The 288,358-nt window shown below is 42.7% G+C and overlaps 2 protein-coding genes across 4 annotated transcripts; one reads left to right on the top strand and one right to left on the bottom strand.

The window, feature by feature from the left end:
* Nucleotides 1–11,188: 11,188 nt before the first annotated feature.
* Nucleotides 11,189–21,353, bottom strand: LOC127422928 (peptide Y-like). The gene is made up of 3 exons (XM_051666792.1): nt 21,166–21,353; nt 11,496–11,573; nt 11,189–11,307 (listed from the first exon to the last, which is right to left on the bottom strand). Exons 1-3 carry the CDS (start codon nt 21,351–21,353, stop codon nt 11,283–11,285), a joined length of 291 nt encoding a protein of 96 aa, XP_051522752.1. The 3' UTR covers nt 11,189–11,282.
* A 67,074-nt stretch (nt 21,354–88,427) lies between these two features.
* LOC127422905 (receptor tyrosine-protein kinase erbB-2-like) lies at nt 88,428–251,644 on the top strand. Of its 3 annotated transcripts, XM_051666743.1 has the most exons (28): nt 88,428–88,675; nt 118,073–118,127; nt 125,351–125,502; nt 143,433–143,622; nt 167,314–167,442; nt 167,549–167,617; nt 167,752–167,867; nt 171,373–171,514; nt 171,626–171,754; nt 173,221–173,347; nt 173,981–174,054; nt 193,743–193,833; nt 195,028–195,230; nt 197,771–197,903; nt 198,119–198,209; nt 205,758–205,912; nt 206,015–206,059; nt 207,179–207,317; nt 207,768–207,890; nt 208,095–208,193; nt 209,251–209,436; nt 237,094–237,249; nt 237,627–237,702; nt 237,795–237,941; nt 239,222–239,319; nt 241,558–241,743; nt 248,350–248,707; nt 249,057–251,644. In XM_051666743.1, the coding sequence occupies exons 3-28, from the start codon at nt 125,368–125,370 to the stop codon at nt 249,383–249,385; spliced, it is 3,726 nt and encodes a 1,241-aa protein (XP_051522703.1). In that variant the 5' UTR covers nt 88,428–88,675; nt 118,073–118,127; nt 125,351–125,367; the 3' UTR covers nt 249,386–251,644. The 3 variants fall into 3 exon arrangements, with proteins under 3 accessions (XP_051522703.1, XP_051522701.1, XP_051522702.1); XM_051666741.1 differs by lacking the exon at nt 118,073–118,127; XM_051666742.1 differs by lacking the exons at nt 88,428–88,675; nt 118,073–118,127 and adding an exon at nt 91,457–91,525.
* Nucleotides 251,645–288,358: the final 36,714 nt, after the last annotated feature.

Here is a 288,358-nt window from a genome sequence, read left to right as displayed (position 1 = left end):
AGCATGGTAGCTTATGTCTTTTGAACAACTTAAAGAGTCATTTTTTTTTTCATAACGTTTTGTCAAGAGGGTGTGTGCATGTTGTATACCAAATTTATGGGGAATCGGACAAACAACCTACAATTTCAAAAACCAATTTTGAAATTAAATGTTCAAAAAGCACATACTGTATGAATGTTGGTCTTCAGTTGTCCACAAACATTTGGCCATATAGTGTATACTTCCATAAAACGTCTGTGACCCTCTAACATATGGATAATTTCACTACTCTTTTGAACTTCAAATTGTTTGTCAAAATGTTTCAAATGTTTTCAAATGTAATATTAACTACTAGTTAAACACAACAGTTTTTTTTGTGTGTGTGTATGGGAACTCCTTTAATACTGTTAAAAAGCATCCCAGGGTGATACCTCAGGAAATTGGCTGAGAAAATGCCAAGAGTACATTTCTGAAAATTCTAGGCAAAGGATGTCTACTTTGAAGATGCCAAAATATAAAATTGTTCTGTTTATGTTAGATTTTTTTTTTTGTTTGTTTGTTTTTAGTTCCATTTGTGATATTACATAGTTTTGATGACTTTACTATTATTCTAAAATATGGAAAAATAAATAAAAATAAATATAGCTGCAAGCAGCAATTATCGGGGTTCAAGCACCATAGGGCCTTTAAGCCCATGTTCTGGACTGTATTAGGCATTTCTCAAACATTATGCAACAAAGACAATGCACAAATTGCATACAAAATGTCAACTCAATCGGAAAAGCGGTAATGTTGTTACATCCACTTTAAATTTAGTCATTTTTATAGTGCCACCAAGTGGCCGAGCTCCATTTCTTTGTATGTTTGTCCTCAGAATGAGCCCTTACATAAGTGTGCTAAATTTCGTGACAATATCTCATTCCATTTAAGAGTTATAGCTATTTAAGTAGCAGTGGCTAAGTCAACTACCTATATTTTGTATGCCGTCGACACGTAAAATCGAAAGTTCAAATATTTGTTTATAATTATTTATACATAGACTCCAGAGAATCTTGTGGCAATAGTTTCATTGGGACTGAGTGAAAAACCTAGGACCAGTTCTCAAAAGTAGGTTTTTAATGTAATATCAAATATTTAATGAAAGGTTTGATGGATGGTTTGATTTTTGAGGTAAAGTTGTTCAGAATGAGAAGAGCTATCATATGATATGAATTACTTGCGTTTTTTAAAAACACTGCATCATACACAACCGTTAACACGCACAGAAATCGTGATAGTGCCACCCAGTGGCCAATTTAAAAAAAAAACTTTGCACAGACCTCTTAGGCCAAGAGTCAAATAGGTCCACCAAGTTTCATTCCGATCAACCTTTGTTAACCTTGTCTAATAGCTGATGAAAGCTGATTGGCCGATGGCGGCCATGTTTTTAAACATACGCCAATGTCCTCACTGTGGACCAAGGGTTCCATAGTTACAGCCATTTTCAAGTTTTCCCCTGTTATAGCGCCACCCAGTGGCAAAACTGTGCAGATTTTTTTGTGCGTCCTCAGATAGAGCCCATACATAAGTACACTATATTGCCAAAAGTATTCGCTCATCTGCCTTTAGATGCATATGAACTTAAGTGACATCCCATTCTTAATCCATAGGGTTTAATATGACATCGGCCCACCCTTTGCAGCTATAACAGCTTCAGCTCTTCTGGGGAGGCTTTCCACAAGGTTTAGGAGTGTGTTTATGGGAATTTTTGACCATTCTTCCAGAAGCACATTTGTGAGGTCAGACGCTGATGTTGGATGAGAAGGCCTGGCTCGCAGTCTCCACTCTAATTCATCCCAATGATGCTCTATCGGGTTGAGGTCAGGACTCTGTGCAGGCCAGTCAAGTTCTTCCACACCAAACTCGCTCATCCATGTCTTTATGGACCTTGCTTTGTGCACTGGTGTGCAGTCATGTTGGAACAGGAAGGGGCCATCCCCAAACTGTTCCCACAAAGTTGGGAGCATGGAATTGTCCAAAATCTCCTGGTATGCTGAAGCATTCAGAGTTCTTTTCACTGGAACTAAGGGGCCAAGCCCAGCTCCTGAAAAACAACCCCACACCATAATCCCCCCTCCACCAAACTTCACAGTTGGCACAATGCTGTCAGACAAGTACTGTTCTCCTGGCAACTGCCAAACCCAGACTCGTCCATCAGATTGCCAGATGGAGAAGCGTGATTCATCACTCCAGAGAACGCGTCTCCACTGCTCTAGAGTCCAGTGGCGGCGTGCTTTACACCACTGCATCCGACGCTTTGCATTGCACTTGGTGATGTATGGCTTGGATGCAGCTGCTCGGCCATGGAAACCCATTCCATGAAGCTCTCTACGCACTGTTCTTGAGCTAATCTGAAGGCCACATGAACTTTGGAGGTCTGTAGCGATTGACTCTGCAGAAATTTGGCGACCTCTGCGCACTATACGCCTCAGCATCCGCTGACCCCGCTCTGTCATTTTACGTGGCCTACCACTTCGTGGCTGAGTTGCTGTCATTCCCAATCGCTTCCACTTTGTTATAATACCACTGACAGTTGACTGTGGAATATTTAGTAGCGAGGAAATTTCATGACTGGACTTGTTGCACAGGTGGCATCCTATCACAGTACCACGCTGGAATTCACTGAGCTCCTGAGAGCGGCCCATTCTTTCACAAATGTTTGTAGAAGCAGTCTGCATGCCTAGGTGCTTCATTTTATACACCTGTGGCCATGGAAGTGATTGGAACACCTGAATTCAATTATTTGGATGGGTGAGCGAATACTTTTGGCAATATAGTGTATGTCAAGTTTAATGAAGATATCTCATTTCGTTCAAGAGTTATAGCATTTATATAAAAGTGGCCACATCTACTTCCTGTGTTTTCATGTATCGTAGCTAACGTGAATCGAAAGTTCAAACTTTTTTATATAATTATTGATACTGACACTCCATAGAATCCTTTGGCATTGGTTTAGTCCCGATTGGATGAACGGCCTAGGACTAGTTTGCAAAAGTAGGTTTTGCAAAAAATCCAAGATGGCGTAAATTGTTTCATGGCGTAAATGAAACTGGAGACATATATTTTATTCATCTTGAGCCACAGATTCCATTGATATAAGACACTAGAGTCTGTGACAAACGGTTAAAAAATTATGGCCATTTTTCTAAACGTTTTTGTTTTGCTCACTATAGCACCACCGTCTGGCTGATCAGGACGAGACTTTGTGCCTGAGTAGCGACAGTGAGTAATACCTTCTGACCAAGTTTCACGTCTTTACGCCTTATGGTTTGGCCTCCATGATCAGTTTTAAAGGCAGAAAAATAATAATGATAATAAAAAAAACTAAAGAAGAAGAGAAATGCGGAAAAGAAGGGAAAGAGAGTTTTTTTTTTTATTTTATAAGAATTACAGTAACTGCCTTTGATTATTGTTGTGGGTTAGTCAAGGGCATTCGAAAGAGGCAGGTCTTGAGCTGTTTCTTCAGGTAGAGGACATAGACATGGTTCTTTTTATCTTTAATCGGATTTATATTACTCTTGTTATATTTACAATTTTATTTTCATTCAAAATTAAATAAAATTTGATTTATTTACTATTTTATTTTACAATTTTTTTTATTGAAATTGAAATTTGACATTTAGAGAAATATCTATTATATTTACTAATAAGATAATTTCTCTAAACCTATAAGGCAACTTAAAAACTGCCTCATTTTCTTTGACACCCTACATTCAGACAGCTTCTACTTGTATGCATATATGCAATAAAATACCTAAATCATGTAATTACACATACATACAGAAATCTAATGAATGAATGTATGAATTTTTTAAAAACTTTTTTACGTTTGTGAAATTACTGCATTAAACTTGGTAATTGTGTAAATTTGTGTTGTTTTTGAGAAATTACCACCTTAAAATGTGTTAATTGTGTGAATTTTGTCTTTTCATATTTTTTAATAAATTGATCCAATACCATATACAATATAATAATTAGTAATTCTTGAGATATGGTATCCCTGACATTTTCACATGCCATTATAAAGAGGAAATGTTGCTATTTTCAGAAGTAATCAATTATAAATACTGTAGTAAGGTCAGTGATTCCCTTTATGGTTACTTGGGGATTGCTAGCAGTATTTACTCACTACAAATGTAGTACTCACTACATGTTTTGTGCAACTGTCTTGTTTTAGTTCATAGTTTCCTGTCTTTATTATTTCCAGGTGTATTTTGTTATGCCATTACTTTATTTAAACCTTCAAACCTTTCCTGTGTCCTTTCTGAGGTATTTTCCATTCATTACTGGATTGTTTAGTTGGGTTGGTTTTGCTCTTGTTCTGTCTGGTGGCTTAGTTCTGTTTTGTTGCTCTTTGCAAACTCTGCTTAATGAATACACAGCATTAGCATCCTAACAGCCCTGTTCAAAGTGCATTCGTTAAAAATACAACATGGAAACAATAAACATTTAATAACAGTAACTTATACTATTTTAACACAAACTATTTCCATATATCACCTGCTATTATGAGAAATCCATTCAAGTTCTAATAATTTATTTACATGTGGTTTTAAGTTATTATGCTTATATTTTCTATAATACAACCAGGATTTTTCCATTGCACTTATTCCATTATGCAACAGACAAATTGTTTGGGATTTTTACCTGCAAGCAGCTATTATCAGGGTTCAGTCTTTTTAGGGCATTTAAGGTCATGTTTAAAAGGATTTCAAAAGAGGCATCGGAAACAGAGAAAGTGCATCAAAAACTTCAAAGCAATTAAGCAAATAACCTTAGAGATAAAAGTTGAAAGGTTGTTCAGAATGAGAAGATCTATAATATATGAATTACTTGTGCTTGTGTGAAACATTGCATTATGTAAAACCTTTAATGCACATGTAAAACATAATAGTACGTCCCAGTAGTCTTTTTACTTAATTTTTTTCTAAATGTTTACAGACCTCTAGGGCCAAGAGGCAAATAGGTCCACCACATTTTGTTCTGATCTTTGTCTGATAGCTGCTGAAAGTTGATTGGCCAATGGCAGCCCTGTTTCTCGGAATATGTGACTGTCATCTTAGAAATTGATAGCACCTCAGATAAAGACGCTGCATGCAAATTTAGAGATCACTCAGATCAATGGTTCCATAAATAGTTAGAACCAAATTCATGTATTTTCTTTCCTGTTATAGCACCACTAAGTAGCCAAGCACCATTTGTTTGTATGTGTGTCCTCAGAATAAGTTCTTTAATCAAAGCATAACATTTTGTGAAAATATCTCATTGTGTTTAAGATATTCCACCGTCCCTCAGGAAATAACACTATTCACCATTCCAGCAGATCTAACTAAGCATAACTACATACTTGTGCTATAGCAAAAGACATGAGAACCTGTGAACATATCCAGTCATCACCCCAAAGTTCCAATACAGCCACCAAGTGGTCAATCTCCATTTAATTTTCCTAAAATGGAGTTATAGCCATTTAAGTAAAACTGTCCAGTCCACTACATGCATTTTGGCTGGCTGTACCCACCTTGATTGGAAAAATAAATAAACATGTTTTTACATAATTAGTGATCTAGGGACTCCAAACAAATCATTCTAGATTGGTTTCACAATGTATTTATGAGGGTGTCTGAGTATTGTCGCACTTACCGAGTATAACGGTTATCACAGTATACTGTTGCAAGCCTACTAATTGCATCTGATTTTTTATTGCCTGATGGTGGCCAACATTATGATATATAAAAATATGCCCCTTCATATGTGTATGAACTGTGATGGTGTTACATTATTATGTTACATAATAGCCATTTAAGTAAAACTGACCATATACAGTCTTTTGCGTGCAAGAAAAATGCAAGGGTGCCTTGTGGACATACCACTGAGACCAAGAGTCAAATAGGTCCACCATGTTTCATTCAAATCGGCCTTTGTTGACCTTCATCTGATAACTGCTGAAAGTTGATAGGTTAATGTCAGCCATGTTTTTCAAGATATGAAGATTTCTTCAAAGACCTTGTTGGGACCTTGGACAAAGACACTGCATGCAAAATTTCAAGTCATTTGGACTAACGGTTCCATATTTAGAGCCATTTGAAAATTTGTAATTATTATTATAGCACCCCCAAGTGGCAAATCCCAGCCAAATTCATTACAGATCCTCACATTACAGATCCTCACCCTATAAATTTGTCTTAAGTTTGGTCAAGATTGCTCATTGTGTTCAGGAGTTATCACTTTTAAAGTGTTTTTGGCCAACAAGATTTCACTGGTCTATTATAGCCATGCAAAACATAAAACTCAACATGTTTTTGATAATTATTGATGTTGGGACTCCAAAGTATCTTTCTAAACTGGTTTAATTTTGACTGAACTAAAAACCTATGACTAGTTCGCAAAAGTAGGTTTATCAAATAAACTCAAATATTTAAAGAACGATTTGATTGACACTTATGGTTCTTGAGGCAAAGATGTTCAGAACGAGGAGAGCTATCATATGATATGAATTACTTGTGTTTTTTTTAAAAGACTGCATTATATCCAACCGTTAAAAGGCACAAAAATCGTGAAAACACCACCCAGTGGCCAATTTGTTTAAAACTTTGCACAGACCTCTTAGGTCAAGAGTCAAATTGGTCCACCAAGTTTCGTTCTGATTGGCCTATGTTAACCCTGTGGAATAGCTGCTTAAATTTGATTGGTTGATGGTGGCCATGTTTTTCAAGATAGGCAACTGTCCTCATAGATATTGATAGTAGCTTGGACAAAGACACTGCATGCAAAATCTCAAGTTGATCGGACCAACGGTTCCATCGTTACAGCTGTTTGAATATTTTAAATTATTATAGCGCCACCAAGAGGCAGAGCCACGTAATCTTTTTCATGTGTCCTCAGAATGACTCCATACATAACTGTACTGAATTTGTTGAGAATATCTCGTTCCCTTCAAGAGTTATAACCGTTTAAGCAAAACTCGCCACTCGTGCTACATATGTTTTAGCGTACCGTTGCAAAGATGAATCGAAATATTTTTTTATAACTTTTCATAATGGGACTCTGCTGAATCTTTCTGCACTGGTTTGGTTCCGATGAGGCAAACGGCCTAGGATTAGTTCATTAAAAAAAAAAAAAATTCAAATAATCACAAATTGCGCAAATATTTTCATGGCAGAAATGAATTTGGAGATATCCATTTGTTCGACTCGAGCCAAGGATTCCAATGATATAAAACACTTGATAATATGACAAAAGGTTCAGGAGTTATGACCCAAAATGAATTTTCCTTTATTATAGTGCCACCATCTGGCCGATTGGCAAACTTTGCACCGTTGTAGACTGGGGGAGTACTACCTGCCCTCAAAGATTCAGTTCTCTACGACTTACGGTTTGGTCTGCACGATCAGTTTTAGGGCTGAATAATAATAATAAAATTCCTACAAAAACAATAGGGTTTCAGCACTTCATGCTTGAATCCCTAATAAAAATTCCTACAAAAACAATAGGGTTTCAGTACTTCATGCTTGAACCCCTTATAAAAATTCCTACAAAAACAATAGGGTTTCAGTACTTCATGCTTGAACCCCTTATAAAAATTCCTACAAAAACATTTGGGTTTCAGCACTTCGTAGTTAAACCCCTAATAAAAGAAAATCAATACAAATACAATAGGGTTTCTGCACCTTCGGTGCTTGGACTCCTAAAAATAATAATAAGAATAATAAGAAAATCAGAAAAAATACAATAGGGTTCCAGCTCTTCGTGCTTGGACCCCTAAATATAGCCACAAGCGGCAATCTTCGGGGTCCAAGCACATCTGAAGAAATAACCAAAATAATCAGAATTGACAGAAATTATCCAGTGGATGACGAATAATACAAATTGACAGAATAGATCCTGCCTTAACTAAATTTGTTGAAAATTGGGTACCAAAATTTTTAAGCTATAAAAAGCACATAAAGGTAGCATAAAATTAATCCATACAACTCTAGTGGCTGAATCCATATCTTTTGAAGCAAAATGATAGATGTCAATCTGTTCAAAACTTATAACCGTTTTAGTAAAAGTGGCCACGCCCATTATGTATGTTTTGGCCTACCATTTGACGATAAATAAAAAATTCTAAATTTCTTTGGTAACTTTTCATATTGGGACTGTGCTGAATATGTCTGCACTGGATGGGTTCCGATCAGGCAAATGGCCTTGGACTAGTTCAAATAGCTTATAACAGTTCATTCGTCAATGGCGGCCATGGTTTCAAGATATGCAACTGTCTTCATAGACCTTGATGTCAAAAAAACTGCATGCAAAAGTCAATCGGACCAATGGTTCCATAGTTAGAGACATTTTTAAATTTTTTAATTATTAGAGCACCAACAAGAGGCAGAGGTGTGTCACGTTTTGGTGATAATATCTCAATCAATTCAAAAGTTATAACCATTTTAATAAAAGTGGCCACGCCCCCTATGTACGTTTTGGCATACCTTTTGACGATGAAAAGTTCCAAATTTCTTTGATAATTTTTTACATTGGGACTGAATCTTTCTGCAGTGGTTTGGTTCCGATCGGGCGAATGGCCTACGACTAGTTTGAAAATGTCATTTTTTAAAATAATCTCAAGTATTTAATGGCAAAATTGTTCAGAATGAGGAGATCTAAAGTATGGTATGAATAAAGTGTTTCTTTGTGAAAAACAGCGGGATATACAACAGTTTACATGCATGTTAAATGACATCACAGACCTTTATGACACCTTGGACAAATAAACTGCATGCAAAATTTCAAGTCGATTGGACCAACAGTTCCATAGTTTGAGCCATTATTGTTTTTAATTATTATAGCGCCACCAAGAGGCAAAGATGTGCAACATTTTTTGTTTGTCCTCAGAATGAGCCCATACATACGTGTACCAAATTTGGTGATAATATCTCAATCTGTTCAAAAGTTATAACCGTTTTAGTAAAATGGAGACTGCTGAATCTTTCTGCATTGGTTTGGTTCCGATCGGGCAAATGGCCTAGGACGAGTGCGTTTTGAATTTCTTGTATATGTTGTGCTCCCTTTCCTCTTGTGTTTGTCAGCTCATTTTGATTCCCATGTTCTGTCTGTGTTTTGTTTGCTCAGCCTTCAGTCCGGTTTGTCATTTTGTCATTCAGTTTTTAAGTTCATCGTTTTTATTTCCAGTTGTTTTCTCTCACTTGTGAGTGTTTTGTTTTTCCAGTTTGTATTTTAATTAATTCATAAATCTATATTTTGCCTCATTCCTTCTTTTGGGTCCTCATTCCTGACACATTCCGTGACAGACTGAATGGCCACTTCTAAGGAGAGTAGCCTAGCCACAGTACTAAATTGTCTCCATTTACAGAAAATTTGTGGATAGATTAATATCTAAGCTTTTAACCCTTTCCAGCTTTATGCAAAGCAACAATTCTTGATCGTAGGTCTTCTGAGATCTCTTTTTTGCAAGGCATGGTCCATGTCAGAAGATGCTTCTTGTGAAAAGCAAACAAAAAACATTTTAAGTGCTTTTTATAAGTCAAAGTAGCTCTAACCCATGCCTCCTACTTCTCCAACCAGTTCACCATAAATTCAATGGTGCTTCTCCACATAGGGTATGAATTATACAGCCTTTTGGCAGTAGGCATAAATAACCTTTTGTAGTGCTCCCTGTTGCACCGAGACAGGATAATCCTACAGCTGAAAGTGCTCCTCATTCCAACAAACATGTCCATGATGGTCAACAGTAAAACAGGAAAGTTGCACGAAAACGTTGCTACAGCCTTCTTATATTTCTACGTTGTCACAATGTGGAGAACATGTAGTGAACAACGTTGCAAAGTAAAAATGGATCATGACAGCAACATTGCCACAACTTAAATGTCTTTGTTGGGATTACATTCAAAATTAAGAAAATTGTTGAATTGCTCAACCTAGTGGTGAATAAATGTACTTGTTCAGACTGTGCTGTACTTTGAGATTTCAAAGGGTCTCTCAAAATATCTCAAAGTTCTTAGCTTTCAAATGACACCAAGATCAGGGGAGGGGAGTGGCTTCCTAAAAAATACTGGATGTCTGTGTGCGTGTCGCAAAACACGTTGGGGCACCCCTGCCTTTCAGATCTGTATATTTTGATAGAATGTGATAGAGAAAAAAAAATATTTTATCTAGTGTTTGCTGCAATCTAATGGAATGATCTAAGACTAAAACTAGGGAAATAGAGCAAACAGAGCCTTTACAGGCTTTGGAAGCTTTTTATTACAAGCTTTTTGAAGCTGAGTTGGGATGCACCCTACCTTTCAGATCTGTATGTTGTGATAGAAGGTGTTAGAGAAAAAAATATTTTTTCTAGTGTTTTCTGCTAATGCCATCTAGTGGAATGATCTAAGTCTAAAAGTAGAGAGACAGAGCAAACAGAGCCTTTATTACAAGCTTTTGAACTTAAAGATAAAAAACTGGTCAGTTTAACCAAGCAGGTTCAAAGTAGGGACTTGATCGTTAAGACCATCCAAGCATTAAACAGTCATAATTCATTCTCCACCCTCTCTCTGACACTTAGAATGAAACAGGCTGATTTGCAGCTTAGTTTCAATAATCTTTTTTCACTGAGAAGGAAGTTTTGAGTTCTGAAATTTAAAATATGTTTTCATTGTACAAACTCTTAAAAGGAAATATATATACAGTGGATATTCCTTATAATGACCCTTTTATATCTTTATCTCTGTAAGACTTAATGACAGAATGGATGATTTACAGCAGGGGTGTCAAACTTGGTTCCTGGAGGGCCACAGTCCAGCAGAGTGTAGCTCCAACCCTAATTAAACATACCTGAAGCAGCTAATCAATGTCTTCAGGAGTGCTTGAAGATTACAAGGAGGCATTTTGGAGCAGGGCTGGAACTAAACTCTGCAGGGCTGCGGCCCTCCAGGAACTGAGTTTGACACCCCTGATTTACAGGTTCAATTTATAAATAAAGAAATAAGTCAAGCATTCAACGTTATTATTGTTGTTTATTATTGTCAATTTTTTTGTTTTGAGAACAATACATTATTTACAATTTTCTTTCACAAAGCATAAATTAAATCATAAGAAAGAAAAGGGGAGAGATAGAGAGAAAGTGAGAGGTGTACAGATCATGAAGTGTTTTTGGATTCCTCATTTTAATGAGGGTTTGGCTCATGCCAAACCATCAGGCTGATGTTAAGTAAACTTGTTTATTAACAATAGAGATGGATGGATGGATAAATAAAGCCTGTGCACCAGCCACAGAGAGAGGAGTGGCATCACCATAACAAGCTGTCTTCCACACTGCACAAAAAACAACAACAAAAAAAACAAAACATAATTATCACAAAAAAGGGGTTTGTCTGAATATCCATGGACTGTTTGTGATAGCAGATGCATTAGTGCTTATATAATTAAATATAGCATACAATGATACAAAGTTATGCTATAAGAGCAACCAATATATTTTAACATGTTCCGTCACTGCTCACCGGGGCCTGACATCCTGTTCATCATCGCCAAAGAGCAGCTCAGCCACAGCGGCCTCAGGGGTGGACCTCTTCCCATATCTGTAGTATGACAGAGCACACATATAACATGAGTTAAATTTTGATTCAAACTACATCTTTACATCTTCTGAAGAATATGTGAGTGATGCTTGCTCTCCATTGACATTATATGCAAAACAAAAGCTATAAGCAGCGATTTAACACAGATTTGATAAAATACAAATATTTATTTTAAATGTAAAGTACAGTGGTGGCCAAAAATATTGGCACCCTTGGTAAATATGAGCAAAGAAAGCTGTGAAAAAAATCTGCATTGTTTATACTTTTTATCTTTCATTCAAAACATTCACAAAATTCTAACCTTTAATTGAAGTAAAACAATTGAAAGATGGGAAATATTGCATTATTAAATAAATATTTTTCTCCAAAACACGCTGGCCACAATTATTGGCACCCCTAGAAATTCTTATGAGTAAAATATATCTGAAGTATATTCCCATTCATATTTGACATTTTTTAGTGCACCTGGGTGACTAGGAACATGAAATTGTTCAGCCATGACTTCCTGTTTCACAGGGGTATAAATATGAGGTAACACACAGGCCAAATTCCCTTAATCATCAATCACAGTGGATTAGACTAAAGAATATAGTTCTGATGTGCGGCAAAAGGTTGTTGAGCTTCACAAAATGGGAAGTGTCTATAAGAAAATAGCCAAAGCATTGAAAATGTCCATTTCCACCATCAGGGCAATAATTAACAAGTTCCAATCAACTGGAGATGATAAGAATTGCCTGGAAAAGGACGTGTCTATATTATCTCCATGCACGGTGAGGAGGATGGTTCAAGTGGCCAAAGAATCTCCAAGGATCACAGCTGGAGTATTGCAGAAATTAGTTGGGTCTTGAGGTCAGAAAGTCCCAAAAATATATCAGACATCACCTACATCACCACAAGTTGTTTGGGAGGGTTAAAAAAAAAGCCTCTGCTCTCATCAAACAACAAACTCAAGCATCTTCAGTTTGCCAGACACTACTGGAACTTCAAATGCGACCAGGTTCTATGATCAGATGAAACAAAAAAAGAGCTTTTTGGTATGGCATCACAGACTCTATCAAATACCAACAGATAAAAAATCAAAACCTGACTGCCTCTGCCAGAAAGCTTACAATGGGCCCTAGCTGGATCTTCCAGCAGGACAATGATTCAAAACAAACATCAAAATCAACACAAAAATGGTTCACTGACCACAAAATCAAGGTCCTGCCATGGCCATCCCAGTCCCCTGACCTGAACCCCACAGATAATTTGTAGGGTGAACTGAAGAGGAGAGTCCACCAACATAGACCTCTGAATTTGAAGGACCTGTAGATGTTCTGTATGGAGGAATGGTCTCAGATCCCTTGTTATGTGTTCTCCAACCTCATTAGGCATTATAAGAGAAGACTCAGAGCTGTTATCTTGGCAAAGGAGGTTGCAAAAAGTATTGAATAAAAGGATGCCAATAATTATGGCTAGTGCGTTTTGGAGAAAAATATTTATTTAATGATGAGATATTTCCCCTTTTTCAATTGTTTTACTTCAGTTAAATGAAAGATCAAATTTTTTTTTCACAGCCTTCTTTGCTCATATTTACCAAGGGTGCCAATATTTTTGGCCACCACTGTACATTTGGGACCCTTGCCTCTGGCCCCGAGATCCAGTATTTTAATGTAAGTAAAGTTTTTTACTACAAAAACAGTAATAGTTTATTTTTAACTACCATTTTCCACCCTCTCCAATAATGTTTTTACATCTACACTGCAAAAAAAAAAAATAAATAAAAAAAAATAAAAAAAAAACATTTTACTGAGTATTTTTGTGTTATTTTCCAGATAAAATATCTACTGTAAACATTCTTAAAACAAGAAAAATTTACTTGAGAATCAGAATGGCATAATATATTTAGTCTTGTTTTCAGGGAAATATAAAAAAATTTGATGTAGTTAAAACAAGAAAAAACATCATGGAGGGAACGAGATGTTTTATCGATGTAGTGACACTAGGGGTCACTCTTGGGAGCCCCAAACACCTCTTTTTTTAATCTTTTTTTTAAAAGGCCAATGAGAATTGGCGAGTGGAATTAGCATGCCACTCCCCCGGACATACGGGTATAAAAGGAGCTGGTATTCAACCACTCATTCAGGTTTTGTGCAGTGGAGCCGAGATAAGGTCTTGGCCATTTCAGCAGGTAGTTCAGCATTGTGGCAAGAGGGACACAACGTCTCATTCCCTCCATCAGGGAACGGAGATTACGAAAGTAACCATGACGTTCCCTATCTGTCACTCACTCGACGTTGTGTCGATGTAGTGACACTAGGGGTCCCTATACAAAATGCCACAACTAACTGAACTGTGTTACATGAAGTGGCGGTGTGTGACGGGCAGACTGCTGTGTGCCTCGTAGCCAGCGCACCAGGCCGTCACGTAACATTCCCCAACATTCTATATGAGCGTCGAACAGTCCTTCAGGAACAAGTCGACTGCCCAATGAATAGGTGGACAGGCTAGCCCAGTCGAGGCCACTTTTCCTTCTCTTTTCTCCCCAAAAAGAGTGGAATTTGTTAACTGACTGGGAGCCCCAAGTGTCTACGTCGGGGGGTGTCACTCCCAAGGGGAAGACACCATGGAGACCACACCCCACCCATAAAAGGGGGGGGGTATTTTGAGTGGAAATACATCACATGGTCTTTTCTGAGCCTTATTGGAAGAATGTCATGTGGACAGAGCCCATGGTTAAGCTCAGCTGATTCCAAGGGCTCAAAAGGAGCTCCCCGTAGACCCTGTAGGACTACAGAGAGGTCCCACAGGGGGACGAGGTTCGGTCTAGAGGGGTTCAACCTCCTAGCGCCTCTCAGGAACCTGATGATCAAGTCATGCTTCCCCAAGTACTTACCATCTACCGCATCATGATGAGCCGAAATAGCGGCTACATACACCTTCAAGGTGGAGGGAGACAGCCGCCCTCCAACCTCTCCTGCAGGAAGGAAAGCACCGATCCAACTGCGCATCTCTGGGGATCTTTGCATCGGGAAGAACACCACTTAGTGAACAGATGCCACTTCAAGGCATACAGACGCCTCGTAGAGAGGGCCCTAGCTTGAGTGATCGTGTCTACCACCGCGGGCGGTAGGCCACTTAAGTCCTCTGCGTCCCGTCCAAAGGCCAGACATGGAGATTCCAGAGGTCTGGTCACGGTGCCAGATGGTGCCCCGTCCCTGAGAAAGAAGGTCCTTCCTCACGGGAATTCGCCAGGGGGGGCTGTCACGAGGAGCATGAGATCCAAGAACCATGTCTGGGTGGGCCAGTAGGGTGCTACTAGGATGATTTGCTCCCTGTCCTCCCTGACCTTGCAGAGGGTCTGTGAAGTAGGCTTACTGGGGGAAATGCATATTTGCATAGTCCAGGGGGCCAGCTGTGTGCCAACGCATCTATAACGAGAGGTGCCTCGGTCATACCAAAGCGGGCAGTGGGAGGATTTCTGGGAAGCAAACAGGTCTACCTGTGCTCGTCCGAATCGACTCCAAATCAGCTGGACCACCTGAGGGTGGAGTCTCCACTCTCCCCTGAGGGTAACCTGACGTGACAGCGCATCCGCTGCAGTGTTGAGGTCGCCCGGGATGTGAGTGGCTCGTAGCGACTTGAGGCGCTACTGACTCCAGAGGAGGAGACGGCGGGCGAGTTGTGACATGCAGTTTGAGTGTAGACCGCCTTGGTGGTTGATGTATGCTACTGTTGCTGTGTTGTCCGTCTGGACCAACACGTGCTTGCCCAGGATCAATGGCCGAAACCTCCGCAGGGCGAGCAGTACTGCCAACAACTCTAGGCAGTTGATGTGCCAACACAGCCGTGGGCCAGTCCAGGAGGCTGTGTGCCCGTTGCATACTGCACCCCAGCCTGTCTTGGAGGCATCTGTTGTAACCTCAACGCGCCTGGAGACCTGCTCTAGGGGAACCCCTGCCCATAGAAATGCCAGGTCGGTCCAAGGACTGAAGAGGCAGAAACAGACCGGCATGATGGTCACGCGATGTGTCCCGCAGCACCATGACCATGTCGGGACTCAAGTCCGAAGCCAGTGCTGAAGCGGTCTCATATGCATTAATCCGAGCAGTGTGCCCGCCGCTGAGGATGCCATATGCCCCAGGAGCCTCTGAAAGTGTTTCAGTGGAACCGCTGTTCTCCATCTAAACGCCTTCAGACAGTTCAGCACCGACTGTGTACGCTCATTCGTGAGGCACGCTGTCATCGAGACTGAGTCCAACTCCAAACCGAGAAAAGAGATGCTCTGAACTGGGGAGAGCTTGCTCTTTTCCCAGTTGACCCGAAGCCCCAGTCGGCTGAGGTGCCGAAGCACGCGGTCCCTGTGTGCGCACAGTAACTCTCAAGAGTGAGCTAGGATCAGCCAGTCGTTGAGATAGTTGAGGATGCGGATGCCCACTTCCCTTAGCGGGGCAAGGGCTGCCTCTGCAACCTTCGTGAAGACACAAGGGGACAGGGTCAGGCCAAAGGGGAGGACCTTGTACTGGTACACCTGGCCTTCGAAGGCAAACCGCAGGAAGGGTATGTGTTGAGGTAAGACTGAGATGTGGAAGTACGCGTCCTTCAGGTCTACCGCCGCGAACCAATCTTGATGCCGGACGCTTGCTAGAATGAGCTTTTGTGTCAGCATCTTGAACGGGAGTCTGTGCAAAGCCCGGTTCAGTACTCACAGGTCCAGGATTGGTCGCAACCCACCGCCTTTCTTTGGTACGATGAAGTAAAGGCTGTAGTACCCTTTCTTCATCTCGGCTACTTGCAGGAGAGCCATGGCGTGCAGGGCAGAGGCGGCTTGTCCAGCGACACTGTAGGCCTTAGCCATCAGGAACGATGTAAACCTACAGGCCCTGGACGGGAGTTTCGGGCGCCCACACCAGGTGGCGGTGTTCTGCGGACATAAGTGCACCGCGAGTGCCTTATACACCTGGGGGATCACCGAGTACCCCCCTGGCCGCTCCGCCATCAAGGGTATGCGAGAGCGGGCGAGCTGAAAGATCGGGACCGGGCAGTAAAAGGTGCCTCCCACAATCTTGTCAGCTCTTCCGGGAAAAAAGGAACGAGGGCTGCGAGGGTTCCGGGGAGAGTGGATATTTCCACTCTAGCCCGACACTCGCGGCCGCCCAGGAAAGTACGTCCGTCATTTCTGTGTCAGCCTGGGACTGGGTGACCATTCCCGAAGGAGGAAGTCCAGTCGAAGCCTCTGCGTCTGACTGGACGAACCTGCTCTCCGATGCTGCGCTCGATAACTCATCCTCTTCCCGGGCTCTGAACAAAGGGTTGAACTCGCCCTGAGACAAGCCGGCGATCTCGTCCGTGCGCGCGACCGGGACAAGCGAGCATGCTGGGGAATGGGAGGTCCGTGGGGGGATACCCGGCGGAGATGGTCCCATTGAGGTCCCCAAATTGCCCCCAGTGCTAACCAGCACGGCCTCATACCTGTAGGTAGAAGGACCGAGGCGGATAGCCGCTGGGGTGGCTTGCTTTCTTACGAATGCAAGCCTTGACCGCAACGTTGCCATGGTCATGTTCTCGCAATGAGGACATGATCCATCCACGAACGATGTCTCCACGTGGGCAGCGCCCAGACATGTAAGACAGCGATCATGGCCGGCAGAAGCGGAGAGATAACAACTGCAACCAGGAATAACACCCAAACGGAAAGGCATCTTTAAAAAGACGCGTCTTTAAAAAGACATTCCGTGTGTGCCGCTCTTTCAGAAAGAAATCATACTCTATTAGAATATACTCTTTTAAATGTTCTGCTGAAGCGCCCAGGGGTGTTCTCTGCAAACCATAGATGCAGAGGGGGAGAAGCCGCTGAAATGCCCCGTAAGATCCAGCAGAGAGAGGTGAATGAACTCAGTGGATGAATTAAGCTCTTTGAATAGAACCGCTCGGCTCCGAAGAAAAAATCTGAATGAGTGGTTGCATAACCAGCTCCTTTTATACCTGTATGTCCGGGGGAGTGGCATGCAAATTCCACTCGCCAATTCTCATTGGCCTTTTAAAAAAAAGATCAGAGGTGTTTGGGGCTCCCAAGAGTGACCCCTAGTGTCACTACATCGACACAACGTCGAGTTTTTGTTTCATACCCCACTGCATAAACGTTACTAAATGTTGTATTGTTGTATCGTTATAATTCGCCAGGTTAAAAAATTAAATTGCTATGAAAAGTAATGGCACACCTCTTGTCAACAAGCTACATATTTGAGGTATCTTTCATGTTTGGAGCACAAAAATCTGTATTTTTTTTTTAATTAGGGGTTTGTTCAAATCCATAACCCTATAAAACAGTACGAGTGATGCTTGTCTTAGCAAACACCACTAAAGCAGAAAGAGTTGATGTCCAAGATAAATATAGATCAGTTCTGTGGTCTAAAGACATTCAACACACTTCGAAAAGAACAAAAATAACACGCAATCCCCATTTAATTGTGACCTTTTGAGGTTAAACTTGTTGCAGAAAATATCAGGTTACATAGCATGCATCATCAGAGACAATGTTAATCCCACTTAATAACAAGCTATCTTAGTGTACAGCAGAATAATGAGGGGTTACATACAGGTTGAAGAATATCTGGCAACCCAGCCCACCCAAGTGCACATTTATGTGCCTTTCGATAAAAACACATTAAGGCACATTGTGGTAAAGCCAGAAGCACAGAAAATGGGTTATGTTTTAGCTGTAAAATAAATTAATTTGAATAGACTGAATCTTTAATTGTTTATCAGGACTAAATTAAATTTATTTGTATGCTGTTATTCATAATTAATATTGCTCCAAAGCAACATTATAAAGAATATTGCCTTTCAAACCCCCAATAAACCAAAGGCAACAATGGCAAGGGAAAAAAACTTCCTAATATGATTAATAAAATGAGGAAGAAATCTTAGGCGGAACGCATAGTCCTCTGTCTGACAAACCAAAAAGTATTACAGGTAGTACCAGGTATTATTTAAAGTACTCTGGAGAACAATGTAAATATTATCAGCCTGAATATGTAATCTTTCTGGAATGTGGAATTTGTATATTGGTTTTCACTAATGGCAATATTATTTTCAGATATCTGTAATGTGATTGTAAAGAAAGCCTTTTAATGTATCTTTTATTACTCTTCTATTCAATGATATCTGAAATCCTTTTCCAGATATTTGAAATTTCAATCTAACATGCTGAAATTAATTTACACATATCAGAAAATAGCATTTTTATTAGTTGTAATTCAACTGATGATATCAGGAATGGATTTTTGCAATATTAACAATGTAATTACTGAATTCAAATATGATAATTTTTACTAGTAAGAAGTACATAGTTGATATGTGTATGTGGAATTTTAACTAATAATAAATTAATTATAGTTAGATAGGAGTGAAGGACAAATCATTATAAAATCCTACTAGTGAAAATCCAGTTGCAAGTATCCAAATAGTATGGCTTTTATTACTGGAAATTACATTTTTGACATTAAGAATGGGTATTTCTGCAAGTAATACGTCATTTTTTATATCAAGAATTTATGTTTTTACTAGTGCAAACATATCTGATAACATAATAATATCACTAGTAGTAATTGCATTGCTGAAATCAGAAATTAGAATTTTAACATTTTAAAGTGAAAATGTATTTATAGATATTTATTGGGCGTGCCACAGTACCATTGTATATATCAAAGTGACCTAAAATTACCATCTGATAGTATAACTGTAACATGGTACTGCTAGAGCACTTTTTGTAAGGACGTAAACAAATTTAGACAAATCTAATACAGACTAAAATAATAACCCACTGACAGGAAAATGGGGTGATTCACAGTAAATTATGTCACTATGAGAGAGACAGAGAGAGAGAGAGAGAGAGAGAGAGAGAGAGATACATGCTAGAAATAATGCTGTTAATATGGGTCTCATACTCTCCATTATGAGATGATGGAAATCTTTGTTGGGCCATTAACTGTTTTCCACTCTTTTGCCACAGCATCAGGGGTTCCATTACAATTTTGTCTACTCATACATGGGTTGTGGGATGACATTTTAACATACAATGGGCTTCATTCATGAAACACAAGCATAACAAATTTATGTGTAAATCGTTTGTTAAATCAGTTAGTCTAAAACAGTAGACTCGGTAAAATGTAATGGTAATACTTCATAATAACTTTAATTAATAAGTAAATAACAACACTTTAACTTTACCTTCACAGAGTAGTATGTTTCATGAGATTTCTAACTATCTGAATGTACTTTAAGCCAGGGGCTTTCAAAAGCGTTAAAAAATAATACTGGAAATAATGAAATTAACCACAATTATTTTATTCTACTGACAGACACTTTTTAACTGTAAGAAATAAAAACAATTCTGCATATAGTCTTGTGTAAAACATTGTTAATCTCTCCTTCATTACAACGTATATGCTTTAAGAATATTTTGTACTTGTGTGTTCTATCTTTTCAAGGGCATGTACGCAATTGTCACTATTACATTTACAACTACTTTCATTTACATTTATTGATTTAGAAGACAGAATTTGTATTTATAAAGTCACACTTCCTATTTTTCTCACACAGTATAAATGGGTCTTACTTGAAAATACTCTATATAGCTGCCTTTATATATTTTAGAAAAGAGGGCCCTCACAAGGGGATCATCATATTTGGGGGTCCTTGGCAGAATTTCTTTCAATAATTGCCCCTGGATTTGTTTTTTAGGGAAATGTTTTACCTTTATGAAGACATCTAACCATTTCTAATCATTTAAAACAAACTGTGTCTCATCTGTATTATTACCTCTTTCCCTAAAAATTAAATCAATATCAATCATATATTTTATGCCATAATATGTACTGTATAACTAGGACTATAATAGAATATTATGAACTATATCAGATGTTACAAATAAAAAAACAGAATAATTAATTATGAGGGCATTTTTTGCCCTCACATTTTGAATTTCTCTGGCATTTTTGTTGCTTTTGGTGGCACCCCCCCGCTTTAAATTCTGACTCTGGTCATTGGTGTCAAAAAGTTTGAAAATTCCTGCTTTAAGCAATGATTTGATAAGTATTATGCAATGTAATAACAGTTTTAATATTATTAAAATATTAAATAAGGGCAAGGCCGAAATCACCATAGACAGTGACCCAATATTTAGATCAGTTGTCAATCAAAATGGATTTGTCAATGGGAAATTTTAAAACTTTGACATTATTCCCCCGAATCTTGAATATCTGGTTACATCCTTGTTATGAAGTGTTACCAATGTGACCCTAAACTCAATGAAGTGCCAAGAGTATGATGACATAAAAGTAATTAACTTCTAAACTGAAGGCTTTATCTGCTCTCCACTGTAAAAAAAAAATTAAAAAAAATAAAAAAACATTTTGTCAAGTCCTGACAAATTATTTAAGTCAAAAATATTATTTAATATGATGGAATCATCCCGACTTAATTAGTCCACATCAATGAAAGTCATGTTTAAGTGTTAGATCAAATACAAATATCTCCTTAAGGTAACAATTGCATATATTAACTTTTTAAAGTGTATAATGAACACAGATATGCATTGTTTCACTCTCACCTCTGTCGTGTGATGAGGTTGATATAGTGTCTCAGTGCAGTATGGTACTTGGCCATCTCCTCTGGACCCACGTCTCCTGCTGGAGGTTCTGGTTTGGGTGGGTAAGCTTCAGACAGACTGCTCAGACACACTATAACACACAGCACAAGAGCAGCCAGCATGGTCCAGGACCTCACGGTACTTGCCATCTGACATAAACATAAGAAAACCTTTGAGATTCTTGAAAAATCTAATTTACTTTTGGTTCAGATGGACATTCTAAAGCACCCAAGGCCTACATAAAGTACAAAATGTATTTAAAATCAACATTTCCATACAATGCAAACAGTTTTGTCAAATTCACTTATTTCACATTAATACATTTTGTAATGTGCTATGTAGCTGTCCGTGGTCCTGAATCTGATGGTATCATGAAACAAATGAAAGCTGGACTCTGTTATCGAGTATTAAAGTCTATTTTAGAATCTTTGCTGTAAAGATTGAAAGAAGCAGCATGAAACTTACTCTGTAAAAGATGTTCAGTCCCTGAAGGATTGTGAAGAGCTGCTGTTGGTTGCTGGCATTGATCTGATCTCTCACTACAGATCAGAGGGCATTTATAGCTCATGGGACTACAGAGGGAGGTGCAAACCCCACCCAGCACTTACGCACAACAAGAGTGTTAATGATGAACTAATGAGTCATGGGCACAAGCTTTCCAACCCCATCATCTGAACATATCTGAGCTCTTCTGAACATCAGCAAGAGAGGATATATGAGTAAAGTGGAATGAATTAAGGCCAAACTGAATTTACACTGAAAAAAATGTGCTTTGTGGTTACATCCAAATACATCCAGTTCTTAAGTTTTGTTAGTTTCCATCTCAACAGTTTAAGGTGAGCAGTTTCATCCTTTAAAACAGAATAGTTAAATGGGTATGACCAGTTCTGGATGATCATTACTTACCAGCCGTTCTAAAAGCCACAATAGCAACATCTATGATGCGGAACACTGAAAAACTACTGTACATTGCAGACAACTATTAACCTAAGTTTACATGTCATGGACTATATCTTCTAACATAAGGATGGTACTTCATGAATTTGCTTAATATTTTAATGTTTAAAAGTACATTTGTGTTCTTAATATGTGTATTATGTAGTTACCATTTTATAAAGCAATAAAGTGTAAGAGGTTGTGGTATATTGTGAATATAGTCTTGGCCAAATGGCGTTGTACACTGGAGTGTTCAAAATATAGCACAACCATGAATATTAACTGTAGTATTAACAATCTCTGCTGGAAAAACAACTTAAACCAGCCTAAACTAGTTTGCAGGTCATAGCTGGTCTCCCATCCTAATCTGTTCGGTTACTTTCGAGAGGTGTTATGGACACCAAGTCTTGCTAACTCATCAGGTAAACCAGCTGAGCACCAGCTTGGCCACACCGGGAGATGTGGCCACCCCCAAATAATCTCTCACCTATACTCTGTAGAATATAAATAATTGTTGTACTGTTATTTTTCACTTGAATATAGGTGATGATATTGATTTATGAACGGCATTTGTTGCTTGATGTGTCAGATCGTCATTTGTTTTTGTCAAATATGTGTTGATGTGTTCATGACTATATTGTGGCTCATATACTGTGATAAAATGGATTGTATGTTTATGTCTTATATGATTGTATTTATGTGTACTTAGTCCTATCTGGTGAACTCTTTATGTGATTCTGTGTGGTGATATGGACCTATGAAAGGCACTAGTTGTTGATATATTGTATCACTTCACACATGCACTAAGATGTCCTGTCTAATAAACAAGTAATTAATGAGAGAATCATGTTTGTTAAGTGCTCCAATTACCTGTGATTAGAAGTTAATGCCCACACCAATGAAGCCATCAGACTTAATTTGAAAACTCTGTGCAGTTGAATATCAAAATTACACACTGAAGAAGGCTGTGAGGCAGAAACGTCTGTGATCTCCTGTACTGTGAGATATGAATAAAATATAAAGAAATTGAGAAAAAGGAGTGCGAATCATCTTGTTTTTGAGACTGTTAAAACATTTTTGTGGATCTGCGCACCCTGAACCAGTAGAGCGCAGTGATTCCATTTCTTTGATCAGCTGTGTAAATATCCATAGTTTTCCTGACAAACCACTGGGCAGTGTCATGATGACTGTGGTTCCATTCTCCATAAAGCCAGCGTCACACTAGCCAACTCCAAACAACTCGATTTTAGCAGAGGGTGGTACACAACCTGACCATTTTGCTGCGATCTTGCTCTCTTCAGTCAGAGGTGTGACACACTTGCTGATTCAGAATTGTAGATGGGTGAAAGACATACCTATTTTCTCTCCATTTACCTGTCATGTAGATCTTGCCAAAATAACAACAGTAGTACTGCGTGAACAAAAGCAATTGTAACTGGATTTTGGATATGATTCATGGAGTAACTTTGCCTTGTGAATGTGTGTGAATGTGTATTTTTCCCCTCTGGGCTTGCCGTAAAAAGCATATGTCCTTATACAGTTTTCAGTGAGTAAAGAAAAACAGACTGTTGTGCCTCTGCTTTCTGATTATATTAGTCATTATATGGAGAACCCCATGGAAAACGTCTTGGTTACTGATGTAACCTCTGTTCCCTGATGGAGGGAACGAGATGTTGTGTCGATGTAGTGACACTAGGGGTTCAATCTTGAGAGCCCCAATCACCTTTGCTTAAAATAGAAAATGCCAATGAAAATTGGCGAGTGGAATTTGCATTCCAATCTCCGCCCCGGACATACGGGTATAAAAGGAGATGGCATGCATCACTCATTCCGATTTATGCTGAGGAGCCGATAGAGAGTCCCGGCTATGACTGCGTCCGGTTCAGCGCCACGGCAGGTGGGACACAACGACTCGTTCCCTCCATCAGGGAACAGAGGTTACATCAGTAACCAAGACGTTCCCTGTCTGTCACTCACTCAACGTTGTGTCGATGTAGTGACACTAGGGGTTCCTATAGGAAATGGCGCAGGCGCTGAACCGTGTCACGAGGCACGGAAGAGTGGACACGGGCAAGCTGCTGCGTGCCTCGCAGGGAGTGCTCAACCACGTCATGACCTTCCAGCGAGTTAGGTAAGGCATCTTCTTAGTCCCGTTAAGGGGGGAGGAGGCACTTACCCAAGTAGGCTACTGGCGGTGCCTTTCTTAATTTGCTGTTAAGCAATCTCCTGCCAAGCACTTTCTAGAATAGTGCTGGGAAGTGCTCTTCCCTCTCCAGGAAGGAGAGCACTACAGAGACCACATCCTACCGGAGGGAGGTTAACATGTGGAGCATACTTCACATGGACTTACCAACGGGGATGTACACATGTGGAATGATACCACAGGAGGACCCTATCTACAGAGAGGGTACACAGCACAGTGGCCGAGACAGAGAAAGCTCTGATGAGGGGAAACACAGGTTTCACCTAAGGGGGAAACCGAACAGTGGAAACTCATCATATGGGATTACCAAGGGGACTCACCATGCATGGAGCACTGAGCCCAAGCACACGGGCTCACCTGAAAAGGGAAATACCACAAGTACTGGGCCTGGTGGCGTTACTCCTCCGCCGAGTTCGTCACCGAACAGTGCTAAGGAATTAAAGAGGTGTCCGGAGTTCATCAATACGGGGAACTGTTGTGGACAAAAAAGCGCACATTATCACCTTTGAAAAAGTGGAAAGGTTCAATGCAACTGGCCACCCGGTCTACCTGCTGTTATCGCGTAACACTCGGGTCAAATCTAGGTTATAAAACCTTGCAATGGTATTGGGTGTAGCCCAACCCACAGCTCTGCATATGTCTGCTAGAGAGGCCCCCCTTGCCAGTGCCCAGGAGGACACAACACCTCTAGTGGAGTGCGCCTGGACTCCCAAGGGGCACGGCAAGTCCTGAGATTGATATGCGAGGAAAATGGTATCCACAATTCAATGGGCTAATCTCTGCTTGGAGACAGCTTTTCCCTTCTGCTGTCCTCCAAAACAGACAAAGAGCTGCTTCGAGCATCTAAAGCTCTGCATGCGGTCCAGATAGAGGCACAGGGTGTGAACTGGACACAGCAACGACAAGGCTGGGTCTTCCTCCTCTGAAGGAAGCGCTTGCAGGTTCACCACCTGGTCCCGAAAAGGAGTGGTGGGAACCTTGGGCACATAACCGTGACGGGGTCTCAAGGTCACATGAGAGTGTGCCGGCCCAAACTCCAGGCATTCACTGGTAACAGAGAGTGCCTGCAGGTCCCCCACCCTCTTGATGGAAGAGAGCACCACCAGGAGGGCCGTCTTCAGGGACAGATTGCTGAGCTAGCAGGTCTTCCGCCAGCGGTGGTAGACACGATCACTCAGGCCAGGGCCCCCTCTATGAGGTGGCTGTATGCCTTGAAGTTGCGTCTTTTTTGCTAACTGGTGTTCTTCCCTTGGGGAAGACCCACAGAGATGTGCCGTTGGGTCTGTGCTGTCTTTCCTTTGCACAGAGTCTGTGCAATGAGGCTCACAGGAGGAAAGGCATACTTGCGTAGCCCCTGAGGCCAGCTGTGCACCAAGGCATCCGTGCCAAGGGGGGCCTCGGACAGGGAGTACCACAGGGGGCAGTGAGAGGAGTCTTGAGAGGTGAACAGGTCTACATGTGTCTCCCCGAATCTCTCCCAAATCAGCTGGACTACATGGGGGTGGATTCTCCACTCCCAGCGGAGCGTTACCTGCCATGAGAGCACGTCCACTGTACGGTTGAGGATGCCCGGAAGGTGAGTGGCTTGTAGAGACATCAAGGTCTACTGACTCCAATGGAGGAGGACATGCGACGCGAGTGTACACCGCCTTAGTGGTTTATGTACACCACGGTCGCTGTGTTGTTGGTTCGGACCAACACATGCTTGCCCTGAATCAACGGCCGAAGCCTCCTCGGGGCAAGCAATACCGGCAGCAACTCCAAGCAGCTGATGTGCCATTGGAGTCGGGGCCCTGTCCAGAGCCCGGACAGTGCCTGCCCATTGCACACAGCGCCCCAGCCCGAGTTCGAAGCATCTGTCATGACCATGATGTGCCTTGAGACCTGCTCTAGGGGAACACCTGCCCGTAGAAATGCAAGGTCTGACCAAGGGCTGAAAGTCTGATGGCATGCGTATGCCCTTCTCCCACAGCGGGGCCAGGGCAGCCTCTGTGACCTTGGTAAAGATGCAAGGAGACAGGGACAGGCCGAAGGGGAGGACCTTGTACTGATATGCTCGTCCCTCGAAGGCAAACCGAAGAAAGGGTCTGTGTCGAGGAAGGATCGATATGTGAAAGTACGCATCCTTCAGGTCGATGGCCACGAACCAATCCTGATGTCGTACTGATGCCAGGATGTGCTTCTGTGTTAACATCCTGAACAGAAGCCTGTGTAAAGCCGGAGGATGGAGTCACCCTCGCCCTGCACAATAGTGGAGAGGATGCCACTAAACCGGGGTGGCCGTCTGGCGAACTGGATCGTGTAGCCAAGGCGGATCGTCTTGATGAGCCACCGCGAGGGGCTGGAGAGCACTAACCAGGCCTCCAGCCTCTGCAATAGTGGCACCAGAGGGACGACTGGACTTACCGTGCCTGGGTAGGGTGGTTTGCAGCAAGGTAGAGGAGGCGCCCCACCTGGAAGACAGCCCAGGGGGGACGTGCTGCTCTGTAAGCCTGCAATGGTGGCTGGTGACTGGGGTGGGCGAGCGGCCCCAGAGACCAGCACACTTACCTGTTCGCCGGCTGTCTCTCGACGGAGAACGAGGGAACGGGAGGTACTCGCGTTTGCCTGATTGACCAGAAAGGCTTCCAGTGCTGGCCCAGGGAATGAGGAAACTGCTCTTTTATTGACCATGTGGGTGCCGAGGCCCAGAGGGCACTTGGTGATGTAATACTCACCACGCGCTGGCCCCAGGGCGATGGTGGGACTGGAGAGATGCCCTGGGCCAGACCGGTCAGGAGAAGTTGCCTCATCCCTGGGCGGCCCATGTCAGGACTGCCTCGAAGCCTGTCTGGGGTTCTTGGGGGCCGGCTGACGAGCAGGTGGAGCCGAATTCCCGTGGGAGGATCTTTATCTCTGAGGCCGGCGTTTGGGCTCCAATGGTACAGGAGCCAGGGCAGGTACCACAGGGGAACGGCTCTGGTGAGAAGCAGATGGGGTGTGGGACCTCGGTGGCCTGAAGGCGGCCAGGTTGCGCCGCAGCAGGATATGTTTAATCGCCTCGGTCTGCATCTTCACCGTCGAGAACTGATGGGCAAAATCCTCAATGGTGTTGCCAAAATGCCCCCCTTGGGCACATCAAGAAAGCGGACTTTCTCGGCGTCACGCATCTCTGCAAGGTTGAGCCACAGGTGCCACTCCTGGACCACAAGAGTGGACATCATCCAGCCCAGGGCGCCGTGACCTTCATCGCACGTAAGGCGAGGTCAGTCACAGTGTGCAGTTCCTGCATCAGCCCTGGGTTGGTCCTACCCTCGTGCAGATCTTTCAGCACCTTGGCCTGGTGGACCTGCAGGATGGCCATGGTGTGCAGGGCGGAAGCGGCCAGACCTGCGGCCTTGTAAGTCTTCGTCATTAAAGAGGAAGAGAACTTACAGGCCTTGGAAGGCAGCCTTGGTCATTAGCACCAGGTGGCTGTGCCCTGCGGGCATAAATGCACCGCTATGGCGTGCTCTACCTGGGGAAGCCCAACATATCCCTTAGCTGCTCTGCCGTCGAGGGTAGTCAGAGTGGATGAGCCCGAAGCGTGTACAGGCAGTAAAAGGTGCCTTCCACGACTTCGTTAGCTCCTCGTGAACTTCCGGGAAGAAAGGCACCGGGGCAGGGCGCAGCCGTGAGTCGCGCTCTGAGCCCAGAAACCAATCATCCAGCCATGAACGCTCAGGGCAGGGCGGAGGGTTCCACTTCAGCCCGATGTTCGCAGCCGCCTGGGCATGAACGGCTGCCATCTCAGAGTCCACCTCATCCTGTGCTCTACTGCCCATGGGCGGGAGCTCAGAAGATTCATCCGCTTCCGATAGCAGAAGCCCACCCTCCGATGCCGCAACAGAATCGCGAGCCGCGAACGACACATGAAACCATGACTTCTGCCACGACCTACTGGCCGGCAATTATGTAAATGAAGATTTCACCTAAAAATCGCTTAAAAGCATCAAGAAGGATATAACTGCACTACTGGATGCACACCATCTCCTTTATACCCGTATGTCCGGGGCGGAGAGTGGCATGCAAATTCCACTCGCCAATTTTCATTGGCCTTTTCTATTTTAAGCAAAGGTGATTGGGGCTCTCAAGATCGAACCCCTAGTGTCACTACATCGACACAATGTCGAGTGAGTGACAGACAGGGAACGTTTTTGGTAGAATCACTATGCATTATGTAAATTTTCGCTGCCATTTCTCGCCATGATTAACATTTTGAATAGTAAAAATGGATGAAAGTGCCTTTGTATACCAAAAACTTGGTAATGTTGGTTGAGATTTGTGTTTTATTGTGTGGATTATATAGGCTCTTGATGATGTTTAATCCGTAACATGCAGGGTTTTGAGCAAAAGTATAATACAAGTAGATGAAAATGGCAGTAAGTTATAATTAGTATTGTTCCAACTGATAGCATGTTTTAACCGTTAATATTATTTTTTACACACAATTCTTTCTAATCACCCCTCAGACTGTGTATACATGATAATATTATCAGTCAAAGTTCACACTGTAGCTGAATGTGGCCTAAATCTAATTTTCTGCTCAAATCTGAATTTTTTATAATTTTTTATACACAACATTGTAAATGTAGCCCATATCAGACACTAGTCTGAACAGCCGACACTCGTTAGCGTACCCTCATGCATATAACACTACCTAAGCATGCGTATAACAAACCCAGACATGCTTATTATTTTAATATGTATAATGAATTAACTTATTACAATTGTTATTAGCATTTAACCAGAATAGGACACTTAATGACTAATAAAATATCTGCAAGTGATGGATAAAGTAATTATTTTTTAATTAATTTGCAGCTGTATGGTGGAATTTAAAAACCACTGAAGCTCAAGAATGTAATATTATGAGTGAGACATAATATTCGAAGGACAGCTGGAAAAACAGCATTATATATTGTGGCAGACGAGCCTCTTGTTCGGTAGGGAAAGGAGGAAGCAGGAACCGGATTAACAATCAACAAGACTTTAATTACAACATAAAATGCAGAACTGAAACACAACGACACACTGATGAACACACACACACACTACGTGCATCTCTCTCTGGCATCCCCAGCTCCTCCTTTATCTCTCACCTGCTGATTGGACAACTCAGTGCCGGGCTTGCATCCTCACGGCCCGGCCATGCCATCCTCCTCGTCACATATATATGTACGGTATGAGTAGTTGTCTGTAATTATTTCAGATATCAATTGACTTGCTTGCATTCGTGTTTTGATACAATTTAAAAATATAAAAAATATAGTTTTCTGCACGAGTGACATGAGCAAAGAGCCATGTTACGTAGGCTAAATCTACCTCTTCATGTTTTTATGCACATATTTTACTATGTAAAATTCAAACAAACCTCTGAACCCAACTGAACAGTTAGACTGATGTAAAAAAATCACATAAAATCTGACCTGGTTGTTCACACTGAAGGCACATCGAATAAAATCAGATACGTATCCGATTTATTTCCACATATGAAAGTGGCCCATATCGGATTTGAAAATGTCAAATTGAAAGCGCTTTTGGCTGTTCACACTGTCATCCAATTAACAGATCTGTTTGAGTGAAAAAAAAACAGTTTTGGCTTGTTAAGTCTTTCATATTGTTATGGTTGACATGTCAAGTAGGCCTTGTTCTTCTTTTCACCTGTGATTGGTGAAGGGCAGACCAACTGTACAGTGTTTTGCGCCACCTACAGTATCAGAATAAAGTTGCTTGTCGATTAGCGTGGCGCTATTGTAAAGGTGTGAATGTGCCAATGGCAATCATTTGCCTCGCTTTTAATGTGAAAAGGCCATTTGTCGAAGATTAATTTAGCATTGTCTCTGGTGTGCAAAGGCCTTTAGCTGTCATCAACTAGCACTCGATTTTTTCAGCGATTTTTAGGCATAACCTTCATTTACATAATCACCAGCCAGTAGCTGAGAGATGGAGCGGGCATTAGCATCTGCCAGCAGGAGGTCTTTAAGACATTCAGTAGGTGAAAAATGTCTTTCACCTACTGGCCGGCGATTATGTAAATGAAGATTACACCTAAAAATCGCTTAAAAGCATCAAGAAGGATATAACTGTAGGCCGAGCACCAAAAAGGGGCGGCAGCTCCAAACTGCCAGCAAAAACATAGAGAGCCCCTAACCCAACCCTTACCCTAATCCTAACCGTGGGTGGAAGTGCCACCCCCTATTGGAGTGGGCCCAACCCCATTCTGGAGTATACCTGCCCCCTTCCTGAGTCCCCCCCTTGTAGTTACTGTAGATAGAGCTTTAATTGTTGGTGACTTCAACATTCACATAGATAATGAAAATTACACATTGGATTAGCATTTATCGATATTCTCAACTCTCTTGGAGTCAGACAAAATGTGACAGGACCAACTCATCACCATAATCATAAACTAGATTTAATTCTGTCATATGGAGTTGATGTTGATACTATAGATATTCTACTGCAGAGCGATGACATCTCAGATCATTACCTCGTCTCTTGTATGCTGCGATCAGCTAATGTTACTCAATCTACACCACGCTATCATTCAGGTAGAACTATTCTTTCGACCACTAAAGATAGCTTCACTAATAATCTTCCAGATCTATCTCATACACTCAGTAAGCCCCAAAGCCTAGAAGAACTTTATGAAATAAAAGAACATATAAATTCTGTCTTCTCTAGCACTCTTGATAGTGTCGCCCCCTTTCGATAAAAAAAAAGAAAAGAAAAGGCCTGCACCATGGTACAATGATCACACTCATGCTCTCAAGAGAGCAGCTCGGAAAATGGAGCGCAAGTGGAAGAATACAAAATGAGAGGTATTTCGCAGTGCATGGAAGGATAGTGTCTGTAGCTACAGACATGCACTAAAAGCTGCCAGGTCAGCAAATTTTAGCAAACTCATAGAAAATAACCACAACAATCCTAGGTGTTTATTCAGTACTGTGGCTAAAGTGGTTCAGGAATAAAGCCACAACTGAACCAGATATTCTGTTGCAGCACAATAATAATGACTTCATGAATTTCTTTACTGATAAAATTGAAATAATCAGAAATAAAACTGGAATTATGCAATCATCTGTCACAGTACCTCAGAAAAGTGTCTCATAATTTTCCTCAAGTGCAACTTCAATCCTTCGCTGTCATAGGTCATGAAGAGCTAACAAATTTTATCAAAACATCAAAAGCCACAACATGTATGTTAGATCCAATACCAACTAAGCTCTTAAAAGAGGTATTCCCTGTAATCTCAGAACCTCTTCTTAATATTATTAACTCCTCACTATCCTTAGGACATGTCCCAAGAAACTGGAAAATGGCAGTTATCAAACCACTTATTAAGAAGACACAACTTGATCCTGGAGAACTGGCTAATTATAGACCAATCTCCCGTCTATGTCGAAAATACTAGAAAATGTAGTATCCTCCAAACTATGTTAATTTCTACAGAAAAATAGTATATATGAACAATTTCAGTCAGGATTTAGGCCCCATCACAGTACAGAGACTGCACTTATTAGAGTTACAAATCACTTGCTTTTATCATCTGATCGTGGCTGCATTTCACTTCTAGTGCTTTTAGATCTTAGTGCTGCATTTTTTTGACAGTATTTTGATCCCATAAGACAATAGCAAACTAAGATTGCATTTTTACTTAGTTGAATGCAATCTGGATTAGTGGGGGTCAGATGAGGATGAGCAGGTACATGTCTACATGCATTCTGCAGGAACTGTGTTCACTCAGCTGCACACTCTAGTCAATGTCCAGTGAATACTAGTGTTGACTCTTGAAGGGGTTGGGTATACTCCAGAATGGGCAATGGTGAATTCTCAGGGCCAGTAAAGCCTTCTCTGCTGGCCTAACATGCCAAATAAATAAATATTTTTCATCCTTTCATTCTCAATCACCTTTTTGCCTATATATTTTTAATCGCTTTCCACTCTTAATCTACAAACAAATAGAGAAAAACTAAAAGTTTATCCAGTCAGAATTTATTCCTTGATGCTTACAAGCAAAGTGTGATAACTGTTTCACAAATCACATGCCAGAAGCAGCGCGTGAGTTTGAGCTCCACCCTGTCAGGCCTTCAGAATTTCTTCAGAATCCCTCAACAGTGCAAATGAATGGGCAACTAAAGTCAGATTGTCAGAGTCATCAGCCAGTCAGATTGATTTATTTGTTCTTGGTAGTTGTGATCTTTAGGATATGTCCCAGTCGAGGCCTTTTAGCTGACCTTGAGTGACGCAATCACGCTTTAAGTGACGTTTGTAATTTGAAAGCGAAGAGCACGAGATCTTGCTGATGAGTCGGCTGTCATCACTGCTGGTACTGCCGTTGAGAAAGAGATCCTTATGGATTTAAAAACATGAGATGTTCTGCATGTGTGATTGCTTAATTTATTAAACAGGAAAGGAGGACCGATTTTCACTTCAACAAATTGGTAAGTGCTTTTTGCATTGTTATACAACATCAGGAGTTTTCTAAGTGTAAATTAGGCTGCTTGAGCATTCAGTGTCGGATCAAGTTTTGAAAAGTAGTGCTGCGTTCCATTCAACTCAGGAAGTTGGATTTTACAACTTCCTACTAGGAAAAGTGCAATGGAATGCATCTTGAAGTCAGAATTACAACTTATATGCTCGTGCAGAAATTCTCAACTCCGATTTCGCCGAGATGCAGGTGCATGATGTCACACAAACATGTCGACACTCAGGGAGATATACAAAGTAAGTGATAAACATTCACTTTATTAAGTAATATCGATAAATGAGTTCGTTTCCACATTACATAATATTAAAGCTTGTTTAACAAACACCTGCAGAAACAGGTATATAAAACATTATAATCTCTTTTGATAATCGTACACCTGTAGCACAAATGCTAGCGCTGCAGCAATGTTTTTCAGTTGGGTTGTTGGAGACATCTCTAATGAGAGTCAAACCCCTACTAAGCTAACAGGAGCATTGCAGTTTTGTTTCCTTAAACATCATCTTCCAAATATCAGGGAATGGAATGCATTTATGGTAGGAGATATCAAGTAGGAATATTCCTTATCCAACTTGAATGGAACGCAGCATAACCGAGTACCCTGACGAAACAAATTTTATTGCAAGCAACATTTAAATTGCAAATATTATTAGATAGATTTTTTCCAGGTATTATAGACCTCCTTGGTAGATTCAAATGAAAAATTATGATTTTTGAATGTCTGTTTAGGAGACGTTCATTTCACAAAACAGTCATGTTGCAGTCAAAATTAGGCTTACTTGAGCATTAAGTGTCATTTCAAGTTCTGGCTTTCATGCGTGTACGTGTTTTTAAAATGTCAATTGGTATTACTAGTTAGCTGTGACATAATGTATAATGCCCAAAGGCCTAGTGTGTCTTATTCATTGTGAAACTGTGTTTTCTTAATGGCATGAATCACACTGAAGGTCTAGACTTAAAATGCATGGCCCGCCACTGCTTACAACTGTGAAGGGGGAATTTGATGAAAAGGCTTTCTCTCATTTGTTTAGAATAAAGACCCTAGCAGCGAAGGGGGGTGTGAGTTAATTATACAGCACTGATTGCTAAAGAAGGCAGGGAGGTTTTAATCAAAAGTGGTCTTGAGACGGCTCTGTTAATTACAGCCAGTGGAATAAATCTGTGTTTTAAATGACACCACCCTAGTCTTCAGATTGCCAAATTACAAATATTGACCAATCACTTGATTCTGTTTTAGTGTCATTATTTGAAATCAGAAAATTAGAAAATTTTATTTTATAATTAATTATTATAATGTATTATTGTAAGGTACATACAAAGTATGATTATCATTTTTGGATGTCCAATTCTTTAAGATGTTCATTAATCAGTTCATTTATTAATTCATTCGTCCTACTACTACTATTCTTCATTCAAAACTGAGTAATCAATCTTGTAACATGTACTTTTGCAATTATATTTTTCCAACATGTTATGAATGCAACTGTGACATGCAACATAAATATATAGTTGCATTTAAAGGCATGTGGGCACTTTCTCCCTGAGAGCCCATAAATGCAAAATTGATTGAAGTTTAAATTGTAATGTCATGGCTGATCATAAAGGTATATGGAAATGACATAAATCTAAGTGGTGGGCTGTATTTTTCTGTTTTCATTTTATATGAAAGACTAATCTGTGTGTAATGTTATTATTTTATTTTATTGTGGCTGATTTGTATTGAATTTTTTCTTTGGGACTGAAAGTAACAGAAATAAATAATACACAAATTTAATAATATCATTTTAAGCCTTCATTTTTGTTATATAGGTATAACAATGCAAAATCAAAGTCTTTCCTGAGGTACACATATCTGGTATGTGCTTTAGAGAATATTTTTAGCAAATATATTTTTGTTATCAATAGAATCAGCCTACAATGTGTCTGGTCTGCTGATGCGAATTGCTGGAGAAGATTGTTTCATTCTGTTGATTATGCATACACCAGATATAAATGTTTTCCAGTATTCTGTTGTAAAGTTCTTTGGATTGTCTCTGGTTAGTGTAGCCAACCCCTGGTCACTCTATCTATTCCACAATAAATGTCAATGAGGAGAAACAACACACAGTAGATATTGATACAGCCACTTCAGTTTGTCAGTATGAATAAACACTGAGAAATCTATATGGTAGATAAGACGAGCACAAATGGATTGGGCTTGTGCTTACACTATGATAACTCTACAAATACCAAACAGTTTGGATGAGAGGGTGCTCAGCAGATAAATGTTCTCTTGAACTCAACACAAACCATCTGATTTGAGAGTGCTCTACATATTGAATTTAGATATTTTAATGTTGAACTTGATGGTGTTATATTTCTCATCAATACTGTGAACTCCTTTGTGGTATGGAGTTTGGTGTAATTGTGTTGATTTTAGGTTAAAGTGAGGTTATGTGTAATAATTCCACTAGGTATCAAATAAAATGAAATGGAGAATCATAAAAATATATGTGGGGAAAGGGAGCAGTTATAAAGAATTAAACAAAGTAAACAAAATGAAAAAGGGGGAAATTATTCAATGGCAGTAAAAAAAAAAAACAAAAAAAAAAAAAAAATATATATATATATATATATATATATATATATATATATATATATATATATATAAAGCATTAAAGGGATAGTTCACCCCAAAAATTCTTCCACTGCTCAGACAGAAAGCAACCAAAGAGAAAAACTCTAGATGTCAAATAAAAAAAGCCACTGAGGATCATCAAAATTAGGATCCTCATTACTGTTTTAACTTCGCTACCATGTGTTCTTCCACTTATGCACAGAAAATTGTGAGACTTCCTGCATTTATGGCTGCTCTTCTGTCTCAGAGGTAATGTTACAGAGGAAAACATGGAACTGTTATCAGTCTTATCTTATCAATGTGTTATGGCCCTTACTAATGTGAGCAGAGTGCTGTGATAGCAGCCCAACATGTTCACATGGGCTTATTCTGTTCAAAGAGAGGACTGGAAGAACAATGAGCAATTACTGATAGTAATAATGTCAGTCCAAAAAACAGCTATTGCATCACTGTATCACGGTAAAAATGGGAAAGGAGGAGGAGGGAACCGGACGAAGAATCAAAGTAATATTTTAATGAAAACTTAAAATCACACAAAACACAAACACACATAGGCAGCTGCATCTGGCTCGGCCTTATCCCTCTCCTCGGCTGATTAGCCTGATTGGACCCTCTTCCTCATCACACTCCTCCCTCCTTTCCCCTTCTGAGGGGGGGCATTGCCCTTCTGGCCGCGACTGCCGGTATGCTTTCCCTACCTTTCAAGACCTAGGAGAGGGAAAAGAGGAGAGGGAAAGGGCAAGGCAGAGTGACAGTGAGAGAGAGAGGAGAGAGAGAGGAGAGAGAGAAAATAATTTGCTTGCCGGTTCCCAGACACGCAGTCGCCTGGTCCTCAACCACTCCTCCACCCTCTGGCGGACGACAGCCACTCCTCCCCGGGCAGACCAGAGCGAGTCCTCAGATCCCGGTGGATGGAACGCCCCTCTGCATTCTGGCGGCCAGTAGCGAACCCCTCTGCCCCTCGCAGACACCGGACGTTCCTCTGTGTCCAGGCAGCTGGCAGTGACTCCTCCGTCCCCCAGCGGACAGCCGTGGCTGCTCCTTTGGGTGGACGGCAGTGGCGAGGACTCCAAGACAGCGCATCCCTTCTCCTTCCTAGGTTTCGGCACCAGTGTAACATGGTAAAAAATGGGCAAGGAGGAGGCGGGAACCAGCTGAACAGTCAAAGTAATATTTAATTGAAACAAAAAGACACAAATACACACACGCGTGGCTCTCTCTCTCTCGAAACTGCCACATCTGGCTCGGCCTTATCCCTCTCCTTGGCTGATTAGCCCGACTGGGGGCTGGCCGTGTGCACTCACAGCCCAGCCCCGCCCTCCTCCTCATCACAATCACTTTCCAAGAATAACGTGGTATATAACAGAGTTTAAAATGGTGTACGTTTCTCAAATGTGCTATTTCAAATATGTAAAACTTCATATAGATATCATATAGTGTGTGTAGGTGGCTTCTAAATTACGGAATGATGAAGCTAATATTGAAAATTGTTTCTGTTCAACCATAATGAATGTTTGGAAACAAATACTGCAGTCCTGAATTTCTCTGACTTAAAAAAAGTTGGGCCATTTGTGCCTGAAAATTCAAGGATATCTTCAGATTAGAGGTCAACATATATGGGTTTTTCAATGACCGAATGCTTAACTATCAACCCCAATCTTAAACACATGTAGTAACAGCCTTGTAAAGCACCAAGTAACACTTTTTGTTCTTTATAAACCCTAAGCTTAAAGCACTACATTATTATAACCCTGTCACAGTTAGGTTGGAATTGATATATGTTTTCTAAATAATGGGTGCCTTGTAGTAGGCAACATATTTAAACCCTTAAATGTCAGCCTGATCTCACATAAAAATCAGCAAGTGTGTGCCGACATTTCTTTAGCCGAAATTGGTATTTCGAGCATGAGAGGGACTACAAGTCTTGGAGGACATATCACCTGGCCACCAGGGTTGAAGTAACCCAGGCTGTTGGCCACCACGAGAAGCGAATGTGTAGGTGCAAATGCAGCGGTCTGTGAGTTCGGCGTACCCACTAAAACCAGTGGTTTTGCGACAGGGGAAGCAAATACACTAGAACATGTGCTAAACATGTTGGAAAGGGTGCTAGAGCGTACAAGCATAACTGCCCCTGAGTCCAGGCACAAAGTAGCCCCGTGGCGCCGTTCTTCCCCATGTGGTATGTACGGTGAAAGGTCGTACTCAACCCACTCACACTGCATGTGAGAAAAGAGGTGTCTAAACTGTCTAGAGGTTGGGCATCAGCGGAAAGACTGCCGCAAGGTCGTCGACCAAACTGTAGCGCATGCTGCTGATGTAACTAATCAGGGAAACTGGCACACTCACACCAAGGAGGGGACGATGTGAGTCAACCCCTCAATGGCGAAGATGATCTTGTGGCCATTTATGATAGCCTTTGCTAAGCTGCTCCCAGTGGCGGTGCCGTTCTGTTCCAGGGCTTGGCGAGGCTAGATAAAGCTGATGGCCTGTTTTATACTAACGTAATTGTAAATTACACTGTTGCCACCTTGCCAAGCCCTGTTGGACAGCGGCTCCATGGCGTGTACAATAAACGAGGACATGGAACGTAAACTGCTGGATGCATGTGAGTCTCTTGAACCCGATCAGTCCCACGCTGATATCTTTCTAGTCAGTTGCGGGGGTGTACGGGTCAAGCCCAAGTGTATCCTTAAGCTCAAGATGTGTGTGTACGGGCATACTGTGATGGCACCTACCTTGGTTGTTCCAGGCCAAAAGGACCCGTTGATTATTGGTACTAACATCATCAAGTATGTTCTCCGTCAGCTTAAACAATCTGACAGCTACTGGCGCATAATGAACCAGCCAGACAGCACTGGAGATCCCAAGATCGAGCAGTTTTTGAGTATGCTGACTGGGCACAATAGGTGGAAGGGGGATAAGATCCCGAGTGTTGTCGGTACAGCTAAGTTGGCTCAAACTGTCACACTGTTACCCCAGCAAGAACATCTAGTGTGGGCGCGACTCCCCACAACCTCCCTTATTTCTATGGGAAGTACGGTAGTGGTTGAACCCACTGACACTCAAGCCCATAGGAAAGGTGTTATTGTGGGGCGTCATAGCCACATTACCTGGTGACAGATGGGTGCCAGTTAAAGTGATCAACCCATTGTCCAAGCCCGTCACATTGAAACGGAACTCTAAGATCGCTAATGTGTCTCTGGTCATTGTGGTCAAAGACTTGGATGTGCAGGATAAACATCAACACAAAAGTGCAGTGAGTATGCAGAGTCATACTGTCTCCAGTGGTGTGGATGTAGCGAGTGAGGGTCAGTCTCCCTCTGGCATCAGAGGTGCACTGCAAAGGATGGGCCTCTGTGATCTAGATATCGAGTCTTGCGAAGTGACCCCGTATTGGAAGAACCAGCTCTTGCAGTTGGTTCAGGCGCATAAGGAGGTGTTTTCTAAGCATAAGCTTGACTGCGGTAAGGCTAGGGATGTTGTCCATAGAATTCATCTGTCGGATAGTTGTCCATTCAGACTCCTCTACCGCCGTGTTCCTCCAGCCCAGTATCGAAAGGAGATCATCCGGAAGTCCAGTAGTGAATGGGCCTCTCCACTAGTGCTGGTATGGAAGAAAACCGGGGATCTCCGAGTCTGCATTGACTATTGCTGGCTAAACACCAGGACAGTCAAGGACACTTATCCCAGACTGTTTGGCGGCTCTGGGTGGAAATGCCATCTTTAGCGCAATGGACTTGACCTCCAGCTATTATAACATCGCCATGGCGGAGGAAGACAAAAGGTTCACAGCTTTCACAATGCCGATGAACCTTTATGAGTTCAATTGCTTACCGCAAGGGGGTTGTGCAATAGTCTGGCTTTATGCATCTGATGATGAATATTTTTGGTGACCAGAACTTCCTGACCCTGTTGTGCTATGAAGTGGGTGGCATGCATGTAGTATGGGTAGCACATGTGATGGCACCCAGGGGCTGCAAAGAGTTGGGCCAATCAGAAGATAACCAGGTACATGAAGGAGGCAAAATGTACACATACACACTCAACAACTGACTTTAGTAAAATAACTGATTTGTATTGATTAATTTGAATAACAAACTTCACAGATAAAACAATAGACAATACAACAAATAAATCTTAAATAAAATACAATAAATTCAATATTAATTTAATCTAAATACGACTATTTAGATTATTTGAAGCTAATAAAACTTTTTTAACGATTTTAATTCCTAATCTATTATCATATTTAACTCTTTTGTAACTCGTACCCCAAATAAACTCAATAAAATGTAATTGAAATCAAACAAATAAAATTACAGTTACCTATTAATTACCTATACAATTAAAGAAACAATAATCAATCAACTGAATTACCAAATGTACTAAATTCAGAGTAGTTTCAAGAATAAACTTTCAATAAATGTCCAGATTCACAAATATCTCAAACTTTTCGTTGTCAAATGAATTCAAAGCAGAGATGAATTGAAGATTATTCGGAAATCCACGAACAGAAGATATTCACAGTTCAGATAAGACTCTTGGGGATTTTTTGGCTCGCCATCAAACTTTCCAGAAAGTTCGTGCAGAAACGTCCACAATGAAATGTTCACTATCCTCGTTGAAAACGTGGTCCAACTTGAACAAAACACATATATACAAAAACTAGCCTGCACAAAGCAGGAAAACATTCTCAGAAACATTTTCCAACATTTCAGACAATTGTTTCACTTTTCTTAACTCCTGATACATTCATTAGCTTTAGCTCTAAATGCTATGCCTTGTAGTAGCATTTACACAACACAGTTTCTCAACTAAGTTTACTAAAACAGATTTACGTTTCTGATTCTCACATATATAGAGAATAAAAGATTAAACTTACCGATTTCCTCGATAATTAACTAAACTTGTTCTTTTGTTCAGATGAACAGTGAAATAAATGACTTCATAACTCAGCTTTATCTCGATTAGACATCAAGATTCACTCTCAGGTAAGTATTTTTCTCTTTTTCAAGAGCTTTAGTTTAAGATTCAGACTTTTGCTGCTATAAATTCCTAACAGCGAAGTTGATCAACATCTCATTGCTCTTCGCTTCTTCGTCTGTTCTGTGTCTGTCTGCTTTAACTCTAGGTTGGAGTCAGCGGCTACAGCAAGATTGGCTGATTGGATAAATCACGTTTGCAGCGCTGATCCAGACTCTTATTTGTCAAGTTTATCTGCAAAATGTTATACATATATTTGCCTGACTCTTTGGTTTTCATTCTGTTTCTAGTTACTTGTCTTTAGTTCCTTCACATATTTTAGTTAAATATGCACTTTAGTTAGTTTTAAGCTTATAGAATACAATTTACTCTGATTTTACATCTGGGTTACAGCTACTTAGACGATCTCCTCGTGTACACGCCTAATGAAGAGGAAGCCATTAAGAGACTAGAGATGGTGTTCGAGAGGCTAAGTGTGCATGGGTTAAAGCTAGCCCCAAAGAAGTGCTATTTTCTTAGGAGAACAGTATGGTTCTTGGGACACACTATTGATAGCGCAGGGGTGTTAACTGATCCAGACAAGGTTAGCGCTATTGCGGAAGTGACCGATTCAGACCTCATGATGGAGGATGGAGTGACACCCTCTCAGCGAAAGATTAAATCATTCCTGTGGATGGTGTTGTACTATCAGTGCTTCATCCAAAATTGTCCTTTTCATAGCAAAATCACTGTTTGCTTTGACCACTGCACCCAAGGGTAAGAAGGTCCAAGGGAAGGGAGCTGCTTCATTCAAGATGTTCTTCTGACACTGGATGGAGGAGCATAGTAAGTCCTTTCAACAGTTAAAAGCTGCTCTGATGAATTCCGTCATACTGACACACCCAGACTTTACCAAACCGTTCGTCTTGCACATCGTTGGATGGCTTAGGCAAGTGGCAGAGGGTGAGGACAGAGCTTGGCCTATTGCCTTTGCTAGTAAGGTGCTCACACGGGCTCAGGCGAGGTACCCTGCTCACCACTTAGAGTTTTGGGCTCTGAAATGGTCTGTTTGTGACAAGTTCAGCCACTGGCTGAAGGGCCATGAATTTGTAGTCTGGACGTTGACTTATATTTTAACGAAGCCTAAACTCGACGTGTGTGAGCAGAGGTGGGTCGCCAAGCTGGTGCCTTACAGTTTTAGCATTAAGTATATCCCTGGTAGTAAGAACGTAGTGGCCGATGCTCTGAGCTGACATCCTTTCATCTGCACCCGTGTTAGTCAGAGGCTGCTAAATGAGCCTTATGGTGCGCTGCTGGTAGAAGCGGAGAAACTTGGCAATGATGCCATTCAGGACGTTCTCAGGCTCAGCACTAACGTCCAGAGTGCCGAGTGTTCTTTGACTGTAGCTCAGCATAGCGAGTCAATCACAGGGCCTGAAGTGTCCATGGTGTTTGAAGGTCACATGGATTGGGAGATAGGAGTGGAGTGTAGAGTGCTCTCTTGGGTTACTCCGGAGACCCAACCATTGTTGTCTTTCGGACAGTGCACATTGCCGGTCTTCTCCTTGGAAGAGCTTAGGGAAAGGCAGCAGGAAGATCCCTGTTTGTCCAGAGTCCTGTCCTACATGGGTAGGGGAAAGAGAGCCTCGCGAAGGGAGCGTGCAAAAGAAACTTAGTAGGTCCTTTGGGTTTTGAAGCATTGGGAGAGATTGAAGATGCTGGATGGAGTATTGTATCGCATGAGTAAGGATACTCTGAGGAAAAAGTGGTTACAGTACATGGTCCCGTCCTCTTTGACCCCACAGGTCCTGAAGGGTGTTCACAATGAAGCTGGACATCAGGGGCAGGGCCGTACTCTATATCTGACGAGACAGAGGTTCTTCTGGGTGGAAGAGGGGGACATTCGTGAGTACATCAAGTGTTGCAAGAGATGCGTCATTAGCAAAGACACCCGAACCTGAGGGTAGGGCTCCGTTAGAAAGTGTGAAAACATCAAGTCCTTTAGAGCTATCTGCACTGACTTTTGGTCTGCAGAGAACGCTAAAGGTCGGAGTGTGGATGTCTTGGTCATAACTGACCACTTCTCAAAGATGGCGCATGCCTTCCCGTGTCGTGATCAGTCTGCTAAGCAGGTGGCGCGGCAGTTGTGGGATCGGTATTTTTGCATATATGTTTTCCCAGGGAGGATCCGTTCAGACCAGGGAGCCAATTTTGTGAGCCAGTTAATCTGGGAATTGTTGCAGGTCGCTGGAGTGAGAAAATCCCGAACCACTGCGTACCACCCGATGGGCAATGGCCAGGTTGAGCGATTCAACCGAACCCTTGGTGGTATGATCAGGGCGTTACCACCCAGGTCGAAAGAGAAGTGGCCACAAATGCTTCAGACTCTGACTTTTGCATACAATTGCATGGCTCAGGAGTCCACTGGGTATGCACCATTCTATTTAATGTTCAGTAGAACTCCGAAGCTACCAGTGGACGTGATGTTCAGTAGCATAGGAGAGAATGATGATGTTGTGGATTACGATCAGTATGTGAAACGAATGAGGGATGAACGGCGAGAAGCTTTGGCGATTGCCCAAGAGAATGCGAATGCTAGCCAGAAGCATCAAACAGAGTTGTACAACCGCAATGTGAAGGGTCACAGCATTGAGGTGGGTGACCAGGTCTTACTGGCCAACAAAGATGAACGTGGATGTAGGAAACTGGCTGACCGATGGGAATCCAATCCATACCGGGTGGTTGTGATGAACCCTAAGTGTCATACTTACTGTGTGTGCAACTCCCATACAGGCCAAGAGAAAACTGTCCACCAAAATTTGTTGCTGCATGCTAACTTGCCACTGGAGTTGGAAAGTTCCGATTTGGTATCTGAAGCTGCCTTCGAGGTTGGTGCATCTGAATGAGTAACTCGTTGGGTGGAAAGTATAGAAGCTTCGGAGGACTCACAAGAGAAATTGTCCTGTGGGACTGACAGTGTTGTGTCGCTGGATGAGACTTCTGAGGTGGCGGAACAACCTCCTACTGGGTTTTTGAATGAAGTCACTGGGAACAGTGATTGTGCTGATATTTCTGGGAGGGTAGGAGTGAGCTGTGAATTTGACTGGTTAGTGTCCGATGTAGGTAGTGGTGATGATTCAGTCTTACCTGTCAATTCTGATATGCAGCCTCTTGTTCGACCTGTGGCCGGAGTAAAGACCAGGGTGGGTAGAGTGGTGAAACCAGTGAATTGGTTAATAGAGAATACGACCCAGTCATTTTAAACTCTTAGGTGAGGTTGTAAGATCTTTATTGAGATAAAGTAAGAGTGACATGTTGCAATGAGTGGATTGTAGAGAGAAATGTGTGTGGATCCATGAGTCCCAGAATGGCCGTTGTCCTGTTGTGATTATGGGTGGTGTATAAGGCACCATTTTTGCGAGTGTCTCTGGGGGGCCTGATCAACCTTCCAGGGTCACTTTCCCTGTGGGTGGGAAACATTTTGTTGCAAAGGATATGGACAATGGTGTATTCAGCGTGTGACTATCCCTTACAGCACAAAATTTGTGAAGTTCAGGAGGGAGAATGTAGCTGGAGTAAAATGTTATTCCTGTTATTTTATTATCTTTCCTTTAAATACAGTATTTCTATGTTTATATTATGTATTATAATTCAGGTTTAGTGAACTTCACAAAATTTGGTTCAGTGTTATTTCCAAGTTATGTGTGTTATATAAGTTTTGGAACTTTATTTCTCTGTCCATTGGAGTATTTGTGTGGAGGGAGAATGTCATTAGTGAACGCTTCCAGTGTTATGCTTGCACAGCGCATGCGTCATCTCAGTCTGTTAGTGTACGCTGAGATGAACAGATGCATGTGATGATTCTCTCCATAATTAATGCTGTGTGTACCAGATTGGAGAGAGAGCATTGTCTGCTGTTTTACTAGTGACATATCCTCTTTACAGATTAAAAGGGTGATGGAGCCAGATGACGGTGTCTGTCGAGTTCTTGAGTCCATTATACCATTTGCGAGATGCTACAAAAGCAGGGAAGTTTTTGGCTAGATATATAAAGCAGAGAGAGTCTTTTTCTACCATTCCTTTAGTGAAATCTGCTGGTGGTGAAATTTTTACCTCGACCATTGATATTAATAATGCTTTTAAAGAATTCCATCTTGATCTCTATAGTTTAGCATCTTTGTCTACTGATGAAGATATTAGAAAATTTGTGGAACCATTAGAACTTCCTAAACTGACATCTGAGCAAAAAAATTATCTTGATTCTGAGATAACCTTGGTTACAGGCAAGGCTCTGGGGCCAGATGGCTTTGCCACTGAATTTTTGTTATATTATGCAACAGAACTGGCTCCACTTTTGCTAGAAGTTTATACTGAATCATTAAAGAATGGAAAGCTTCCGCCAACCATGACACAAGCCCGGTTCAGTCTGATTCTTAAAAAGGACAAAGATCCAAGTGAGTGTAAGAGTTACCATCCAATTTCCCTGATCCAGCTAGACGTTAAAATATTGTCAAATATTTTGGCTAACCGATTGAGTAAAGTTATGACATCTCTTGTACATATAGATCAGGTGGGGTTTATTCGGGGCCGTAACTCTTCTGATAATATTAGGTGTTTAATTAATGTCATGTGGGCAGTGGCGAACAATCAGACAGACAGACTATCCGACAGATGAATTCTATGGACAACATCCCTAGCCTTTTCGCAGTCAAGCTTATGCTTAGAAAACACCCCCTCGTTCGCCTGAACCAACCACAAGAGCTGGTTCTTCCAATACGGGGTCACTTCGCAAGCCATCTCACTTGACGCCGAAAAGGCATTTGACATGGTAGAATGGGATTATATTTTTAAGATTTTGGAAATGTTAGGGTTTGGGAATACTTTTATTGGTGGATTAAGTTACTTTATAGACACCTGGAAGCAGCGGTTCAAACGAATGGATTAATTTCAGATTATTTTACTCTGGAAAGGGGCACTCGGCAGGGTTGCCCTCTTTCCCCATTATTGTTCTGTCTTGCCCTGGAACTGCAGCTGCGATCAGAAAGGAGGATGTTTTTCAGGGGTGGTGGTGGGAGGTATGGTGCATAAGCTTTTGCTTTATGCAGATGATATTTATTATTCATCTCCGACCCTACTAGATCTATGCCTTGCTGCCACAGAATTATTCATTCTTTTTCTAAATTCTCAGGATACAGAGTGAATTGGTCTAAATCCGAAGCTTTGGCTCTGACAGCGTACTGCCCGGTAACGGCTTTTCAGCCAGGTGCCTTCCAGTGGCCCAAACAGGGCATTAAGTATTTGGGTATTTAATTCCCAGCAAATTTGTATGATTTAGTTAGTTAATTTTGACCCTTTAATAAAAAGTTTTTCGAGCGATGTGAGCAAGTGGGCTTCATTACATTTATCTATGACTGGGAAAGTTAATGTTATTAAACTACCTGCTACAATCTCTCCCTATAGATGTCCCCCTCTCTTATTTCAAGCTATTTGATAGCAGAGCGAAGTCTTTCATTTGCAATTGTAAACGTCCCAGATTACACTTCAATAAGTTACATAGGAGATTGACATAGCTGGGCAAGGCCTACCAAGATTTTGTTTAATTATTATGCATTTGGTCTCAGACATTTGGCTCATTAGTTGCTTCCGCCTGAGAGACCCCCTCCCTGGTTTTGTATTGAACAGGAGGTTCTTGCCCCTATTTCGCCACTGCAAAGCCTTTCTATCAAACTAGCCGGAGAAGTTAAGTTGCACCCCGTTATCTTGCATTTGCATGTGGTATGGACAAAAGTGTCCAGAGGGTTTAATTCAGACATTTATTTAAATGTTGCTTCAAGCATATGGCTGAACCCCAAATTATGTATTAATAAGTCCCCTTTCTGCTGAACAGAGTGGATTGTGAGGGGGGTTAATACGCTCGGTGACCGATATGAGAATGGAGTGTTGAGATCCTTTGAAAATATGGTTCAACATTTTGGGATTCCCAGGTCTCAATACTTCTGGCACTTACAGCTGCGCCACCTGCTTTGTACTATATTTGGTAGTAGCATACACCCCCCTAAAGTGGCAGATACTCTGGAATTGGTTATTACTGATTTTGGAAAAGGCCATGAGGCATCAGTGTATTACTCCCTACTAATTCAAAGTCTGGGGGATGGAGCTTCAAATTCTCTCAAGAGATTATGGGAGAAATATTTAAACTTGGTATTGGAGGAGGGAGTGTGGGCTAGGATTAAAAAAAAGGTTAAGTCTACATCTAGAGATGTATGGGTGTGCCTTATGCAATTTAAGATTTTACATAGTTTCTATTGGACCCCCTCTAGATTGTATAGGCTTGGTCTTAAAGACACACCCACCTGCTGGCGATGCCAATCAGAAGAAGGGGACGCAACCCATGTTTTTTAATGGTGTGCTAAGATCCAAGATTTTTGGTTGATGGTTCAGAGTTTTATGTGTGACGTATTGGACACTCAAATTTCATTTTGCCGTAGACTCTGTATTTTAGGCGATGGGGCGGTCATTAATATAGGGGATAAATATATAAAAAATTGGGTCCTAGCCAGTGTTATGATCGGCAGGCAGGTCATCCTTAGGGGATGGAGGTCGGCTGGAGCGCTCTCATTTTGGGAGTGGCGCATAGAGATGGGCAGGGTGGCGGCATTCGAAGAAATGTCATATAGAAGGCAGGTAAACTTGGAAATGTTTAATGGAAAATGGGGCAGCTATTTGGCATATTTGGAGGGCTCTCGGGGAGGAGAAGTGGAGAGAGATGTGTAGTGATATATATTTTTATATATACAGTATATATGCTTTTTGTTTTTTTGTTTTGTGTGTATTCTCAAGTTGGACCACAGGGATGTTTGTTGGGGGTCGGGGTGGGCTTGGGGATTGGGAGGGCGAAAGGGAATTATGGGGATTAAAAGTTGATTCGGTGTATATATGTTTGCTTTTCTGTTTCATGTGTCTGAATCAATAAAAGTGTTAATCGGGGGACTGGGTAGCTCAGCGAGTAAAGATGCAGACTTCCACCCCTGGAGTCACGAATTTGAATCCAGGGTGTGCTGAGTGACTCCAGCCAGGTCTCCTAAGCAACCAAATTGACCTGGTTGCTAGGTAGGGTAGAGTCACATGGGGTAAACTCCTCGTGGTCGCTATAATGTGTGGTTCTCACTCTTGGTGGGGCGCGTGGTGAACTGTGCGTGGATGCTGCGGAGAATAGCGTGAAGCATCCACACGCGCTATGTCTCCGCGGTAATGCACTCAAAAAGCCACGTGATAAGATGCGCACGGATTGACGGTCTCAGACATGGAGGCAACTGAGGTTCGTCCTCCACAACCCGGATTGAGTCACTACGCCACCAAGAGGACTTAGAGCACATTGGGAATTTGGCATTCCAAATTGGGGAGAAAAAGGGGAGAAAAAAAAATACAATGTCCCCAAAATTTAATCACATTTATAATTTGCAAGATATGATTTATGCCTTACGTAGTCCCATATATGCACTTTACAGATATAAATTCATAAATACATCATATTAACCTCAGCCGTCCTGCCATTTACACATTTGTTTTTAAGCCAAGAGTTCTGTGGAGGAGATGGTGGGTTTTCGGTCACCCATTTAGTCATGCTGTCATACAACTTTTGTCAATGTGTAATGTTTTCACAAGAAGGATCAAAGATTTAGTCACTGAGTTAAAGATTTGATTATTGGCTGAGAGAACAGACTTACTACTAAATCGGTTGTGATGTGTAACATACAGTAGGTAGATATTAGGCCTAATCTGTGAATTAACAATGTGTATATAACATGAAATCAGACAACCCAAACAAGACCAACACTGACTGATATACAAAGAACAAAATCAAAAATACCTGTATAGTCCAGAAATTAGACATGTAACAGGTGTTTTATGAGGATGATATGAAGTAGACTGTTTCAAAAATTCATCTTCACCCTGCAGCTGAACAGCTCTGATAATAATAGCCTAATAGCCATAGTGATCGAATTAATGTTTACGTTTTGAAACATTACCTAAATAATTGTATACTTACATTTTGGATATTAAGCAGCTCGTGATTTCCAGACACATGTATAACTGGGGTTTAACAAAGTTTATTACGTCTCATTTGGCGCTTCATCTGTAAAGGCGAATTAATGAGAGAAAAAGTGTTTTTTTTTGTTGTTTTTTTTTACAGTGGGAATAAAACCAGCGCTCTGTCCCTTTACAAGAGCGCATGCATGTTAAACAGTCTTCGCTGCACGGAGAGAGATGATGATGAGACATATGCATGGAGAGACATGGATTTTCAGTCCTATAGAAAGAAACTGTTGATTTATTGTGTTCCAACGTGTGGATTACTTATTTTCACCAACTTGTAAAAACAAAAAATGTGGGGATTTCGCACACTATGAACACGGAATGTGCGGGGACAGGCCTACTTAAAATGTTATGCGAGACGTACAAAATTGGGTTTTTCCTGCTATTTTCTACACATTGGTAATAGCTGCTGCTAAGACACTTGGAAAAGAGCGAGGACAGTGCTAGGAGAGTGCGTTCGGTGTCTGCACGATCTTGTGCATGCACGCGACTGTGCATTGGCGTGTCCAGTATATTATGCATTTGCGCGTCTTTGAGAGATAAATATACTCACGCTCGCTCCTCGGTTAGAAGACTTCGTTCGCTCTGTGTAATTTTTGTGCTCTCTCACTTGTTGTTTGGTTGCACTAATGTTATAAATGCAGCACTGGCCCGATCGGGCAAGTGACAGTTCTAGCAACTGGCCCGAATCGTCCTCACACTGGCCCCAGGCCATCGGGCAGTCCTTATTGTCGAGCCCTGAAGGAATAATGACATTTAATGCGTTGTTATGGCAACAGTATTTAAGATATCAAGAATCCCTTCAGAATTTTAAATCTGCACTGTCTTGACATTATTCTAAAAACTTTTAAGCAATTCAGGTAAACATAAGAGGGATTTTTCAAAGTCTGTTAAAAGTGCCACACTTCCACCAGGTGGTGCTATGACTGTGACCCACAATAGCCACATCAATGTGATTAGCCTGCAAGTCCAAACATTTGGCTCAATTTTGATGCAAATCACATGATACACGCAGAAGATATGAGACACTTTGATGTAAATTTATCGCATTGCCATGGCAACTCCATTCGATATATCAAAAATCCATTTGCAATTTTGCATCTTCAGTATCTTGGCATAATGTTGTCTAAATATGGTGACGGTCTCATGAATCCCCTAGGAGGAGTATTTAAAATGCAATATTTAAAAAATCCAAAATGGACAACTTCCTGTTGTGTGAAGCTAATAATTATAATTCTGAAAGTTGTCCAGCTTGATGAGAACTATATACGTACCAATTTTGGTGACTGTAGGTGAAAATGGGGCTACTACAGGGCCATCTTACATGCCCATTTCAAACCTGTTAACTGTCACTGGCCAGTCAAGAGAGCATTTATTGAGGATTTTACATGGTTTGAGAATACCTAAACCCCCGACACTGTGTAAAAACAATAATGTTTTTCTAAAGAAATGGGGGAAATCCTCAATAAATGCTCTCTTGACCTTATGCTCTTGATCATAGAACAAATATCGGTTGACACTAAGGAAACACATGAGGAGATTGTACAATTGGAGGAGAAGTTGCGAATGCATCACCATATGGACTTTGATTCTGCCCAAGCTTCCATGAATTCTTCAACTGAAAATTATCATGAGAAACTACAAGAAATTAAACTGAAGAAGTATAAATGAGATACTGAGGATTATCTTGGAAATGAGGTGTATCCCTGGGAGAAGACACCTGTTACAGCCTCTTCTAACACTAGGGACATGGGGCCTTATGACGTCAATAATCCAGGGTCGGTTTTGCACTCTAGGAATGTACCACGCTTCCGTAATACTGGACGATGCGTAGGATCTTACAATTACAGCAGATGGGTTGACAATTCTACCAATAGTGACTTTACTTTGGACAGTGACTCTAGTGCTCCTATATCAAATAATTTTTTAGGACGACGAACTCCACCAAAAAGGAGAGGGTCTTGGGCACCAAAAAAGCCAACAACGGCCATGGACGAGGAGCTTCTCAAGGAGACGGTAATCAACATTTCTTCCAAAGTACTGTCTGATGATCAAATCTGAGTTTTGTCAAAAGGATTATCGTTTGTTCCTACATGTGGTGTAAATGCTTTTGACCTAAAAGTAGACTTGTTCAAATATTTCAGGAAAATTTAATTACAAATTTTTTTTCCAAATCTGTTTTGACTGTTTCCCAACCAGTCAAAAAGTACATTTTGTTCAAATGTTTCTAACCATTCCATTCATACTTTTTGTCATATGATGGAACAAGATGTCATGAAAATATGCACCTTTACGTTCTAAATTTCCTCAACTTATCGACTAGTGAGAAAAAATATTTAATTGAACTGACGAACTACCCCAATTTCATTATTAAACCTGCGGAAAGGGAGGGGCCATTGTGGTTCAAGATATGGAAAAATATAGACGAGATTCTCTCACAATTAAAAAATTCCAGGTTTTACAAAAAAATTCCAAATGACCCTACCAATACTTATCAATCTGAGGTATTTTCTTTTTTAAATAATGTCAAAACCCAAGGATGGATATCTCCAACTGAGTTTTAATTCCTATATTGCCTGCATCCTATCAGGCCTGTTTTCGATACTCTACCAATGATTCACAAGACTCATTGATCCTCCAGGTCATATAATTGAGGCTCAAACTAATGCTCTTCTATCTCCCTTATCTCAATATGTTGATTTTTTTTATTAAACCCTTTGTTTATTTGTTACCAGCATATATATATATATATATATATATATATATATATATATATATATATATATATATATATATATATATTTCTTTACATTTTGACAAGGAACAAATAAAATACAAACAATACACCAAACAGAGGGGAAAATAAAAATAAATAAAAATAACTAAACAGACTTATGTAAGGGATGCAAAGAAAAAGATTACAGTGTTTACCAAGTAATATAAGAGATGCCAGTGAGGCTTTAAACTACAATTATACAAATCTTCTTATTAACGTGGAAGCAATGTCAAGTCCTATATACGACAAAAAGGGGTCCCAAATTTTGCAAAATATTGCATCCTTATCATGAACCCTACATGTCAAATAATCTAGAGACACATATTCAAGAATAATCCTATTCCACATTTTAACAGTCAGAACTTTGTCCGAAATCCACTACAAAAATATAAATTTTCTGGCACAAAAAGTGAGAATATTAAAGAGCTTTGTTTTGTGTACAGTAAGACCCACAGAATAAGATATTCCTAGTAAATAATATGCAGGGTCCAGAACCAAGGAGACCTCCAATATCTTGTTCATCTCTTCAGTAATTTTACACCAGAACCTTTGAATCTTATGACAAAACCAAAGCAGTGAGTAAGATTCCCTATTTCTGTCTTGCATTTAGAACACAGAGGAGAGAGATCACCCCTAAATCTACTGTGTTGGGCAGGAGATATTTGCGCTTTATGAAGAATTTTAAGCTGGATTGCTCACACTCTATTACAAACACTCAGAGACTTTGCATTCCTCCAGGCCATGTCCCATTCATTGTCAGAAATTGTAATATCAAGTTCCCTATCTGTCACTCACTTGACGTTATGTCGATTTAGTGACACTAAGGGTCGTCCTTGGGAGTCCCAAACACCTCTGACCTTTGAGAAATTGGCGAGTGGAATTTGCATGCCACTCCCCCAGACATACGGGTATAAAAGGAGCTGGCTCGCAACCACTCATTCAGATTTTTTCTTTGGAGTGTTTCAGCGAGCTGAATTCCTCCACTGATCCGTTTGAGGCCGCGTTGGTTAGCACTGGGGGCGATTTGGGGACCCCAATGGGAGCCGCTCTGCCGGGTATGCCCCCACGGACCTCCCATTCCCCAGCACGCTCGTTTGCCCCAGTCGACTTCTGGTATGAGACCGCCGGCTCATCTCAGGGTGAGTTTACAGTCTCATTCGGGGCTCACGAAGATGATGAGCTGTCGATCACAGCATCAGAGAGCAGGCTCGTCCAGTCTGACGCTGAGGACTCGGCTGGGCTCCCACCTTCGGGTGTGGTCGCCCAGTCACAGGCTGACACGGAGCTGGCCTTTCACTGCCCGGTCCCGGTTTATGGGCTCCTCCGCTCTCACTACCCTCGACGGTGGGGCTGCCAGGGGGTACTCGGCAATTCCCCAGGTGGATAAGGCGGTTGCGGTGCATTTGTGCCCGCAAAACGCCACCACCTGGAGGAACCATCTGAGACTCCTGTCCAGGGCCTGTAGGCTTACGTTGTCAATGATGACTAAGGCCTACGGTGCCGCTGGACAGGCCACCTCCACCCTGTATGCCATGGCTCTCCTGCAAGTGCACCAAGCCAAGGTGCTGAGAGAACTGCACGAGGGTTGTTCTGACCAGGAATTGATGCAGGAGCTACGTTCCGCTACCGATCTCACCCTCCAGGTGACGAAGGTCACGGGACGGACTCTCGGGCAGGCGATGTCCACCCTGGTGGTCCAGGAGCACCACCTTTGGCTCAACCTGGTCGAGATGGAGGCTGACAAGGTATGATTTCTTGACGCCCCCATCTCCCAGGTTGGCCTATTCGGCAACACCGTAGAGGACTTTGCCCAGCTGTTCTTGACGGTTAAGAAGCAGATGAAGGCTGTCCAGCACATCCTGCCGCGGCGCGGATCAAGATCCCGCACCCCGTCTGCTCGTCGCCAAGGGCGTCCCCCTGCGGCAGCAACACCGGCTCCACCGAAGCCCGCCCCAGGAGGCCAGCCCCGGCGTGGAGCCGCCCGCAGAGCCGGGAGGAGAATCCTTGTTGTTTCTTATGATTGCGCCGCATGCCCAAAGGGCTGTGGTACCCATATTTTCAAGAAAAGAGCGGTTTCCTCACTTCCTGGGTCACACATTTGGGCATTATCACGACCGCCGGGCACCGCACCTTTATGGCAGGCATGGCGCTCCAAAGTTGGGCTCCCCACCCCCGCGCACAATTGCACCCACGCCAGGACAGTTGTGACAGGCTGCGAGGACGATTTCCCTCCTTCCCCATCCTGGACTGGTCCTATGGTGGGTATACGGAGCCAGGTAAGTGCTTCGATGTCCCCAGACTCAGCATGACCACGAGTTCAGGGCTCGAGCCCCTCCAACGTGGCTCCTCAGGCTCCACCTCGCCGTGAGGCCCCGCCCGCCAGTATGTCCGACACGATTGTTCCCTTGGTCCCCCTTGCCCGGAGCTTGGGGGCATGGCTTGCGCTCCCCAACCCGTCACGGTAGCTGACCAGGACCGTCCGACTTGGCTACGCGATTCAGTTCGCCAGGCATCCGCCCAGGTTCAACGGCATCCGCTTCACCTCGGTGATGGGCGAGAACACTGCTGCCTTGCATGCGTAGATAGAGCCTGTCCCTCCTGCCAAGATGAAGAAGGGGTTTTACAGTCCCTACTTCATCGTACCAAAGAAAGGCGGTGGGTTGTGGCCAATCTTGGATCTGCGAGTACTGAATGATGCTGATGCAAAAATGCATTTTAGTGAGCATCCAGCATCAAGATTGGTTCGTGGCGGTAGACCTGAAGGACGCGTACTCCCATGTCTCGGTTTTACCTCGACACAGGCCCTTCCTGCGGTTTGCTTTCGAGGGCCGGGCAAACCAGTACAAGGTCCTCCCCTTCGGACTGTCCCTGTCACCTCGCACCTTTACGGAACTCGCAAAGGCAGCCCTTGCCCCGCTAAGGGAAGTGGGCGCATGCATCCTCAACTTTCTCGATGACCGACTGATTTTAGCTCACTCTTGGGATTTGTTGTGTGTGCACAGGGACTTGGTGCTTAGCCACCTCAGCCGGCTGGGGCTTCGGGTCAACTGGGAAAAGAGCAAACTCTCCCCGGTTCAGAGCATCTCTTTTCTCAGCATGGAGTTAGACTCAGTCTATATGGTGGCATGCCTCACGAGCGAGCATGCACAGTTAGCGCTGAACTGTCTGAAGGATTTCAGGCGGAGAACAGCGGTCCCACTGAAACAATTTCAGAGGCTCCTGGGGCATATGGCGTCCTCGACGGCGGTCACGCCGCTCGGGTTGATGCATATGAGACCGCTTCAGCACTGGCTTCAGACTCGAGTCCCGAGATGGGCATGGCACCGTGGGGCACATCGCATGGCGATCACGCCAATCTGCTGCCGCCTGTTCAGCCCTTGGACAGACCTTGCATTTCTGCGGGCAGGGGTCCCCTTAGTGCAGGAGTCAAGGCATGTCGTGGTTACGACAGATGCCTCCAAGCATGGCTGGGCAGGGCAATGACTGCGTTGGCAAATAAACTGCCTCGGGTTGCTGGCAGTATTGCTCGCCCTGCAGAGGCTTCGGCCATTGATCCAGGACAAGCATGTGTTGGTCCATACGGACAACACGGCGATGGTAGCGTACATCAACCGCCAAGGCGGCGTACCCTCTCGTCGCATGTTGCAACTCGCCCGCCGTCTCCTCCTCCGGAGTCAGCAGCGGCTCAAGTCGTTGCGAGCCACTCACATCCCGAGCGGATGCGCTGTCGCAGCAGGTCACGCTCAGGGGAGAGTGGAGACTCCACCCCCAGGTGGTCCAGCTGATTTGGAGTCAATTCGTTCAAGTGCAGGTAGACCTGTTCGCTTCTCGCTAATCCTCCCACTGCCTGCTCTGGTATGCCCTGACCAAGGCTCCCCTCGGTACAGATGCACTGGCACACAGCTGGGCCCGGGGCCTACGCAAGTATGCATTGCCCCCAGTGAGCCTACTTGCACCGACGCTGTGCAAGGTCAGGGAGGATGAGGAGCAGGTCATCCTAGTAGCACCTTACTGGCCCACCAGACTTGGTTCTCGGACCTCACGCTCCTCGCGACAGCCCCCCCAGGCGAATTCCCCTGAGGAAGGACCTTCTTTCTCAGGGATGGGGCACCATCTGGCAGCCGCGACCAGATGTCCCCCCCACCTTGAGGGTGTTCGTGGCCGCTATGGCAGCGCACCACAATGCAGTTGATGGTAAGTATTTAGGGAAGCACAACTTGATCATCAGGTTCCTTAGAGGCGTGAAGAGGTTGAATCCTCCCAAACCGCACCTCATTCCCTCATGTGATCTCTCCGTGGTCCTTCGGGGCTTACAGGGAGCTCAATTTGAGCCCCTGGAGTCAGTTGAGCTAATGGCGCTCTCCTTGAAGACCGCCCTCCTGACTGTGCTCACTTCCATCGACCTGCAGGCGTTCTCTGTCAGCGACATGTGCCTGGAGTTCGGTCCGGGATACTCTCACGTGGTACTGAGACCCCGACCGGGCTATTTGCCCAAGGTTCCCACGACCCCTTTTCATTATCAGGTGGTGAACATGCAAGCGCTGCCCCAGGAGGAGGCAGACCCAGCCTTGTCATTGCTGTGTCCGGTGCATGTTCTGCGCATCTATTTGGATTGCACGCAGAGCTTTAGACGCTCTGAGCAGCTCTTTGTCTGCTTTGGAGGGCAGCAGAAAGGGAGCGCTGTCTACAAACAGAGGATCACCCACTGGGTCATTGACACCATCGCTTTGGCATATCACGCCCAGGACATGCCGCCCTCATTGGGGCTTCGAGCACATTCTACTAGGAGTGTGGTGGCCTCCTGGGCTCTGACCAATGGTGCCTCTTTAGCAGACATCTGCAGAGCAGCGGGCTGGGCAACACCCAATACCTTCGCGAGGTTCTACAATCTCAGGGTTGAGCCGGTCTCGTCCCGTGTGTTGTCAGGTACGAGCAGGTAAGTTGCGGGACAGCTGGCAGGGTGTACCGCATGCGTATAGCGCCTTTTCCCTCTCGGAGGTGAAGACGTGTGCTTTTTACCCCCAGTCGTGTTCACAAAGTCATGGACCATGGATGTCCTTCCTCCTTAGCCCTGTGGCAGGCGAGTTTGTGGAGAAACCTGTTGCCGGCCCAGTACGTGTGCTAACTTGGCTCTGTACTGGGGTAGGTGCTCCACATGCACTGGTTGCCCATATGTAACCCTGTGTGATGTATCTTCCACGAGACAGTTCCCCCATTTGTGAACCTGCGTCTTCCTTGGGCAGAGGCCCCTCTGCCCCCGGTCGCCATGTTTGGAGAGCTCCTCCCCCCCTGGGTAGGACCTACCATGGGGACTTCTCCACATGAGACACTGTCAACAAGACTCGGTAAGACCCTGTGACATATTTCCACATAATTTCCTCCCCCTCGGGCTGGGTGTGGTCTCCGCGGTGTCCTCCCCCAACACAGACACTATATGGCCCCCAGCTGAATGATTTTTCCTTTTGTGGAGAAGAAAGAGAAGAGGCCACGGCTCGGGCAGCTGGTCCCCATTTTTTGGGCAGTCGACTTGTCCCCGGGGTGCAGGGGACTGTATGACGCTCGTAAGAGCATTGGGGTAGGTTACGTGACGGCCGGGTATGCTGGCTACGAGGCACACAATGGTCTGCCCATCTCGCACCGCCAGTTCATGTAATACAGTTCAGCTAGTTGTGGCATTTTGTATAGGGACCCCTAGTGTTACTACATCGACACAACGTCGAGTGAGTGACAGATAGGGAACATCCTGCTTACTTTTGTAACTTCCGTTCCCTGATGGAGGGAACGAGACATTGTATTCCTCCTGCCACAACACTAAACTACCCGCTGAAATGGCCAGGACCTTGTCTCGGTTCCTCAGCACAAAACCTGAATGAGTGGTTGTGAGCCAGCTCCTTTTATACCCGTATGTCCGGGGGAGTGGCATGCAAATTCCACTGGCCAATTCCCATTGGCATTTTCTCAAAGATCAGAGGTGTTTGGGGCTCCCAAGGGCAACCCCTAGTGTCACAACATCGACACAATGTCTCATTTCCTCAATCAGGGAACGGAGGTTACGAAAGTAACCAAGACGTTCTTTCTCCCAGATTGTTTTAAGACAATGTGTAGATATACAGTCATGTGAAAAAGAAAGTACACACTCCTTGAATTCTATGGTTTTACGTATCAGGACATAATAAAAATCATCGGATCCTTAGCAGGTCTTAAAATTAGGTAAATACTACCTCAGATGAACAACAACACATGACATATTACACCGTGTCATGATTTATTTTACAAAAATAAAGCCAAAATGGAGAAGCCATATGTGAAAAACTAAGTACACCTTATGATGAATAGCTTGTAGAAACACATTTAGCAGCAATAAGTAATCGTTTTCTGTATGACTTTATCAGTCACATCGTTGTGGAGGAATTTTGGCCCACTCTTCTTTACAACGTTGATTCATCTCATTGAGGTTTGCGGGCATTTGTTTATGCACAGCTCTCTTAAGGTCCCGCCACAGCATTTCAATCGGGTTAAGGTCTGGACTTTGACTGGGCCATTGCAACACCTTGATTCTTTTCTTTTTCAGCCATTCTGTTGCAGATTTGCTGGTGTGATTGGGATCATTGTCCTGTTGCATGACCCAATTTCGGCCAAACTTTAGCTGTCAGACAGATGGCCTCACATTGGACTCTAGAATACTTTGGTATACAGAAGAGTTTATGGTCGACTCAATGACTGTAAGGTGCCCAGGTCCTGTGGCTGCAAAACAAGCCCAAATCATCACCCCTCCACCACCGTGCTTGACAGATGGTATGAGGTGATTGTGCTGATATGCTGTCTTTGGTTTTTGCCAAACGTGGCGCTGTGCATTACGGCCAAACATCTCCACTTTGGTCTCGTTTGTCCAAAGGACATTGTTCCAGAAGACTTGTGGTTTGTTCAGATGCACCTTTGCAAATCTAAGCCGTGCTGCCATGTTCTTTTTAGAGAGAAGAGACTTTCTCCTGGCAACCCTTCCAAACAAACCATACTTTTTCAGTCTTTTTCTAATTGTACTGTCATGAACTTTAACATTTAACATGCTAACTGAGGCCTGTAGAGTCAGAGATGTAACTCTTGGGTATTTTGCAATTTCTCTGAGCATTGCATGGTCTGACTTTGGGGTGAATTTGCTGGGATGTCCACTCCTGGGAAGACTGGCAACTGTCTTGAATGTTTTCCACTTGTGAACAATCTTTCTCACTGTAGAATGATGGACTTTAAATTGCTTGGAAATGGCCTTATAACCCTTCCCAGATTGATGGGCAGCAACAATTGCTTCTCTAAGATCATTGCTGATGTCTTTCCTCCTTGGCATTGTGTTAACACACACCTGAATGCTCCAGACCAGCAAACTGCTAAAACTTCAGCTTTTATAGAGGTGGTCACACTTGCTGCTGATCAATTAATCAAGGGCATTTGATTAGCAGCACCTGGCTACTACTTAGCCTCTTAATTTCTATGGAAGCAGTAAGGGAGTACTTCGTTTTTAACACATGGCTTCTCCATTTTGGATTTATTTTTGTTAAATAAATCATGACACGGTGTAATATGTTATGTGTTGTTGTTCATCTGAAGTTGTATTTACCTAATTTTAAGACCTGCTAAGGACCAGATGATTTTTATTATGTCCTGATACGTAAAACCATAGAATTCAAGGAGGGTGTACTTTCTTTTTCACATGACTGTATTCTTTGTCATCTGGGTTCTTGCATATTGAGCTAAAGACTGATGTTATGGACAACCTGCCCTCAATTCGTCGTATGGATTTCCACGTCCTGACTGTGTTCTGAGTAATGGGATTTGAACACACTGTTTGAACCTTCTTAAATTTTTTAAGAAAAAGCAAATTTTTGAGTGGGATCTGTAATTGGGTGGATTCTATATGAAGCCAAAGTGAGTCTGGGTCCTCAGCTATCCATGTATTTATATATCGAAGGTGGGTGCTAAGCTGATATGTTTTGATGTCTGGGAGACCCAACCCCCCCATGTCTCCCGGAAGACGTAATATATTCATTTGAAGATGGGGTCTTTTCTTTGCCCATATGAATGAACTAAACCATCTGTCCACCTCTTTCACCGTTTTCTGTGAGAAGAGTATTGGAATCATCTGAATTGGATACAATAATCTAGGTAACACATTCATTTTTAAAAGGGCAATACGCCCTATCCAAGAAACAGGAAGCATATTCCATCTTTCCAAATCAAGTTTGATATGGCTGAGAAGAGGAGTACAATTTAAATTAAACATAGAATTGAACCTAGGCAATATATGTATCCCCAGGTATACAAAACGTGATGGAGACCACTTAAATGGAAAGGGGATTAAGGATGTATGAGCGCCTTCCAAACTACCCAATGGCATGGCCTCAGATTTACCAAAATTAATCTTGTAACCAGAAAAAATGCTAAATTCCATAACAACATCAATAAGAGTACTTGTTGAAACCTCTGGCCTGGTTAAGAAAATAAGAATGTCATCAGCATAAAGAGTAATTTTATGTTGCCTATTGGCTACATTAAAACCATGTATTTCGGGATTAGTCCTGATTGCTTCGGCCAGAGGCTCAATTATTAATGCGAACAAAAGGGGCGAGAGTGGACAACCCTGTCGCGTTCCCCTATTAATCCGAAAACTATCAGAGCGCAGACCGTTTGTTATAACAGCTGCTGAAGGGTTTGTGTATAATAATTTGACCCAATTAATGAAATTGTCGCCCAACCCGAATTTTGACAATGTATAAAAAAGGTAAGGGATTTTTATTCCAACTATGGCAGTCAGTGCAAGAAAGTTGTCAGATCATATCTCCCAATCAGAATAACATAGAGACATGGGGGTGGGCTCATTTCAATCGGGATACCAATCACTCATGAAGTATCACCTTGGAAATGGCATAGCCATGCCCAACCATTTATGGGACCCTAGCAACCACCCCCATTAACTTCCATTCAAAATGGCTCAGAAGGATATCTTCAGAACAGAATGTCGTAGACACTTGTGGATTGGCTTTTTTGAGTCAGGTTAGTAGTCAGCCAATAAGAATCAGTCTGTTCACTGGCTAGCCATGCCCTGGCAACCATTTACAGCACGCTAGCAACCAACTGTATTGCTATAAATTAGAGTGTGATATCTTTGGATCAGAATGTCCTAGAGACATGAGAGTTGGCTTGTTTTAATTAGGTGAGCAATCATTCTTCAAGTATCATCATGGCAACTACTTAGCCATGCCCTAGCAACCATTTAGAGCACCCTAGCAACCAAACACCATTGACTTCCATTCAAAATCACTAAGATGGGTATCTCAGGATCAGAATGTCGTAGAGACTTCCGGCTTGACTTACTTCACTCAGGATAGCAAGGAGCCTCATTAAGTATCACTCTGGTAACTCCCTAGCAACCAAGTAACAATTCATATATCTCTGCACCAGAACATCGTAGAGACTTCCGGGTTGACTTATTTCACTCAGGATGGCAAGTAGCCTTGATAAGTATCACCCTGGTAACTGCCTAGCAACCACATGGGGTTACGCTAGCAACCAAGTAACAATTCATATATCTCTGCACCAGAACATCATAGAGACTTCCAGGTTAACTTATGTCACTCAGGATGGCAAGTAGATTTGATAAGTATCACCCTGGTAACTGCCTAGCAACCAGATGGGGTTACCCTAGCAACCAAGTAACAAATCACATATCTCTGCACCAAAAATTCATAGAGACTTCCGGGTTGACTTATTTCACTCAGGATGACAAGTAGCCTTGTTAAGTATCACCCTGGTAACTGCATAGCAACGAGATGGGGTTACCCTAGCAACCAAGTAACAAATTACATATCTCTGCACCAGAACATTGGAGAGACTTCCAGACTGACATATTTCACTCAGGGTAGCAAGGAGCCTTTTGAGTATCACCCTGGTAACTGCCTAGCAACCAGAGAGGGTTACCCTAGCAACCAAGTAACAAATCACATATCTCTGCACCAGAAAATCGTAGAGACTTCCGGGTTGACTTATTTCACTCAGGATGGCAAGGAGCTATGTTAAGTATCACCTTGGTAACTTCCTAGCAACCAGATGGGGTTACCCTAGCAACCAAGTAACAAATCACATATCTCTGCACCAACATCCTACTGTCATGGGAGTTGCATCTTTCAAATTGGGGCAGTTATTGGGACATCGTGGTGATGAATTTTGGCACGGCAACCACCACTCACATTTTCTTCAGGAAATGTACCTATCTAGTTCTTATTCTTATTATTCTTCCGTACAAAACTTTGGCACCTAAATCGTCCTGCGCCGTTTGGCGTAGACCCACAAATGAGGTGTCAAATCGGCCAGCCTATTTATGACACCTGTGCTATAACTTTTCTAAGGGGTGGGGGGGTACGGTGCACCCCTGGGGGCCACAAAACCATCCCAAAACTTCCCATTGACTTAAAATAAATTTGTTGGATCATATCTCCAGAAAAGATTTTCATAGAGACATGTGGGTGCATATTCGGGCTGGCAAGCCGTCTTCGAACATACCCTGTGTTTGGGGGTAAAATGTACACCAGGGGGTAAAAAGGGGGGCAAAAAACCATCCAAAAAAGTCCCATAGGGTACTATGGGAAGAGATTTTTGTTTCTACTATGGCAGTCAATGCAAGAAAGTTGTCAGATCATATCTCCCAATCAGAATGACATAAAGACATGGGGGTGGGCTCATTTCAATCGGGCTACGAATCACTCTTTAAGTATCACCTTGGAAATGGCATAGCCATGCCCTAACAACCATTTATGGGACCCTAGCAACCACCCCCCATTAACTTCCATTCAAAATATCTCAGAAGGATATCTTCAGAACAGAATGTCATAGACACTTGGGGATTGGCTCTTTTGAGTCAGGTTAGTAAGCAGCCGATAAGCATCACTCTGTTCACTGGCTAGCCACGCCCTGGCAACCATTTAGAGCACCCTAGCAACCAGCTCTATTGCTTTCAATTTGAGTGTGAAATCTTCGGATCAGAATGTCCTAGAGACATGAGAGTTGGCTTGTTTTAATTGGCTGAGCAATCAGTCTTCAAGTATCATCATGGGAACTACTTAGCCATGCCCTAGCAACCATTTAGAGCACCCTAGCAACCAAACACCATTGACTGCCATTCAAAATGGCTTAGATGGATATCTCCTGATCAGAATGTCATAGTCTTCAGCTTTGACTCAATACACTCAGTCCAGCAAGCAGCCTTTTTAGGATAACCCTGACAACTTTCTAACAACCAGATGGACTTACCCTAGCAACCGTACAGCAAAACACATATCTCTGCACCACAACATCATAGAGACTTCAACTTTGGCTTATTTGACTCAGACCAGCAAGGAGCCTTTAAATATCATGCTGGACAATACTTAGCCACACCCTAGCAACCATTTAGTGCACCCTAGCAACCAAAACCCATTGACTTCCATTAAAATGAGCTTAGATGGATATCTCTGAGTCAGAATATAATAGATATGCCACATAGATCATTTTGATTTCCGGAGAGGACGCTGGCACACATTAGCTGCCGCTTCTCCACTCTGGTATTATTGTTTGTTTTGTTTGTTTTTACTATTATTTTTCATTTTTTAATTTTAATTTTCTGCAGCTGGGTTTCTTTGTTATAATTTGAATTTATTGTTCGAATCTCACTTGAATGGGATGTGCTACTGTCTCTCTGACCTGTTCTGTTGCTGCTCTCTGAGTCAGGATCGGGCTTTCTCAGCGTATTCACTTTGATATTGATCAGAGCGTGGAGGGGTCCTAACTCTGCACTGGATGTCATCATGCAGCTTTTTCTGACTATTTGGAACATCTGCATCTTCCTTCTATCAGGGACTTGTGCAAAGCAGTGGATTAAACAAGTGGATCTCACTATGATAAGGTACTCCTTCTCCGAACTTCTCTTCCGGCAACATCATGCCCATCCTGACATCAGTGTTATACAAACTTTACACTCCATGCAACTTTTCCATCTGCCTAGTTATGTACACTGAGGCTCTCGTCAGAAATGCTGCATTACTGGAGCCGGCATCACTGTATCCTGGTCGAGTCGTAGGCGCTCGGTTCGTCATTGCTCAATCTGCCAGGGCATTTGCCCTAGTAACCAATGTTATCCTCAAATTCACTCTGACAAGCGTGTTGGGATTATGCGTCTCAGTACTGTAAGACTCGCACACTTGAATACAAGGTCACTGAATCATAAAATGTCTCTTCTCTCTGACATTATTACAGACAGAAACCTTGATGTTTTCTGTCTCAGTGAAACATGGAATAAAGACAATGACTACCTCAATCTCAGTATGTGTTGTAGGGCTTTACTGGTTGTTTAGATCAGTGTTACTATCAGAAATAATTAATAATTATTTCTTTAGTTATTAATTAATATTAAAATTAATTAATTGAATCTAACTCATTAAATCCTCACACGGGGCTCCAGTAAATGTAGTGCGCTACGTTTAGGAGTGGGTTTGGTTATTAGCAATAATTAATAATTATCAAAGATAATTATTAATTATTAAAATCAATAGAACATTGATGAGAATCAATGTTAGCTTTTTTAATCCTTTATATCAACAATTATCAAAGATAATCATTAATTGTTAACATCGATGAAACATTAATTAAAATTAACACTAGCTTATTGATCATTCAAATTCAACAATCATCAAAGATAATTATCAATTATCAAAAATCAACAGAATATTAATAAGGATTAACATTGACGGGGCACCACCCTGGAATCAGGGACTAATAACCTGATAGTATAACAGTCTCAATATTAGATTGTTTTCTTAGGAAAATCGACATCCGAAGAATATTGATTTCCAGGAAAAAAACAATGAATGAAGGCTTGAATCCGAGCACTGACATCCCGTCAGCATGACACAGGTGTATGCAAAACAAACCAAAACACTTCTCTTTGTAATATAAACAAAGTTTATTTATGCAGTAATATCAATTAATAATTAATACAATGCAGTCAATAAACTTCTGACTTACAACTACAAATGTGATATGATTAGATATGGAAATCAAAATAATCCTATAACGCATGAGGGTGTGTGTGTGTGTGTGTGTGAGAGAGCGAGTGTGTGTGTGTAAGGAGGGACGCGCACAAAATGGCGGACGTGACTCTCGTGGAAAGTATGTCACGCAAGACTTCCGTCCAGGGAATATGGCCGCGAATGTGGGCGGAGAGAAACCAGTCAATGGCGTCTACCAGTTACCGCGTGTTTCCGCTTGTATGATAGCTTAGGGACAAAGCTGAGGTTTATCACGAAGCTATCTACGAGCCAAAAATGTGTGCCAGAATGTTTGTGAGGGGTCACATGTGTGTATGTGTGTGTGGTTAGTACGAGAGAGAGAAATGCACAACAGTCCAATGAGGTTGGACCACAATACAGCAAATCAAATTCATGATAATTAATACCCTGAGTATAAATAATGAGCAGACATGGCGGTCCGTAAACTGTACAAGCAAAAACCTTGAAACACAAGAATAACACACTGTAATATTCTATCTCTGCCCAGACGTAAACCTCTTACGTGAATCGCATGAGGATGCAGGTGGAATGTGTGTTCATCCGTCCTTTAACTCAGACTCGGTTCCGCTCTGTCGGCGGGCGGTACGGCTGCTGATTCTCGGCGGGCTGGCGGAGAAATCAGAAACGTTGACTTGATTGAAGATGGAAGAGAAATCTTTAATCTCTTCACTTCTGCAGGCAAACGGATGAAGATGCGGATTGCTCGGCAGTCTCCTTCGGATCCGTTAGAGTGTTCGGTTGAACACAGAGTAATCTCAACTCATCCAACGAGATGGAGATTGTATGGCCACAGTTTCAAGTTGGACGTTACTTCCTTGTACCACGAGACTGCACCTGAGAGCAGCAATGAGCTGCGTCTATACAGGGCGAGCAAAGTTGCTGGAAGCAAATCCTGGAAGCATTTCAGAGGTATTTCTACTCCTGATGATGTCATGGTTGAGGGATGTTCTGTTGTGTGCCTCATCCAATAGGAGTTGAGAGTTCGATCCTTTAGTGAGCAAGGCTTCATGGGATTTGTAGTCTGTTTTGGACTCCCTTTGTTTGATTTTGGTGTGGTTTTTATCAGAAAGATTTACAACTTGGTATGTGGGGGCCTGAGTTAGGTTTTACGACTGTGTTAGGCCTGCCTTTGTCTTCTATCTGAATACATGAGGCCCAACAGTGTGCTCCATCTGGTTATACATTTATTTATATGCCGCGATCCACTGGTAAAGGTGGTGGACTCGCTGTTATTTACAGATCTGATGTGTCAATCACTGAAATCGCTGCTCCCTCTGTTTCGTCATTTGAATGTTTGGTTTTTAAAATCAATGGTGTTTTGTCTGTTCTTGTACTGCTAATTTACCATCCTCCTAAACCTAACCCACTCTTCTTCTCTGATCTTACTGAACTGTTGACACTTCTAAGTCCTATTTGTTCAGCTATGGTATTAACTGGAGATATTAACATTCATGTTGATAATCCGAATTGTGTTAATGCTGTCAATTTTTGGGAAATTATTGATGGTTTTAATTTTACCCAACATGTCAACTTTCCTACTCATAGGTTAGGACACACATTAGATTTGGTTTGTTCCAAAGGTGTTGCTATTCAGTCGCTGGACAGCACTGAAATGAGTATAAGTGACCATATGCTCATTACTTTTGAACTCAACACTTCAACTTCAAAGTCTTTGATTGAACGTGTTATTACATTTAGAAACATCAAGCACTTGGACTATGACCTCTTCTCTAACTGTGCATCCAATGTTTAATTCAGTCGAGGACTATAATTCTGTTTTGTCTACTATGTTGGAGGAATTTGCACCTCTGAGAGAGTGTGTTGTCACCTTTAGGAAACCATGTCCCTGGTATACAACTGAGTTACGTTTACTGAAGGCCAGAGGTAGGCAACAAGAGTGGCAATATAAAAAGTCTGGACTAACAGTTCATAGGCATATGTTTGTTCAACACCAAACCGATTATCACAACTCTCTCAATGCTGCACGTAAGGATTACTACTCTAAAATCATTAGTGATGGGGCAGATAATCCAAATGTATTATTTAAGATAGTTAATAGACTACTTAAACCAGCCAATGTTCCTACTTGCTCATCTGTTGACCAATGTAATATGTTTCTCAATTATTTCACTGGTAAGATTGAGAATATAAACAACTCAATAGCTTCTGTCCCTCTGTCTGAGTTGCCTCAGATTCTACCAACAAATCCTGTGACTCATGCTTTTTTGAGTTTGCAACAGTCGATATTGATTTCATTGTCAGAACCATTATGTCCATGAACTCAACTAACTGTATTCTTGATCCCCTTCCATCATCTGTTCTCAAGGGCTGTCTTCTATCTATTAGTCCTCATATCACCTCAATTGTGAACTCCTCATTAAATTTTGGATTGGTTTCCCCGACACTCAAAATAGCAGCAATCACACCAGTCCCAAAAAAGTCTGGATGTGATGCCTCTGATTTGTCAAATTATAGGCCCATATCCAATCTCCCTTTTTTGGCAAAGGTTATGGAGCGTGCTGTTGCAGCTCAATTACATACTTATATTGAAATCATTTATTTGAACAATTTCAATCAGGCTTTAGAACTGGGCATTGGTGAGGGTCACAAATGACCTCCTTATTGCAGCTGACACAGGTGCATGCAGTATTTTGGTCTTGTTAGACCTCAGTGCTGCATTTGACACTATATCACACACCATCTTACTGGATAGGATGCACAGCTGGCTTGGTCTCTCTGGGATAGTGCTGGACTGGTTCAGATCTTATCTTACAGATCGCTCTCAGTTTGTCATCTTGGGTAATAAAAAGTCAGAGACTGTACCAGTGCATCAGGGTGTTCCACAGGGGTCAGTGTTGGGCCCTACTCTATTCAGCATTTATATGCTTCCCCTCAGGCAGATTATAGGGAAGTATGGTCTTGGTTATCACTGCTATGCTGATGATACACAAATCTACATCAGCACTGGCCCTGATATTAACTGCACTTTAACTGTGCTGACAGAGTGTCTGCATGAAATTAGTACCTGGATGCAGCATAATTTTCTAAAGCTGAACCGAGCTCATTCTCATTGGTACACTGACTGCTACACGTAAAGCTGACTTAAATCTTAAATTGATGGTTGACAACAGCCTTGTGCTTCCCTCCTCTCAAGTGCGGAACCTGGGTGTCATCTTTGAGTATTCAGTTGACATTTGATGCACATATTAATAATATTTCCAAAACAGCCTTTTACCACCTTAGAAATATTGCTCGACTTAGGCCCTTCCTCTCTCTGGCTGATGCAGAAAGGCTTATCCATGCCTTTATCACCTCTAGGCTGGATTACTGCAATGCCCTTTTTTCTTGCCTACCAGCAAAAACCTTAAATAGGCTTCAGTATATTCAGAACTCTGCTGCTCGCTTTCTTTACACACCTCACCATGTCTACACATTACCCCTGTGCATTTGCAGTTGCACTGGCTTCCCATCCATGCTCGTATTGATTTTAAAACTCTAATTTTAACATATAAAGCAGTTCATGGTATTGCACCAGAGTATCTTTGCAGTCTTGTTGTGCCCTACACTCCCTCCCATTCTCTTTGTTCTGTCAATTCATTTGCACTTCAGCAGCCCTCCTGCAAACTTAAATCTATGGGGGAAAGAGCTTTCTCTTTCAGAGGCAGTAAGCAATGGAATGCTCTTCCATTTACTATTAGAAATGCCCCAACCATGGATTGTTTTAAGAAGTTACTTAAGACTCATTTATTTAAGGTAGTCTTTTAATATTTATTAATATTAGTTTTATGTGTGGTTGCTGCTGTATGTTAGTAATTTTGTGTTTAATCTTTTTAAATTTGTTGGTATGGTGGTTTGCTGTTGTATGTTATGTGTTTATTCAATCTTGTAGCACTTTGAGTGTAAGAAAAGCACATTATAAATAAAAGAAAAGTTCTTCTTCTTCTTCTAAGCCAAATTTCTAACGGTATCTCCTCCTTGAGCTTTAAAGCTACAACCACCAAACTCGCCTCAGACATTGGGACTGTTCTGAAGTTTGTTCCTTTATCTTTTCTAACTGATCGGACTTCCGCTATTCCCGTATTGGACTTCCGAACAGGACCGATTTTAAATTGATTCCCATTCAAGGTGTGAAAACTTTTCCCAGTAATAACTCCTTTAGATGATTCAATCTACTTAATATCACTCCACCACTCATACTTTTGTAGGGCTTTACTGGTTGTTTAGATCAGTGTTACTATCAGAAATAATTGGTAATTATTTCTGTAGTTATTAATCAATATTTAAGTTAATTAATTGGATCTAACTCATTAAAACCTCATATGGGACTCCAGTAAATGTAGTGTGCTACGTTTAGGAGCAAGTTTGGTTATTAGCAATAATTAATAATTATCAAAGATAATTATTAATTACAAAAATCAATAGAACATTGATGAGAATCAATGTTAGCTTTTTTTAATCCTTTAAAATCAACACTTATCAAAGATAATCGTTAATTGTTAACATCGATGAAACATTAATTACAATTAACACTAGCTTATTGATCATTCAAATTCAATCAAAGATAATTATCAATTATCAAAAATCAACAGAATATTAATAAGGATTAACATTGACGGGGCACCACCCTGAAATCAGGGACTAATAACCGAATATTAAAACAGTCTCAATATTAGATTGTTTTCTTAGGAAAATCGACATCCGAAGAATATCGATTTTCGGGAAAAAAAACAATGAATGAAGGTTTGAATTCGAGCACTGACATCCCGTCAGCGTGACACAGGCGTATGCAAAACAAACCAAAACACTTCTCTTTGTAATATAAACAAAGTTTATTTATGCAGTAATATCAATTAATAATTAATACAATGCAGTCAATAAACTTCCGACTTACAACTACAAACTAAACAGTGATATGATTAGATATGGAAATAAAAATAATCCTATAACACATAAGGTGTGTGTGTGTGTGACAGTGTGTGTGTGTGTCAGTGTGGTTAGTGAGAGAGAGAGAGAGAGAGAGAGAGAGAGAGAGAGAGAGAGATTAAGTGACAGCCCGAAAGCTGATTTCGCGATAGCTGGAGATAAAGCAGCCGTGTTCATCACTCAGAGACGCGGTTTTACGAGCGGGGCTCGTAAAAGTCCCTTGTTATTTGACTCTTTAATGGATGAACTCAGTTGCTGTCTCACCCGCGATGGCGAAAATGCACAACAGTCCAATTTGGTTGGACCACAATACAGCAAAACAAATTCGTGATAATTAATACCCTGAGTATTAATAATTAGCGGACATGGCGGTCCGTAAACTGTACAAGCAAAATCCTTGAAACAAAAGAATAACACACTATAATATTCTATCTCTGCCCAGACGTAAACCTCTTACTTGAATCGCATGAGGACACAGGTAGAATGTGTTTTCCTCCGTCATTTAACTTTGACCCGGTTCCTTGAGGCTCGGGTGATGACGGGGGCAGTTTCCTCGTGCTGTCGGCGGGCGGTACGGCTGTTGATTCTCGGCGGGCTGGCGGAGAACTCAGAAATGTCGACTTGATTGAAGATGGGAGAGAAATCTTTAATCTCTTCACTTCTGTAGGCCAACGGATGAAGATGCGAATTGCTCGGCGGTCTCCTTCGGATCCGTTAGAGTGTTCGGTTGAACACAGAGTAATCTCAACTCGTCCAGCGAGATGGAGATTGTATGGCTACAGTTTCAAGTTGGACATTACTTCCTTAAGCCACGAGGTTGCACCGGAGAGCAGCAAAAAGCTACGTCCGTATTCGGTGAACTAAGTCGCTGGAAGCAACTTTGGAAGCATTTCAGAATTATTTGAAGTCCTGATGATGTCATGTTTGAGGGACGTTCTGTTGTGTGCCTCATCCAATAGGAGTTGAGCGCTTGATCCTTTAGTGAGCAAGGCTTCATGGATTTGTAGTCTGTTTTGGACTCCCTTTGTTTGATTTTGGTGCGATTTTTATCAGTAAAATTTACGACTTAGAAGGAGGGGGCTTGAGTTATGTTTTTATGACTGTTAGGCCTGCCTTTGTCTTCTATCTGAACACATGAGGCCCAACACTTTCTATCACTCCATCTCTTTCTTTTTCTATCTTTACAACACTCTTTTTATTCTTTCTTTCACTCCATCACTTTAACACCCTAGCAACTGCATACAACCTAGCAACCATTTAATGCACCCTAGCAACCGAAACCCATTGACTGCCATTCAAAACGGCTTAGATGGATATCTCCTGATCAGAATGAACTACAGACATGAGAGTTGGCTTGTTTGAATTGGGTGAGCAATCAGTCTTCAAGTATCATCATGGAAACTACTTAGCCACGCCCTAGCAACCATTTAGAGCACCCTAGCAACCAAATCCCATTGATTTCCATTTAAAATCGCTTAGATTGGTATCTCAGGATCAGAATGTCATAGAGACTTCATTGTTGGCTTGTATGACTCAGAACAGCAAGCAGCCTTCTTGGTATCACACTGGCAACTGCCAAGCAACCACATGGGCTTACCCTAGCAACCAAGTAACAAATCACATATCTCTGCACCAGAACATCGTAGAGACTTCCGGGTTGACTTATTTCACTCAGAATGGCAAGGAGCCTTGATAAGTATTACCCTGGTAACTGCTTATCAACCAGATGGGGTTACCCTAGCAACAAGTAACAAATCAAATATCTCTGCACCAGAACATCGTAGAGACTTCCGGGTTTAGTTATTTCAATCAGGATGGCAAGGAGGCTTGATAAGTATCACCCTGGTAACTGCATAGCAACCAGATGGGGTTACTCTAGCAACCAAGTAACAAATCACATATTTCTGCACCAGAACATTGTAGAGACTTCCGGTTTCATTCATTGGACTCAGGGTAGAAAGGAGCCTTTTGAGTACCACCTTGGTAACTGCCTAGCAACCATATGGGGTTACCCTAGCAACCAAGTAACAAATCACATATCTCTGAACCAGAACATCGTAGAGACTTCCGGTTTCATTCAATGGACTCAGGATAGCAAGGAGCATTGTGAGTATCACCTTGGTAACTGCCTAGCAACCAGATGGGGTTACCTTAGCAACTAAGTAACAAATCACATATCTCTGATCCAGAACATCGTAGATACTTTGGGTTTCTTTCATATAACTCAGTGTAGCAAGGAGCCTTTTGAGTATCACCTTGCTAACTGCCTAGCAACCAGATGATGTTACCCTAGCAACCAAGTAACAAATCACATATCTCTGCACCAGAACATCATAGAGACTTCTGGTTTCATTCATTGGACTCAGGGTAGCAAGGAGCCTAGCAACCAAATGGGGTTACCCTAGCAACCAATTTTCCATTCAGAAAAACAAGCAAGGGGTAGGGTTGCATAGGACTTCTTGCAGCTGGCTGTCTATCGGTATGATGTTCCTTCTGTCTGTCTGACTGTAAGACCTTCAAACTTCCAACTCTTCAAACTATTTTAAACTTTCAGACAAGGCTTTGTCAAGCCAACATAAAGTTTGTCTTAAAACTTTACTATCTAGTTATTATTATTTTCTTAAGACACAATTTACAATCATGTTTTTATCAAACTGCACAATGCTGACTCAGACATTACAGATATTACAGCTTCTTTTTCTGTTAAAGCATGATTTTCTGTAAAGCTGCAGTGAAACAATGTGTGTTATGAAAAGCACTATACAAATAAAAATGACTTGATTACTTTAGACCATTAGATCAGACTTTACTGTGTTCAGCAAGATGCAAAGTCAAGACCAACTGAAGCATTTATGATCTTGTTCAAGACTTGATTTAAACCCATGTTTTCATGAATGTTCTGATTACAAGGTAGCACACTAACATTCTGAGCCACACCAGAAACACTGATGTCGAATAATGAAACAGGCACACCATTATGAGTGTCAGAACACAAAAGTATTGCTGTTGCAAACTTCAATATACATATTAAATAACTTGTTTACCATGGTTTGAGTATTGACTGAAGCATTGCTATGATAAATTTTAACTTCTGATTGACATCTTCATGGTCAAATTTGTTGGCATGTGACAGGAACAAAGGTTTGGAATGTGAAAAATCTTTTAATCACTTTTTGCCAGCTGGGTCTCAAGATTATCTGACTAAAATTTGGGAAAGATCTGATAAAAGCTATAGGATGAGTTTGAAATGGCAGATGAAATTAAAAGTAAAAATGGCAAACATGCAATATAACCGATTTTAGAAAGATGGGAATCATTGTTTTCAGTATAATGCAAGGCAATGGTGATTATAGGATTTTAATCTTAGTGGGGCTTAGCCCCCAATGACACTATTAGATGTGCATATTTAATGTATTTCATTCTTTAGCATAGACTGTGTTTTATTATTATTATTATTGTGTTTACATCATTCAAGATATCCAGCTAATATTAATTCAAAATATTTATATTTTCTATAATAAACACACTTGATGAAGCCATTTCAAGAACCATTCAAATAATGATTTTTTTCCCATTTATTAACAAAATATTTTTTTTAAAATAGTTTATTATAGAAAATAAACATTTTTGCATTTTCTAGTAAAGTTATATAAAATTCCATAAAAACCTAGTATTACAATAAATGCCACTTTTAGCTGGGTCGTTCTTAGGGGAGTAAATTAACTCCAGATGATATTTCTCTGTATGTCATTAACTTGTCACTAGAGTCTTTTGAATTCATACATAAGAGAAAATAACAATTAAAAGAGATTTTAATTTCAATAGACTAACCTTGTTAAAATAAAGGTATACCTGTGTATATATATGTATATAAAGATTAGTTCAGATTTGTTCACTTAATCATTCTGTTACCATTCTTGAGGGGGCGTGTCATGATGGCAGAGTGATAAGTCAAACTTTTTACAGGCTCTGATTTCTTTTTTTTTTTTAGCAAAAGACCATTTATTGATGGGTTAGGTTTGATGCAGCAGTATAGGAATCATACCTAAATGTTTTTTTTTTTACTTAAGCTGTCTTCAAAAAGTTTTTCAGTGGGATACTCTCTGAAGCGTCATGGCGGAGAAGACGGGTGAACATACTTATGTGGTGACTGCTACAATTGCAGTAGGAGAGGAAAGTACAGATTTGATGGAGCTTGAAGTGTACTATGCTAAAGACATGCAACAGCAGACGATGCCTCACACACCTCTCAAAAGTCCTGGGCCCAAAAGAGTGAAAGCAGGACAGGAAAAAGATTAAGTTTCCGCTAGCGTTCTTTACGCTGCTATCCAAAGCCTTAGCCATAAGTTTGATGAAAATTCTGAATATATCCACGGTTTTGAAGTTCAACTTAAAGAAAACACTGAGTCTCTGGATGCAAATACGTTGGTGATGAAAGGTGTTAAGGAACCCCGTTAAGTCCCAAGTGACACATCTTCAGAAGGAAAATTACTTTTTGAAACAGAAATGTGTGGAACATGAACGATATAAGTGCAGATGGTCCTTGCGGCTTAACGGGGTTGCTGAAAGAGAAGACGAGGATGCCATAAGCGTTGTGATTGAGATTCTGTCACAGATTGTCCTCACTCTCCCGACCAGCTACAGAACACTGTGGATACAGTTCATCGTCTCGGCAAAAAAGCGAAGGGCGCAAGACCATGGCAAATCATCATTCAGTTTGGCATGAGAACTGTTCACGATATGGTATGGATGATGTCCAAAAATGCACTGCTCTGTATGGAGAGAAAAATCCACTTCAGAGAGGACTTCTGCAAGGACGACAGGGAGGCACTTGCTCGACTATGGCCCAAAGTTGAAGAGGCAAGGAAGAAGAACTTGAAAGCATACCTACGCAACGTATATGCAGTGATAAATGGTCAGAGGGTGACAGAGTAAAATGGCGAACATAGTGACCTGTGACTGTTTTTGTGAGTATTTTTTTATGACAGTACTTTAAATTAAGGCACATAAGCATCTTAAAACCAGGTACTTTATCCAGCTTCCTAAGCTTTAAGAAGGTTATAGCAAAATTATTATCTGAAAGTTTAAGTTTATTTATTTTTTCATGGTAGGCTATAATTGCGAGTGAGCATGCTTAAGTTCATAAGGTTATACTAGTCAATATGTTATTATATACAACAGTTAGTTCCGGTCCTCGAATCTGATTGGATGAGATGTTCCATGAGCACTGATGGTCTGACACCGTCAGCACTCGGTCACCTCACTGTGTGTGTATATCACTCCGCTTGTGTTCGTGCCGTTCTAAACTAAAGTGTAAGAGCAGTGCATATGTGTTAAGAGCTACTGTTTGTCTTTTTTTTAACATTACATATGTTAGCCAGCAGGTGGTGGCAAAAGATAATTTTTGTGTGTAATATGAGCCAGTTGGTGACATGAAGTGAATCCGCATCAGCCACTGTTTACATAAAACAGCGCTTATGATCGCTACTACACTACTAAAGCTAGGAAATAGCTTTAAACGGCTTTAAACGAACAACTTCAGCATTACGGCTCATCACAGCTGAGAGACACAACAGACTGATTGATTGCAGAACGCAAGGCGCTGACCTCTTACCTACCGGAGTTTCAACATTGGATACATACTTTTTAAAATGGCGGAGGACATTGCGGTTTCTATAGTGAATGACCACGAAATTGGGAGAAATACCCGTGCTTGGACAGCTATTTTACCACTGAGAAAGCTGATCTTCAGAAAGCTCACAGCATCTCTGCTTGGGAGTGGCAACAGGTGATCGCACACGCTCCGTCTCTCTCTCTCTCTCTCTCTCTCTCTCTCTCTCTCTCACACACACACACACACACACACACACACACACACACACACACATGTTGGTTTTGTTATACTTGTGAGGACCCTCCAAAGACATAATGATTTTTATGCTGTACAAACTATAGATTCTATCCCCTAACCCTAACCCTACCCCTAAACCTAACCCTCACAGAAACTTTTTTGCATTTTTACATTTTCAAAAAACATCATTTAATATGCCATTTCCCTTGTGAGGACCACCCAAAAGGTCCTCACAACCAGAAATGTCCTCACAGAACAGGTTGATTCTCAATACTTGGTCCTCACAAGTATAGCAAAAACCTGTACACACACATTCATCCTTGTTTATCCAATAACTTGTTAGAAACAGCACAAGCCCTGATACTATTTCTGAAGTGACATTTTTTAATTACTAACGAAGGCTTGGACGCATCATTTGGTTTGAACCAGCAACGGCAGATTCTGATCCGTTGCGTAAGAAGCAGTTCCATGCACAAATACGTTTTTATGACCGTATTCAGTTTTTCCTAATTTTTTTTAATTAACTTGTTCATTGAACTGTTGTATATAAGCAATATCACACTCGCAATCGTGCTATATGGCCCTAAATTAGCACTGCTGTGATTACCTACTGAGGCCGAATCACAGCAGTGCTGATGTAGGGCCATATCGCACTCTTGCTTGTGTGATATTGCTTAAATATATGCCTGTGTAAAAGGAACGATATTTGAAAGTTATCTGTTTTTTTTTTTTTGTGTTTTTTTTTTTTTTCATTTTTCTTTTTTCTAAATATATGACTTTTTCTCTGTTATCGTTAAATGTTCGAGGTATAAGGTGTAATTTTAAACATAAAGCACGTTCTCTTTTTTGCAAGGAGCAAGTATGGGGTGGAGAGGCCTTATTTTCTCACTTCCCACTCAGCAGGGGTCGCCTTTTTGTTTAATCGACTGGACAGCAAAATTATCACCTCTGCATGTGATAACGAGGGTCATTGGATTATGGTTATTCTTGAATTTAACGAGTGTAATTACATTTTGACGAATGTTTATGGTTACACCTGCAAGGCCACTAATAGGTTGTTTTTTTCAAAATATGGGTACCATGATTGACGAGTGGAAGAACACATATCTTACAGACAAAATTATTATTGGAGGAGATTTTAATGCTGTTCAAGATGAATAGCAGGATAGACATCCCACCCCTTTTAACACCTTTTCCTATAACCCCCTGATTTCTAATATATCTCAGTTTCTTGATTTAGTTGATATTTGGTGGGTAAAGAACCCACATAAAAAAACAATTCACATGGGGGCCTTCTTCAGGGCATATTCAGCGTTCTAGATTAGATTTTTGGTTGATAACCACTAACCTTCTTCCTTTCTCATATCACTCTGATATTTCTCCATCTATTTTAACTGATCATAGTGTCATATTACTCTCTGTTAGGAGAAATGGTAACTCGCCTTCAGCTAGATCTCATTGGAAATTTAATAGTAATCTGTTAAAGTGTAAATCTTTTTGTAATTCTGTTCTGCTACTGCTTAATGATGTTTAAAATATGTCAGAGTTAACTCCAGTTGGTAAATGGGAATGGGTTAAATTTAGCATTAAAAGACTGGCAATAAAAGAAGAGAAACATATTGCAAATGCTAGAAAATCAAGGAAGATATCAATCTTATTGAGATACTACTTTGACAATTAAGCTATTCATAACAAGAAGGAGCAGAGAGAACTTCACCTTCTTCAATCTGAGCTGGATGATTTCTATACTGAAAAGACTAAAGGGGCATTCATACGATCCAGAGCCAGATGGACTGAAGGGGGGGGGGGGGGAATTCTTCATACTTTTTCAATTTAGAAAAACACAAAAAAGCTTTAAGAACTATCAATAACTCAGTATTAATAACCATATAAGTGAAGAGCAAACATTGATTGATGATTATGTATACTCCTTTTATGGTAATTTATATAGCTCAAGATATACAAAGAGAGAATGTGATTTTTTCTTCTCCTTAAAGGACAAAGTACCTACTATAGATAGTGATTTTAAGAGCAAAATGGATGATGATATTGATATTTCAGAATTAGATATTGCTATTTCACAAATGCCTAATGGAAAGTACCCAGGTATTGATGGTATTACAGTAGAACTATATAAACATTTCTGGACCGAATTAAGAGTCTATGAAGCATTAAATTAAATGATCTTGCTGATCAATGAAACATGGCTTAATTATCCTAATTCCAAAGCCGAATAAGGACATATTATATTTAGACATTTGGAGACCAATAACTCTTCTATCAAACGACATGTTTTTGCAAATAGGCTTAAAAAAGGTGTTGAATTAAATTCAGTCTGCTTTTATCAAAGGGAGAAGTATTCACAGTCATATTAGGTTAGTTCATTTTCAAGGCATTTGATACCCTTGAACATCCTTTTCTTTTCAAGTCTCTACAATTTTTTGGTTTGGTCCTATGTTTTGGAGAGTAATTTCCATGTTTTATAAAGATATTTATAGCAGGGTATCCCTTAATCAAGGCTCATCAGCCAGAATTCAAATTAAACGAGGAATTCATCAAGGATGCCCTGTTTCACCATTATTCAATTTAGCAGGACAATTTAGGGATTTATATTCTTGGCAGGACTTTTACCATTTACCATTATTTCTTAAAGATAAAGAGGTGGTTCCAAAAGCTATTGACAGAATTTCTATATTTTCAAAGGCTTCAGGACAGACCCTAAACTTGAAAAAGTGTGAATTAATGGCAATCCACAGTTGTGCTCTAAAGGAAATAGTGGGCATTCCAGTGAAAGAGGAGGTTAAATACCTAGGGGTCATGATTACCAAGAATTTTATTAATAGACAAAAATTTATCTTTGATCCTAAAATAGAGGTTATGCAAAAATCTTTAAATCATTATTTGTCTAGAGAGCTATCTATATTGGGCCGAATTCTTGAACTAAAACTGAGGGAATATTCAAAAGTATTTATTTATCCTATGGCCTGTATACTGCCCCAAAATAATCAAATCAGTGAATTCCATCTTATTTAAATTTATATGGAAAAATAAAACACACTATTTATGTAAATTCCATATGGTTAAAGAATATGAACATGGTGGTTTGAAAGCCATTGATTTTTAATCTCTCCTAGTGTCACATCCACACCGGACTCCCATTCCCATTCCACACTCTGCTCTCTCTCCCCTGATTATTAATTGCCCACACCTGTTCCCAATCCATGGCTCATCACTCTCCAATATAAATATTCACTCCGCCACTTCGTCATTATCAAGTCTCTGCAAGGGAACCTAGACTTGGTCTTGGCAACCTCCGTGGAGAGTCCCCTGCTTAACCCTCTGGGGTCGACGAACGCGCCGGCGCGTCCTGCTGGAATTTTCCCTCATAACAGCGGAAACAACTTAAAATATTTTTGGGCATACAGATAAGTGTAAGACATCATTAGAGACTATAAAGGGCCTGCTTTTATTTGTGTACACTCAAAATAACAACAAAACCTTGTGCTTTTGTAAAATAAAGAAAATAAACAGGGTGTGCTTTCAGCCGTCTTTGTCTCCGCGAGCATCTTTCTGAAACACGTCACAAAAATGAACTGAAACTCCGCAAATATTTATCACACAAACATGAAACATATGTCTAAAGAAAGCTTAAAATGTCTACTTTTAAATAAAACAATTCAGATTTAAAACAAATATTCTCCTGCAATGTAATCTGTATGAAACAAAGCGATGTACAGTTTCTCCTGGCTCAGCTAATTATCCCTAATGTGATCACACCCACCAGCAGAGCGCGCTATTCATACGGTAATGTGCTGAGGCGATCAATGCAAATGGTAAACACCCCCAGCAGTGCCTTAAAAAACATCAAGTTCATTCACTTTTCTGCGTGTTTGGAAGATGGCATGCTACACAGGTGAGGAAGCTTCTGGATAGTGATGAAGAGTTCACATTTTCCTCAGAAGAAGAGCGGGAATCCAACGATGAATGTTTGCATTTTGAAGAGCGACTTGATCCAGCTGAGGATACAATTTCGGATGAGTAAGTCATTTAGTTTTACTTACATATTAGTTGACATGCTACTTTATATAAACATGTACATATTTTACTAGTTGGACTATTTCCAGACTTGCCAGCCAAGATTCAGTGTATTGAAATTTGAAATATGTCCTAAAAGGCAGGTTTTAGTTACATTTAAATGTTGCTTCGGCTAAAGCAGGTATTTAAATTGTATGCTGTATGATATAAAAATGGTATGTAATATGATATAAAAATAATATGCATGTTTAGATTATATATTAACTAGTGTTTATGCTGCCTCGTTATCATCAATGAAGCTTGTGCTTCCAAATATTTGTTCGGGTGTAAATGTGTAAAATGTGCTGTAAATATGCCCATATTAGAAAATCAGCATATTAGAAAGATTTCTGAAGCATCATGTGACACTGAAGACTGCAGTAATAATGTTAGAAATTCAGCTTTGATCACAGGAATAAATTGCATTTTACAATATATTCAAATAAAAAACAGTTATTTTAAACAATATTTCACAATATCACTGTTTTTGCTCTATTTTGGATCAAATAAATGCAGCCTTGGTGAGCAGAAGAGACTTCTTTTAAAAACATTAAAATATTTTACAGATCTAAACTTTTAAACGGTAGTGTAGGTCTAAAGTTTTTAAGTCTTTATGTAAAGAAAATGTAGAGTCAGATTACTTCTTTTAACTTAAACTACTGTAATGTATGCTGGAACTGCTGACAATGATGACGATGACGAGGACGTGAAGATGAAGAACCCAAGTGCAGTTTATTTACTGAACGTGAACTCCAATAACCCTGACTACAAAACAAAACATGAACATGGACTTGACTTGACTTGACTTGACAAACACATACCATCACATACAATACTCCACAAAAAACAATGCAAACATGAGGGCTTAAATATAAGACATGGGAGAACATAAACCAATGAACAAACAGAACTGATAACAAGATAATTAAACAATAAACCAATGAAAACATGACACATGAACATGGAGGGAAAACAGAAATCACATGACTAGGGAAACAGGAACACATGACATGAAACAGGAACTAGAATTTCAAAATAAAATACATGAATCAACAGAATACACCTGACATATCCCCCCCACTAAGGGGTGGCTCCTGACACCCCAACACATAAACAAAACACGTAATACATGAGCGGGGGGGGGGTGTCTTGAGGCGTGGGGCGTGGTGAGAAAGGGCGAGGGGCATGGGACCAGGGCAAAGTCCATGGGAGGTGAAGCCATGAGAGGCTCGAGGGGCGGAGCCATGGAAGGTGGAGCCATGAGAGGCTCGAGGGGCAGAGCCTTGGAACGTGGTGCCCGGAGAGTAGCCGAAGACACGAAGGGCCAGGGTGGAGCCGATGGCAGGGAGGACCAAGGCGGCGCTAGAGGCTCGAAGGAGCAAGGCGGAGCTGAGGGATCGTAGAGCCAAAATGGAGCCAGGTGACCGACAGACCAAGGAGGAGCCAGAGGGACGAGGGACCCCAGCACAGCCGACAGGCTGAAGGACCGAAGTGGAGCCGAGGGAACACCGAGCTGAGGCAATGTCGAGGGACCGACAGGCCAAAGTGAAGTCCAGGGCTCAGAGGGTCCAGGCGGGATCGGAGGGCCGAAAGTTCCCCTTGCCTGCTCAGGAGAACTAAAGGTGGGTATAAGGGTGGGAACCATCTCCAGGTCCCACTGCTCAGGTGTGGCTGTGACATGGCATGGAGCAGGCTGAGGCGTCGCTGTGACATGGCATGGAGCAGGCTGAGGCGTCGCTGTGACGTGGCATGGAGCAGGCTGAGGCGTCGCTGTGACGTGGCATGGAGCAGGCTGAGGCGTCGCTGTGACGTGGCATGGAGCAGGCTGAGGCGTCGCTGTGACGTGACATGGAGCAGGCTGAGGCGTCGCTGTGATGAGGCATGGAGCAGGCTGAGGCGTCGCTGTGATGAGGCATGGAGCAGGCTGAGGCGTCGCTGTGACGTGGCATGGAGCAGGCTGAGGCGTCGCTGTGACGTGGCATGGAGCAGGCTGAGGCGTCGCTGTGACGTGACATGGAGCAGGCTGAGGCGTCTCTGTGACGAGGCATGGAGCAGGCTGAGGCGTTGCTGTGACGAGGCATGGAGCAGGCTGAGGCGTCGCTGTGATGTGGCATGGAGCAGGCTGAGGCGTCGCTGTGACGTGGCATGGAGCAGGCTGTGGAACTCTGGCTCAGCGGTGGCCATGTCGTGGAACTCTGGCTCGGCGGCATCCATGTCGTGGAACTCTGGCTCGGGATCTGCCTCCCCCACAGTGAATGGGGAACCGATGAATCATAGGGCGAGGTCAATATATTGAGCCAGGCTGAGAGAACTGCGATCGCCAGGCATCAAAAAAGAAATGGACTCATTTAGTCCAAATCTAAAACAACCCTTGAGGGCAACCTCATTGAAGTCTACCTGGCTGGCTAGACCGCAGAAGTCCTCAACATAGTCCTCCAGAGGACGATTCCCCTGACGTAAGCGCAGAAACAAAACCACTGGGTCCATGGGAGGTGGAGTATTCTGTAACGTATGCTGGAACTGCTGACAATGATGACGATGACGAGGACATGAAGATGAAGAACCTAAGTGCAGTTTATTTACTGAACGTGAACTCCAATAACCCTGACTACAAAACAAAACATGAACATGGACTTGACTTGACTTGACTTGACAAACACATACCATCACATACAATACTCCACAAAAAACAATGCAAACATGAGGGCTTAAATACAAGACATGGGAGAACATAAACCAATGAACAAACAGAACTGATAACAAGATAATTAAACAATAAACCAATGAAAACATGACACATGAACATGGAGGGAAAACAGAAATCACATGACTAGGGAAACAGGAACACATGACATGTAACAGGAACTAGAATTTCAAAATAAAATACATGAATCAACAGAATACACCTGACAACTACAGATTATACATTCAATCATTAAGTCTCCTCACATTCTCTCTCAGGGGAGGGGTCTTTGTCTCCTAAGGTGTGAATCACATCAATATTCGTGATCATCCACGCCTCCTAGCATATGGCCTTTCTAACGCTAAAAGTGTCTTACAAAAGTTAAATGACTATATTGTTTTGTATGAATGAGTGATAAGGATGGTTTTCACATCATTTTTGTAGCAAAAGCTCTAGGCTACAAGATCCAGTTCTCAAAAGTCTTGTGAACAAATAGTATGTGTTATATGGCCTTGTTTCAGTGACTTAAAATTTAAGTTTTTTTCAAAAACCACGCACAAATGTTATTTTCTCAAAAATACAAACATGTACATACATGTTGCTCACATATTATTGTAGCCCAGTTTGTGCTGAATACAGTGTTATCAGACTTTATCCATTAATATGTTTTTAAGCAACTGAAAAAAGCACAAATGTCAAGGCATGTCAAAACTTCTCCAGGGCACAAAACATCCTCAGACCCCAGAGGATTAACCGTCAGATTAACATTCCCCAGGCCTACTCAGAGTACCAGGATGTCTTCAGCCCTCAGCTTGCTACGCAACTTCCTCCTCACAGACCTTGGGATTGCGCCATCAATCTACTTCTTGGTGCCCATCTGCCCAGAGGAAGAATTTACCCGCTGTCACTACCCGAACAGAAGGCCATGGAGGAGTACGTCGAGGAAGCCCTGTCCCAAGGATACATTCGTCCATCCACATCCCCTTCCGCTTCCAGCTTCTTCGTGGCCAAGAAGGATGGGGGCCTAAGACCCTGCGTAGACTACTGGGCCCTCAACAGTGTCACCGTCAAGTACCGCTATCCCCTTCCCTTGGTTCCAGCTGCCCTGGAATTGCTTAGAGGAGTAACGGTGTTCACCAAACTGGACCTGCACAGTGCTTACAACTTAATCCGGATACGGAAGGGGGATGAGTGGAAGACCGCCTTTGTCACACCCACGGGGCACTATGAATATCGGGTGATGCCATATAGCCTGGCCAATGGCCCCTCCGTTTTCCAAAGTTTCATGAACAAGATCTTCAGAGAATATCTCCAACGCTTCGTTATCTTCTCCCGAAGTTTCCCGGAACACATCCGTCATGTCATGCAGGTCCTGCAAAGGCTACGCAAACACCGTCTGTTCCTCAAATCTGAGAAGTGCACCTTCCATCAGCCCTCAGTCCAATTCCTGGAATACAACATTGGCCCAGAGGGAGTGGAGATGGACCAAGGGAAGGTACAGGCAGTCCAGTCTTGGCCGCCCCCGACCACGATTAAGGAACTCCAACGTTTCCTCGGATTTGCTAACTTCTACCACCGATTCATCCAGAATTTTAGCACCCTCACCACACCGCTCACTTCACTCCTCCACTCCAAACCAAAACTCCTGTCCTGGTCTCCGCTTGCGTCTGCAGCCTTCCAGCGGCTCAAAGATGCCTTCACTTCTGCACCAATCCTTGTACACCCCAATCCTGATCTTCCTTTCATGGTCGAAGTAGATGCCTCCACCACTGGCATTGGAGTGATACTCTCCTAGTGGCAGGGGAATCCTTCCAAATTACACCCCTGTGCCTTCTTTTCCTGTAAGTTATCCGCGGCGGAGCATAATTATGACATTGGCAACCAGGAGCTTCTGGCCATCAAGCTGGCCCTTGAAGAATGGTGCCACTGGTTGGAGGGTGCCCATCACCCCTTTCAAGTTAACACAGACCATCAGAATCTGGAGTACCTAAGGGACACTTGTTGGTGGAACCCTCGCCAGGCCCAGTGGGCATTATTCTTCACCAGGTTCAACTTCCACATCACTTATCATCCAGGGTCCAAAAACACCAAGGCAGACGCTCTCTCCCGTCTACACACTCCAGATTCCATTTCTACTACTCCTGAAACCATTTTGCCATCTTCCCTGATCGTCAGTCCTATCCACTGGGCCCTGGACGACCAAATCGTGGAAGCTACCATCACTGAACCTGCTCCGCCGGGGTGCCCAGAGAGGCGCACTTGCGTTCCCACTCCACTCCATCAACAACTCGAAGCAGTCCACTCCTCCTTGAGAACAGGGCATCCAAGAATTCACCAGACCCTCTCGCTCCTCAAGGATCGTTATTGGTGGCCCTGTATGTCCCGTGAGTTTCTATGGTTCATTCAATCCTGCCCAGCCTATGCCATCTCTAAATCCCCCATCACCTTCCTTCAGGCAAACTGGTCCTACTACCCATTCCACATCGCCCCTGGTCACACTTAGGAGTGGATTTTATCACCGATCTCCCTTCCTCCGATGGTTTTACCTGTGTACTGGTCGCTGTAGATCGATTCTCCAAGGCGTGTCGTCTAGTCCATATGAAGGCCCTTCCCATGGCTCTAGAGACTGTGGAAGCCCTGTTCCACCACATCTTCCAGAACTTCGGTCTGCCAGAGGACATCGTTTCACCAACGATCTTTCTTCTGGGCCATACCCCTCCCAGTCAATGAGGTACTCGAGACGACCTTTATGACGTCGAGAGTCCAGGATCTCGCGTACGGTATAAGCTGGGCCGTCGTCAAGGAGCAGTGGTGGAGGGGGCTCCACAACCCCAATAGACCTAGGGGAAGAGGAAGACTGAGATGAGTGATACGGTTTCAGGTGGGATACGTGAAAGGTAGGTGAGATATGGTAATGTTAAGGGAGTTGAAGTTGGTATGTGACTGGGTTTATCTGATGTGAAATAGTGAAGGGACCTATGAAACGGGGACTTAGCTTTTTGCAGGGTAGTCGGAGTTTGATGTCCTGAGTAGATAGCCAGACCTTCTGTCCTGGTTGGCAGAGTGGAGGAGTGGTGGAGGAGAGCGTCGAGCATCCACCTGATCTTTATGGCGTCGGATCGCTCTCTGGAGATGTACGTGTGCGGCGTCCTAGACCTTCTCGCTGTCCGTGAACCAGTGGTTGATGGAAGGTATGTCTGAAGGTTCCCCTGACCAAGGGAATAGGGGAGGCTGGAAACTGAGCACACATTGGAAGGGAGTTAGGCTGGCACAGGGAGTTTTGGGCATACTTGGCCCAGGGGAGGTACCGGTTCCAACTGTGTTGGTTGTGGTGGCAGTAGGTTCGGAGGTATCGTCCTATCTCCTGGATCTTGCGTTCTGTCTGTCCATTGGTCTGGGGGTGGAAACTGGAGGAGAGGCTCACTGACACACCTAGGAGGGAGAAGAAGGCATTCCATGCCCTCAAGGTGAATTGGGGACCACGATGTGGCTTGACATATATAACTGGTTGTCAGTAAAAATGAAGACAATTTCTCCTGTTGTTCTTCAAGATACCCTCTTTATATATAATATATATATATATATATATATATATATATATATATATATATATATATATATATATATATATATTCCTTTAAATTCTCATAAAAAATACAAAAATAAAAATTACCATTCTTGTAAATTACACTTTTACGCCAGTAGGTGGCAACAAATAAACCTCTTATCTGTTTTGAATAAGTATTCAAACCAATGATAAAGCACCTCCTTCATGACCAAAACAGTCTGATTATACTTTATTAAAATATGTGTGTCTACTAAGAGACTTCAGTAGAGTGTTTAAGCATTATAAGCATTTCCCCCCAAATGACAATAATGTATATCATTTTGTGATCTGCTGTGCATGACTATTAAGGTATACAACAAAAGACAACATTATTAGCATCTTTATAATGTCATTAGTCACTTTTACACTTAATTCATCCAGACCCTTTTTCTTGTTGTTAAACGAGATTAACGAACTAAATGAAGGACACACCTCCTCCACTTCATCAATCAGTGAAGACGCTGATCCTTGCTTGTTCACGAAGTGAATGAGGAAATGGGGCGTATTCATTCAGTGTGTCAAACCAATGATATGCTCCTTCACAGCCTTCACTCCAATGCGAATCGCTCATGCTTTAGTCTGTCTTTACAGGTAGGAAACGCCGCCAAGTCTCGTGCCTCAAACATATAAAACTTGGGTCACAGAGTCACAGATTTTTGGGGGGATGAGATACATTTTAGGGGGGCTGAAGCCCTCCTAAATAGGGTCTAGTAACACCTGTGATCCAAGGAATCTAAGAGTCTTGAATTTATGCCAAGGATTTCTAAACATATGGACTTTTAATTAAAAAAAATGTTTAATACTAGGTGGCGCTGTACCCAAACTGCTCGGGTCAGTTCAGGACATGGTGCAAATAAAGTTTCAAAGCCACTAAGTTTTGTTTTGATGCGCCAAACTGTTGACAAGATACAGTGTTTTTATTTTATTATTATTATTTAAAAATGGTGGACAGGCCATATGGACAATCATGGAAAAATCATCAGACTGGTATCATCAGATTACGAATGACCCAAGGTATCCAAAAACAAGTGCATGATTTTAGGACAAATGATTAAATTCTTTTTTTGAAAACCCAAACTTGCCCTGTACCATAAAATCATGGTCTTAATTAAGCATACCAAGTTTCATTTTGATAGGACAAAGCATCGAAAAGTAGCCTCACTTCCTGTTTGGTCTTCGCAGCTGAATTAGTGGATGCATTATAAAGAAACGGTTTGGTCTACCAAAAAGCTTTCGATAACTTTGTTTTCATCAAATTTCAAGATGGCTTTCATTCGTCAAATTTAAAAGTTTTGATGACTTTACTATTATTCTAGTCTAAAGAATTATAAAGAAGTAGGTATGTCCAAACTTTTTTTTAGGTAGTACTAGTATATGGCTATATCTTCGACTCTGGGCAGTTTTATGTTCCAGGTTTTTATTTTATTTTTTATTATTATTATTATTATTATTATTTTTATTAAAACCAACAGATTTAAAGCTTTTTTCTCTCTTGTTAAATTAAAGTTTCATTTCAGCTGAAATGGAAACATTTTACCAGGCCTTAATCATTGATTTTTGGTACTTTTCAAATGTCTTTTATGAATAGATTTTACTGTTTTATTACATGGTGGCCTGGAATACTCGATTCTGATTGGTCAATGGTGCCATCTTGCGGTCTGTTATTGCTTTGTAACAACCGCAGCACCATGTATCAGACCACTCATCCTCAGTGTATTAACAGAACAGACTACAGTTTATTAACAGACCAAGTTTATTAACAGTTTATTAACAGCGCAGAACACAAAAGCACTGACCGCTTCGTGTTGGGGTCCTGATCACCCTGTTGGGGTTTATTGTGCGATAACAACCAGCTGACTGTACATTATCTCTTACTTAGCCTTGTCCCAGACCCAGACTTTCAATATCAAACTATGAAAATCCATTATAAAAATACAAATTATGACATGTTTAAAACTATGATAATCTAAACAAAGAGTGAAATAAACATACCATTTCAATATTTACTGTGAGAAAATTATTATATTAAGTTAGTGTACTTGTTAACCAAGTGGACAAAAGTGTCAGTGAAGAGCATGCTTGAGATAATGTATAAGGCAAGTGATGTTTTAAGAAAATAAAGAAAACTGAAGGTAGGTTAAATATCACTTGTAAGCAGAGTATTTTATTGGGCATAATTTTTTAAACAAGCTGTAATTTTGCCAAATTATGCAAAAAGTGTGAAATTATTATTTAGTTGTATTTAGGATACACATAATGTTAGCTATGAGGTTAGTCTTAATAAGACAAAGGAGTCGGTCATTTTATTAAGAAAGAAAAAATAAACATTAAAAATGTGATTTCCATCACTGTCATTTCCACCATGGAATTCTTACACAATACAGAATTAAAGATGTAGTGGAAATGACACTGTGGTGGGAATTTTCACAACTTTCAGAACAAATGTCATAATATCATGTGGTGCATGTGCTTAAACTGTTAGATATTGTCAATAGACAAAAAATAAATAAATACAAAAAATACAAAAAATTGTGAAATAGTGTGAATTTTTTTTTTTTTAACAAGATTTCTTTTAAAAGTCCACTAAAAATGGCCAAAGTTTAAGAAACTCCGTTATAGTCAAATAACTTTAAAATAGTTTGCAATAAGTTTTGAGAAAACAACGTTAAAATGGCTCTATACTGTACTGCATGAATGTAGCAGTAGAGTTGTTGGAGTGCTGGAGTCATTCTCGAATGCCACTCCTCCACGGGAGCGCGCGTATTATGACACACACACACACACACACACACACACACACACACACACACACACACACACACACACACACACACACACACACACACACACACACACACACACACACACACACACACACACACACGCGCGCGAGAGAGACAGTCTGGTGCGCTCGCTCCTGCCAGGAAGTTGTTGGTATTCGGGAAATAACAAAGAGACAAAAACAGGCATATTAAATTTCGTCGCAACTACACGCGGGGAATCTATTAAACGCGTAAGGTATCTGGACATTTACTGAAGGACTATGGACTAATCGAGGAGTAATCGATGGAGGCACAGAGAAGTTTTGGTCTCGTCTGGTTTGTGCTGCTGTTGGGCATAATAGGCTCTACAGCCAGAGAAGGTGGGTCATCTGAAAGCATTCCCGAACTCTCACGCGTTTTCATTATTATTATTATTATTATTATTATTATTATTATTATTATTATTATTATTAGGCTTATTTTATTCAGTTTAACAACATTATATGGCATTAAGTTTAAGTTACTGAGTCACAAGAAAGAAAGTTTAATATGGAAAAAACATCTGCAGGACTATATTGTCACGGTTAAACACATTACTTTGGAGAAACTGTGCCACTGGCACGGTCGACATCCCATTCTACACAGTTGCGACGCAGCCGGGGCGCGGGTCCACTGAACAGTTTCGGGTGACTATTTGAGCCGAGTCTTTTTTTTTTTTTTTTTAATTGGAGCTTTTAGTTTTTTCGCGTCGCCCGCTTGCATTGTGTAGACGGCATGTGAGATTTGGAGATTTACTAATCACAGCTGTTACATTTAAACAGCTTTTCCACTTAGATTATGAGCTAATTTAATTTATTTTTACTCTTTTAACGTGGATAAATTCAGAAAGTTCCAGTCGTTTTTTTTCCACACTGTTGACGCATTAGTCGTAGGCGAAGTATGCCACGCAAACTTGATTTGCAACTTCTGTCTGACACAATAGCGCTTAAACATGACAGTCCGAGGGTTTGAATTGCTTAAATTATATTATAAAACAAATATTATCCAATATGGCAGTTTTTTCAGCTTAAAGGATGTTAAATGTTAATCGCATCCTCATGAAAACCATCAAAAGACTTATTTCAAGTTTTTATTATAGGGTTGGTTCATAAACAGAGCAAAAATACAGAGCTCCCAATAATAATAATAATAATAATGATGCAAAAATTTTTTTTTTTTGTCCAGAATTATTCAATTATTTAACAACACATTAAAAATGCTATTGCATTAAACTCAGAATCTTCTCTTCAAGATGCACCAGTATTTAAAACTGTGTCATGTATGATCCCAAACATGATGAAAATGTATACAGTGAAAAAAGTAAATGGCTGCATCTCAGGTGATTATATACCATTTTTTCCCCAATAACAGCAACATGTCAGACACGTTTTTATTATTTATTTATTTAAATAAATAATTTATTATCATTTACAATGAAATTAAACTTTTTTACACATTACATTTTCGTGTTCTTTGAGTAGGCCTACATAGTGTACTTGGTGGAGCTCAACAGAACTCATGAAATGATTCATTCTTTGGAAATCATACACTCATTTTCACTTGCATAATGCAAGTTATTCCAAAGGTCATTTGTCTGAGAGTTTTGTGTAACTGTGTCAGGGTTTCTGATTATACACTTAACAAACAAATGCTGTTGCATACACTGGAATGTGTGTGCGGCTGAGTGTTTGTTTTCTAAATTGAAACTTCAGGAAGAGTTCTGCACTGCACATTGTCTATCAGATTTTTCTTCTATCTTCTATAAGAAAACTCTGTATCTTCATACCCAGGGGCACTAAGTGTCCCTGGGTATGAGTGAATACTATCTTATTCTGGCCCTGAAGACCATCATGACATAATCTGAAATGTTTAAAAACAGTAGCACTCTACTAGTAGGCCTACACCATCTAGACTACATTATGAAATATGTCAAAAATGCGAACACAGGCCATGATGAAGGCTATGGTATTTCATTCATTTTAGTAGCTAATGTTTCACAATGTCATTGTGTAAAAACATAATTGCAATTTTAGTATATTTCTTGGCACCCCACCATCATTAATTTTCAAGCCCTGGTTATGGCTTTGATGAGTGGGTATGTTCTGTGGTATGCACTCAAAACTTAGCAAGACCAGTAACTATCAAATCTTATCATCTGATTCTGCAATTTTAGTAAATATGTAGACCATTCTGATACAGGACTTGACTTAAGAAAGTATTGTGTTTTGTTACTAAACTGTAAGACCCAGTTCATTCCTCCACTTGCTACTAACTGTTGCGGAAGTGATATGCCTTATGCATTTATGCCTTATATGTTTTACTGTTGAGTATTTCTAGGCCTGTAATGGAGGCTCTTAGCAATGCTGCTAGCTGAAAGTGTCCACACATCTGCCAGTCCTCACTTATCTACATGCAGGATTATCAGAGTAATGGTATGGACCCGTATTCAAAAAGATTTTTATCTTACCACTAGGAGTTCTCCAAAGAGTTCCTAGCTAAGAGTTTTTTCTTAAAATCTATTCACAAAAGTGCTAAGAGCAAGTTTTACTAAGAAAATCTTACGGTCAGAGGAAGGTTTAGTTGACCTTGTTGCTATGGATGACATCATGTTTTATGAACATGCTCTCTTAAATCGGCCAAAGTGATTGGTAGACAGGGTAACCATTTTTAACGGCAAATGCATTATAGATAGGCAGTGGGAAGTGTATATTAAAGTGTTTATTAAAGCAATATCACACGAGCAAGAGTGCTGTAATGGCTGTAGGCATGAGGCCACAGGTATGGACAAGTAAATAAATATGAAAAAAACCCAAAAAAACAAGAAGTACCCCAAAAACCCTGGAACTACTTTCTTACACCACGGAACAGGATCTGCCATTGCTAGATGCGCCCAAACTTTCATTACTAATTCAAAAACATCACTTTAGAACTAGTAACGACAGCTTGGGCTGTTTCTTACAAGTTATTGGAGAAACAAGGACATGTGTGTTTGAGTGTATGTGAGAGAGTGAGCGAGCGACAGAAAGATCGACTGAGTGTAAGTGATTAATCAGTGATGACCAGTATTGCTGAAGCTGTAAGTTTAACTCTATTCCACAGTTGTGGTGTTGTAGTAATCCGCTCAGAGCAATCGAGGAGTGATGCTGCCATTGGAATTATGCTACTTCCCACTTCTGAAGCTGCAGTTACAAGTATGTCACGTTTTTCTCAGTGTATCACGTTTTTTCTCAGTTTTTCAATGGAACATTTTTCTCAGTTTTTTTATTGACTGAGAAAAAAACATGAAGGATGCTAGGTTCATTCTTGCATATTTTTTGGGGAACTCTTTTTTTGACACCAAAACAGAAACCGTACTCTCCTCCACCATGTTGAAAGTTAATGTCTACTTCCAACTTGCAAACTCAGGTATCAAAATTATCTCTTTGTTTCCCAGTCATAATTATGACTTGAGGGGGCTTTCATGTGTATCTTCCAAGTAAACTTGTATGATAATTTCAAAAGCACGTGAAGGCAGCATGAGAGACAGTGCCAATGTTCTGACTGAGTAAATCCGATCACTGACAGACAAAAGCAAAAGCAAAGCTTTCAAAAGAAACTCACTCATAATAAAAAAGATGGTCATTATCACCATCTCTTGGCGTAAATATGGAATTTCACAGGGATGAATTACGCTTTCTCTCATTACACAAATACAAGTGAGTGATACAAACAGTAAAGCATCCCAGTGCTGTTATGACTCCTTTATCAGCACTCTTGGAACGTCTCTCGTCCAGTCAGATTTGAGAACTGGAACTTACTGTTGTATAATATTCTATATATATATTTATATATATATATATATATAAATATGTGTGAGTGTATTTATAAACCAACATTTGAAAAGACTACAAGCATAAAATAGCTATGGATTATACAGAACCCACACCAAAGAAAGGCAAAGGATTGTTGCTGCTTCTTGCTCAACTCTAAGCACATAAGTCATTTTTCCACATAATTGTGGAACTAGTACCTGAACTAAAATCAGTTTGTTGTGGAACTATACCCGTTCCAATAAAATTTCAAGTGTCATTTTTCCGTCAAGGACACGAAAGCAGGAAATGTATTTAAATAAGCTTTGATATAAGCATGTGACGCTGTTGTCGCGGTGATGCCTGAACTTAATGCTTAAAGGTGTTTCGGATTGTGCTGTGACAATTTTGTATAAAAGCACTTCATTTTTTTTTTAAAGAATGCAATTTTATGTTGAAAAATTAAATGAATTAAAATAATTCTATTGTCTTTTGACTAAAGTTTTAATGAATTTATTTGATTAAATACCATTTTAATAATAAAATGAAATTGGAAAAGCAGTCACGTGACACCATGCGAGGATCGGATGTGTGAATGGTGAGCTCTGCGCACTTTGCTAGTTTTAACACTATTAATGAAATAAACCGGTGAGATTCGATATACTTTATTCCATAACTGTTCTAGGAGGACAATATGTCAAATAATTCAAAATCCTCAGGCTCTGGAGACATTAAAAGACACTTACGTGCTCAAGCTGATACCCCCGATAAGGCCCCGAGCCAGGGAGTTGATTTGGTCGGAAAGAAGAGGGAAATGCGGTGAGAGATGTTGAACATGTCGGCAATGCTGACGAGGGTCGTTGCTGACTTGGAGGATCTTGCTGTAATACGTCGATCGATCACGGCCATGTGGGCAAAATTTACTGATGTGGTCACAAGTGTGGGGGATGTCGAGAAACGGATCAATTATCTGGAGTCATCGGAGAGGGAATTATCTGCAAATCCGCTAGTGACCAAGGTGGATTTGGAGTGTGTCTGGGAGAAGTTGGAGGAAGCCCACGGAATAACGTCCATACTGTCGGAATTCCTGAGGCCAAAGAGGGTCAGGTTATGGTGAAATTCCTGGACGGGCTCTTTCCAAATCTGCTTGAAATAACAGGCCATAAGCTGGCAATAGAGCGAGCTCACAGGGTTCTGGCTCGGCGATCCACTGAGGGAGACAGGCCCTGATCAATATAAAGATAAATATTCATCTGATAAAGATCTTGTGTTTCACGAGGCGAGGAGTAAAGGAAGGGTTTCTTGGAAAAACCACAGCATTTTCTTGTTCCCAGACTTTTCAAATTTGACAAGAGAAACGTGATCGATTCAAGGAATGCAAGAAACTTTTACATCAACGGAAGGTCGCTTTTGCACTGATATTCCTTGATATAGAGTTCATTTTGATCCCTTAATAAAAAGGTTTTCGAGCGATGTGGGCATGTGGGCTTCATTACATTTATCTATGATTGGGAAGGTTAATGTTATTAAAATGAATTGTATTCCAAAATGTAACTACCTGCTACAGTCTCTCCCTGTAGATGTCCGCCTCTCTTATTTCAAGCAATTTGATAGCATAGTGAAGACCTTCATTTGGAATGGTAAGTGTCCTAGATTACATTTTAATAAATTACATAGGCCGATTGACAAAGGTGAGCTAGACCTACCCAAGATTTTGTTTTATTATTATGCATTCGGTCTTAGACATTTGGCTCATTGGTCGCTTCCACCTGAGAGAACCCCTCCCTGGTTTTGTATTGAACAGGAAGTTCTTGCCCCTATTTCGCCATTGCAAAGCCTTTCTATCAAACTATTCAGAGAGGTTAAGTTACACCCCGTTATCTCGCATATGCACTTGGTATGGACAAAAGTGTCCAGAGTGTTTAATTCGGATATTTATTTTAATGTTGCCTCAAGCATATGGCTGAACCCAAAATGATGTATTGATAAGTCCCCTTTCTGCTGGTCAGAGTGGATTGTGAGGGGGGTTACTACACTCAGTGACCTATATGAGAGTGGAGTGTTGAGATCGTTTGAAAATTTGGTTCAATGTTTTGGGATTCCCAGATCTCAATTCTATAGGTATTTACAGCTGCACCACCTGCTCTGTATTGTTTTTGGGAGTACATACACCCCTCTAAAGCGGCAGACACTCTGGGAGAGGTGATTACTGCTTTTGGAAAAGGTCATGAGGCATCAGTGTATTACTTCCTGTTAATTCAGAGTCTGGGGATGGAGCTCTAACTTCTATCAAGAGATTATGGGAGAAAGATTTAAACTTGGTATTGGAGGATGTCTGCATCTTTAAGATTTTACAAAGATTTTATTGGACCCCCTCTAGATTGTATAGGCTTGGTCTTAAAGACACACCCACCTGCTGGCGATGCCAATCGGAGGATGGAGATACAACCCATGTTTTTTGGGGGTGTGTTAAGATCGAAGGGTTTTGGTTGAGGGTTCAGAATTTTATATGTGACGTCTTTGGCACTCAGGTTTCGTTTTGGCCCAGATTCTGTATTTTGGGAGATGGGGTGGTCATCAATGTGGGGAATAAACATGTGGAGGATCGGGTCCTAACCAGTGTTATGGTTGCCAGACAGGTGATTCTGAGGGATTGAAAGTCGGTTGGAGGGCCCCCATTTCAGGAGTGGTGCTTGGAGGTGGGGAGGGTGGCGGCTTTAGAAGAAGGGTCACATAGAAGACTGGGGAATTTGGATTTGTTTGTTGGGAAATGGGGTATATACTTAGCGTTCTTTGAGGGTTCTCGGGCTGGAATAGTGGAGAGAGAGGGGTAGTTGTTAAAGTGTGTGATTTTTATATATATTTTTAATAGTTGTTTTCTTTTTGTTTTCTTTTGTTTGTGCTCATGTATGACCTCAGGGGTCTTTGTTGAGGGTCGGGTGGGGTTGGGTATGGGTATGGGGAGGGGGAGGGGTGGTAGTGGGTGTTAAATGTTGATTCTGTGTATTTATGTTTTGCTTTTCTGTGTTTTAATAAAAATGTTAATTATAAAAAAATAAAATAAAAATTAAAACCTTGGCGGTCACGGTAGGTCTTTTTTTTAAGGTTTATTATTATCTTTATCAATTCTCTTATGCAAAAAATTAAAGGAATAGTTTACCCAAAACCAAAAATGCCATCCCAGATATATATGATTTCCATTCTTCAGAAGAACACATTTGAAGAAAAATATCTCAGCTCAGTAGGTCCTTATAATGGATGTGGATGGTAACACAATTTGTGATGCTCCATAAAGCACAGACAATCAGCATTACTGTCATTCATATGACTCCAGTGGTTAAACAAATGTCTTATAAAGCGATACGATCACTTTTGGTGTGAAAAAGATAAATATTTAAGTACTTTTTAACTATAAATCATCGCGTTCAGTAAGCAGCAGTATGCGCGTTCACGTGAGGGCTGAGGTCACTAGGTCTTTCCAGCGATGGCATGGCAACTTTCCATTCATTGCAGCAGACGCTCTCTACCTCTGTTGGCATTGCCTGGCATTGCCTACATGTTCACCACCACGTCTCCTGAGTTCTCTGTCTCTATGAGGCTTGTTAGTCCAGCCTCCTCCATCTCCCTGTCCTCCTGTTCAGAGTACTCAGGTTCAAATAAATATGACATGCAAAAAATTATATCTCCTCTTTTCCTCTTAAATGAAAACCTTTTGACATCTTTGTTTAAATTTGCTTCATTTTGTTTACAGCATTCAGTCTGTACCAGTGTTCAGTACCATTTGTCATACTTGAATAAAAGATACCTTCATGAAAATTGACAAGTAAAAGTTAAAGTAGCTCATGAGAAAACAACTTAAGTAAAAGTATTAAGGTAACTGATATTAAATTTACTTAAGTATCAAAAGTACAAGTAAATTTCATAAATTACGGAACAGTTAATTAAACCCATGGCAATTTATTTGATTGGTGGTGCTCATCATTTACTCACCCTCATGCCATCCCAAATGTGTATAACTTTTTTTCATCTGCAGAACACATACAAAAATTTTTAGAAGAATATTTCAGCTCTATAGGTCAATTCAATGCAAGTGAATGGTGGCCAGACATTTCAAGCTACAAAAAGCACATTAAGGGAGCATAAAGTTATCCATACTACTACAGTGGTTAAATCCATGTCCTCTTAAGCGATTCAGTTGGTTTTGGGTGAGAACAAACCAAATTGTAACTAATTTCCACTGTATATCTTGCCATTGCAATCTCTTGGCGCAATCATGATTTCAAGCTTGATTTCACTTTCTAGTACTTGACGCATGCGCAGAGCCCTAGATGGTGCTATAGGAAGTGTAATCGAGCCTGAAATCTTGATCGTCAAGGAGACTGCTAATGTCAAGATTTATAGTCGATAAAGGAGTTATATTTTGGTCTATTCTCACCCAAAACCAATTGGATCCGTTCAGAAGACATTGGTTGAAACCACTGGAGTTGTATGGATTACTCATATGCTGCATTTATGTGCTTTTTGGAGCTTTAAAGGTCTGGCCACCATTCACTTACATTGAATTGACCTACATAACAGTGATATTCTTCTGAAAATCTTTTTTACTTTGTGTTCTGCAAAAAAAAAAAAAAAAAAAAAAAACACATCTTGGATCGAATGAGGGTGATAAAATTATGAGAGAATTTTCATTTTTAAATGAACTTTCCCTTTAATGGCACATTTAAGTCACATCAGAATGATCATATTTATGGGATAAGTGTAAATGAACACCACAGTCTATAAAAATTGGAACATTGAAGGAGGGAGTTGATTCATATTAGTGACCAGAACAGACACTTGTGGGGGTGGGCTCTTTTCATTTGGGCCAATAAGCAACCACCCAGCAACCACCCAGAACACCCTGGCAACTGCATAGCAATGTGCTGAAACACAATTAAAACAACTTAACAACAGCATAGTAACAACCTTACAACCACCTAGAACACCCTGTCAACTGCAGAGCAAGTTACAAGAGCGTTGCTCTTTCGGGTGTGTCGCGCATCACTTCTTGCGTGAACCTGCCAATGCCAATATGTCACATGAGAGACTGTGTGACCTCAGCCCTCCTGTGTACATGCATACCACTGCCTAACGGAAGCAAATATTTTTATCCACATACATAATAAGGACCTACTGAGCTGAGATATTTTTCTATTTTTCTTCAAATGTGTTCTGCTGAAGAAAGGAAGTCATATACATCTGGGATGGCATGAGGGTGAGTAAATTATGAGATAATTTTGTTATCTCATAATAATCTTGTTACCATCCACATCCATAATAAGGACCTACTGAGCTGAGATATTTTTCTATTTTTCTTCAAATGTGTTCTGCTGAAGAAAGGAAGTCATATACAACTGGGATGGCATGAGGGTGAGTAAATTATGAGATCATTTTAATTTTTGGGTGAACTATCCCTTTAATGGTATTTTTTCTTCTGGAACCCAGCTGTTGTGCTCTATAGCTAATTTATTCAATTACGCTGGTAACCAAAAGCATTTGCTTTTACTTGATGGTGTCTGCTAGGTGTAGCTAAAGGTGTCAACATAAAGGCCTTTGCACACCAAAGGCGACGTGATTATGAGAGGTGAATCGCCGACGAATGGCATGCCTTTAACACATTCATGCTTTTACAATAGGTGGCACTTGACTGTTTATTGGTTCCGGTCTCTATTTTTTGACGAGTGAGGCTTTGTCATAACAGTCGTAACACTAAAATATCAGCACTATGGAGCCACATGTTCCTTGCCAAAGTTGCCTTTGGCTTGCTCACTGGGGGCCTAAAGACAATAATTTTAAGGCATGTTTTTTAATCGCATTATTCATTTAAACTGCACAATGAGGACCCTTAAAAAAATTGGGAGTTCTGGCAAATTTGCCGCAAACTTGCCACAAGTTCACCACTTATTTTCACATGTAAATGAGCTTTGCGGCAAACTCTTCATTGTCAGTTTACCAGTAGTGGCGAATTGTCCATTGTTGCCAAAGGTTTGCTGCCGGTTTACCACTACCGGTGAAGAGCTGCAAATGTCTGGCAAACATTTTCAGCAAATCTCAAGCTAATTTGCATGTGAAAATAATGAGTGTCAAATTTGTGGCTAGTTTGCAACAAGTTTGCCAAACCTCTAGATATTTTGTAATGGGACTTTAAGACATTAGAGCATAATTTTCTGCTACAGCATCATTTTCGGTAAAGCTGTTTTGAAACTTTGAAACGATGCATGTTGTGAAAAGCGCTATACAAATAAAAAGGACTTCACTTGACATGCTTTTTTGACAGTTTATAATAATGTAATACTCTAAGCATCTAGTTTTTTGCTAAGAATATAAAAATGTGAGTGAGTAAAAATGTGAGAACCCTTACAAAAAATCTAAACTAGCTGCAAACTTGCCGCAAATTTGCAGCTCGTAATTTTCACATGAAAATAAGCTTTTGATTTGCCTTAAATGTTTGCCAGAATTTTTCAGCTCTTTGCCGGTAATGGTGAACCTCAGACAATGGACAAATTGCCGCAAAGCTCATTTATATGTGAAAATGATCAGTGGCGAATTTCCGGCAAGTTTGCAATTTTGCCCTTAAAGGTTTTCTTCTAATACAGTGTACTTGTTAAATTAGTCGACAAAGTCGACAAGTGATGTTTGAAGAAAATTCAAGGTAAATATTATTTGTGAGCAGAATAATTCTTTTGGGTATCATTTCCAATCAAGGTGTACATTTTCCAAATTACGCAAAAAGTGTGAATATATATTATTTATGTGTTGTTAGAATACATAAAATTTTAGCTGTGAATTAAGCCTTAGCAAGATAAAGGAGGTGGCTGTTTTGTCATTTACACCACAGAATTCTAATAAACACAGTACAGAATTTGAGAAGTGGTGGAAAATACATTGTGGTGGGAATTTGTCTTTGAAAAAAAAAAGAAGACAAAACTCATGTGATACATGTACATAGACATGTAGTTGGACATTATTAGTTGACAAATAAAAGTGATAGCTCATATGTTCAAGGTCATCCACTCTTTAGGAATGCATGCATGCATTAGTTATGGTTTAGCATATGCACACATGCAGAGAAACACAAGGTCTGGTCCAGATCCTGTTCTTCCTGTCAGTTGAGTAATTCTTGTTTGTTCTGTCACTGACTATGTGTGAGAGAGCAAGAATAGAATGTGTATGGAGGAAGAAGCAGTGATTGTTTAATTGAGCGTTTCTGTTGACGCTGTGTTATTGAAAGTTTTTTTTTATTTTAATGCTTTGGCTTATTCAGGCAGCAGCATATGACGTCAGTGCTCAGAGGACACAACCAAAGTTCTAACAGTTCATTGAACACACATTGACCTTTTGTGACAACATACCCCAATATTGGGTGGATAATGGCAGAATTTTCAGTTTAAATGTGCTCTCAGTATTTTTGTGTCATTAAAAAAGTTTTATACTTAAATAATTTAATAGTACTTTTGAAAAATATGTTAAAAATATCCAACGTGATCTCATGAGAATTTCTATGTATTCTAACGTAAAGTTTGGTTCAAGCAAACATATTCTCTTACGTGTGCATAGACACCGAAATGTATTGACAGCATCTAAACGTCATAATTTTACATATTAACACCTATAGTAACATACAAATTTGTACGTGTGCTGTTTGAATTGATTAATATTGAATTCATAGAATAAATCAGTTAATTACATTTAATTTATAATAAATGAGATTAGTTCAGTGCCATTACATTTAACACAGCTGACATTATAATATTACACTTTAACAATTTCATTCAGTTCTGTGTGATTTCTGCTGCCCTATATAATGTTTTAAAAGATTATATCACTTTAACCAAGACTACACTTTAAAATGTTAAATTGAATAAAAACTCTTTAATGGTTTAATCATTTATTAAGCATTTAATTTTATTTTTGTTTGCCATGGGACACAAAAAGAGTTTTCAGAATATGGCAAAAAACAAAATAATCCACAAAAGCACCATAATACAATAATACAATTAATCCATTAATTTGTTAGCTATAATCTAAATCTTCAGATTGCTATCTGTGAAGAACAGACCCAAATTCAAGCCTTAGACATGCCGTATTCTGCGATGTATACGTTTGAATGAGGTATGACAGCTCTGTTATGGCATGCATCAGGAGAAGATTTACAGCAATTAATAATTTAAATTCCAATCTCTTCCCCACACAAAGCTATTGTATGCCTTCAGGGAGCACATCGGATGCAGCGCATCACCCTTTAGACTATTTTTGTACAGAATTTTGCCATTTTTCTGAATAAATTATTGTGATTAAATGTATCTGCCTGTTACGTGATTTATATGCTTCATAAATGGTTATGGTTCAGTTTAGGAGTATGTGTGGGATTAGCAGCTGTAATATATATATATATAAATTAATATATTGTAACAAAAATGATTGCTACTGTATATAACCAGTCTTGCTCGACCCACTCCGAGCAGGATTTGAACAGGGATCTCTGGCATGGGAGGCAGACACACTAGTGAGGAGGCTAAAGACTACAGCCTTTAGCATCAGTCGCTAGTGCACCTCTTGATGCCAGGGGAGTGAGCAGGGTTCCCACACATCCTGGAAAACCTGGAAAACCTGGAATTTTGCAATGCAGTTCCAGTCATGGAAAAGTTATGGAAAATTTGAAAAATACCTAAATGTCCTAGAAAATAATGATTTGTCCTGGAAAATTGTTTAGTAAAATAATGACTGTTGCTAACAAGGTTTTTGTTACATATACAAAAACATGGTAACGATCGGGACTTGGAATTAGAGTCAAATGCAAATAAAATTATCAATTTGTCACTGCTGGCGGATTGCATTGTGAAACAACATCAGCAGTTAACTGTCATAAACCAATTACTGTCACATACTTTTTCTGCTCATCTGCTGTCATCTCTGCTTTGCTCCAATGAAATAGTACAAAAACGTATTGATATAGTACAAAATAGTACAAAAAAGGTGTGTTTAAATGTGCTCTCAGTATTTTTGTGTCATTAAAAAAGTTTTATACTTTAAGAATTTAATAGTACTTTCAAAAAAATTTGTTAAAAATAATCCAGTCATATCCAACATGATCTCATGAGAATTTCTATGTATTCTAACGTAAAGTTTGGTTCTAGCAAACATATTCTCTTACGTGTGCGTAGACACCGAAATGTATTGACAGCATCTAAATGTCATCATTTTACGTATTAACACCTATAGTAACATACAAATGTTTAAGTGTACTGTTTGAATTGATTAAAATTGAATTCATAGAATAAATCTGTTAATTACATTTAATTTATAATAAATTAGATTAGTTCAATGCCATTACATTTAACACAGCTGACATTATAATATTACACTTTAACATTTTCATTCAGTTCTGTGTGATTTCTGCTGCCCTATACAATGTTTTAAAGGATTATATCGCTTTAACCAAGACTACACTTTAAAATGTTAAATTGAATAAAAACTCTGTAATGGTTTAATCATTTACTAAAGCATTTCATTTTATTAAGCTGCCACCCTCCCCAACTCCACACACCACTCCGGAAATGATGGCGCTCCTCCGACTTCCAGCCTCTTAAAATAATTTGTCTGCCAATCCTAATACTAGTCAGAACCCAATTTTTTTATATATTTGTCCCCCAAATTTATGACCACCCCATCGGCCAAAATACAAAGTCTGGGGGAAAGTAAAATTTGAGTGCCCAAAACATCACACAAATAACTCTATAATAACTCAAATATCTTGGATCTTAACACCCCCCCAAAAGACATGGGTTGTGTCTCCAACTTCTGAATGGCATCGCCAGCAGGTGGGTGTGTCTTTAAGACCAAGCCTATATAATCTAGAGGGGGTCCAGTAAAATCTATGTAAAATCTTAAATTGCATAAGGCGAACCCTTGCATCTCTAGATGCAGACTTGACATTATTTAGAATCCTAGTCCACACTCCTTCCTCCAATGCTAAGTTCAAATCTTTCTCTCATGATAGAAGTTGAAGCTCCGTCCCCCAAACTCTGAATTAGCAGGGAGTAATACACTGATGCCTCATGACCTTTTCCAAAATCAGTAATCAACTATCCCAAAGTATCTGCCATTTTGGGGGGGGGGGGGGGGAGTATGCTACTCCCATAAACAATACAGAGCAGGTGGCGCAGCTGTTAATACCTGTAGAATTGAGATCTGGGAATCCCAAAATGTTGAACCAAAATTTCAAACGATCTCAACACTGCCGCTTTAGGGGGGTGTATGCTACTCCCAAAAACAATACGAAACCAGGCAGGGGCTCTCTCAGGTGGAAGCGACCAATGAACCAAATGTCTGAGACCGAATGCATAATAATAAAACAAAATCTTGGGTAGGCCTAGCCCACCTTTGTCAGTCGGCCTATGTAACTTGTTGAAATGTAATCTGGGACGTTTACCATTCCAAATAAAGGTCTTTGCTATGCTATCAAATTGCTTGAAATAAGAGAGGGGGACATCTACAGGGAGAGATTGTAGCAGGTAGTTGAATTTTGGAATACAATTCATTTTAATAACATTAACCTTCCCAGTCATATATAAATGTAATGAAGCCCACCTACTCTCATCACTCGAAAACCTTTTTATTAAAGGGTCGAACTTAACTCTTAACTAAATCACACAAATTAGCTGGGAATAATCTTGTTGAGAATTAAATCCACTGTTAAATCCTCATTTTGTGAGAACAGGGCTTTTCCTGCATTGAAAACTTTTCGGCAGCCGAAACTTCAAATTTGTCTTGCTTTTGCCGTTTTATAAGCGCTAACTATGCTTCTCATCTGGAACGTGGATGAGTGCAGGGTGCTTAAAGACTGGTTTCGCATGAGTGTTTTTTCGATCCACCGAGAATCACATGCGAGACGCGCTCTGCTCTATCCTACTGTATCTCTGGAGCACGCAGGTGCAGGTGCGCTTGTGACACGCGTCAACCAGACTTCCCTTGTTATGTGAGCTCCGGTGACAGGATAGCGCAGAGCTGATCACATGACTGTCTCATTAAACTGGGCTTTTCTCAATATCGTGGTGCAGATGACAATTTGAATTCTTCATGAGAATTTTCTGTTTTAAAATACTATGGAGCAATTAAACCATTTCAATCGCCTACAGCACTGACATTCTGAACAGAATCTATAGGCCTAGTCCCTTGTCAGCTCTGACAAGGGAAATGGAAAACACCTGCTCTTCACCAGCATCAATTACAAGACTTTTCACATCTACATATCAACAACACCCTTACTAACATTTATCACAGTAAACTGTAACAGAATTTTGAATTTCATCTTTGTAAGTTGAATTTAAAAAGTGGTGTGTAACAGTATAAGGATGGGCAAGGAGGAGGCGGGAACCGGCTGAACAGTAAACATAAACTTTAATGGTAAACTTAAAACCAACATAAACATACGTGCAGCGTGTGTCTCCCTCTCTCTCTCGAACTGGCGTCTCCGGCTGCCGCTTATCTCTCTCTCCTGCTGATTCAGCGCCGGCTGTGCTTCATTACTGCCCGATTCAGGCCGGGGCGTCACCGGTCTGATTAACTCCCCATCTCTGGAGGGGAGACGCTGCCCTTCCGGCTGTTCTGTCAGCTGGTGGTCCACCCCACCTCCTGCGAACCTGGGGAGAGACGAGGGGAGGCATGTGGAGAGGGAAAGGGCGAGTGGAGACACAGAGAGAGAGAGAAGAGAGAGAGAGAAGAGCTTGCTCATTGGCTCCCAGACGCGCTGTCGCCCGGTCCTCAACCGCTCCTCCGCCCTCTGGTGGATGCCAGCTCGCTCCTCCCCCGGCGGACGGCAGCGAGTCCTCAAGCCCCTGGTGGATGGAACCACTCCTCCCCTTCTCAGCAGATGGCCGCGGTTCCTCCGGCTCTCACTGTCTGGCAGCGACCCCTCCGTCCCAAGGCAGACGGTCTTGGATGCTCCCCTGGCGGATGGCAGCAGCGAGGACTCTGCGACAGCGCATCCCTCCTCCCTCCCAGGTTTCGGCACCACTGTAACAGTATAAGGATGGGCAAGGAGGAGGCGGGAACCGGCTGAACAGTAAACAAAGTTTTAATGTCAAACTTAACTTAAAACCAACATAAACAAACATGCAGCGCGGCCGCATGTGTCTCTCTCTCTCTCGAACCGGTGTCTGCGGCTGCCCCTTATCTTGCTCTCCTGCTGGTGAGCTGATTCAATGCTGGTCATGCTCCATCACGGCCCAGCCACACCCTCCTCCTCATCACATGGTGTTTTTTAACAAATAAACAGATTATTTTTTAAGGAAGATGAACTACCTAACCACTGTAATGAGGAGCCATCCATGGTCTTGTGATTATGGCATTACAAATGCAACTGTTAAACAATGAAAGAGCTATGATAAAAAAGGTCATGTACAATATAGAATAAAAGTCTGGGCCTTTATAAATGATTAAACTCATGTGTACTATTTTAATACATTTCCTGTTCTGATGATGTTTGAGATTAGGAAACAAATTGGCCTGGTTTGGTGTCAGGTATTCCTATAATTCCCCAAATCATTAAGAGTCTGGTAAAAGGAAAACAATATCTGATTTGGAGGAGGAAACACACGTTTCCTCTATAGAAGCACAGTTCCCAAATCAGTAAAGTGGTTTACTGTCAAGAATATTATAACTAGGCCCATAGAAATAAGGTAAGTTAGTTTGATTTCCCACAGCACATTGAAGTACAAAACTCTGTTGAATTCAGAGGTTTCTAGATGCTCAGATGATCAAATAAATCATATTCATTACAAACATGAAATGCAACTACATATCTTAAATATTAATTGCAAAAAAAAAAAAAAAACTGCATCACTGTATGTCAGCCACCACCGAAGACCATTTTTGACCTAGGAAAATACCAGGAGAAGCGTTTTTAATGTGCAGAAAATGTTTAACAATTTGGAAATCAGTTATTATTAATTAGTCACAATTACATTTGAACAAAATTATATCAACTTTAGTTTTACCTTTTGTATTCTTGTTTACAGAGACTATAAATAGCTTTTTGTATGAGTATGCAACAATTACAACTCATTTACTATGAAAGGTGTGAATGGATTCAGGGGGGGGGTGCTGGGGGGGGTAATAATATAGATTATTAAATATATATTATTATATAATTAAACTGCAAAAGTCTGTGGTTTAATTAAATATATATGCATGTTTCAAAATGAATGTGTAAAGCAAGCCACTTATACACTAGGGTTGCTCCAATACCAAAATGTTGGCTTCGGTACGATACCAGCCCTGGTACCTCGGTATCGATACTAACTCGAAACTAAAAATCTCCGATTTTTTATGAAATTACACAGAAAATTACTTGTCTAAAAGAACTGCATAAAGTCTTATATTTCACGCAATCAGTTGAACAGAGCTCTCATTTCGGCTGGACTTTTATTTTGAAAGATCTTTGAAGTTCTTCCTGTTTGTGAAGAGTTTGTTATATCAAGCTTCCCGTGACTGGTGAGCTGAAATCTCTAAGCTGCAATGGAGAAAGAGTGAATTATAAAGTTCACAGCTGTTTATACAATCAACACACTGATCTGTGGCTCTGCAGATGGATACTATTGGACACACTGCATGAAAATCAAGCATTAGTTGTGTGTGTTGCCTTTTTGTGTGTGTTTATGTCCGTGACTGTGTGTGTATGTGTTCGTGTGTGTGCCTGTGTGTGTGACGGGGCAGAGAGGCACCTCTTATTCATACTGAGGAGTGCAGCGCATGTGACTATATTATTTCATTAAATTACATTTAATGAAATAATGTTTTATGATAACACTTGGCCATATAGAGGCTTTATTATTATTATTTTCAAATGGTCTTTGATTTCATCTCAAAACTCTTACATTACATTACATTTTGCTAATGGCAGCATACTTTAATATGGTATTGAAATGAACAAGATGATATCTTACCCTTTAAATTTTTTGGTATTGCGATATTTTGTTAGTACCATATACCGTATACTGTGCAACCCTATTATTTACTGAAAACACCTCATCATGATCATCATGCATGCTCTTGTGTGTGTGTGTGAGATAACAGAGAGCAGAGCATGGGCCATGTAGCAAACTGTTTATCTGGAGGTGAGAAACTACCATCAAAAACACAAAGAAATGGCAAAATAAAAGTATGATTTAAATGAACGCATTTGTTTTTGCTGAAATATTACACTTGTTGGGCACATAATATATCCAGGAAATGTCCTGGAAAATTGCACCTTGAAAAGTGTGGGAACCCTGGTGAGGTTTACACACTGAACAGCTACCTACCAGCTGGATACCGTCACACACTATATATATATATATATATATATATATATATATATATATATATATATATATATAAACTCAGCAAAAAAGAAACGTCCCTTTTTCAGGACACTGTATTTTAAAGATAATTTTGTAAAAATCCAAATAACTTTAGAGATCTTTATTGTAAAGGGTTTAAACAATGTTTTCCATGCTTGTTCAATGAACCATAAATAATTAATGAACATGCACCTGTGGAACGGTCGTTAAGACACTAACAGCTTACAGACGGTAGGCAATTAAGGGCACAGTTATAAAAACTTAGGACACTAAAGAGACCTTTCTACTGACTCTGAAATACACCAAAAGAAAAATGTCCAGGGTCCCTACTCATCTGCGTGAATGTGCCTTAGGCATGCTGCATGGAGGCATGAGGACAGCAGATATGGCCAGGGCAATAAATTGCAATGTCCGTACTGTGAGATGCCTAAGACAGCGCTACAGGGAGACAGGAAGGACAGCTGATCGTCCTCGCAGTGGCAGACCATGTGTAAAAACACCTGCACAGGATCGGTACATCCGAATATCACACCTGCGGGACAGTTACAGGATGGAAACAACAACTGCCCGAGTTACACCAGGAATGCACAATCCCTCCATCAGTGCTCAGACTGTCCGCAATAGGCTGAGAGAGGCTGGACTGAGGGCTTGTTGGCCTGTTGTAAGGCAGGTCCTTACCAGACATCACTGGCAGCAACATCGCCTATGGGCACAAACCCACCTTCGCTGGACCAGACAGGACTGGCAAAAAGTGCTCTTCACTGACGAGTCGCGGTTTTGTCTCACCAGTGGTGAGGATTGGACTTGTCGTTTATCGTCAAAGGAATGAGCGTTACACCGAGGCCTGTACTATGGAGTGGGATCGTTTTGGAGGTGGAGGGTCCATCATGGTCTGGGGCGTTGTGTCACAAAATCACCAGACTGAGCTTGTTGTCATTGCAGGCAATCTCAATGCTGTGCGTTACAGGGAAGACATCCTCCTCCGTCATGTGATACTCTTCGTGCAGGCTTATCCTGACATGGCCCTCCTGCATGACAATGCCACCAGCCATACTGTTCATTCTGTGCATGATTTCCTGCAAGACAAGTATGTCAGTGTTCTGCCATGGCCAGCGAAGAGCCCAGATCTCAATCCCATTGAGCACATCTGGGACCTGTTGGATCAGAGGGTGAGGGCTAGGGCCATTCCCCCCAGAAATGTCCGGGAACTTGCAAGTGCCTTGGTGGAAGAGTGGGGTAACATCTCACAGCAAGAACTGGCAAATCTGGTGCAGTCCATAAGGAGGAGATGCACTGAAATACTTAATGCAGCTGGTGGTCACACCAGATACTGACTGTTACTTTTGATTTTGACCCCAACCTTTGCTCAGGGACACATTATTCCATTTCTGTTAGTCACATGTCTGTGAAACTTGTTCAGTTTATGTCTTAGTAGTTGAATCTTTTTATGTTAATACAAATATTTACACATGTTAAGTTTGCTGAAAATAAAAGCAGTTGAAAGTGAGAGGACATTTCTTTTTTTTCTGAGTTTATATATATTCTGGAAGTTGCATTGAAACTCCACTTGGCTCAAAAATCTGAGGGGCCTCAGTTTCACGCTTCTGGTGCTGTTTCTGTTATTATTGTCAAGGTCACAGTCTGGCAGGCAGCAGTTTATCTTTGATTGCTGTTTAAGCTCTCGTTGTATTTCCTTTTTTTATTGTTGTTGTCTGTCTGCTTAGTCTCCATGGCAGCAGCAGTTAACAGAAGTTGGCAGCTGAAAAACTATTGAAAGTACACACTTGACAATACACACTACTTTCTGTTTGGCAGCACACAAAGAGTAAGGCGTGGTGGGTTGCTCACTGCACATGTAACAAGCACTGATTTAGCTGATATTCAGTCTCTCCCTCTCTCTCTCTCTCTCTCTCTCTATCTCTCTCTCTCTCTTTCTCTGTCTGTCTCTCTCAGGTCTCTCACATGTTTTCACATTTTCTTCTTGATTTAAACTCTAACATGCATACTAAAGCAATGATGAAAATTATGTGGACACTTCATTTTTATTTTTCTGAAGAAATTATGGTTGGTGCTTTTCCTTGCAAAAACTGATTGCCCAACCAGACTGATCACACTGTGAATTCAGCAACAGTAGGTCAAAAGTTTTGGTGCTAAAATTAGTCTGCGCTTAGCGAAAATAAAATCACTGCCTCCAGTGGCCGAAGCTGGAATTGTTGTTGAACGTATGAGCTTATGTGTGCTCCATTTTGGCTTTAGTTATATATTTAGTTGTAAATTAAATATAATACATTCAACAGGAATTAATATTTTATTAGCTGTACTCCCTCAACCAAACCTAAACCAAACCTTCAGTGGAGTAAAAATGTAAATTTAGAGTGTAAAAGCAACCTCAGAATCGCACTCACTATTTTTTATGTGAACATGATTACTTTCTCTGAAGTTTCTTGCACAACGCGCTATCAGTCGCACTAGAGGTACATGTGTTCACACTTATATTGATGCAAAATGTCTGATGGGGCATAGCGCTTGTCAGTAATTCGGCTGAATGGGGTTTATTTCAGAGAACATGAACGTTTGGAAGCAACATGTCAATTCCCCGTGCAATCATGTTAGCCCAACCCCCAGACCTCTATAATCTCTAGATATGGCTTGGTTCCCATCTTCAATTTAAGTCTATTGAATGTTTTTGCTGTTTTATCATCACCAGACAAAAATGGTAAGTCTGCTTGCATAGAAAAGTAATAGCACACCTCTCCTCAACAATTATATCAAAAAGTTTAGCCTAATACCGAGGGTAAGGGGTTTGTTCAAATCCCTAACCCTAATTATGAGCAATAGTGATGTGCTGCACTATATGCAAATATAACAGAGTTCACTTCTGTGATGATTATAATGTTTGACTTTGAAATTTAGCTGGAATTATGTGGCTAAAGAATCTAAAAACAAGAGTCAGATCATTAAAAACACAAAAAAATTACCCCCAAATTATGAAAAATATATGGTCTTCTGATATGGCTTATTTAATGACTGATACTGATACCAATATTTAGCAAAAAGCTTTGCCGGTGGCTGATATAATGCCTATATATGTTATAATACAATTTAATATTAGGAAATGAGGCATACACAAATTTTATTTTACACAATATTTATAAAAAATGCACTAAACAAACACGTGACGCATGCGAGAAGCAGACGTGTGAATCACGAGCTCTGCGCACTTTGCTAGTTTTTTTTATTATTTTCATGTTATAATCCGGTGAGATTAGATACACCCAATTACATATTTGCTCTTTGAGGTAAACATGGCAAAGAAGTAAAAATCCTCAGACTCTGGAGACATTAAAAGACACTTACGTGCTCAAGCTGACACCCCTGAACAGGCCGCGAGCTGGGGACTCGATTTGGAAGGCATGTCGGGAGAAGAAATTCAGCATCAGCTGTCCAACATCTTGGTGATGCTGACGGAGGTTGTTGCTGACTTCTCTGAGAAAATTCTCTGAGTTGGTCACAAGAGTGTTGGATGTTGATACGGATTGATTATCTGGAGTCATCGGAAAGGGAATTATCCGCTAATTCGCCCACGTCCAAAACAGACTTGGAACACATTTTGGAAAAACTAGAATATCTTGAAAATATGAGCCGAAGGAACAATATACGGATTGTTGGAATTCCTGAGCGTGAAGAGGGCAGAGATATGGTAAAATTCCTGGATGAGTTCTTCCCGAGTCTGCTCGACATAACAGGCCATAAACTGGAAATCGAGCGAGCACACAGAGTCCCTACTCGCAGATCTGCTGAGGAAGACAGCTCAATTCTCGCCAAATTTCTGAGATCATCCGATAAAGATTTTGTGTTGTGCCAGGCGAGGAGCAAAGGAAAGCTTTCTTGGAAGAATCACAATATTTCTTGTTCCCAGACTTTGCGAATTCAACAAGAGAGAAATGCGATCGATTCAAGGAATGTAAAAAACTTTTACATCAATGGAAGATCGCTTTTGCATTGATGTTTCCGGTCAAACTAAGAATAGAAACGAAAGATGGTCGCAAAGTATTTACATGTCCAAAACTGGAACTCTCCTTCATAAATACATTGGAGTGAATAAGCCATTTGATGTTTCTTATATTAGTGGTTTGACTCGCTGAACACTCGATTGTCTGAGGAAGCTGGGTGCCATTTTTTGTTTCTTTTTGACATGGCTCCGCCTAGCGGCTGGAGTTTGTTTTGTAGAATGACACTTCCTTCAAGAAACTTTTGCATTGATGGAAGATCGTTTTTACACTGAAATTCCCGGCCAGATTGAGAATGGATACTATGGATGACCGCAAAATATATACATGCTCACATATAGGACGTCTTTTATAAAGTTGACAGACTGAGTAAGTCATGGTGTATTTTTTTTTTACGTGGCCTCCGAGTGAATTTGACTCCCTCAATACACACTTGATCATCCGAGGAACCGGGAGGCCTGTTTTGTTTCTTTTTGTGCTGGTTCTGCCTAGCGGCTGGAGCTTGTTTTGTTGAATAATACTGCTTCGGTTCAGTTGTGGATGAATCTGTTCATTCCTTGTGCTTATGCCTCCTTTTGACTGGAGTTTGTTTTTGTGGAGTATTTTTAAGGGACATTAGAATGATTACATTATCTGCTGCACTCATAAGCAGCCGGCTCACTGAACACTTGTTTGTCTGTCTGAGGAAACTGAACGGCTTTATATCAGCTGGAATTTGTTTTGTGGAGGAACACACCTTAGTGACAGTTCTGTGAATGAATCTACATGTTCTTTGTGTTTATTCTGCCTGTTGGCTGGGGTCTGTTTTACAAAGTATTTTCTGTTATGTAATTTTGCCTCACAAACTTTGTGCAGAAGCACCAAACTTAAACAACATACAAGCAAAGTTGTCGTGGGGGCTCTCGTATGTGTACATGGACCTTTTGAGTTTAGAGGGATTGATGCTGGTTGCCGCTGTCGTGCGTGGGTTAATGTGCACGTTTTTCTTTTTTCTGTTTGTTTTGTTCGGGGTTTGATTTTTGCACTAATGGGGAATGTGGTCTGTATAATCTTGTTTTTGACACACAGTTTATTTGTTTTATTATATCAATATGTCAAATGTTAATATGAGTAGGTTATCTCTCTTCACATGGAATGTGAATGGGTTGGGGCACCCCATAAAAAGAAGGAAGGTTATTTATTTTCTTAAGCGTGAGAAATATGATATAGTGTTTCTTCAAGAAACGCACCTTTCTCCGCAGGAAGCTGAAAAATTTGGGAAGATATGGGGTGGACATGTTTTCTTTAGTGCTGGCTCAAGTAAGAGCAGGGGAGTCATTATACTGATAAATAAACATTTACAATTCAAATGTCTCAAACAGATTAAAGATAAATTAGGAAGAGTCATTATTGTTTTAGGAGAAATTCAAAGGTTTATTCTGGCTAATATTTACACACCTAACGCTGATGATCAGGGCTTTTTTATAGATCTTGAAGGGATGTTGCAAGCTGCTGGCACCCCTCATGATATAATATTGGGAGGAGACTTTAATCTGTTGGTGGACTCAGTCCTTGATCATAGTGAAGCAAAAGTGTGTAAGCCCCCTAGAGCAACAGTGACACTTCACAGGTCTTACAGATATTTGGAGACTTTTGAACCCATCTGTTGGGGTCTATACATTTTTTTTCATTAGTTCATAAGATTTATTATAGAGTAGATGTTTTTTTTTATTTTATATCTAAATCCCTCATTTCATCTGTTGTTGATTGCTCAATTGGAAACATCTTAGTCTCAGATCACCCCCTGGTGTGAAGAAAAAGAGATCATATAGTTGGAGCTTTAATGTATCCCTTTAGCAAAATCCTGATTTCCAACAAATGTTAAAGACTGAAATCATTGTCTATATGGAGACCAACTGGTTCTCAGTATCCTCTGTGGGCATGGCTTGGGAGGCACTTAAGGCGGTTCTTAGGGGTCGGATCATACAGTATGCCTCATTCATCAAAAAATCCAAAGCACGAGAACTCGTGGAATTGGAAGGGAATATTAAAAGTGCCGAGGCAGAGCTGAAGCGCCGAATGTCGTCTGATGGCCTCAGAGAATTGACACGATTGAAATACAGATATAATACTATTTTGTCACGGAAAGTGGAGTTTTGGTTATTCAGGGCAAGACAGTGATATTTTGAGTCTGTGGACAAAGCAGGGAAGCTTTTCGCTAGATATATAAAACAGAGAGAGTCTTTTTCTACCATTCCCTCAGTGAAATCTGCTGGGGGTGAAATTTTTACCTCGGCCATTGATATTAATAATGCCTTTAAAGAATTCTATCTTGATCTTTATAGTTCCAAGTCTTTGTCTACGGATGAGGATATTAGAAACTTTGTGGAACCATTACAACTTCCTAAATTGACAACTGAGCAAAAAAACTCTCTTGATTCTGAGATAACCTTGGAGAAGTCTAACGAGGTAATTAAGGCCTTACCTACAGGCAAGGCTCCGGGGCCAGATGGTTTTGCCGCTGAATTTTTCAGATCTTATGCTACAGAATTGGCTCCACTTTTGTTAGAAGTTTATACAGAATCATTAAAGAACGGAAAGCTTCTGCCAACCATGACACAAGCCTGGATCAGTCTGATTCTTAAAAAGGACAAATGATGTAAAGATGTAAAAATTTTGTCAAATATTTTGGCTAACTGATTAAGTAAAGTTATGACATCTCTTATACATATAGATCAAGTGAGGTTTATTTGGGGCCATAGCTCTTCTTTACATTTACATTTATGCATTTGGTAGACACTTTTATCCAAAGTGACTTACAGTGTACTTATTACAGGGACAATACCCCCAGAGCAACCTAGATTTAAGTGCATTGCTCAAGGACACAATGGTGGTGGCTGTGGGGATTGAACCAGCAATCTTCTGATTACAGTTATGTGCTTTAGCCCACTACGCCACCACCACTCTTCTGATAACGTTAGGTGTTTCATCAATATCATGTGGTATGTCAAGCGAATGATCAGTCTCCAGTCGCTGCCATCTCACTTGACACTGAAAAGGCATTTGATATGGTTGAATGGGATTATCTTTCTTTTATTGTTCTTTTATTGGATGGATTAAGTTACTTTATAGAAACCCTGTAGCAGCGGTACAAACAAATGGATTAATTTCAGATTATTTTACTCTGAATAGGGACACTCGGCAAGATTGCCCCCTTTCCCCATTATTGTTCCGTCTTGCCCTGGAACCATTAGCAGCCGCGATAAGAAAGGAGGATGATTTTCCTGGGGTGGTGACGGGAGGTATGGCGGATAAGCTTTTGCTTTACGCAGATGATATTTTATTATTTGTCTCTGACCCTACTAGATCTATGCCTTGCCTCCACAGAATTATTAATTCCTTTTCCAAGCTCTCAGGATATAAAGTCAATTGGTCTAAATCCGAAGCTTTGGCTCTGACAGCGTACTGCCTGGTCACGGCCTTCCAGCCAGGCACCTTCCAGTGGCCCAAACAGGGCATTAAGTATTTGGGTATTTTATTCCCATCAAATTTGTCTGATTTAGTTAGAGTTAATTTTGACCGTTTAATTAAAAGATTTTCGAGCGATGTGGACAGATGGGCTTCATTATATTTATCGATGATTGGGAAGGTTAATGTTATTAAAATGAACTGTATTCCAAAATTCAACTACCTGCTACAGTCACTCCCTATAGATGTCCCCCTCTCTTATTTCAGGCAATTTTATAACATAGCAAAGTCTTTCATTTGGAATGGTAAACATCTCTCACTACATTTCAACAAATTACATAGGCTGATTGACAAAGGTGGGCTAGGCCTACCCAAGATTTTGTTTTATTATTATGTGTTCGGTCTCAGGCATCTGGCTCATTGGTCGCTTCCACCTGAAAGAGCCCCTCCCTGGTTTTCTATTGAACAGGAAGTCCTTGCCTCTATTTCGCCATTGCAAAGCATTTCTATCAAACTAACCAGTGAAGTTAAGTCACACCCCATTATCTCACATTTGCACATGATTTGGACAAGAGTGGCCAGAATATTCAATTCGGACATTTATTTAAATGTTGCCTTGAGCATATGGCTTAACCCAAAATTATGTATCAACAAGTCCCCCTTCTGTTGGTCAGAGTGGATTGTGAGGGGGGTTGCTACACTCGGCAACCCGTATGAGAGTGGAGTGTTGAGATCTTTTGAGAATTTGGGTCATCATTTTGGGATTCCCAGATCTCAGTTTTATAGGTATTTACAGCTGCGCCACATGCTCTGTAATGTTTTTGGGAGTAGCACACACCCCCCTAAAATGGCAGATACTTTGGGAGAGGTGATTACTGCTTTTGGGAAAGGTCATGAGGCATCAGTGTATTACTCCCTGCTGATTCAGAGTCTGGGGGATGGAGCTTTAACTTCAATTAAGAGATTATGGGAGAAAGATTTGAACTTGGTATTGGAGGATGTCTGCATCTTTAAGATTTTACAAAGATTTTATTGGACCCCCTCTAGATTATATAGGCTTGGTCTTAAAGACACACCCACCTGCTGGCGATGCCAGTCAGAAGTTGGAGACATAACCCATGTTTTTCTGGGATGTGTTTAGATCCAAGATTTTTGGTTAAAGGTTCAGAATAATTTTTGTGTGACATTCTGGGCACTAAAATTGTATTTTGCCCCAGACTTTGTATTTTGGGCGATGGGAAAGTTATAAATTCGAGGGACAAATATATAAAAAATTGCGTTCTGACTGGCGTGATGATTGGCAGACAAATTATTTTAAGGGGTTAGAAGTCAGACGGAGCGCCACCATTTCCGGAGTGGTGTGTGGAGATGGGGAGGGTGGCGGTTTTTGAAAAGATGAAAGATGGAAGGCTGGGGCTGGAGGACTTGTTTTTCAGGAAATGGGGTAGGTATTTGGCAGTTTTGGGGGACTCTAGGGGAAAGGATGAGGAGAGAGACGTTTAGTTTAATTTATATATTATATATTATTATATAATTACTTTATTATATATTTTATTTTTTATTTATTTATTTGTTTATTATTTTATTGTTTGTGTGTGTGTGTGTATTATTTTATTTGACCACAGGGGTGTTCATGTGGTAGGGTGGGGTTGGTGTTTGGGGAGGGATATTAATGAGGGATAAAAGTTCAGTGTTGATTTGGTGTGTATATGTTGTGTTTTTCTCTGTCGTGTTATTTTCTTTGAATCAATAAAACATTTTAATTACAAAAAAAATTCACTAAACAATATTTGAAAACATAAAAATGTGTATCATTATTGGCAAAGCTGTTATAAAGCAAATATTTTTGGACAGATACATTTCTGCTAATCGGACAAGCACACAGTTATTGGCCAATAAAGAGACCAACATTCAATTTGACTGAATTGAGATTTCTGTAAACTGCATGGTTTTTAGTCAAATGTGCTCATAAAGTGGTAAAAATTGAATAGATATTTTGATGTGAGCTTTAATTTTGACATTACAAAGCATTTTTACATACCGTTTTGTTAAATGACACAGTAATTTGTCAGAATCAAGGCAATTGCTTCTCACAGTCAACTGAAAAGAGAAATAATTTGATTATGATAACAACTAATAACATTAGTGTAAGTAAACAGAACTGTGCCTAAAGTTTTTACAGTATACTCACTATGGTACAGTGAACTCATTAGGTTACTATTGACACTACTTTAACCTTAATCAATTCATAAATTAATTAATGGTAAATTATTAACATGGGCACCTTGTGTCACTAGGGATGTGCCCGAAGCCAAATAATTTATTTGGAAAGGTACAAATAATTACTTCAAAACGAATAATGGATTAATCCGAATAATATAAAAAATATTTGTATGACTGATTATCCAAAAAAGCACAAGGATAAAGCGACATTTTAAATAAGCATATCCAAAATAACAACACATTTATGAATCTGTGCAGCCAATATTTCTAAAGTGTAAACCTTATGAATGAAAATGCGCACAGTGTGATTTCAGATTGGATGGCCGGGGTCTCAACTCCGTTTGCGGTCTCTGTTAATTGTTCGCGTCTGGAGCTTGTCAAGTATAACAGTAATTAAGATACGACATCATAGACACGTTACACTTCTTGACATGTCTATGTTAATGTATCACACGATTCACATGTGATTCCCATATATTCATTTATAGCCTAAACCTGAGCACGATGTTAAATTCCTGACCTGAAGTGATGATTTCATGTCGGAGTCCGTCTATCCATCTCTTAAAGTTGACCACATTTATATCCACATCAGTGATTAAGGTTATTAAATGGTTACGACTTTATTCCAAAAAAAAGTTAAAATGCTCCATAAAGGTTGAAATGCTCCATAGAGTATTCATCTTTTAGGAATATTACTCCTTATGTAAAACAAAGAATCTGAATCTGTCTTTTTCTTCTTCTTCTTTAAACTGTGCTAAACTTGAAAATGTTAAGTGTTCTTGAACTCTGGTAAGGTGTTATATAAATGTAACATTATTATTATTATTTATTATTATTATTATTATTATTTAACTAAATAATGGTGTCTTATCGTAAAAATTCCTGATAGACTTACGGGACTTTCACCTGTTTGTAGGCTATATTGATTTTATTTAAATTTATTTTAATGTTTGAATTTGTATTTATTATTCACTGCAAAATGTGTGCTTGACATTTCATGTTTTGCTTGACACCTCATGCCTCGAGAATAATGTTGTTATACATGCAGAGACAAACGAAAATACTGTTTCTGCAGATATTAATATCAGAAATACCAGGAGAAACCACAGTTAACAACATATTCCACAGTTAATGTAGCCTACAAATTCAGCTTCATCTGGTAAGAAAAAAAAAGAATAAAATAATATTTTTTAAATAATAATTGTATAATAATAATAATAATAATAATTATTATTATTAGGCTATTATTATGAAAAGACATATACAAGGCATATTTAATTAATAGAAACTATAAATGTAAGAGTAACACTTAAAAATGTGCATTTCATTTAGTTTTGACGCATTTCCGGTTTAAGCCCCGCCCACACCCAGTTCAGAATACAGAGAAAGATACAGATAATTTTGTCATATGAACACATACAGATACAAATACAGATAATGGCTTCGCTGCATACCCCTATATTGTAAATCCCCCAGAAACAATATTTTTTTTTATTTTTGTTTTTTTATAATTTCTGTAAAATTCAGTTTAAATCTATTCAAACACACACGACTTACATAGACAAGACCAAAAATTTGTCTGATAATTGGTCAGTAGGCTGCTTCAAAGGGAAAGCGAGCAGAGACGCAGAGACTGAGTAATACAGTTTTGTAATTCAAGGCCACCAGCTGAACCTCCACAAACATACACGCACACGCACACAGACAAGGGAATATTACAAGGATAAAAAGAGGGGAAGGGAAGTTGGAAAGGAAGTGTGAACTTGAGAAACACAGTGACTTATTATTCAATCTTAGTCCATCAGTGTGTACATGTGTCTAGGGTTGCCAACTTTCTACCAGCCAAATATGGGACATTCCAGCTCTAAATACAGATTTTTTTTTTTCAGTGGGACTCCTGCGCGAGACGCTGTACAAGGGTTAAAGAGGTCTACACTAAAAAAAGTGAGGACAGATGCAAAAGCGGGTTCAGTGTGAACACGCCCAACATGATTGAAATTAAAATCAATGCAATATAAGCACCAGGAAGAACAAAATTTCTATCAGTCTTTACTTTTATTTAACACTTTTTGCTAAAAGATGTAATCAATAGTGAAAGACAGTATTTTAAAGCTCAACAAACCAGCTTTCTGTTTAAAACTGGTGTGTCCTCTTTAAAATGTGTGTCCTCTGGTCTGGTTTGTGTCAATCGTAGTGTTGGGTTTGAGTCCAACTCAGTCTAATCCGAGTCAAGTCAGAGTCTTTAACCATTCATGTCTGAGTCTTAGTCAAAGGGCCATAATAGGCTGAATCTGAGTGGTTTCAGAATAAAAACATGTGCTATAAGCAGGGTTGGGAGGGTTACTTTTGAAATGTATTCCACTACAGATTACAGAATACATGCTGTAAAATGTCATTTGTAACGTATTCCATTAGATTACTCAAGGTCAGTAACGTATTCTAAATACTTTTGATTACTTCTTCAGCACTGGTAGATTTTTTTCACTTGTTTTGACTGTAAAAACTCTGCCAGTACAGTAAGTCAAAATACGCATGTTAAAAATACATTCTCTGAAAAACCTAAATAACTTATGCAGTGTTGTTTCTAAAACAAGATCAATCTAACTGATCTTGTTTTAAGGATTTTTAGATATTTTTACAGGAAAACAATACAAAAATTATTATCAAGAATACGATTTTTGCCCTAATATCAAAGGTCTTACTAGAAAAAAAGAAATTATGATCCAACGTGAATTTTCTTGATAAAAAATATGATTGTGCCTGGTAACATGTGCACGTAAAATGTCTAGAAATAGCATTTTAGCTTAGTGTAAAGCTGACAATTTACACAAGGTTTATTTCTATTTCTTTTGCTCCAAACTTACTTCAAACTCTGTCTCTGTCTGCTCGTATGAATGTAACACATCATAAGAAAGTGTTTCGCTGTTCAAATGCACTTTGGATCGCATCATTTATATGTATAAATGTATTCCATCTGAAAGGACTAAATATTAAATGAAACAAATGACAATAAAATGCAAAGTAATCTCTTCAGTAATCAAAATACTTTTTGAATGTAACTGTATTCTAATTACCAATGATTTAAATTGTAACTGTAGTGGAATACAGTTACTTATATTTTGTATTTTAAATACGTAATCCCGTTACATGTATTCCATTACTCCCCAACCCTGGCTATAAGTGTATCAAGACAAAACTCAATGTTTTTTCTTGGGGGGGGGGGGGGAGTTCTCTAACTTACACACTGCACAGCTACTTAAGTAGTGTAAGTTCTTATTGCATTTGGTTAACATTTCAATAATTTGTTGCTTTTTCCCTGCCACTCTAACATAGACTAAAGAAAGTGAAACTAGTAGCTATATAGAAAAGAGAACAGCTGCTTTAAGAGGCATTACAACCAAGGTTATTATGGTTTGGAATTTTAATGTATTTTTTATTTCTATTTAATATTCTATTTGTCCTTTCAATTTAGTCTAGTTTCATCTAAAATTATCCCTATCAAAAATAGTCTATAATGAGATTTGTTTTACATCATTATCTGCCGAGGTTTGGAAAAATACATATAAATTATTCAAAAGTTGTAATTAGCACTCGCTGAGAAGATACATCTCACTATTTGACTGCAAATGCTACATCCAAAACACTGTAAAAGCCCACTGCTAAAATTATACAGGCAATTTCACACAGGACATGACAGTGGCAAGTATCTAGTTCATTCAAGTGAAGTGGCACATCGCAGGCGTTTTTACTCGTGGGTGCTCGTGCACTCATACCTCTACTGTGTCTGCGTGCGTCACGCCAAAAATACAAATATTTTATATTTTCTTGAGCAGCAGAGGCAGCCGTCAGTCTGCAATCAGTATGAAATCTTTACAGACCAACTATAGGGAGTCACATGACGCCATGCGAGGATCGGACGTGTGAACGGCGAGCTCTGTGCAATTTGCTAGTTTTAATAATTTTAATGACATAAACCGGTGAGATTCGATACACTCTGTTCCATAACTGTTCTAGGAGGACAATATGTCAAAGAATTCAAAATCCTCGGGCTCTGGAGACATTAAAAGACACTTACATGCTCAGGCTGACACCTCTGAGAAGGCCACGGACCAGGGAGTCGATTTGGACGGAGAGTTACGGGAAATGCAGAGATGTTGAACATGTGGGCAATGCTGATGAAGGTCGTTGCTGTCTTGGAGGATCTTGCTGTGATACATCGATCGATCACTGCCATGGAGGCGAAATTTACTGATGTGGTCACAAGAGTGGGGGATGTCAAGAAACGGATTCGATTATCTGGAGTCATTGGAGAGGGAGGGCTGGCTAATCCGCTAGTAACCAAGGCGGACTTGGAGCGCATCTGAAAAAAGTTGGAAGATATGGAGAATCATAAACGGCAGAATAACGTCCGAATTGTTGGATTTCCTGAGGGAGCAGAGGGTCAGAATATGGTGGAATTCCTGGAGGGGCTCTTTCAAAGTCTGCTTAACATAACAGGCCATAAGCTGGAAATAGAGCGAGCTCACAGAGTTCCGGCTTGACGATCCGCTGAGGGAGACATGCCCCGATCAATTCTGGCCAAATTTCTGAGATCATCCGATAAAGATCTTGTGTTACGTGAGGTGAGGAATAAAGGAAGGCTTTCTTGGAAAAACCACAGCATTTTCTTGTTCCCAGACTTTGCGAACTCGACAAGAGAGAAACGTGATCGATTCAAGGAATGCAAGAAACGTTTACATCAATGGAAGTTCGCTTTTGCACTGATATTCCCAGCCAAATTGAGAATAGATGCTAAGGATAGCCGTAAAACATTCACATGCCCACAGCAAGCAATGTCCTTCATAAAGTAATGGACTGAGTGGGTCATGTTGTGGTGCTCACGTTGCAGCTGGGTAGACCAGCTCACTGAACATTCGCTCGACTGTTTGAAGATTCTACGTGCTCTTTTTGTGCTGGTTCCGCCTAGCGGCTTGAGTTTATTTTGTAGAGCAACACACCTTCGGGACGGTTTTGTGGATGAATCTACATGCTCTTTGTGCTTATTCTGCCTATTGGCTGGAGTTTATTTTGTGGAGTATTTCTGGCAAAATCAATGGAGTAAGTTATTTGCTTAAACTCATGTTGAAACCGAGTGGGCCGGCTGACTGAACATCTGCCTGACAGTTTGAGGAACCTGCATGTTTTTTTTTGTGCTGGTGCCACCTATCAGCTGGAGTTTATTTTGTGGAGTATTTCTTGCAAAGTCATTGGAGTAAGTCATTTGCTTGTACTCATGTTGCAGCCGAATTAACTGGCTCACTGAACATTCGTTTGACTGTCTGAAGAATCTGCACGCTCTTTTTGTGCTGGTTCCGCCTAGCGGCTGGAGTTTATTTTGTTGAATAATGCATCTTTAGGACAGTTTTATGGATGAAGCTACACGCTCTTTGTGTTTATTCTGCCTATTGGCTGGAGTTTGTTTTATAGATTATCTTTTGCTGTGTAATGCTGTCTCACAAAATTTGTGTAGAATCACCGGACTTGAGCAATCCGACGGAAAAGTTCTCTCATAGGCGTACGTGGACTGTTTGAGTTTAGAGGGATGGACGCCAGTTGGCGCTGTCGTGCGCAGGGATAATGCGCACGTTTTTCTTTTTTCTGTTTGTTTGGTTCTGGGGAATGTTCAGGGTTTGACTGTTGCATTAATGTTGGAATGTGTCTTTATAATCCTGTTTTTGACACACAATCTATTTTTTCTTTTATGTCAAAATGTCAAATGTTAATATGAGTGGATTGTCTCTCTCCACGTGAAATGTGAATGGGTTGGAGCACCCCATAAAAAGAAAGAAGGTTATTTCTCTTCTTAAGCGTAAGAAATATGATATAGTGTTTCTTCAAGAAACGCACATTTCCCTGCAGGAATCTGAAAAATGTGGAAAGATATGGGGTGGGCATACTTTTCATAGTGCTGATTCGAGTAAGAGTAGAGGAGTCATTACACTGATAAGTAAACATCTACGATTCAAATGCCTCAGAGTAAATATAAATTAGGAAGAGTCATTATTTTTTTAACTGAAATTCAAGGGCAAAGTCTTATTTTGCACCTAACATTGATGATCAGGGCTTTTTTATAGATCTTGAAGGGATGTTGCAAAACACTGGCACCCCTCATGTTATAATATTGGGAGGAGATTTTAATCTTTTGATGGACTCAGTCCTTGATCATAGTGAAGCAAAAGTGTGCAAGCAACAGTGATGCTTCACAAGATGTGTACAAATCTTGGTCTTACAGATATTTGGAGACTTTTGAACCCATCTGGTAGGGACTATAAAAACATTTCTTCAGTCCATCAGATTTACTCTATAATAGATTATTTTTACATTCGGCGCTTCAGCTTTGCCTCGGCACTTTTAATATTCCCTTCCAATTCCACAAGTTCTTGTGCTTTGGATTTTTTGGTGAATGAGGCATACTGTATGATCCGGCCCCTAAGAACCGCCTTAAATGCCTCCCAAGCCATGCCGACAGAGGATATTGAGGTCTCCATATAAAGGGTATTTATATTTAGGTATTTAGGATATTGGTCTCCATATAAACATTGATTTCAGCCTTTAACATTTGTTGGAATTCAGGATTTTGCATAAGGGATACATTAAAGCACCAACTATATGATTTCCATTTCTCCATATGTGGCAACACCTCTAAACTCACCAGGGCGTGATCTGAGACTAAAATGTTTCCCATTGAGCAATCAACAACAGATGAAATGTTGGACTTAGATATATAAAATATCTATTCTAGAATAAATCTTATGGACTGATGAAAGAAAAATTATAGTCTGTACCAGATGGGTTCAAAAGTCCCCAAATATCTGTAAGACCAAGATTTTTACACATCCTGTGAAGCGTCAATGTTGTTTTATTGAGGGTTGCTAGCTGCTTGCAACATCCCTTCAAGATCTATAAAAAAGCCCTGATCATCAACGTTAGGTACATAAATATTAGCCAAAATAAGACTATGCCCCTGAATTTCTGCAAAAGCAATAATGACTCTTCCTAATTTATCTTTAATCTGTTTGAGACATTTGAATTGTAGATGCTTACTTATAAGTGTAATGACTCCCCTGCTCTTACTTGTGCCATCACTAAAGAAAACATGTCCACCCCATATCTTCCCAAATTTTTCAGCTTCCCGTGGGATAAGATGCATTTCTTGAAGAAACACTATATCATATTGCTTATGCTTAAGAAGAGCAATAACCTTCCCCTTTTTTATGGGGTACCCCAACCCATTCCCATTTCACATGGAGAGAGACAATCCACTCATATTAACATTTGACATTTTGACATAATAGAAAAAACAGATTGTGTGTCAAAAACTAAATTATAAAGACCACATTGTAACATTAGTGCAACAATCAAACCCCGAACTTCCCCCCGAACCAAACAAACTTAAAAAAGAAAAATGTGCGCATTAACCCCGCGCACTACAGCGCCAACTGGTGTCCATCCCTCTAAACTCAAACAGTCCAGGTACGCCTATGAGAGCCCCCGTGACAACTTTGCCATCGGATTGCTCAAGTCCGGTGTTTGTATAAAAATTTTGTGAGACAGAATTACACAACATAAGATAATTTATAAAACAAACTCCAGCCAATAGGCGGAATAAACACAAAGAACATGTAGATTCATCTACATAACTGTCCCAAAGGTGTGTTCCTCCACAAAACAAACTCCAGCTGCTAGGCGGAACTAGCACAAAAAAAAAAAAAAAGCTAAAGTTTCCTCGGACAGTCAAACAAACGTTCAGTTAGCCGGCCCTTTCGGCTGCTACATGAGTGCAACAAATGACCTAATCACTCCAATGACTTGTAAAAAATACTCCACAAAACAAACTCCAGCCAATAGGAGGCATAAGCACAAAGAACGTGCAGATTCATCCACACAACTATCCCGAAGTTGAGTGTTACTTCACAAAACAAACTCCAGCTGCTATACGGAACCTCGGACAGTCAAGTGAATATTCAGTGAGTCGGTCCATTGGCTGCAATGTAAGTACCACAAAATAACTTATTCCATTGACTTTATGAAGGACATCGCTTGCTGGGGACATGTGAATATTTTACAGCCATCCTTAGCATCTATTCTCAATTTGGCTGGGAACATCAGTGCAAAAGTGACCTTCCGTTGATGTAAGAGTTTCTTGCATTCCTTGAATCGATCACATTTTTCTCTTGTCAAATTCGAAAGTCTGGGAACAAGAAAATGCTGTGGTTCTTCTAAGAAAGCCTACCTTTACTCCTCGCCTCATGTAACATGAGATCTTTATCAGATATTCTCAGAAATTTGGCCAGAATTGATCGGGTCCTGTCTTCCTCAGTGGATAGCCGAGCCGGAACCCTGTGAGCTTGCTCGATTTCCAGCTTATGGCCTATTATGTCGAGCAGACTCGGAACGAATTCCTGTCCAGGAATTTCACCATATCCTGACCTTCTTCAGCCTCAGGAATTCCAACAATGCGGACGTTATTCTGCCGGCTTCAAATCCACCTTGGTCACTAGCGGATTAGCAGATAATTCCCTCTCTGTTGACTCCAGATAATCGATCCGTTTCTCGACATCACTCACTCTTGTAACCATCTCAGTGAAATTCGTCTCCATGGCAGTGATCGGTCGACGTATTACAGCAAGATCCTCCAAGTCAGCAATGACCATCGTCAGCAATGCTGACATGTTCAACATTTCTCGCCAAATTTCCCGCACTTCTCTGACCAAATCAGCTCCCTGGCTCATGGCCTGCTGCTCCGGGTTGTCAGCTTGAGCACGTAAGTGTCTTTTAATGTCTCCAGAGCCGGAGAATTTTGAATTCTTTGACGTATTGTCCTCCTAGAACAGTTATGGAACAGAGTGTATCGAATCTCACCGGTTTATGACATTAATAGTATTAAAACTAGCAAAGTGCGCAGAGCTCGCCATTCACACGTCTGATATTCACGTGGCGTCCCTGTTCCCCCACAAAATTCAGATTCAAATAATGTACTTTAGTCATTGTTCTAGCTTCATACAAAAGCAGTTTGAAAGTAGTTTGGGTCAGGTGCAATTTCTTAAAAAACATAATCTGTCAAAGATAAATTAGTCCATATAAATTTATATAGCCATGTTTATGTGTGTTTGTGTTTTGTTCTTTAGTATGTCTTGGGACAGATATGAAGCTGGCTTTACCCTCCAGTCTAGAGAATCATTATGAGATGCTCCGGCTGCTGTATACAGGCTGTCAGGTGGTTCATGGTAACCTGGAGATCACTCACCTGCAGGGCTCACCAGACCTCTCATTCCTGCAGGTAAGTGCCTGTCACTCATGTGCTTGTGTATGTCACTGTAGTGCTGTATATTTAAATGCAGATATAAACATTTGGAATGTTTCTGTGATGTGCATTTCTTGAATTTATTCATAAAAATTATTTTATTCACAAAATAGTTCCTCACACCTTTGTGGATTTTTCCGCTTTTTCTCCCAATTTGGAATGCCCAATTCCCAATGTGCTTTTAAGTCCTTGTGGTCGCATAGTGATTCGCCTCAGTCTAGGTGGCAGAGGATGAATCCCAGTTGCCTCTGCGTCTGAAACCATCAGCCCACGCATCTTATCACGTGGCTTGTTGAGTGCGTTGCCACGGAGACATAGCGCGTGTGGAGGCTTCACGCCATCCACTGCGGCAACCACACCCAACTCACTACACACCCCACAGAGAACGAACCACATTATAGCAACCACGAGGAGTTTAACCCATGTGACTCTACCCTCCCTAGCAACCGGGCCAATTTGGTTGCTTAGGAGACCTAGCTGGAGTCACTCAGCACGCCCTGGGTTTCGAACTAGCGAGCTAGCGAACTCCAGGGGTGGTAGCCAGCGTTTTTTCCCACTGAGCTACCCAGGCCCCCATGATTTTCTTTCTTTCATGGAACACAAAAGGAGAACTTGAAGAATGTTCACACTGCTCTCGTCATACAATGAATGTGAACTAAAAGTAGGGTGACCAGATTCCTGCTTGTGGAAAACGGGACAGCCCCCTCCCAGCAAAAATGAAATTGACGTATCCTTACCTAGGCACAGATCAATGCGAAGTAGAGGGTGCATCTGCATCTGTAACTGTTGTCACCTTGTACTTTTTGCTGGCAGCAATTTGTCTCAGTGCGCGCTTGTCTTTTATCATGAAATCCAGTCCAAAATTAAGATGTACGAGAGTCAAGATTTATCCGGTGTTCATCCTGTGTTCATTAATGATAACACATGCTCCACAGATGCAGATGTCCCAGACAGGCATAAAACAAACTCTACGACCTTGGCTAAGACTCTAACGTTGAAAAACATTTGTCAATCTCTCAGACATGGCCATCTTGTTCATGTTCCACTCAGTGATGCGACGATTGACAATGTTTTTTGCACAAGCCCACTTATCAAAGAAAGTGGTTTCATCAATCAATCTGGAGTAGAAGTGTTCGAGGCTGCTCTGAATGTCTTTCCACTCCACTCTGGGATGTCTCTTAATAGGGCCCACTCAAGTTTTTCTGTGTTCTCCAATGAGCGGCTCCAATTTTGAAGGTAATCCACCGTTGCTGAAGAAAAGTTTCTCACTGCACAAAAGAAATCATCTGCTCGCATGTCACCAGCTTCAACCAGGGCATCCAATTGCTTTATAATGTCAGAGGGTATGAATGATTCCTCCAGGCTGGCCTGCAAGTCTTTTCTCAGGTTATGAATGTGCAAAGCTATGGCCATGCACAACAGAATGATAAGCAAAAAGTCTTTCACTTGCGTGCACCTTGTAAGATTCTGAACTTAGCTTCACACAAAATCACTAACACTTGGTGTGGCACACTTACTTTGAACAGTATCCACATGCTATTTTTTTAATGAACATGCTGCGTGAGCTCCACAAATCTCACTTTACTAGGCTCTGTCTGTGACTCCTTTTTTAGAAATGTAAACTCTTTTTGAAGATCCTTATTAAATGTACATGCACGCTTCCTTGACATTTTTGCAGCCACAATTTCATCTGTGTGCTCTTTCAAACGGACTCTTCAATCAGTTCACTAACTGGACATCTATTGATAGGGGATTGTGATTGGATAGTTTAATCCAATCATGTACCTCAAATAACACGGTGTGATTTTATTGGTTTTACAAGCTGTATCCTTGGCTACCTTTGATTAGAATACTCATTAGAAGACTGACAAAGCCACATAGGCGATAGAGAAATTTTAAGAGAGGGGAAATACGGGATAAAACATGATTTTTCCGAATAAGTCAGGACACTAGAAAAAGTGCTTGAATACAGGACTGTCCTGGGAAAAACGAGACGTCTGGTCACCCTAACTAAAAGGGGAAAAAAGCACCATAAAAGTAGTTAATATTACTCATGCACTGAATTCTAAGACTTCTGAAGCCATATGATATCTTTGTATGAGGAACAGTGTCACACTATTGTTCTGTCTGTGTTGTGTTTCATTTTTTGTCTCTGTGAGAGTGCACGGCTTCGAGTTGTGGTTTCCCTGCTGTGCGCTCTTCGGTTGGTCTTGTGTTTCATGTTCGGTGCATGGTGTCTGGATCCTGACTCTCCTGTCTGGTTCAGTTTCAGTTCAGGTGTCAGCATCCGGACACTCATGCTCCATGCCTTGTTTTTTATTGGAGTGAGTGCATTGCTCGTATGTCATCTTGGTGGCATGCACTCACGTCAATTGCTTGTATCTGTCTCTCGTGACCGCGGGCTTCGTGTTGTGCTCGCTTTGCGCTGCGCATCCGGGTCATGAGCCATCTTCATGTTGTGCTGGGCTTCAGTCACTTCTGTCTTTATGTTGGTTTTATTTGTGGGCATACTCTCGCACAGGTGTCTTATCTAAATTTGTTGCCCGGTGCTTGCATCGCATGGTGTTGGCCTTGCAATGTACACTCAGGCTTTGTCTAGTTTGAGAGTGCATGGCATTGCTTTGTTGGCGTTGCCATGCATTCTCTCATCTTGTCTGTCGGTTGGCATGAGCGCATGTTGCCTTATTATTTTGGCCATATGCGCTCGTGCCATTCAGGTATTTGTGTTTTGTGAGAGCACGTGGCTTTGTTTTGTTTCTGTTTTGCCTCATGTCTCTCAGTCCTGCGTCATACCCCACCTCCTTGTTGCCCATTATCAGTTAATTTGTCTCACCTGCCCTGCCTATTAACCTGTTGATTCCTCTCCCTATTTTAGTCTTCTCATGTGTGCTGTCCTGTGCCAGTTCATCTTGTTCTCTCGTCTTGTCAGTCCCTTTCAGTTTTTTTGTCTTGATCCTTTTTATCCAGCCCACCCCATCTGTGTTCTTGCCATCCTGGACTGTGCTTTTCCCCTACGGGGTAGTTTGTGTTGGTTTTGTTTATTTTTGGTATTATTAAAATCTTTTTTGTTTCACTCTGCGTTTGGTTCCTGCCTCTGCTAATTGTGACAAACAGACTGAAAATCTTGTTGATAGCTGTGGTCACCTGCTTTCATTGTATGGACAAGAGCAGCTTAAACAATCTGCTAAAAATAACTCCTTTTGTGGTCCACAGAATAAAGAAAGTCATACAGGTTTCAAAAGACATGAGGGTGAAGAAATGATGATAGTTCACATAAAATTGAATATTCTATTTCTTTAATACAATTGTTTAATATTAATATTATTAAGCTATTTTTATTTGTTGCCAGTAGTGGTAGAAGTAGAAGGATTGTTGAAGATGTGCACAAATTGGTAAACCATGTGCTCTAAGTAAAATTCACTGATAATTTAATTGGGTACAATGGGGCAAAAGGCTCTGCGGGGTGAAAGGTCCTTTGATTTCATTTCCTCCTAAAACACTAAATAGCATCAAAAACTACCATACTACAGTACTTTCCTAAATACCTGTTTGTCACTATGAACTGCAAATTCTTCCTCTTCCATGAGATCATTGCGTATAATGTCTGAAAGTTGATTTAGTGGCAATTAAATCTAATATTTAAAGGTGCACTCAGTAACTTTTGGCTTTGTGCCATCTTGGGCTTACACTGACACCTAGCGGCTTGGATGCAGCATCATTTAAAATAAATAGCTTTCAGTTTCAGATGCCATTGTAGAAATTTAGTTTTCACCGTCAGCCATGATTACTTTAATCAATGAGTGAAAGTGTCAGATAACAGGACGGTTACTGAGATTACTGAATAGTTTTCGGCTGGTCATGTGATTCTAACATGCCAGCCCCCATGTGCAGACCCTCTCTCTGTATAATAAAACAGCTTTTATAAGGTTACTGACATGACTGGAGTCTTCATTTTAATGTGAGTGGTCATGGTTTCCTCCATATATTGCAAAATTACAATGAATGTCTTTAGGAGTTAAACTTTTTTAATGAGGAAAAAAGTACTGAGATTAAATACCTTTAATATTATTTTAAATGTTGCAAATTTATGTAGCTGATGAATATCCTGGAAATTATCACATTTATTTTGATACAAAAACGTATTTGTCATTTTCGATTTTGTTCAAGGTGACTATAACAAAAGGCCCCTATAAAACACATTGTATTTCTTAAGTGGGGGGAATAGATTCATTATGAAAAATGTTCAAAATGGGCTCACATTGACACAATGAGATTAATTAGTTTTTAGAAAAGGTTCATTTGTTGTTAAGATGTAATGAAATGTCAAATGTGACTGAAATGAACAAGAAATTATGCACCCTTTTCTGAAGTAGTTATTTTGAGTAAGCTTTATCTTAATTTGTTACAAAAAAAAAAAAAGCATCTTGTTGTATTGTTGTATTGGCATAAGCTGACAAATTGTGCCCTATCACTATTGCCCTGGTATGTACACTACAGGTGCATCTCAATAAATTAGAATGTCGTGGAAAAGTTCATTTATTTCAGTAATTCAACTCAAATTGTGAAACTCGTGTATTAAATAAATTCAGTGCACACAGACTGAAGTAGTTTAAGTCTTTGGTTCTTTTAATTGTGATGATTTTGGCTCACATTTAACAAAAACCCACCAATTCACTATCTCAACAAATTAGAATATGGTGACATGCCAATCAGCTAATCAACTCAAAACACCTGCAAAGGTTTCCTGAGCCTTCAAAATGGTCTCTCAGTTTGGTTCACTAGGCTACACAATCATGGGGAAGACTGCTGATCTGACAGTTGTCCAGAAGACAATCATTGACACCCTTCACAAGGAGGGTAAGCCACAAACATTCATTGCCAAAGAAGCTGGCTGTTCACAGAGTGCTGTATCCAAGCATGTTAACAGAAAGTTGAGTGGAAGGAAAAAGTGTGGAAGAAAAAGATGCACAACCAACCGAGAGAACCGCAGCCTTATGAGTATTGTCAAGCAAAATCGATTCAAGAATTTGGGTGAACTTCACAAGGAATGGACTGAGGCTGGGGTCAAGGCATCAAGAGCCACCACACACAGACGTGGCAAGGAATTTGGCTACAGTTGTCGTATTCCTCTTGTTAAGCCACTCCTGAACCACAGACAACGTCAGAGGCGTCTTACCTGGGCTAAGGAGAAGAAGAACTGGACTGTTGCCCAGTGGTCCAAAGTCCTCTTTTCAGATGAGAGCAAGTTTTGTATTTCATTTGGAAACCAAGGTCCTAGAGTCTGGAGGAAGGGTGGAGAAGCTCATAGCCCAATTGCTTGAAGTCCAGTGTTAAGTTTCCACAGTCTGTGATGATTTGGGGTGCAATGTCATCTGCTGGTGTTGGTCCATTGTGTTTTTTGAAAACCAAAGTCACTGCACCCGTTTATCAAGAAATTTTGGAGCACTTCATGCTTCCTTCTGCTGACCAGCTTTTTAAAGATGCTGATTTCATTTTCCAGCAGGATTTGGCACCTGCCCACACTGCCAAAAGCACCAAAAGTTGGTTAAATGACCATGGTGTTGGTGTGCTTGACTGGCCAGCAAACTCACCAGAACTGAACACGTAGATTCTCTATGGGGTATTGTCAAGAGGAAAATGAGAAACAAGAGACCAAAAAAATGCAGATGAGCTGAAGGCCACTGTCAAAGAAACCTGGGCTTCCATGCCACCTCAGCAGTGCCACAAACTGATCACCTCCATGCCACGTCGAATTGAGGCAGTAATTAAAGCAAAAGGAGCCCCTACCAAGTATTGAGTACATATACAGTAAATGAACATACTTTCCAGAAGGCCAACAATTCACTAAAAACAGAATCATCACAATTAAAAGAACCAAAGACTTAAACTACTTCAGTCTGTGTGCACTGAATTTATTTAATACACGAGTTTCACAATTTGAGTTGAATTACTGAAATAAATGAACTTTTCCACGACATTCTAATTTATTGAGATGCACTGGTATATCACTATGACCCCACCCGAGGGGCCTTTTACCCCAAGTGAGGGAACCACCTTTTTTTTTTTTTAAACTAATTGTATTCAAAACAACCTTCTGATGTTAGTTATTTTCACTCAAATTATGATGCTCCATCAATATTCAATAAAAATAAATGTATTTCTTAAATCTTGAGATAGTTTGTGACCAGAAAAAGGTGCCTAAGGTGTGCCTTCAGCCCCGTTGTACCCTATTTATGAAAAAAAAACAAAAAAATTGTTTGAGTTTACTACACACTCAATCAGGATTTTTTTTTTTTTTTTTTAAAGATAGTTGTGGTCCTGGATGCTGAATGGTCATTCCAGCTGTGTTAAAAATACACAGTCTAGTAACAGAAATTCATCTAGCTACAGTGTATATTACTGTGCAGTAACAATAGAGGCGAGGGGTGTCTAGGATTTGACAACATCACAGGCTGAGGCCAAACTATTAGGGGTATCCACCCCATCCCCCACACCACCCCACAAATTACTGTTATTATAAGCTATGAATGCATAGAAATAAACATACAAACCCAAAAAATTACAAGAATTTTAGGCTGTTCCACATACAAGGGTCATTTCTAGCCTTTCATGATTCACCCATGAAATGAAATAGTACACTTACCAACCACTTTATTGGGTACACTTGTACACCTACTTATTCATGTGATTATCTAATCAGCCAATCATGTGGCAACAGTGCAATGCATAAAATCATGCAGATATGGGACCTTCTGTTAATGTTCACATCAACCATCAGAATGGGGAAAAAGTGTGATCTCAGTGATTTCAACCGTGGCATGATGGTTGGTGCCAGATGGGCTGGTTTGAGTATTTCTGTAACTGCTGATCTCCTGGGATTTTCACGCATAACAGTCTCTAGAGTTTACACAGAATGGTGCCAGAAACAAAAAAACATCCAGTGAGTGGCAGTTCTGTGGACAGAAATTCCTTGTTGATGAGAAAGGGTCAATGGAGAATGGCCAGACTAGTTTGAGCTGACAGAAAGGCTACAGTAACTCAGATAACCCCTCTGTACAATTGTGTTACAAAGATGTTGGGTTATTTTTTCAACCCAAATGCTGGGTTGGGCCTTTTGGGTCATTTTATTGGGTTATTTTCTCTCTGTTGGGTAGTTTTGGGTAGTTTTTGTGTAACCCAGCCGCTGGGTTAGTGGCTGGGTATTTTTCACTGACAGTTGAAACTATACACCCCTCCCCCCACCACGATGTGACAACCCAGTGGTGGCATCAGAACAGCCCAGCTGATGAGTTACCTGACGTGGGCTTTTTGGATTGTCTCCAGGAGTGAGCAGTTCTCAGCGTGGACAAATTGTAGGATTTGTTTGGTGAAATAAGGTTTTTGTCAGTGTTTTTATCTAGAATATCATTACTGTACACCAGGAAATGCAAAGATACCATTCCATAATCAGAACTGGACAGCTCATATGACATCAGCTGTTTTTAGATGTCATGCTAGCTTCGTGAGCTTTGGCTTTGCTAGCCTGTATTGCCCACTGGATGCTGAATAGGTTAATTTTCTTTTTTCTGAATCTCTTTTCGGCGAAATTTGCCATTTTGAATCCAAAATATATCACCTACATGATTCATTTAGTTCATACCCTGTATCACCCTGCCTACACCAAACTCGAGCAGTGCATCGCTGATACGAAGGCAGTTTCACAATACTCGCGTCACGGGCTTCAGGGGTTCAATTCACGCAAGCGCCATGCGGGGCATCGTCCATCACATGAAAGCGTTGGTGTGCACGGTAAACATTGAAATGTATTTCAGTTTAGAGTAGAAAAAGTCAGGGAAAAAAATAAGGTAACTATCGAATATCGAGTCAAAGCCTGAGTTTTTCTTTGTACTTTAAAGCCATCACCAGTTAGGCAAATACTTGTGTGCAGGGCTCGAGTTGAGGGGGGATGCGAGGGGATGCCATCCCTTTTGTTGCAAGAAATACCAAAAACCAGCCCCCTTGTAAAACCACCATCCCCCCTTACCATCCCCTTTAGATCAATTATGTCATGTAAAGTAAAATATTTAATTCTCTACGTTTGATAAATAACAGATAATGGCAATTAGCCAATCATAATTAGATTTCAACATGGTTGGGGTTGCCTGATTTCAAAAGGTGAAATCCCCAAATCAGATCTTTTCACTTGCAGTTTGGAAATATTATGCAAGTGTCACGCTTTAGTTGTACAATCTGGCAACCTTGAGCATGAGAGCTCTCTCTCCACTGTGAAAAGGCACCGTTTTTTTAAAACACCGGCAGCAGGTATGTCGGAGTTTAGCGAAGGGTTGACTTGTTCTTTCTAGTGTTCACATGAAACCTACACCACTGAAGGTAATGCATGTTTTCAAAAGTTTTGCTGACTTTCAAAAATGCCCAAGAGAACAGTTGAGGAAATATTTTCGTCGTTTTGCATGAACCGCACGTTTGAGATCTCCCCAGAGTGGCTCGATGATATTAAGGTCAGGAGACTGTGATGGCCACTCCAGAACCTTCACCTTTTTCTGCTGTAACCACTGGAGGGTCAACTTGGCCTTGTGCTTAGGGTCATTGTCATGCTGGAAAGTCCAAGAGCATCCCATGCACAGCTTTCGTGCAGAAGAATGCAAATTGTCTGTCAGTATTTTCTGATAACATGCTGCATTCATCTTGCCATCAATTTTCACAAGCTTCCCTGTGCCTTTAGAGCTCACACACCCGCAAAACATCAGTGAGACTTGTTGACCCCTCTCCAATCATAGCGCTTATGGTTGTGACCATAAAGTTCTATTTTGGTCTTGTCACTCCAAATTACAATGTGCCAGAAGCTGTGAGGCGTGTCAAGATGTTGTCGAGCATATTGTATCCAGGCTTTTTTGTGGCATTGGCGCAGTAAAGGCTTCTTTCTGGCAGCTCGACCATGCAGCTCATTTTTGTTCAAGTATCGTCATATTGTGCTCATAGAAACAACCACACCATCTTTTTCCAGAGCAGCCTGTATTTCTCCTGAGGTTACCTGTGGGTTTTTCTTTGTATCCCAAACAATTCTTCTGGCAGTTGTGGCTGAAATCTTTCTTGGTCTATCTGACCTTGGCTTGGTAAAAAAGAGATCCCCGAATTGTCCACTTCTTAATAAGTGATTGAACAGTACTGACTGGCATTTTCAAGGCTTTGGATATCTTTTTATATCCTTTTCCATATTTATACATTTCCATAACCTCGTTACGCAGGTCTTTTGACAGTTCTTTTCTGCTCACCATGGCTCAGTATCTAGCCTGCTCAGTGCATCCACGTGAGAGCTAACAAACTCATTGACTATTTATACACAGGCACTAATTGTAATTTAATAAGCCACAGGTGTAACCTTTAATCGCCATTTAAACCTGTGTGTGTCACCTTGTGTGTCTGTAAGAAGGCCAAACATTCAAGGGTATGTAAACTTTTGATCTGGGCCATTTGGGTGATTTCTGTTATCATTATGATTTAAAAAGGAGCCAAACAACTATGTGATAATAAATGGCTTCATATGATCACTATGCTTAAATAAAAGATTTTTGCATGATCAGTCATATTTTCAAAATCAATGCCAAAATTTCACAATTTCTGCCAGGGTATGCAAACTTTTGAGCACAACTGTATTTTTAACTCAAACAGTTTTCTGGGTTTCGCCCATAAAACGCTTTTGTGTGTAGAACAACTTTTTGCACCAATGTTTAAGCATCCTTCATAGAAACAGCCCAAACATCTGTTACTAGTTCGGTTACTGGAGTAGAAAAAAAATTGTGTGTGTGACAGTGAGTGAACGATCTAGAGCAAACCTTTTTCATGACCATAACATGGATTATATTCACAAAATTAATCATAAAATACAATAACAGACAGTAGCAGGTACATATTATGGCCATGTGTAAGAGTAGTTTTTTTGTCCAGATCTATTAAATTAAAAATACATAAAAAATGCAAAACATTTACTTGAATACACCTCTTCTATGATGAGCATATTTTCCATTTCTGAGTTTGAAGCACTGATATATAATATAAAACTGGTTTGCTCATGACATCAAATAAGTGAAGCCACTGTGTCGCCATATTACTATGCCCAAACATTCCAATGTCCCTGTTGACTTAATAGGAAATCCTCTCATTTCAGCGAGTAAACATTAGTCATTCAATCACCGATTTTATATCTAAAATCTGCATTACATCCCTAAAACACAAACATGTAATTATTTATTTATTTAAAGGAAATTTTCCTGGTTCTTGAAAGCCCGAGCGAGATATGTGGATCTATATCAAACAGTATCCACCACTTACAAACTTCCTCAGTGAACAGATCAGCTGAATGTAAACAAGTTCACTGAAACTGAGGTAAGATACAAACTTATGGTTACACCACATTATATTTGTAAAGTTTTAAATGTTTTCTAGAAAATACTATAAAAGGTTTTCAAACATTTCTGAAACAAAATTGGACACAAAGATTCATTTTTTTTAACAACTCAGACAACCTTATTTGTCAAGGATCCATAAGCATTAGCTCCGTAGGTCCATACAATGCAACTGAATGGTGACCAAAACTTTGAAGCTCCAAACAGCACATAAATGCTGCATAAAAGTAATCCACATGGTTCCAGTGGTTAAATTACTGTGAAAGTGAGAAAAAGTGAGAAACACATCAATATTTAAGGCTAGCTGAGGATGCTGTGGGCCTACCATCTGTGTACATCAGCAGAAATTTAGATTCATCAGACCAGGCTATGTTTTTCCAGTCTTAAACTGTCTAGTTTTGGTGAGCCTGTGCTTTCTGTTCTTGGCTGACAGAAGTGGAACCCGATGTGGTCTTCTGCTGTTGTAGCCCATTCACATGTTGTGCATTCTGAGATGCTATTCTGCTCACTACAGTTGTTCAGAGGGGTTATCTGAGATACCATAGCCTGTCTATAAGCTCAAACCAGCCTTTCTCATCAACAAGGCATTTCCGTCCATAGAACTGCTGCTCACTGGATGTTTTTGTTTTTTGGCAGCATTCTGAGTAAACTCTGTTGTGTTTGAAAATCCCAGGAGATCAACAGTTACAAAAATACTCAAACCAGTCCATCTGGCACAAAAAATAATGCTACAGTCGAAATCACTGAGATCACATTTTTCCCAATTCTGATGGTTGATGTGAACATTAACTGAAGCTCCTGACCCGTATCTGCATGATTTTATGCATTGCACTGCTGTCACACGATTGGCTGATTAGATGATTGCACGAATAAGTAGGTGTACAGGTGTACCTAATAAAGTGGTCAGTGAGTGTATATTTTAACATATACCATGGTATTTAGATAATAAGTTGTATGATGTATCATCTCTTGGAAACTTTCAAATTCAACAGAAATTGTTTTTTCTTAAGGTGCTATTTGAAATCAAACTAAATTTAATTATCACCTTATTTCTATAGGACTAGTTATAATATTCTGAATGTACCTATAATTAGACCACTTTACTGAGTTAAGACTGTGTTGGTGAAAATGTTTGTTTTATACTCCATAGTTTTCCTTTCATCAGACACTTAATGATAATCTGTAGGAATATCTGAAGGCAACAAGGCCAGTATATTTTCTAATATTAAACATCATAACATTTTTGTCAAAATACGTCATGGTTACTTGTGTAAACTCCGTTCCCTGATGGAGGGAACGAGACGTTGTGTCGATGTAGTGACACTAGGGGTCACTCTTGGGAGCCCGAGACACCTCTGGTCTTTGATAAAAGGCCAATGAAAATTGGCGAGTGAAATTTGCATGCCACTCCTCCGGACATATGGGTATAAAAGGAGCTGGTATGCAACCACTCATTCAGGTTTTATGCTGAGGAGCCGATTTAAGGTCCAGCCATTTCAGCGGGTAGTTCAGCGTTGTGGCAGGAGGGACACAACGTGTTGTTCCCTCCATCAGGGAATGGAGGTTACACAAGTAACCATGACGTTCCCTATCTGTCACTCACTCGATGTTGTGTCGATGTAGTAACACTAGGGGTCCCTATACGAAATGCCACAATTGGCTGAACTGTGTTACGTGAACTGGTGGTGTGTGGTGGGCAGACTACTGTGTGCCTCATAGCCAGCACGCCAGGTCAACACGTAACCTCCCCTTCGGCAGGTGTCGTGGAGCTGTTGGGCAAAGGCAAACGGGCGGTTGGAGCTCTCCAGCTTCAGGTTCCGGAAGAGTTGACGATTCTTCTCCGGACTCTGCCCAACTCGTTGTAGGATGGCTTTTTTCAAATCTCCGTAAGCCAGGAAGCTCATTGCCGGCAGTTGTTGAGCCGCGAGCTGGGCTTCCCCGGACAACAGTGGAATAAGTCGGGCCGCCCATTGGCCAAGCGGCCACCCTCAGATCTCGGCGGTGCGTTCAAACAAGTCGAGGAATGCCTTGAGGTCGTCATCCCCATCTTCTGTAACACAGGCGGGGGCAACGGCATGTGGATGTCTGGGGTCGTGGCTGGGGACACCTCCTGGCTGAGGAGGCTTCGGATCGCCTCTGCTTGAGTATGTAGGAGTTCCACAAACCGGAGATCCTGATCTTGCCGGAGCTCAAGCAGGGTTTGCTGGTGGTTCTGATCTAAGCCAGCGAGGGCTTGGAGGATCTCAGCCAACTGGGAGGACTCTACGGGGCGACTTCCGTCCATCTTCAAACTACTCCCGGGTTTTCGGCACCAATGGAAGGAGGAGGCAAGAAGCAAGGTTTCCTGGTTCAGGTATACGTTTAATTGAGCACCCTGTCGCTTACAGTTCCACACACTTAACAGTTTCACAAACAAATAGTTCCTTAGGTCGTGTCACTTCATTACATCAATTGCATAGCATATCACGCCGTGGCCTTTCTTGTGCCAATCTCTCTCTCACCGCGTCTACTGGTGGTGTGGCTCTTTTATGCCGCTCTCCCCATGCTCACCAAAATTAGAGACAGGTGTTAGACATAATTTAGCTCAGGTGTAAGTGCCCTTACCGCTTTCTCTCTCTCCGGAGAGATGCTTGACCACGCCCCCCACTGCCACAGGGGATTATCCGACTGGGCCGCCAGGTCTAGTCGGGGGGTGTCCCTCCCAAGGGGAAGACACAGCAGAGACCACACCTCACCCAAAGAGGGGGGGGTATTTAAGTGGAAGGATACGTCACATGGTCTTTCCAACCATGTGGAGAGTCTTCAAGGTAAATCCTGCCCAATGGGGGAGGAGTTACTACAAACATGGAGACTGTGGCATAGGGGCCTCCGCCCAAGGAAGACGCAGTTTGCGAAAAAGGGAAACGAACTAGCGGAAGATATTTATCGCATGGGGTTAGCCTTACAGGGAACCGCCACATGCGGAACACCTACCCCAGACCAGGACTCTTAGCACGTGTACTGGGCCGGCAGCGAATCTCTCCGAAAACTCGACTGCCACAGGGCTCGGAGGAAGTCAACCAGGGAACAAACTTGTGAACACTACTGGGAATTAATGGCACACGTCTTCAGCTCAAAAAGAGGTGGAAGGCGCTATGTGCAAGTGATACACCCGGCCGGATTTCCTGGGCTTATCCACTTGTGTTGCGTGCCACTACCTGGGACGAAACCGGTTCCACCCGGAGGTTGTAGAACCTTGCAAAGGTGTTGGGTGTTGCCCAGCCCGCTGCTCTGCAAATGTCTGTTAGAGAGGCACCCCTGGCCAGGGCCCAGGAAGCCGCTACACCCCTGGTAGAATGGGCTCATAGCCCTACCGGGGGCGACATGTCCTGGGCGTGATATGCCATAGTTATGGCGTCAATGAGCCAGTGGGCGAACCTCTGCTTGGAGACAGCGCTTCCTTTCTGCTGTGCACCAAAGCAGACAAAGAGCTGCTCAGAGATTCTAAAGCTCTGCGTGTGATCCAAATAGATGCGTAAAGCACGCACCGGACACAGCAACGACAGGGCTGGGTCTGCCTCTTCCTGGGGCAGTGCTTGCAGGTTCACCACCTGGTCCCTAAAAGGGGTGGTGGGAACCTTGGGCACATAGCCCGGTCGGGGTCTCAGGATCACGTGAGAGTAACCCGGACCGAACTCCAGGCACGTTTTACTGACAGAGAATGCTTGCAGGTCTCCTACTCTCTTGATGGAAGTGAGCGCAGTCAGGAGGGCTGTCTTCAAGGAGAGTGCCTTAAGCTCGGCTCACTGCAAAGTCTCAAAGGAGGTTGTCTGTAGACCCTGAAGAACTACAGAGAGGTCCCATGAGGGAACGATGCACGGTCTGGAGGGATTCAGCCTCCTGGAGCCTCTTAGGAACCTGATGATCAGGTCGTGCTTCCCTAAGAACTTACGGTCAACTGTGTCATGGTGTGCTACTATGGCGGCAACGTACACCTTCAAGGTGGAAGGGGACAGCCTCCTTTCCAACTTCTCCTGCAGGAAGGAAAGCACTGATCCGACTGCGCATCTCTGGGGGTCTTTCCGTCGGGAAGAACACCACTTAGCTAACAGACACCACTTAAAGGCATACAGGCGCCTCATAGAGGGGGCCCTAGCCTGAGTGATCATGTCTACCACCGCTTAGGTCTTCCGCGTCCCGTCCAGGGGCCAGACATGGAGATTCCAGAGGTCTGGTCGCAGATGCCAGAGGGTGCCCCGTCCCTGAGAAAGAAGGTCCTTCCTCAGGGGAATTCGCCAGGGGGGAGCTGTCGCGAGGAGTGTGAGGTCCGAGAACCACGTCTGGGTGGGCCAGTAGGGTGCTACCAGGACGACCTGCTCCTCGTCCTCCCTGATCTTGCACAGGGTCTGTGCAAGTAGGCTTACTGGGGGAAACGCATATTTGCATAGGCCAGAGGGCCAGCTGTGTGCCAGTGCATCTATGCCGAGGGGAGCCTCGGTGAGGGCGTGCCAGAGCAGGCATTGGGAGGATTCTTGGGAGGCGAACAGGTCCACCTGTGCTCGTCCGAATCGACTCCAAATCAGCTGGACCACCTGAGGATGCTCATCCACTCTCCCCTGAGGGTAACTTGCCGTGACAGCGCGTCCGCTGTAGTGTTGAGGTTGCCCGGGATGTGAGTGGCTTGCAGCGACTTGAAGTGCTGCTGACTCCAGAGGAGGAGACGGCGGGCGAGTTGTGACATACAACGAGAGCGCAGACCGCCTTGGCGGTTGACATATGCTACCATTGCCGTGTTGTCTGTCCGAACTAACACGTGCTTGCCCTGGATCAACAGCCGGAGCCTCCACAGGGCGAGCAGACAACTCGAGGCAGTTGATGTGCCAATGCAGCTGCGGACCCGTCCAGAGGCCGGCGACTGCGTGCCCGTTGCAAACAGTGCCCCAGCCCATTTTGGAGGTGTCTGTCATGACCACAACGTGCCTGGAGACCAGTTCTAGAGGAACACCTGCCCGTAGAAACGAGAGGTCGGTCCAAGGGCTGAAAAGACGGTGACACACCAGCGTGATGACCACGCGATGTGTCCCGTGGCGCCATGCCCATTTTGGGACTCGAGTCTGGAGCCAGTGCTGAAGTGGCCTCATATGCATCAACCCGAGCGGGGTGGCCACTGTCGAGGATGCCATATGCCCCAGGAGCAGTGGAACCACTGTTTTCTGTTTGAACGCCTTCAAACAGGCCAGCACCGACTGGGCGCGCTCGTTCGTAAGGCACGCCGTCAGGGAGACTGAGTCCTGATGATGCGCTCGAGAGCTCATCATCTTCACGTGCTCCGAACAAGAATCCAGACTCACCATGAGACGAGCTGTGAACTCATCCGGAAGCCCGATTGGGGCAGACGAGCGTGCTGGGGAATGGGAGGTCTGCGGGGGGATACCCGGCGGAGACGATCCCATTGGGGTCCCCAAATCGGCCCCAGTGCTAGCCACGCTGGCCTCATACCCGTAGGTAGAAGGACTGAGGCGGGGAGCCGCTGGGGTGGCTTGCTTTCTTATGAAAGCAAGCCGCGACCGCAACGTTGCCATGGTCATGTTCTCACAATGAGAACATGAACCATCCACAAACGCTGTCTCCATGTGGGTCGCGCCCAGACACGAAAGACAGCGATCATGATCATCCGAAGTTGAGAGATAATGACCGCAACCAGGAATAACACACAATCGGAAAGGCATCTTTAAAAAGACACATCTTTAAAAAGACGTTCCGTGTGTGCCGCTCTTTTAGAGAAATATATACTCTTTTAGAGGAAAAAAGCTCTTTCAGAAAATATACTATCTTGTTTTCTGCTGAAGCGCCCAGGGGCGTTCTCTGCAGTGCACCAGTGCAGAGGAGGGAGAACCCACTGAAATGCACCGTCAGATCCAGCAGAGGTGAATGTAGAATTAGCTCAATGTACAGTAGAATTCAGCTCAATGAGCATGACCGTTCGGCTCCGAAGAGAAAATCTGAATGAGTGGTTGTATACCAGCTCCTTTTATACCCGTATGTCCAGGGGAGTGGCATGCAAATACCACTCGCCAGTTTTCATTGGCCTTTTATCAAAGACCAGAGGTGTCTCGGGCTCCCAAGAGTGACCCCTAGTGTCACTACATCGACACAACTTCGAGTGAGTGACAGATAGGGAACCACAGTTACGGTTACTACTGTAAAATCGTGATACTGTAAGTAAGGGTGATGAGTATGTAATTGGGAAAACCTTTATTTTGGCACACATGACACATCCCCCTCCTCAAAAATCCTAATTTAACCCCTGGATATGTCATACGCACAAAGTCAGTGGGTATGGTCATTTAAGTGTCCTATTATATATTCCATTCCCTGCCAAGCAACGTCCATATAAATGAAGACAGTTTATTCATAAGAATTTAGTAGTGTAAAAAATTGCTGTATGCAATGCACTAAAAGAATAGAAATACAGTGTATACCATTTGTATCTTACATTCTTTTGCGCAATTACTATGTCATTGCTTTGACCTCTCTCCTGTTTTGTCTGCCATTGCTAAAGTATTATGGTGTTTACTGGTGAAATACTAACGAGGATGTTTGCACTTAGAATTAGCGCTCTCACAAAAATTGAGCCCTAAATGTGATTCGGTGACTCTAAATTTAGCTTAGGCTGACAGCGAATAACTTTAATGCAGGAAAAACAATAACAAACATTTACTCAATAACTCCCACTTCAAGACAAAAGGGTGGTGATAAGAGAATAAGGTCCAGGTATAATGGGCGGGGTCTGGCGGCAGCGCCCTGGGTCTGGGACGTGAGGCTTCTCAGGCAGCCTGTAGCTTCTTTGGGCCGTGACGCTTAAGGGGCAGCCCGGCTTCCTGGCACGTCAACTGGTGAGTGCTCCAGTCTCCGTCATCGCATCTAATTTGCGCCGGGGATCCAGGGTGCGGGTCCGGTGACGCAAGGATGCCAGCATGAAAACACCAGTCTCTCGAATAGAGGCATGCTCGGTTTTTAAATGCAGCATTGATGAGGCTCTCCTCTGACTTCAGGTCCACCTCATTACATGATGCCAAATGGGGAATAGTCACTGTGCCTCTCTTCTCTCCTGCCCACTCCAGTTGTGTTGTGAGCCTGGCTGAAGAATGGTCCTTTGAAGAGGTGGGGCGACGATGATTCAAGGGAGGGGTGTTGTTCCATCAAACACTTAATGAATAATAAAATTGCATAATAAAATTAAATAAGATGTTTTAATGAAAATTTGGATCCATAATAATTTTCTTATGTACTGATCTTTTTAAAGTAGTAGTAAGGCACTGAAAGCTGTGAGATATTGTAAATATATTCACAGCTAAATGCTGTTGTTGGGCACAACATGCAGCGAAGAATTGTTTGCCATTTTTAAATTTAGCATTTTTATAAACTTATGGTGAGTCTTAAAGTTTATCTTTGTTTCACTTTAAGAGTTTTATATAATGCTGAAAATTAAAAGTTGTTTGTATCTCTTGTCTTTGTGTGTAGGGTGTAGTGGAGGTTCAGGGTTATGTGCTGATATCTCACGTTTCAGTGCAATCAGTTCCTTTGGACAGTCTGCGCATCATACGTGGCAGTCAACTCTATAACTCCAGCTATGCTCTCGCAGTACATGACAACATTCACCACAGTCAGGCAGGACTCGGTCTGAGGGAGCTACGTCTCAGGAATCTCACAGGTAAGGGATGTGGAATTTATGTCTTTGATTAAAATCATAAAATTGACAAATCTACATTGTACAAGTCTAAAATGTTATCACAACTCTAGACACTGCATAATAATTTCATCTTCAATCAGCTGGTGGCAAATCTAGTGAGGGGATGCCTTAGCCAAGCCCTGCAATTCTGAGATTTATATTCTCCCAGTATATTTAACACTGTTCCCACAGTCATAAAAAACCTGAAATATTTCGTAATATATACATTTAAATTTCCAGGCCAGGAAAAGTTATGGAAATTTTTATAGTGAATATAAATTTTCCTAGTTATGCTAAGTTTTAAAATATTTCATCAGCTAGAAATTGCTCTTTGTGTACACCAAGTGTCTTCAACAGGGGGTCCGTGACACAAAGGGGGTCGGTGGTGGTACCGCAGGGTGTCCGCAAATTATTGTTTGATCAACTATTGGCGTTTGTAATAATCACTCACTCACACGCAAATGATAGTGAGAGAGAGGAGTATGTATTTTAATCCATCGACATGTTAAATTCCATCGCACCTGCATGCCTAATCTGAAAGTGTGACTACTGTGCTAGTCAGCAGAAGCGGCCAGCCCAGACAAACCATTCACACGACCATGCTTATCACGAGCCACATCAGGTTCAGCAGCGCTGCAGTGGAGGTTCATGTAAGTAAAGGTGTCTGCTTGGCGTTGGTCATGCTGTGCTGTAGAGCAGATGACAGCCTACAGTTTCTTTTATTATTAGTTGCTTTTTGCTTTCAGAACAATAGCCTACTTGCCTGGTGTATATAAATACATGTAGTTATTGCTGAGATTATCAAGATGGCATACACAGTCCTTAACATTCCACACACACAAGATGGTAACTCTCAAATCAACATAATTAAAGGTGCACTCAGTCAATGATTTCCTCATTAAAACTTTTTAATCAATGAAATAAACAGTAATTTTGAAATATGTATAAAATCGACCACTGACATGAGATGAAGACTCCATTTTAGTAACCTTATAAAGGTTGTTTTATTCTGCATGGTCTGTTTTTCTGTCTGTCTGTCTATCTATCTGTCTGTTTTTTCTTTCTTTTTGGAGGAGGATTCTCTTTACTTTTTAGCGCAGTGATTAACAAGGAAATTTAAAAATGTCACTTAATGCCAAAAATGTTTCAGACCCCTGCTGAATAGCCGGGCTGGTCAGTTAGCTGGTTTCAGAAGGGTTTTGAACACTTTTTAGCTGGTCAGGCTGGGAGACCAGCTAGCCACCTAGCTTAAACCAGCCTAATTATCTAAGGCCAGCAAAGACCAGCCTGACCAGCCTAATAAAAGTGTTCAAAACCCCTCTAAAACCAGCCTGATCAGCATGACCAGCTATGACCAGGCTGGGCAACAAGACAAAACCTGCCAATCAGCTTATGCTGGTTTTAGCTGGTCTTTTCAGCAGGGCAGCATTTAATGATTATTTCAATTGCTTTGCAATGTAAACATCATGAAGTATATACATACAATAATATGGTAGCTTACCATACACATTTAAAAAAAAAGAATTTTTTTAAAAACATTTTATTGATTCCCTTCAACAAATTAAATAAAAATAACAGAAAATACGGAATCAACTTATAACTGATCCCCTAAGAACAATCCATCTGCTGATCATAACTACGGCTAGGAACCAACTTTTTATGTGTCTATCCCCTATATTAATGATCGCGCCATTGCCCAAAATGCAGAGTCTGGGGCAAAATGAAATTTGAGTGTTCAATATGTCACACATAAAATTCTGAACCCTCAACCAAAATTCTTGGATCTTAACACACCACCAAAAAACATGGGTTGTGTCTCCATCTTCTGACTGGCATCGCCAGCAGATGGGTGTGACTTTAAGACCAAGCCTATACAATCTAGAGGGGGTCCAATAGAATCGATGTAAAATCTTAAATTGCATAAGGTGCACCCTTGCATCTCTATATGTAGACTTGTCGTTTTTTAGAATCCTAGCCCACACTCCCTCCTCCAATACCAAGTTTAAATCTTTCTCCCATAATCTCTTGAGAGAAGTTGAAGCTCTGTCCCCCAGACTCTGAATTAGCATGGAGTAATACACTGATGCCTCATGACCTTTTCCAAAAGCAATAATCACCACTCCCTGTGTATCTGCTGCTTTAGGGGGGTGTATGCTACTCCCAAAAATAGTACAGAGCAGGTGGTGCAGCTGTAAATACCTAAAGAATTGAGACCTGGGAATCCCAAAATGTTTAACCATATTTTCAAACGATCTCAACACTCCACTCTCATATAGGTCACTGAGCGTATTAACCTCCCTCACAATCCACTCTGACCAGCAGAAAGGGACCTTATTAATACATCATTTTGGGTTCAGCCATGTGCTCGGGGCAACATTTAAATAAATGTCCGAATAAACACTCTGGACACTTTTATCTGTACTGAGTGCAAATGTGAGATAACGGGGTGTAACTTAACTTCTCTGGTTAGTTTGATAGAAAGGCATTGCAATGGCAAAATAGGGGCAAGAACTTCCTGTTCAATACAAAACAAGGGAGGGGCTCTCTCAGGTGGAAGTGACCAATGAGCCAAATGTCTGAGACTGAATGCATAATAATAAAACAAAATCTTGGGCAGGCCTAGCCCACCTTTGTCAGTCGGCCTTTGTAACTTACTGAAATGTAATCTGATATGTTTACCATTCCAAATGAAGGAATTTGCTATGCTATCAAATTTACATTTATGCATTTGGCAGATGCTTTTATTCAAGGCGACTTACAGTGCCCTTATTACAGGGACAATCCCCCTGGAGCAACCTGGAGTTAAGTGCCTTGCTCAAGGACACAATGGTGATGGTTGTGGGTATTGAACCAACAACCTTTTGCTTACTAGGTCAGTGTTTTAGTCCACTACACCACCACCACACCATTTTAAATTGCTTGAAATACAAGATGGGGGCATCTATAGGGAGAGATTGTAGCAGATAGATGAATTCTGTAATACAAATCATTTTAATAACATTAACCTTCCCAGTCATAGATAAATGTAATGAAGCCCATCTACCCAAATCGCTCGAAAATCGTTTTATTAAAGGGTCAAAATTAACTCTAACTAAATCACACAAGTTTGCTGGGAATAAAATACCCAAATACTTAATGCCCTGTTTGGGCCACTGGAAGATGCCTGGCTGAAAAACTGTTACCGGGCAGTACGCTGTCAGAGACAAAGCTTCGGATTTAGGCCAATTCACTCTGTATCCTGAGGACTTAGAAAAGGAATGAATAATTCTGTGGAAGGGGGGGAGTCACGTGACGCCATGCGAGGAACAGATGTGTGAACGGCGAGCTCTGCGCACTTTGCTAGTTTTAACACTTTTAATGATATAAACCGGTGAGATTCGATACACTCTGTTCCATAACTGTTCTAGGAGGACAATATGTCAAAGAATTCAAAATCCTCAGGCTCTGGAGACATTAAAAGAAACTTACGTGCTCAAGCTGATACCCCTGAGCAGGCCGCGAACCAGGGAGCCAATTTGGTTGGAGAGATGCGGCGAGAGATGTTGGGCATGTCGGCAATGCTGACGAAGGTTATTGCTGACTTGGAGGATCTTGCTGTGATACTGTACGTCGATCGATCACTGCCATGGAGATTAAGTACTCTGAGGTGATTACAAGAGTGGGGGATGTCGAGAAACAGATCGATTATCTGGAGTCATCGGAGAGGGAATTATCTGCTAATCTGCTAGCAACCAAGGTGGATTTGGAGCGTGTCTGGGAGAAGTTGGAGGACATGGAGAACCGTAGCCAGCAGAATAACGTCCGTAATGTTCGAACTCCTGAGGCCGAAGAGGGTCAGGATATGGGGAAATTCCTGGATGGGCTCCTTCCGAATCTGCTTGACATAACAGGCCATAAGCTTGGAGATCCGCGGAGGGAGACAGGATCAATTCTGGCCATATTTCTGAGATGATCCGATAAAGATCTCGTGTAACGCGTGGCGTTTCTATCAAACTAACCGGAGAAGTTAAGTTACACACCGTTATCTCGCATTTGCACATGGTATGGAAAAAAGTGTCCGTAGTGTATAATTCTACATTTATTTAAAAGTTGCTTCGAGTATATGGCTGAACCCAATGTTATGTATTAATAAGTCCCCTTTCTGCTGGACAGAGTGGATTGTGAGGGAGGTTAGTACGCTCGGTGACTTGTATGAGAGTGGAGTGTTGAGATCCTTTGAAAATATGGTTCAACATTTTAGGATTCCCAGGTCTCAATTCTTTAGGTATTTACAACCGCACCACCTGTTTTCTACTATTTTTGGGAGTAGCATACACCCCCATAAAATGGCAGATACTCTGGAAGTGGTGATTACTGCTTTTGGAAAAGGCCATGAGGCATCAGTGTATTACTCCCTGCTAATTCAGAGTCTGGAGGACGGAACTTCAACTTCTCTCAAGAGATTATGTGAGAAAGATTTAAACTTCGTATTGGAGGATGGAGTGTGAGTTAGGATTCTAAAAAACTTAAAGTCTACATCTAGAGATGCAGGGGCGCACCTTATGCAATTTAAGATTTTACATCGATTCTGTTGGACCCTCTCTAGATTTTATAGGCTTGGTCTTAAAGACACACCCACCTGCTGGCGATGTCAATCAGAAGATGGGGACACAACCCATGTTTTTTGGTGGTGTGTTAAAATCCAAGAATTTTGGTTGAGGGTTCAGAGTTTTATGTGTAACATATTGGGTACTCAAATTTCATTTTGCCCCAGACTCTGTATTTTAGGCGATGGGGTGGTCATTGATGTAGGGGATAAATGCATGAAGAATTGGGTCCTGGCCGTTGTTATGATCGGCAGACAGGTCATCCTTAGGGGATGGAAGTTGGCTGGAGTGCCCTCGTTTCGTGAGTGGTACGTGGAGATGGGCAGGGTAGCGGCATTTGAAGAGTTGTCATATAGGAGGCTAGGCAACATAGATTTGTTCATTAAGAAATGGGGCAGCTATTTAGCCTTTTTAGAAGGCTCTCGGGGAGGGGCAGTGGAGAGAGACTTGTTGTTTTAAATGTGTATGTTTCAAACTTTTTGGTTTTGAATGTATACTTTTGATGTTTTTTATGTTTCTAAATATTTTCCGCTGTTCCCTATCTATCACTCACTCGAAATTGTGTCGATGTAGTGACACTAGGGGTCACTCTTGGGAGCCCAAGACATCTCTGGTCTTTGATAAAAGGCCAATGAAAATTGGCAAGTGGTATTTGCATGCCACTCCCCCGGACATACAGGTATAAAAGGAGCTGGCTTGCAACCACTCATTCAGATTTTCTCTTCGGAGCCAAACGGTCGATGTTTACTGAGCTGAATGTTCATTCACCTCTGCTGGATCTGACGGCGCATTTCAGCGGCTTCTCCCTCCTCTGCACTGGTGCACTGCAGAGAATGCCCCTGGGTGCTTCGGCAGAAAAAAGAGAGTATATTTTCCTAAAAGAATATATTTCTCTAAAAGAGCGGCACACACAGAACGTCTTTTTAAAGACGCATCTTTTTAAAGATGACTTTCCGTTTGTGTGTTATTCCTGGTTGCGGTCATTACCTCTCAACTTCAGATGGTCACGATCGCTGTCTTTCATGTCTGGGCTCGACCCACGTGGAGACAGCGTTCGTGGATGGTTCATGTACTCACTGTGAGAACTTGACCATGGCAACGTTGCGGTTGCGGCAGCTTGCTTTCATAAGAAAGCAAGCCACCCCAGCGGCTCCCCGCCTTGGTCCTTCAACCTATGGGTATGAGGCCAGCGCGGCTAGCACTGGGGGCGATTTCCGCCGGGTATCCCCCCGCGGACCTCCCATTCCCCAGCATGCTCATCTGCCCTGATCGGGTTTCCGGATGAGTCCGCCAGCTCGTCTCATGGCGAGTTCGACCTCTTGTTCGGAGCCCGCGAAGCTGATGAGCTCTCGAGCGCAGCATCGGAGAGTGGGCTTATCTAGTCGGACGCAGAAGCCTCAGCTGGGCTCCCCCCTTCGGGGACGATTGCCCAGTCACAGGCTGATGCGGAAATGATGGACATGCTTTCCCGGGCGGCCGCGAGCGTTGGGCTATAGTGGAACCCTCCACTCTCCCCCGAACCCTCGCGGCTCAATGATTGGTTCCTGGGCTGGTGGCGCCGCTCAAAGCAGCCACGCCCGCTCCAGTGCCTTTCTTCCCAGAAGTGCACAAGGAGCTGACAAAATCGTGGGAGGCACCTTTTACTGCCCGGTCCCGATTTCTCAGCTCCCCCGCCCTTACTACCCTTGATGGCGGGGCGGCCAGGGGCTATATGTTGATTCCCCCAGTGGATAAGGCGCTCGCGGTGCACCTATAGCCGCAGAGCACCGCCACCTGGCACGGACGCCCAAAGCTCCCGTCCAAGGTCTGTAGGTTCACATCTTCCCTGATGTCCAAAGCCTACACTGCTGCTGGACAAGCCGCCTCTGCCCTGCATTGCTCTCCTGCAGGTCCACCAAGCCAAGGCGCTAAAAGAACTGCACGAGGGTAGTTCCGCCCCAGATCTGATGCAGGAACTGCGCTTGGTGACCGACCTCACTCTCCAGGGGACGATGGTCATGGTGCGGTCTCTCAGGCAGGCGATGTCCACATTTGTGGTCCAGGAGCGCCACCTTTGGCTCAACCTGGTCGAGATGGGTGAGGCCGACAAGACACGGTTCCTTGCTGCCCCTATCTCCCAGGCTGGCCTATTCGGCGACACCGCTGAGGACTCTGCCCAGCAGTTCTCGACGGTGAAGCAGCAGATGGAGGCTATCTGGCATATCCTGCCCCGGCGCGGCTCAAGATCCCACACCCCGTCTGCTCATCGCCAAGGGCGTCCCCCTGCAATGACTGCACCGGCTCTGCCGCAGCCTGCCCATTCAGCCCGGCCCCGGCGTGGAGCCCACCGCAGGAAGCAGATGCCACCTATCTCACGGCCGGCCACCAAGAACCCACGAAAGGCTTCAAAGCGCCCCTGAGACGGGCGACCCAGGGTCTACAAAACCCACTGCTTTGGAGCTAGTAAGAAGATCACTCCATCCCCCGGTGGAGGGCCGGGAGGAGAAACTTTTGTTGCTTTTTCATTTGATTTTGCCGCATGCCCAAGTGGCTGCGGTATCCAACAGTTCAGCAAAAGAGCGGTTTCCTCATTCCCTGGGTCACATACCCGGTGTGCATGGCCGTCATCATGAACACCGGCCACCTTTAATACTTGCAGGATTGGCGCTCCAGCAGCGGTCTCCCTGCCCCTGCGCGCCCAGCTGTGGCACAGATCCGCCCCCGATGTGACAGTCTCCATGGGTTGCGAGGACAGGCCTCTTCCTCCCCCATCCCAGGCTGTTCCGGGGGTGGTCACAAGGAGCCAGGTCCCTAGACTCAGCACGGCCACGACATGGTGTGGCACCTTGAGCTCCACCCCGCCGCGAGGCCCCATCTGCCGGTACGTCCGACGAGGTTGTCCCTTTGGTCCCCCTCGCATGGAGCTTGGATGCATGGCTTGCGCTTTCCAATCCATCACGATGGCTGATCCGGACTGTCAAACTCGGCTACGCGATTCAGTTCACCAGGCGTCCGCCCAGGTTCAGCAGTATCCACTTGGTGAAGGACGAAAACACTGCTACCTTGCGCGTGGAGATCGCCACCCTCCTACGGAAGCGAATTCCCCTGAGGAAGGACCTTCTTTCTCAGGGATGGGGCACCATCTGGCACCCGCAACCAGACCTCTGGAATCTCCATGTCTGGCCCCTGGATGGGATGTGGAAGACCTAAGCGGTCTACCACCCGTTCACTAAGTGGTGTTCTTCCCGATGGGAAGACCCCCAGAGATGCGCAATCGGATCGGTGCTTTCCTTCCTCCAGGAGAGGTTGGAAGGGCGGCTGTCCCCTTCCACTTTGAAGGTGTACGTAGCCACTATAGCAGCACACCACGACACAGTGGACGGTAAGTCCTTAGGGAAGCACGACCTGATCATCAGGTTCCTGAGAGGCGCCATGAGGCTGAACCCGTACAGACCACGCCTCGTTCCCTCATGGGACCTCTCTGTAGTTCTTCAGGGTCTACAGAGAGCCCCCTTTGAGCCTTTGCAGTCAGCTGAGCTTAAGGCACTCTCCTTGAAGACAGCCCTCCTGACTGCGCTCACCTCCATCAAGAGGGTAGGAGACCTGCAAGCGTTCTCTGTCAGCGAAACCTGCCTGGATTTCGGTCCGGGCTACTCTCACGTGATCTTGAGACCCCGACCGGGCTATGTGCCCAAGGTTCCCAAGACCCCTTTAAGGGACCAGATGGTGAACCTGCGAGCGCTGCCCCAGGAGGAGGCAGACCCAGCCCTGTTGTTGCTGTGTCCAGTGCGCACTTTACGCATCTATTTGGATCGCACACAGAGCTTTAGGATCTCTGAGCAACTCTTTGTCTGCTTTTGTGCACAGCGGAAAGGAAGCACTGTCTCCAAGCAGAGGATCACCCACTGGCTCATTAATGCCATAGCTATGGGATATCACGCCCAGGACATGCCGCCCCCGGTAGGGCTATGAGCCCATTCTACCAGGGGTGTAGCGGCCTCCTGGGCCCTAAGAGACATTTGCAGAGCAGCTGGCTGGGCAACACCCAGCACCTTTGCAAGGAACCGGTTTCGTCCCGGGTAGTGGCACACAATACAAGTGGATAAGCCCGGGATAGCCGGCCGGGTGAATCACTTGCACATAGCGCCTTTCACCTCCTCCGAGCTGAAGATGTGCGCCATTAACTCTCAGTAGTGTTCACAAACTATGTTCCCTGGTTGACTTCCTCCGAGCCCTGTGGCAGTCGAGTTTTTGGAGAGACTCGCTGCCAGCCCAGTACACGTTCTAACTAAAAGCCCTTTTCTGGGGTAGGTGCTCCGCATGTGGCGGTTCCCTGTAGGTAACCCCATGCGATGTATATCTTCCGCTAATTCATTTCCCTGTTGGCAAACTGCGTCTTCCTTGGGCGGAGGCCCCTATGCCACAGTCTCTATGTTTGTAGTAACTCCTCCCCTGTTGGATAGGATCTACCATGAAACTTCTCCACGTGACATACTTCCGACATAGTTTGGCAAGACCATGTGATATATTTTCCACATAAATATCCCCCCTATCTCTGGGCGAGGTGTGGTCTCCACGGTGTCCTCCCCTTGGGGGAGGTTACGTGTCAGCCTGGTGTGCTGGTTACGAGGCATACAGTTGTCTGCCCGTCACACACCGCCAGTTCACGAAACACAGTTCAGCCAGTTGCGGCATATTTTATAGGGACCCCTAGTGTCACTACATCGACACAACGTCGAGTGAGTGACAGATAGGGAATGTCATGGTTACTGGTGTAACCTCCATTCCCTGATGGAGGAAACGAGACGTTGTGTCCCTCCTCCCACAACGCTGAACTACCCGCTGAAATGGCCAGACCTTGTCTTGGCTCCTCAGCATAAAATCTGAATGAGAGGTTGCACACCAGCTCCTTTTATACCCGTATGTCCGGGGGAGTGGCATGCAAATACCACTCGCCAATTTTCATTGGCCTTTTATCAAAGACCAGAGGTGTCTCGGGCTCCCAAGAGTGACCCCTAGTGTCACTACATCGACACAACGCCTCGTTCCCTCCATCAGGGAACGGAGGTTACACAAGTAACCATGACGTTTTATTGTCTGTTTGTGTGTTATTGTCAATTGGCATTTGACCACTGGGGGTGCATGTTTGTGTCGGGTGGGGGGGTTAATGTTCGGGGGAAGGGTTGTACATTTATATAATCTGATTCCACATATTCTGTTAAGTTTTTTTTAATTTGTTAAATGGAATCAATACAAAAATTGTTAATAAAAAAAAAAAAAAAAAAAAAAAAACACGAGGAGGTTTACCCAACGTGACTCTACCAACCTTAACAACCGGGCCAATTGGTTGCTTAGGAAGCCTGACTGGAGTAACTCAGCATGCCCTGGATTCGAACTTGCTACTTCAGGTGTGGTAGTCAGCATCTTTTTTTCATGAACACATGACAGAGAAAAACTCAACACATATACGAAGAATCAACATTTAACATTTAAACCCCATTAATACAATCCCACGCTGACCCCCAACGAACACCCCTCTGGTCCCACATAATAATACATATACAATCCAAATAAATAAATAAATAAAATGAAATAATAATAAACATATATGATTAAACTAAACTACACTCTCCACATCCCCTCCCTGAGAGTACCCCAAAAAACTAAATATTTGCCCCATTTTTTAACAAATAAGTCCCTAAACCCCAGCCTTCTACTTACCACTTCCTCAAATGCAGCTACCCTCCCCATTTTCACACACCACTCCGAAAAAGAGAGTGCTCCACTTGAATTCCAACCCCTTAAAATTACTAGCCTGCTGTTCACAAGACCGGTCAGAACCCAATTTTTAATGTGATTATCCCCCAAATTCATGACCGCCCCATCACCCAAAATACAGAGTCTGGGACAAAGCAAAAATTGACCGTTCAAAACATCACACAAATAATTCTGAACCTTTTGAGGGAAATAACACCACCCTCGTGGAGAGAGCTCTCGTGGCCGAAGCTACAGAGGTTAGTTCACTCTCTGTCTCTGTAGCGGATGTAACCTGATCCTTCCGACGGGTGAATATCCGCAAAGCCACGGGCCCAGACGGCATTCCGGGCCGTGTCATCAGAGCGTGCGCGAACCAGCTGGCTGGTGTTTTTACGGACATTTTCAACCTTTCCCTCTCTTTGTCTGTAGTCCCCACACGCTTTAAAACATCCACCATTGTGCCTGTTCCAAAGCAATCAAAAATAACTTGCTTAAATGACTGGCGTCCTGTTGCTCTGACCCCCATCATCAGCAAATGCTTTGAGAGACTAATCAGAGATTATATCTGCTCTGTGCTGCCTCTCTCTCTTGACCCGTTGCAGTTTGCTTACCGCAACAACCGCTCCACTGATGATGCCATTGCATCTACAATACACACTGCTCTCTCCCACCTGGAAAAAAAGAACACTTATGTGAGAATGCTGTTTGTAGACTACAGCTCAGCATTCAACACCATAGTGCCCTCCAAGCTTGATGAGAAACTTAGGGCTCTGGGCTTAAACAGCTCGCTGTGCAGCTGGATCCTGGACTTCCTGTCAAGCAGACACCAGGTGGTTAGAATAGGCAGCAACATCTCCTAATCACTGACCCTCAACACTGGAGCCCCACAAGGCTGTGTTCTCAGCCCACTACTGTATTTCTTATACAGGTGCATCTCAATAAATTAGAATGTCGTGGAAAAGTTCATTTATTTCAGTAATTCAACTCAAATTGTGAAACTCGTGTATTAAATAAATTCAATGCACACAGACTGAAGTAGTTTAAGTCTTTGGTTCTTTTAATTGTGATGATTTTGGCTCACATTTAACAAAAACCCACCAATTCACTATCTCAAAAAATTAGAATACATCATAAGACCAATAAAAAAAACATTTTAGTGAATTGTTGGCCTTCTGGAAATTATGTTCATTTACTGTATATGTACTCAATACTTGGTAGGGGCTCCTTTTGCTTTAATTACTGCCTCAATTCGGCGTGGCATGGAGGTGATCAGTTTGTGGCACTGCTGAGGTGGTATGGAAGCCCAGGTTTCTTTGACAGTGGCCTTCAGCTCATCTGCATTTTTTGGTCTCTTGTTTCTCATTTTCCTCTTGACAATACCCCATAGAGAATCTATGGGGTTCAGGTCTGGTGAGTTTGCTGGCCAGTCAAGCACACCAACACCATGGTCATTTAACCAACTTTTGGTGCTTTTGGCAGTGTGGGCAGGTGCCAAATCCTGCTGGAAAATGAAATCAGCATCTTTAGAAAGCTGGTCAGCAGAAGGAAGCATGAAGTGCTCCACAATTTCTTGGTAAACGGGTGCAATGACTTTGGTTTTCAAAAAACACAATGGACCAACACCAGCAGATGACATTGCACCCCAAATCATCACAGACTGTGGAAACTTAACACTGGACTTCAAGCAACTTGGGCTATGAGCTTCTCCACCCTTCCTCCAGACTCTAGGACCTTGGTTTCCAAATGAAATACAAAACTTGCTCTCATCTGAAAAGAGGACTTTGGACCACTGGGCAACAGTCTAGTTTTTCTTCTCCTTAGCCCAGGTAAGATGCCTCTGACGTTGTCTGTGGTTCAGGAGCGGCTTAACAAGAGGAATACGACAACTGTAGCCAAATTCCTTGACACGTCTGTGTGTGGTTGATGCCTTGACACCAGCCTCAGTCCATTCCTTGTGAAGTTCACCCAAATTCTTGAATCGATTTTGCTTGACAATCCTCATAAGGCTGCGGTTCCCTCGGTTGGTTGTGCATCTTTTTCTTCCACACTTTTTCCTTCCACTCAACTTTCTGTTAACATGCTTGGATACAGCACTCTGTGAACAGCCAGCTTCTTTGGCAATGAATGTTTGTGGCTTACCCTCCTTGTGAAGGGTGTCAATGATTGTCTTCTGGACAACTGTCAGATCAGCAGTCTTCCCCATGATTGTGTAGCCTAGTGAACCAAACTGAGAGACCATTTTGAAGGCTCAGGAAACCTTTGCAGGTGTTTTGAGTTGATTAGCTGATTGGCATGTCACCATATTCTAATTTGTTGAGATAGTGAATTGGTGGGTTTTTGTTAAATGTGAGCCAAAATCATCACAATTAAAAGAACCAAAGACTTAAACTACTTCAGTCTGTGTGCACTGAATTTATTTAATACACGAGTTTCACAATTTGAGTTGAATTACTGAAATAAATGAACTTTTCCACAACATTCTAATTTATTGAGATGCACCTGTACACACATGACTGTGTGGCAACACATAGCTCCAATGCCATCATTAAGTTTGTTGATGACACGACGGTGGTAGGTCTGATCACTGACAATGATGAAACAGCCTACAGAGAGGAGGTGCACACTCTGACACACTGGTGTCAGGAGCACAACCTCTCCCTCAATGTCAGTAAGACAAAGGAGCTTGTGGTGGACTTCAGAAGAAAATACAGAGAACACAGTCCCATCACCATCAATGGAGCACCAGTGGAGAAAGTCAGCAGCTTCAAGTTCCTGGGTGTCCACATCAATGAGGAACTCACGTGGTCCATCCACACTGAAGTCGTTGTGAAGAAGGCTCATCAGCGCCTCTTCTACCTGAGACAGCTGAGGAAGTTTGGAATGAACCGCGACATCCTCACACGGTTCTACACCTGCACTGAAGAGAGCATCCTGACTGGCTGCATCTCCGCCTGGTATGGCAATAGCACCGCACACAACCGCAAAGCACTGCAAAGGGTGGTGCGAACTGCCAGACACATCATCGGAGGTGAGCTTCCCTCCCTCCAGGAAATATATACAAGGCGGTGTGTGAAAAAAGCTCGGAGGATCATCAGAGACTCCAGCCACCCGAGCCATGGGCTGCTTCTTACTGCTACCATCAGGTAGGCGGTATTGCAGCATCAGGACCCACACCAGCCGACTCCATGACAGTTCTTCCCCCAAGCAATCAGACTTCTGAACTCTTGATCTCCCACGATCAAAATTCATTAGCACTGCCTTTTATTACCCTTACTCTTATATCTCACACCGGACTGTCATAAATTATATTAGTATTATATTATGTTCTCTCTTAACAATTGACTATCAACCGACAGCCTGAATGTCAATACAGTACAATGCTGTAAATTCTATATATACTATATATACTTTTTATATTTTATTATTATTTTTTTTTATTGAATAATGTGTATCTATATAGTGCGTATTGTATACTGTACAGTGTATGTTATTATTTGTATATTGTTGTGTGTAATTATGTGTATATCAGATGTTTAAATTGTGCTGTGTTAATCTGATGTTATTGTAAATTGGTACTGTCTCATCACTGTCACGACTGCTATGTTGATCGGAACTGCACCCAAGAATTTCACACACCATTGCACTTGTGTATATGGCTGTGTGACAATAAAGTGATTTGATTTGATTTTGATTTGCACACTTTTGCTTCACTTTGATCAAGGACTGAGTCCCTCAAAAGATTAAAGTCTCCTCCCAATATTATTTCATGAGGGGTGCCAGCGGCTTGCAACATCCCTTCAAGATCCATAAAAAAGCCCTGATCATCAATGTTAGGTGCGTAAATATTAGCCCGAATAAGACTTTGTCTCTGAATTTCAGCTATAACAATAATGACTCTTCTAATTTATCTTTACTCTGTTTGAGACATTTGAATTGTAGTTTACTTATCAGCGTAATGACTCCCCTGCTCTTACTCGAGCCAGCACTATAAAAACAATTCCCACCCCATATCTTTCCAAATTTTTCAGCTTCTTGCAGAGAAAGGTGCATTTCTTGAAGAAACACTATATCATATTCCTTACGCTTAAGAAGAGAAATAACCTTCCTTCTTTTTATGGGGTGCCTCAACCCATTCACATTTCATGTGGAGAGAGACAATCGACTCATATTAACATTTGACATTTTGACATATAATATAAAATAGTGTGTCAAAAACAAGATTATAAAGACCACTTTCCAATCAATGGTGCGACCATCAAAACCTGAACTTCCCCCAGAACAAACCTTGCTGTCGGATTACTCAAGTCCTGTGTTTGTACTCAAATTTTGTGAGACAGAATTACACAGCAAAAGATAATCTATAAAACAAACTCAGCCATTAGGCGGAATAAACACAAATAGCCTGTAGATTCATCCATAAATCTGTCTTGAAGGTGTGTTACTCTAAAAAAAAGCTCCAGCCGCTAGGCGGAACCAGCACAAAAAAAGCACACAGATTCTTCAAACAGTCAAGGAAATGTTTAGTGAGCCAGTCCACTTGGCTGCAAAGTGAGTACCACAAGATGAGTTACTCACTCCATTGACTTTATGAAGGACATCGCTTGCTGTGGGCATGTGAATGTTTTACGGCCCTCCTTAGCATCTATTCTCAATTTGGCCAGGAATATCAGTGAAAAAGTGACCTTCCGTTGATGTAAATGTTTCTTGCATTCCTTGAATCAATCACATTTCTCTCTTGTCAAATTCGCAAAGTCTGGGAACAAGAAAATGATGTGATTTTTCCAAGAAAGCCTTCCTTTACTCCTCGCCTCGCGTCACACAAGATCTTTATCAGATGATCTCAGGAATTTGGCCAGAATTGATCGGGGCCTGCCTCCCTCCATGGCTCGACAAGCAGGAACCATGTGAGCTCACTCGATTTCCAGCTTATGGCCTGCTATTTCGAGCAGATTCGGAAGGAGCCCATCTAGGAATTTCACCATGTCCTGTCCTTCTTCACCCTCAGGAATTCTGACAAAACGGACATTATTCCGCTGGCTACGGTTCTCCATGTCCTCCAACTTCTCCCAGACACACTCCAAATCCACCTTGGTCGCTAGCGGATTAGCAGATAATTCCCTCTCCGATGATTCCAGATAATCGATCAATTTCTCGACATACCCCACTCTTGTAACCACATCAGAGAACTTCACCTCCATGGCAGTGATCGATCGACGTATCACAGCAAGATCCTCCAAGTCAGCAACAACTTTCGTCAGCATTGCCAACATATTCAGCATCTCTCGCCGCATTTCCCGCACCTCTCCGACTAAATCGACTCCCAGGCTCACGGCCTGCTCGGGGGCGTCAACTTGACTCAGGATTTTGAATTCTTTGACATATTGTCCTCCTAGAACAGTTATGGAACAGAGTGTATCGATTCTCACCGGTTTATGTAATTAAAAGTATTAAAACTAGCAAAGTGTGCAGAGCTCGCCGTTCACACATCCGATCATCGCATGGTGTCACGTGACTCTGTTGTCCCATACAAGTTTTTATAGGCAAAAAAAGCGACACTCAGTTTTATACAATATGTAACAGGGGTGCCGGTTCCGTCTCTCTACCCACCAAGGGGTCCTTGGCCTGAAAATGGTTGAAGACCACTGGTACACTAATACACAAAGGGCAGTGATTAGTAAGTATGATGGTTATAATCATTTTCATTTAAATGATTAGTACCTGACAAATGAATGGAAATCCTTCTTTGCAATCTCTATAAAGTGATTTTTTAAATAATGCCTTCCTTATCAAGTAATGTCAAATGACTTTTAAAGCCATGGAAATTAGTAAGTCAAAAATGAATGTAAATTTAATTAGTTGTATTTACTTCAGGGTTCCCATGGTCATGGAAAACCTGGAAATATGTGGATAAATAAGGGAATTGTGATTCCCAGGCATTAAAAAGTAATGGAAATTAATAAAATTTTAAAAATCATGGTAATTTTCTAATTATTCTCAACTCTAAAAAATTTAATTGGCTAGAAATTGTACCTTGTGATGACATTCTCCGTAAAATTTTAGTAATCACAAATGACTGGAAAAGTCTTGGAAGCTCATTGATCAAAAAGTGTGGGAACCATGTTATTTAAGTTAATGCAATAACTTGAAAGTTCCCTATCTGTCACTCACTCGACGTTGTGTCGATGTAGTGACACTAGGGGTCACTCTTGGGAGCCCCAAACACCTCTGATCTTTTTTTATAAGGCCAATGAGAATTGATGAGTGGAATTTGCATGTCACTCCTCCAGACATACGGGTATAAAAGGATCTGGTATGCAAACACTCATTCAGATTTTCTTTTCAGAGCCAAGCGGTTCTATTCATTGAGCTGAATTCATCCGCTGAGTTCATTCACCTCTCTCTGCTGGATCTTACGGTGCATTTCAGCGGCTTCTCCCCCTCTGCATCTGTGGTTTGCAGAGAACGCCCCTGGGTGCTTCGGCAGAACATTTAAAAAGTATATTCTAAAAGAGTATATTTTCTTTCTGAAAGAGCAGCACACACGGAACGTCTTTTTAAAGACGTGTCTTTTTAAAGATGCCTTTCCGATTGTGTGTTATTCCTGGTTGCGGTTGTTACCTCTCCGCTTCCGATGGCCACGATCGCTGTCTTACGTGTCTGGGCGCTGTCCATGCGGAGACATCATTCATGGATGGTCATGTCCTCATTGCGAGAACATGACCATAGCAACGTTGCGGTCGTGGCTTGCATTCGTAAGAAAGCAAGCCACCCCAATGGCTCCCCGCCTTGGTCCTTCTACCTACGGGTATGAGGCCCTGCTGGTTAGCACTGGGGGCGATTTGGGGACCTCAATGGGACCACCTCTGCCGGGTATCCCCCCACAGAACTCCCATTCCCCAGCACGCTCGCTTGCCCCGGTCGCGCGCACGGACGAGATTACCAGCTTGTCTCAGGGCGAGTTCGACCCCTCGTTCAGAGCCCGGGAAGAGGATGAGTTATCGAGCGTAGCATCGGAGAGTGGGCTCGTCCAGTAAGACATAGAGGCTTCGACTGGGCTTCCTCCTTTGGGAATGGTCATCCAGTCCCAGGCTGATGCGGAAATGAAGGACATGCTTTCCTGGGCGGCCGCGAGTGTCAGGCTAGAGTGGAAACCTCCACTCTCCCCGGAACCCTTGCGGCTCAATGATTGGTTCCTGGGCTCGGGGCGCCACTTACAGCCGTGCCCCGCCCCTGTTCCTTTCTTCCCGGAAGTGCATGAGGAGCTGACAAGATCGTGGGAGGCACCTTTTACTGCCCAGTCCCGGTCTTTCAGCTCCCCCACTCTCGCTACCCTCGATGGTGGAGTGAACAGGGGGTACTCGGTGATCCCCCAGGTGGACAAGGCGCTCGCGGTGCACTTATGTCCGCAGAGCGTCACCACCTGGCGCGGGCGCCCGAAACTCCCGTCCAGGGCCTGTAAGGTTACGTCGTCCCTGATGGCTAAGGCCTACAGTGTCGCTGGACAGGCCGCTTCCGCCCTGCACACCATGGCTCTCCTGCAAATACACCAAGCCAAGGCGCTAAAAGAACTGCACGAGGGTAGTTCTGACCCGGGATTGATGCAGGAACTGCGCTCGTCGACCGACCTCACTCTCCGTGCGACGGAGGTCACGGCGCGGTCTCTCGGGCAGAGGATGTCCGCCCTCATGGTCCAGGAGCGGCAACTTTGGCTCAACTTGGTTGAGATGCAAGAGGCTGACAAGACACGGTTCCTTGATGCCTCCATCTCCCAGGTTGGCCTATTCAGCGACACCGTCGAGGACTTTGCCCAGCAGTTCTCTGCGGTGAAGCAGCAGACGGAGGCCATACGTCACATCCTGCCACGGCACAGCGCAAGACACCACACCCCGTCTGCTCCTCGCCAAGGGCATCCTCCTGCTGCAACAACATCGCTCACATGGCCCGGCCCCGGCATAAAGCCCAGCGCAGGAAGCAGATGCCACCCATCTCACAGCCGGCCACTAAGAACCCGAGGAAGGCTTTGAAGCACCCCTGAGACGGGCGACCCAGGGGCAAGGAGACCTGCTACACTGGAGCTGGTATGCAGACCACTCCATCCCCCAGTGGAGGGCCGGGAGGAGAATCTTTTGTTTTGTTTTCATTTAATTGCGCCATGAAGATCCATGAAGCCTTGCCCTCTAAAGGATCGAGCTCTCAACTCCTATTGGATGAGGTACACAACAGAACGTCCCTCAAACATGACATCATCAGGACTTCAAATAATTCTGAAATGCTTCCAAAGTTGCTTCCATTGACTTCGTTCACCGAATACGGACGTAGCTTTTTGCTGCTCTCCGGTGCAACCTCGTGTCCGACTTGAAACTGTAGCCATACAATCTCCATCTCGCTGGACGAGTTGAGATTACTCTGTGTTCCACCGAACACTCTAACGGATCCGAAGGAGACCGCCGAGCAATTCGCATCTTCATCCGTTGGCCTACAGAAGTGAAGAGATTAAAGATTTCTCTTCCATCTTCAATCAAGTCGACATTTCTGAGTTCTTCGCCAGCCCGCCGAGAATCAACAGCCGTACCGCCCGCCGACAGCGCGAGGAAACGGCCCCCGTCATCACCCGAGCCTCAAGGAACCGGGTCAAAGTTAAAGGACGGAGGAAAACACATTCTACCTGTGTCCTCATGCGATTCAAGTAAGAGGTTACGTCTGGGCAGAGATAGAATATTATAGTGTGTTATTCTTGTGTTTCAAGGTTTTTGCTTGTACAGTTTACGGACCGCCATGTCCGCTAATTATTAATACTCAGGGTATTAATTATCAGGAATTTGTTTTGCTGTATTGTGGTCCAACCAAATTGGACTGTTGTGCATTTTCACCATCGCGGGTGAGACAGCAACTGAGTTCATCCATTAAAGAGTCAAATAACAAGGGACTTTTACGAGCCCCGCTCGTAAAACCGCGTCTCTGAGTGATGAACACAGCTGCTTTATCTCCAGCTATCGCGAAATCAGCTTTCGGGCTGTCACTTAATCATCATTCTCTCTCTCTCTCACTAACCACACTGACACACACACACACACACTGTCACACACACACCTTATGTGTTATAGGATTATTTTTATTTCCATATCTAATCATATCACTGTTTAGTTTGTAGTTGTAAGTCGGAAGTTTATTGACTGCATTGTATTAATTATTAATTGATATTACTGCATAAGTAAACTTTGTTTATATTACAAAGAGAAGTGTTTTGGTTTGTTTTGCATACGCCTGTGTCATGCTGACGGGATGTCAGTGCTCGGATTCAAACCTTCATTCATTGTTTTTTTCCCAAAAATCGATATTCTTCGAATGTCGATTTTCCTAAGAAAACAATCTAATATTGAGACTGTTTTAATATTCGGTTATTAGTCCCTGATTTCAGGGTGGTGCCCTGTCAATGTTAATCCTTATTAATATTCTATTAATTTTTGATAATTGATAATTATCTTTGAATTTGAATTTGAATGATCAATAAGCTAGTGTTAATTTTAATGTTTCGTCGATGTTAACAATTAACGATTATCTTTGATAAGTGTTGATTTTAAAGGATTAAAAAAAGCTAACATTGATTCTCATCAATGTTCTATTGATTTTAATAATTAATAATTATCTTTGATAATTATTAATTATTGCTAATAACCAAACTTGCTCCTAAACGTAGCACACTACATTTACTGGAGTCCCATATGAGGTTTTAATGAGTTAGATACAATTAATTAATTTAAATATTGATTAATAACTACAGAAATAATTATTAATTACTTCTGATAGTAACACTGATCTAAACAACCAGTAAAGCCCTACACTGGTCCGGACCGTCCGACTCGGCTACACGATTCAGTTCGCCAGGTGCCTGCCCAGGTTGAGCGGCGTCCCCTTCACCTCAGTGAAGGACGAAAATGCCACTACCTTGCATGCGGAGATCTCTACCCTTCTGCACAAGGGCGCGATAGAGCTTGTCCCTCCAGCCGAGATGAAGAAAGGGTTCTACAGCCCTTACTTCATCCTACCAAAGAAAGGCGGTGGGTTGCGACCAATCCTGGACCTGTACTGAACTGGGCTTTGCACAGGCTCCCGTTCAAGATGCTGACGCAAAAGCGCATTCTAGCAAGCGTCCGGCATCAAGATTGGTTTGCGGCGGCAGACCTGAAGGACACGTACTTCCACATCTTGGTCTTACCTCGACACAGACCCTTCCTGCGGTTTGCCTTCGAAGGCCAGGCGTACCAGTACAAGGTCCTCCCCTTCGGCCTGTCTGATCCAGGGCAAGCACGTGTTGGTCCTGACGGACAGCACAGCGATGGTAGCATACATCAACCGGCAAGGCGGTCTACGCTCCCATTGCATGTCACAACTTGCCCGCCGTCTCCTCCTCTGGAGTCAGCAGTGCCTCAAGTCACTACGAATCACTCACATCCCGGGCGACCTCAACACCGCAGCGGACGCGCTTTCATGTCAGGTTACCCTCAGGGGAGAATGGAGACTCCACCCTCAGGTGGTCCAGCTGATTTGGAGTCGATTCAGTCGAGCACAGGTAGACCTGTTTGCTTCCTGGGAATCCTCCCACTGCCCGCTTTGGTACGCCCTGACCGAGGCATCTCTCGGTATAGACACGTTGGCACACAGCTGGCCCCCTGGACTTTGCAAGTATGCATTTCCCCCAGTGAGCCTACTTGCACAGACCCTGCCGTTTGTCCGATTTGCACAAAATTTGGTATACATCATTTACAGACCATCCTGACAAAGATTTGTGAAAAGAATTTTGATTCCGTAAATCACCCAGAAAATATGAGCCAATATGTTTTTGGGTGTATCTTGTGAGTGAAATACTCAAACATAATAAAATTTAAAACACATGGACAACAGAACATTCTGAGGTCATGTGCAACATTTTATCAATTTATGATTCTAGGGGCCACTATAACTTAACAAAATACTATTTTTGAACTGTGATCAAAGCAGTTGAAATTTGACATGAAAACAAATGTGTCCATGGCATCCACATGATCTGTTCTGTCAAATTTGGTCATTTTTGTCATGCTCACCAGCAAATTCTGATGTGACAAATTTAATCAATTTCTGTTTTTAACAACACTTTAAAACAGTCTCATCCCTGTTCTTGGAGGCCCCCCCAACACTACACATTTTGGATGTCTCCCTAATCAAACACACCTGATTCAACTCATCAGTTCATTAGTGAAGACTCCAAGACCTGAACTGGGTGTGTCAGAAAAGGGAGATATACAAAATGTGCAATGTTGGGGGCCTCCAGGAACAGGGTTGGGAACCACTGCTTTAAAATTATCAGGTAATTCAACAGTGAAGGACAGATACAGGATGTAGTACCGAATTTGTCCACTAGAGGGAGACATAAGATTAGTAATCCTTGGTAGTCTTTAAACCCTTTTAAAAGGCTGTGTGTAATGTGTCAATGTGTGCATAAATGATAACAGAAACAACATCTAGCCACAGCCATTCAGAAAAAGATTATGTCCTAAATGCTATATTCATTTAATTTTCCAGATGCACTCCAATTGTCCTGACCTAATAGCCTTTATTAGCCATAGACCTTATTCAAAATAGAGGTATATTAGATTTGTGATGGGGATGAAAACAAGGCTGAGATATAGACTTACAGTCTCTTCAACTGCATGTGCTTCATGAAGCCACATAAAGGTTTTAGGTCACATCTAATATTCACAACATGTGCTTTGTGGAGTTTTTTGTCTACTGGTTTTTTTGTATATATTTTTATTTTTATTTGGAAAGATAATTTTTTTAAAGTTTTGTCCACGTAATTATACAAAACTCTTTAAACAACAGTACAACCCACTGAAGAAACAGTAAGTCTGTCCCTCTCACTGTCATTTTCATCTTGTCAAAACCAAATATGCTGCTACTGTGAATAAGGTCCATGTGTGCTTTTTTCTTTGTTATGGGATACAAAGGGGGTTTTACAATGTCTAAGTTTCAGATCAAAAAATGAGAAAAGCACCAAAAAAATTATTATAAAAATAATCCATGTTATTTGTGCTCTGTACTCTGGATCTTCCGATGCCATGTGGTTGCTTTGTGTGGAAAAACAGATCCAAATTTAAGTCTTTCAGCAACAATCAGCGTTGCGTTCCCATCCACCATAACAGTCAGATCCGTGCTCATTTAAACATTTAAAATAGCTGCCTCTACAAGCATTACGATAGCTTTGACATCAGTGGTGTGACCGTGTGACCGACTGTGACATTCTACTGTAATGTCTGGATGTATATTTTTAAATGAGATGCGACTGCCTTCACAGAAAACCTTCAGTTTCACTCTTGAGCTATCGTATTGTTTCAGAAGACTTTAAATGCAGCATGAGTAATTTGGAATACTTTTATGGTGCTTTTTTAAATGTTTTGAATAAATTATTGTGACTGTACTTTTATCTGCTTGTTATGTCTTTTAGATTGATGATTGGTTATTTTGTTGCTATATTATTGGTTAGGTTTAGGTGTTTAGGGTTAGGTTTTGTTCAAAAATATATAGTGTAGTAAAATTCTGGACTACATTTACTGTTACATGTTTATATTGTTTATACACCAATCAGCCACAACATTAAAACCACCTGGCTAATATTGTGTAGGTCCTCCTCGTGCCGCCAAAACAGCGCCAACCCGCTTCTCAGAATAGCATTCTGAGATGCTATTCTTCTCACTGGTTTGAGTATTTCTGTAACTGCTGATTTCCTGGGATTTTCACACACAACAGTCTCTAGAATTTACTCCGAATGGTGCCAAAAACAAAAAACATCCAGTGAGCGGCAGTTCTGTGGATGGAAATACCTTGTTGATGAGAGAGGTCAACAGAGAATGGCCAGACTGGTTCAAACTGGCAAAGTCTACGGTAACTCAGATAACTGCTCTGTACAATTGTAGTGAGAAGAATAGCATCTCAGAATGCTGTTCTTAGATGTAGGTTGGCGCTGTTTTGGCGGCACGATTGAGACCTACACAATTTTAGGCAGGTGGTTTTAATGTTGTGGCTGATGTAAGTGGATAGGTTCAGGAAGGGGGTTGGGTTAGGGAATTTAACATATCAATATGATTGTATAATGTATATAAATAATGTATACAATAAAGTATAATGATGAAACATGCATTGTATTTAAACATGCACGATAAATCTGAAGATTTTCAAGCCTGTGTCAAAATCGTTCAAACTGAGGTGAAAATGGCACGACAATGATATTTTGATGGTGCACGAAAAAAGTCACTATGGTAATGTCTTTGTCATGAGACTGCCCTGGTTAATGACCCCCTATTGCTGTCTTTGACAGAAATTCTGCTTGGTGGGGTTTATATTTGGGGAAATCCTCAACTGTGCTTCCCTCAGAATATTAAGTGGGATGACACCGTCTATAAAATTCAAAGCAAACTGTTGCACCTGCAAGACGTGCCAAAGAACTGTGAGTTTACTTATAGAGGTCTATGCTTTATATAATAAACCATTTAATACATCATAGATATGATATCTTGTTATTGGTCTATAATATTTCTAAAAAAAATTTTTAGGTCCTCTTTGTTCTTCAGCATGTGGGTCTGGTGGATGTTGGGGAAAAACGGATCAGGACTGTCAAACACGTGAGTGTCATTAACATATTGACCCGTTTTTAGGTTTGGTAAGGAAAATATCTCTGAGCCTGAACAATACTCAGTGCTATTCATCTGTACATGTGATGGTACACCATTATAAATACCTCTTTCTCTCTCTATAGTGACCTCTGTTCATTGCTCATCTGGTTGTTTCCGCTGTAAGGGTCCGAAACCTAATGACTGTTGTCATGTGCAGTGTGCTGCTGGATGCACAGGGCCGAAAGACTCTGACTGTCTGGTAAAAAGATACAGACACATTAGAATTGTTGCATTTATTTCAATAATATCTAAATCATATGAAATAATTAGGGCGGTTAGAGTTAACTCATTAAAGTATTCAGTTAACTAAATACATTTAATGCAGTTAAACTTTTGAAATGCTGTAAAAAAAAAAAAAAAAAAAAAGAAAAGAAATTTTACAAAATAACAGTTTCATTCTGTTCTATGTGATTTCAAAAAAGTGCAAACATTTCAGAACCTTAACAAGTAAGAAAAATTATCCACATCACATCATCATTTGTTCATAAGTGAATTAGAAGGGCATTGAAGCAGAGCAGCAGCAAAAACAATAAATAAATAAATAAATAAAATGTTTTCCTTAGTCCATAAAGTAGAGGAACATTTTTATATTATTTGATCATTGCAGAGTTGCATTGAGTTAAATGGATGTGCCTGAATTTTAATGCAGTTTGATAAATAAACCAAACTGACTGTTAGGATTCCTTAAACAGTTGCGCTACTTTTGTGAAAAAACTGCACCTTATTCACTAATCACCCTCAATCTATTTTAACCAGATGCTTATTATGCTAAAATAGGCAAGTCATTATAAGTCATTGTCATACTTTTCAATAAAAACACACCTCCTTTCTATGTAAATAAGGCTTATCATATATTGTGCCTTATTCACAAAAATCTGCCTTATTTGATAGCCACAGTTAATGTTGTGCTATTACTACAAGCAGGTGGTAAACAGAATTTTATTTAAAAGAGGTGTTTGTGTACATTTTCTAGTGATCATGGCAGCGGTAATTTATTAAATGGTAATTAAATGATGGATAAGAGCGTTATAACTTGAAATGTATCCAGATGAGTGGTGTAGTCAACTGTACTTTCAGCATTTTTAAGAGCTGATTCAGGTGTCTGGATCACAGTGGTGGAGTGATGCTGAACAGTCCCAGTAAAGTAGTCTGTTGAAGTCTGTTGTAGTCCAGTAAAGTAGTAAGTTGTAGTCTGCTGGTACAGCCTAGCACTAAGAACAGACCTGCAACTGCTGTGTGCAAATTGTGTTCATCATAGTTTTTTTGTGTGTTTGCTCCGTTATCTAATTTGCATAATTCCTTTAGTGAATCTGCTGCTAGAACAACCCAGACAAAACATGTGCAAATGAACTATGTTATCAGTATTGTAGCTTACTTATTGTTAGTGAATTCCCCAAGAATCTTTTGTTAAAAACTGAAATTATGTTTATTTTATAACTGCATTTACTTTATATTGGTTTCTGTGCTTTGAGACATGTGATGGAAGGAGAATTGAACAAAGTGTATCATTAGTAATGTTTCCACGAATTTAGTTTATGTATTTCGTTAAAAATATTGCAAAAACAATTTGAGAATAAAGCAGCGTTTCCATCCCATGTGTTTAAGAGTACAAAATCATAACTTCTGGGGAAATTGCAGCAAAATAAAAATGGAAGTTGAAACCACTGTGGCTCTTTTATTAATTTAATAAATTAGTGCGTGCAGACATAATGTTCGGACGAACTTCAGGTTCACTGGTGTTCAGCATCAGATGCCTTATAACTGGGAATGACAGTTCTGGAAGGGAATAGCAGCAGTCATTTGGATGTCAGGCTTTGTGTCTGGAATTTCAGAATAACTGTTTGAGATGCAATGCAATCATGAGATTAGCTGGGTTTCCATAAACATATTTTAATGTGAACTTTTTCCTCGTTTGAGGTGGATACTTTTTTTTTCGATAAGAAGACATGCGCATTAACTATGATGCAAACACCAAATATACTTACAGTGCACTTTATTAGGAACACCTATACACCTACTTATTGGTGTGATTATCTAATCAGCCAATTGTGTGGCAGCAGTGCAATGCATAAAATCATGCTGATCCAGGTCAGGAGCTTCAGTTAATGTTCACATCAACGATCAGAATGGGGAAAAAATGTATCTCCGTGATTTCGACAGTGGCATGATTGTTGATGCCAGACGGGCTGGTTTGAGTATTTCTGTAACTGCTGATTTCCTGGGATTTTCATGCACAACAGTCCCTATAGTTTACTCAGAATGATGCCCAAACAAACAAAAAAAATCCAGTAAGCAGCAGTTCTGCATACAGAAATGCCTTGTTGATGACAGAGGTCAACGTAGAATGGTCTGACAGGTTCAAGCTGACAGAAAGGCTACGGTAACACAGATAACCACTCTGTACAATTGTAGTGAGCAGAATAGCATCTAAGAAAGCACAACACGTCGAACCTTGAGACAGATGGGCTACAACAGCAGAAGACCACATCTGGCACTTTATTAGGACGATACTGTTCCTAATAAAGTGCACAGTGTGTGTATATTCCTATAGAATCTATATATAGATGTGCATCAAAAAAGTCATGTGACTTTTTCTCAACAAGCCATGTGAATACATTTAAAAACATTATTCACCTTAAGCGGATGTTTTTTATGCTTATTTTGGACATTTTATTCGCATTTTATTCATTTCCTTCCAGCAGTTTTTATGTGATGTATCACAATTTGCATAAAAATACATGTTATTTATGTTACAGTTTCTGAATTGCTAAAACACTAAACCCCATTTTCTGAACCAAATGCTCATAGGCCTAAACCCATTTGTCGAATCAGTTACTCTTTTTGCAAAACTCTAAACACATTCTCACTCACTAAAACATTTCGCACTCTCATTGACTTTGACTGCAGTTGCACAACATTTTTGAGTTTACTGTAATGTGTTTTTCATTTAGTGTTCTTTGTTCTTTGCAGTTAGACTACTGTATTTTTACAGTATGCAAGTGCTGAATATACAGACATTCAATACTGTATTACTTGCAGTACTTACAGTATACAGTATATTCAATGTACTACTGTAAGTTGTTATTACTATACTTTTTTTTACTATACTATACTTACGAGACAGTAATTGCAAAATGCGCTTACAATATACAATTAAAAAAAAATCTGTAAGTACATGCCCTGGACGCTGTGTTCTCCATTTTCTGATGTAGTGTCTAATGAATGCCTAGTGTTTATATATTGACTGGCTGTGTGTATGATCTGAAAGCATTGTTTAATTTTGAGCACAGATGAAATGGTTTTGAGGCGATTTTTAAACTTTGCCAGAGGAGTCAGGGGTTTTGTGAATGTAGTTTGAAGATATGGTTTTGTGTTTAAAGTTGTTAGAAAAGGGGTGAAGGTTTCAAGAAATGTGTTTTAGCAATTCAGAAAAACTGTAAGAAGAGAGAAGTGTGAGTGAGACGAGTAAAGAGCTTTATTGCATAAATCTTGCTCTGACTGCTGACTACTATACTATATATATGCACATACTGTATATTCCTCCAATTCATTCACACAAATTGCAGAAAGCAATAATTAGGCTATATAGCACACAATATAGAGATGATTAGGTCTTTTCTTAAAAAGAAATTGAAGGTGTATATAGGATATTAATACAAATATCTGCTTTTATACATAATATTATTTTGTTTGTGAATGTCTAGGCCTGTCGTCACTTTAATGACAGTGGGACGTGTAAAGACAATTGCCCCCTGCCCAACATCTATGACCCAATAACCTTCCAGTCCAAACCCAACAAGGACAAAAAGTTCAGCTTTGGAGCTACATGTGTAAAACAGTGTCCACGTACGTCAAACCCTTTATTAGCAATTTTAACATAATTAACAATTTTATATCTTACAGTATGTTGCTTTTCTTACTTTCTTCCATTCTATTGCTATACTTTCTCCTTCATAGATAACTATTTGGCCATGGAGGTGGCGTGTACCATGGTTTGTCCCAAAGCTAACCAGGAAGTCATTACTGTTCAAACAGATGGACAAGAAACACAGAAATGTGAAAAGTGTGAAGGAGAGTGTCCTGAAGGTCTGTGTGTGTGTTGTGGTGGGCAGGTTTGGGTGGTTTACAAGGACATTTTTTTAGGTTACAAACTGGTAATTACAAGGGTATTATGCTATAAATGTGGTTTATGAGGACATTTCTAGTGTCCCCATAATTCAACTAGCTTAAAAAACATACTAAACTATATTTTTTTGAAAATGTAAAAATGCAGAAAGTTTTTTGTGAGGGTTAGGTTTAGGGGTAGGGTTAGGGTTCGGGGATAGAATCTATTGTTCGTACAGTATAAAAATGATTATGTCTATGGAGTGTCCTCATAAGGATAGCCGCACCAACATGTGTGTGTGTGTGTGTGTGTGTGTGTGTGTGTGTGTGTGTGTGTGTGTATTTTAGGCTTCTAGCTACTCAAGCTTTATTTCATGCATTGTTACTTTCTGAAATGTGTCAGAGAGCAATTCATAATGCAACACAAGTACATGCTGCATTCTCAGTTTTACGGCAAGGGGCACAGTTACGGGCATTAGCACAAAATGTTCTTCTACTGTTAGTTTTCTGAAATTACTGACGAATGGAAAGCAGTTTATGATTATCGTCATGGTACATTTTTTTCATCTCGTCTTTGTTGTCATTGAGAAAATTAAAAAATCCATCGTCAACGATAACGAAGACAAGACTTAAAAAAAACATACTGTTGACAAAAATATAACGAGAAAAAATTAAATTGCAAGATATTCATTATTAACACTTTTTTTAATTAATTATTATTTTTATTTTTTTAAAGAAAGAAAATCTGGAAATAATTTATTTATGTCACGGTATGTTGGGGATTTAACTATGTTAAATGCTATTCAGAAAGCATTACTTGTATTGTGAATATGTTGTTTCCTTAAAAATGTGCTACACGTAATGCAATACCCTAAACTGGCTAAACATGAAGAATTCACAACAGAGTAACTTCTAAAAAGTAGCTAATACTTCAATTTATTCATTATATGCTATTATTTCAGGACAGTTTTCTCATGTTGTTGTATGTAATCTTACAAATTGAACATATTAATCTTTCTTTTAAAAGTAGTTTATACATGTTTCAAAATATTTAAATATTTGATTAAAGTTTGGTCTATTACAATTTAATACATGTTTTTGTCATTTTGCACATTATTGTCAACTAAAATATGTGCTAAAATGAATGAATATGGCATGTTGAAATATAAACTACATTTTAAGGGCATTTTTGTCAAAAGACAAAAATTATTATAGATTTGTTACCACCACAGTATGTACAATGGGACCACACACTTGAAATGCATTGGTAAAGCATTTGCGTCTGTGATTGTGTACTTGTGCAGAGTATATTTCTGGCCTTATAGTCTGTGAGCATAACTGTGTTATGACTGAATTGTGTATAAATGTAAATGTGATTGGGTCTTTGATGCAGCATTATTTTTCCATTTTTTATAGTAGTATTAATATATTTATGTGCTGTCTGTTAGTGTGTTATGGGTTAGGTATGGGAAACCTTCAGGGCGTGTCAGTTGTGGACGCCACCAACATTGGCATGTTTGTGGGCTGTAAGAAGATCTACGGCAGTTTGGCTTTTCTTTCAGACTCATTTAAAGAGTAAGCAAGGGCAAATGAAAGAGTAGTTTACCTAAAAATTACAATTCTGTCATCATCTATGACATTCATGTCATTCTGTATAATTTTCTTTCTGTGGAACACAAAAAGAGAAATTTGTAAGAGTGTTGACGCAGCACACCGTGACAAATAGCTGTCAAAAATGACAAAACGCACCATAAAATAAGTCCATACAACTTGTGCGCTATATTCCAGTCTTCTGAAGCCAAACACTAGCTTTCTGTGAGGAGCAGACTGAAATTAAAGTCGTTGTTCACCGAAAACAAAAAAATCTAATATGTGCTTGTGCATATTCAAACTTGCCACGCCATTTACTGTTACAAAACACACAAGAACCAATGTTATTTGGTGCCACTGATGTCAAACCTTGGCAGTTTTCTGATGGATTCGTTGTATGGAAAAAGCTGCATGAACATTTTTGTTACACGGAAGAAAGTCATACAAGTTTGAAACAGCATAGGGTTAGTAAATAATGACAGAATTAAAATTTTGGGGCGAACTATTCCTCTAAAAAAAAAATTTGATCACAATTCTCCATACAATGACAGTGGTATTGTTAAAAATTACTTCAATTGTTATAATTGTTATATTTTGTCTGTTGTGTTCTCCATATAGGAACACTGTTACCAATTTATCTGGACTGCAGTGGAGTGACTTGGAGAGGTTAAAGACTATAGAGGAGATCACAGGTGAACATCACAGTTGAAATGAACCTGACTAAGATCACAAAGAGAAAACACAAATACAAGCCTACTGGTCCTAGATCTGTGCTTTACGAACTAAAATGTACTTAACAATTAGCGTTGGGAATCTTTAGGCACCTCACGATCCAATTTCAATGTGATTCTCAATGCATCTACATTTTTTAGTAAATCTCAGCACAGTGTGCAAATCTGCATTAAAGCCGTATGAAAATCAGGGCTGTATCCAGGGTTGGAAAATTAGTGAGGTCTTGGGTGGGTCGGGCTTCAAGAATTGTACCAAAATTGCACCTACATACACAACCCATGCACTACATATAAACGTATCTATCATTACATAAATAAAGACAGGCATGTAGTTGTTTGCAAAATATGTTTTACTTAAGATTAAAGTATACAATTTACAGACAAGGGTCCTCATTGATTGCACCACAATTTGTTGATTGTTTACTGTAGGCTAGGTGTAGAGAATAAATGTATTTATTTACTTATATTCATGCAACAATACTTATTAATAGTTTCCATATTATAAGCATTACTGCATTAATGATAAGTAATAAGAAAATTGCCTAACACATTAAAATACATACCATATGGCACATGATAATCAGGCCAATATAGGCCTTTATTTAGTTTGTGAAATATAATTGCATTACAGCAGTATATGCCTAGTATTACATCACATTATATTTTATTATTAATACAACAGTCTTAAAAGTAGATGCTGTGTGACCCTCACAGATGACAAGAGAGAGTGAACTACTGTTTCACAGCCCTGCTTGTTGTCTGTGTTTTCTGTCAAGCAATAAGCAGACCTCAGCCTTTCACTTAAATTTTTATCAACACAACACAACACAGTCAGCTACAGATATGTATTTACCTTATGCGCCAGAGAAACTAGCACACAGCCACCTTAAATATTTTGTCTTGGAACTTCCGGTCTAGAGGTTTCTAAATAGATCTATGGTGTAGATATTAAAGTGTAATTAGCTAGCGAGTGGATTTACAGGTTATAGAGTTGCCAAAAGTTATTTGCTTTATATATACATTTTTCTTTGGCTTGAGGATTTTAAAACATTAGTACCTTATTCGTAGAACCGCAAGATCCTTTCTTCACACTGTCAATGTACTGATAAGCCTCTGTGCTCATGAAACTCCAAGAGACAACACAAAATCATTAAAAATATCTCTGTATGACACCTCTTGCCATCTTATTGTGTCATTCACCCATTGTGTTATTGTTAACGTGAGCAGATTTCTTTTACGTGTGTAAAACCGGGACGGGGGGAAGGGTGGCACTATATTCATACACACACAAATACACACATAGCTTCAATACAAACAGGGAGTTAGATGATAAAATCCAAAAGAGTGGAACCCTGAAAAGGGGCTGGGCTGAATAAGGTGAAAACCTGAAAACCTGATTCTGATTGGCTGGAATGTGTGCGTTAAAACCGTTTAATGCACAGATTCTTACAGTCAGTTTTAATCATTGTTCTATATTAATGCGCTTACTAATGAGACATTTCGAGAGTTTTATGCCTCTGTTCAAACTACCTCCGGTCACAAATATAGTGTAGCAAGTCTGGTGAGTCTCAGACCTTGGATTAACTGTCACAATGTAATATGATAAACATCATCTAATATTGCAGCGCTGCTCAGCAGACACCCACTAAAGTGTGTCACATTTATCATGTATCCCTGACTGAAGCGGTGAAAGCAGACCATATGGCGATTTCATCTTAATTTAATCACTCGTGCCATACCGATGTCTCAAACCAGAGGTCAAAGTCTGCAGGTTTTAAAGCATTATGGATGCTTTTCACCTCATCATGTGAGTGCCAGTTTTTCCTCATTAATGTGAAAATGATAAATAATAGAAATTAAATATAACATGCTCTTATGAACAAGAAATATCTATTATGTATTATTAGTATTACTATTACTATTTTATCCGTTAGTTAGTGGCCAAGCACCAAAGGTGCTGTGGCACCTATTGTTTCCGTTAGTATTATTATCATTAGGGGCCAAGCACCGAAGGTTCTGGGACATACTCTTTAGTGCATATCTTGTGAACCGTTTATCCTAGAAATACAATTGTTTTTGCATCTGATTACACTCCTCTTGATTCCAGTGAACCCCATACATTAAAACTCCGCCCATTACAGTGGCCGCCATTTTGAATTCTGTCGTTTATCATTTTTTTACTACTCTTCCTTAAAATTTTGTCTGATTTGCCCAAAATAATCTACAGACCAAGCCGAATAGATTGAATAATATGGAATTTTGATTTTCACCTCAATTAAAAAGTTACGTTAACACAGAATTAACAAGGGTGAAGTAAAAATGGATGTAAGACTATATCTCGGTAACAGTTTGTCGTATCAAAACGAAACTTGGTATCCTTCATTAGGAACATGACCTGAGGGTTCATGAAAAGGTAGGAGACAGTGCCACCTATGGGTCAAAAGATGTGAAAAGTGATATTTTTGCCCATAACTTTTGAACCATATGTCCTAAAATTATGAGGTTGGTGTCTCTGGATTCTGTGGGTCATGAGGATTTCAACGATACCAAATATCATATCAGCATATCTCATATAAGCCATACTGTCCCTCAGCCAAGTTAAAAAAATTTTTTTATAAAAGTGACATATCTTTTAAAAACATTGTCAGATTTAAATGAAATTTGGTATGCATCATTGACATTATGTCCAGAAGATAACTGAGAAGTTTGGAGACAGTGCAACCTAAAGTTAAAAAGATAACCTACACTTAAAAACCTAACCTACACTGACACTAAACTCTGGATGACTCTTTGCTATTGCTGAGTCATGGCAACCAAGTGGCCCAGTGTGTTAAAAGGGTTTGATCCCTGCCTCTGCAAGTCATGCAGAATAAATTTCTGTAGTTCTGGGGATTTTGTATTGTACTTACTGGGTTGCTGTGTTTTCCACAATCAAATTCTGATTTTGATCTTTGTTGAAAAGTTATATGAATATTAAGTTGATCATGGTGACTGTTGTACTTGGCAGTGATCCATTTTCCACTTCATATGTCCCTTTGGTCACTTTTAATGTTGTGGTGCAGTGGATAGAACATTGTTTGTGGAATGGAAAGGCATAGGTTCTAATCCATCCTGAGGTTACTTGAAATGTTGTGTGTGTTTGTCATATGTGCAGTGGTTTCCATGTTGGTGCTTATCGAAGCAATTTGAAATATAATATTTATCTTTGTTTTAAAGTTACATGAAAACAAAGTTGATTATGATGAGTGCTATGCTTGGCTGTGTTGCTCTAAGCTTGGTATGGCCCTTTGGTGACTGACAAAGTTGTGCCTTCATGGTGCAGTGAATTGTTTCAGTGGTTTGTTCTTTGAACTGTGGACCAAAAAGTCCTAGGTTTGAATCTCTCCTGGGGTGACTTGTCCTGTGTTGGTTGTTTGTTCTGGATATCATATGTGCTCTTAGTGTTGTGCAGTGGTTGCCATGCTGGTGCTTGGCCCATAATTGCTGCTTGTAGCCCTGTTTATTATTATTATTATTCCTCCCCAATGAGAGTCTATGGCAGCCCATAGAAATGTACATAGTAAAATTATGAAATTTGGCACACTGATAGGGGTGGTCATGAATAGCCCCCATTCCATAATTACCATAATTTGGGGTCTCTAGGACATATTCTATAGTGCCACCAACATGTCAAAAATTCAATTTTCTTTTGTGCTAATCTTTTGAACCATTTGTCCTAGAGACAATTCTTATTTTGTCTGATTACTCTCCTCCTGGTGATTCCAATGGACCCCATACTTTAAAACTCTGCCCATTACAGTGGCAGCCATCTTGGATTATGTCATTCATCGTTTCTTTCACTTCTGCTCCTTCAAATTTTGCAAACAGAATTTTGATATTTGACTTTGTTGAAAAGTTATGCAAACACATAGTTAATGTGGTGGCTGTGAAAAAGGATTTGAGGCTGTATCTTGGAAATGCTGTGTCCTATCGAAACGAAACTTGGTATGCCTCATGAGGACCATGGTCTGAGGGCACATGCAGAGATTCATGACAGTTAGCATGCTAACCAATGCATTTGTAAGGCTATTTGATCAAAATGCTATCCGTAGGCAACATTAGTTTAACATGCTAATCAGCTAGCATGCTAATCAGTTAAATACATCATGACCAGTTGGTTCTTTTTTTCTGCTGTGTTTGATATCAGCCATTTTCCAAAACTTGCTGACTCTCAGCTTGGTATGTCTCGTCAGCAACTGTAAGACCTGTGGCAATGTGGTCCAGCGGAATGAAGCACCATACCTGTGTGCTGTGGTCATCAAAATGTTGCTGTTTCAAGACCAGTTTGGGATCACTGGAAAAACTTTGAGTAATTGCAAAATGCTGTGTTTGATATCAGCATTCCACCCTTTTGAATACTTTTTAAATTTTAAACATGCTCTCATCTTGGTATATCTCTTTAATATTTGTAAAACATGTGGCATAGTGGACAGCATGCCATTCCTTTGGTCTCTGGAAATCAAAAGATTGTTGGTTCAAGACCCACTTGGGGCAACTTGCACAATTTTGAGATTTTGCAAAATACATTATGTTCTTTCTTTCTGCTATGTTTGATATCAGTCATATCGGCTGTCCACCATTTTGAATAAATTTTTTTATTCAAAACCTGCTGACTCTCAGCTTGGCATGTCTCTTTAGCACCTGTGAAACTTTTCTGTTCCTCTAACTTTTTTGGTGACTTGTGAAGTAGTGTGGGGTTGCTTTGCATGTCATATTCATACAGTGTGTTGTGCTTACTGTGGTGCTTGCCATATCTGAGATTTAGAATTCTGTTTACTGAATGGTTGCTGGGCTTTTCCTCAAGCAAATTTGTATTTTCCCTTTGTTGAAAAGTTACATGAATATAAAACTGATCATGGTAACAGCTGTGCTCGACTGTAATTCCCTTTGTTGACTGGTAACTCTGTGGCTGTGTAGTATAGTGGGTAGCACACTGAGCTCTAGAGTGGAAAGCTGTAGGTTCAAACTTTGTACATATATCGATCTCATCAAGCCAGACAACTTTTGTGCTGACAGTCATAAACTCCGCTCAACAGGAAGTTGGCCATTTTGGATTGTTTGAAAAATGCATGCTCTGACTCCACAAAACAAACTCCAGTGGAACAGCACAAAAAGAAACAAAAAAGACACCCAGTGAAGTGAATGTTCAGCGAGTCAGGCTCACTCAGCTGATACACGAGAGCAACAAGTGCCTTAATCAATCACTCCAATGATTGTAAGAAATATTCCAGAAAGCAAACTCCAACCAATAGGAGGCATAAGAACAAATAACGTGCAGATTCCTCAACAAACTGTTCCAAAGGAGTGTTACTCCACAAAACTTACTCCAGCCACTAGGCGGAACCAGCACAAAAAGAAACCAATAAGGCGCTCAGTTCCTTGGATGAACAAGCGAATGCTCCGTGAGTCAGTTCCACTCGGCTGCATCACACAGTGACTTACTCATTCCATTGACTTTATGAAGGACATTGCTTGCTGTGGGCATGTAAATATTTTGCGGCCATCCTTAGTATCTAATCTCAATTTGTCCGGGAACATCTGTGCAAAAGCGACCTTCCGTTGATGTAAGAGTTTCTTGCATTCCTTGAATCAATCACGTTTCCCTCTTGTCGAATTTGCAAAGTCTGGGAACAAGAAAATGTTGTGGTTCTTCCAAGAAAGCCTTCCTTTACTCCTCGCCTCACGCAACACAAGATCTTTATTGGATGATCTCTGAAATTTGGCCAAAATTTATTGCGGCCTGTCACCCTCAGCGGATCTCCAAGCCGAGACTCTGTGAGCTCACTTGATTTCCAGATTATGGCCTGTTATTTCGAGCAGACTCGTGAAAGAGCTCGTCTTGGAATTTCACCCTATCTTGACCTTCTTCGTTCTCAGGAATTCCAAAAATACGGATGTTGTTTAGCTGGCTACGATTCTCTAAATATTCCAACTTTTCCCAAATCCCAAAATGACTCTAGATAAACGATCCATTTCTCAACATCCGCCATTCTTGTAACCATCTCAATGAATTTCGTCTCCATGGAATTAATCGATTGACGTATAACAACAAGATCCTCCAAGTCCGCTACGACCTTTGCCAGCATTGCCGACATGCTCGACAGTTGACGCTGAATCTCTCCCGCCGCACCATCCAAACTGAGTCACTGGTCTACGGCCCTGTCTGGGGTATCAGCTTGAGCACGTAAGTGTTTTTAATGTCTCCAGAGACCGAGGATTTTGAATTCTTTGACATATTGTCTTCATAGAACAGTTATGGATCAGGGTGTATAGAATCTCACCGGTTTATGACACAAAAAGTATTAAAAACTAGCAAAGTGCGCAGAGCTCGCCATTCACACATTCAACCCTCACATGGTGCCATGCAACTCCTCTATGTAACATATTTTTAAACATTTGTGGAATTTAATTGTGTACATAAATGCTCAAATATATGAACTCTTATTGTATTTGTTCATATATGGCCATATACCAGATTTAAATATCAGAAAATTTTAAAATAGCAACAGGCCTAATTATTGAATCCTCATTTGTGTTTTTAGTTTACAGATTTATTGTACATCTATTTTAACCTTAGATAAGTTTTCTTGCGTTACCTAAATGCACTGTAATTTGATGACCAAACTTTCGCCGTGGTAACGTAACTGATTGCGTTGTGACAACCGGAAAAGTGAAATTCCTGGATTCGTAGCCACAACATAACTTTGGAACAGTGCCAGTCCATCATGTTGACGTCAAGGAACAATAGTGGTTTGTTGGTAACCAGTTGGTAATTTTTGCTTTTAATGATTATTCTATGGGCGGACATGCAGTAGTCTAACCTAATTTATGTCCTTATTTGCCCAATATTAATTTAAAGGCTATTTAAACTGTTGTGCATATGAATAACGAATGCAGACTCAGAGTTAATGTACTTCATTTATTTTGACAGAGAACAGAGAAAAAAATTCAACAATAAAAGAAACTGAGACATATTGCCACATAATTGCAACAAATTACAAGGCTAAATGACTTCTGTGTTCATATTAAACTGTACTTAGACCAGCTTAACACCGAATGCCTTGAATTACATTTGTTAATTTAATTTAAAGCAATTTTGAGGTAAATGACTTCATTACAATATAATCTTCAGATTTACGTATTTTTTCAATAAATAATTATATTAAATTATAGCAAAAATGTAAAAATAATCAGTTAGCAAAAAAATAATTAACAATTAAAAATTTATATATATTTATATAATGTACAGATTTTGCACTTATGGAAAGAAATTGGTACTTTTATTCACCAAAGCGCTATTCAACTGATCACAATGTATAGTCAGGATATTAATAACGTGAAAAATGACTATTACAGTTTGAAAAAAAATGTAACTACTTCAAAGAGTTCTCATAAAAAAATCATCCACGTGCAGCAATGAAAGTTTTGCAGATCCTTGGCATTCTAGCCATCAGTTTGTCCAGATACTCAGGTGACATTTCACCCCACGCTTCCTGTAGCACTTGTAGTCTTGTCGGGCACTTCTCAAGCACCTTACAGTCTAGCTGATCCCACAAAAGCTCAATGGGGTTAAGATCCATAACACTCTTTTGCAATTATCTGTTGTCCATTGTCTGTGTTTCTTTGCCCACTCTAACCTTTTCTGTTTGTTTTTCTGTTTCAAAAGTGGCTTTTTCTTTTCAATTCTTCCCATATGACCTGCACCCCTGAGTCTTCCTGGTTACTTTCGTAACCTCCATTCCCTGATCGAGGGAACAAGACATTGTGTCGATGTAGTGACAACTAGTGGTCACTCTTGGGAGCCCCAAACACCTCTGATCTTTGAGAAAAGGCCAATGGGAATTGGCGAGTGGAATTTGCATGCCACTCCCCTGGACATTCGGGTATAAAAGGAGCTGGTATTCAACCACTCATTCAGGTTTTGTGCTGAGGAGCCAAGACAAGGTCCCAGCCATTTCAGCGGGTAGTTCAGTGTTATGGCAAGAGGGACACAACATCTCGTTCCCTCCATCAGGGAACGGAGGTTACGAAAGTAACCAGGATGTTCCCTATCTGTCACTCACTCAACGTTGTGTCGATGTAGTGACACTAGGGGTCCCTATATGAAACGCCACAACTAGCTGAACTGTGTTACGTGGACTGGCAGTGTGAGACGGGCAGACCGCTGTGTGTCTCGTAGCCAGCGCACCAGGCCAACACGTAACCTCCCCCAATGCTCCTACAAGCGTCGAACGGTCCCCTGTACATCGGGGATAAGTCGACTGCCCAAAAATGGGGACAGGCTAGCCCAGCCGTGGCCTCTTCTCCTCTTTTTTCTCCCCAAAAAGAGTGAAAATCGTTTACCGACTGGGGGGCCATAAGTGTCCACGTCGAGGGGGTGTCACTCCCAAGGGGAAGACACCATGGATACCACACCCCGCCCAGAGGGGGCAGGGGATATTTGAGTGGGAATATGTCACATGGTCTTGGTCTCGGAAGTATGTCATGTGGAAAAAGTCCTGTGGTAGGTCCTACCCAAGGGGGGAGGAGCTCTACAGACACGGTGACCAGGGTCAGGGACTCGTGAACACGACTGGGAGTCAAAGCGCACATCTTCACCTCGGGGAGGGGAAAGATGCTATGCGCAAGCGGCACACCCGGCCAGCTGTCCCGGAACTTACCTGCTCGTACCTGACAACACACGGGACAAGACCGGCTCAACCCGGAGATTGTAAAACCTCACAAAGGTGTTGGTTGTTGCCCAGCCCGCTGCTCTGCAGATGTCTGCTAAAGAGGCGCCATTGGTCAGGGCCCAGGAGGCCGCCACACTCCTAGTAGAGTGGGCTCGCAGCCCCAAGGGGGGCGGCATGTCCTGGGCGTGATATGCCATCGCGATGGCATCAATGACCCAGTGGGCAATCCTCTGTTTGGAGACAGCGCTCCCTTTCCGCTGTCTGCCAAAGCAGACAAAGAGCTGCTCAGAGCTTCTAAAGCTCTGCGTGTGATCCAAATAGATGTGCAAAGCACACACTGGACACAGCAACACCAAGGCTGGGTCTGCCTCCTCCTGGGGCAGCGCTTGCAGGTTCACCACCTGATCCCTAAAGGGGGTCGTGGGAACCTTGGGCACATAGGGGTCTCAGGATCACGTGAGAGTATCCCGGACTGAACTCCAGGCAAGTTTCGCTGACAGAGAACGCTTGCAGGTCCCCTACCCTCTTGATGGATGTGAGCGCAATCAGGAGGGCAGTCTTCAAAGAGAGTGCCTTTAGCTCAACTTACTCCAGGGGCTCGAATGGAGCTCCCCGTGTGCCCCGAAGGACCACAGAGAGGTCCCACGAGGGAATGAGGCCCAGTCTGGGGGGATTCAACCTCCTCATGCCTCTCAGTAACCTGATGATCAAGTCATGCTTCCCCAAATACTTACTGTCTACTGCTTCGTGATGTGCCTTTATAGTGGCTACATATACCTTCAAGGTGGAGGGGGACAGCCGCCCATCCAGCTTCTCCTGCAGGAAGGAAAGCACAGATCTGCACATCTCTGGGGGTATTCGCGTCTGGAAGAACACCACATAGCAAACAGATGCCACTTCAAGGCATACAGGCGCCTCGTAGAGGGGGCCATAGGCTGAGTGATTGTCTACCACTGCAGGTGGTAGGCCACTTAGGTCTTCTGCATCCCATCCAGGGGCCAGACGTGGAGGTTCCAGAGGTCTGGTTGCGGGTGCCAGATGGTGCCCCGTCCCTGAGAAAGAAGGTCCTTCCTCAGGGGAATTTGCCAGGGGGGGCTGTTGCGAGGAGCGTGAGGTCTGAGAACCAAGTCTGAGTCGGCCAGTAGGGTGCTATTAGGACGGCCTGCTCCTCGTCCTCCCTGACCTTGCACAGGGTCTGTGCGAGTAGGCTCACTACTTGCGTAGTCCTGGGGGCCAGCTCTGTGCCAGTGCGTCTGTACCGAGGGGGGCCTCGGTCAGGGCGTACCAAAGCGGGCAGTGGGAGGATTCCCGGGAAGCTAACAGGTCTACCTGCGCTTGACCGAATCGACTCCAAATCAGCTGGACCACCTGGGGGTGGAATCTCCACTCTCCCCTGAGCGTAACCCCTCGTGACAGCGTGTCCACCATGGTGTTGAGGTCGCCTGGGATATGAGTGGCTCGCAGCAACTTGAGGCGCTGCTGACTCCAGAGGAGGAGACGGCAGGCGAGTTGCGACATGCAACAGTAGCGTAGGCTGCCTTGGCGGTTGATGTACACTACCGTCTGCGACTGGGCGACTGCACCCGAAGGTGGAAGCCCAGCCGAGGCCTCAGCATCGGACTGGACGAGCCCGCTCTCCAATGCTGCGATCGACAACTTATCCTCTTCGCGAGCTCTGAATGAGAGCGCGAACTCACCCTGAGACAAGCCGGCGGACTCATCCCAGAACTCGACCGGGGCAGACGAGCGTGCTGGGGAATGGGAGGTCTGTGGGGGGTTTTCCAGTGGAGGTGCTCCCATTGGGGTCCCCAAATCGCCCCCAGTGCTAACCGACGCGGCCTCATACCATAGGTAGAAGGACCGAGGCGGGGAGCCGCTGGGGTGGCATTCCCTCTTATGAAAGAAAGCCGCGACCGCAACGTTGCCATAGTCATGTTCTCACAATGAGGACATGACCCATCCATGAATGATGTCTCCACGTGGACAGCGCCTAAACACTTAAGGCAACGATCGTGGCCATCAGAAAAAGATGCTCCCGTAAGTGCCACTCTTTTAGAAGAAGAAAATATACTCTTTTCAGAGAGAAGAATATACTCTTTCAGCCTGCCGAAGCGCCCAGGGGCGTTCTCTGCTGCACCGGTGCAGAGAGGGAGAAGCCGCTGAAATGCGCCGTAAATCCAGCAGATGAGGTGAATGAACTCGGCAGAAGAATTCAGCTCAATGAATAGAACCGCTCAGCTCCGAAGAGAAAATGTGAATGAGTGGTTGCAAGCCAGCTCCTTTTATACCCGTATGTCCGGGGGAGTGGCATGCAAATTCCACTCACCAATTTCCACTGGCTTTTTCTCAAAGATCAGAGGTGTTTGGGGCTCCCAAGAGTGACCCCTATTGTCACTACATCGACACTACGTCGAGTGAGTGACAGATAGGGAACTGGTGTTGAGCGGGTAGAATTCAATGAAGCTGTCAGCTGAGGACATGTGAGGCTCTAGAGACTCTGATGTACTTATCCTCTTGTTTAGTTGTACATCTGGGCCTTCCACATCTCTTTCTGTCCGTGTTAGAGCCAGCTGTCCTTTGTCTTTGAAGACTGTAGTGTACACCTTTGTATGAAACCTTCAGTTTTTTGGCAATTTCAAGCATTGTATAGCCTTCATTCCTCAAAACAATGATTGACTGATGAGTTTCTAGAGAAAACTGTTTTTCTTTTGCCATTTTTGGCCTAATATTGACCTTAAAACATGCCAGTCTATTGCATACTGTGGCAACTCAAAAACAAACACAAAGACAATGTTAAGCTTCATTTAACGAACCAAATAGCTTTCAAAATAGTAACCAAATAGTGTTTGATAGAATGGTAAGTGATTTTCTAGTATCAAATTAGCAATTTAGCATGATTACACAAGGATAAGGTGTTGGAGTGATGGCTGCTGGAAATGGGGCCTGTCTAGATTTGATCAAAAATGACTTTTTTCAAATAGTGATGGTGCTGTTTTTTTACATCAGTAATGTCCTGACTATTCTTTGTGATCAGTTGAGTGCCACTTTGGTGAATTAAAGTACCAATTCCCTTTCGAAAATCTGTACATTATTTCAAACTTTTGGCTGCTAGTGAATATATATATATATATATATATATATATATATATATATATATATATATATATATATATACACTACCAGTCAAAAGTTTTGAAACACTTACTCATTCTTTATTATAATTTTTTTTTTTTTTTTTTTTTTTTACATTTTAGAATAATAGTAAGTCATCAAAACTATGGAAAAACATAAATGGAACTATGGGAATTATTTTGTGACTAAACAAAATCTAAAATAAATCAAAACTGTTATATTTTAGCATCTTCAAAGTAGTCACCCTTTGCCTAGAATTTGCAGACATGTACTCTTGACATTTTCTCAACCAACTTCTTGAGGTATCACCCTGGGATGTTGGGCACTTATTGGCTGCTTTTCTTTATTATTTGATCCAAGTCATCAATTTCAAAAACTTTTTTTAAATTAAATTTTAGTTTTATAATGAAATAAATTAATATGGTGGCACAATTATATTTTTGTCTACAAAACTAATTTCAAACATTTAAGCATACGCCTTCAGATTAAAAGATTTTTAAGATCATGTGAAATATTTCAGTCAAGTGTTTCAAAACTTTTGACCTGTAGTGTATATATATGGCAGACCTCTGCCTTTCCTATGAAGGAGGAAGCGGGAGCCGGGTGAACAATCCACGTAAGACTAATGACACACTTTTCAGTGTACATCAAAACATAAATGTGATTTTTCAGCACAATTAACAAACACGTTCAACAACACGCAACAGCCTTGCTTTTCAGCAGTCGCTGTGACACAGACACACACACAGCTCCATGCATCTCTCTCTCCCTGTCTGCCACTGTCTCCTCTCCTTAAATACTCCCGCCACTCCTCCCTGGAACGCGAGACCGGTGTGGTCCACAGGTGGAATTCGTTTACCACTTATCTCTCCGGCCTCGCTCTGCCCCGGCGCCGTTCGGCCATGCCCTGTTCGCCACAATATAGTTAGATAGATAGATAGACAGATAGATAGATAGACAGAATCAGAATCAGAATCAGAATGAGCTTTATTGGCAAGTATGCTTACACATACAAGGAACTTGTCTTGGTGACAGGAGCTTCCAGTACACAACAATACAAAAACAGCAACAAGACTTTTAAAAAATAATTAAAATTGAATAAAAAATAGATAAATATTGAAAAGAAAAAAGTATATATAGAATACACAATAGACTATATATATATATATATATATATATATATATATATATATATATATATATATATATATATATATATATATACAGTTGTGCTCAAAAGTTTGCATACCCTGGCAGAAACTGTGAAATTGTGGCATTGATTTTGAAAATATGACTGATCATGCAAAAAAACTGTCTTTTATTTAAGTATAGTGATCATATGAAGCCATTTATTATCACATAGTTGTTTGGCTCCTTTTTAAATCATAATGATAACAGAAATCACCCAAATGGCCCTGATCAAAAGTTTACATACCCTTGAATGTTTGGCCTTGTTACAGACACACAAGGTGACACACACAGGTTTAAATGGCAATGAAAGTTTAATTTCCCACACCTGTGGCTTTTTAAATTGCAATTAGTGTCTGTGTATAAATAGTCAATGAGTTTGTTAGCTCTCATGTGGATGCACTGAGCAGGCTAGATACTGAGCCATGGGGAGCAGAAAAGAACTGTCAAAAGACCTGCGTAACAAGGTAATGGAACTTTATAAAGATGGAAAAGGATATAAAAAGATATCCAAAGCCTTGAAAATGCCAGTCAGTACTGTTCAATCACTTATTAAAAGTGGAAAATTCGGGGATCTCTTGATACCAAGCCAAGGTCAGGTAGACCAAGAAAGATTTCAGCCACAACTGCCAGAAGAATTGTTCAGGATACAAAGAAAAACCCACAGCTTACCTCAGGAGAAATACAGGCTGCTCTGGAAAAGACTGTGTGGTTGTTTCAAGGAGCACATACGACGATACTTGAAAAAAAATTAGCTGCATGGTCAAGTTGCCAGAAAGAAGCCTTTACTGCGCCAATGCCACAAAAAAGCCCGGTTACAATATGCCTGACAACACCTTGACATGCCTCACAACTTCTGGCACACTGTAATTTGGAGTGACGAGACCAAAATAGAGCTTTATGGTCACAACCATAAGCGCTATGTTTGGAGAGGGGTCAACAAGGCCTATAGTGAAAAGAATACCATCCCCACTGTGAAGCATTGTGGTGTCTCACTGATGTTTTGGGGGTATGTGAGCTCTAAAGGCACGGGGAATCTTGTGAAAATTGATGGCAAGGTGAATGCAGCATGTTATCAGAAAATACTGGCAGACAATTTGCATTCTTCTGCACGAAAGCTGCACACGGGACACTCTTGGACTTTCCAGCACGACAATGACCCTAAGCACAAGGCCAAGTTGACCCTCCAGTGGTTACAGCAGAAAAAGGTGAAGGTTCTGGAGTGGCCATCACAGTCTCCTGTATATATATATATATATATATATATATATATATATATATATATATATATATATATATATACAGGTGCATCTCAAATTAGAATGTCGTGGAAAAGTTCATTTATTTCAGTAATACAACTCAAATTGTGAAACTTGTGTATTAAATAAATTCAGTGCACACAGACTGAAGTAGTTTAAGTCTTTGGTTCTTTTAATTGTGATGATTTTGGCTCACATTTAACAAAAACCCACCAATTCACTATCTCAACAAATTAGAATATGGTGACATGCCAATCAGCTAATCAACTCAAAACACCTGCAAAGGTTTCCTGAGCCTTCAGAATGGTCTCTCAGTTTGGTTCACTAGGCTACACAATCATGGGGAAGACTGCTGATCTGACAGTTGTCCAGAAGACAATCATTGACACCCTTCACAAGGAGGGTAAGCCACAAACATTCATTGCCAAAGAAACTGGCTGTTTACAGAGTGCTGTATCCAAGCATGTTAACAGAAAGTTGAGTGGAAGGAAAAAGTGTGGAAGAAAAAGATGCAGAACCAACCGAGAGAACTGCAGCCTTATGAGGATTGTCAAGCAAGATCGATTCAAGAATTTGGGTGAACTTCACAAGGAATGGACTGAGGCTGGGGTCAAGGCATCAAGAGCCACCACACACAGACGTGTCAAGGAATTTGGCTACAGTTGTCGTATTCCTCTTGTTAAGCCACTCCTGAACCACAGACAACATCAGAGGCGTCTTACCTGGGCTAAGGAGAAGAAGAACTGGACTGCTGCCCAGTGGTCCAAAGTCCTCTTTTCAGATGAGAGCAAGTTTTGTATTTCATTTGGAAACCAAGGTCCTAGAGTCTGGAGGAAGGGTGGAGAAGCTCATAGCCCAAGTTGCTTGAAGTCCAGTGTTAAGTTTCCACAGTCTGTGATGATTTGGGGTGCAATGTCATCTGCTGGTGTTGGTCCATTATGTTTTTTGAAATCCAAAGTCACTGCACCCGTTTACCAAGAAATTTTGGAGCACTTCATGCTTCCTTCTGCTGACCAGCTTTTTAAAGATGCTGATTTCATTTCCCAGCAGGATTTAGCACCTGCCCACACTGCCAAAAGCACCAAAAGTTGGTTAAATGACCATGGTGTTGATGTGCTTGACTGGCCTGCAAACTCACCAGACCTGAACCCCATAGAGAATCTATGGGGTATTGTCAAGAGGAAAATGAGAAACAAGAGACCAAAAAATGCAAATGAGCTGAAGGCCACTGTCAAAGAAACCTGGGCTTCCATACCACCTCAGCAGTGCCACAAACTGATCACCTCCATGCCATGCCAAATTGAGGCAGTAATTAAAGCAAAAGGAGCCCCTACCAAGTATTGAGTACATATACAGTAAATGAACATACTTTCCAGAAGGCCAACAATTCACTAAAAATGTTTTTTTTATTGGTCTTATGATGTATTCTAATTTGTTGAGATAGTGAATTGGTGGGTTTTTGTTAAATGTGAGCCAAAATCATCACAATTAAAAGAACCAGTGACTTAAACTACTTCAGTCTGTGTGCATTGAATTTATTTAATACATGAGTTTCACAATTTGAGTTGAATTACTGAAATTAATGAACTTTTCCACGACATTCTAATTTATTGAGATGCACCTGTATATATATATATATATATATATATATATATACACACACACATAAGCACACATATATATACATACACACACACACACTGAGTAAGCTGTGTATTGCACATTAATTATTGCTCAAAGGGATAGTTTTAACTGTTCATGAGATGGATAGCCTGGGGGAAAAAACTGTTCCTGTGCCTGACGGTTCTGGTGCTCAGAGCTCTGAAGCGTCGCCCAGAAGACAACAGTTCAAAAAGGTAGTGGACAGGGTGAGTGGGGTCCAGAGTGATTTTCCAGCCTTTTTCCTCACTCTGAAAGTGTATAGTTTTTGAAGGGAGGGCAGGGGGCAACCAATAAATAGATAGATAGATTCACTTTTATATTATGTTATGTATACATTTATTTGAACAAATAGCATCAAACATATTTATATACATAAAAGCTTATCCTGTATAATACACTTCCATTATAAATATTTGGCATAATGTTAGCAGACATCTCAGGTGATTAAAGCTACCAAATAATCACAGATGCAAAAATATTAAAAGAACTTCAACTAGAAGGTAATATTGTTACATAACCAATCAGATGTGGTTGGTGCATTTTCATCAGTGGACCCTCATAATGAAATACATGCTGTTTTTCCTTCAATCATTGGATCGGATCATAAGCAGAGAACATGAAACAAGTACTGTTGCTCATGTGTCGCATATTTTAAAAATGCACTCTTTTTAAAGAGAGAATATTTTAAAACATGTTTTTCACTATAATGTTCTATTGTAAAATAGACTGCAGAAGATGAAAGTTGAGTTTTTAAGATTTAATTTGATACCAAGTTTGTGAACACTGATTAAGTTTTTGATATAAGTTTTAGTTTTATAGCCTCACTCAAACAGCCCACCTGTAGGCCAGTGACAGTAAACAGGTTTAAAATGGGTGTGTAAGACAGCCTCTGTAGCACCCCCATTTTCACCTACAGTCACCAAAATTGGAACATATATAGTTCTCATCAAGCCTGACAACTTTCAGAATAATAGTTATTAGCTCCACCCAACAGGAAATCAGATATTTTGGATTTTTTTTAATATTGCAGGCTCTGAACTTTTAAATCTTCCTTCTAGGGGATTCATGAGACTGTCACCACATTTAGACAACATAATGCCATGACATTGAAGATGCTAAATTGTGAACACATTTTTGATATATCAAACTGTGTTGCCATGGCGACACATGGTTGCCATGGTGTGCAATGTGTGATGTTGATCAAAATGAGATGTTTAGTCTTGGGTGCTAAACACATGGATGTGACTATTTTGGGTCATGGTCATAGCGCCACCATCTGGCAGCAGGAATTTTGGCTCTTACAACAGACCTTTTTTTATGTAGATATTTACCCAAATTGCTTCATAATTGTTTAGAATTATGCCAAATGCATGTGTCCAACTTGCATTTTTTTCCGAAAGCCACCAGGTGGAAATGGACCCATGGTGCTTGGGCCCATCATCGCTGCTAGCTATATTATTATTATTATTGTTATTCCTCCCAATGGGAGTATATGGGAGCCCATAGAACCGTTTGTAGGAAAATGGTTAAATTTGGCTGATAGGGGTAGTCATGAAAAGTCCCCACAGCAAATTTGGGACATCTAACTCCTTAGTGCCATCACCAGTTCAAAAATGCAGTTTTCTTTTGTGTATATCTTTTGAACCGAATTCCCCCCTAACATTAAAATTCTGCCCATTACAGTGGCCGCCAACTTGGATTATGATATTTACAGTTACAAAGTTTCACGCCCTTCAAACTTTGTCTGATTTGTCTAAACAATATCTTGAAATATTCTCCAGACCAAGCAGCATAGAATTGATAATACAGAATTTTGAATTTCACCTTTGTTTAAAAGTTACGGCATCGCAAAGTTAACAAGGTCAATGTGAAAATTGATTTGAGGCTGTATCTCAGCAATGCTTTGTCCTATCGAAATGAAACTTGGTGTGTTTCATTAGAACCATTGTCTGAGGGTACATGCAAAGTTTGGAGGCAACACCACGTATTGGTTAAAAGATGTGATTTTTTATTTTATTTTTGCCCATAACTTTTGAACCATATGTCCTAAAATCATGAGGTTGGTATCTTTGTCAGCCATACTATCTTTGCGTCATATTTACTTTTATTGAAAAGTTATATATCTTTTAAAATTAATGTCAGATTTAAAAGAAAATTGGAATGCATCATCTACATCATGTCCTGAGGATACCTGAGCAGTTTTGAGACAGCACCACCTATAGTTCAAAAGATAACCCACACTAGTGTGCTGACTCTAAACTTGGCATGTCTCTTTGCCATGGCTGAGATGTGTCAACTGAGTGGCACAGTGGTTAGAGCATCGGACTACAGCTCAAAAGATTGTGAGTTAAAGTCCAGCGAAGGATGATTTAAAAATTTTTAATTCTGTTGACCTCTGACTCTTCATGTTGAACTTGATAATACGTAGGCTGTACTACATTGAATAATTCCTGCTTGAATTTAAAACCACTTAGCAATAAAATCAAGATATTCTCAGCTATACTTTTGTACTCTCAGCTTGGAATGTGTCTTTGGCATCAATGTGATATGTCAACTGAGTGGTCCAGTGGTTAAAGCTTTGGGTTATGGGTGAACTTGAGTCCAGCAAAGTGTGCTTTTAAAAATTGTGCTTCTGTTGACCTCTGAGTCTTCCTGTTGTGCTTACAGCTATTGGAGGCTGGACTTCAAGTATTGTAAATATTGTGTACTAGTATAATGCGCTACTGTTTTTTAATGTTTCTTACAGATAATGTAATGATGATCATTGCTTTTGTCTTACTGAATATGCCATGCTGCCAGCAGTAATCCGCCCGCTGTCTACGTGTGTCTTTTTGAATACTGTGAGTTTAAGTACCGACGATGCAAAGTATTGGATGGGAGGGACTTCGTCCGCACCCTCACTCACAACTCTCTCACACACAGCGGACACTAAATAATCTAGCCAACTGTCTAAACTGAATTATACATGCAGACACTCAAAGAAGTTTTCAACTGCAGATTTTTCATTTAGTTGTATATAGCATAACATTTTATTTTTGAATCTGAAAAATTTACCAAGGTCTGGACCTCATAGCTGGTTATGGCCACTTAAATGTTTACAAGCGCCAAATGAAATCAAATTAGCAGGTATAATAACCTACTAAAAACACTGCTCTGCATCTTTCATTCTGTGTAAATGAAATGCTGCATCAGAGCGACCTTAGACTTAAAACCTTTCTTGTTTTTTGTTGTTTTTTTTGGGGGGGGATGTTAACGATAATGATCAATTGTCAAGTGTGTAATACAATGTATCCTGCTATTGTGATTCCTGTGTAAATACATTTATTCTCTTTAAATATACTGTAAATATACATGCCTTTTTTAAGTATTAAACTTTTCTGAAGGTTCTCGCGTATGTTGGTTTGCACAGTGTAAATGCACCTTTATGTGGTAAAAATGCATAGCACACCAAACAGGCACTTATCAATATCTGTAATGTTTTGTCCTGTATACACTTTTCAATAACCATAATTATAAATAATTCATTAAAAAATCCTATTATGTAGATTCAAAATAACATTTTTGTGGATTAATCCAGAATCATTTGAGAAAAGATCATGATGCATTATCAAATCATTTTTGTCCCCCACCCCTTCATACAATGTGCATGAAATTTGCACTTAGAATAACATTATATTTTCAATATATTTCAATTCAGGATATCTGTACATTGATGCATGGCCAGATTATTTGCCTGATCTGAGTGTTTTTGAAAACTTGAAGGTGATCAGAGGAAGAATGCTTTACAAGTAAGTATCTCTCACTCCTCTTTTTGCTTCTTATCTGAAATGTCACTCAACCTGTATCTCTTTTTTGTTTTTCTGCTGTCCACATTTCCTGTTTCCTAATTCAGTCTTCACACACACATAATAGTGTTTGCTGGAGAGTATACCTACTTTCCTGTGCATCTGGCTGCTAGTTAGACTTATCAATCCTGCAGTCTCCTGCTAGTTATAAAGGGTAATGATTATTGTCTACACCTGCTGCATGATGTGCCATTTGTTCTTTGCTTTCAACTCTTCAAGTCAGTTGTAACTAAACAATGCACTTTGATAGTTTAAGAAAGTGTAGGTAATTTTTCATAGTTTAATCTTCAAAATAGAAATGTACACAAACAAATGGGTCTGTAAATAATTATTAGGTTTCTTTGTAATTTCCTCTGTGCATTGATATGTGTGTTTTGTCTGCACCATATTATTCCTAAAGAATATGATGGAATATTATTCAGAAGAATATTGTTATATAACATTATTTTAATGATGAATAAGATTGTAATTAGTGGTGTTTGCTAAGGCAAGCCTCACTTACTATTGCTCATACTTAGGATTTGGGATTTGAACAAACCCCTGACCTTAAATATTAAACTTTGTCATATAACTCATCCTGCACTATTTGTGCTACCTAAATGAATGATACCTCAGATCTTGTGGCTTGTTGAAGAGAGGTCCTATTACATTTCTTATTGCTATTTATTTTAACTTTTAAGTGATTGGACGTACCATTTTCAGTTTTGTGGACGATAAAATGTGTGGGAAAAAATTCCCTTAGACTTACATTGAAGGAGAGACCCAAGCCATATCTAGAGACCAGAATACCATAGAGACTTATGGATGGGTCAGTTACCAACCACCTAGCATCAACCCAAAACCCCCTAGCAACAACCCAAGTAACCACATAACAATGGACTAACAACAACTCAGAACACTTTTGCAACCACAAAGCAATGCCATAGCAATTACATAACCACCTAGCAATGACCTAGCAACCACCCAGAACACCCTAGCAACCAGCTATGCTTAGGCAACCATACAGAACAAGCTAGCTTTGTGATGGCAACTTTTGCATGGGCAAACATCAACTTTTTGCAGACTGTGTAAAATCTAGTAATCTAATTGCCTTAGCTGTCTAGTTAACCTGTTTGTCTCATGTCTCTCTGTCTTCAGGGGTGTTTTCTCTTTGGGAGTTCAGTCTTTGCATATCGAGTCTCTCGGTTTGCGTTCATTGCGAAGTGTCAGTGGTGGTTTAGCTCTGATTCATAATAACTCTAGACTGTGCTACATCTCCTCTCTGAACTGGACCTCTCTGCTACACCCCACGCAGGGACCCAACCTCATCAGCAACAACAACCAAGACCAACAAACATGTGGTAAAATACCATTTTTTGATGTCTCTTTGTAACGTTATTTTACCAAGCAAATTCAGTGGCATTCTTCCACTAGAAGATATAGTCCCTGCCATGTAAACTAAGGGCACGTCCACAATAATACATTTTCATTTGAAAACGCATTGATTTTGCTACGTTTACGCATCTCATCCACAATGAAACTGCATTTTCCTCAGAGGTGGATAGTAAGGAATTACAAGTACTCTCGTTACAGTACTTGAGTACGTTACTGGTGTAACCCCTGTTCCTTGATGGAGGGAACGAGATGTTGTGTCCCTCCTGCCGTGGCACTGAACCGGCCGCTGACATGGCCAGGACTCTCTATCGGCTCCTCAGCATAAATCTGAATGAGTGGTGCATGCCATCTCTTTTTATACCCGTATGTCCGGGGCGGAGAGTGGCATGCAAATTCTCATTGACCTTTTCTATTTTAAGCAAATGTGATTGGGGCTCTCAAGATCGAACCCCTTGTGTCACTACATTGACACAACGTCTCGTTCCCTCCATCAGGGAACAGGGGTTACACCAGTAACCTAGACATTTTCAGGCTTGCTACACGGATGTGAGGCGTGGCCGTCCGAGCATTGCCAGCCCGGAAATCCAGCAGTGTAAGCATAGGTGACAGGACGAACACAAAACATGCATTCGGCTCCAAAGAAAAAATCTGAATGAGTGGTGCACGCCATCTCCTTTTATACCCGTATGTCCGGGGCGGAGAGTGGCATGCAAATTCCACTCTCTGATTCTCATTGGCCTTTTCTATTTTAAGCAAAGGTGACTGGGGCTCTCAAGATTGAACCCCTAGTGTCACTACATCGACACAACGTCGAGTGAGTGACAGACAGCGAACACAGGGGCTCACCTATGTTCACCGTAGCCCGAACGCCGCCCACCAACAGAGAGCAGTCATGCAGTACAACTGTGTTCACATCTGGAACAGGAAAATAACTCATTGTTATGCATGTACTTGAGCCTCAAGTGTGGTCAATGAGGTCTGCAAACTTTTTTAGGAGCTAGACAAACATGCAAAAAACGACAATATTGTTGAGAGCATCTTCTTGATCCTGGCAGTCAACAGCAGGGAGAGCAAGGGGAACTTTGCGGGGTCACAAAGGAATGTTCTGGGCCTTCTTCAGAGGCATATCCCTGGGCTCTGGTCACTGCTTCATCATACTCGAACCATACGGAACACTTGCCATGCCCGGAGGGATGCGGGCCAGAGAGAATAATTTTACACATTTGCTACGGCTGCTGGGGCCTTACCGCTGGCTCAGTCTCCAATTTCTGGGGAGCTGACGTAGCAGGGGCACTGAGCTTGAGAAAGAGCGCGAGCCAGCCAGCTGTTACACAAAAACACCCTGCCTTGGCAAAAGGTGTTTGTATGCTTGTGACTGCATTTAGAGAGAAGGAGCAGTATGGCGATCTCTTTCGTGCACACGCATACAGCGCATGCACAGAGAGCAGGCGAGCAAGAGAGAGAGAAACCTGTAAAAAAAGTACCTTGAAAGAGTGCACGCTTTGACGCTCTCAGCCTGAATAATCACATAAGGACATGTAAACACGTGAAAACCGATGCACAATATTAAATGCACATAATGTATGATAGTCCCAAATGTAGAGAGCACATCAATATGAAGACAAATCCAAAACACTGACATTTTTAGCCAATTTTGAAATCTTGGCCAGGTGCTTTTTTCAAGTCTGAAAAAAAGGACATGTCTGTGAAAAAGAAGATGTATGGTCACCCTAGTTGAGAGGTTCTAAATATTCTCCTCAAATAAACACCAATGACTGACATGAACAATCATTGTGATTCTTACCTCTATATTGTTTTTTCCAGCTCCTCTTAAAAACAACTCCCCCTAAACAACTAGCACATCATGATGTATCATGTCATGATAGCAGGCAGTGTTTATTTCAACATGTTGTCAGCTTGTGACTGTCAGGTCAGGGGGCACACCATGTTTATTGTTACTGAAAGGCTTTTTTCATTGCTGATGTTATTGTAACCATTTAACAGTACTGAAAGTACATTAGTGGCACATTTTGCTCAACATAGGGGTAGAGGGGTGCACAGTTGTCAAGAGAGGGTGCACTTCTGAAATAAAATCCTCTCGTGCACCGCCCCCACTGTCATTTTGCATGCTTGGCAACCGCCTTTGTTGACTATGCCACGGGCATCTGGCACAACACGTAATTTTGTCCAATCAAATGTTCTTGAGAATGAGAATGTCCCTCCCCTTAATACAGTACCACCTGTTTCTTACTAGCAACTAGCAAATCATGATTCATGGCTGTGACATAACTAAAGCCTTTTTACTATAAAAAAAAAAAAGGACAAGCCCCTTTGATATATCTTCCCCAAACTTCCTGTTTCAAGAAGAAGTACATAAACACAAGAAAAAAAAACTGTGTTTGTCAAGCCATTTCATGGGGTTTTTAAATCTTTTATTTTTCCATAATAAATAATATTCCACTACTTGACTATGAAATCAAACAAAAATTCTTCCCTTTCTGTGTAGTTTCAGAGGGCAGAGTGTGTGACCCCTTGTGTGCTGAAACGGGCTGCTGGGGCCCAGGACCTGGTCTGTGTGTGTCGTGTGTCAATTACAAACGTGGGACGGAGTGTGTGGAGCAGTGTAATGTCCTACAGGGGTGAGTACAGTGTAAATGTGCAGATTCTTGATTGCCTGATTTCCATGTTTTTTGTTTTTACTTTTAGAATGCCTTCAAAAACCACCTAGGAATCATATAGATTATTTAAATTTAAATTTTTAAATGTAGTGTTGAATACTACAGAAACACCAGTAAAGTAAATCTAAATGCAGATTCATATACTGTTATGTCTCTGTCAATTGTTTTTCTCACAGGTTAGTACGGGAGTTTGTGGATGGTTCTGGCTGTGTCTCGTGTCACCCAGAGTGTCGAGCAGTCAATGGCTCTACCTCCTGTACAGGCCCTGTAAGATATTCATGCAAAAACAAATACATATGATACATAGAACATGTTATAAGAGGTGTTTGTCAAGGCAAGCATCACTATTACTTTTGCTCATACTAAGAGTGAAGTATAACCTCTACCCCTAAGTATTACATTTCAGTGTGAAACTTGCCCCACACTGTTTGTGTTACGAATTTGATGGACACCTCCCAAGCAACCATTTACTAACACCTTAGCAACTGCATAACAATGCCTTAGCAACCACCCAGAATATATGGCAACATGCATCAGCCATGTCTCTGCACCAAAATATCATAAAGGCATTGGGGCCGGCTCTTCTCATTTAGGCCACTCAGCATTAAATAGCATTTAAACAACCACAAAAAACATCCTAGCATGCCCAGGAAACCACCTGGAACACCCTAGCGACCACCTAGCAATGACATAGCAACCACTCAGAAAACCATAGCAACCACCTAGCAACATGCCTTATTCTCAGAACACCCTAGCAACGTCCCACCAACAATCCAAACATTGCAACAGCAAATCTTGCATGGGCAGGCACCATTTACATTTTCTTCACAATAATACACATAAAAATCTAGTTTTTAAATGCAATCTCCTTTTTGCCACGAACAATAAATAAAGTAATCTAAGCCAGTGGTTCTCAACATTTTTGACTCCAAAGTCCCCCATTGTCAAAGACAATATTCAAAGCCAGCTGTGCAAAAAACTAGGAGTGTCAGTTGTATAAAATAATTCATCACAATTAATTGAAAGATTATAGAACTGTCAATTTACATGTTGTAGTCATACATCTTGATTTATAGTGTTTTTCATTTAGATTATTGTTTTTAATATAACTTATTTTTAGTAATTTTAAGTCACACACCACCTTTGGACATTTGCTTAGGGCCCCTAATGCACTGATTCCTAACCCAGAGTATGCGTACCACAGTTAGTACTTCCAGGGGTATGCGAAAATAATTGGATTTTGTTTTGTTGAACCTATAAAACAAAATGCAAAGTATGACTAAAAAATAAAAGGATTTGGGTCTGGGTAAAAATGTCATTTATCCGATTAATTGTAATTTTCATTTGAACGATCCTGATATCAATTCTTAAAATCCCAAGATCAATCTTTTACTAATTATCTTTGATTATTTTTAGATGCGAAGTTCAGCACCGAGACCCTTTTTATACCATGTTAGCACTTGTTTTACATATTAATGGAAATGCTTAGTACAGATAATGTAAGCAATAAACATGTAACTATATGTATGTATTTTTTGCTGTTATATTAGTGCTGTTGTGATATAAATAGGACCCAGATGCAGGAGTAAAAATATAACAATGTTTAATGAGAGAAAAGTTCAGTTATATGATGAAAAAATATGAAGCAGCACAAAGAACGGAACAGTCCAGAGACGAGGTGGAAGAAGATGAAGGTGGAGAACTCTGACGGCGGCAGCTGCAGCGGGGAGAGAGTAGAGGTAATGTATATTCCAGGGTGTGAGATGCCAACGACTGGAGCAGAGAGAAACAGAGGTGAGAAATCCTGGTGAATGGAGCTGATGGTAATGGCTGGAGCACAGGAAAACAGGCAAAAATATCCGAATATTTGACCGAATAACCGGGTTTCCCGTCTACGAGGCACGGCGGTGGGGGAACAGGGGCAGGCGGATTAATGGGAGATTGAATGACCGGTTTAATTTTGGAAATGTGGAAAGTGGGATGAATCCTTTTGTATGCTGGGGGTAATTTGAGAGGAACTGCTACCGGTCTAATGATCTTGGTAACAGTAAAATGGCCAATAAATTTGAGAGCGAGTTTATTAGAAACTGAACGCATAGGAATATCCTTAGAAGAGAGCCACACTTTTTGACCTACAATGTACACGGGAGGCTTAGACTGGTGGCAATCGGCTTGGGCCTTAGTGCGTCGTCCCACCTGGATGAGAGTCCGTCCGGCTCTGATCCAAGTGCGACAACACCTCTGGATGAACGCATGTGCGGAGGGGACCGCAACTTCAGGTTCCGTTGTTGAAAACAAAGGTGGTTGGTAGCCTAAACTAACCTCAAATGGGGAAAGGCCTGTGGATGACACCAAGACATAGGTTTGTGAGAGGCCACACACCGTAAAGCTCTCTCTAGATCTCAGTTAGCCTGCTTGGCCTGTCCGTTGCTCTGGGGTTGAAAACCAGAAGTAAGACTAACTGTAGCCCCCAGTAGTTTACAAAACTCTTTCCAAAATTTGGAAACAAATTGGGGCCCCCTGTCAGAGACCACGTCAGTCGGGAGGCCATGGATTTGAAAGACGTGATCAACGACAGCAACCGCTGTCTCTCTAGCTGAGGGTAATTTGGGTAGAGGGATGAAATGTGCTGCCTTCGAGAATTGGTCCACCATGGTCAAGACGACCATGAACCCCTGCGAGGGGGAAAGGGCTGTAACAAAATCAAGGGCTATGTGGGACTAGGGTCTCGAAGGCACCGACAGCGGTTGAAGGAGTCCAGCTGGAGGGGTACAGGAAGACTTGGAAACAGCACATACAGAGCAGGAACCAACAAATAGGCGAACATCACGGGTCATGGATGGCCACCAAAACCTCTGCTTGACTAGAGCCAGGGTTCGCCCGACTCCAGGATGGCAGGCTAACTTGGAAGAATGGCCCCAATGGATGACGTCTGAGTGAACTGATTCTGGCACAAACAACCAACTTGGTGGGGTTTTAGACGGGGGCGTTACCCCTTGTAAGGCCGTACGGACCTTCGACTCGATCTCCCAAAAAAATGCCACCACCACAATTTTGGTAGGAACGATGGAATCTGAAGATATCGGTTGTTCGGAACAATCAAAAATACAAGACAGGGCATCCGGTTTGATGTTCTTAGAACCTGGACGATAAGAGATGGTAAAGTCAAAACGACCGAAAAAAAGAGCCCACCGAGCCTGCCTGTAATTCAGATGTTTAGCAGAACGGATGTATTCAAGGTTTTTATGATCGGTCCAGATGATGAAAGGTACCCCAGACCCCTCTAACCAATAGCACCATTCCTCCAAGGCTAACTTGATAGCCAGCAGCTCACGGTTGCCAGTATCATAATTTCATTCAGTGGGAGAAAGACGATGGGAGTAAAAGGCACATGGATATATTTTGTCATCAGAGGGACTTCGTTGGGAGAGTACCGCACCTACCCCCACATCCGATGCATCCATCTCTACCACAGACTGAAGAGAAGGTTTGGGGTTGATTAGAATTTGGGCCGAAAAAAAAGCAGCCTTTGATTTTGTGAAGGCTAATTCGGCCTCCTGAGACCAACAAAACTCAGTTTTGGCAGAGGTGAGACCAGTCAGAGGTGCGGCTAGTTCTCTGTAATTGCGAATAAAATGGCGGTAGAAATTGGCGAAACCCAGGAATCTCTGCAGGGCCTTGCGAGAATCCGGGGTTGGCCAATTCACCACAGCCTTAACCTTTGCTGGATCTACCTGAATTCCCTCCGGTGACACAATGAAAATGTACCGATCGGGAGTGGAACTCGCTCTTCTCAGCCTTGACATACAGCCCATTCTCTAACAGCCATTGGAGCACTCGTCTGACGTGCTGAACATGTTCCTGGAGAGAATGGGAAAAAATCAAAATGTCATCCAGGTAGACAAAAATATTCTGATCAACCATATGTCTCAGCACTTCATTAACGAGAGCCTGGAAGACTGCGGGGGCGTTGGCTAGACCAAAAGGCATAACCAAGTATTCAAAATGCCCCCTAGGGGTGTTGAAAGCAGTCTTCCACTCATCACTCTCCCTTATGCAAACCAAATGATAGGCGTTGCGGAGATCCAATTTCGTGAAAAATGTGGATCCCTGCAGACGCTCAAATGCCGAAGACATCAACGGCAAAGTGTAAGTGTTCTTCACCGTGATGTCGTTCAGCTTACGATAGTCAATACAGGGACGAAGGGAACCATCCTTCTTATCCACGAAAAAGAACACCATGCCAGCAGGGGAAGAAGAGGGCCTAATGATCTTAGCTGCCAGAGAATCGGAAATGTATTTCTCCATGGCCTCCCTCTCAGGAGCTGAGAGCGAGTATAAACCACCCTTAGGGGGACACGTACCTGACTTAAGCTCAATAGTGCAATTGTAGGGACGATGCGGAGGAAGAGAAGCAGCACGGGACTTACTGAACACCTCTCTCAGGTCATGGTACTCCACAGGAACATGGGAAACATCCACCGGTTCATCCTGCAACACAGAACAAGACACAGGGGAAGGAGCAGACAAAAGACAAGCAGAATGACAGTACAATCCCCACATGGACCAATCGATGTGGGGATTGTGTGAGGATAACCAGGAGTGACCTAAGACAACTGGAGCCAGGGGAGAGTCAATGACATAGAAAGAGGTGAGTTCAGTGTGGTTACGATAAGTCTGATGGTGGTGGTGACCTGGGTGAGTTCGGTGAGTTGAGTGTTACAGAGGGTATTGACCGGAATCTTGTGCTCGAGTGTGGAGGTAGGAATCTTGAGGGATTTGACCAGGGATGCATCGATGAGGTTAGATTCAGCTCCGGAGTCTACTAGGGTGTGACAGGAATGATGAAGGGTATCCCACTGCAGCCATACCAGGAGGAGAGTAGATGAAGAGGGTTTACGTAGAGAAGATCCACCCACCAGTAACCTCTGGACTACTCGTGGGCTCTGTCTTTTAACGGACAGAAACGTAACATATGATCAGCAGATCCACAATATAAGCAGAGACCATGAGTGCGTCGTCGATCCCTCTCTTCCCGGATCAACTGAGCTCTGCCCACCTGCACGGGTTCTCCTTCTGATGACTGGCTGATCGCACCATGAAGACAGAAACTCCTAGGTGGCGGAGAGACACTGGGAGTGTGCTCTGGACGAGAAGCTAGTGCCAAGCGTGAGTGACATTGAAGATGTGAGTCCACTTGAATGGCAAGGTCGACCAACTCATCGAAGGACTTGGGTAAGTCCAGAGTGTAAATCTCGTCCTTGATGTGATCAGCCAACCCATGCAGGAATAAGTCCCACTGTGCCTCCTCATTCCAGTTACAGCTGGCTGCCAACATGCGAAACTCTATGGAGTAATCAGAGACAGACAAAGTACCTTGTCGTAGTTCCACTAATACTCGGGCAGACCTTCAGTAGCTCACTGGAAAATGACTGGAACGAGGAACAACCAGGATGTTTCTGATCCTACACCGCCGTATCCCAAAGGCATGCTCAGCCCGACAGTAATGAGATGACATAAGCCACCTTGGAACCTTCAGTAGGAAAAGCAGATGGCTGCAAAGCAAAATCTAAAGAACATTGAGACAGAAATGATCTGCAGTAGTTCGGCTCACCCGAATAGCCCGCTGGTGGGTTGATGCGAGGTTCGGATCGAAGCGTGGGCGGCATAGCTGGTTCTATAGACATTGGTGGTGGCGGTGTGGGTGCAGGGGACTCACTGGGTGCTGGACTCTGTTGGACGATAGATGAGAGCTCGGTGAATCGCACCTCCAGAGCCTCGATGGCCGTCCTGGTGGTTTTAGCTAGTTCCTCCTGTTGGGTGATGCGTGATTCCTGATTGGTAAGATATTGTTGTACCTGAGCAAGTCCTGCTGGGTCCATCTTGATTGGATCGTTATGTCGTGTTATAAATAGGAAAAATATAACAATGTTTAATGAGAGAAAAGTTCAGGTATATGATGAAAAAATATGAAGCAGCACAAAGAACGGAACAGTCCAGAGACGAAGTGGAAGAAGATGAAGGTGGAGAATTCTGACGGTGGCAGCTGCAGTGGGGAGAGAGTAGAGGTAATATATATTCCAGTGTGTGAGATGGCGACGACTGGAGCAGAGAGAAGCAGAGGTGAGAATCCTGGTGAATGGAGCTGATGGTAATGGCTTGAGCACAGGATAACAGGCAAAAATGTCCAGACTAAAAAATACAGAGAACAGCGTGTGAACACGAGTAACAAAGCACACAACAAGAGAACGATCTGATACTGAACTCACACAAAACGGCTCCTTATAAGGGAGAGAGAAGATAGTGTGCAGGTGCGGAGCTAATCAAGCAGCGGCTAGTAATGAGCGTTGCTGAGCAATGCTGCTGCGTGATTAACTCCGCACCAGCAACAACATGAGGGAGACACACAGAAACAAACCAACAGAATGAATCCTCCCATGACAAGTGCTGTCAGATGATTAAAATATTTATTCCTGATTAATCTCATGAATTCTTAGTTTATCCCGATTAATCACCAATTTTCAAAGTGCTGAAATTCGACTCTCTCTCTCTCTCTCTCTCTCTCTCTCTCTCTCTCTCTCTCTATATATATATATATATATATATATATATATATATATATATATTAGTATAATTATTTTCATGTCAAAATGCATTTATTTAATTTCTAGGAAGGAAAACAAAGCAATATGTAACAATAATGCTTTATTAACATTTTCCAAAAAAAGTCCTTCCACTGTATAAAGATAGACATGCACTAAAATAGCACCTATTCATGTAAAATTAAATGTTTCCCAAAGTCTAAGTGGGATGTTGACTAATTGTAAGAACACACTGTAGGTTGCGTATTCATTGCAATGCACATTAATTCTCTTAAACCCTCATCCTCCACAATATGAATCAGCTGGCAGAGTGTGGCTATCCACTTTGCTACACCAATCATGATTCGCATCAGGACGTCAAAGCACAGCTCAACCCTAGCATCTAGCACTGCTTTGAACTCCACATGAAAAGCACTACAGACAACGGCTGTGTTCAGAATAGCATACTACCCATACTACTTTTACTACTTCTGTCATTATCTATCTATGTCAGAAATAGTAAGAATAGTATGATAGTATGCCATTTTGAACACTGTCAACATCTTGTTCTGCTTTTAGCATTGGTACTGCCCACGTTATGATACTTCATCCGAATTGTCCGGTAATAATTAGCTGTAGCTGATGACAGGTCATCAGCAACGGGTTAAAAGTTGAAACTATTTGAACTTTGAGTGGAGCATCAACAGACCGTCTAAGGGAGAACTCCAACAAACCACAGTGGTCCCTCATTAGTGCCATGTATCATGTGTTTAGCTTTTAGGTGATAGTTAAGACTTGGCATGCTTCTGTGGTAATTAAATTCCACCTTACAAAGGATGCAAAGTACGTTTTTAGTTTGTTTTGTACAGAAAATTACAGTTAAGAGGTCTGTTCTACATCACTTGTTCATTGACACAGAATTGCTGTTGTGTCTGTTTGTGGGAAGTGTAATAAGCCCGGACACATCGCAAAGGTTCAACCCTATTCCAACCAGTGTTTAGGGACATTACAGTATTAATAACATAAAATTATGTTTTGTCTTTGGTACGCATCTTTGGTTTTGTGTTGATGAAGGGGTGCAGAGCCTTACTGATGGTACTGTGGAGGTACTTAACACAAAAAAGGTGTCTTGTCCCCCTGGTTAAGAACCACTTATACAAACACTTCATTAAGGTCTTATAATAGTGTTTTTTTTTTTACACACTAAAGTTTAAAATGTGTGTATCTCATTCAGGGTCCAGAACAGTGTAAGGAGTGTATGCACTTTCAGGATGGAGATGTGTGTGTGGAGCGCTGTCCCAGTGGTGTGAAAGAGGACCAGCACACTGTGTGGAAATACTTCAATGCTACAGGACACTGTCTGCCCTGTGAGACCAACTGCACTGTCTCGTGAGTCACACACTGAGCACATGAACAATCCCACTTATTTAGATTCCTCAGGTCATGTACAACAATTTAGAATTTAATTTTGCATTTTGTGTTTACTGTCAGGTGCCCATTAGATGATAGGGGGTGCCCCATCCAACAGAAAACTGGGTAAGACTTTACCAGTTTAAAATATACTCATGCAGCTTGTTGAGGAGAGATGTGCTGTTACTTTTCTAAGCAATCACATTATTTTTGCCGGCCAAACAATTTTTTAAAATAAAAATCCCACTTATTATGAAGTAGGGACCTGAGTCCCTTGATAGACACTTGATTTGAATTAGGCCAGTAAGCAACTACCTAGCAGTCACCAGAAAGCCCTAGCAACTGCAAAGCAATGTTTTATAAATAACCTAGAACACTCTGCAATGCACATGGCAATGCCCTGGCAACAACCCACAACAACCCTACAGTAGTATTGTGGTGTTGAGTTTTGCACCACCCACATGTTCTTCAAATGGTAAACAACTAGTTAGTAATTATACAGGGCTGAACAGTAAGATTTTTTGTTTGTTTGTTTGTTTTTGGCTCAGTCAGACCAGTATTTCAGATCTTTACTTACCCTGCCAAAACATTTTCTGCCTCACCTATCAAAATGGTTCAGTATATTTTTAGCTATTCATTTTTATATCTACCACAAAATAATAGTAATAATAATAATAATAATAATAATTAAATGTTACATTTTCTTTACAAACAATGTTACAAGGTTGAGTCATACAGCTGGAAGTCATACAGCTTTAATGTAACTCCTAATGTAATGACAGCTATATTCATAACCACACTTTTGCTGGACAAGTATGGTATATTATAAAAAACATTACAGATTGTATTATCATTTTTAACCCATTCTTACAGATGCTTCTAAGACTATCAAAAGTCATTCTCGCAATTTTGACAAAACCTTATCTATGTTAGCCTGCTAGATAATAAAATCTTGGTGAAAGTTTATTTCACAGTCACCAAATCAGCAGTGTTTGCAACAACTATGTTTAATGCATCACAAAAAAAGTTTTCCAGGCATAGAAACACATTTTACAAATGTAAGGTATAGTGACCACACAGTACTGGCCCGATTGGCCATCAGCTGGCCTGATACTCTCTCACACTAACCCTGGGCCAGCAGGCCATCCTTATTGTTGAGCTTTAATCATACGTACACGAGACAGCTTTAGTTGCAGATTGCACAATCTTGCTGAAAGTGAATTATTTGTTATGAAAATCCTGCAGGCCTGGTACAACCATTGCGATCACAGTTGGTGGTGTGTTTCTCTTCGTCATTTTGCTGGCACTGCTGGTGTTTTACCTGCGCCGACAGAAGCACCAGAAGAAAAAAGAAACCTTAAGGAGAATTCTGCAAGAGCACGAGGTAAGATCTGTGTTTTAGTTTCTTGTGTGTAATGTGGTTTTCGGTTTTTATTCTAAATCTTTCTAGGTATTCCTATCATGAGGAATAAAATTTCCCTTGATCTGTTGAGATAAAAGAGTTTAATGCACTATGAAAACATTCTGTAACTTTCAGAACTCGAAAACTCCCCAGTCCAAAAATTTATTGAAACTAAACTGCAAAAATGACTCCACGGCCCACATGAAAAACATTCCACAAGACACATGACTCACATTTATTCCTTTACACCAAAAGAAAAAATTATAAGAGTAAAATGATGAAAAAAAATGTTTTAAATGAAAAAGTGCTGTTCCTGGCCCTAAACTTTAGTGTACAGTATTAACAAACGGTATCAGTTTGAAGTCTGTTTTATATTTGACTGCTTCACATGCTTCATATTGTTGTCTTATGGTATTTACATTTTCCTTGCAGCTGGTGGAGCCTCTGACTCCGAGTGGAGCAATGCCCAATCAGGCTCAGATGCGCATCCTTAAAGAGACAGAGCTTAAGAAACTCAGAGTGCTGGGATCTGGAGCCTTTGGCACAGTCTATAAGGTAAGACACTGCACAGATCTAACCAGTGTCCCAGAGGACCTATCTCTATTATAAGAATTTTATTTTATTTATTTATTTTTTTTGTGTTTAGAAAAAATAGTTGTAAATTATTATCAGTTTATCTGTATCATCCAGAGATTTTATATTGGTGCTTCCTTTTTCACTGCATTACTGTCTTAATTCAGTTTCACTCACTCTCACCAGGGTATCTGGGCACCTGATGGGGAGAACGTTAAGATCCCAGTGGCCATTAAGGTTTTACGTGAGAACACCTCACCCAAAGCCAACAAAGAAATCTTGGATGTGAGTGTTCCTGGGATTGCTTTTATTTTTACTGTAATATTCTGATTAATTTTAGTAACATTATTAGGAGGTTGAACTTTACAAAGAAATGTCTTGACCATATTTCAACCCCCCACCCCCGCCCCCCAAAAAAGAAAGAAGTAATACTGTACATAGAAATTAAGCGTATTTGAGGGACATTAAGGTATTTGTGACATTATTTTCAGTAAGCACAATCTCCCTCCTCATAGTTGTACTTTACAAATGTACTTTAAAATTTAAAGGGTTTGTTCACCCAAAAATTTTAATTCTCTCATCGTTTCATGCCATCTAAGATGTGTATGACTTTCTTTCTTCTGCTGAACACAAACAAAGATTTTTAGAAGAATACCTCAGCTCTGTAGGTCCATACAATGCAAGTGAGTAGTGCTCAGGCATTTGAAGCTCCAAAAAGGAGATGAAATCCACAAAAAGATAATCCATCAGACTCCAGTGGTTTAATCAGTGTCTTCTGAAGTGATCCAGTTGGTTTTGGGTGAGAACAGACCAAAATATAACTCCTTTCTCATTGTACATCTTGCCAGCAGTCAAGTCTCCTTGGTAATCATGATTTCAAGCTCGATTACACTTCCTACAGTGCCATCTAGCATTCTGCTCATCCGTCAAGCACTACGAAGTGTAATCGAGTACAGATACATTTTATTTCTCTCCTTTTTGGAGCTTCAGAGGTCACCAATCATTTGCATTGTATGGATCTACAGAGCTGAGATATACTTCTAAAAATCTTTGTTTGTGTTAAGCAGAAAAAAGAAAGTCATACACATCTGGGAAGGCATGTGGGTAAGTAAATGATAAGATAATTTTCATATTGGGGTGAACTATCCCTTTTGAAATTAATGGTAATTAATCGTTTTAAAAATCGACAGTCACACTCCTGAGCAGAGTCCCCCTGAGGTGAGTTGATTCCAAGCTTTGGAATCGACTGTGGATTTCCAATTACTCAGAACTGAAGAATCAGTTCTTTTTAGGAATCGACTCCCAGCCCTAGTGTTTTGTGTATGTGTGTGTCTATCCACAGGAGGCGTATGTTATGGCAGGCGTGGCGAGTCCATATGTGTGCCGTTTGCTGGGTATCTGTCTGACATCTACGGTTCAGCTGGTCACTCAGCTCATGCCATACGGATGTTTGTTGGACTATGTCAGAGAGAACAAGGATCACATTGGCTCTCAGTACCTCCTCAACTGGTGTGTACAGATTGCTAAGGTAAGACACCTAATGTGTGCACTGGAAGAAGGCTGCAGAAATTGGAGTATGCAAAACCACTTTATAATTTTTATTGGTTAAATCTATAATGAATATTCTTTAAACAATATTTGTTCCCTGTCTGTCACTCACTCGTCGTGGTGTCGATGTAGTGACACTAGGGGTTCGATCTTGAGAGCCCCAATCACCTTTGCTTAAAATAGAAAAGGCTAATGAAAATTGGTGAGTGGAATTTGCATGCCACTCTCCGCCCTGATCACTCATTCAGATTTTTTCTTCAGAGCCAAATGCATGTGTGTTCGTCCTCTCACTCTTTGCTACGCTGCTGGATTCTTACGGCGCATATCAGCGGTCACCCTCACACGGTTGAGTGCTGTGTTTCCCCTGGGTGCTTCGGCAGCCTGAGTCTGCAGGTGCCAAGAGTATATTAGAAAGAGTATATTTCCTTCTAAAAGAGCTCGTGCAAACGCTTGGCGTCTTTTTAAAGATGTCCTTCCGCATTTGCGTTACTGGATGTGGCAGTTATCTCTCCCCTCTGGGTACCCATGAAATCTGCCTCGAGTGTCTGGGGCGCCAGCACGCCGAGGTGGCTTTCGCGGAATGGTAGTGTTCTCATTGCGAGAATATGCCCTTAAGAATGTTGCAGTCGCGGCTCACTTCCTTCTTCATGAAGCGAGGAGCTACCGCGGCTGCTCCCCAACCCGGTCCGTCCTGGGCTGATGCTCAGCCAGCCGGATCGGCAAGCACCGCGGGCGATCTGGATGTGGACATGGGAGCGTTTCCGCCGGCTCAGCCCCTGCAGACCTCCCATCCCCCAGCACGCTTGTTCTCTCCGGATGAGTTTTCGAGCAATGCAGGTGGTCTTCCTCAGGGCGGGATTAATGTGTCATTCCTGGCTCGTGACAAGGATGAGCTTTCGGTGGGTGGGCTTCTGCTATCGGAGGCGGATGAATCTTCTGAGCTCCCACCCACGGGTGGTTGAGCACAGGATGAGTCGGATGCTGAGATGGCAGCCTTGCTTGCTTGCGGACGATGTCCACGCTTGTGGTCCATCAGTTTCACCCATCAGTTCTCCACGGTGAGAAAGCAGACCGAGGCAATTAAACACATCCTGCCGCAGCACGACCCAGCCACCTTCAGGCCACCAAGATCCCGCACCCCATCTGCTTCTCGCCAGAGCTGTTCCCCTGCGGTGCCGGCCCCGGCTCCTGTACCATCGGAACCCACAAACCGGCCTCAGAGAAAAAGATCCTTCTAGCAGGTCTTACGCCAGTGGTGGTAGACACAATCACTCAGGCCAGGGCCCCCTCTACGAGGTGGCTGTATGCCCTGAAGTGGCATCTTTTCACTAACTGGTGTTCTTCCCATGGGGAAGATCCACAGAGATGCGCCATCGGGTCTGTGCTGTCTTTTCTTCAGGAAGGGCTGGAGAGACGGATGTTTCCCTCTGCTCTGAAAGTGTACATGGCTGCCATAGCTGCTCACCATGATACACTGGACGGCAGTCCCTCACGACAGTGCGACCTGATCAACAGGTTCCTCAAAGGCGCGAGAAGATTGAATCCTCCTAGACCGTGCCTGATCCCCTCTTGGGATCTCTCTGTGGTCCTACCTGCCCTACAGAGAGCCCCATTTGAGCCCCTGGAGCAGGCCGAGCTCAGCACTCTGTCTCTGAAGACGGCCCTCCTGGTGGCGCTCACTTCCATCAAGAGGGTGTGTAGCTCTGCATAAATTATTTTAGGTATGCTGTAGCAGACCCAGTGACTGTTCTGTATGCCAGCATCAGAGCCTTGAATTTGATATGTGCATCAACCGGCAGCCAGTGGAGAGAGACAAGGGGTGGTGTAACATGTGCTCTCTTTGGTTCATTAAAGACCAGACGTGCTGCTGCATTCTGGATCATTTGCAGGGGTCTAATTGCACATGCAGGGAGGCCTGCAATGAGAGCATTACTGTAGTCCAGTCTAGTTATGACAAGTGACTGGACAAGCAGCTGTGTGGTATGTTCAGAGAGGAAGGGTCTTATCTTCCTGATATTGTAGAGTGTAAATCTACATGATCTTGTGGTCTTTGAGATGTGGTCTGTGAAATTTAGTCTGTTGTCAATGGTTACCCCTAGATTTCTGACCGATTTGGAAGGCGTTACTGTAGTTGCACACAGCTGCACGGTGATGTTGTGTTCAGCAGGGTTGGCTGGAAGGACAAGGAGTTCAGTCTTGGCTGGGTTGAGTTGCAGGTGGTGCTCCTTCATCCAGGCTGAGATGTCTGCCAGGCAGGCAGAAATTCAAGCAGTTACTGTGGTGTCGTTGGGCTGGAAAGACAAATAGAGTTAAGTGTCATCAGCGTAGCAGTGGTAAGAGAAACCATGTGCCTGAATGATGGGTCCCAGTGATGTTGTGTATATAGAGAAGAGAAGTGGCCCAAGCACTGTGTCCTGAGGTACCCCAGTAAGTAGCTGATGTGGCTTGGATACCTCACCTCTCCAGGCTACCTTGAAGGACCTACCTGAGCAATAGGAATTAATCCAGTCAATCACAGTTCCTGTGGTGCCCAGCGAGGAGGGGGTAGAGAGTAATATCTGATGGTTGACTGTGTCAAAGGCTGCAGAAAGGTCCAGCAGAATCAGGACGGATGATCTGTATTCAGCTTTCGCCCGTCTCAGGACTCAATAACAGAGAGCAGGGCAGTCTCGGTGGAGTGTCCACTTTTAAAGCCTGACTGATTGTCATCCAGCAGCTTGTTCCGTGAGAGATAGGCAGAGATTTGATTGAAAACTTCCCTTTCAAGTGTTTTTGCCATGAATGAGTTGAGAGAGACTGGTCTGTAGTGTTCTATTTGTGTGGGATTAAGTGCGGGTTTCTTCAGCAGCGGGGTTACTCGAGCCTGCTTAAATGTAGTGGGAAAAGTGCCTGTAAATAGAGATGTGTTAATTATGTGTGTGAGTGCAGGTAGGATGGACGGAGAAATGGCCTGGAGCAGGTGAGAAGGAATGGGGTCAAGGGAGCAGGTGGTGGGGTGGTTGGAGAGGAGGAGTTTAGAGACCTCAGTGTCAGTCAGAGGAGAGAACATAGAGACAGAAGTGTTGCATACAGGAGACAGGTGTTTGACAGGGTGTGGTGCTGAGAATGTATTGCTGATGGTTGTAACCTTATTAGTAAAAAATCTGCTGTCAGTGATGTGTCTGGCAGTGGAGGGGGAGGGCAGAGAAGTGTGTTGAATGTTCTAAACAAGCTGCGAGTGTCTGTGGTGCTGTTGATCTTGTTATGGTAATAGGAGGTTTTTGCAGATTTAACATTATCTGAAAAAGTTGCAAGGAGAGACTGATATTTACCTAGATCTGCTGGGTCTTTAGATTTCTGGCATCTCCTCTCAGCAGCCCTGAGGTCAGTCCGATGTTCACGAAGGACATCAGACAGTCAGGGGCTGGGTGGTGTAGCACGTGCTGGCCTAGAGGAGATAGGATAGATGTTGTCTAGACAGGTTGTTAAAGTAGAGCTTAGTGTGTCTGTGGCAGTGTTTACATCAAGCGTGTAAATACATTTAGTGTGGGAAGAGAGGTAGAGACAGCAGTGGAAAGGCGTGAGGGTGAAAGAGGACGGAGGTTACGGTGAAAGGAAACCAAAGGTGGAGACTGTTTTAATGTAGGTCATGTTGAATTGAACAAAGTATTGATCAGAGACATGTAAAGGAGTAACAAGAATATTTGAGTTGGTACAGTTATGTGTAAAAATTAGGTCCAGCTGGTTGCCCGATCTGTGAGTTGCTGTGGTGTGTAGTTTTTCCAAGTCAAATGAGACCAGGAGGGTATTCAGTTGAGTGGCCTGGGGCTTGTCTTGGTGTATGTTGAAATCACCAAGAACCATAAATGGCCTACCATCCTCCGGCAAGGAGGACAGCAGGACATCCAACTCCTCAAGAAATTTTGTCAGCTGACCTGGAGGGCAATAGATGACAACAAAATGTATTTTTGTGGGTTGCATTGTAGTAATAGCATGGAATTCAAAACTAGTACTGTTACATAGTGAAGAGTGTGGTGAAAAAGTCCAGTTGTTATGAATGAGCAAACCTGTTCCCCCACCCCTACCAGTGTGTCGAGGGGTGTGAGAGGAGAAGTTGTTAGAGAGAGCAGCAGGTGTTGCTGTATCCTCTGGACTTATCCATGTTTCTGTCAGTGCCAGGATTACTTCCCCGTTGGTAAGTCCATGTGAGGTATGCTCCACATGTTAACCTCCCTCCTGCAGGATGTGGTCTCCGTAGTGCTCTCCTTCCTGGAGAGGGAAGAGCACTTCCCAGCGCTATTCTAGAAAGTGCTCGGCGGGAGATTACTTAACAGAAAATTTAGAAAGGCACCACCAGTAGCCTACTTGGGTAATTGCCTTCTCCCCTCTTAATGGGATTAGGGAGAGGCCTTACTTAACTTGCTGGAAGGTCATGACATGGTTGAGCACTCGCTGCAAGGCATGTAGCAGCTTGCCCATGTCCACTCTTCCGTGCCTCGTGACACGGATCAGCGCCTGTGCCGTTTCCTATAGGAACCCCTAGTGTCACTACATCGACACAACGTCGAGTGAACGTCTTGGTTACTGATGTAACCTCTGTTCCCTGATGGAGGGAACAAGACGTTGTGTTCCTCCTGCCGTGATGCTGAACCGGCCGCTGACATGGCTGGGACTCTCTATTGGCTCCTCAGCATAAATCTGAATGAATGATGCACGCCATCTCCTTTTATACCCGTATGTCCGGGGTGGAGAGTGGCATGCAAATTCCACTCGCCAATTTTCATTGGCCTTTTCTATTTTAAGCAAAGGTGATCGGGGCTCTCAAGATCGATCCCCTAGTGTCACTACATTGACACAACGTCTCGTTCCCTCCATCAGGGAACAGGGGTTACATCAGTAACCAAGACATTTTTATTCACAAATAGGCTACAATGCATGTTTGTTTGGTTACATCAGTGACAGTTTCGTAACTAGATGAGATGTGATAAAGTGACCAGTGATAAAAGCTCTTCCCTGAAAATCTGAGTTTTTGTCCTAAACAAATGTGAAAAGACATTTTGTCGGTTATTTGGTTTATGTCACACCATGCTGGGTAGCCCCGGCCACGGTGAAATCTCATAGGTCCAAAATACTGTACCACATAACTCTATGTAAAACTCAACAGTAGAGTTTGAGAAGTAAAAATTCTATTAATTCTGTCTACAGAGAAAAATATATATTTTTTATTGTCATTTTTCTTCAACCATTGGTCACCCTGTTAATACTTTAATATTTTTCTACCATGGTGAATTAAAATTCCTGCAACCGCTCAATCCATCAGGCCACCTGAACTTCTGGCTCCTGGAAGGATAAAAGCCAGTCCACAGCCACACAGGTGATGCCTAAAGTGGCGGACTGCCTCTACTACCACCAACAGCTCACGTTGAGTCACACAGTAGTTGTACTCTGCTCGGTTGAAGGCCCGCTATTGTTTGCAATGACTCTTTCCCCTGTCGCTCCCTCCTGGGAGAGGATGGCACCTAGACCAACATTGCTCGTGTCGGTATCCAGGATGAATGGCAGTTTTATGTTTGGGGTGGCTAGGACAGGAGCATGGATGGCATAGTGCTTCCTTCAGACTGGTAAAAGCCTGCTGTTGCTCTGTGCCCCACTGAAATCGTTGCACCTTCTTTGTCAACTGATGTGCACCGAGTGTAGCAAAACCAGGGACAAGTCTTCTATAGTAGGATGTGAGTCTGAGAAAGGCTCTCAGCTGTCTTAAGCTGCATGGAACTGCCCAATCGTGAACAGCTGCAGTCATTTTGTCCTCTGTAGCTACCCCCGCCACACTCACATGGTGGCTCAAGAAGGTAACAGTCTTCTACATCAGTTGACACTTGTCTGGGTGTAGTTTCAGACCAGCCTGGGCTATTCTAGTAATAACCAGGTCAAGGGCGCTCAGAGCAGATTCAAAGTCTTTTCCATGTACCAGGATGTCATCCAGGTAAACCAGGCATGACTCCCTGGGGATGCCCTGGAGTACCTGCTCCATCAGCCGTTCAAAGATCGCAGAGGCCAAAGGGCATGGTTCTAAACTACCAGAGACCTGTCCCCGTAGTAAAAGCAGTCTTCAGTTTTGCATCAGCACTAAGAGGGACTTGCCAGTACCCACTCTGCAAATCTAATGAGGTGAGCCACTTGGACCCAGCTATCTGATCTAGCGACTTGTCGACTCATGGGAGTGAATAAGAGTCCTTCACAGTCACCTCATTCAGCTGTCTAAAAATCAACACAGAAGTGCCAACTGCCATCCTTCTTGTGGACCAATATGACCGGTGAGGCCCACGGACATTCTGATGGTTCTATCACCCCTGCTGACTTCATCTCTTCCAAAAAGTACTCTGCAGCTGATTGCAGAGTCAGAGGTAACCTTCGTGCACATTGACAAATGGAGGAGGCATTTCCAGTATTAATGCTGTGCTGTACTAGCTGTGTTTGTCCAGCGTCACTGGGTGAGGTGGCAAAAATAGCATTATGATGCTCCAGCAGACTCCACAATATTTGTTTCTCATGTTCCTCCAAGGCCTGGCTGCTTTCCTCCCAGACAGTCTGTGCCGTCTGCAGTGATGTGGGGGCTTTCAACATTTGGGTGATGGAGCCACAGCCATAGGGAGACAGAGGCTGGCTGTGTGAGAAGAGAACATCTGTACTTGAGCGTGGCGTTTCCGGGGGCAGCACCCATTGTGTTGAGGTAGCAGCAGCTGGTTCTTGGGGAAATGGTGTGCAGGGCCCTGGTTCCAACGGGCCCATGTAATGTGATTGGGCCCCTTCTAAGGTGGGATTGAACTATATCGGCACTGTACACATATCTGGGAATGATAGGGTGGCGGCTCCCAAGTTTAACACAGCAGCCATACTGTGTAGAAAATCAATTACCAAAAGGCAGCTCTCTGGAATATCCACAGCCCAAACCCACAGCATAGCATGGTGGCCAGCCTCCTCAATCCCCACCTCACAATGGCCCTTCATGGAGGCTGGTTCGCCAGTTATTGTCACCAGGGGAAGATATGCAGTTTGAATAGTTCTATTTGTCAAAAGTTTAGGATGGATAATAGTGACTGTGGGACAGGTTTCAAGTGAGGCTTGCACAGGTTGTTCATCCACTTTGGCCTCTACATGACAACACTCAATGGGACTAATTGACATTACTTCTGGTTTGTAGGGAGCTTTCAGGGAAACATCTGGGCTAGGAGCACCTCTCTTTACTCTGGCCCCTGCCTGTTTCCCGACGGCTGAGAGGGAACTGCCGCATCCAATGTAGTGCGATCCGGCATCAGACCCCACACTAAAGCAACCAGTACAAGCACATCCCTCAACACTTCACTGAATGTAGGGTTGCTGCGGTGGGCTTGGTGTCACAAATCAGCCATAAACACACCCAAGGGTTCCTTTAGGTGGCATGTGCGCTCTTCAAACTGCTGCCATAGGGGGTGTGGTGTCTCCAAAATGGTGTGACAGGGCCTGATGCAGCTCCTCAGAGCTGTGGAACTGACTTCCTTGGACATCTAAAAATATATGCTGTGCATCACCTTCTAATGCTGCTGCCAACTGGCCCACTTTCTCTGTCTTATCCCATTCATTAGCCTCAGCCACTAATTCAAACTTCTTTCTGAATGCCTCATATGAAGAATGTACATCATTTCGGCCCAATTTGAGAAAGCTACAGGTTTTACTGGACCCTGAGTCAGGTATGGACTGCGTTGGGAGGCTGGAATATGTACTATGGTGTGTTAATGGCCATTTAAACAGGGACACTAGGACCCAGTGGTGCCCCGTAGCTGGGAAGGTGTACACTTGTAATTACATTTTTTTATTAAATCATACAATAACAATGAAATGCAAAACATATATATAAAATTAACATTTAAACCCCACAACCACCCCCCCAACCCCGCCCCCCCAAAAAACAACGCTGTGGTCAAACATAAGTAAATATATAGAAATTTAAATCAAACAGACACACATATATACATATATAAAATACATATATATATATATATATATATATATATATATATATATATATTTATATATACATTATATATGTATACTGTATATATATATATATATATATATATATATATATATATATATACATAATTATACAAACATACATACATACATACATACATACACATATATATACACATACATATATACAGACATACATACACATACATAATAATCATACTAACTATATTACACTGCTCTCTCCACACCCCACCCGAGAGCCCTCCAAAAACTCCAAATATCTGCCCCATTTCCGTATAAACATATCCAAGCCACCCCGTCATCCCGATGACACCTCCTCATAAGCTGCCACCCTCCCCACCTCCGTGCACCACTCCGGATATGGGGGCGCACCAGCTGACCTCCAACCCCTCAAAATAACCTGCCTGGTGATCATCACACAGGTCAGAACCCAGTTCTCTATATGGCCATCCCCCACATCAATGACCGCCCCATCGCCCAGAACACAAAGTCTGGGGCAAAACGAAACCCGAGTGCTCACCACGTCGCACAAAAAATTCTGAACCTTCGACCAGAATTTCTGGATCTCGACACACCACCAAAAAACATGGGCCATGTCTCCATCCTCCAATTGGCATCTCCAGCAGGTGAGTGTGTCTTTAAGACCAAGCCTATACAGTCTAGAGGGGGTCAAATAAAATCTATGCAAAATTTTTTGAATTGTATAAGATGAACCCTTGCATCTCTAGATGCAGACTTAATGTTTTTAAAAATCTTAGCCCACACTCCTTCCTCCAATGCCATTGTATGCCACGCATTGTAAATACCTATAAAACTGAGGTCTGGGGATCCCAAAATGTTGGACCAAGTTTTCAAACGATCTCAATACTCCACTTTCATATAGGTCACCAAGTGTAGCAACCCCCCTCACAATCCACTCTGGCCAGCAGAAAGGGGACATGCCAATACACAGTCTTGGGTTCTGCCATACGCTCGAGGCAACATTTAAATAATTGTCCAATTTAAACAATCTGGACACTTTAGTCCATACCAAGTGTAAATGCGAAATAACGGGGTGTAACTTCACTTTTCCGATTAGTTTGATAGAGATGCTTTTTTAATGGTGAAATAGGGGCAAGAACTGCCTGTTCAAAAACAAACTAGGGAGGGGCTCTCTCAGGTAGTAGTGACTAATGAGCCAAATGTCTGAGACTGAACACATAGTAATAAAACAAAATCATGGGTAGGCCTAGCCCACCTTTGTCTGTCAGCCTATGTAACTTATTAAAATGCAATCTGGGACATTGACCATTCCAAATGAAGGCCTTCGCTATGCTATCAAATTGCTTGAAATAAGAGAGGGGGACATCTACAGGGAGAGATTGTAGCAGGTAGTTAAATTTTGGAATACAATACATATTAATAACATTAACCTTCCCAATCATCGATAAATGTAATGAAGCCCACCTGCCCACATCGCTCAAAAACAATTTATTAAACGGTCAAAATTAACACTAACTAAATCAGACAAATTTTCTGGGAATTATATCCCCAAATACTTAATGCCCTGTTTGGGTCACTGGAAGGTGCCCGGCTGGAAAGCCGTTACTGGACAGTACGCTGTCAGAGCCAAAGCTTCGGATTTAGACCAACTGACATCCTGAGAACTTGGAAAAGGAATTAATAATTCTGTGGAGGCAAGGCATAGATCTAGTAGGTTCAGAGACAAATAATAAAATATCATCTGCGTAAAGCAGAAGCTTATGCACCACACCTCCCGCAACCACCCCTGGAAAATCATCCTCCTTTCTTTTCATGGCTGCTAATGGTTCCAGGGCAAGACAGAACAATAATGGGACAACCCTGCCGAGTGCCCCTATCCAGAGTAAAATAATCTGAAATTAATCCATTTGTTTGTACTGCTGCTACAGGGTGTCTATAAAGTAACTTAATCCAACCAATAAATGTACTCCCGAACCCATACATTTCCAAAATCTTAAAAAGATAATCCCATTCTACCATATCAAACACCTTTTCAGCGTTGTGGCAGTGGGGGCGTGGTCAAGCATCTCTCCGGAGAGAGAGAGCAGTGAGGGTGCTTACACCTGAGCTAAATTATGTCTAACACCTGTCTCTAATTTCAGTGAGCACGGGAGATTGTGATGTTTGTGTTATGAAGTTAAAGTGTTAAAGTAAATATTTGCCTGTGAAACTGTAAGCACTGAAAAGTGGAAAAGAGGAGGCGAGAAGCAAGGTTTCCCGGTTCAGGTAGGCGTTTAATTTGTCCACCTTGATGCTTACAGTTTCACAGGCAAATATTTACTTTAACACTTTAACTTCATAACACAAACATCACAATAGCTTCTGTAGCACAGTGGCCTTTCTTGTGCCAGTCTCTCTCCCCAACTGCTGGCGGTGTGGCTCTTTTTAAGCCACTCTCCCGTGCTCACTGAAATTAGAGACAGGTGTTAGACATAATTTAGCTCAGGTGTAAGCGCCCTTACCACTTTCTCTCTCTCTGGAGAGATGCTTGACCACGCCCCTGCTGCCACAGGCGTCAAGTGAGATGGCAGTGACCAGAGATTGATCATTCGCTACTGATCACATGATATTGATGAGACGCCTGATGTTATCAGAAGAGCTACTGCCCCAAATGAACCCCATCTGATCTGTATGTATAAGAGATGTCATAAACTTACTTAATCAGTTAGCCACAATGTTTGACAGAATTTTTACATCTAGTTGGATCAGGGAGATTGGACGGTAACTTTTACACTCGCTTGGATCTTTGTCCTTTTTAAGAATCAGACTGATCCAGGCTTGTGTCATGGTTGGAGGAAGCTTTCCATTCTTTAATGATTCAGTATAAACTTCTAACAAAAGTGGAGCTAGTTCTGTAGCATAGGATCTCAAAAATTCTGCAGCAAAACCATCTGGCCCCGGAGCCTTGCCAGTAGGTAGGGACTTAATTACCTCATCAAGCTCCTTCAAGGTTATCTTAGAATCAAGAGAGTTTTTTTGCTCAGTCTTCAGTTTAGGAAGATCTAATGGTTCCACAAATTTCGAATATCTTCATCAGTAGACGAAGACGTGGAACTATAAAGATCAAGATAGAACTCATTAAAGGCATTAGTAATATCAATGGTTGAGGTAAAAATTTCACCACCAGCAGATTTCACTGAGGGAATGATAGAAAGAGACTCTCTCTGCTTTATATATCTAGCCAAAAGCTTCCCTGCTTTGTCCCCCGACTCAAAGTATGACTTGTCATGCCGTGAATAACCAAAACTCCACTTTCCGCAACAAAATAGTACTATATCTATATTTCAATCGGGTCAATTCTCTGAGGCCATCAGATGACATACGGCGCTTCAGCTCTGCCTCTGCAGTTTTAATATTTCCTTCCAACTCCATGAGTTCTCGTGCTTTGGATTTTTTGATGAATGAGGCATACTGTATGATCTGACCCCTAAGAACCGCCTTAAGTGCCTCCCAAGCCACGCCCACAGAGGATACCGAGGACCAGTTGGTCTCCATATAAACACTGATTTCAGTCTTTAACATTTGTTGGAAATCAGGATTTTGCAAAAGGGTTAAATTAAGGTGGCAACTATATGATTTCTTTTTCTCTATATGTGGCAACACCTCTAAATTCACCAGGGCACGATCCAAGACTAAAATGTTTCCAATTGAGCAATCAACAACAGATGAAATGAGGGATTTGGATATAAAAAAAATCTATTCTAGAATAAATCTTATGGACTGATGAAGAAAATGTATAGTCTCTACCAGATGGGTTCAAAAGTCTCCAAATATCTCCAAATATATAAGACCAAGATTTTTACACATCTTGTGAAGTGTCAGTGTTGCTCTCAGGGGCTTACACACTTTTGCTTCACTATGATCAAGGACTGAGTCCATCAAAAGATTAAAGTCTCCTCCCAAAATTAAATCATGAGGGATGCCAGCGGCTTGCAACATCCCTTCAAGATCTATAAAAAAGCCCTGATCATCAGTGTTAGGTGCGTAAATATTAGCCAATATCAGGCTTTGCCCCTGAATTTCTGCTAAAACAATAATGACTCTTCCTAATTTATCATTAAACTGTTTGAGACATTTGAATTGTAAATGTTTATTTACCAGTATAATGACTCCCTTGCTCTTACTTGAGCTAACATTAAAGAAAACATGTCCACCCCATATCTTCCCAAATTTTTCAGCTTCCTGCGGGGAAAGATGCGTTTCTTGAAGAAACACTATATCATATTTCTTACGTTTAAGAAAAGAAATAACCTTCCTTCTTTTTATGGGGTGCCTCAACCCATTCACATTCCATGTGGAGAGAGATAGTACACTCATATTAACATTTGACATTTTGATATAATAGAAAAAATAAATTGTGTGCCAAAAACAAAATTATGAAGACCATATTTCAACATTAATGCAACAATAAAACCCCAAACTTTCCCCCAAACAAAACAAATGTGACGCACGAAGGCACCAACCGGCATCAATCCCTTTAAACTCAAAGAGTCCATGTATGCCTACGAGAGCTCCCGTGACAACTTTGCCATCGGATTGCTCAATTTTGCCTCACAAATTTGTAAGGCAAAATTACAGAACATCAAATATTTTGTAAAACAAACCCCAGCCAATAGGCAGAATAAACACAAAGAACGTGTAGACTCATTCACAGAACTGTCTCGAAGGTGTGTTCCTTCACAAAACAAATTCCAGCCAATATAAAGCCGTTCATTTTCCTCGGACAGACAAACAAATCCTCAGTGAGCCAGCTGATGAGTGCAGCAGATGACGTAATCATTCTAAGGTCCCACGAAAATACTCCACAAATCATACTCCAGCCAACAGGAGGCATAAGCACAAGGAACTGACAGATTCATCCATAACTGTCCCAAAGTAGTTATTTAACAAAACAATCTCCAACCGCTAGGCAGAGCCAGCACAAAAGGAAACGAAACATGCATCCCGGTTCCTCGGATGGTCAAGAGTCAGTTCACTCGGAGGCCGCATAAAAGTATATCCCATGATTTACACAGTCCGCCAACTTTATAAAAGACATCCTTTGTGTGGGCATGTAGATATTTTGCGGTCATCCATAGTGTCTATTCTCAATCTGCCCGGGAACTTCATTGTAAAAGTGATCTTCCATCAATGCAAAAGTTTCTTTAAGGAAAAGTGTTAATCCACAAAACAAAACAAACTCCAGCCGCTCGGCGGAGCCAATGCAAAAAAAAAATAAAAAATGGCACCCAGCTTCCTCCGAAAGCCAGAGTATGTACAGTGAGTCAATCCACTCACAAGAAAAACACCCAATGGTTACTCACCCTTTGTTTCAATAAAAGACATTGCCTGATTGGGACTTTGCTGCCGTCCTTGGTGTTTATTCTCAGTCTGGCCAGAAACATCAGAGCAAAAGTGATCTTCCGCTGATGAAGAGTTTCTTGCATTCCTTAAACCGATCGCGTTTCTCTCTTGTCGAGTTCGCACAGTCCGGGAACAAGAAAATATTGTAATTCTTCCAAGAAAGCTTTCCTTTGCTCCCTGCCTGGCGCAACATGAGATCTTTATCGGATGATCTAAAAAATTTGGCCAGAATCGATCGGGGCCTTTCTCCCTCAGCAGATCTGTGAGCTGGGACTCTGTGAGCTCGCTCGATTTCCAGCTTGTGGCCTTTTATGTCGAGCAGACTCGGGAAAAGCTCGTCTAGGAATTTCACCATATCTCTGCCCTCCTCATGCTCAGGAATTCCAACAATTCGAATGTTATTCCGGCGGCTTCTATTCTCAAGATCTTCAAGCTTTTCAAAAACACGTTCAAAATCAACTTTGGTCGCGGGCAGATTAGCGGCTAATTCCCTCTCTGATGACTCCAAATAATCGAGTTGTTTTTCAACATCTGTCGCTCTTGTGACTAACTCAGAGAATTTTTTCCATCGCCATAATCGATCGACATATTACAGCGAGATCCTCCAAGTCCGCAAGTACCTTTGTCAACATCACTGACATGTTGGACAGTTGACACTGGATTCCTTCTCCCGCCGCACCATCCAAATCGAGTCCCTGGTCAACAGGCCTGTCTAGGCTTTCATCTTGAACCTGTAAGTGTCTTTTAATGTCTCCACAGCCCGAGGATTTTGACTTCTTTGCCATGTTTACCTCAAACAGAAAATGTGTAACTGGGTATATCGAATTTCACCGGATTATATCATGAAAATAATTTAAAAAAAATTGGCAAAGTGCGCAGAGCTGTCTCTCACACGTCTGCCCTTCGCATGGCGTCACGTGGCTCCCCTACTTGGACAGGTGTACACTGACATACAGTAGGCTGTGTGTGCAGTTCTCGTTTTTCACAGTTTTCCATGCCACTGTGTATCAATGGGGACTCAAACTGCTTGTTAACAAAGTCGGTGTGGCCATTTAGGTAGTTATTAACCGCCATAGAGGATTCAGATGGAAAAGCAGCTTGTAAATGAAGAATGTTATGGGAGTCGATTGACTGGTGTTCATTAGCTTGAGTTTGTAGACCCCATGAGCTGACTGGGTTGCAAACTGTGCTAGATGAATCAGCAACAAATTCCATTTTATTATGCATGGTGCTTCTTTTATTCTGTAGCTTGCATCATTGGTAAACAGTGAATGTTACGTTTGCATTTATCCATGTACTGCGGCTCTGTTTGCTGCTATTCTGTTTGGTTAGCAGGCTAGCAGCCACGCTGCTAAGTGATGCTAGTGAGTGCTAGTGAGCCGGCTTTGTTCATTAGAAGCAAATGGTGCATCATGAGGTGGAACACTGGGCTGTGATTTTACATCAGGGGTTCTCATGAGAAATTTCATCCAGCAATAGCGGCAGGAAAGGGTTGGTAGATGAGAATGATTTGATCAACACATTTACCACCTCCTGCACTAGCTCTCCCTCAGGACTACGGCAGTCCAGCCCTTACCAGGGCTACGGCATCCCTTATTTGCTCTATTTCTTGATCGGATAACTGGAGCGGGCTTACCGTCTTTTTCTCCATTTTCAACTGGGAGTCACAACGAGGGAAACGTCATGGTTACTGGTGTAACCTCCATTCCCTGATGGAGGGAACGAGACGTTGGTGTCGATGTAGTGACACTAGGAGTCACTCTTGGGAGCCCGAGACACCTCTGGTCTTTGATAAAAGGCCAATGAATATTGGCGAGTGGTATTTGCATGCCACTCCCCCGAACATACGGGTATAAAAGGAGCTGGTATGCAACCACTCATTCAGGTTTTACGCTGAGGAGCCGATATAAGGTCCGGCCATTTCAGCGGGTAGTTCAGCATTGTGGCAGGAGGGACCAACATCTCGTTCCCTCCATCAGGGAACGGAGGTTACACCAGTAACCATGACGTTCCCTATCTGTCACTCACTCGACATTGGTGTCGATGTAGTGACACTAGGGGTCCCTATACAAAACGCCACAAGGCTGAACTGTGTTACGTGAACTGGCGGTGTGTGGTGGGCAGACTTGCTGTGTGCCTCATAGCCAGCGCACCAGGTCGACACGTAACCTCCCCCAACACAGTTATGAGTGTCAAACGGCCCTTTTTGGGGACAAGTCGACTACCCAGAGATAGAGACAGGCTTAACGCAGTCGTGGCTTCCTTCCCCTTCTCTTTTTCCACTCCCTAAAAAAGAGTGGGGATTATCTGACTGGGCCGCCAGGTCTAGTCGGGGGGTGTCCCTCCCAAGGGGAGGACACCGCGGAGACCACACCTCGCCCCAAGAGAGGGGGGGATATTTAAGTGGAAGAATACATCACATGGTCTTTCCAACCATGTGGAGAGCCTTCAAGGTAGATCCTGCCCAATGGGGGAGGAGTTACTACAACATGGAGACTGAGGGGCTCTGCCCAAGGAAGACGCAGTTTGCCAGTAGGGAAACGAACTAGCGGAAGATATAGATCGCATGGGGTTAGCCTAACAGGGAACCGCCACATGCGGAGCACCTACCCCAGAACCGGGCTCTTAGTCAGCGCGTGTACTGGGCCGGCAGCGAGTCTCTCCGAAAACTCGACTGCCACAGGGCTCGGAGGAAGTCAACCAGGGAACAACTTTCGTGAACACTACTGGGAATTAACAGCGCACGTCTTCAGCTCAAAAGGAGGTGGAAGGCGCTGCAAGCGATACACCCGGCCAGCTATCCCAGGCTTATCCGCTTGTGTTGCGTGCCACTACCTGGGACGAAACCGGTTCCACCCGGAGGTTGTAGAACCTTGCAAAGGTGTTGGGTGTTGCCCAGCCTGCTGCTCTGCAATGTCTGTTAGAGAGGCACCTCTGGCCAGGGCCCAAGAAGCCGCTACACCACGGGTAGAATGGGCTCGTAGCCCTACCGGGGGCGGCATGTTTTGGGCGAGACATGCCATAGTTATGGCGTCAATGAGCCAGTGGGCGATCCTCTGCTTGGAGACAGCGCTTCCTTTCCGCTGTGCACCAAAGCAGACAAAGAGCTGCTCAGAGATTCTAAAGCTCTGCGTGCGATCCAAATAGATGCGTAAAGCACGCACCGGACACAGCAACGACAGGGCTGGGTCTGCCTCCTCCTGGGGCAGCGCTTGCAGGTTCACCACCTGGTCCCTAAAAGGAGTGGTGGGAACCTTGGGCACAAGCCCGGTCGGGGGTCTCAGGATCACATGAGAATAGCCCGGACCAGACTCCAGGCACGTTTCGCTGACAGAGAACGCTTGCAGGTCACCTACCCTCTTGATGGAAGTGAGCGCAGTCAGGAGGGCAGTCTTCAAGGAGAGTGCCTTAAGCCCAGCTGACTGCAAAACTCAAAGGGGGCTCTCTGTAGACCCTGAAAAACTACAGAGGTCCGATGAGGGAACAAGGCGTGGCCTGGAGGGATTCAGCCTCCTGGCGCCTCTTAGGAACCTGATGATCAGATCATGCTTCCCTAAGGACTTACCGTCGACTGCATCATGGTGTGCTGCTATGGCAGCAACGTACACCTTCAAGGTGGAAGGGGACAGCCTCCCTTCCAACCTCTCTTGCAGGAAGGAAAGCGCTGATCTGACTGCGCACCTCTGGGGGTCTTCCTGATGGGAAGAACACCACTTAGCGAACAGACACCACTTAAAGGCATACAGGCGCCTCATAGAGGGAGCCCTAGCCTGAGTGAATGTGTCTACCACCGCAGGTGGGAGACAGCTTAGGTCTTCCGCGTCCCGTCCAGGGGCCAGACATGGAGATTCCAGAGGTCTGGGCGCGGGTGCCGGATGGTGCCCCTTCCCTGAGAAAGAAGGGCCTTCCTCAGGGGAATTTGCCCGGTAGGAGCTGTCACGAGGAGCGTGAGGTCCGAGCACCACGTCTGGGCGGGCCAGTAGGGTGCTTACCAGGATGACCTTCTCCTCGTCCTCCCTGACCTTGCACAGGGTCTGTGCGAGCTGGCTCACTGGGGAAAACGCATATTTGCGAATGCCAGGGGACCAGCTATGTGCCAGCGCGTCTATGCCGAGGAAGGCCTCGGTGAGGGCGTACCAGAGCGGGCAGTGGGAGGATTCTTGGGAGGCGAACAGGTGCACCTGTGCCTGACTGAATCGACTCCAAATCAGCTGGACCACCTGAAGGTGGAGTCTCCACTCTCCCTTCAGGGTAACCTGTTATTACGGCGCGTCCGCCGAAGTGTTGAGGTTGCCCGGGATGTGAGTGGCTTGCAGCGACTTGGTGCTGCTAACTCCGTTGGAGGAGACGGTGGGCGAGTTATGACATACAGCGGGAGCGCAGACTCGAGTCTGGAGCCAGTGCTGAAGCGGCCTCATATGCATCAACCCGAGCGGGGTGGCCACCGCCGAGGACGCCATATGCCCCAGGAGCCTCTGAAAATGTTTCAGTGGAACCGCTGTTTTCTGTTTGAACGCCTTCAAACAGGCCAGCACCGACTGGGCGCGCTCGTTCGTAAGGTGCGCCGTCAAGGAGACTGAGTCCAACTCCAAACCGAGAAAAGAGATGCTCTGAACCGGGAGGAGCTTGCTCTTTTCCCAGCTGACCCGAAGCCCTAGTCGGCTGAGGTGTGAGAGCACCAGGTCCCTGTGTGCTCATAACCCGTCTCGAGAGTGAGCTAGGATTAGCCAGTCGTCGAGATAGTTGAGAATGCGAATGCCCACCTCCCTTAACGGGGCAAGGGCAGCCTCTGCGATCTTCGTAAAGATGCGAGGAGACAGGGACAGGCCGAAAGGGAGGACTTGTACCGATACGCCTGACCCTTGAACGCAAACCACAGGAAGGGTCTGTGTCGAGGAAGGATCGAGACGTGAAAGTACGCATCCTTTGGGTCTACCGCCGCGAACCAATCTTGATGCCGGACGCTCGCTAGAATGCGTCTTTGCGTCAGCATCTTGAACGGGAGTCTGTGTAAGGCCCGGTTCAGTACTCGCAGGTCCAAGATTGGCCGCAACCCACCGCCTTTTTTCGGTACTGTACCAGCGGGTGGGGCCTCGCGCGGGGTGGAGCTTGAGGTGCCACACCACATCGTGGCCGTGCTGAGTCCGAGGACATCGAAGCACTTACCTGGCTCCTTGTGACCACCCCCGGAACAGCCTGGGACGGGGGAGGAAGAGGCCTGTCCTCATGACCCGTGGAGACTGTCACATCGGGGGCGGATTTGTGCCACAGCTGGGCGCTCAGGGCGGGAGACCGCCGCTGGAGCGCCAACCTGCCAAATGGAGTGGTGGACGGTGGTCGTGATGCCAGCCGTACACACCGAATATGTGACCTCTTGAGTACTGCAGCCACTTGGGCATGCAGCGCAATTAAATGCAAAAGGTAACAAAAAGAAGATCTGCTTACCAGCTCCAGAGCAGCGGGTTTCGTTGTCCCTGGGTCAACCGTCTCAGGGGCGCTTCAAAGACCTCCGTGGGTTCTTCGGTGCCGGCTGTGAGACGGGTGGCGTTGGCTTCCTGCGGTGGGCTCCACGCCGGGGCCGGGCCGGATGGGCGGGCTGCGGCGGAGCCGGTGCAGTCACCGCAGGGGGACGCCCTCGGCGATGAGTAGATGGGGTTCAGGATCTTGAGCCACGCCGGGGCAGGACAAGCCGGCTAGCATCCATCTACTGCTCTACCATCGAGAACTGCTGGGCAAAGTCCTCGACGGTGTCGCCGAATAGGCCCGCCTGGGAAATGGGGGCAGCAAAGAATCGTGTCCTGTCGGCCTCACCCATCTCGACCAGGTTGAGCCAAAGGTGGCGCTCCTGGACCACTAGTGTGGCCATCGTCCGCCCGAGAGACCGCGCCATGACCTCCGTCGCTCGGAGAGCGAGGTCGGTCACCGAGCGCAGTTCCTGCATCAATCCCGGGGCGGAACTACCCTCGTGCAGTTCCTTTCGCACCTTGGCGGACTTGCAGGAGAGCCATGGTGTGCAGGGCGGAGGCGGCTTGTCCAGCAGCGCCGTAGGCTTTGACCGTCAGAGATGACGTAAACCTACAGGCCTTGGACGGGGGCTTTGGGCACCCGCGCCAGGTGGCGGCGCTCTGCGGGCATAGGTGCACCGCGAGCGCCTTTATCCACCGGGGGATTGCCGAATAACCCTTGGCCGCCCCACCATCGAGGGTAGTGAGAGCGGGGAAGCTGAAAAGATCGGGACCGGGCAGTAAAAGGTGCCTCCCGCGACCTTGTCAGCTCTTCATGCACTTCCGGGAAGAAAGGAACGGGGCGGGGCGTGGCGTGGCTTTGAGCGGCGCCGCGAGCCCAGGAACCAATCACAGAGCCATGAGGGTTCAGGGAAGAGCGGTGAAATCCACTCTAACCGACGCTCGCGGCTGTCCGGGAAAGCATGTCGTCATCTCCGCGTCAGCCTGTGACTGGGCGATCGACCCCGAAGGGAGGAGCCCAGCTGAGGCTTCCGACTGGACGAGCCCGCTCTCCGATGCTGCGCTCGAGAGCTCATCACTTTCGCGGGCTCCGAATAAGAGGTCGAACTCGCCGTGAGACGAGCCGGCGGACTCACCCGGAAGCCCGATCGGGGCAGACGAGCGTGCTGGGGAATGGGAGGTCCGCGGGGGGATACCCGGCGGAGGCGGTCCCATTGGGGTCCCCAAATCGCCCCCAGTGCTAGCCGCGCTGGCCTCAAACCCGTGGGTAAAAGGACCGAGGCGGGAGCCTCTGGGGTGGCTCGCTTCCTTACGAAGGCGAGCCGCGACCGCAACGTTGCCATGGACACATTCTTGCAATGAGAATGTGACCATCCACGAACGCTGTCTCCGTGTGAGCAGTGCCCAGACACAAAAGACAGTGATCGTGACCGTTAGAAGGCGAGAGATAACGAGCACAACCAGGAATAACACACAATCGGAAAAGCATCTTTAAAAAGACGCGTCTTTAAAAAGACATTCCGTGTGTGCGCTCTTTTAGAGAAATATATACTCTTTTAGAGGAGAAAAATGCTCTTTCAGAAAATATACTCTCTAGTTTTTCTGCCGAAGCGCCCAGGGGCATTCTCTGCAGTGCACCAGTGCAGAGGAGGGAGAAGCCGCTGAAATGCGCCGTCAGATCCAGCAGTTGAATGAACAGTAGTATTCAGCTCAATGAGCATGACCGTTCGGCTCCGAAGAGAAAATCTGAATGAGTGGTTGCATACCAGCTCCTTTTATACCCGTATGTTCGGGGGAGTGGCATGCAAATACCACTCGCCAATTTTCATTGGCCTTTTATCAAAGACCAGAGGTGTCTCGGGCTCCCAAGAGTGACCCCTAGTGTCACTACATCGACACCAACGTCGAGTGAGTGACAGATATGGAACAGTGATTTAACATACTTCTCTGGTAGACGGTAGCAGCGAGAACTCCACGACAGCACATCCCTCCTCCTTCCTGGGTTTCGGAACCACTGTAACAGGTAAAGGATGGGTGAGGAGGCGGGAACCGGCTGAATAGTCAACATAAAGTTTAATGTAAAACTCAACATAAAACAAACATAAACAAACACACACACATGCAGTGCGGCCACGTGCATCTCTCTCTCGAACTGGCGTTTCCGGCTCCCTTTTATCTTGTTCTCCTGCTGATCAGCTGATTCAGCGCTGGCCATACACCCTCACGGCCCGGCCACGCCCTCCTCCTCATCACACAGTACAATACACAAACTTTTCATATTCGCTATACCTTTTCCACAGCGTTCTTAACTGCTGAATCAAGTTTATTGTCTAACAACACTATGCCAGTATTCCCCATACACTGTGATGCCATGACAGTGCTGCTCAAGTCTTAAAGGAGTCACGCGTCTTTTGCAACATGAGCAATCGATTTATGCAATCGGCCAAATCACCGATCACTGATCAAGTTATAGGACATGAATATTGTGATAAAAGACCAATGAAAATTGGCGAATGGTATTTGCATACCACTCCCCCGGACATACGGGTATAAAAAGAGCTGGTATGCAACCACTCATTCAGGTTTTGTGCTGAGGAGCCGAGACAAGGTCCCGGCCATTTCAGCGGGTAGTTCAGCATTGTGGCAGTAGGGACACAATGTCTCATTCCCTCCATCAGGGAACGGAGGTTACGCAAGCAACCACTCATTCAGGTTTTGTGCTGAGGAGCCGAGACAAGGTCCTGGACATTTCAGCGGGTAGTTCAGCATTGTGGCAGTAGGGACACAATGTCTCGTTCCCTCCATCAGGGAACAGAGGTTACGCAAGTAAGCAGGACGTTCCCTATCTGTCACTCACTCGACATTGTGTCGATGTAGTGACACTAGGGGTCCCTATACGAAACGCCGCAACTGGCTGAACTGTTACGTGAACTGACAGTGTGTGATGGGCAGACCACTGTGTGCCTCGTAGCCAGCACACCAGGCCGACACGTAACCTCCCCCAATGCTGTTATGAGTGTCGAACGGCCCTTTGGGGACAAGTCGACTGACCAAAAGATAGAGACAGGCTAGCCCAGTCGTGGCCTCTTATCCTCTTTTTTTCCTCTCCCCAAAAAAAAGGAATTAACCGACTGGGGCCACCAGGTCTAGTCGGGGGGTGTCACTCCCAAGGGGAAGACACCGCGGAGACCACACCCTGCCCAAAGGGGGGGGGGGGGTATTTTGAGTGGAAATACATCACATGGTCTTGCCAAGCTTTGTCGGAAGTATGTCATGTGGAGAAGTCCCATGGTAGGTCCCACCCTGCGGGGGAGGAGTTTCTACAAGCATGGTGACTGGGGCAGAGGGGCCTCTGCCCAAGGAAGATGCAGTTTACCAACAGGGAAACGAATTAGCGGAAGATATACATTGCATGGGGTTACCTACAGGGAACCACCACATGCGGAGCACCTACCCCAGTACAGGGCTTAGTTAGCACGTGTACTGAGCCAGCAGCAAGTTTCTCCGCAAACTCGTCTGCCACAGGGCTCGGAGGAAATCATCCAGGGAATACAGTTTGTGAACACTACTGAGAGTCAAAAGCGCATGTCTTCAGCTCAGGGGAGGTGAAAGGCGCTATGCGCAAGCGATACACCCGGCCAGCTGTCCCGGACTTACCTGGTTGTGCGTGCCACTACATGGGACGAAACCGGTTCCACCCAGAGATTGTAGAACCTTGCAAAGGTGTTGGGTGTTGCCCAGCCCGCTGCTCTGCAAATGTCTGTTAGAGAGGCGCCACTGGGCAAGGCCCAGGAGGCCGCTACACCCCTGGTAGAATGGGCTCGTAGCCCTACTGGGGGCGGCACATCCTGGGCGTGATATGCCATTGTTATGGCGTCAATGAGCCAGTGGGCAGTCCTCTGCTTGGAGAGCTTCCTTTCCGCTGTCCACCAAAGCAGACATAGAGCTGCTCAGTGACTCTAAAGCTCTGCGTGCGATCCAAATAGATGCGTAAAGCGTGCACCGGACACAGCAATGTCAGGGCTGGGTCTGCCTCCTCCTGGGGCAGCACTTGCAGGTTCACCACCTGGTCCCTAAAAGGGGTCGTGGGAACCTTGGGCAAGTAGCCCGGTTGGGGTCTCAGGATCACGTGAGAGTAGCCCAGACCGAACTCTAGGCACGTTTCGCTGACAGAGAATGCTTGCAGGTCTCCTACCCTCTTAATGGAAGTGAGCGCAGTCAGGAGGGCAGTCTTCAAAGAGAGTTCCTTAAGCTCAGCTGACTGCAAGGGCTCAAAGGGGGCTCTCCGTAGACCCTGAAGAACTACAGAGAGGTCCCATGAGGGAACGAGGCACAGTCTGAAGGGATTCAACCTCCTGGCACCTCTCAGGAACCTGATGATCAGGTCGTGCTTCTCTAAGGACTTACCATCTACTGTGTCGTGGTGTGCCTCTATAGCGGCTACATACACCTTCAAGGTGGAGGGGACCAGCTGCCCTTCCAACCTCTCCTGCAGGAAGGAAAGCACAGATCCAACTGCGCATCTCTGGGGGTCTTCGCATCGCTTAAGTCTTCCGCATCCCGTCCAGGGGCCAGACATGGAGATTCCAGAGGTCTGGTCATGGGTGCCAGATGGTGCCCCGTCCCTGAGAAAGAAGGTCCTTCCTCAGGGGAATTAGCCAGGGGGGGCTGTCGTGAGGAGCGTGAGGTCTGAGAACCATGTCTGGGTGGGCCAGTAGGGTGCTACCTGGATGACCTGCTCCTCGTCCTCCCTGACCTTGCACAGGGTCTTGCCCTGGATCAAAGGCCGAAACCTCCGCAGGGCGAACAGAATTGCAATGCCAAGCAACTTGAGGCAGTTGATGTGCTAATGCAGCCGCGGGCCTGTCCATGAGCCAGTGGCTGAGTGCCCGTTGCATACAGCACCCCAGCCCATTTTGGAGGTGTCTGTCATAACCATGACGTGCCTGGAGACCTGCTCTAGGGGAACGCCTGCCCATAGAAACGTGAGGTCGGTCTAAGGGCTGAAGAGGCGGTGACAGATTGGCGTGATGGCCACACGATGTGTCCCGCGGCGCCATGCCCATCTCGGGACTCGAGTCTGAAGCCAGTGCTGAAGCGGTCTCATATGCATCAACCCGAGCGGAGTGGCCACCACTGAGGATGCCATATGCCCCAGGAGCCTCTGAAACAGTTTCAGTGGAACCGCTGTCTTCTGTCTGAACGCCTTCAAACAGGTCTGCACCTACTGTGCGCGCTCGTCCGTTAGGCGTGCTGTCAACGAGACTGAGTCAAGGGGACAATATCGTCGGACGTACCGGCGGGTGGGGCGGAGCGGCGGGGCGGAGCCTGAAGTGCCACGCCATGTTGTGGCCATGCTGAGTTCAGGGATATCGAAGCACTTACCTGGCTCCTTGTGACCACCCCCGGAACAGCCTGGGATGGGGGAGGAAGAGGCCTGTCCTTGTGACCCATGGAGACTGTCACATCGGGGCGGATTTGTGCCACAGCTGGGCACGCAGGGACGGGGAGACTGCCGCTGGAGTGCCAAACCTGCCAAAATGGAATGGTGGATGGTGGTCGTGATGACGGCCGTGCACACTGGGTATGTGACAGGGAACGAAGAAACCGCTCTTTTGCTGAACCATTGGGTACCGCAGCCACTTGGGCATGCGGCAAAATGAAATGAAAAGGCAACAAAAGATTCTCCTCCTGGCCCTCCACCGGGGGATGGAGTGGTCTGCTTACCAGCTCCAAGGCAGTGGGTTTCGTCATCCCTGGGTCGCCCATCTGCGTCTGCTTCCTGCGGTGGGCTCCATGCCGGGGCCGGGCCGAAGGGGCGGGCTGCGGCAGAGTCGGTGCAGTTACCACAGGGGGACGCCTTTGGCGATGAGCAGGCAGGGTGCGGGATCTTGAGCCATGCTGGGGCAGGATATGCCAGATAGCCTCCATCTGCTGCTTTACCATCAAGAACCGGTGTCGCCGAACAGGCCAACCTGGGAAATGGGGGTGTCAAGGAACCATACCTTGTCGGCCTCTCCCATCTCGACCAGGTTGACCCAAAGATGGCGCTCCTGGACCACCAAGGTGGACATCGCCCACCCGAGAGAACGTGCCGTGACCTACGTCGCCCGGAGAGCGAGGTCGGTCGCCGAGCGCAGCTCCTGCATCAAATCCAGGGCGGAACTACCCTCGTGCAGTTTCTTTAGCGCCTTGGCTTGGTGGACTTGCAGGAGAGCCATGGTGTGCAGGGCGGAGGTGGCTTGTCCAGCGGCACTTTAGGCTTTGGCCGTCAGGGACGACGTAAACCTACAGGCCTTGGACGGGAGCTTTGGGCGCCCACGCCAGATGGCAGCACTCTGCAGGCATAGGCGCACCGCGAACGCCTTATCCACCAGGGGAATTGCCGAATAGCCCCTGGCTGCCCCACCATCAAGGGTAGAGAGGGCGGGAGACCTGAAAGATCGGGACCGGGCAGTAAAAGGTGCCTCCCATGACCTTGTCAGCTCCTCATGCACTTCTGGGAAGAAAGGAACTGGAGCTGGGTGTGGCTGTGAGCGGTACCGCGAGCCCAGGAACCAATCATCGAGCCGCGAGGGTTCAGGGGAGAGCGGAAGGTTCCACTCTAGCCCGACGCTCGCAGCTGCCCGGGAAAGCATGTCTGTCATTTCTGCGTCAGTCTGTGACTGGGCGACCGTACCCGAGGGGGGGAGCCCAGCTGAGGCCTCCACATCCGACTGGACGAGCACGCTCTCTGATGCTGCACTCGAGAGCTCATCAGCTTCGCGGGCTCTGAACAAGAGGTCGAACTCGCTGTGAGACGAGCCAGCGGACTCATCCGGAAGCCCGATCGGGCAGACGAGCGTGCTGGGGAATGGGAGGTCCGTGGGGGGATACCCAGCGGAGGTGGTCCCATTGGGGTCCCCAAATCGCCCCCAGTGCTAGTCGTGCTGGCCTCATGCCCGTAGGTAGAAGGACCGAGGCGGGGAGCTTTTCTTACGAAAGCAAGCCGCGACCGCAACGTTGCCATGGTCATGTTCTCGCAATGAGTACATGATCCATCCACGAACGCTGTCTCCGCGTGGGTGGCGCCCAGACACGAAAGACAGCGATCGTGACCGTCAGAAGTTGAGAGATAACGACGGCAACACACAAACGGAAAAGCATCTTTAAAAAGATGCGTCTTTAAAAAGACGTTCCGTGTGTGCCGCTCTTTTAGATAAATATACTCTTTTACAGAAATATACTCTCTTATTTCTGCCAAAGCACCCAGGGGCGTTCTCTGCAGTGCACCAGCGCAGAGGAGGGAGAAGCCACTGAAATGCGGCATCAGATCCAGCAGAGGTGAATGAACAGTCAGCTCAGTAAACATCGACTGTTCGGCTCCGAAGAGAAAATCTGAATGAGTGGTTGAATACCAGCTCCTTTTATACCCGTATGTCCGGGAGAGTGGTATGCAAATACCACTTGCCAATTTTCATTGGCCTTTTATCAAAGACTAGAGGTGTCTTGGGCTCCCAAGAGTGACCCCTAGTGTCACTACATCAACACAATATCGAGTGAGTGACAGATAGGGAACAGAAATTGTGGCAACAGAGCTCAGCAGCTACTGCCCATTACCAAGGCTGCTGAAAAAAGGGGTTGTCACTGTTGCACTCATCAAATACACTGCCTGGCCAAAAAAAAGTTGCATACTCTAATATTTCATTGGACCGCCTTTAGTTTTGATTACGGCGCACATTCATCATGGAATTGTTTCGACAACCTTATGCAACGTCACAACATTTATTTCCGTCCAGAGTTGCATTTAATTTTTGGCAAAGATCTAGTATTGATGATGGGAGAGTGGAACCACTCTGTAAAGTCTTCTCCAGCACATCCCAAAGACTTTCAATGGGGTTAAGGTCAGGACTCTGTGGTGGCCAATTCATGTGTGAAATTGATTCCTCATGCTCCCTGAACCACTCTTTCTCAGTTTGAGCCCGATGAATCTTGGCATTGTTGTCCTGGAATATGCCTGTGCCGTCAGGTAAGAAAAAATCCATTGATGGTATAACCTTGTCATTCAGTACATTCAGGTAGTCAGCTGACTTCATTATTGCCACATAAGGTTGCTGAGTTTAGACCTGACCGACTGAAGCAATCCCAGTTCATAACACTGCCTCCAGAGGCTTGTACAGTGGGCACTATGCATGATGGGTTCATCGCTTCATGCGCTTCCCTTCTGACGTGCCCATCGAATGGAATAGGGTAAATCTGGACTACATGACCTTTTTCCATTGCTCCACAGGCTAATCTGTATGCTCCCTAGCAAACTGAAGTCCTTTTTTTCCCATTAGCCTCACTGACAAGTGGCTTTCTTGTGGCCACACTGCTGTTTAGTCCCAATCCTATAAGTTCTCATCACACTGTGCATGTGAAAATTCACAATTAAACATAGCCGTGAGATCTACTGTCGATGTTTTACAATGTGACTTCACCAAGCATTTTAGTGATCTCTGATTACGATCATTCAAGATTTTCTTCTGACCACATTTCTTCCATGAAGCTGATGGTTCACCACTATCCTTCCAGGTTTTAATAATGTGTTGGAAAGTTCTTAACCCAATTCCAGGGATTTCAGCGATCTCCTTAGTTGTTTTCTTTTGTTGATGCAGGCCAATATTTTGCAGCAGTTTCGTGTTCAGTGTAGACAGAAGCTAGAAACTAATCATGTTGCACCTGCTGAGGATCGGTGTAAAGCATATAGGCTATTTATGAAATAATTTATTCCAGCCACTTGTATTCATGTGCTCATGTTCATGTCTTTATGTACTCAGGGAATGAGTTACCTTGAAGAAGTGAGGCTGGTTCACAGAGACCTTGCAGCTCGGAACGTTCTGGTCAAAAACCCAAACCATGTGAAGATTACAGACTTTGGGTTGGCCAGACTGTTGGACATAGATGAGACCGAGTACCATGCTGATGGGGGAAAGGTATGTCTGTGTTACATGCTTTTAGCAGCAGATTCACTAAACCAATTATTTAAAAAAAGGTAATGGTGCAGACACGGCCACAAAATTAGTGGTGGTCGCAATTTGCATGGAGCAGTGTCCCATCTTGCAGGCTGGTTCTGAGAGCTAGGTTGTAGACTGAGATCTGAAAAAAGAAAAGAAAAAGAATGACAATGGCTTTATTTAAGTACGCATGGCGCAGCGCTATACCAGTGCATATAGAACCTCGTTAAGTGAGTATGAAATACCGCATGCTAAAGTGGCACTACTGTGTAGTGAATTTGCCCCTGACTGTCAGTAAATCTACTATACTTTTTATATATTTATTGAGAATATGGGTATGTGTGTGCTTTGAGTAGGTGCCCATCAAATGGATGGCACTTGAGTCCATATTACACCGGAAGTTTACTCACCAGAGTGATGTATGGAGCTATGGTCAGTATCTGCATGGGTTTACAGTTACTCTACTTTAATTGCTAACCCTCTGGTTTAAAATAACCATCGAGCCCTCACTCTTTCCGTCTCAGGGGTGACTGTATGGGAACTGATGACCTTTGGCATGAAACCATATGACCTCATACCAGCGCGGGACATTCCAGAACTGCTTGAGGATGGAGAGAGGCTCCCTCAGCCATTCATCTGTACCATAGATGTATATATGATCATGGTCAAATGTTAGTGCCTGTTTCTAATGATAATAATACGATTATTTGTCTTTGAGTTCTCTCGAGTGCTTAACAAGGAATATTCCTTAAGGCATTATGTAGGTCATTCCTGTTATGCAGTACCTCTTTAACTTCCCAAAAGTGAGTATGCTGGTGTTGTAATTTTCAGGCATTCACAATGGCAAGAATATTAACAGGATGTATGCTAACAGGATAGAAATAGAGAGCTAAACTTACTCATTGAGGAATTAAGAGCTAGCTTACATAAGGGTGTCAACTTTAAGTACATTTTTGTTATATTTATCTTTCAAACTTTATCTATACCAATTTGTGTGAAACATACTGTACTATTTTTTTATTTATTTATTTATTTTTTTCAAATGGGATGGAATATTTTAGAGCGAGAAAAACCAACTAATACCACATTCATAGAAATCATCAAATCCATTGCTAATACTTGCAGATGTTTGTGCTGTTGGTTTCCCAACAAAAATTATGTCACTTCCTGAGGGACAATATCATTAAGGAAGTGGATTTCGTTAGGGATATTACACAAGACTAACAGATTGGAAAATTATTTCTAGGACACAGGAAAAACCTATACATTGATTACCTGTTAAAACAATATGTCTAAGAGAACATGTTTTGCTTGAAACATTTTGATTAGAAAAAGGAAAGCATGAAAAATATCTGGAATATTTCTTAATAAATTTCCAGTTTATCTTTTAAGAAGTTATAGCATGGCACCCGGAGACACTGCAAAAAGTGCAACAGTCTCTCAAATCAAACCAAACCAATGCAGTGAGATTACTTAAAATCCCCCTCTATGTTCACTTATAGGAATATTTCCTTCGGAAATTTAAATTATGTAAAAATCACCCTCATGTTCCAAACCCTTTCTTTTTTCCTTGGAACACAAATAATATGTTAAGCAGAATGACAGCCTCAGTCACCATTCACATTGATTGTATGGGGGAACAAATGCAATGAAAGTGAATGGCGACTGACATTAACGCACAGCTTAGCATTTTCTGCTGCAAAAGAAAGTCCTATGGGTTTGGAACAACATTTAATGTTAGTAAAGGATGACAGAATTTAATTTTTGAGTGACCTGTCCCTTTAATTGTGATATTGTGATATTACAATAAGAAAACTAACAAATAAGATTTCCATATTTAAAAAATGTGAGTTTAATATTTTAATCATTATATTAAGATATACATGAAAATGTACTGCATGGGAATGACCCATGTTGGTGACTTTTTTGACCATATGAATGACATACCTAGGTTGGATGATCGATCCCGAAAGTCGGCCACGATTTAAGGACCTGGTGGCTGATTTCACTTCCATGGCACGGGATCCCCCACGTTATGTAGTCATTCAAGTGAGTGAATTTATAACAATCTCACCATTATGAGCTTTTTTTTCTGGATCTATTAAAGGGGTCATGAAATGGTAAATACAATTTTCCTTGATATTTAGACATAAGAGGTAATAGTACTATAAAAACATACTGTAAATTTCAGAACTTAAAACTTCCTTTCCAGTCTAAAAAGAGCATTTATACACTACCGGTCAAAAGTTCATAACATAATTCCCATAGTTCTATTTATGTTATTCCATAGTTTTGATGACTTTACTATTATTCTAAAATGTGAAGGAAAAAAAAAAATTATAATAAAGAATGAGTAAGTGTTTCAAAACTTTTGACCTGTAGTGTAGTTGCCACCCTGCTGAAACGTCTCATTTTGAAATCTGTCTGTTCATGCTGTCATGAAACATTGCTCACTTGTATTTACACATCCCCACAATATATATATATATATATACAGTGCATCCGGAAAGTATTCACAGCGCTTCACTTTTTCCACATTTTGTGATGTTACAGCCTTATTCCAAAATGGATTAAATTCATTATTTTCCTCAAAATTCTACAAACAATACCCCATAATGACAATGTGAAAGAAGTTTGTTTGAAATCTTTGCAAATTTATTAAAAATTAAAAACGGAAAAAAAAAAATCACATGTACATAAGTATTCACAGCCTTTGCTAAGTACTTTGTTGAAGCACCTTTGGCACAAATTACAGCCTCAAGTCTTTTTGAATATGATGCTACATGCTTGGCACACCTATTTTTGGGCAGTGTCTCCCATTCTTCTTTGCAGGTCTCTCAAGCTCCATCAGGTTGGATGGGGAGCGTCGGTGCACAGCCATTTTCAGATCTCTCCAGATATGTTCAGTCGGGTTCAAGTCTGGGCTCTGGCTGGGCCAGAGTTGTCCCAAAGCCACTCCTTTGTTATCTTGGCTGTGTGCTTAGGGTCGTTGTCCTGTTGGAAGATGAACCTTCGCCCCAGTCTGAGGTCCAGAGTGCTCTGGAGCAGGTTTTCATCAATGATGTCTCTGTACATTGCTGCATTCATCTTTCCCTCAATCCTGACTAGTCTCCCAGTTCCTGATGCTGAAAAACGTCCCCACAGCATGATGCTGCCACCACCATGCTTCACTGTAGGGATGGTATTGGCCAGGTGATGAGCAGTGCCTGGTTTCCTCCAGACATGATGCTTGCCATTCAGGCCAAAGAGTTCAATCTTTGTTTCTCATGGTCTGAGAGTCCTTCAGGTGCCTTTTGGCAAACTTCAGGCGGGCAGTCATGTGCCTTTTACTGAGGAGTGGCTTCCGTCTGGCCACTCTACCATACAGGCCTGATTGGTAGAGTGCTGCAGAGATGGTTGTTCTTCTGGAAGGTTCTCCTCTCTCCACAGAGAAATGCTGGAGCTCTGTCAGAGTGACCATCGGGTTCTTGGTCACCTCCCTGACTAAGGCCCTTCTCCCCTGATCGCTCAGTTTGGCCAGGTGGCCAGCTCAAGGAAGAGTCCTGGTGGTTCCAAACTTCTTCCATTTACAGATGTTGGAGGCCACTGTGCTCATTGGGACCTTCAATTCTGCAGAAATTTTTCTGTACCCTTCCCCAGATCTGAGCCTCGATACAGTCCTGTCTCGGAGGTCTACAGACAATTCCTTGGACATCATGGCTCGGTTTGTGCTCTGACATGCACTGTTAACTGTGGGACCTTATATAGACAGGTGTGTGCCTTTCCAAATCATGTCCAATCAACTGAATTTACCACAAGTGGACTCCAATGAAGTTGTAGAAACATCTCAAGGATGATCAGTGGAAACAGGATGCACCTGAGCTCAGTTTTTAGTGTCATGGCAAAGGCTGTGAATACTTATGTACATGTGATTTTTTTCGTTTTTTATTTTTAATAAATTTGCAAAGATTTCAAACAATCTTCTTTCACGTTGTCATTATGGGATATTGTTTGTAGAATTTTGATGAAAATAATGAATTTAATCCATGTTGGAATAAGGCTGTAACATCACAAAATGTGGAAAAAGTGAAGCGCTGTGAATATTTTCCGGATGTACTGTATATATATATATTATATATATATATTAGTAGTATTTGATAGTTACACCACTTGACATTTTTAGAGTAATTTTATTAAAATGTTAAAAAATGTATGAAACCAACATGAGAACAAAGTTGGACATCTCGGACATCTTTATTTGTCATTCACCCACCATGTATTTTTTTTTTCATTCCTGGCCTCTTTCAGAATGATGAGCAAATGAGTTTGTCGAGTCCCGTTGATAGTGAGTTTTTCCGCACTCTAATGGCGGAGGAAGGGGGGAATGTGAAGGAGTTACTGGATGCAGAAGAATATCTGGTGCCCCAGCCTGGCGTCTTCAACACACAAGGAGAAATCAGAGCCAATGGACCCAGCAGACACCACTCACACCGGGTCAGACATTATTCATTCTCTTTCTTTCACACCGATATGTTACTATAGCTCAATTGGTAAAGCATTGTGTTAGCAATGTCAAGGTCATTGGCTTGATTACCAGGGAATACACATACTGATAAAATGTATACCTTGAATGCATTTTAAGTGGATTTGGATTAAAGCATCCGCCAAATGCATACATGTACAAATATATCAAACTATTACTGCTGTGCAAATGCAAAATGCAGTAACTACCAGAGCAAGGGTGATTCTAGGGTCAGTGGATATTCGAGGCTTAGCCCAGACCTCTGTCTATACATACAGGGCCAATCCTTTGATGAAATATAGGAATGTAATACACTTTATAAGGAAAGTGTAAATGTTACGTCTTAGAGATGTCATTTATATATATAGTAAATATTTAAATATAACTGAAACTAAAACAAAAAGGTCTCACTAACTTTTGTGTCGGCTTCAGATACACTTGAAGATCAGAAATTGCATGCTTTTTTCTGAGCACCATTCTGAGTAAACGCTAGAGACTGTTGTGCATGAAAATCCCAGAGGATCAGCAGTTACAGAAATACTCAAACTAGCCCATCTGGCACCAACAATTGTGCAACTGTTCACATCAACCATCAGAATGGGGGAAAAATTTGATCTCAGTGATTACCTGAAGCTCCTGACCTGTATCTGCATGATTTTATGCATTGCACTGCTTTCACACAATTGGCTGATTAGATAATCACATGAAGAAGTAGGTGCATATATTTAAAAAAATTATCGATACATGTCAGTATTTTGTGCATTAAAATGTATTTTGTTTCGTCTGCCATCTTTGATTTATTTTTCAACCAAGCTCATCACAGTGCATTCTGGAATTGCATACCTGGTGAAGGTATGATGATACCTTAGAATTTGGCCAAAACAAAATATCTTATAAGGTGCACTCCCAACGTGAAGGCTGTTCCAAAAGGTAGCCCTGTTAAAAAGACCAGCTTAAACAGCATGCAATTCCCATGCTGGTCTAAGCTGGTTAATGCTTGTTAGTGCTGGTTTGGTGCTGGTTTTGTTGTCCAGTCCCTCTGTCAGTATCACGGGGAGGCTATGTAGTTTTGAACACTTGCAGCCCGGTAGTATACATTTTCTCAACTGAAGCGCTAGAGGTTTTGAAGCGGTGGTCACGTGGTTTAATGAATATTCATGATACAGTGCATTCTCATAGGATAAGGCCACGCAGTATCATTAATAATTATGAGACATTGATTGCACGACAATGCACTATAGCAGTGGTTCCCAACCCTGTTCCTGGAGGCCCCCCAACACTGACACACCCAATTTAGGTCTTGGAGTCTCCATTTTAACGAGCTGATGAGTTGAATCAGGTGTGTTTGATTAAGGAGATATCCAAAATATGTAGTGTTGGGGGGTCCTCCAGAAACAGGGTTGGGAACCGTCAGGTTACTTTCATAACCTCCGTTCCCTGATGGAGGGAACGAGACGTTGTGTCAATGTAGTGACACTAGGGGTCACTCTTGGGAGCCCCAAACACCTCTGATCTTTTGAAAAAAAACGCAGGAAGGGTTTGTGTCGAGGTAAGACCAAGACATGGAAGTACGTGTCCTTCAGGTCTAACGCCGCGAACAAATCTTGATGCCGGACGCTCGCTAGAATGCGTTTTTGCATCAGCATCTTGAACGGCAGTCTGTGCAAAGCCCGGTTCAGTACTCGCAGGTCCAGGATTGGTCGCAACCGACGCCTTTCTTCGGTACGATGAAGTAAGGGCTGTAGAACCCTTTCTTCATCTCGGCTGGAGGGACAGGCTCTATCGCACCCTTGCGCAGAAGGGTCGCAATCTCCGCACGCAAGGTAGCTTCATTCTCGCCCTTCACTGAGGTGAAGCGGATGCCGCTGAACCTGGGCGGGCGCCTGGCAAACTGAATCGCGTAGCCAAGTCAGATGGTCCGGGTCAGCCATCGCGACGGGTTGGAAAACGCGAGCGGCAAAAAATGAAACAAAAGATTCTCCTCCCGGCCCTCCACGGTGGGATGGAGTGGTTTGTTCACCAGCTCCAGAGAAGCAGGTCTCCTTGCCTCTGGGTCGCCCATCTCAGGGGTTCTTCGAAGCCTTCCTCAGGTTCTTAGCGGGCGGCCGTGAGATGGGTGGCATCTGCTTCCTGCGTTGGGCTCCACGCCGGGGCCGGGCCACGGGGGCGGGCTGCGGCGGAGCCGGTGTTCTTGCTGCAGGAGGATGCCCTTGGCGATGAGCATGTGGGGTGCGGAGTCTTGAGCTGTGCCGGGACAGGATGTGTTGTATGGCCTCCATCTGCTTCTTCCCCACCAAGAACTGCTGGACAAATTCCTCGACGGTGTCGCCGAACAGGCCAACCTGGGAGATGGGGGCGTCAAGGAACCGTGCCTTGTCAGCCACTCACATCTCAACCAAGGTGGCGCTCCTGGACCACCAGGGTGGACATCGCCTGCCTGAGAGACCGCACCATGACCTTCATCGCCCGGAGAGCAAGGTCGGTTGCTGAGCATAGTTCCTGCATCAATCCCGGGTCAGAACTACCCTCGTGCAGCTCATTTAGCGCCTTGGCTTGGTGTACTTGCAGGAGAGCCATGGCTTGCAGGCTGGAGGCGGCTTGTCCAGTGGCACCGTAGGCCCTAGTCGTCAGGGACGACGTAAACCAACAGGCCCCGGACGGGAGCTTCGTGTGCCCACGCCAGGTGGCGGCGCTCTGCAGACACAAGTTCACCGCGAGCGCCTTATCCACCTGGGGGATCACCGAATACCCCCTGGCCGCTCCGCCATCGAGGGTAGTGAGAGCGGGGGAGCTGAAAGACCGGGACTGGGCAGTAAAAGGTGCCTCCCACGATCTTGTCAGCTCCTCATGCACTTCCGGAAAGAAAAAAAACCAGGGCGGGGTGTTGGGTGGCCGTGGGCCCTGAGCCCAGGAACCAATCGTCGAACCGCGAGGGTTCAGGGGAGAGTTCCACACTAGCCCGATGCTCGTGGCCACCCGGGAAAGCATGTCGGCCTGAGACTTGGTGACCATTCCCGAAGGAGGAAGCCCAGCCGAAGCTTCTGCGTCCGACTGGATGAGCCCGCTCTCTGATGCTGTGCTCGATAACTCATCGTCTTCCCGGGCTCTGAACAAGAGGTCGAACTCGCCCTGAGACGAGCCGGCGGTCTCGTCCGAGCGCCTGAACAGGGCAAGCGAGCATGCTGGGAAATGGGAGGTCCATGGGGGGATACCCGGCAGAGGTGGTCCCACTGATGTCCCCAAATCGCCCCCAGTGCTAACCGATGCGGCCTCAAACCCATAGGTAAAAGGACTGGTGCGGGGAGCCGCTGGGGTGGCTTGCTTTCTTACGAAATCAAGCCGCGACCGCAAAGTTGCCATGGTCATGTTCTCGCAATGAGGACATGACCCATCCACGAACAGTGTCTCCACGTGGGCAGTGCCCAGACACGTAAGACAGCGATCGTGGCCATCAGAAGCGGAGAGATAACGACCGCAACCAGGAATAACACACAAACGGAAAAGCATCTTTAAAATGTGTGTGCCACTCTTTTTGTGAATGAAAATATACTCTTTTAGAATATACTCTCTTATTTTCGCTCTGCTGAAGTGCCCAGGGGCATTCTCTGCACTCCACAGGCACAGAGGGGGAGAAGCCGCTGAAACGCGCCGTAAATCCAGCAGTTTTACGAGGTGAATTGGAGGAATTGTATTCAGTGCACTGAATGCAACCGCTCGGCTCCGAAGAGAAAATCTGAATGAGTGGTTGCATACCAGCTCCATTTATACCCCTATGTCCGGGGGAGTTGCATGCAAATTCCACTCGCCAATTCCCATTGGCCTTTTTTCAAAAGATCAGAGGTGTTTGGGGCTCCCAAGAGTGACCCCTAGTGTCACTACATCGACACAACATCGAGTAAGTGACAGATAGGGAACACTGCACTATAGTACAACGAGATGTTGATTTTAAACCCAGAAGATGAAAATACAGCAAAAAAATCCCTAAATTAACCACTTTCATCTTAAAATTTAAATTTAATGTATGCTTACATTGTCTTATATAATGTGAAACACATAAATATCTGGTAACATCTCAGAAAATGTAGTTTAGTGTTTCATGATCCTTTTAGAAGCTATTTGAATTATGCGTGGAGCTGCTACCTATGAAGAGTGTTCCAAATCGGTCTCTTATGAGGCTCCATTTCATTAAAGATGCTACCATAGAAGACAGCTGCCTATGTAGGCAGAAGACAGTGAGGCAGCATACTAAGTTTTGAAACAGACCCTACATATCCAATACTAAGTTCACTTTCAGAAATACTAGCTTTTGATTCTTTTTAAATTAGATTTTAAATTTACCCCTTTCTACCTCGGCTCGCTTTTTCTGAGCTTCTTCATCTGCAGATGCAATTGCATAATGCAATAATGCATAATGCATTCGGCACTAAAATAAATTTTAGATGGCAATTAAACTCAACCAAGGACAAAATGAGGGCTATAAATATAAAGACATGGGTTAACAAGACATCCAATGACGGGACTGAACTGATAACAAGACAACCAATGATAAACTAAAACTGAAAACGAAATGGCAAGACAATAGGTGTATTCAACTTGAAATGCATCTCGATTTACTGATCGGCGAGATTTGCAAGTTGCAGTCGGGGGATGAGTTGAAAAGAGAGCAGTCAAGCAGGACACTTTGCGCTTCCCGTCATCTGTTGAACTTATATCAGTCATAGAAGATTGCGCGATGTTTGCAGACAAAGTGGAATTCAGATAGACAGATGCTTGACTTTTACACAAAATAATCAGAAACATTGTTCATATGAAAGGTTTATGTGCTGCTTAATACAGTGCCTGCTGTTTGTACAAGAAGAAAGTCCAATAAAATTATTTTTATGGTATTATTTGAATACCAATAAAGGATGCAGTGTTTTTAATAATTTTGAATGTTTTTATGAATAAACATGATATTAATATGATAAACCTTATATAACATGATAAAAACATGGATCTGCGAGAGTTTTCGCCAGACTTGAGGTGTCAGAATAAACACCTTGGTAATGACAGACTACTTTTTTCTCCCATAGACTGACAAAGTAGAAGTAGTAAGAGTAGTATGTGAAGTATGCAACTGCGAACGTAGCCCATGAAACACTTGTAACCATTGTCACGTTGTGAGTCTGGCCAATTACAAATAAGCTGTGTCGTCATTCAGAGCTAGAATCGCTCTCACGGTAATTTAATGGCATACAGTATGTCACGGTGATGCGGCACACACAAATATGTGACAGTATTACTGACCTTTAGATTTTCTTTCAAATGTGAATGGAACACACTATCGTGTTTTCTGCATTCCTTTTAAGATTCCACAATAAACCTCTGGTCATAGCAATCACCTCCCCATTCGCGTTCTCCTTCTTCATCATTAATTTTCAATATTAATTTGTATTTGTTTATCACATTTTTCTGATAATAGTGTTTAATACTGCTTAAAGGCACCATGAATTCAAAATTGACAATTCTTATTTTCTTATTGGATTTTGCTGTTTTTATTATAATGATTTATTCGTGCATGTAATTTTTTTTAAATGATTTGCCCTCTTAATCTTTAATCAAAAACAAAAACTTGCCCCCCAACTCACAACGAATTCTCCTCTCTGATGACGTATTTACTGGCCAAGGGTTGGGCTATAAGTTTGACCAATTATTGAGCCAGACGAGTTTCATCTCCTCCCTTCCAGCCCCCTGTCATTCACATGAAACGATCGCAGCAAGGAAATATGTCAAAACAGCGAATCAAACAGCGCTCGACAAGGCACTTCAGTGCGACTTTACCACATGGTGAATCCAGACTAAATAAATTAAAAACAGATTCTTATCATCTTCACATTGTATTTGTTCACTGTGTATCTGTTTTTGTCCACTTTGTGATAGGGTCTCAGCCCACTTTTCATCATTATTTTTTGGGAACCCAATAATAAGTTAAGAAATTATGATGGAAATATATTTTTAATAATAACAATAATAATAATAATTACTAGTATTACTATAATTATTATATAATTATTATTGTTATTATTATTATAAAACAGTACTATATAATTAATAATAATACATGCCCGGTTAAACCCTAAAGACTTTATTTTGGCGAAGGCTTTTATTTTGTCAGAACACTGAAGGAAGACATTTCCGTTTGTTGGAGAGTTGATAATGCATTTTAAATTAGAGAAATGCTCTCATCCACTCTTCTGTCCACAAAAACCTGGTGTTATGAGGTTACTTTATATTTGGATAGTAACTTTTAGCGGCCAGCGTATTTGTAATTATGCAAAGGTGAAGTTAGTGATAATAACTCAGCTTATTAGCCCAACGTGTGCTTTGAGTACGTGTAAACGGAACAGAGAACAGCTCATACAGCGAGCAGCGAATGCAGACTATTTATTCATTTAATTAAATAATCCAAATCACAGCCTTTGCGGAGCAAAAACAGGCAAAAAATGTGATATCATGATTTCGATTTTATTTTGATTAATTGTTAATCCCTGGTTCAAATTGAGTTAGGACATTTGTTTTTTTTCTACTTGACCTATCAGAGCACAGATCAAGGCTTAGTGATGGATGGTATGCCAAGTGGGAAGGGTTTGTACTCCTCTGTCAGCACTTTGGGGCAGAGTCAGTACCCAACACTTCCTGTGGGGGCAACGGCCAATGGGATGTGGGCAGGGCCACAGTACCCCTCCCTTGTACGGAGCATTTCACACCATTCAGCTGGGGGCCAATCAGATTCTGTGTTTCTGGATGGGGACGTGGAGGGAAACAGCCCTCCATCTAGTCCTGGGCGCTACTCTAAAGACCCCACCATCCCCTATGGCATAGATGGAGAGTTGGAGACCGCTGGTCCTATCACTTTCCTTTCACACACACTACCACGTGGAGCACACACACAACCTGGTGAGTGGAATATATCATTGGTTGCAGTTTTAAGTGTTTAACAATACATTTTTGAAAGTAGTCACCATGAAATCAAAATTGACCATATTTACACGTGTGATACACATTCCAGGTCTTTTTGTGTGATTCATCAGTTCACATTATTTCAAAGAAAAAAATATGTATTCATAATCTATGTTCAAATTAAGCCTGTCAATTTAACTTGTTATTTGTGAATAATTATAAAAAATAGCATGTTAAAATAAAGAAAATACAAATTTAAGTTTCGTGCTTCATGTTGACTTTAACATCTTTTAACACCTATCATTTCAATAGAGTGTCTAGCTTCAAGTTTTCTATTTGATTTCAGAGTATGTGAACCAGGACGTCCCATCAGAGCATCCCAGCACCCTTCCGCGCAAAGCAGGCGAGAGGCGGTTCATTAATGGTCTGTGTACAGGGGACAGTGTGGAGAACCCAGAACACTTGGTTCTTGTGGGCAACATGTCACCCACTTCACCTGCCTTTGACAATCCCTACTATCATGATATTGCAGCTAAAGCTAAGGCAATCACCGGAGCATCCCTGAATGGCGGTCCAACTCACAGGCAACCTAAGGGCTACATGACCCCCACAGCAGAAAATCCAGAGTACCTGGGCTTAGCAGAGACATGGAGTGGTCAAGTCGATTATACTTGAGTGAAATAATGTGGTACAGCAAATGTGTGACTGTAATGACAAGGTGGTGTATGAGTGAATGAATGAGTAATGTCATGTATTTTGTGAAGGACATTCAGGCCTCTGGGAATGGTTTCACTTGACTGTCTTCTAAATCAACACAAAACCCAGTGTAGCATTTTGAATGGGAGTTTGAACTTGAAAATGGATGCATCTTTGCCAGAACAATCAGCTTTGGAAATGTGCTGACTGAGCTGACAAAAAATGTGGAACGAGCATTTTGGTACAAGCTTTTTAGTATGTTTTTTAAGACAGTTTGAATGATGACAATGTTAAATAACACTGGATCCAACAATATGTCTTCGGATATAACACTACTACATGGCTTTTAATTTGGGATTTATTTTGCTCATCTTGCAAGAACATCACATCACACCTTTTTCTAAAGGTTCAATTCAATTCAGAACCAGTAGCATAAACTCTGGTTTTACAGACAGCTGTGTGAGAGCAGAACGGGTGTGTAGCATTGGTGTAACTCTTGATCAAAGCTTGACAGCTTGACATGATTAAAGCCATTCTGTTGTCTATGTGAAGGCCCTGGGTGAGCAGCTAGACTATTGTGCCAATGTATGAAAGAGAGACATCATTGCCACAGGAAACGGGTGCAACTGGCCATGAAGATTCATCAACATTTTTCCTCTGTAATATATCCAGCTTTTTACACTTTTGTGGGTATTTTTTTAATTCATTTTGGTTCTTATGAGTAATGATTATTTTCATTATGGACTTGGTAGCAGTTGTACAGTGAAATTATGATATATGGCCTATATGTAGAGCAAGGTGAATCTCACAAAGAGGTGTCCCAATAATTTTCTACCCAAAAATCTAAGGAAAAATATACAAAATTATATTTAGCATAAAGAATATGAAGCACATGTTAGGACTATTGAGATTAATAAAATGTATTTGTTTTATTTTTATTTTACAATTATTTTAATGGCAATTAAAAACATTTTCCATGCAAATTTGCAATAATGTTGTGTCTGGAAATTGTTGTTTTGAGGTTTTGTTTTTTTGTTTGTTTTGTTTTTGTACTTCCCATAATTCTCAAAGTTGATTATTAGATTAGATATCATTAGATTCTCATTATTGCAGTGCAGTAATTTTTAATTTGATAAAATAAGCATTAATGATTAAGTCAGTACAACGTATCCTACCATGATAAATAAATACTTTACAGTTAAAGTGATAAATAATTTTCTTCATATTACTGTAATGAGAATTAGGTTTTTTTATTTTATGTAAGTGAGAGGGAAATGTACTTAACTGTCTTGAAAATAATGTCACAATTGATCTTAATGGTCATAAAATAGGCTTCGTCAACTTGCAAAATAGGATTTCTCTTTGCTTGCTTTAATTTTGGGTATATTTCTCACTTATATTTTTGTTATATATTTTTTTAATGTTAAAAAATATGTGAAAGGAATCATTGCTTTACCAAACCGAGTGCCTTTTTTGCAGTAATGTATACAATGTGTTATTAATTGATCTGATGGGCCCCTTCAGTTACTTTCAGATTACCTTTTAATTTTGTAAAAAAAAAAAAAAATGAAGACTTTAAGCCAACTCAAAATTTTATCGTCCATGTATATATAATGCCTATTGTGATAGCTTAATGAGATTGCATAAATTTGCTTCACATATACACACAAAGAAGGCTAACACTAAACACAGTGTTGTGCTGTAAATACTTCACATTTAAGAATGTAATCTAATTTCCATAAATTAGCAGCTGTGGCCTCTGGGTGGACAAACGCCACTTCAATGCCTCCATTGTTCCAACATGTGCCTTTTGTGAACTACCCGACTCAAGCAGCCAGTTAATGTCCTCTCTTTTGAGACAAGATGTGTGTAATTTCCTTGCCATGTCATTAGACATTCTTTGGGGGAGTTTTATATTTAGTTCAATCATTGTCACTATGTCAAAACTATTTTATCTTAAATTCAGATGTTTGACAATCTAAAAGGCTTTAGTAGTTAATTATTAATTTTCTTTCATGATCCTTATAGTTATGGAGTAATAACCTGAATATGAACATTTGAATTTTGTTTTTGGACTATGTGAAATCACTCAATACTGATGATGAACTTGTGAGTTGAGTAGCTGGAGGGAGAGAGTGATAATATGCATGCTAATGGTATGGTGCATTTTAATGTTAGCCCAAACAATGAAATGATTGTATTTGAAAATAAGGAATGGTGGTAAAACTGTTTGTTGAATTTTTGCCTAGTCTCTCTACATACCCAACACTGATACATTTTCTAATGCCCAGACTATTGGATCTGAAAAATCTGAGAAAATACAAAAAAATTTTTTTATGAAAAAGCACAGTTTAAAGGTGTATATAATATGTAATTTCTGCATCACTAGTGGTACTAAACTGAATTGAAATAAGTTTGTTTGAGCAGTCTGACATAGCAACATTGGCTCAACCAGTGACGTGAGTTTGGGTTGGAAATATCCACTAATGCTATATGCTATTGGCAGGTATAGTAGGTACAACTTTGCTAATAAAAAAAAGCCTAACATTTGATTACTAAAAGTGGTAGCCAGTGGCCCCAAATTTCAGTTTGCAGTCTGTGTGCCAAAAGCCTTGGTCTTCAGCTTTCTTTGACCGTATAGGACCCGGGCCCTGGAAATTACACTCTTCACCTTTGACCTGTCAGATCGCTTATCTACTTTAGGTATGAGATTTTTTACTCAGATGTTCACTTCATTTCTCTACCCAAGATCCCTGTTTACACCTGGGATTACCATGAGTCTCAAATGCGTCTCCTGTGATCACTTGTGTTTTAGACACCGTTTACACCTGTATTTAACGCTGACCACTTAGTGTTGTCAGTCAATTTAAATGTTTTAATTGTGATTAATCGCATAATTTTTTTCAGTTGATCGTGATTGCAGATTTTAATGTGCTTAAATTTGACTCTAAATATACTTCTTTTCCTGTCAAAATGCATTTATTTCCTTCTTAATAAAGAAAACAAAAAAATATGTAACAATATAACGCTTTACTAATATTTTCCAAACAAAGCCTTCCACAGTATAAAAATAGAAATGCACTAAAATAGCACCAATTCAAGTAACATTAAACAAAAGAAGTAGTCCCCAGATTGGTTGCATATTTACTGCAATGGGCATTAAATCTCTTGAACTCTCATCCTCCACAATATTAATCAACTGGCAGACTGTGAATAATAGGGTTCAAAACAGTGTTACTATGAATGCAAACTTTAATACAGTGAAAAAGACACTCTATTAGCATAACATAAATATATATAAATAAATAAAAATTTCCAACATTCTTTTGAATGTCCATGTACTAAAATAAAATATTTGATGCCATGAGTATACCTTCATTTACTTATTCAAATGAAGCAATGTGATAACAATTTTACCTGGTCGCAAAAAGTAGTCCGTTAATTTACCTGATGAACTTTCACCTTTTGATGACCCTTTGGCTGTGTCTCGTTTGGAAGGATGCGTCCTCCGGAGGATGCGTTCTTTGAAGGCTTAAGTATACCGAGTGTCCTCCTTTAAACAAGTCTCGTTTAAATGAGACGGCCTTCGTAGGACGAACGGAAATGGAATGTAACATGGTTGCTATGACAGCACACCACTCTTTAACAAGAATGAGCGCTTTGAGTGAGAAGGGAACAAAGTCCCTCTGGAAAGGAATGCATGAGGTACATTTTAGGAGAGTTATAATGATGTAGAGAGAAAAGAAAATAGATTTTACAGGTGTACTTTTAGTCTAATACTTTATTTTAATTATATATTAATATAATTATACATATTATATACTCTGCACCCATCTACTAAGGTACTTCAACTTGGGAATTAACATTCCTTGCATTTGAACATATTTACGGGCAAACTGGCGTCATTTTTCCGTTGAAGCAAAGAATTGTGGGTTATGAGTGCCCACGAAGGATACACCTCATGCATCCTCCGAATTCCAGTGAAAGAAGGTCACATTCAAAGGCTGCATTCGAAGTGTCCTATTCACTTTTCTGAAATGAGAAAGCCTTGATGATGTATGTGGCCGACAAATGCGACCTCCGGAGGACGCAGCCTTCCAAACGAGACACAGCCAACATGCTTCGCAGAGCTAATGTGTGCTTCTAAATCACTTGCACTTTTATTAGCAGCTGACACATAAGTGCCAGCTTTACATGTGATATATTCTGCTTCCCACGGATCTCGACCTGGACGAAAGCATGGGAATTTTTTGTGCAAATCTTCTGTAAATTTGCACTTTCGTTTGGGCATTGTTTCCACTCAGCTGTCATTTACTGCTACTGTCAAGCAACTGTTTGATGCCGAACACAGCAGCGCTTCGCGCGTTCGCAGAGAGATTGACAGGCAGAAATTTGGCCAATAGTTGCTACAAGCCTCTTATAATTTACCAATTGGTGTGCGAGAAGGCGGGACTTACAAAGAAGGGTTAAAGCAATGCAAATATGCATGCACACACAATGAAGTATTAGACCAGATGCACATCATAATGCAACTAAAGCCGAATCCCGCAAATGTAGAAATCCTGGCCGGACGCTTTTTTAAGGTCCAAAAAAGAGGACGTATGGTCACCCTAAATGAGGGTCTTCAAAAAGAGTTGCAATTTCTAAAAAAGGAGTCATAGACAGAGCCTAGTAAAGTGAGGTGTGAGATTTGTGGAGCTCGCTTTTCAATCGCCCATGGAGGCTGCACTGACATCGTGCATCATGTTCATACAAAAAAGCATGTGGATGCTGCTAAAGTAAATGTGCCACACCAAGTGTTAGCAATTTTTTTGTGAAGCAAAGTTCATAATCTGACAAGGTGCACGCAAGTAAAAGACTTTTTGCTTATTATTCTGTTGTGCACGGCCATAGCTTTGCACACTCGTGACCTGAGAAAAGTTTTGCAGGCCAGGCTGGAGGAATCATTCATACCCTCTGACATTAAAAAGCAGTTGGATGCCCTGGTTGAAGCTCGTGACATGCGAGCGGATGATTTCTTTTGTGCAGTGAGAAACTTTTCTTCAGCATTAGTGGATTACCTCCAAAATTGGAGCCGCTCATTGGAGAACACAGAAAAACTTGAGTGGGCCCTACTGAGAGACATCCCTGAGTGGAAAGACATTCAGAGCAGCCTCGAACACTTCTACTCCAGAATCCCCGCTCTCAGTTTGATTGACGAAACCATGCTCTTTGAGTGGGCTTGCGTGAAAAACATTGTCACTCGTCGCATCACTGAGTGGAACCTGAACAAGACGGCCGTGTCTGAGAGATGGACAGACGTTTTTTGTGAGCTGTAGAGCAAGACCATCAACTTCGGAGTCTTAGCCAAGGTCGTGTAGTTTGTTTTATGCCTGCCTGGGACATCTGCATCTGTGGAGCTTGTGTTCTCATTAATGAATGCAGCATCTCGACTCAGTGGCTATGTTTACATGCACTAATTGTCGTCAATCCGAATAAATTCAATCTGATTGCCGATTCCAGATGTACTGTTTATATTTCCCCTAAACATTGCAATCCGATACAAATTGAGAACCAAACTTCTGCGCATGCGAAGAGCATCAGTCGTTGCATTCTGAAGAAGCGGAGAAAGTGAGAATGGCACCAAAGTCCGTAATTGGTGTTTTTGCTTTGTTGAGATTTCTAAAAAATTATATGCCAGAGAAGCTTTCTTCTTTAACTCACTCTACTCGGCAAATTAAGAATTAGAAGCAGCATCTAATACCCTGTCTGACTTTACGATGTATTTGCCTCATGCCCATTCTTCCTCCAGTCTAACTGCAGGCATCTCTAGATGTGAGTACGAAGTAAAGACATGTGGGTGAGAGTTGTCCTTAAAGGAGTTTACAAATGTGGAATGGAAACAAAATAATAGGCAACATCTGCGGACGGGACGCTACGCAAAAATCACTAAGCAGTGGTGGTTCTAGCATGTATGGCGCCCTGGGCCGCTTCAACATGCCCCCAAAGTTGTTGACGGGGGGTTCTGTGTGGGTGCCTTGTGCCACCCCCCCACAAGATGCTGCCCAGGGCAACTGCACATGTCGCCCATGCCTAAATCCGCTACTGTCACTAAGCAATAATGATGGCGGAATGGAGCATTTAATCATTCAAGGGAGAAAAAAAAGGGTAGGCTATTTATAACAGCAAGAGAAGGGATGCTTGTAGTGTTAAATAACTGTCAGAAGAAGAGTTTTACTCTTGTACGATATAAATAGCCTACGTCTAAAACCTAGATATTATTATTAATAGTCTACCGATATTTTTGAGGTTTTTTATTCAAAGCCTATAACAGTGTGTAATTTAATATAAGTTTTGAGGAGGATGTTTAGGCTATTTACTGTGTTCACTTTTCATCATATCTTGTAAAACATAATCTAACATTTACTTTCCTATTCTGTCACAAATGATTGACTGTCACTATGGCAAAGATGCAATGCTTTAGAAATTATGGTTTTGACGTCAGGAAGTGAGTGAAGTTGCGTACACGCAATGGAACACAGAACGGCGTAACTGCACAATGTTCTTTTTTGCTTTATGCAATATCATGAAAGAATACAAATGGAAAGAGATTCACAAATAGAAAGTTGGCTCACAAATAAATTGAATGAGATCCACAAATAAACAAATTATTTACAAATATATTTTTTAACTCACAAACACAACTCTGTCCAGCATTAATTTGCATTTATTTGTGGATCGCTTCCTGTGCATTTGTGCATTGCTAAATGCTTTTGTCGATTTTTAAACAAATCTAGCCTCAAGACGTGCACACAAATCTACAAATAGGTGGACCCCACCCATCGACTACTCAAGCCAATCAGATAACGGCCACATTACTCGGACCAATCGTAGCACGTTCTATCTTCAACCAATCATGCTTCATTTTACTATCAGGGTGGGACCAGAGTCATAGCACTCTCATGAGCATGGAATCAAGCAAGCACATACAGATAAGCTCCAAGGCCACAAACTTTTAAAGAAACGGATGCCATCAGAGGAATACTGTGACTTAAGGTTCGTATTATTTTCTCTCAGTTATAAACGTGTAGTGTCTTGTTAAATGCTGACAGCTGAAAATTGCCCATTTGTAAAGTGTCCTGATCATTAGCTTTATAGCTAACCTGGCTGACTGTATGAGTCTGCAAGTTTAATTTTAACCAAGTTTCTTGACTGAAATGTGTCCTCAAAATCTTTACTCTTTAATGTTACATGGCAGATCCAAACAGACACACTGCAAGACACTACAAAATATCAGTAGTACAGATAGTGTCTTTATAAAACATGAATTATATTAGATAATCTTAGGAGCACAAACCATAAATTAATACCCTATATTACACAGTGTACAAGATCTGCTATGGCATTAATTTGGTTTCACATTATGTTAAAAAAAACAATTAAAAAAAAAACATTCACTGAAGTAGTATTTCAAAGGATTTATATTTTTTAGCACTTAGTGTTATGGCAGACCAGCCCAAAGTTACTCACAAGAAATAATTATGTTAACCCTGTAAAACAATGCATGTTTCACTTATTTACTCAGGAAGTATATGGGCTGTGAGATACAGGAGGGCAATAATAATAATAATAATAAAAGAGTTGCGAGGATACTGGAGAACTGGTGCACTCTGCTCCACATCACAAAAAGATGGAAACAGTTGTGGGAGTTTTGTGCTACTGATGGTAAGACATCACAAAACTCCATGGCCCAGTCTTGTTTGTGTATTATGTTCTTTTCTATACAGTAATGGACTTGTTTTTATCATGTAACTGTTATTTTTCCAATCATTTGTGCAGAATGCTCTTACCCTGACTAGGAGTATCCATCCCAAACAACTGATACAACACCATGACGTGGCAATGAGGATGTTCATGTACAACAAACTCGAGTAAAATGCAAGCATTCCAGTTGTAATGTTCAATTCCAGTCTATTCTATTGTCTTTTGTTACATGCATGACAACCTGAAATTTGTAACCAAAAAAATCATACCTTTTAGCCACCAGAATTGCTTTGAAGTGTTAAAAAAAAACAGTGTGGCAGAGAGAAAAAGTGCCCTGTCACTTTAAGGATCTGCCACCAATCCCAAACTGAGAGTATAAAATGGCTGCTCATTTGAGTGCACCAGGTGTGTGAGACAAGGTGTGAGACAAGTCTTAGGTGAACAGAGTTAGTGCTTGGAGAAAGTTTGCACAGTGTACGTGTGATATCAGGAGACATTGGAGTGAGAAAAGAACAAAGAGGACTACAAAATGGTACTAACTAGTGCTTTAAAATTGTTTGCCTGGATACAAAGAATGGACCAATCCATTTAACCATTGACTCAATGTTTAAAATGGAGTGGCATGAGTAGCAGAGTATTGCTGACCCGCTGAAGTGCTCTGTAGCAGAGTTAAGTTGGATACAAGTGTCTGAAGTGCCAGGTGATCACCTAGGTTTGCTGACCTACTTCATACCCTCGTTTGTGACTCTCCCTCTGCATCCTTGGAGCCTCAAACCACACCAAGGTACATGTGAACTCTCCTAACCAGCACCCTCTCATTCCTCTCATGCATAGCCTCATGTGACCCAGAATGAGTGGAAGACAGTGAACAATGATACAAGGAATGTAAGGGGGGTTGACTGCATGAGAGGCGGGGAGTAACCCACGCACATCCGCCAACCCCCATTATATTAAAATAGATACAAGAAACTGATCAATGACAGTGGGAATACAATGGTGTGATTATGACGCAGACAGTTTTTAGAAATACGTCAATCTAAGAAAGCAACAATAAGAAAGATGGGCAACTAGACTAAAAGATGAAACCCCATAGCCTCGGTTCAGTTGCTCTTGAGACCAACTCAGTGTATTGTGGTATATTGGACCTAACTCTACAATAAACCTATATTCTGCATTTACTACTGAAGCCTCCTGTGTCTTTGATAATACTTTGGCTGATTCTTTGTGTCGACTAACCCACGACACACTACACTTATAACCGAGAGAAAATGATACAAACCTTAAATCACAGTATTCCTCTGATGGCGTCCGTTTCTTTAAAAGTTTGCTGACTTGGAGCTTATCTGTATGTGCTTGCTTGATTCCATACTTATGAGAGTGTTATGACTCTGGTCCCACCCTGATAGTAAAATGAAGCATGACTGGTTGAAGATAGAATGTGCTACAATAGGTCAGAGTAATGTGGCCGTTATCTGATTGGCTTGAGTAGACGATGGGTGGAGTCCACCTATTTGTAGATTTGTGTGCACGTTTTAATATTAGATTTGTTTCAAAATCAACAAATGCGTGTAGCGATCCGCAAATGCACAGGAAGCGATCCACAAATAAATGTGCGCAATTCACAAATGAATGCTGGACAGAGTTGTGTTTGTGAGTTAAAAAATATATTTGTAAAATTTTTATTTGCAAATCTCATTTTATTTATTTGTAATTAACATTTTTTATTGATTCAAAAGTACACAACAGAGAAAAAAACAACACATACACATCGAATCAACATTTAATATTTAACCCCCACTAATATCCCTCCCCAATCACTAACCCCAACCTAACCCCCAACGAACACCCCTGTGGTCACATAATAACACACATATATATTTTTTTTTATTTTTTTTAAAATATATAATAAACATACATTATTAAACTAAACGTCTCTCTCCCCATCCCCTCCCCTAGAGTCCCCCAAAAATACAAAATAATTACCTAATTTCCTGACAAACATGTCCCCAAACCCCAGCCTTCTATTTGCCACCTCCTCCAAAGCTGCCACCCTCCCTATCTCCGCACACCACTCCGGAAATGATGGTGCACCGTCCAACTTCAAACCCCTTAAAATAATTTGTCTGCCAATCATGATACTGGTCAGAACCCAGTTTTTTATATGTTTATCCTCCAAATTTATGACTGCCCCATCACCCAAAATACAAAGTCTGGGGCAAAGTAAAATTTGAGTGCTCAAAACATCACACAAACAAATCTGAACCATTAACCAAAACAGACCCCCAAAAGACATGGGTTGTGTCTCCAACTTCTGATTGGCATTGCCAGTCTGATTGGTGGGTGTGTCTTTAAGACCAAGCCTATACAATCTAGAGGGGGTCCAATAGAATCTATGTAAAATCTTGAATTGCATAAGGTGCACCCTTGTATCTCTAGATGCAGACTTGATGTTTTTTAGAATCTTAGCCCACAGTCCCTCCTCCAATACCAAATTTAAATCTTTCTCCCATAATCTCTATGAGAAGTTGAAGTTCCGTCCCCCAGACTCTGAATTAGCAGGGAGTAATACACTGATGCCTCATGACCTTTTCCAAAAGCAGTAATCACCTCTCCCAGAGTATCTGCCACTTAAGGGGTGTGAGTGCTTCTCCCAAAAACAATACAGAGTAGGTGGTGCAGCTGTAAATACCTATAAAACTGAGATATGGGAATCCCAAAATATTGAACCAAATTCTCAAAAGATCTCAACACTCCACTCTCATACAGGTCACCAAGTGTAGTAACCCCCCTTACAATCCACTCTGACCAGCAGAAAGGGGACTTATTTATCATGATGGCGCCGCGGATGGCCGCCTCGGTGTGGAGCGCTTCTATTGTTTTGTTGTTTTTGTTTGTTTGTCCTGTGTTTAGTAATCTTTTTCCAGTCAGTTTTACCAGAGACAAACTGCTGAACATTGGACAGCATATACCAGTCAATCTTTTCCCGGATTTTGAATATTCGGACGTTTTGTTTGACATTTCAGTTGGAGCACCGGCTGTGTTGTTTAAACGCGCTATGAGACGCAGGCGAGGGAGACAAGCAGGCGCTCTGGTCAAGCTCCGACGGTGGGGCTTTCGAACAACGCTGCTGAGCATTCATCTAGCAAATATCCACTTTCTCCCTAACAAAACGGACAAACTACATCTCCTCACCCACACAAACAAGGACTTTTCAACCTCTGCTGCCTTGTGCTTCACAGAAACCTGGCTGAGTGAAGCCATTCCGGACAGCGTGTTACATCTGCCGGGCTTTCAGCTGTTCAGAGCGGATCGCATCGCGTAGTTAACGGGGAAAACGAGAGGCGGTGGAACATGCTTTCACATCAATGAAAGTTGGTGTACAGATGTAATAACGTTAAAGAAGATGTGCTGTCCTAATTTGGAAGCACTCTTTATTAACCGTAAGCCTTTCTACTCGCCGCGGGAGTTTTCCTCGTTTATTCTAGTGAGTGTGTATATCGCGCCAAACGTGTGTTTGAATGTGGCGCTGCAACAGCTGGCTGATCAAATCACAGACACGGAACAACAATACCCGGACTCAGTTATTATTATTCTTGGGGATTTTAACAAAGAAAATCTCACACATGAACTGACCAAATACAAACAGCACATTACATGCCCCACCAGAGACAGGAACATACTGGATCACTGTAACACAACAATAAAGGATGCATATCGCTCTTTTCCTAAAGCAGCTTTGGGACTATCTTATCACTGTCTGGTTCTGTCTGAAATTAAAATCTGCTAAGCCTGTAGTAAGGACTGTGAAGAGATGGACCAACGAAGCAGAGCTGGAACTACAAGCCTGCTTTGACAGGACTGATTGGAGTGTTTTTGAGGCTGCAGCCACAGACCTGGACGAGCTCACAGATACTGTTACATCATATATCAGTTTCTGTGAGGATATGTGCATTCCTACTAGGACTTATTTAACATTTAACAATGACAAACCATGGTTTACAGTGGATCTCCGGCAGCTTCGTCAAGCCAAAGAGGATGCTTACAGAGTTGGGGATAAAGTCTTGTACAATCAGGCCAGGAACACACTGAATAAGGGAATCAGAGTGGCTAAAAGAAGATACTCTGAGAAGCTGAAAAACAAGTTTTCAGCTAACAACCCTGCATCAGTGTGGAGAGGCATGAAACAACTTATGAATTACAGGACTCCTACCCCCAACCCTGTGGTGGACCAATAACTGGCTGACGACCTGAATGTGTTCTACTGCAGATTTGAAAGGCCCAATCTCACACCCACTCTGACCTTCACTTCACACAAACACTAACACCTCCTGCAACCCCCCCTCCTCCCCCCTCCTGCTACTCGACCTGCACTTAAGATCTGTGAAGATGATGTGAGCCACGTCTTTCAGAAACAAAGGATAAGGAAAGCACAGGGCCCAGATGGCGTTTCACCTGCATGTCTTAGATCCTGTGCTAACCAGCTGGCCCCCATTTTCACACAGATCTTCAATAGATCACTGAAGCAGTGTGAGGTCCCATGCTGCTTCAAACATTCCACTATCATCCCCATCCCAAAGAAACCAAAAATCACAGGCCTTAATGACTACAGACCTGTCGCCCTGACATCTGTGGTCATGAAGTCATTTGAGAGACTGGTGTTGGCCCACCTGAAGGACATCACTTGACCCTTTCTAGATCCCCTTCAATTTGCTTATTGAGCAAACAGGTCTGTGGATGATGCAGTCAACATGGGATTGCATTATATCCTGCAACATCTGGACAGACCAGGGACATATGCAAGGATCCTTTTTGTGGACTTCAGTTCGTCTTTCAACACCATCATCCCAGCTATTCTCCGGACTAAATTACACCAACTCTCTGTTCCCACGTCTATCTGTCAGTGGATTACCAGCTTTCTGATGGACAGGCAGCAGCTTGTGAGACAGGGGAAATTCACTTCCAGCACCTGTACAATCAGCACTGGTGCCCCCCAGGGATGTGTGCCCTCCCCACTACTCTTCTCCCACTACACCAACGACTGCATTGCCAAGGACCCCTCTGTCAAGCTCCTGAAGTTTGCAAATGACACCACTGTCATCGGCCTCATCCGAGATGATGAGTCTGCATACAGAAGGGAGGTTAAACAGCTGGCTGTCTGGTGCAGTCAAAACAACCTTGAGCTGAACATGCTCAAAATGGTGGAAATGATTGTGGACTTTAGGAGGAACCCCCCCCAACACTGCCCCCCCTCACCATTCTAAACAGCACTGTGGCAGCAGTGGAGTCATTCAAGTTCCTGGGCACTATCATCTCACTGGACCTGAAGTGGGAGACCCACATTGACTCCATTGCGAAAAAGGCCCAGCAAAGGTTGTACTTCCTTCGCCAATTGAGGATGTTCAACCTGCCACAGGCACTGCTGATACAGTTCTACTCAGCGGTCATTGAGTCTGTCCTCCGCACTTCAATAACTGTCTGGTTTGGTTCAGCTACGCAATCAGACATCAGAAGACTACAAAGGACAGTTCGGACTGCTGAGAGGATTATTGGTTGTCCCCTGCCCCCCCTTCAAGAACTATACACTTCCAGAGTGAGGAAAAAGGCTGGAAAAATCACTCTGGACCCCACTCACCCTGCCCACTACCTTTTTGAACTGTTGCCTTCTGGCCGACGCTTCAGAGCTCTGAGCACCAGAACCATCAGGCACAGGAACAGTTTTTCCCCCAGGCTATCCATCTCATAAACAGTTAAAACTGCCCCTTTGAGCAATAATTAATGTGCAATACACAGCTTAGTCTTTTTATATTATCCAACACATCCTACCTCTTCTGCCATTACATTCCCTTGCACTGTACATAACCGATTTGTATTTAGATTTGCACTATGTATCTGTGTGTGTGTGTGTGTGTGTGTGTGTGTGTGTGTGTGTGTGTGTGTATCTATATATATCTATTGTGTATTCTATATATACTTTTTTCTTTTCAATATTTATCTATTTTTTTTTATTATTCAATTTTAATTATTTTTTTAAAAGACTTGTTGCTGTTTTTGTATTGTTGTGTACTGGAAGCTCCTGCCACCAAGACAAATTCCTTGTATGTGTAAGAATATTTGGCAATAAAGCTCATTCTGATTCTGATATTAATACACAATTTAGGGTTCAGCCATATGCTTGAGGCAACATTTAAATAAATGTCCGAAATAAACACTCTGGACACTTTTGTCCATACCGAGTGCAAATGCAAGATAATGGGGTGTAACTAAACTTCTCCGATTAGTTTAAAAGAAAGGCTTTGCAGTGGCAAAATAGGGGCAAGAACTTCCTGTTCGATTCAAAACCAGGGAGGGGCTCTTTCAGGTGGAAGCGACCAATGAGCTAAATGTCTGAGACCGATTATATAATAATAAAACAAAATCTTGGGTAGGCCTAGCCCACCTTTGTCAATCGGCCTATGTAACTTATTAAAATGCAATCTAGGATGCTTACCATTCCAAATGAAGGATTTTGTTATGCTATCAAATTGTTTAAAATAAGAGAGGGGGATATCAGCAGGGAGAGATTGTAGCAGGTAGTTGAATTTTGGAAAACAATTCATTTTATAACATTAACCTACCCTATCATAGATAAATGTAATGAAGCCCACCTGCCCACATTGCTCAAACCTTTTTATTAAGGGGTCAAAATTAACTCTGACTAAATCAGACAAATTTGCTGGAAATAAAATGCCCAAATACTTAATGCCCTGTTTGGGCCACTGGAAGGCGCCCAGCTGGAAAGCCGTTACTGGGCAGTACGCTGTCAGAGCCAACGCTTCGGATTTAGACCAACTGACTCTGTAGAAATTAGAAAAGGAATGAATAATTCTATGGAGGCAAGGCATAGATCTAGTGGGGTCGGAGACAAATAATAAAATATCATCTGCGTAAATCAAAAGCTTATGCACCATACCTCCCGCCACCACCCCTGGAAAATCATCTTCCCTTCTTATTGCGGCTGCTAATGTTTCCAGGGCAAGACAGTGTTGGGCCTCATATATTCAGATAGAAGACAAAGGCAGGCCTAACACAGTCGTAAAAACCTAACTCAAGCCCCCACATACCAGGTCATAAATTATACTGATAAAAATTGCGCTAAAATCAAACAAAGGGAGTTCAAAACAGACTACAAATCCCATGAAGCCTTACTCACTAAAGGATCATACTCTCAACTCCTATTGGATGAGGCACACAACAGAACGTCCCTCAAACCATGACATCGTCAGGAGTAGAAATACCTCTGAAATGCTCCTGGGATTTGCTTCCAGCAACTTTGTTCGCCGAGTATAGACGTAGCTCATCGCTGCTCTCAGGTGCAGCCTCGTGGCACAAGGATGTAACGTCTGACTTGAAACTGTGGCCATACAATCTCCATCTCCACTAAAGAGTCAAAGAACGCGGGACTTTTACGAGCCGTCCACCACGTCTCTGAGCGATAAACTAACAGCTGCTTTCTCTTCCACGATCGCGAAATCTGCTTTAGGGCCGTCACTTTATTCTCTCTCTCTCTCTCTCTCTCTCTCTCGTACTAACCACACACACACACACACACACACATACACTCGCTCTCACACACACACACACCCTCATGTGTTATAGGATTATTTGATTTCCATATCTAATCATATCACTGTTTAGTTTGTAGTTGTAAGTCAGAAGTTTATTGACTGCATTGTGTTAATTATTAATTGATATTACTGCATAAATAAACTTTGTTTATAATACAAAGAGAAGTGTTTTGGTTTGTTTTGCATATGCCTGTGTCATGCTGACGGGATGTCAGTGCTCCGATTCAAGCCTTCATTCATTGTTTTTGTTTTTTCGAAAATCGATATTCTACGGATATCGATTTTTCTAAGAAAACAATCTAATATTAAGACTATCTGGTTATTAGTCCCTGATTCCAGGGTGGTGCCCTGTCAATCTTAATCCTTTTTAATATTCTGTTGATTTTTGATAATTGATCATTATCTTTGATAATTGTTGAATTTAAATGATCAATAAGCTAGTGTTAATTTTAATTAACGTTTCATTGATGTTAACCATTAACGATTATCTTTGATAATTGTTGATTTAAAGGATTAAAAAAAGCTAACATTGATTCTCATCAATGTTCTATTGATTTTAATAATTAATAATTATCTTTGATAATTATTAATTATTGCTAATAACCAAACCCACTCCTAAACATAGCACACTGCATTTACTGGAGCCCCATATGAGGTTTTAATGAGTTAGATTTAATTAATTAATTTAAATATTAATTAATAACTAAAGAAATAATTATTAATTATTTCTGATAGTAACACTGATCTAAACAACCAGTAAAGCCCTACAACAGAACAATAATAGGAAAGAGGGCAACCCTGCCGGGTGCCCCTATCCAGAGTAAAATTATCTGAAATTAATCCATTTGTTTGTACTGCCGCTACAGGGTGTCTATAAAGTAAATTAATCCATCCAATAAAAGTGTTCCCGAACCTGTATATTTCCAAAATCTTAAAAAGATAATACCATTTACCATATCATACGCCTTTCCAATCAAGATAATTTTTTTGCTCAGTCGTCAGTTTAGAGAGTTCTAATGGTTCCACAAAGTTTCTTATATCTTCATCAGTAGACGAAGACGTGGAACTATAGAGATCAAGATAGAATTCTTTAAAAGCATTATTAATATCAATGGCCGAGGTAAATATTTCACCGCCAGCAGATTTCACTGAGGGAATAGTAGAAAAAGACTCTCTCTGCTTTATATATCTAGCCAAAAGCTTCCCTGCTTTGTCCCCTGACTCAAAGTATGACTGTATTGCCCTGAATAACCAAAACTCCACTTTCCGTGACAAAATAGCATTATATCTGTATTTCAATCTAGTCAATTGTCTGAGGCCATCAGATGACATTCTGCGCTTCAGCTCTGCCTAGGCACTTTTAATATTCCCTTCCAACTCCACAAGTTCTCGTGCTTTGGATTTTTTGATGAATGAGGCATACTGTATGATCCAACCCCTAAGAACCGCCTTAAGTGCCTCCCAAGCCACGCCCACAGAGGATACTGAGAACCAGTTGGTCTCCATATAAACACTGATTTCAGTCTTTAACATTTGTTGGAAATCAGGATTTTGCAACAGGGATACATTAAAGCGCCAACTATATGATTTCTTTTTCTCCGTATTTGGCAACATCTCCAAACTCACCAGGGCATGATCTGAGACTAAGATATTTCCAATTGAGCAATCAACAACAGATGAAATGAGGGACTTAGATATCAAAAATAAATCTATTCTAGAATAAATCTTATGGACTGAGGAAAAAAAATTATAGTCCCTACCAGATAGGTTCAAAAGTTGGCAAATATCAGCAAGACCAAGTTTTTACACATCCTGTGAAGTGTCACCATTGCTCTAGGGGGCTTACACACTTTTGCTTCACTATGATCAAGGACTGAGTCCATCAAAAGATTAAAGTCTCCTCCCAATATTATATCATGAGGGGTGCCAGAGGCTTGCAACATCCCTTCAAGATCTATAAGAAAGCCCTGATCATCAGCGTTAGGCGCATAAATATTAGCCAAATTCAACCTTTGCCCCTGAATTTCAGCTAAAGCAATAATGACTCTTCCTAATTTATCTTTAATCTGTTTGAGAAATTTGAATTGTAGATGTTTATTAAACAATATTATGACTCCCCTGCTCTTACTTGAGCCAATACTAAAGAAAACATGTCCACCCCATATCTTCCCAAATTTTTCAGCTTCCTGCGGGGAAAGATGTGTTTCTTGAAGAAACACAATATCATATTTCTTCCGTTTAAGAAAAGAAATAACCATCCTTCTTTTTATGGGGTGCCCCAATCCATTCACATTCCATGTGGAGAGAGACAACTTATTCATATTAACATTTGACATATTGATATAATAAAAATAAATAAATTGTGTGTCAAAAACAAGATTACACAGACCACATTCCCCATTAATGCAACAATCAAACCCTGAACTTCCCCCCGATCAAAACAAACAGAAAAAAGAAAAACGTGCGCATTAACCCCGCGCACGACAGCGCCAACTGGCATCAATCCCTTAAAACTCAAAGAGTCCATGTACGCCTACGAGAGCCCCCGTGACAACTTTGCCATCGGATTGCTCAAGTCCGGTGCTTCTATACAAATTTTGTTAGGCAAAATTACATAACAGAAAATACTTTGTAAAACAGACCCCAGCCAACAGGCAGAATAACAGAAAAAAACATATAGACTCATTCACAGAACCGTCTCGAAGGTGTGTTCCTCCACAAAATAAACTCCAGCTGATATAAAGCTGTTCAGTTTCCTCGGATAGACAAGTAATCGTTCAGTGAGCCAGCTGTTATGAGTTCAGCGGATGACATAATCATTCCAATGTCCTGTAAAAAACTCAACAAAACAGACTCCAGCCAGCAGGAGGAATAAGCACAAAGAACAAACAGATTTATCCACAGCTGTTCCAAAGGAGTGACATTCAACAGAACAAGCTCTAGCAGCTAGGCGGAGCCAGCACGAAAAACAAAACCGGCATCCCGGTTCCTCCAGATGATCATGAGCCAAACTAACTGGGAGGCTGAAAAAAAAAAAGAAAAATACACCATAACTTACTCAGCCAGTCAACTTTATAAAAGACGTCCTTTATATGAGCATGTAGATATTTTGCGGTCATCCAAAGTGTCCATTCTCGATCTGGCCGGAAACTTCAGTGTAAAAAAGATCTTCTGTCAATGCAAAAGTTTCTTGGAGTCATGCCTCAAAACAAACTCCAGCCGCTAGGCGGAGCCAGCGCAAAAAGAAACAAAAATGGCACCCAGCTTCCTCAGATAATAGAGTTCCTGAACCGCGAGTCAGTCCACTAATATAAGAAACATCAAATGGCTTACTCCAATGTATTTATGAAAGAGAGTGCCTGTTTTGGACATGTAAATACTTTCCCTTTACTCCTCGCCTGGCGCAACACAAGGTCTTTATCGGATGATTTCAGAAATTTGGCCAAAATCAGTCGGGGCCTGTCTCCCTCAGCAGATCTGCGAGCTGGGACTCTGTGAGCTCGCTCGATTTCCATCTTGTGGCCTGTTATGTCGAGCAGACTCGGGAAGAGCTCGTCCAGGAATTTCACCATATCTCTGCCATCTTCATGCTCAGGAATTCCAACAATTCGTATGTTATTCCTTCGGCTCATATTTTCAAAATATTCCAGTTTTTCCGAAATTAGCGGATAATTCCCTTTCCGATGACTCAAGATAATCGATCCGTTTTTCAACTTCTGTTACTCTTGTAAACAACTCAGAGAATTTTGTTTCCATTGCCGTAATCGATCGACATATTACAGCGAGATCTTCCAAGTCAGCAACAACTTTCGTCAGCATCACCGACATGTTGGACAGTTGACACTGAATTTCATCTACCGACGTGCCGTCCAAATCGAGTCCCCATCTCGCAGGCCCATCAGAGGTCTCAGCTTGAACACGTAAGTGTCTTTTAATGTCTCCAGAGTCTGAGGATTTTGACTTCTTTGCCATGTTTACCTCAAAGAGCAAGTATGTAATTGGGTGTATCGAATCTCACCAGATTATAACATGAAAATAATTAAAAAAACTAGCAAAGTTCGCAGAGCTCATGTCTCACATGTCTGCTTCTCGCATGGGGTCCCCGGAAACTCCCTCATTGGCCTTTTTCAAAAAAGCAGAGGTGTTTGCGGCTCCCAAGAATGACCTCTAGTGTCACTACATCGACACAACTTCGAGTGAGTGACAGATAGGGAACAGATTCTTTTTTTTTCTTTATTTTCATTAAGCCGATTCTTAATTGACAATATATGCATGGCATCCATGGAAACCATCTCAACCTGCTGTTTTTTTTATTTTTATTTACAACCATAAAAATAAATGAATACAATTATACAAATAATCAGAACAACACCCTTATACCTACCCATCCCAAATGATCCTACAAAAACTGAAGAAAGAAACAAAACAAAAACCAAAAAGAAGAAGAAGAAGAAAGGGAGAGAGAAAATCAAATCTCCAATGAAGGTACAGTCTCAACAAAGGAAAGGACAGGGTTCCACATTTTATAAAGTAAGTTAGCAGAGTCCCTAACGGAGTGTTTAATTTTTTCCAGGTGTAGAAAGGAAATTAAGTCCTTCAACCAAGAAAAATTAGAAGGGGGGCATGAGGATTTCCAATGTAGCAGTAATTGTCTTCTGGCTACCAATGAAACAAAAGCAATAATATCAGCATGCCGCTTATTATACAAGCCATCAACAGGGGGTACTCCAAAGATTGCAATTACTGGGCAGGGTTTCACAGAGATATTAAGAGCCTTTGACAATATAGCGGAAAAAAAGAAGACCAGAATGAATGCAATTTAGGACAGGTGTAAAATGTACGAGTATGATCTGCTGGGAATAACGAGCATCAATTGCAACTGTCATCTTCTGTTAAAGAAAGTTTCTTCAATTTTGCTTTGGTGTAATGAATTCTGTGAACAACTTTGAACTGGACAAGATTAAAACAAGCACAAATACAGATAGAGTTAATTTTAGCTAGAGCATTATTCCACAGCTCCTTGTCAAGTTCCAGTCCTAGCTCCCTCTCCCAGGTTTCCTTGAGAGTAGAAAGAGGAGGGAACTGCGAAGAGCATAGCAGGTCATAAATTGAGGCTATATGGCTACGTGATTTCAAAAGTGACATTATATCTTCAATCAAAGTTCTCTTTGGCTGGTGAGGAAAGGGAGCAAAGTGTGCTTTGGCAAAATCACGTAGTTGAAAATAGCAGAATAAATTGGATTTAGGAATATTGAATCTACTCAGATCATTATATGACACAAATGTGTAATCAGAAAACAAATCATGAAACAATACTAGGCCCTTCTCCCTGAGCTGTGCAAAAGTTGAATCAAAAGTAGGAGGTACGAAGAGATGATTACCACAGATAGGCATAAAAGTGGACAATGTGTTTAATCTAAAATGCTGACGAAACTGTTTCCAGATTTTAAGCGAAGATAGCACAATCGGGTTAGTGGTGTATTTAAAGGGGCGCCGCAAATTGGAGTCAAAAACTAATGCTGATAACGAGGATGGCCTGCAGGATTTAGCTTCTATCATACACCAATTAATATCTGGGGAGTTGCACCATGCATATGTTTTCTGGATATTAACTGCCCAATAGTAGAAAAGGAAATCTGGAAGAGCGAGACCCCCATCATGTTTGGTTCTTTGAAGAGTTGACTTGTGTACAGGTGGAGGCTTACAAGCCCAAATATATGAGGATATAATGGCATCAAATGATTTAAAAAAAGATTTGGGGAGAAAAATGGGAACTGTCTGAAATAAAAAAAGTATTCGTGGTAGGATATTCATTTTAACTGATTCAATCCTACCTACTAATGATAATGGAAGACCGCTTCAACACTGAAGATCTTCTTTAATGAGGTCCATTAATTTTGTTACTTTTCTTTGTGCAATGACTTGAATGAGTTCAACTACATCCTGAAATAAAGCCGAACTCATTCAACAGATGCATTATGTTATACATGCAGTTAAGTAGGTCTAAAACATATAACAAGAGATCGTCTGCATATAATGAGACACGATGTTCCCTTCCTCCTCTATGAATACCTGAAAATACTGAGATTGACTTCAAGGCTATAGAGAGAGGCTCTATAGCCAGAGCAAAAAGAAGAGGTGAAAGTGGGCAACCCTGACGCATGCCACGAGAAAGAGAGAAATAAGGAGGCGTTTCAGAGTTCGTTTTCACACAAGCTGAGGGAGTGAAATCCAGTAAACGAATCCATGAGATTAGTTCAGATCTGAATCCAAATTTTTGTAAAACCATGAATAAATAATCCCAATCCCTTCTCCACATCTAGCGAGAACCATTTCTGGCCTTGATGATGTAGATGGAGTAAGGATTACATTCAGAAGCCTCTGTATATTGGATGACAACTGACGACCTAGTATAAAACCAGTTTGATCATCAAACCTGTATGTGAGGGAATGAGGTCACTGGGCCAGGAAGGTTCAGGTCTCAGGTGAACTTTTAATCACAAACTTAGGGATAACACAGTCACAACTGTCACAGTAACTTCTTCAGCTTCACACTCTTTAGCATCACAGGCTCCTAGTCACAGCCTCTTAATCATCACAAAGTCTTTATCACAACTCTGTAGTGTCACAAACTCAGTAGCTTCACCGTGAGACTCTCGTGCCAAACTCTCCCTCTCCTGGCAGTGGCGTGGCTGTTTATATGCTGCTCTCCCCAAGCTCACTGGAATTAGTGACAGGTGTTAGACATAATTTAGCTCAGGTGTAAGCACCCTTACAGCTTTCTCTCTCTCCGGACAGGCGCTCGACCACGCCCCCGCTGCCACATATCCCCACCGCCCGACTCAGGCCGGGGAGACATCTGGAAAGGAAGTTGGCGACAGCCATCTGCGCTCCCAGTCTGTGGACCACCTTGAATTTAAATGGCTGAAGAGTCAGATACCAATGGGTGATCCGCGCATTGGTATCTTTCATGCGGTGGAGCCATTGGAGTGGGGCGTGATCTGAGCAGAGGGTGAAGGCCCTCCCCAGCAGGTAGTACCGGAGAGTGAGGACCGCCCACTTGATGGCAAGACACACCTTTTCTACAGTGCTGGACTTAGTCTCCCTCAGCGAGAGCTTGTGTCTAATGTACAGCACCAGGCGCTCCTCCCCCTCCACCACCTGCGAGAGTACGGCCCCCAGCCCTCTGTCTGAAACGTCCGTCTGTAGACAAAAGGGAGAGAGAAATCGGGTGAATGGAAAAGCGACCCCCCGCAAAGTGCGGCTTTAACCTGCGTGAACGCCTGTTGACACTGCTCCGTCCACTGGACCAGGTCTGGAGCTCCCTTTTTAGTGAGATCAGTCAGCGGGCTGGTGACATCTGAATAATTAGGGACGAATCTCCTATAATAGCCAGCCAGCCCTAGGAGCTGTCTCACCCCCTTTTTGGTCTTGGGCCTCGGGCAGGTCGCAATCGCCGCAGTCTTGTCAATTTGGGGATGCACCTGCCATGGCCCAAGTGGAACCCCAGATACCGTACCTCCACCCACCGAATCGCGCACTTGTTGGGGTTTGCTGTGAGTCCCGCTCATCTCGGCGATCTCAGAAGCACCCTCAGATGCTGCATGTGCCGCTGCCAATCATTACTGTAAATGATGACGTCATCTAAATAGGCAACGGCGTAAGCCGAATGCGGTCAGAGGATTCGGTCCATGAGACACTGAAACATAGCCGGGGCTCCAAACAAACCGAACGGGAGCATCACAAATTGGTGTAATCCAAACGGTGTGGAGAAGGCTGTTTTTTCACAGGAAATTGTTGTCAAGGGGATCTGCCAATAACCCTTTGTCAAATCCAGTGTTGAATAAAATTGAGCAGTGCCCAACCAATCGAGCAACTCATCAACGTGAGGCACTGGGTATGCGTCAAATTTAGACACCGCGTTGACTTTTCTATAATCCACACAGAACCATACAGACCCATCGCTCTTAGGAACTAGAACAACGGGGCTGGACCAATCGCTGTGGGATTCCTCTATTACCCCCATATCGAGCATTGCATCCAATTCTTCCCAGACAATTTTCTATTTGTGCTCGGGTAATCGATAGGGGTGGCTACGTACCACCACCCCCGGCTCGGTCTCGATGTGGTGCTGGATGAGGTTCGTACGACCCCGTAGAGGGGAAAACACGTCTGCAAACACCTTTTACAACTTGGCAACCTCTGCGAGCTGACACAGTGAGAGGTGGTCTCCACAAGTGACCGGGGTGAAATGATTGTGTTTTGTATTCACCTCCGGCCCGAGCTCCGCCCCCTCCGGAACTACCATAGTCAACATCACAGGGACCGCTTCCCTCCACAATTTCAGGAGGCTGAGGTGATATATTTGACGTGTGCCCCCTCTATCAATTTGCTTTACCTCATAATCGAGATCCCCTACTCCTCGTGTGATCTCAAAGGGTCCTTGCCACTTGGCGAGTAATTTGGAGCTCGATGTGGGGAGTAATACAAGTACCTTATCTCTCAGTGCAAATTCCCACAGCCGCGTTCCGCTGTCGTACAGTCAGCTCTGCCGTTCTTGAGCCTGGAGCAAATTCTCCTGTGTTAGTTGCCCCAAAGTGTGGAGTTTTGCTCTAAGATCAAGAACTTATTGAATTTCATTCTTGCTGTTTGAAGGTCCCTCCTCCCAAGCTTCACGCCTAACATCAAGCACGCCGTGCGGGCGCCGCCATATAGCAGCTCGAATGGGGAAAATCCAGTGGAGGCTTGCGGGACCTCTCGTATTGCGAATAACAGGGGATCGAGCCATTTGTCCCAATTTCTAGCATCCTTGTGCATGAACTTACAAATCATGTTTTTAAGGGTTTTATTAAATCACTCCTCCAGGCCAACTGTTTGTGGATGGTAAACGCTGGTGCGGATTGATTTAATGCCCAATAATTCATAAAGCTCACGTAGTGTCCATGACATAAATGTTGTACCCTGATCGTTGAGGATTTCTTTCGGAATCCCCACCTGGGAGATTATTTTGAAGAGTGCCTCCGCAACACTGTGTGCTGAGATGCTGTGTAGAGGCCCGGCTTCCGGATATCACATTGCATAGTCCACTAGGACCAATACAAAACAATTTCCGCATGCTGACCGCTCTAATGGCCTGACGAGGTCCATTCCAATTCTCTCGAAGGAGACCTCGATCAGCAGAAGGGGGCGCAATGGCGCTTTTGGGGTGGCCGGTGGATTCACCAGCTGACATTCTTACCGGTATCCGATATGCTCCGGCTCGGTCGGGGGCAGCCTGCAGGGTGTCGGGGATCCGGACCACCGTCCCCAGCTCCATCACCGGGCATTGATCCCGGAAGTGCCCCGGATCCCCACAACCCCAGCCCAGACGTCACGTCAGACGTCACGCCTGCACCTGCATTGGTGGGCACTTCCACCTGAGGGGGAGAGCAATGGGGCACTGTAGAGGTAGGGGGCAGTGTCCACCTCCTCAGGCGAGGAACTGGCCTTGGTGGCGGAGCTCCCTGCCTCCGCAGGACAGGAACGGGTTCTTGGGAGAGAGCAGAGTGAGAGGGATGGGGTAACACACAGGGGGAAGGGGAAGAGAGGGAGAGAGAGAAGAGGGCTCTTCCACCCTCGAGTACACCACTAAGTGGTCCTCCGCAAGCTGGACGGCTTCCTCCAGCGACGGATTCACTCTGCTGTCCCCTGCGGCAGTCGATGAATCAGCTGTTCCAGTACCACCTGGTCGATCACTCCCCTGACGTCATGATTCCCCGCCAGCAGCCATTTCCGGCACGTGTCTCAGAGCCATTGGGAAAAGGCAAACGGGTGGTCGGCCTTCCCCAGCTTCAAGGTCTGGAACAGTTGGTGATACTGTTCCAGGCTATGACCTACCCGCTGCAAGATGGACTTTTTGAGGTCGTCATAGGCCAGGAGATTAGCCGCCGGCAACTGTTGGGCCGCAAGCTGGGCTTCCCCGGACAGTAGTGGGAGGAGCCTGGCCACCCACTGGTCACGCAGCCAGGCCCAGATCTCTGTGGTCCTCTCAAATAAATTGAGCAAGGCCTCTGCATCGTCCTCCTCGTCCATCTTCAGGAGTGTGGGGGGAGGCAGTTGGCTGCGGTGGTCCAGGGTTGGCGCTTGCTCTCTCTCCTGGCTGAGGAGGCTCCGGATCATGAACCAGTCCTCTGCTTGAGCTTGCAGGATCTCAAAAAAATTTTGTTCCTGGTCTTGGCGTAGCTCAAGCAGGGATTGCTGGTTGGACTGATGCAGGGTGGTGAGGGACTGGAGGATCTCAGCCACCTGGGAGGACTCCATGGGGCGTACTTCGATTCCCGGGTTTCGGCACCAGTGTGAGGGAATGAGGTCACTGGGACAGGAAGGTTCAGGTCTCAGTTGAGCTTTTAATCACAAACTTAGGGATAACACAGTCACAACTGGCACAGTAACTTCTTCAGCTTCACAAACTCTTTAGTGTCACAGGCTCCTAGTCACAGCCTCTTAATCATCACAAAGTCTTTATCACAACTCTATTGTGTCACGAATTCAGTAACTTCACCTCGTGCCAAACTCTCCCTCTCCTGGCAGTGGCATGGCTGTTTGTATGCCGCTTTCCCCAAGCTCACTGGAATTAGAGACAGGTGTTAGACATAATTTGGCTCAGGTGTAAGCGCCCTTACTGCTTTCTCACGCCCCTGCTGCCACACTGTACAAACCTGTACTAACAACTCTGCTTGTTTTTTTGAACATGAGGTGAAGCCAGAACATCAATTTACACAACCGATTAATCACATAGAACTGTCAACTCCTAAAATTTAGATATACACCCAAAACAGCTATCAAAACTTAGAGCTATGTACAGTTGGCATAACATATATTATCATTAACCGAATAGCATAATTAACATGCAACCCATAAACTATATATTTTGGGTATGTATGAACAGCATCAAAATAAAGCAGAGGCACTCATGGTGTGACAGTCTGATTTCAAAATCAAATCAAATCACTTTTAATGTCACACAACCATATACACAAGTGCAATAGTTGGTGAAAATCTTGGGTGCAGTTCCAAGCAACGTTGCAGTCGTGACAGTGATGAGACATATACCAGTTTACAATAAACATTAATAAACATAATTTACACATATAATATACACATAATTACACACAACACAATATACAAATAATAATATACAATGTACAGTATACAATACACACAATATAGAGTACACATTATACAAAAAAATATAGTATATATAAAATATACAGTTGTATTGTACTGTATTGACATTCAGGCTTTTGTTTGATAGTCAGTTGCCAGTGTGTTATTAAGAGAGAATATAATTTATGACAGTCCAGTGTGAGATAATAAGATTAATAAAGTGCAGTGCTGATGTATATTGATCGTGAGAGATCAAGAGTTCAAAAGTCTGATTGCTTGGGGAAGAAGCTGTCATGAAGTCGGCTGGTGCGGATCCTGATGCTGTGATACCACCTGCCTGATGGTAGCAGTGAGAGCAGACCATGGCTTGGGTGGCTGGAGTCTCTGATGATCCTCCGAGCTTTTTTCACACACCACCTGGTATATATGTCCTGGAGGGAGGGAAGCTGACCTCCGATGATGTGTCAGGCAGTTCACACCTCCCTTTGCAGGGCTTTGTGGTTGTGGGTGGTGCTATTGCTGTACCAGGCGGAGATGCAGCCAGTCAGGATGCTCTCTACAGTGCTGGTGTAGAACCATGTGAGGATGTGGCAGTTCATTCCAAATTTCCTCAACTGTCTCAGGAAGAAGAGGCGATGATGAGCCTTCTTCACAACGACTTCAGTGTGGATGGACCATGTAAGTTTCTCAGTGATGTGGACACCGAGGAACTTGAAGCTGCTGGCTCTCTGTCTTTTCTCCTGAAGTCCACCACAGCTCATTTGTCTTGCTGACTTTGAGGGAGAGGTTGTGCTCCTGACACCAGCATGTCAGAGTGTGCACCTCCTCTCTGTAGGCTGTTTCATCATTGTCAGTGATCAGACCTACCACCGTCGTATCATCAGTAAACTTAATGATGGCATTGGAGCTATGTGTTGCCACACAGTCACGTGTGTACAGGGAATACAGGAGTGGGCTGAGAACACAGCCCTGTGGGGCTCCAGTGTTGAAGGTCAGTGATGAGGAGATGTTGCTGCCCATTCTAACCACCTGGCATCTGCTTGACAGGAAGTCCAGGATCCAGCTGCACAGCGAGCTGTTTAAGCCCAGAGCCCGGAGTTTTACATCAAGCTTGGAGGGCACTATGGTGTTGAATGCTGAGCTGTAGTCTACAAAAAGCATTCTCACATAAGTGTTCCTTTTTTCCAGGTGGGAGAGAGCAGTGTGTAGTGTAGATGCAATGGCATCATCAGTGGAGCGGTTGTTGCGGTAAGCAAACTGCAATAGGTCCAGTGAGGGAGGGCAGCACAGAGAATATGTAATCTCTGATTAGTCTCTCAAAGCATTTGCTGATGATGGGGGTCAGAGCAACAGGACGCCAGTCATTTAAGCAAGTGATTTTGGATTGCTTTGGTATAGGCACAGTGGTGGATGTTTTAAAGCATATGGGGACCACAAACAAGGATAGGGAAAGGATGAAAATGTCCGTAAAAACACCAGCCAGTTGGTTTGCACATGCTCTGATGACGCAGGACCCACGGCTTTACGGATATTCACCCGTCGGAAGGATCGGGTTACGTCCGCTACAGAGACGGAGAGTGAACTAACCTCTGTAGCTTCGGCCGTGAGAGCTCTCTCCACGAGGGCGTTGTTACATCATGGACTCAAGATGGCGCCGAGTATGGCTGCTGCGTTGCGAGCTCCGACACAACACTGCAGTTTTTTGTTTGTTTTGTTCACAATTCTATGTTTTTTTGTCTTGGATGTTGTCTGCATTATTGTCTACGACAGACAAACACTTTTGGACATTGGTTCTGCAATAGCACACCAAAAACCGGACTTTAAATTCCTCAATGCTGTTTACAAACACGCCAGCGGAGCCCTTTTGTCTGGGCAGCCTGGCCGCGGAAACGCAGAAGGAAAAGAGAAAAAAGAGCTGCCGTTCTCATCATAGTAAGACGTCACGCAAATCGACCCCCGCTACCCAGTATTCTGCTGGCAAATCTTCAGTCTCTGGACAACAAGCTCTGCGAGCTGAGAGTGCGGATCTCTTTCCAACGAGAGATGAGGGACTGCTGCATTATCTGCTTTACAGAAACTTGGATGTCTGCTGAGATTCCAGATTCAGCCATCGAACCCGCAGGGTTCTCCGTGCACCAAGCGGACAGAGCGAAAGACCTCTCATGAAAAAGCAGAGGTGGTGGTGTATGTTTTATGGTCAACAAATCCTGGTGTGATCAGAGGAACGTACATTCTATCAAGTCTTTTTGCTCTCCTGATCTGGAATTTCTCATGCTTCTGTGTCGACCATTCTGGCTACCGAGGGAATTCACAGTGGTCATTATCACAGCTGTGTACATCCCACCACAAGCCGACACAGACCGGGCACTCAAGGAACTGTATGGGAGTATAAGTGAGCAGGAAACCACGCACCTTGAGGCCACGTTCATTGTGACCGGGGACTTTAACAAAGCCAGTTTCAAATCAGTCACACTGAAATACCACTAACATATCAGTTTCAACACACGAGGCGACCGGGTTTTGGACCATTGCTACTCTCCCTTCCGGGAAGGCTACAAATCACTCCCCCACCCACTATCCATTCTACTTCTGCCCGCTTACAGGCAGAAACTGAAACAGGAAGCACCCACCCTCAGAACGATCCAGTGCTGGTCGGACCAATCAGATTCCACGCTACAAGCCTGTTTTGATCACGTGGACTGGGAGATGTTCCGGTCCATCTCTGATGACGACATCAAGGTTTATGCTGATAGCGTAATGTGTTTAATCAGAAAGTGTGTAGAGGATGTTGTTCTGACCAAAACAATACGGATCTATCCCAACCAGAAACCATGGATAAATAGCGATGTTCACGCGGCACTTGATGCATGGCCCTCCGCTTTTAATTCCGGGAACATGGAGGAGCATAAACAAGCCAGTTCAAAAACTATCAGAACTAACAAAACTATCAGAGCAGCCAAACGCCAGTACAGGGACAAGATTGAAGGACAGTTTAACACCACCAACTCTAGAAGCATGTGGCAGGGAATTAATATCATCACAGACTTTAAAGGGAGTAAAAACATCATGGTTACTGGTGTAACCTCTGTTCCCTGATGGAGGGAACGAGACATTGTGTCGATGTAGTGACACTAGGGGTCACTCTTGGGAGCCCGAGATACCCCTGGTCTTTGATAAAAGGCCAATGAAAATTGGCAAGTGGTATTTGCATGCCACTCCCCCAGACATACGGGTATAAAAGGAGCTGGTATGCAACCACTCATTCAGGTTTTATGCTGAGGAGCTGATATAAGGTCCGGCCATTTCAGCGGGTAGTTCAGCGTTGTGGCAGGAGTGACACAACGTCTCGTTCCCTCCATCAGGGAATGGAGGTTACACCAGTAACCATGACATTCCCTATCTGTCACTCACTCGACATTGTGTCGATGTAGTGACACTAGGAGTCCCTATATGAAACGCCACAACTGGCTGAACTGTGTTACGTGAACTGGCGGTGTGTGGTGGGCAGACTGCTGTGTGCCTCATAGCCAGCACACTAGGTCGACACGTAACCTCCCCCAACATAGTTATGAGTGTCGAACAGCCCTTTTTGGGAACAAGTCGACTACCCAAAGATAGAGACAGGCTTAACCCAGTCGTGGCCTCTTTTCCCCTTCTCTTTTTCCACTCCCTAAAAAAGAAGGGGGAATTATCCGACTGGGCCACCAGGTCTAGTCGGGGGGTGTCCCTCCCAAGGGAAAGACACCGCGGAGACCACACCTTGCCCAAAGAGAGGAGGGGGATATTTAAGTGAAAGAATACGTCACATGGTCTTTCCAACCATGTGGAGGGGCTTCAAGGTAGATCCTGCCCAATGGGGGAGGAGTTACTACAAACATGGAGACTGGGGCAGAGGGGCTCTGCCCAAGGAAGACGCAGTTTGCCAGCAGGGAAACAAACCAGCGGAAGATATATATATCGCATGGGGTTAGCCTTATAGGGAACCGCCACATGCAGAGCACCTACCCCAGAACAGGGGCAGGTTAGCGCGTGTACTGGGCCAGCAGCGAGTCTCTCCGAAAACTCGACTGTCACAGGGCTCGGAGAAAGTCAACCAGGGAACAAAGTTTGTGAACACTACTGGGAATTAATGGCGCACGTCTTCAGCTCCAAGGGAGGTGGAAGGCGCTATGTGCAAGCGATACACCCGGCTGGCTATCCCAGGCTTATCCGCTTGTGTTGCGTGCCACTACCTGGGATGAAACTGGTTCCACCCGGAGGTTGTAGAACCTTGCAAAGGTGTTGGGTGTTGCCCAGCCCGCTGCTCTGCAAATGTCTGTTAGAGAGGCACCACCGGCCAGGGCCCAGGAAGCCGCTACACCTTGGGTAGAATGGGCTCGTAGCCCTACCGGAGGCGGTATGTTCTGGGTGAGATATGCCATAGTTATGGCGTCAATGAGCCAGTGGGCGATCCTCTGCTTGGAGACAGTGCTTCCTTTCCGCTGTGCATCAAAGCAGACAAAGAGCTGCTCAGAGATTCTAAAGCTCAGCGTGCGATCCAAATAGATGTGTAAAGCGCGCACCGGACATGGCAACGATAGGGCTGGGTCTGCCTCCTCCTAGGGCAGCGCTTGCAGGTTCACCACCTAGTCCCTAAAAGGGGTGGTGGGAACCTTGGGTACATAGCCCGGTCGGGGTCTCAGGATCACATGAGAGTAATCCGGACCGAACTCCAGGCACGTTTCGCTGACAGAGAACGCTTGCAGGTCACCTACCCTCTTGATGGAAGTGAGCGCAGTCAGGAGGGCAGTCTTCAAGGATTAGTGCCTTAAGCTCGGCTGACTGCAAAGGCTCAAAGGGGGCTCTCTGTAGACCCTGAAGAACAACAGAGAGATCCCATGAGGGAACGAGGCGCGGTCTGGAGGTATTCAGCCTCCTGGCGCCTCTTAGGAACCTGATGATCAGGTCATGCTTCCCTAAGGACTTACCGTCGACTGTGTCGTGGTGTGCTGCTATGGGGACAACATACACCTTCAAGGTGGAAGGGGACAGCCTCCCTTCCAGCCTCTCCTGCAGGAAGGAAAGCACTGATCCGACTGCACATCTCTGGGGGTCTTTGCGTCGGGAAGAACACCACTTAGCGAATAGATGCCACTTAAAGGCATACAGGCACCTCGTAGAGGGGGCCTTAGCCTGAGTGATCGTGTCTACCACCGCAGATGGTAGACCGCTTAGGTCTTCCGCATCCCGTCCAGGGACCAGACATGGAGATTCCAGACGTCTGGGCGCGGGTACCAGAGGGTGCCCCATCCCTGAGAAAGAAGGTCCTTCCTCAGGGGAGTTCGGCGGGGGGAGCTGTCACGAGGAGCGTGAGGTCCGAGAACCATGTCTGGGTGGGCCAGTAGGGTGCTACCAGGATGACCTGCTCCTCGTCCTCCCTGACTTTGCACAGGGTCTGTGCAAGCAGGCTCACTGGGGGAAACACATATTTGCATAGGCCAAGGGGCCAGCTGTGTGCCAGCGCGTCTATGCCGAGGGGAGCCTCAGTGAGGGCGTACCAGAGCGGGCAGTGGGAGGATTCTTGGGAGGCGAACAGGTCCATCTGTGCCCGTCCAAATCGACTCCAAATCAGCTGGACCACCTAAGGGTGGAGTCTCCACTCTCCACTCACTCACCGGCAGCTGCGTGCCCATTGCAAACAGCGCCCCAGCCCATTTTGGAGGCGTCTGTCCTGACCACGAAGTGCCTGGAGACCAGTTCTAGAGGAACACCTGCTCGTAGAAATGAGAGGTTGGTCCAAGGGCTGAAAAGATGGTGACAGACCGACGTAATGGCCACGCAGTGTGTCCCATGGCGCCATGCCCATCTCGGGACTCGAGTCTGGAGCCAGTGCTGAAGCGGCCTCATATGCATCAACCCGAGCGGGGTGGCCACCTCCGAGGACGCCATATGCCCCAGGAGCCTCTGAAAAAGTTTCATTAGAACCGCTGTTCCCTGTTTGAACGTCTTCAAACAGGCCAGCACCGACTGGGCGCACTCGTTCATAAGGCGTGCCGTCAAGGAGACTGAGTCCAACTCCAATCTGAGAAAAGAAATGCTCTGAAGCGGGAGGGGCTTGCTCTTTTCCCAGTTGACCCGTAGCCCTAGTCGGCTGAGGTGTGAAAGCACCAGGTCCCTGTGTGTGCACAAAATTTCTCGAGAGTGAGCTAGGATTAGCCAGTCATCGAGATAGTTGAGAATGCGAATGCCCACCTCCCTTAGCGGGGCATGGGCAGCCTCTGCGATCTTCGTAAAGACGCGAGGAGACAGGGACAGGCCGAAAGGGAGTACTTTGTACTGATACGCCTGTCCCTCGAACGCGAACCGCAGGAAGGGTCTGTGTCGAGGAAGGATCGAGACGTGGAAGTACGCATCCTTCAGGTCTACCGTCGTGAACCAATCTTGATGCCAGACACTCACCAGAATGCGTCTTTTGCGTCAGCATCTTGAACAGGAGTCTGTGTAAAGCCCGGTTCAGTACTCGCAGGTCCAAGATTGGCCGCAACCCACCGCCTGTTTTCGGTATGATGAAGTAGGGGCTGTTAAACCCTTTCTTCATCTCGGCTGGAGGAACAGGTTCTATCGCATCCTTCTGTAGGAGGGTAGCGATCTCCGCGCAGGGTGGCGGCGTTTTCACCCTTGACCAAGGTGAAGTGAATACCGCTGAACCTGGGTGGGCGCCTGGCAAACTGAATCGCGAAGCCGAGTCGGACGGTCCGGATCAGCCACCGCGACGGATTGGAAAGCGTGAGCCACGCGTCCAAATTCCGTGCGAGGGGGACCAAGGGGACAATGTCGTCGGACGTACCGGCAGGTGGGGCCTCGCGGCGGGGTGGAGCACGAGGTGCCACAGCACGTCGTGGCCGTGCTGAGTCTAGGGACATCGAAGCACTTACTTGGCTCCTTGTGACACCCCCGGAACAGCCTGGGACAGGGGAGGAAGAGGCCTGTCCTCGTAACCCGTGGAGGCTGCCACATCGGGGGTGGCTGTGGCAGAAAGGGCACCGCTGGAGCGCCAATCCTGCAAGAAAAAGCCCGGGGACAGTAGTCGTGGTGACGACCGTACGCACCGGGTATGTGACCCAGGGAGGAAGGAAGCCGCTTGGGCATGCGGCAAAATCAAACAAAAAGGCAACAAAAGATTTTCCACCCGGCCCTCCACCGGGGGATGGAGTGGTCTTCCTACCAGCTCCACGTGAGTGGGTTCCCTCGTCCCTGGGTTGCCCATTTCAGGGGTGCTTCGAGGACCTCCATGGGTTCTTCGGTGTCGGCTGTGCGACGGGTGGCGTCGGCTTCCTGCGGTGGGCTCCACGCCGGGGCCAGGCCAAAGGGGTGGGCTGCGGTGGAGCTGTTGTAGTCACCGCAGGGAGATGCCCTTGACGACGAGCAGACGGGGTGCGGGATCTTGAGCCGCGCCGGGGCAGGATGTGCCAGATTGCCTCCATCTGCTGCTTCACCGTCGAGAACTGCTGGGCAAAGTCCTCGACGGTGTCGCCGAATAGGCCCGCCTGGGAAATGGGAGCAGCAAGGAACCGTGTCTTGTCGGCCTCGCCCATCTCGACCAGGTTGAGTGCCTTAAGCTTGGCAGACTGCAAAGGCTCAAAGGGGGCTCTCTGTAGACCCTGAAGAACTACGGAGAGATCCCATGAGGGTGCTCCTGGACCAAAGGTGGTGCTCCTGGACCACTAGTGTGGCCATCGTCCGCCCGAGAGACCGCGCCGTGACCTTCATCGCCCAGAGGGCGAGGTCGGTTGCCGAGCGCAGTTCTTGCATCAAATCTGGGGTGGAACTACCCTCGTGAAGTTCTTTCAGCGCCTTGGCTTGCTGGACCTGCAGGAGAGCCATGGCGTGCAGGGCAGAGGTGGCTTTAGCCGTCAGGGACGACGTGAGCCTACAAGGCTTGGACGGGAGCTTAGGGTGTCCACGGCAGGTGGCGGCGCTCTGCGGGCATAGGTGCACCGCGAGTGCCTTATCCACCGGGAGAATCGCCGTATAGCCCTTGGCCACCCCGCTATCGTGGGTAGTGAGAGCGGGGGAACTGCAGAGTCAGGGCCGGGCAGTGAAAGGTGCCTCCCATGACTTCATCAGCTCCTCATGCACTTCCGGGAAGAATGGCACTGGAGCGGGGCGTGGCTGCTTTGAGCGGCGCCGCGAGCCCAGAAACCAATCATCAAGCCGCGAGGGTTCAGGGGAGAGTGGAGGGTTCCACTCTAACCCGACGCTCGTGGTCGCCCGGGAAAGCATGTCTATCATTTCGGCATCGGCCTGTGACTGGGCAATCGTCCCCGAAGGGGGAAGCCCTGATGAGGCTTCTGCGTCCAACTGGACAAGCCCACTCTCCGATGCTGCGCTCGAGAGCTCATCTTCGTGAGCTCTGAAAAAGAAGCCAGACTCGCCGTGAGACGAGCCGGCGAACTCATCCGAAGCCCGATTGGGGCAGACGAGCATGCTGGGGAATGGGAGGTCCGCGGGGGGATATCTGGTGGAGACGATCACACTGGGGTCCCCAAATTGCCCCCAGTGCTAGTCCCAGTGCTTCATACCCGTAGGTAGAAGGACCGAGGCGGGGAGCCGCTGGGGTGGCTTGCTTTCTTACGAGAGCAAACCGCGACCGCAACGTTGCCATGGTCATGTTTTCGCAGTGAGAACATGAACCATTCACAAACGCTGCTTCCGTGTGGGTCGCGCCCAGACACGAAAGACAGTGATCATGACCATCCAAAGTTGAGAAATAACGACCGCAACCAGGAATAACACACAATCGGAAAGGCATCTTTGAAAAGACGTGTCTTTAAAAAGATGTTCTTTGTGTGCACTCTTTTAGAGAAATATACTCTTTTAGAGGGGAAAAATGCTCTTTTAGAAAATATACTCTCTAGTTTTTCTGCCGAAGCGCCCAGGGGCGTTCTCTGCAGTGCACTAGTGCAGAGGAGGGAGAAGCCGCAAAATGCTCCATCAGATCCTGCAGAGGTGAATGAACAGTAATATTCAGCTCAATGAGCATGACCGTTCGGCTCCGAAGAGAAAATCTGAATGAGTGGTTGCATACCAGCTCCCTTTATACCTGTATGTCCGGGGGAGTGGCATGCAAATACCACTCGCCAATTTTCATTGGCCTTTTATCAAAGACCAGAGGTGTCTCGGACTCCCAAGAGTGACTCCTAGTGTCACTACATCGACACAACGTCGAGTGAGTGACAGATAGGGAACTCCACCATGAACACCGTTGCCTCTCTCCCGGATGACCTAAATACTTTTTATCTCGTTTTGAGGGAAATAACACCGTCCTCGCGGAGAGAGCTCTCGCGGCCAAAGCTACAGAGGTTAGTTCACTCTCCGTCTCTGTAGCGGATGTAACCCAATCCTTCCGACAGGTGAATATCCGTAAAGCCGCGGGTCCAGACGGCATTCCGGGCCGCGTCATCAGAGCATGCGCGAAGCAACTGGCCGGTGTTTTTACGGACATTTTCAACCTTTACCTCTCCTTGTCTGTGGTCCCCACATTCTTTAAAACATCCACCATTGTGCCTGTACCAAAGCAATCCAAAATCACTTGCTTAAATGACTGGCGTCCTGTTGCTCTGACCCCCATCATCAGCAAATGCTTTGAGAGACTAATCAGAGATTGCATCTGCTCTGTGCTGCCTCCATCACTGGACCCATTGCAGTTTGCTTACCGCAACAACCGCTCCACTGATGATGCTATTGCATCTACAATACACACTGCTCTCTCCCACCTGGAAAAAGGATAACTTATGTGAGAATGTTGTTTGTAGACTATAGCTCAGCATTCAACACCATAGTGCTCTCCAAGCTTTATGTGAAACTCCGGGCTCTGGGCTTAAACAGCGCACTGTGCAGCTGGATCCTGGACTTCCTGTCAAGCAGACGCCAGGTGGTTAGAATGGGCAGCAACATCTCCTCATCACTGACCCTCAACACTGGAGTCCCACAGGGCTGTGTTCTCAGCCCACTCCTATATTCCCTGTACACACATGACTGTGTGGCAACACATAGCTCCAATGCCTTTATTAAGTTTGCTGATGACATGACGGTGGTAGGTCTAATCACTGACAATGATGAAACAGCCTACAGAGAGGAGGTGCACACTCTGACACGCTGGTGTCAGTAGCACAACCTCTCCCTGGACTGTCTTAAATTATATTCTCTCTTAACAACACACTGGCAACTGACTATCAACCTACAGCCTGAATGTCAATACAGTATAATACAACCTACTGTATATTTTATATATACTATATATACTATTTTTATTGTATAATGTGTATTCTATACTGTGTGTATGTGTATTCTATATTGTGTGTATTGTATACTGTACAATATTATCTATTGTGTGTATTGTATACTGTATATTGTATATTATTATTTGTATATTGTGTTGTGTGTAATTATGTGTATATTAGATATGTAAATTGTGATGTGTAAATCTGTTTATTGTAAATTGGTATAAGTCTCATCACTGTTATGACTGCTATGTTGCTCGGAACTGCACCCAAGACTTTCACCCACTATTGCACTTGTGTATATGGTTGTGTGACAATAAAAGTGATTTGAATTCCCTCGAAAAGAGCATAAAAAGTATTTAGCTCATCTGGGAGAGAGGCTGTGTTCACGGTGGAGTTTTTATTCCCTTTAAAGTCCGTGATGATATTAATTCCCTGCCACATGCTTCTAGAGTTGGTGGTGTTAAACTGTCCTTCATCTTGTCCCTGTACTGGCATTTGGCTGCTCTGATAGTTTTGCGGTGTGCATAACTGGCTTGTTTATGCTCCTCCGTGTTCCCGGAATCAAAAGCTAGGTCCGCGCATCAAGTGCCGCGCGAACATCGCTATTTATCCATGGCTTCTGGTTGGGGTAGATCCATATTGTTTTGGTCGGAACAACATCCTCTACACACTTTCTGATTAAACACATTACGCTATCAGCGTAAACCTCGATGTCGTCATCAGAGGCGAACCGGAACATCTCCCAATCCACGTGATCAAAACAGTCTTGCAGCGTAGAATCTGATTGGTCCGACCAGCACTGGATCGTTCTGAGGGTGGGTGCTTCCTGTTTCAGTTTCTGCCTGTAAGCGGGCAGAAGCAGAATGGAAGAGTGGTTCGATTTGCCAAATGGTGGGCGGGGGAGGGATTTGTAGCCATCTCAGAAGGGAGAGTAGCAATGGTCCAAAACCTGGTCCCCTTGTGTGTTGAAACTGATGTGTTAATGGTATTTTGGTGCGATTGATTTGAAATTGGCTTTGTTAAAGTCCCCGGTCACAATGAATGCGGCCTCAGGGTGCGTGGTTTCCTGCTCACTTATACTCCCATACAGTTCCTTGAGTGCCCGGTCTGTGGCGGCTTGTGGCGGGATGTACACAGCAGTGAATTCCCTCGGTAGCCAGAATGGTCGACACAGAAGCATGAGAATTTCCAGATTAGGGGAGCAGAAAGACTTGATAGAATGTACGTTCCTCTGATCACACCAGGATTTGTTGATCATAAAACATACACCACCACCTCTGCTTTTACCTGAGAGGTCTTTCACTCTGTCCGCTCGGTGCATGGAGAACCCCGCGGAATCTGGAATCTCAGCAGACATCCAAGTTTCCGTAAGGCAGATAATGCAGCAGTCCCTCGTCTCTCGTTGGAAAGAGATTGTTGTCCAGAGACTGAACATTTGCCAGTAAAATACTGGGTAGCTGGGGTCGATTTGTGCGACTTCTTACTCTGATGAGAACGCCGGCTCTCCTTCCCCCTTTCCTTCTGCGTTTCCGCGGCCAGGCTGCCCAGACAAAGGGCTCCGCTGGCATGTTTGTAAACAGCGGGTCGGCATTGAGGAATTTGATGTCCGGTTTACGGTGTGCAATTGCAGAACCAATGTCCAAAAGTGTTTGTCTGTTGTAGACAATAAGGCAGACAACATCCAAGACAAAAAAACATAAGAATTGTAAACAAAACAAACAAAAAACTGCAATGTTGTGTCGGAGCTCGCAACGCAGCAGCCATATTCGGCGCCATCTTGAGTCCCTTAAGCTCAGTTATAATAAAGTAAAATGAAAGCTTAATACTGTCTTTAAGTTATTTACAGCAGCTTATACCTGTCGAATTCACCATCCCATTTCGAAAATGCCCCAATATTAGTCCATGGCTTAATTAGGAAAGTTCTGATGATAAAACGACTCCACTGCCTCAGGGGAATCGAAGATCCGTTCCACTCCGTTACAGCTGACTTGGAGGCGAGCAGGGTACAGCATCCCAAAACGTACTCCTTGCTTGTAAAGTAGGCTCTTGATCTTTTTGAAAGCCGCACGTTTCCTCGCCAGCTCTGTGCTGAAATCCTCGTACATCTTGATTTTGTGGCCCTTGTAAGAAATGTCCTTATGAGATTTAGCCCAACTCATTGTTTCTTTAACAATATATCAGTGAAATCTGATGAT

This window comes from Myxocyprinus asiaticus, chromosome 32 (genome assembly GCF_019703515.2).
Source record: "Myxocyprinus asiaticus isolate MX2 ecotype Aquarium Trade chromosome 32, UBuf_Myxa_2, whole genome shotgun sequence".
Taxonomy (NCBI): Eukaryota; Metazoa; Chordata; class Actinopteri; order Cypriniformes; family Catostomidae; genus Myxocyprinus; species Myxocyprinus asiaticus.
This window is presented reverse-complemented; position numbering and strand designations above follow the sequence as displayed.

What these genes read in the sequence shown, in the direction of transcription:
- LOC127422928 (XM_051666792.1), bottom strand. Translation starts at nt 21,353, where the DNA reads ATGGCAAGTACCGTGAGGTCCTGGACCATGCTGGCTGCTCTTGTGCTG. An exon ending in AACCTCATCACACGACAGAG is followed by an intron (nt 11,574 to 21,165) that starts GTGAGAGTGAAA and finishes GTCATACTACAG; the next exon opens with ATATGGGAAGAGGTCCACCC. An exon ending in GAACAGGATGTCAGGCCCCG is followed by an intron (nt 11,308 to 11,495) that starts GTGAGCAGTGAC and finishes TTTTTTGTGCAG; the next exon opens with TGTGGAAGACAGCTTGTTAT.
- LOC127422905 (XM_051666741.1), top strand. Translation starts at nt 88,600, where the DNA reads ATGGAGGCACAGAGAAGTTTTGGTCTCGTCTGGTTTGTGCTGCTGTTG. An exon ending in CGAAAGACTCTGACTGTCTG is followed by an intron (nt 167,868 to 171,372) that starts GTAAAAAGATAC and finishes GTGAATGTCTAG; the next exon opens with GCCTGTCGTCACTTTAATGA. An exon ending in CTACCTCCTGTACAGGCCCT is followed by an intron (nt 198,210 to 205,757) that starts GTAAGATATTCA and finishes TATCTCATTCAG; the next exon opens with GGTCCAGAACAGTGTAAGGA.